This window comes from Panthera pardus, unplaced genomic scaffold, assembly GCF_024362965.1.
Source record: "Panthera pardus isolate Hobbes unplaced genomic scaffold, ASM2436296v1 HiC_scaffold_2, whole genome shotgun sequence".
In the NCBI taxonomy this organism is placed as follows: domain Eukaryota; kingdom Metazoa; phylum Chordata; class Mammalia; order Carnivora; family Felidae; genus Panthera; species Panthera pardus.
In genome coordinates this window covers 138048887-138304050 of record NW_026526765.1, presented here as the reverse complement: position 1 = coordinate 138304050, position 255164 = coordinate 138048887, and the positions used below count along the sequence as shown (strand labels likewise).

The 255164-nt window shown below is 42.4% G+C and overlaps 1 protein-coding gene, 2 long non-coding RNA genes and 1 other non-coding gene across 8 annotated transcripts; 3 read left to right on the top strand and 1 right to left on the bottom strand.

The window, feature by feature from the left end:
* The first annotated feature begins 13730 nt into the window (after positions 1 to 13730).
* Positions 13731 to 170595, top strand: SNCAIP (synuclein alpha interacting protein). Of its 5 annotated transcripts, none has more exons than XM_019469557.2 (12): positions 13731 to 13933; positions 94964 to 95067; positions 108639 to 108711; positions 128612 to 129480; positions 131352 to 131531; positions 138331 to 138444; positions 146038 to 146163; positions 151011 to 151180; positions 156144 to 156236; positions 156783 to 157851; positions 159149 to 159219; positions 170036 to 170595. In XM_019469557.2, the coding sequence occupies exons 2-12, from the start codon at positions 95011 to 95013 to the stop codon at positions 170118 to 170120; spliced, it is 2907 nt and encodes a 968-aa protein (XP_019325102.1). In that variant the 5' UTR covers positions 13731 to 13933; positions 94964 to 95010; the 3' UTR covers positions 170121 to 170595. The 5 variants fall into 5 exon arrangements, with proteins under 5 accessions (XP_019325102.1, XP_053763509.1, XP_019325101.1 ...); XM_053907534.1 differs by lacking the exon at positions 13731 to 13933 and adding an exon at positions 14021 to 14098; XM_019469556.2 differs by lacking the exon at positions 13731 to 13933 and adding an exon at positions 14275 to 14546.
* LOC128778336 (uncharacterized) lies at positions 114483 to 123446 on the top strand. The gene is made up of 2 exons (XR_008423919.1): positions 114483 to 121529; positions 122449 to 123446. It is a non-coding gene; the product is annotated as an uncharacterized LOC128778336 (long non-coding RNA).
* On the bottom strand, positions 156020 to 156784 carry LOC109278877 (uncharacterized). The gene is made up of 2 exons (XR_002085874.2): positions 156640 to 156784; positions 156020 to 156480 (listed from the first exon to the last, which is right to left on the bottom strand). It is a non-coding gene; the product is annotated as an uncharacterized LOC109278877 (long non-coding RNA).
* A 71152-nt stretch (positions 170596 to 241747) lies between the features above and the next one.
* TRNAK-CUU (transfer RNA lysine (anticodon CUU)) lies at positions 241748 to 241821 on the top strand. Its single transcript has one exon. It is a non-coding gene; the product is annotated as a tRNA-Lys (tRNA).
* Positions 241822 to 255164: the final 13343 nt, after the last annotated feature.

Sequence of the window (255164 nt, the reverse complement as noted above, 5' to 3'; positions counted from 1 at the left end):
AAGGCACTTGAAAAGTGCAGTGAGCATTGCTGGGAATTTACCCAAGGGATACAGGAGTGCTGATGCCTGGGGGCACTTGTACCCCAAAGTTGATAGCGGCGCTTTCAACAATAGCCAAATTATGGAAAGAGCCTAAATGTCCATCACCTGACAAATGGATAAAGAAGACGTGGTTTATATATACAATGGAATACTACTTGGCAATGAGAAAGAATGAAACCTGGCCATTTGCAGCAACGTGGATGGAATTGGAGAGTGTTATGCTAAGTGAAATAAGTCAGGCAGAGAAAGACAGATACCATATGTTTTTGCTCATATGTGGATCTTGAGAAACTTAACAGAAAACCATGAGGGAGGGGAAGGGGAAAAAGAAAAGTTATGGAGAGGGAGGGAGGCAAACCATAAGGGACTCTTAAATACTGAGAACAAACTGAGGGTTGATGGGGAGTGGGGGAGAGGGGAAAGTGGGTGATGGGCATTGAGGAGGGCACCTGTGGCGATGAGCACTGGGTGTTGTATGGAAACCAATTTGACAATAAATTATATTTAATATAAAAAATAAAAAAAATAAGTGGATAAAAAAGTGCATTGAGGTAGTCAGTACCCAACATAAACTTTGCTTATCCCACAATTTTGCTCTAAAGCACTGGCCTTGAGTAAGGATGGGACCCTGCTTTGAGGGCAGCCATGGGTGACTCATTGATGATGGCCAATGCAAAACAGAAGAACAACCCAGACGTCTGGTTGACCTCGGCTTCAGATGCTCCTCTACGTTTCAGTGTTGAACAGGAATCTGCCACCAGGAGCCCATCTTGCTTGTCAGCAAAGAGGCAAGCCTTGCTGTTTTTACTGGCCAGGGTTCGTTGGCCAAATAATCTGCCCCAATCGGAGATTTCACTGGAAAATTGTCTCATGTTTTGCTTTTGTTTTTTGTTTTTTGTTTTACTTTCAGTAGAACAGAAGAACACAGAACAGAAGTGAAAGTGGATGCTGCTGCCTCTCTGGGGTCACAGGCAAGGCACCAGCACATCCTGGACTGCTCAGGTTATCTGAGAACAAGTTGTACACATCATTCAGCAGGCATAAACATGCCAACGTGAAAAAATTAAGCCACTTGATAAACCACTACAAGAAGGGATTTTTTTTTCAACATCTGCCTGGAGAAGGTAGAGGAAAATATTACAGGTAGTTGAGTCAGGCTTCAGAAACCTGAAGCGTCATAAACCACCCTTCCCTGCCCCCCAAAAGAACTGATGAAGTCTGCAGGTTTAACACTGATGCAAAAGCAAAAAGAAAGGGTTACCCTTTTTTTTTAAACTCTAGAACTTTCCCTGGAAAGGAATTCAAAGCAGAAGGTAAAATAAATGAATCCTGTCCACCAGGCTGATTAAAGAGTAGCAACTGTGTTGTCAACCCTGCCAGGACTCAAATGGCCCTATAGAATTCAGAATTAGAGGTGCTCGTAAGCCTCTTGATCTAGACAAATGGACAACAGACATCTGCCTGAAGGTGAAGAGCTGTTTTACTAACTGTCTCGTGTGGTAATTGACAGAAGCTGACAACAAACATGGCAGAGATGTAGGTTAGGGGGTCAGTCATCTGCCAAGATCTGTTACCTTGGGGAAGGCAACAGTGCAGGGGTGGGTGTGGGAACAGACCTCGTCTGTCCTGGGCCAGATAATTTTTGTTCATGTTTCTCTTCCATTCACACTTCAAAGCATGCCTCGCTGCTGCCTATTTCATGAGACCCTCTGTGTGTGCGAACACAAGGATGTGCAAGATGAAGATTTTAATTGGCCCTTGTCCTGGTCATTAGTTCATAGTTTGTGAGTAGGAAACTATGGTAACAATAATAAAAGTCATCGTAATTTTTAAAAGGGAAAGAGTATACGAATATATACTCATTCTTCTAAGTGTATCACTAGAGCTAATAGCAAAAGCAAACAAAAAAGTAACGACAGACCCAATGTCCATCAATGCATTGAAATATTAATCAGTCACTAAACAAAATGAGGCGGACCTATGTATTTTACATGAAAAGACGTCCATGAGATTCTTTCAATTTTTAAGAAATTAAGTTGGGAACAAGATCCAAACTTTGACCTGATTTTGTGTTAAAAGGAAAAGAAATATCTTTTTTTTTTTTTTTAATTTTTTTTCAACGTTTTTTATTTATTTTTGGGACAGAGAGAGACAGAGCATGAACGGGGGAGGGGCAGAGAGAGAGGGAGACACAGAATGGGAAACAGGCTCCAGGCTCCGAGCCATCAGCCCGGAGCCTGACGCGGGGCTCGAACTCACGGACGGCGAGATCGTGACCTGGCTGAAGTCGGACGCTTAACCGACTGCACCACCCAGGCGCCCCAAGAAATATCTTTTGATACACTCAAGGAGAAGGATCTGGAAGAGTACACTCAAACGCACACTTGAAGAATAGGTTTGAAAAGTAAGGTTTGGATTTTCATTTTCTAATGAATTAACTTCTTTACTACTTATATTTTTAAAAACGAACATAGATTAATGGATTAATTTTTTTAATAGTCAATTTTTTTGTTTAAAAATGAGGGAATGATGAATAGAAAAAAGAATATGGAAAGAGCTGAGAGATATGTTTTCAAAATTTTCACTTTTGCCTGCAGAGCACCTTGTATGCCAAGAACAATTAATTTCATTGTGATGATTTAGTTGGTATTCAATTCCAGTGGATAAGTTAAGATTGATAGTCTCTTTAAAATTTCCGTGTATGTGTGTGTGTAATTTACGCTAACACATTGAGAGAAGGAAGGAGAAATTATGTAACCGTTTCTGCTTTTCCTCTTTCTTTTCTCTACTTTGGGAAGCCTTTGTTACTCTTGTTTGCTTTTGTTCTCTCACCGTCTCTCTTTTGTGCACAATTGTTATTTGCTTTCAAACAGAAAGTACAAATTGTAAATCTTTCGATTACAAGTGACAGAAACCCAGCTCAAACTAGCCTATGGTAATAAGGAAAGCAGACTGGAAATTGGGGATGATGTGAATAAGAAACCAGGGGCTGAAGTTTTTTCATCAACATTTCCTTTCTTCCCCCCCCCCCCCCCCCTCAGTACCACCTTTCTCTATGTTGGCTTCATTCTCAATTAGGCTGTCGACTCAGGGAGCAAAGATGGCTGCCACAGCTGCCCTAGACTGAAATCACCCTCAGAGCTAACAACCCTACAGAACAAGAGGGAATGCCTCTCTGTCTGTTGCTCAACCAATCTCCCATTCTTGTGCAATCTCTATGGCCACTAGAATGAGAGACTCCGATTGGTTAGTTTTGGCCATGTGCCCATCCCCACAGTAAAGGAAGCAGGTAAAGTGATAAACAAATCTATCAACTGAGGAAGGGTGAGTTCCCCCTTTTTTCCCCAGAAGAAAAAGATAACAGCTATTACCAGAAGGGAGAAGGTCTACTTAAGTAGGCAAAAATTACAGATACATGCTAAACATGGGATTTTAAAACGTGTCACATTCCATATGAAGAAGTAACAGAGCTGCTCTCATTTTCTCGGTCTTCATAAATTCTTGAAAGTTAGGCTTCCATGAGTTCTTAAAAATTCTGTCAGTGGATTGGAAGACATGACTGCCTGTGATTTTCTTCCCTTGTGTATCCTGTCTCGACCACAAGGCTCTTTCTCTGACTTGCTCAACTGTCCTGTCACTTGCCTTTCCAGTGATTTATCTCCAAAGGAAACTGGCAAAATGAAAAAAATTCTGATTTTAAAGATTTCTTCTTTGATTACGGGGTGGGGGAGAGAAAATACAGTGTTTCAGACAGGCGTTTTAAAAGCCTTGAGCTGGTGAGTTTTGCATAAAAATAACTTATGTTCTTTTTCCCCAAGCCAGGAGTCCTTTAAAAAAAAGCAGGTGTTCCGGATACTAGAGATGACAAACAGCTTTATAACTAACACAAGGAAGAACAGAGGACAGTGAACTCGCCTGCCAAGTGTTAAAGCCAAGGGCAAAATAGTCCAAAATGGATTTTTCTAGAACCATTTCAAAGCAGGGGAAGCCAAAGGATTAGTAAAACAGTGAGCCTATAGTCTGGTCACTTTGAAGTCTGATATATTAGCTAGGTTGTTAATGGCATACATTTACACAGATCTTTTCAAGGGAAAAGATTTTTTCCTTCAGCCAAGTATGAAGATATGATAGCTTTTTCCTCTGTTCTCAGATCATGCTAAGCATCTTCAACATCTGTTGCATAGTCTACATGGAGTGGGGCCATTGCCAAGAAATTTCCAGAATATACACTGGATGCCTTAGCTCACTGATTGCAAAGGCTTGTTTTCTGTTTGTTTAGTTGTTGTTTTGGAGGGAGGGAGAGGGAGTTTGGGATTAAGTTTGGAGAATCACGCAGGCTCTTTTGTTAAGGAAGCACAAACAGGGGCACCTGGGTAGCTCAGCGGGGTTGAGCGGTTGGTTGAGCATCTTACTTTGGCTCAGGTCATGATCTCACGGTTCGGTTCGTGAGTACAAGCCCCAAGCTGCACATCGGGCTCGCTCCTGTCAGCAGAGACCCCTTAGGATTCTCTGTCTGCCCCCCCCCCACTTTCTGCCCCTCCCCCTCCTCTCTCTCAAAAATAAATAAACATTAAAAAAAAAAGCACATGCAATCTGAAGGGCCATATATTCTGCAGTTCCTCAGTCAGTTAGCCCAAGGATGAAGTAGTGTTTTGTTCTATTTTGTTATTTTACGCTCCTGGTTTCCTTCTTTGGAAACATCTTCAGAGCACATCAGTAATTTCCTTCCAACACTTATTGATGCGTTTTCTACCAAGCATCAATTTTTCCAATACTGTGTAACTGTCACATCCATCTGTTACCTTCCACCTAGACCTGAAGTTGGTTAGCCTCCTGTTTTTCCCTCTGACAACACTGCCATCCATTTTGACAGAATGGTTTAGAAAAGATGCTTAGGGAGCAGGCATGGTGAGGGTGATTTTTCACTTTCCCTAGAACAGAGCTGTCTGACAGATATACAATGTGAGCAAAACGTGGGAGTTTCAGTTTTAAGGTAGTGAGATTTAAACAAAAAAAAAATTACAGGAGAAATTAATTTTCAGTATTTGATTTAATCCAATATATCCAGACATTATACAATTATTAATGAGATCGTTTCCATTCTCTTTTCTGTACTAAGATGGTGAAATACTGGTGGGCATTGTACAGTGACCACACATCTCAGTTTGGACTAGCCACAGTCCAAGTTCTCAGTAACTACCTCTGGCTACTGGCTACTGTATTGGACAGCGTGGCCCTAGAGGGTCCCTGGAGACTATACTTAAATTATTTGCTGTGGACTTGTTATGCTTTTATATAATACTACATAGTATAGCCTGAGTAGTACAGGATGCTATGAACAATAGAATTGTGGTGTGTTTTTTTTTTCCAAAAACACTCATTTCCTCAAATCCGTACCAAGATTCCAAGCTCTTTTCCCCTCGTCCATCTAGCTAGCAAAGCCACTGCCAAGGTCATGACAGGTTTTAGAAAATGTGGAAAGTGAGAGCCGAGGAAAAGCCCTCCACATTTCGAAGTCACAATTCTTAAATTCCACGTTAGATACCAAACATTTTCAGATGTATGTCCCTCATTATTTATGATTCTCACAGACGTTTTCCATCCCCCGCGTGATTTCCCGCTACCTGACTTGTTCTGGAAAGTATTTTGTGTTCCAGTCTCAGTCGTCCAAGGTTCGGGAACAGTTCATCTCTCCACCTCAGCTACATGTGTTTAATAGCCCTGCTTGACCTCCACACCGGGGAGGATGTCGTAGGAGCTCGACTTTCTCTGAAGTCTCGCTGTCTGGGGATGAGCAGCGTGCCGTAACATTGTCCTCACAGATGCTTTGCAAGCACTTTGAATGTGTCAGCATTTCCACCTGGGTTTCCTGAATATATGGTTAACGGCATCGCTGGTTGTTTTTGTATGTGTGTGGTGCCAGTCGAAGAGGTAGATTGATAGGACCCTCCTTGAATCACTTCGTTATTTGAGACCTACTCTGAACACTCTTGGCTTCTTAGTGGTGGGGTGGTTGGGTGCTCAGCAGTCCCAGCTGGTTCCTCTGCCTGGGACTCTTCTCAATGTTCACTGGTTAGGCTCCCTCTCACCCTTCAAATCTCAGAGGCCTTCCCTGACCATGTAGTGTTCTATTAGATCCTTAATTTTTTTTTTTTTTTTTTTTTTTTTGCCACAGAAGTCTGTTTTCTGCCTTTACAGCTCTTAACAACACCGAAATGCACTTGTTTATTGACTCCGTCAAAGGGCAGCCCGGTGTGTCCATTCTGTCCACCCCAATATATCCTAAACAACTAGCTCATTGCCCAGTGCACAGCAGGTGCTCAATTATATTAATTTGCTGGATAAGTGCATAACAAGTTATATTTTTCCAAGAACTGTATTCTTCCATTTAGACCACATTGGTGGTAAACTCATCAAAATCATATTGACCGCCCTAGAGTTAAAAATACTGACAACGCTTTTCTCACTAAAGATGTTCCATTTTTCAAAATACTTCTACTTCATCAGTTCTTGAATTGTGCGTCACATCACTCACAGTGGTCTGGGAAGAATGTTAGGTGCCTTTGACAATCCAATGGTAAATATCAAATGAGAGCCACATTTTCAAAACTCTTAAATTGCCAGAGCACCAGCGACAATACTTAAACATGAACTGAAAGTCTTTCTGAATAACATCTCACGTAATCTAAGGGCTTATAATAAAAGTAGGGCCGTGGATAACTATACACATACCCCATAGGAACCCAAGATGTACTTCAATTCCAGTTCGAGAAGCAAAGCATCCCAGTGCTATTTAATGCCGTGATATAAGTAGAGAAGAAATGAACTCTACAGTCAGCTAGCACAGCACTGGGCTTCAGAACCCACATTTCCAGGGAAATTTCCAGGGAATTCATGCAGGTGCTATAGGCCTTCGACAGTTCATTTGTTTGGCAAATACTTATTAATATTCTTATGTGTCCAGGTTTAAGTTCTCTTAGAATACTGACTTATTCAGTTATCATAACAATCTTGTGAGATAGGCACTATGAGCATCCCATTTTGTAGTTGTGGAAACTAAGGCCTGGCCACATTCCCTAACTTCGAAGATGGTACGAAATGAAGCTGAGATTTGAACCCAGGAAGTCTGACACTGAGATCAGTGTGCCTAACCTCTACTCTGCAGGGCTGCCCTAGACTTTAAATTTACAAGCCTTTAGTCTATCAACAATTACATCTTTCTCTCTTCTTCCCACAAGCCACCTTTAAAACATTTCCCATGATTTACAAGGAACATTTTTCATCGGCCATCAGCTTTCCTCATCTAGTTCAATATGAATTTCGCTTTTCTCCCCTTGTTTTCTTCTAAAGGGGACCATATGTCCCCAAGCTGAGGAATTGGGAACTGGAAGCTATAAATTTAGAAGAAAAAGTAAAACTCACAACACAGTCATATCTAAGAAGACTGAAAACCGTACTTCATTTTCTGAACTAGTTTTTCTTCCGAAAAGCTGTTTGGAAACAGGATTTATTCTGCTTTGGAACAGAGGGGATTATAATTACTTATGCATTCCATTCACTGCCGGCTTTCTCCTGCTGCTTAGAGGTAACCAGTTCGAATGTCTCTGTGTGGCTTATCCAAGGGTAAAAAGATTTTGTTCTATTAACCCACTAGAAACTGCTCAGGGATAAAGCCAAAAACCAGTGCATCCTAGCTTTAATCCCCATAGCATCAAAATCTCCTTGTTGCACTTCATAATAATGAGCGTCATCTGTCGACCCATCTAATCATCTTCAAGTGCATGGGTTTGGTCTCAAGATAGAATAGGTAAGAAAAAAGGTGAGTTACTTATAAAGACAACAGAAACTCTGAATCCAAGATATAGCACAAGAATACTCAAAGCACAGATGATGTGCTATAGTGAAATCATTATCAAAATGAAGAAGCGAGACTCTGTAGTTGCCTGGAAGACTGAATTCAGTTAAATCCACAGTGTGGTTACAATTGATAAGTAATCAGTGGAATGCATTTTCGTAAATCTCCTGTTCTACCACCGGGGCAGGTCCATGCGAACGTGGCACGGTGTTCAGAAGTTGACCCACATTCCTCTTCAAATCACTTAACCACACTCAGCTGACCTGCATTCCTTTTTAGAACAATCTAATCAAATTCATTTCAAATACCAGAACCTCCAGTTCAAGATTTAATCGGTGTTTATGCACACACGTGAAATCTCTAGTGTCCACGTGTGCCCTTGACGATGGAGACTCCATGTTTACAGAATTTTGCAGAACTTCCCAGCCATAGTTTTTCAATCTTATATGGATTCCCTCTCTCTCTCTTCTCCTTCCCCTCCCCCTTCCCCTCCTCCTCCCTTTTCCCTTCCCCCCCATCCCCCTCCCCATCACCCTCCTCTCTTTCTTAAGAGGTCTTTAATCTGTGGGATATACCAATTGTTGAAAACACCCATCCTGGGCCTGAGTCTTAGAAACTATTTCTCTTTCCTATTCACCCACATTGGAAAGTAGTGTAAGCCAGTAGGCAAATTACTAATGTGGAAGCTCTGGAAAATATATCAATCCCATGGTATAGCATAAAGAATCTGGATGACTAGTTAATAACTAAGATATTGTTATGTACACGTGTCATATTATGGAAGCAAATATGCTGACTGTTTGGCACCTTACAGCATTTTCATTTATCCCTAATGAAGTTGAATACTCTGATGTCAAAGGGCTATGTAAATCACCAACAGCAAAAAAACCAAATGTATGGAAAAGTTGAATAATCAGACTGCATTTTGAAGGATTTAAAACACTCCTCAGTTATTGTTGTAGAGTGTTAGGAATTTCCCTTGCAGACAAAAATGTTGGATGTAAAAGTTTGCTTAGAAATAACCATCTTACGGCGACATAACAGGTCCACGGCATTAATTTATACCAGTGACTAGGGTAGCTATTCATGAAGATTAAAAAAAGACACAAGTACCCAATCAAAGCCAAACACAGACAAGTACGATTGACTTTATTCAGGTTCTGGCAATACCCTGAGCACCCTAAATCCAAGCATCTGAGTGTTTCTGCACAGGCATTTTGTGTTAGACTTTTACAGGGAGGGAGAGGCAAGTTGCAGGTGGGGTGATGTATCGTTGGGATTGCTTTGCAATCAAGGGAAGTCTAGATCAGTTAGCTGAACAGGAAATGTTTTTTCTGTGTGTAGCAAGTTTCAGAGGGACAAACAGTTGAATCTCAGCTATTCATTCATGAGACAAAGAAAGGGAAGTTGGAGGGTCTGTGTCTAGTCCTGCCAGCACGTTCATGCAGAAGGGGAAAGTCTCTGTTTGGCCTTGGTCATAGGTAAACAAGGGAGTCACCTACAGAGCTTATGGAGTCATGAGAAAGAGGAGACCATGAGTTTTATCAATTATACGGGGAGTTGGCTTTTTGTGGTAAGACATTTCCTGGAACACGAAAAGGTGGGGGCATTTCTCATCCGTTGCTGATTTCTGGGAGCACAAGCCTCAGGCACATTTTACTGTTGTCAATGCTAGTCTGATTCAGATTGGAGGCGTCAGTAGACAGATAAGGAGATGGGATATAACCCAGGGGGAGTCTGTTCAAACAGATCCAAAGGCAACAAGCCACCCTGAGGGGGAAAATATTTTCCATAAAAATTATCTGGAAAAATGTGGTCCATGGGTAGCTCTTGGTCAGTGAAACATTGAACTCTTGATCTCAGCTCAGGTCTTGATCTCAGGCCCCTGAGTTCAGGTCCACATTGGGTGTGGAGTCTACTTTAAAAAAAAAAAAAAAAGGATCCGGTGGTGGTGGGGGCGGGGGGAAGATGACCTATTACACATGATGTAAGTGGAATTCCTGGGAAATCCGTTGGGGTCAGGATGGTGAAGAAATGCTACGTTTAAATGAAAACTGGAGGTTTTTAGATGAAGCTTTACAAGAATGGGCAGGGAGTCTCTTGGGGGTGCAGGTGAAGTGGGAGCCCAAGTCAACCTCAGGTAGAATAAAGTGCTAACCTGCAAAAATCTGGCAATTGGGTTACAGTAAATGTAGTTAAATCCAGTCATGAAATTTACATACTGCCTGCCTGAATAGAGTTTGGATCCAGACTTCCTCTAGGTATTTCAGCGGCTTTACAGATTCACTGTGCTCTGTGTTGGTAGCTCACTATGGAAGAGAAACACAGAGGAAAGATCATGGCCCCCAATCAGTTGACTCCCCCCACCAAAAAAAAAACCCTTTGCCCCCAGTAGAGTCTTTTTGTATTTTTGCCCCAAGCTACCTCAGAACACATCAAGACACTCTCCTTCATCTGATCATATTTTTGCACGTGATTTCATTGTTTCCATTTAAAAATACCAACAAAACTTCTAATGATCTGTAAGGATAGGTAAAGCATAGTAATAGGATTCGTTGAAATCCCAGGATAATGTCAGTGAGTCAGGTTAACAATCCATAAAGTTTCTTCTATATCGAATCTTTTATTAAAGCTGCCATATTATAAGCAGCTAAGCTGCTGGACTTGAATTTCATCTCCCTCCCAATTCTAAGTTTATTAGAAGTCTAAGATGAAGCAAAGGCTAAATCTTGCCCCAAGAAGAGAGAAAAGAAATACAGAAGGGGAGGGGCACCTGGGTGACTCAGTTGGTTGAGCTTCCGACTCTTGGTTCAGGTCACTGTCTGATGGTTCATGAGATGGAGCCCCGCATCGGGCTCTGTGCTGACAAAGCCTCCTTGGAATTCTGTCTTCCTTTCTTTCTGCCCCTCTCCTGCTCATATGCTCTCAAAATAAATAAATTAAAAAAAATGTTTTTAAAGAAGGCAAAATCTACATTGAAAGAATAGAAAAACAAGAGAGTTGTTTTCTGCTTGATCATTGACAATGTTCTAGCAGGTTTATCCAATTTTTGTAGCACAATAAAGATATGTATGTAATGGAAACTGGGTAAAAGGATAGAGGCAGATGTTTAATTGTAATAATTGAATGAACAATTAGATGTCAGCTCTTTGGCAGATGATATACAGTGAAATGTACTTCTGTACCAATTATTTTCAGTAGCTAGCTCTTGAGTATAAAAATGTGCTCAGTGTTGAATTGAAATATGAAGAATATAAACTCCCTGGTATCTTGATGGAAGGTGACAGTTGAATAGTAGGGGATAAGAAATGGACACAAAGCAGAAATGGTGCTCCAAAATGGGAACATCCTGTGTGGTGTTAGGCACAGGTAGGAGTCTTCCTAAAAGGGGTAAATGGTCCAGTAGCGGAGGTTGCTAAGCGCTTTCATTGGTACTAACTAGCCTACCAAGGCAGCTGCTTGATTAGGAAACCGAGTATCAGACTGGTTGGTAATAAGCAATTGAAAGACTAGGCAGAGTAGTTCATGAACTTGATAAAAGAGTCAACACGATGTTGAGGAAGCTGGCTTTCTTGCCATCCGCTCTATAATCTAGCAGCTCTGTTCCAACGCAACTACACTACCTCCATGCTTTGGCATGTGGTTTAAGATTTAGCAACAGATTGCACAGAAGAAGCAAACCAACAAACAATCCAAGCAAAAGCAAACTCATGGACTATGTAGGAAAGTATATATAAGCATAGGCTAAAATCACAGTGTAAAAATAATCACATGGAAACAATGGTAAACATGTAATCAAAAACATGTTAGAAAGAGAATAAACCATAACGAAAGAACTCTAAAAAAAATGGAAAAATATCTGAAACAACATCGCAAAGATTGCTCTTTCACACTATGGCATGCTATTCCTTTGGCTGCCAAAACCAGAGAACTTTTTTTTCCTGGGAAAACCCATTTTCTGTACCTGCAACACAGTCGGGCCCCTCGTGTGGAACCATTTAAACTGAATTAACACCTGACTCATTGTTAGAGCTAGTAGATGTTTACAGCAGTGGGAAGAAGATGTCCATTAATTACTCTTCAACAACTTAGTCCTTCAATAAATTAAAATCTGATTTTTAAAGAACAGGACGTCAAAATATTTAACAAGATGGCAGTGAAACAATGCTCTCTGTAGACCACGTCAAGGATGACACCAATTTCCATCCATATCTACTGGATGGAAGCAAGATGTGCTTTTCTCGGAGTTTATACGAGGCAAAAAAAAAAAAAAAAAAAAAAGGGAAAACACACAAAAAAACGGTATTTTTATTTTAACCAGATGTGAATGAATTAAGCCCAATATTTTCAAGTATTTTTAGTGCCATATGATGTCATCTGACTTTATATTTTCTACTGAGGGATAATGTGTGTTTTTAAAATTGTGAAGCCACTTTCCATGTATGTACTCAAAGTCATATGTATGATAAATGACAATAAACAAATTACAAGGCTGCAGGACACGCTCTTGGCTGTTTATGTCGAAAAGCAGAGAGGGAGAGATTTAGTTTTTCAATAGGAAATCAAATTAAAAGCATGTGAAATGTCTTCTGCTGGCCTTCAAGGTAGTCCTCATTTTAGTAATTATGTACTTGTCCAAAACAGGTCCAGAACAGGATTGCTGAGCTGTGTCCTCCTAATCCTACAACTTGCCTTTTTCCGGCCAACAGAGCAACCCATGGACTCCACAGGCACTGTGTGCAGTGTTACACGAGTCATCCAGAGAACCCCAGTTTTTCATTTTTTTTACTATTTATGAGAGAGGCAGAGCGTGAGCGGGGCGGGGGGGGGGGGGTGGGGGGGAGGGGCGCGGGTGGAGAGAGAGAGGGGAGAGAGAGGGAGACACAGAATCTGAAGCAGACTCCAGGCTCTGAGCTGTCAGCAGAGAGCCCCATGTGGGGCTGGGACTCAAAGACCCCGAGATCGTGACCTGAGCTGAAGTCCTATAATGCTCAACTGAACTGAGCCACCCAGGTGCCCCCAGAGAACCCCAGTTTTTAAACAACCAGGTCCTTGCTGGTTGTTACATATTGAATCTATATTATAATGAACATATGTAAAATACAGTATTACATGCCATTAATATATAATACATTACCATTATTCTATGGAGTAAATATATTATCGATGATGTATCTTCACTGACAGGCTCACACATGCTACACATCCCCAGTGCCATTAACCCAGATTAAGTGCTGAGTTTCTCAGGATCGTGGCGCCACTCTTGCTCGCTTGGACCTGGCAAGGGAACAAAGAGGATGGATGGACGAGAACTTGCTTCCTCACACTTTTCTCTGGGGCAGCAACGGGCAAGTAGCCACACCCTGGAGCAAGAGAGTGGCCCTCCATAGCATTGCTGAGTGAACTTCTCGAGTCATCTCTCCTGGGAAAGAGATTTCTTAAAAACCATTTAAAGCTTTCCAAAGGGCAAAAGCGAGATGGTCGTGAGCCAATGTTACCATAAATGCTTCCACTCTCCCTGATTTCATTTCGGAAATAAGGAAGGAAAGACGCAGTCACCACTGCTGGCTTGCCCACACGCCTCACCAGCTGCCCACAGCCCCCCCCCCCCGCCCCCCATCCCTCCCATCACTCCCTGTCTCCCATTAAGAAAAAGACGCTAAAAGTAAAGTTAATATTCCTGTAGGGACGGTGATGTGTTCAACGCTGTACAATTAAAAAGCCATTATTTCAGACCAAAGTCTCCAGCCAGCACCCACGCTTGAGCAAAGCACGTTCCGGGCCAAGCCCCCTTGTCCTCCTCTCCCTGGCGAAGTCCTGGAGGGGACGAGCCTCCGGGGCGGGAAGGAGGAGTGGGGGCGAGGACTCCGTGCCAGCGCCACATCCTCTGCCAAAGGCTTCGCAGGCACAGCAGTGTCCCAGTACTGTGCCCACCTTCCGTTTCCCCTCCCCGAGTCCCTCGTCCCGGTTCAGGCCGGACCCCGCTGGACTGATTTGGGGACCAATGAGGTGGCAGCGGCTGACGCGTGGATCCCGGTGAGGGTCGATTTCATTTCCAGGGGGAGAGGCCGCCGGGCGGGGGGCGGAGGAGAAGGAGGGAAGCGGGGGGCAAAAAGTAGGAGGGGAGGAGAGGAGAAGCCCAGCTGGGGAGACGCAAAGGCGGCAGAGGCGAACGAGCGAAAGGTGGAGAAGGAAGCGCAGGTTCGCGGACAGCGGCGGGCGGGTGGGGAGGCGGCGCGGGAGGGGCGTGGGCCGGCCGGGGAGGGTCGCCGTCAGGCGGGCGGAGCAGGGGCGCGCGGCCCGGGGGGGGGGGGGGGCAGGCGCGGGGACGCGGGGCGCGCGGCGGCTCCGGCAGCCCGGGCGGTGTGGCCGCGCCCCCGTCCCCGGCGGTGCGCCCCGCGTCCCCCCGCGCCAGCTCCGCGCCCGGCCGCCCCGGGGCTGCCCCCGCCCGCGCGCTCCCGTTGGGGGGCCGGGGGAGCGGCGCCGGCGGCCCGGCCGCATTGTGACGTAGCGGGGCCGCGGCAGCGCCTCCGCCGCCCGCCCCGCTCCCGCTCCCGCTGCGGCGGTTCCTGCTCCCGCCGCCGCCGTCCACCGTGCGTCCGTCAGTCCGTCCGCGCTTCCAAGCCGCCGGCGCGCGGGGCGCCCCCCGGTGAGTCCAGGTCCCCGGCGGGAGCGGCGGGGAGGCGGCGGGCGGCGGCGGCGGGCGGCTGAGCCTCTCCAAGTTTGCACCGGGAGACCCCGGCGGGTGTCGCCCCTGCTCCCCGCAGCCCCCGGGCCCCCTTTGTGCCGCGAGTCCCGGCGGCCGGAGCAGCGGCGGGGCCAATGCAGAAAGGGTTTTGGGGGTGGTGGTGGGGGGGGGGGAGGAGGTCTCTATAGTAACGGCTGCGGCTACCGAGCGGCAGCTTTACTCAGGGGAAGGGGGGTGGGCAGACAACCCCCGCCTCGGTTTCCAAAGGATTGTTCCTTCCCTTTGCCCGTTTCGTGTGGTTATTATCCTGGCTGCCACCTCGGAGGCAGGGATGGGCAGTGCCCCAGCGCCTGAAAGCCGAGATAACGAGGGGCGAAGTAATAGTAACAGCGACAGGACCCAATCACGATAATAATAAACGCGAAAGGGGGGCGCCTGGGGTTGTGCCGCCCAGGGGAGCCCCGCGCGCATCCCCGGAGCTCCCTGGCTGCCCCGTCCAGCCGGGGCTGCGACCTGCCCCTCCGGCGCTGTCCTGCGTCCCGGGCTCGTCCGCGTCGATTTTAGCCGCGAATGTGCCTCTCTTGGCCTTCTCTCGTGGTGATGACTTTCATCTGCAGGTGGTAAGTGGGGTGAACTGGTATTTTGGCTATTGTCAAATGCCACGTTTTGTTTATTTCATTTTTACGAAAAGAAGAGAAGGGAAAATTATGAGCCGTTACTGGCAGCCATACAGTTTCCACAGGAAATACTAGCATTCTTTGAGGAACACGCTACTGCTTGCAGCAAAGAAAGTCTTTAGGAAACAAAAAGGCAACGGCATTGTTGCTCATTTTCAATGGACCGCTAGGAGGGGGGGGGGCGGCGGGGACGTGTTGTTTTTTCCTGTGGGAACGTTGCTTTCCTTGGGAAAGTTAATTAAGGAAGCATTCCGGTCGGTGTCAGTTTTTCACTGGCGGGTGGCTGTGCCACCTCGCTCCTGTTGACTGTTACTGACAAGTGCCCATCAGAGACCCCGGAGGCAAGGAAGAGCCCAGAGGAAGGGAGAGCCGGTGCAGGACAGGCCCGCCGCACACCACGTGCTGTGGAGCCCGGCCAGGGTGCAGTTTGCAAAATGAAATAAGGGCTGTCTGGGGAGGTTTATGAGGATTACATGTGTGCACAGTATGTCAGTTCTCCAAGGTGTCACTCTAAACACGTAATTTTCGAGCACCACTTTCCTTGCTGAATCTGCAGGAAGGCAAAAACCTATTTCTCTCATTATGGAGCAGACATCCCAGCGGGGAATGGGTTGAAATCTGTATTTCATTTGTACATATTGAAATTTTAAAAGGCAGAGAGAACAAGGTATAGGAAAGCGGTATGCTAATGTGTTCACCTCTGGGAGAGAATGTCTATTGGCCATTCCTGATGCATCTCAATGTTAATTTACACTCAGCCTGGTGAGAGTGAAAGGAGATCGCTTTAAGGGGTTCTTGAAACTGTTTGAAGAAGGTGTGACGTTTTCTATCCATCATAGAAGTCTCTCATGCGAAGGCAGTTTCAACTGAAGATTACCCATAATCAAATAGGAAGGAGTCCCTAGGTCTAGAATCAGAAAAAAAAAAAAAAAAAAAAAAAAAAAAAAAAAAAAAAAAGATGGTGCTTCTCTTAAGGATCTGTGGACATCTCAGTTAGAAAAAAAAAATTATTAAAAACTAAGGGATATAACTTTGAATGTAGATTTAATTTTCATGAGGATAAGTTACAAGATAGTAGATTGGAAGTAACACTGCCTGTGCTGATTTGACATTTACTGTGTATTGATGTCCAAAAGCAAGTGACCAGGGCAAATGAAGCTCTCCATGTACTATGTCACAGCCTTGCTAATTCCAGGCAGTTGTCCTGGTGCAGGTGTCTGTGGAAATGCAGAACAGAGGCCAAGAAACTTTGTGTGCGCTGTTGTTTTGGAAGGAAGTGGAGTAGTACTTTACTGCTCTTAGGAGGGAAACCCACACAAACATCTTATACAAACAAATGATCTTTGATATTATCACAGGAAGCCTGGAGCTGTTTCTCTTGCCAGATTTAAGGCATTACTTGTCAAAAGAGGAAATCTCCCAAGGAGCAGGTGCATCATTATAAGAAACACAAGGGAGATTCTCTTTTAAATGCAAAATCTAATTGAAAGGCAACAAGAGAATCAGTGACACTCTTCGAATAGAAACCTTGTTTTTGGCAGTCTGTCAGGTTACCGTTGCAAACCACATAGGAGAAATATGTGTCTTGGGAGAACAATAACATCCTGGTGAAAATCAAACAGTTGCTTCTGTGAAACTTTTACCCTTCTATACTTGGTTCCTTGTGCACCTTTAAAAAAGTATGTTTGTTTATTTATTTGGAGGAAGAGAGAGTGTGAGCAGGGGAGAGGGCGCAGAGAGGGAGAGAATCCCCAGCAGGCTCCACGCTCAGCGCAGAGCCCAGTGCGGGGCTTGATCCCATGACCGTGAGATCATGACCTCTGCAGAAATCCAAAGTCGGACTCTTAACCGACTGAGCCACCAGGGTGCCTCATTCTTGTGTACCTTTGATTGATGTGCGGGTTTAGTTACAAGAAATAATTTACTGAAAATGGATCAGTAATGAATCGGTTACTACTATGATATATACTTTACATGATTTTGCACTTTATGTGGATAACTAGATTTCATAATTGACTGTTTCCATCTTAGCTCTCTTTTAAGCTTTAAAAGTTTGGGGCGCCTGGGTGGCGCCTGGGTGGCGCAGTCGGTTAAGCGTCCGACTTCAGCCAGGTCACGATCTCGCCGTCCGTGAGTTCGAGCCCCGCGTCAGGCTCTGGGCTGATGGCTCGGAGCCTGAAGCCTGTTTCCGATTCTGTGTCTCCCTCTCTCTCTGCCCCTCCCCCGTTCATGCTCTGTCTCTCTCTGTCCCAAAAATAAATAAAAAACGTTGAAAAAAAAAATTAAAAAAAAATAAAAAATAAAAAAAAAAAAAGTTAGTGACCAGGGCGGGGTGCCTGGGTGGCTCAGTCAGTTAAGCATCCAACTTCAGCTCAGGTCATGATCTCATGGTGCTTGAGTTCAAGCCCAGCATCGGGCTCTGTGCTGTCAGCTCAAAGCCTGGAGCCTGCTTCAGATTCTCTGTCTCTCTGTCTCTCTGTCTGCCCCTCCCCTGATTGTGCTCTATTTCTCTCTCAAAAATAAACATTAAAAAAAAAAAAAGTTAGTGACCAAAATATTTGTCCAAATGATGACTATGAATTGATAAGGCTGATGGCTGGGCCCCGAAATGCACTAGTTGATTCCTCTTTATTGTGTATTCACTTTGTGCATTTGTGGCATATAAAAGTATAAAACACAGGAACTCTTCGCAAGGAATTTAGAAGGGAGGAAATAGGACACATGAAAAATGAATCATACAAAAGATGAAGGAAGATACTGTATGATTGAGCAACCAAGATGCTAAATAGTAAATGAAAAGGGATTCTAAGGAGAAAATGACCAATCAGCTCAGATGTTTTTATCACTTGTCCATTGCTGAATAACCAGTCACCCCAAAAAGCATTTGCTTAAAGCAAATATTAAAGCTCATGGTTGTGTGGTCCATGGTTTGGACTGAGTTCAGCTGGATGGTTCTTCTGCTGATCTTGGTGGGGTTCCTTCAGGCATCGTCAGTCACCTGGTGGGCGAGCTGGTGGCAGGGTGATCTAGGAGGGCTTCAGTTACATCTGGCGGTTATCAGACTGTTAGCCAGGTTAACAGGCACCCAGGACATCCCATGGACCAATTCGATTCAAATCACAAGGTCACCTTGGATTCAAGCAGTATAGAAAGATTCCACTTCTTTTTTTAAATTTTTTTTTAATGTTTGTTTTTGAGAGAGACAGAGACAGAGCGTGAACAGGGGAGGTGCAGAGAGAGGGAGACACAGAATCTGAAACAGGCTCCAGGCTCTGAGCTGTCAGCACAGAGCCCAATGCGGGGCCCAAACCCACAAACTGTGAGATCATGACCTGAGCCGAAGTTGGACACTTAACTGACTGAACCACCCAGGCGCCCCAAGAAAGACTCCACTTCTAATAAGAGGTAGCTGCAAGAAATTGTAGCCTCCTTTTTTTTTCTTTCTTTCTTTCTTTTTTTTTTTTTTTGCAATTTACATGTTTGAGGACACTCATTCTCGCAAATGTTTTCTGCTAAGGAGGAATGTACTGCAAGACCGGAGAGCTGAGTGAAGCCTGCTCGTAGGCACCCCAGAATTTAGGTCAGAGAATGTCCTGGACCTCATTGTCCTGTAGTCTTCATTCTGTAAACCTTGGGAAGATGATGAATAACACAGTGACGGTAAAATGTTAGTCACAGCCTTCTGCCAGTGGCATCAGGATGGTTTAGAGATGGTAGGCTGGTGGCAAAGTCAGCAGACCGTTGGTGGGCAGTGAGGAAGGCTCTGGCAAAGGCAGAAGCAAAGAAAACGGAAAGGAAGGGATCATTCTGGGAGATTCCGTATTTTGGGATGGGGTGACTGATGACACAGCATTACTGAAAGCCTCTAGTCAAAATCATTCTGAGGTTAAAAAAAAAAAAAAAGCTTAAGTGGCTGAAAGAATGTGCCATTGTGAGAAATAGATCAATAAGTGATTTATTTGGGGGGGAGGAGAAAAATTCAGTTTCAGAAAGGTGGATTAAAAGAGATAAATTGGATGTGAAAGTACTTTATCAGCTGCAGAGTATGCTCTGAATGGTAGCTATTGCTTCGTGCTTAAAGTGCAGCAACTTACATATGCTGGAGTTTCTCCCAAGTAAAGCAACGGAAAACAAAAGGGAACACGGAGGCTATCCCAAGGGTCAAAGGGAAGTCAGAAGAACCACTTTCAGGGTGGAAACAGAACTCCTCAAGGGGGCTGGGGAGCGGGGACTGATGTTCTTTCTCTGCAAGGCACAGCTGGAGGTCTGCCCTTGGACTTGGCATACCCACACAGAGAAAACCTTTGGTCTAGTTTGAATGGCATGCACACTGCTTCGCTCGGCGCGTTGATTGACAGGCCCACTAAGACAGCACACGATGGGGAGTAGGTAGGCGCTTCCTCGGAGGAGAAGGCAGACCTGCCCTCAGAAGCGGGAATGGATCCACCCGGGGTGGCCAAACCAGCCAGTGCCCACCAGGAATGAACACCCGCCAGACTTATTTGGACCTGGCCCCTGAGGAGCGGACAGGGCAGGAGGTGATGGTACAGGCATACTTACACAGAGACGAGGGTGCATCGGTAACAGTTAAACCCTTGCCAGTGTGGGGGTCTTTTCATGGAAGGAGAGTAAAGAAAGAAGGTCCGGGGGTTGTTTTATTGGAGGGGACAGGAATTCACAACACATTCCACTCTTGTACCTAAGGGCTCTGTTGAGGTGCTGTGCAACCCGCCGTGTTTTATTGATGGCCAGTCTGAAATTCAGGTGGTGCCCTCACCATCAAGTGCAGCTGTGGGCCAGACAGGAACACCTGGCCTCTCTAACGTCACACAATTAGTCTGAACAGCACGCACAGCTGCTCGTTATGGAAGGGCTTGGATGGACCAGCTCAAATCCAAGGGTACGCTTTTATAGTTTCTTTTGTGCACGTCTAAGAACCCTGAAGATATTCAATAAATGTTAACTTAATGAGTGAATGTGCCATTATCTGGTGCAGTAACATTTTCAAAAGCAGTCTGGTTTGACTTTTCATTAGTCACAGTAGAATTTGCTATAAAGTCCCTAAGTGTCTTTTTTAGATTCAAATGTTTTAAGGTACTATTGTCTCAGAAATGTAGGTTTTTTGGTTGTTTTTTTTTTTTTTTTTATAATCCACCACTCACAAAAGTAGACTTTTCTCTTTTGAAACACAATTTTCTTTACTTATCTTTGTCACGGCTCTTGGCTGCAAGTCACAGAAACCCAGCTTGTACTTACTCAACTAGGCAGGGGCATATATTGTCTCCCTTATGGGAAAAGTTCAGGAAGGCTCCGATTCTGATTTCCTCTCTTCTTCCTGGTGGTACAATGGTCCAAAGCAGCTTCAAGTTTAACCCCTGCAGGGGAAGAGAATAATTTGGGATTAACTCTTAATTAATGGGCACATGCCCATGCCTGAACCAGCTCCTGTGGCCAGGGATCTGGAACATGGAATTCGACTTGACTTGGCCTTGATCATGTGCCCAGGCCTGGAGCCTTCGTGAATGGAAGGAACAGTCTGTGGGCAGAGGCGAGACATGGGGAGGATGTGGGAACTTCATGAGGGGGTGGTGGGTAAAACCCTCCCAAAGTAAATAGCCTGAGAGCAAGCAAGGGGTGGTTCTTTAAAAAGAAACTATCGAGAAGAGAGCGAGGATCCTGTGTAAGCAAAAAGAACAGGTATGTAAGGTATATCTACTCTTCCATCCATTTTCCCTGGAGGATGCATCGTCTCTCTGCCCCCAAGCCATGAACCTGGGAATGACCTGATTTGACCTCTCATTGGGTCACTCACCAGGACCCCTGTCTCTGTCTCACTCTTTCCCCCGTTAGTTTAGAGCCCCCCCCCCTCGTTTCACCCTGCACAAGTACCCTCTGAGAATGCCACGTCCAGTCTCTCTGCTTCAACTCCATCCTCCTCACCGTGGCCAGGGTGATCTTTCAAAGAACAAATAGATAAAATCGAATCGGGTAGCTGCCTGAGAGCCATTCAGAACTTCACAGCCCTGGAGGAAAAGAGCAACCTCCTGATCTTGAATTCCACAGTTCCTGGGTCCCCCATAACGTGGGCCCTGCCTCCTGTGGACACAGGAGGTTGGATGGGAGGGAGGTGTGTGCCGTGTGGCTTCTGCCCCCTGCCCACGTGACCCCCACGCTGTGCTGACCTCTGCCACTTGAAGGCCCCCAAAGGCTTCATTTTCTCTCATCTTCATGGGTTTTTTTCTGGCTGTGCTTTTGTCCCAGTGGAATGTTGTTTCTCCTTTCTTGACCTGACTTGACCTTGAACATTCACTCCTCCTTCCACATGCACCCCAAGTGTTGTTTCTCGGAGAAGCCTTTGCTTGAACACCGGGTCCTGCCCAGCCCCGCCCGGCCCCACATTCTACTTTACCCTGTGGTGCCATATGTGTGACGTCCTGTCCCGTTGTGCTGTGACAGCTCCGAGGGGCTTTCTCATCTCTGTATCCCTGTGTCTAGTGCAGGGGTCCTCACAGCAAACATGAAGAAGCTTTAGGGGAAGGAATGAAAAGGGTGTGCTGAGTCATTAACCTCGGTGATTTTCAAGATTTGTCCTGTTTCCTTTAACGTGATTCCTAAATTTGCATCTCTGAATGTTGGCCAGGAAAGCAGGGTGTCTTTGAAATCACCGTTCAGACACCTTTCTGCTGTTTTCCTGGCTCTGTGTAACGCTCGATGCCTACTTGGTCACTAACAGCTACCTCAAGAAAGACGCTGAAAAATACCAGTGGCCCAAAGTCCGTCTCGAAGCTAAAATGCATGGCCCAGAGATCAGATGAGGAATACTTTTTTTTTCCCCCTCTTCCATAAGAGAGGTTATTTAATAGTTAATATTTATGAGGCACTTACTCTGCGTTGGTTGCTTAACAGATGACTTACAATTATTTTCTTATTAATTCTCACAGCAGCCCTAGGAAGGAGCTATTACCATTATCTATCCTTTTCCTGCCTGTGAGGAAGCTTATGATTTACAGAGTTAAGGTCCTTCTTCCTGGAGATGGCCAAGCTGTCAGACCCTCATCTGGGTTGGTGAGGAGTAAAATCAAGCTTTGATTGGGCTCTTGCAATTCACCCAGTTACAATTTCAGTTCTCGTGGTTCTAAAACCGGGTGACCGCCTTCGAGGTATAAAACATGCCACCTGCCTCCCTTCGCCTTCAATTATGTCAAAAAGACCGCGGAGAAAGATGTATTTCGAGTGGTAAGGGCTCTGGGACTACAGATGGAATTAAGATGGATGTCTGCCTTAGAAATTCCAGCCATATTCCTGTACTTCAGATAATAAAGGGCCCATCTGCAGATTGTACTGCTGTGTATAAAACTCACGCCTCTTGAACAGCCAGAGTGAAGTCTTTGTCCTGAGGGTCATTCAGAAAGTCCATAGATACGGAAAATATGCTAAACACTTTGGAAGTCACAGAAGCTCAGTGGGTTTTCACCGGTTTCCAGTCTGAGAGCCTTCTGGGGATCTGATGAAAGCTGAGGATACTTTCCTTAGAAAAAAAGTTTGGGGGCTCCTGAGTAGCTTGGTCGGTTAAGCATCTGACTTCAGCTCAGGTCATGATCTTGTGGTTCGTGAGTTAAGGCCCCCGCGTCGGGCTCTGTGCTGACAGCTCGGAGCCTGGAGCCTGCTTCGGATTCTGTGTCTCCCTGTCTCTCTCTGCCCCTCCCTCACTTGTGCTCTGTCTCTCTCTCAAAAATAAACATTAAAAAAAAGAAAAAAGAAAAAAAGATGTTCATACACACCACTGAGTCCAGGGGCTTCCAGAATATGTGGCAGCCCATTTGTGGATTTCCTGGGGCCCCACAGACTCCAGGTTAAAAACCTTGTTTAAGAGCTATAATCCAGGGGCGCCTGGGTGGCTCAGTGGGTTAAACATCCAACTTTAGCTCAATGTGTGTTTTCGAGCCCCACATTGGGGTCTACAGTGACAGCACAGAGACCACTTCAGATCCTCTGTTTCCCTCTCTCTCTGCCTCTCCCCCGCTTCCATGCTCTCTCTCTTTCTCTCTCTCAAAAATAAATTAAAAACATCAAAAAAACAAATTAAAAAAAGCTGTTGGGGCGCCTGGGTGGCTCAGTCAGTTAAGAGTCCTACTTCGGCTCAGGTCATGATCTCGCAGTCAGTGAGTTCGAGCCCTGCGTCAGGCTCTGTGCTGACACAGCTCAGAGCCTGGAGCCTGCTTCTGATTCTGTGTCTCCTCTCTCTCTCTGCTCCTCCCCCGCTCATGCTCTGTCTTTCTCTGTTTCTCAAAGACGAATAAATGTTAAAAAAATAAATTAAAAAAAAAAAAGCTGTAATCCAGAAGAAAAATAATGGCCATTGTTGAATATATACCACTTATTGACCATTTATTGAGTGTTTATTGTGTGCCAGTCCTTTTTGAAAAGTACATTGTAGCTAACCAGCCCCCTAAGACCTGTGTTCCCAGCCCTGTTGTAAGCTGCGGAGAATGAGGGTCAGAGAAGGAGCTCAGTCTCCCAGCCACCAAGTGCTGAGAGTGGAGTCAAACCCCGGCGGGCATCACTGTTATTTCATGCGGTATCCGTGCTCGTTCCTCTCACCACGCTGGGCGTGAGACCTGTGCCCGTGACCTTCCGAGCCTTTGTTCCCCCTTGACTTCCCTCACCCTGCAGCTTCCCTGGTGGCAGTGGGTCAGGCAGCCGCTTCTGCTGCAGCAACCTCTGGGGTTGTCTCCCGTGCAGGAGCCAACAAGGGCTGGGAAGGTCTCGGCTCCTCTCCACCTTCGCCTGGGTTGACAGCTCGCACGCAGACCCCAGCGTCCGAGAGACAGATCGCTGCTGCTTGACCCTGCCTCAGTGAGCCCCTCGCTCTTTCCTGAGTGCAGCTTGCACCCTCAGAGTCATTAACCACACAGCAGCAACACTCAGCAGCAAAACCGGCTGCAGAATCTCCATTGGCACCCCTCACAGACCGTTACGGTGAGGTGCTGCTCTATGCCAGGCTCCTCTCGGAGCTGTGGTCACCACAGTGAGCTCACAGGTGTGATTCCTGAGCTCGTGGCATTTCCATCTCTTCTAGATCTACCCGGGAAGGGGGCTAGCAAAGAAAGAAAAGGTGATGTTTTCGGAAAGAGAAAGTACAAAGGATTGATTCTACTCCCTTCTCCGTTCTTTGCAGATTTACATCTCTAGGCACAAGCGTGTCTGCTTCTCTAGCACTTTCATCCCTCCCCTGGGTTGTTGAGAGTGCTTTAGATTTCCAGAGACTTAGTAGGCAGAGTAAGGGGGACACAGGCGCATCATTGCATCTCAGCCACCCCTTTTCAGATGAGGGGGCAGAGTGACCAAATGACTGGCCGGATGGGGTTGAAGGCAGGGCTAGCTAGCCGGTCTGGTGCCTGGCGGAGCATAGCCTAGTGTAAGCCACAGGCTGCTTCTAAGTTATTTGTGATGTGATTATTGTCATTTTGGCTTTGATGTTGTGGTCTCTCTGCTGCAAATGAATCTGACAGGCATGTACTGCTCAGGAAGCAAACGCACTGCCAGCCTCTGCCCATCTTTGCAGCCCCTGAGAGGCGCCCCTGTGTGCTCTTTTCTACACATTTCCTTCTCCCTGCCCCCCAGCTGCCCCCGAGACAGCCTCCCAGGTTCTCTCTCTAAGTGTTGTGTTGTGACTTCTTACACCACAACGGGCGGGTAGAGGGGTGCCTGGGTGGCTTTGGCAGTCTGGGACCCGTGTCGGGCTCTGTGCTGAGGGCGTGGAGCCTGCTTCAAGTTCTCTGTTTCCTTCCCTCTCTGACCCTCCGCCACTCACACACATTCCCTCCCTCTCTCTCTCTTTCTCCAAAATAAATAAATAAATAAACGTTAAAAAAAAAACAACAAAACTGGTGGACAGAAATAATAAGTCTGTGAATGTGAGCCACTTAATTAATTTCTCATTTTCTAGCAAGCACGTTAGGAAAAATAAGAGGAAACAGGTGGAATTAATTTCAGTCCTCTATTTTACTTAATGCAGTATATCCTGGATATTAGCATTTCCTCATGTAATATAAAAAAAATTATTAACTACCTCCCTTTCGTTCTTGTTTTTCATACTTTTTGAAAGTTGGTGTGTGTTTTGTTTTTAACTCAGACTCGAGCCACACTTGTGATGGTTAGTAGCCACATGTGGCTTGTGGCTCCCATAGTGGACTCCAGGCTTGGGCTCTGAGGAGGCAGTGGGAGTCCCAAGGGCAGACTCAGTGACGACTCCCTCTGTCGTCCCTCCACAGTGAGCCTGCGCCTCTGCTCTTGGGCCTGTTGGATGGGGCTGGCTGCTCGCTACAACCTGGGCTCTTGAGGGTAGGGTTGCACCTGTCAACTTCCTGTCCCCAATGTGGAATGCGGCATTTAGTAGGCCCGCAGCTGGCATTCAGTGCATTGGGAATTCATTAATGAATGAGGAAAGATTATGTGTAACACCAGGAGCTGCCGGGATTGGTTTGTGGGGCCTTGTCTCCCAGCGCTCACTTTGCCTGTCAGCTCCCGGCTCTGGCCAGTGCCACAGAACTGCATTTGAGTCCCGCCGCATGGCCAGGAAGCCTCGACACTGGATAGGGGTGTTCCTAGCCTCAAACTGTTCTGAGGTTCCCCATGTCGTGTTCAGCTTTAGGCTTTGCCTCTTCCAATATTGATGATTGGAGGAATTTAGGCACAGTCCAGTATATTAAAACTTCATGGTCTTATTTAACAGGATAAAAAAAAAAAATCCCAAACAAGCAGGATAGACCAAACACACAAAAAGGCCCATCTGCCCTCCAGAACATGAAATAAGCAGGGGAGGAATAGCTGTGTCAGGGAGCTGTCTCTGTTGCCAGTGGTTTTAGAGACCTCACCACTCCCTGGAGAAAATGGGAGATTGATATCCTGAGTAAATTAGCATTTGCACATACAGCATTTAAATTTTGCAAGTGCTTCTAACCCACTAATGGGCACGTTTGTCCCCTTTACCCCTAATGGTGAATGTCACTTAAAAGAACTCATACAACCAAGTTTCAAAGATTGGCACTCCCATAAAGCCATACCAACCACATACTCAAATAAATGCACAGTTTGCAAATGGAAGAAACTATCACTGTACGATCTGTTAGGTCCTATAAACATTGTAAGGGATCCTTGTCTCAGAGGAGACTCTAGGCGTCTCAGGCCGGCTTAAAGAGTGCTTTGAAATAGTAAATGGAATCAGGCCTAACCTCTGTTTTACCATTGATGACCAGTGTCAGCCTGGAAAGCTCATTGACCCGCTTGGGGTTTTTGTTTCTCGGAACGCACATGGGGAAAAGTGAATCCTGCTGTCACACGCTATGAGGGGGTAGGGAATGAATGAAGCCTAGAAAATGTTTGAACAATTCTTTGGGAAAGCTATTTGGAACAGTTTGAAGACAAGGTAGCTTGCCAGTATTTTTGCAAAGTAAATTCTAAAAAGATAAAAAAAAAAAAAAAACAGCCAAAAAACCCACATAGCCTGCATCCTGTAGTAGATAACTAAGCACTAGCCACGTTTAAGTCATTTGAAGATCCCTTCTTTAATAAGTCAAGGATGGTTCGAGACAGACAAAGCTTTACATCCCTTGGCTCCAGTTGTGAGAATGCTGCTTTCATACGAGTCTCTTACAAAGGCTCTCGTGCCTCTCTGTGACCGTAATAGACTTTGTCCAACATGACGGCTCTGGTGTGCTGTGTTGGTGTAATTGAAAACCTATAAAAGGGCTGAGAGCTACTTTTGAATTGGCTCAGTGCACTTGGACTGGATCTGTCAAAGTGGTGAAAGGTTTAAAGGAATTTTCATAAATGAGGTCTCCAAGCTGTGTTTTAACCATCGAATTCCAATGAACTCCAAAGCCTGGGAACTCGGAGCATAGCGCCTCAGAGAAGAGCAGTCATATCAAGATGGAAATAAATGATTCATTTTCATTCCCCGAGTTCTGCAGACATAAGCACACTTAACTGCTGATCATCATAATTTAGCAGTACTGTTGTGCACTAAAAATACAATTTAAAAGTCTAATCTTTAATTAAATTGAGTACTCACAGATTAACATGGTTACAAATCTTGGGAGCTGGATATAGTACAATGTTTACTCATGTTGCTAGGAAATAGCAGGGCTCTTTTTAAGTTACAGATTGATTTGGTAAGTAGAGGGATACGGGCTCCTCCCAGCAAGGGCTTGATGGCTTCTCCTCAGTTTCTGTTTCATAATGTATGTAAATGACTGTCACGGAGCAGAAATCCTGCACACTCAGAGCTTTGGTTGGCGACAGAAAGCACAGGTGTGTGCACCTGAGTAAACATTTGGAAGATGACTGAAAGGGCGATTTTTACCTTGAGCCCCTTGCATGAAATAAACATCATCAAGTGTTCAGGTTTTTAACAAAGTGAATTTTTCCATTTGGTAGAATTATCTATCAGGAAAATAGATTGTTCTTCAAAATATAATCACCACGAGGCTAATTGATGGTTTTGCATTCTTGCCATTTGTGGGAAACTGTGAAATTAGTATAGAAATTTGATACGGGTTGATGGTTTTCCAGAATCATTAAAACTTCCATGTAGGAAATCAACTCTGCTATTCTTTTTTCCCCCCTTTCCCTCCCTTTGGCAAACCTCGCCGCATGACACATTGTACAATAGTTTTTAAAAATGCAAAGCTAATGCTTGCACAGCATGAAAGGGAGCTGCCGTGCCAGCGCACTCGCCTTGTCCCTGAAAAAGACGAAAGATTTCTATGTGCTATTTCAGTTAGGATCAGGCGGCAAAGAGTGGCCTCCTCAAGCTCCAAAGTAGAACTGAGAAAAAACCCACAGGGGCAAATTACTATTTGATCTCTTTGAGGCAGGCCCCTATATGTGGAGCTGGCGTTTCCAAGCAGAGGCTCTTAGGAAGAGATGGAAACATATTAGAATACTGGATTGTCTCCAGGAACAACGTCAGGGTTAGGATGCTTATTACAGGGTTTTTATCCTGTATCCAAGCTCTGAACAATGTGGGGAGAAGTAAAGGAGGGTGCCACTGAGGGGCAGGATCACGACTGCACTCCCAGATGTGTGCCCGTGACCTCTCTTGGTAATTAACACACTTTTAACTTCCCTCTGGGTAATAATTGACTCCTTAGTGCAGAAAGCAGTTGTTAATTTTGGGTAAGAATTGTTTTCTGGGGCACTTGGGTGGCTTAGCCAGTTCAAGTCTGACTCTTGATTTCGGCTCAGGTCATGATCTCACTGTTTGTGGGTTCAAACCCCACATCAGGCTCTGTGCTGACAGTGTGGAGCCCACTCTGAATTCTCTCTCTCTCTCCCCCCTCCCCTACTTTCTCTGTCTCTCTTTCTCACTCTCTCTCTCTCTTTCTCTCTCTCTCTCAGAAATAAAATAAATAAACTTAAAAAACATTTTATAAAAAAAATTGTTTTCTCAGTCTGTGTCTGTACCTTGCATAGTCCCAAGTATATACTATATGATCAATATATTGTAACTGAATAAATGAATCCTTCAACATGTCTTGAAAGTCACTGTGCTAACATAAGACCTAAGGCTTAGTCCATTGCAGTAAATAGAGTTGAAGGCCTTGTCTTCTCAAAAGATATCACCATGCTCCCTGTGTCATATGTGCTCAGAACATCCTTCCAAGGCAGGATACTATCAAGTGGGCAAAATTCGATGTGATGGAAAGTTTCACTGCCGAGCCTCTAGTTGGAATAGGTTATGGAATTGTAAGGGGTGAGAGACCTACTATTACAGAAGTTTTTTTGCAAGAGAGGAATTTGAGGATTTGGAGATGGAAAGGTGAGATAAAACTAGAACACAGATTACAAGTTTCTTGGGGGTGGTAATTACCTCCATCATACTCACCGTCTCCTCCACACGCCCCACAGCATGCTTATTAAATGGTGTGGCATAAAGATGGTGGATAGGAGGGGTGTCTGGGTGGCTCAGTTGGTTAAGCACAGACTTCAGCTCAGGTCATGATCTCACAGTTTGTGGTTTCGAGCCCCACTTCGGGCTCTGTGCTGACAGCTCAGAGCCTCAGGTTCTGTGTCTCCCTCTCTCTCTGCCCCTCCCTCGCTCACTGTCTCAAAAATAAATAAACATTAAAAAAAATAGATAGTGAATGGGAGGCAGAATACCATACTGGTTATGAGCTTGAGCTTGAACCTCAGAACAAGGCTTGCCTCAGTCTCTTACTGTGTGTGTTTTCACATACATACTGACCTCTTGATATTTTGATCTCATTTCTTCTTTTACTAACAGATATTTATTGATAACCTCATTTATTCAAGGTAATTTTTGGATGCTTGGGATGACTGGGAATAGTAGATACCAGGTTCACTCTCTTCCTTTATCTACCTGCTTTGTGCGCTGAGATGTTTGGACTGAATCAGGAGGCTCGTTTGTTCTCTGACTTCTGATTGGATTTGGCCATTGGGAGGCATCATCAGGACAGGAGCAGGCTGGTGGCAAGAGAGTGCGAGGTGTTTACTTCCTGGGTTCCCTCCTTTACCAGGTTACTGCCTGCTACTGTAGGCTCCTACCAGGAGCCATCTCCACAAGGATGCTTTCTGAAGTCTGATGACTGCCCTCCTACAGACGCTTCATGCTGATACCACCGTCCTTTGGACTCACTAGCTCACTGTACTGTCTCTTGTAGTTACTACAAAGCCTGCCCACATGCTTGCACATGGTCTCTTTATTAAACTCCTCCAAGTGACTCCCTGTCTCAGAGGTTATTGTGAGGATGACACGATTTAGGTAGAATGTAAAACAACGATGGGCTTCTAGTAGGTATTCAACAGGTTAAGTGTGAGCATCGTCATTAGCTTTTTTTAATACAGCATATTGGTTGGTCATAATAATTATTATGTTGTTGTTATAAAATCTTGAAACGACGAGAAGACAGCTATCATCTTCCAAAGGTTAAGAACAGGATGAGTGAAACAGGGAGAGGTTAAGGGCTAAGGTCAGCAAGTGCTACAGTGGCAGAACTAAAAAGCGAATTAAAGAGTTTTGACTCTGTCTCTTTGGATAGGGTTCTCCCTCACAACACATCTGGAAAAGGAAGTTAAAACTTCAAAGTGTTTAGTAAATTAAAACATAACCTACTTGGGATAATTGGGTCCATTTAGTGCAGGTGAGCCCCATTTGTGACCACTGAGTCATAATTGGGTTGAATCATGCATGTGTCAGCGTCTTTACTTTAATTACTATAAGGGCTGGGGCTAAGATTTTCACATTTATGCCCCCCTGATACACTCAAGACAGATGATCCTTAGCCCTGTATTTCTTCTCCACCCTCGGGTGTAGATGTGCTCATTTATAATCAAAGCTGAATAGGAGACCAGCATTATGGTGCTTGCGGAGTAGATTTTGTGCACATACACATTCTTTTGACTTCTAAGAGTTCTCTTTCTTGAATCACACAAAATAGTTCGCTGTGATATTTAGAGTCTCTTGTCTCTAACTTAACAGCATGCTGATGAAACTGTTGGTCAAGAACAAAAACTAACACATCCCCTGAAGAGGTAGGGGCCCCTTTGAAAACCAAACATGGTAGGACTTCTTTCCATTTGATAATGAATTGGTCACAACTCTTGAAATTGCAGACTGTATGGATGCATCTTTCGAGGTTGTGGGAAAATTGTGTGAGTGTTCGTTCTCAAACTAGAAAGATAGTGAATGTCTGCGGTGTTTCGTTTTTACAATTAAGTAGAGTCAGGGGAGGAATAGAAGTTTGAAAGACCTTTTGATGTCAGTCCAAATAAGAATTTATATATTGTCCCTTTTGTTCAAGTTGCTGAGTGGGGGTGGGGGGGGAGAAAAGAAAAGAAAAGAAAAACCACATATCTTGTTGCCAGAAGAACCGATGCTTCTGGAAGGAATGATTGTGACTAGAACCTTTGAATCCCCTTTTATCCTTTCACATTTGCCTTAAAGTCAACCCCTGCCTTCCTGCCTTCCTTGTTTGTGAAGAAGATGCTTTTCAGATATTGTGCACTTAGCAAATGCAAAGTTTCGTAACTCTTTTTTATTCATCTATCATTTGCCTGTTTATTGTCTTTGAATTGTCCTTTTTGGATGAGGTAATTCCACACAGTGCCATCAGGATCTCCCAGTTGATCCTAATGAAGCCTCCTCTTGCTTCATTTCAGTCCTCTATTTCTGTTTAGTTTTCATCTCTTGCCATTTTTTTTTTTTTTTTTTTTTTTTTTTTTTTGCTTCGAGTAAAATCCAGTGGCATTTTCAGTGAGAGGAACTACTGTATTCATAGTAATCATTATCTTAAATGATTACACTGTTGTCACCACAGCAGTTGTGTTGACGTGAGTACTAGTAACATGGGAATAAAATTAAATTCTTAGTAGATCATACCAAAAGTATCATATTACTGTACCTAAGAACCTTCTATGGCTGCTTGCCAAACAGAAGGAGTCATGAGTCCTTTAAAACAGAGTTTCTGATGGATGGTGTTTGCAGATTGAAGACTGATTATTTGAAGCAGTCATTCTGTAAACATGAGTTGATACCTTTCCTTGTGTAGATGCAGTCTTTTTCTTCTATGAACTTTCTATCTAGTAGAGGAGAGAAACTTGGGTATTGATAGTCGAGGTGTGGGCAAGTGCTACAGTCAGAAGGAGGAGGGAGCCGTGAACTCCACCTGGGATGGGGGAGGAAGGTGGTCAGATTATCAAGGGCTTCTCAGGAAAAGTGCCATTTGATTTAGAGCTCAAGGCCAAATGGGTGTTCACCAGGCAGAAAATTTAGGAGAGGGCAATGGCGTCTGATACACTTGGGAAAATATAAGTATTTTGATGTGACTTCACAATAAGATATATGGTGTGCAGTGGCAGGAGATAATGTCAAAAGGATGACCAGGGCCAAACCTTGATCTGTTTCCCACTGCGGGCAAAGGGGGCTTATGTTTCTTTTTCAGTGGGTGATGCTAATAAATAATCCTACCTAGATTCTTGTGTCATCCATTCTCAAGGCTTATGCCGTCACCTGTTTTGATGACTTCCAAATTTTTATCGCTAGCCTTGGGCTAGAGATCCTCTTTGTCTCTTGGTCATGTACATTGGGCTGTTTCATCAGCTCTCAAAGTTTACACCTCCAAAGTAAGTTCATCATGTTTTCCTCAAAATCTTGGCTGTCTTCCAATTTCTTAATTGAGTGAATGGACCCAGCTTTCAAGGAAATTATCTGTAGTACTTTGTTCTCTTGAACCTCCCCATGCCCAGTATCTCCCAACAATCCCAGTCCTCAACAGATCTTACCTTGTTTGTTCAGTTACTCTCAACATCATTGAACATTTTCCATCCATATTTGTCGTATCTTTATTCATGATGTCATCATTTTTCCCTTTGATCAGCCCAGCAACCTCTTAACCCAGCCCTACTCCTTTCTGATCAGTTGCTGCACTGTTACCATGTTGATCTTTCTAAAATTGATTGTGTCTGTGGTCATGCCAGTAAATTTGTAGTAGGTTTTCGTTGCCTCTTTATAAAATAAAAAATCCTTAGCATGACCTACAAGCCCTTACGATTGGCCCCGCATACCTGTCCATCCTCATGGGTCTGGTGGCTGATCCCCACGCCTCTCCAGACTTACTCAGTAACTTGAAGCTGCCTGCAATTTCCAGTCTATTAGTCTCCTAGGAATTTTCCTATTCCTGTTCCCAGACTTCTTACTCTGTGAACTCGCTCCCCCTGACCTCTGCCTCCACACAGGTTGGAGTGAGGTGTTTCCACAACTGTGTGGTGATAGATGGTTTACTTTTCTTTGTCTCCACTAGACTCACAGGTCCTCACTGCCAGGCTCCATATCTCATTCATGTCTGCCATATTCCCAGCGCTTATCTTCATGTCTGGCACATAGTTGTAGCAAAAATAATAGTGTTTACGAAGGGCTTGTTATAGCTCAGGCAAACTGTTCATTTATTTACATACATTGTCTCCTTTAAAAGGCAACAACAACATCGAGCCATGTTTTGGAAAAGGAATGTGGCAGAAAAGTGAAGACTGGGTAAGACATTTGTTATAGGGAGTCAACTTAGGGCATTGTTTTAGCAACTGAGAATTTCAAAGAGATCTGTATTAGTGGTAGAAGCAATAGAAATTTAGTGGAGAGACTTTGTTATAGTGATTCTTAGAGATATTGGATGGATGGATGGATGGATGGATGGATAGGTGGATGGATGGATGAATGGATGGTGAGTCCAGCACATGGTCCTTAGAACTTACTGCAGAAATGACTTTCTTTAACTTCTAAGTCTTACTAACTCTAGTGCGACAAGCTTATTTGGTGGGACTAGAGCCCCAGCTCTCTGATGCAACTGCAGAAGCAGCCTGTATGGCAACACCCTGAGAGGAAACCAAGTCAAAAGCAGACCCATCATAAGAGAGTAATATGGGATGGCTTTTAAAAATAGATGTTTAAAACTTTATGTATAAAATTATTAAATTAGGTTCAAAATTGTTGAGGTAGTTATGGGAGTATGCTGTATATTTAGAATTCTCTCACTCAAAAATGAAGCTTTGAGCAAAGTCATCTGAAGCATAGGGCTTCTCGGCAGAGGGTAATGCTGAAAAGCATGGACCTTGGAGTCAGACTTCCTGGTTTGAATTCTTGCTCAGACATTTACTAGCTGTTGTCACCCACATCAAGGTCCTGGGTCCAGTTCTTAACCTCTCAAGTGGCAGTGCCGTCTTTGTTGGGGTGATGTAACAATGAAACGACAATAGAAAAGCATGTGCCGTTGTAGCATGGTGGGATATGGCAAGCACTCGCTCAGGTTGGGATTTACCTCCTTTCATAAACTCATTCCTTAGCAACAGTGAGAAAGGGAGAAGTTACTGCATTTGTGCCTCACCATATGTTTTCAACCAGCTTTGCTGATGTTTTGAAGATGTGTTATCATAGGAGAAATTTTGCTATTTTGCTATTGTTTCTTATTAAAAATGACAATCTTGTAAACTAAACTCCCCTGAAAGAGACTTTGGTAGTGCACAACCTAAGTGCATTTGGTTTTTCCCCACAATTCCTGAAAGAAAAGTTATGAGATGAACAAATGTTAGTGGTGAACAGTCATTTAATGCACACAACGTATTAAATATGATCCCTCGTCGACCTAGTTGTTTCCTATTTGGTGGGAATTCTCAAGTTTATTGGTTTTAAATGTTCATTGAGCAGTACTTTTTACGATTTGTTACTTTAGCTCTTTAGCCAAACATCTTGATAGGAAGAACCCTTAAAATACGCTGTTTTCCAAATGTTCTGAAGATTTAATTAGCCTGTATGTATTTCAAGGTAAAAGTAGTATGTCCTTAAGGAGCTTTGGCTGGGAAATTAAAAAAAAATATTTGATTTAAATAATGACCGCCTAACTGGTGATGAACAACGAATGAATGATAAACACCTGTAGTGTGAACCTAGCGACATCCTTCTAACTGTCTGCTTTTTTGCTTTCGTTGGTTTCCTTGATTGGTAGAGTCCAAACATTTGGTTTCTTCTCTCAATTTGCTGACATTCTCTGTACCTTTACCTTGTTATTTTTTTCTCTTTTACCACCCCATCTTAACATATCCTATGTTTATTTGATTTGTATTGTCTGTCACCCCCACCTGAATGTAAGCCGAGCTGTGTAAGACTTCCCTTTGTTTACAGCTATACTCCCCAAAGTGAGCAGAGTGGCTGGCCCATCACAGAAATTCAGTAAATATTTGTTGAATGAGTAAGTGTGCATATGGCAGCCTGTGCTTAGTGGAGAGTCTTAAAAAGGTTGTGCAGCCACATAAATGTGTTTTCGTAAATATTGTTTGCTGAATATGTTGGGTTGCTTGTTCATGGACACGCAAAACTCAACTTGGGAAATGTGAAGAAGAATCAATGGAAAAATGTTAAATCAGTCTCCCAACTCTGAGGCAACGATTTCAGATTCTGGCGTGTTCTTCCTTTCATGCATTCGATAGCATAGTTAGGTGTCGTCTCAGATTATATTATTTTGTATCCTGCATTTTTTTTTTTTGCTTAGTATTGTATCACCAGTACCTTTTTATGTTTTCATGAAAGTTTTTACAAAGACTTTTCTATTTAAAAATGATGGAGTAAAAGTACATTTCTTGCCACCTTCCACATGACAGCAGGAGTAGTGAAAAACAGAGAAGAAAATGCATCTGTAATGAAACAAGTCATTTGCAACAAGCCCAGAGCACAGTCCTGGAAGTACACCTGCCAGGTGTGTAATGTGGGGATCCAGGTGAAGGAAGACATAAGAATCTGTGCTTTTCTCATCATCGTAGACCTTGAGCAAGACCCAGATTTCCCTCAGATTAAGTACACTGCCGTAAAAGACTCCTCCAGCGTCCCTGAGGTATGTGACCAGACCTGGAGCTGTACATAGACTGTGGGAGAAGTTGAGGGCAACTCTGTCAACACCTGAGTGTCACCACTGAACGGCAGAAAGATGGAACTGGAGGAGAAGCCATCATTTTTTTTCTAAGTTTATGTATTTATTTTGAGAGAGAGAGACAGGCAGAGAAGCCCAAGGAGGCTTTGCACCATCAGCGTGAAGCCCAATGTGGGGCTCGAGCTCATGGAACCATGAGATCATGATCTGAGCCAAAACCAGGAGTTGGATGCTTAACCAACTAAGCCACCCACGCACCCCCAGAGAAACCATTCCGATGTGCCAAGTAAGCTAGCTTCCTGGCTGAGGGAACCTGGTCAAAATGAAGTGCAGAAAGGAGAGAGAGTGGGCCACCATTTCCCAAAAGGGCTTTGCTGCAAGGCATGTTGGAGCAAGCACTAGAAGGCTCTGGGACAGAAGAGAAAAACCTTTCGGGAAGAGCCAGCCAAGGCTTTTAGGGAAATGCATTACTCACTTCAGACTCTGAGAACATACTAAGACACTAAATAGCATTTGGTAAACTAAGAGTGAATACTTTTCTCCTGACCTGTTGGGTAGAGAGACGTCGCCACTGTAGGGAGAAAATAACCCATTAAGATTAAAAGTAAGAATGAAATAGCTGAGCTTGTACAAACTCTGTGTAGTTTACAGAAAGAGGTTAGAGCAAAGATAGGAGCCATAAATCAAAGATTAAGCAACATGGCACAAAAGGGCATGTGTTTCTGTAATTGTAAAATGAGCTTTTCAGCAGAAGGTGAAGCTGAGCTTTTCAAATTTCTGGAATGTCACTGTTTATTTATGAGCCAAGATAAAACTCATTTTTAGATAAATGACTAAATTGAAATACTATAATGCATACCATTCAAGCGCTGTTATGGTTTAAAAATGTGACTATAAAAATGTCACATTATCATGGAACCTATTTGTTGGTTAGGTATTTGTCGAGTCCTATCTGCTCTGTTTATTAACTCCCACTAGGTTTCACTACCGCCTGCCTCGTATAGCCAAAACACAGTAGCTATTGTAAAAGCAAGATAGAGTCCTTTGCACCACACACAGTCCTGAAGATCTCAGGACCTCTTCAAGCCAGAGCTGAAATCGTTGACCATGACATTAGGTGAAGTAGAAATAAAGGCTCTTTGTTGACAGAGACCATTTACCATAAAGCCATGGGCTCTTCAGAATTCATGTCCATGTTTTTTATTTGAAACTTGACATCTTACATTCTAGTTTTTCTACCACGCACTCAAGCTATTATGGTACCTCCCTACCAAATTTAACAGAGGCATCTTACTGCCTAACTTACTATATAACTCATTTTAAAAAACCAGCTCCAGTCCTGCATATTCTATACCTTGCAGGTTCTGAATTGAGATCTACCATCCATGTTAGTAAATTACATTTTACATGTTATCTTCGGCCGCGAATAAAATGTTTTGAGACGGAGGACAGTTAGGAAGTCAGAAGCCGTGAGGGGTGGGATATATACTATGGTGGACATAGAGGCGATGGCAGCCCCACGAAAGAGCAGATTAGTGTGGAAGACTTGAGCTTTGTGAAGAGGAGAGAAGTGAATCAAGAGAATGAGCCAGGTAGTGCCAGGAGAGGATGCCATAGAAGGCGCACATTATCCGAAGAAGTTACAAGAAGAGGAACTCCAGAAAAATGACAATAGAATGGCAAACTAATAATTGCAATAAATAAATGCAAACATGTACATACTGTGTGCAGGCGCTGTCCCAGGTGCTTGACACAGGTTAGCAAATTGAATCTTCACAATAACCCAGTGAGGTAGGAATGATTAACATCTCCGTTATATAGATTTTAAAAGATAGCATAGAAAATTAAAGTAACTCGCTCAAGTCACACAGCTAACAAGAGGCCCAGCTGGAATTTGAGCCTGTGCACCTTAGATCCGAGTCCGTGCTCTTGATCCCTGCACTCTGTTGTCCCTTTCAGGCATGGGTGACAAATTCAGATGATTTATAAGAGTTTCACTATTTGTTGTATGAATGAGTTGGCAGGCAGGTCTTTGCTCAAGGCCAGCGTCTGAGTAATTCATACTCAGGAAAGGTCCAGCGGGGAGGTGATGAGTTAAAGAGGACACACGAGTTCATGTCAGTGGGATCAGCTGTAGTAAACTTGAGGGAGGGAAAACATAGGGTGGATTAGAGAAGATTTTTTTTTAATAGCAAAGCCTTATCTGGAAAATGTGGATTCATATTAGAAAAAAATTTTCTTGTCAAAGTTCTCTTTTGTAATTGAAAAATATCTTATTGGGGCACCTGGGTGGCTTATTCGGTTAAGCATCTGAGTCTTGATTTTGGCTCAAGTCATGATCTTGTGGTTCATGAGATTGAGCCCTGCTTCGGGCTCTGCATTAACAGCATGGAACCTGCTTGGGATTCTTTCTCTCCCCCCTTCCCGGCTTGCATACTTTCTCTCTCTTTCAAAATAAATAAACTTTAAGAAAAAGAGAAATATCTTATTAAAAAATGTGCTAGTGTGTACCTTTGCAGTGGTCCTAGATTAACTAGCATATGGAATATTTCCTTGTCACCACCGTTCAAATGTGTAAAGCGCTGATGTGGGATAAGTGTCCAGTAATTGGTGGATTATTCCTTCAAATTAGTCCCCTTGGGAAAAAGGGATATTGACCCTATAGGTGTGGGTTTAGTTCCTTCAGTTTTCAAGAACTGTTATTAAATTGCCAGCGATATTATTCAATCAGGGTAGGTTTGGCCAGAAGGTACTTCAAAATGCATTTGACAAAGCACTTTCACTATTAACAACTAACACAGTTGAAAGGGTGAGAGGAACACTTCAAGGCAACTCAAATACCTATTTTCAAGACTGTTTCCTATTTCCTTGTTTTTTTTTTACAAGCAAGATACTGTTTAATTTTATTTCAGATAAAAACAAAACCTAATGTTCTAACATTCATCGTTAATGGAATATGTTTGGGGGGGGGGTGTGGGTGGGGGAAACAGCTCTCTAGAGAAGTTTGAGTTGCCAAGGACCTAAAAGATAGGTTTCATCACATGCCATATCTAAGGTTTTGTCTTTACGATGTCTCAATAACTGTTCAGTTCTATTAACTGTTTAATTTTGTGAATAAGCAAAACTGATCATTTGGCTTTCTTTCTCTTATCTTTCTCAACCCAAAGTACCCATTTGTGGCTGTAGAGATAGCAGACACACGACCTGTTTGGACAAATAAAAGATGTTTCAGTTATGATGGCATAGGAAGCCTGATCTCAGAAACCTTTAAAGCACACTTTTGGATTCTGTGTCTGCCTCTCTCTTCCCCTCCTCTTCTCTCTCTCTCTGTCTCTCTCTGTCTCTCTCTCTCTCTCATTAAAATAATTGAAAAAAAAGGGAATGTGTGTCTGGGTGGCTCAGTTGGTTGAGCACCCAACTTCAGCTCAGGTCATGATCTCAAGAGTTCGTGGGTTCAAGCCCCACGTTGGGCTCTGTGGTGACAGCTCAGAGCGCAGAGCCTGCTTCAGATTCTGTGTCTCCCTTTCTCTTCCCTTTCCCTACTCATGCTCTTCTGTCTGTCTCTCTGTCTCAAAAATAGACATTAAAAAAGTTAAAGATACAGAAATAAAGCACACTGAGTTTTGGCACGTGGTTTCTCTGGACTAGCCTGTTGCACTTCAGATCCCCTGGAAACTGAGTCTGTGCAGGCAGTTTATTGGAGAGTTCTTTTGAGATCAAACCCGGTGGAAAGAAGGGAAGGAAGCAGAAGTGGGCAGAAATAGCTGTGCCCTGATGCAGTCTCACCAAAGGCCTCATCCAGCCGGTGGAGAGCTCTGAAGCCAGGAGGGCCTCTCAGCAGTGTTAGAGAGTTGGGACAAGGAGGCCTGGCCTCTGTAACTCCGTGCCACCCAGTTATTGGATGCAGGCTGTGCCTAGAAGGTGGCTCCCGCCAGCCAGGGGGCAGTTCCCAGAGAAAGGTGACAGCTGAGCGCTGCCAGCAGCTGAGGAAGGAAATCATCCAGTCTTGCAAGGGGAGCAAGGGGAACACACTCGTGCCATCTACTACTAAACTGTTACTGTTATTACTAAACAATTACTAAATGCTAAAATATTTTGAAGTTTTAGGAACACACTGGAAATAATAAAAAGAGTAATATCTACAATTTCTTCTTGACATTTCCATTATATCTTGTGTGACCACGTTTTCATTTTACAGAGAAAGCTAAGAGTAATTCTTGTTATTCGAATAAGTCTTTTTTTTTGCAAAGAAAAGGGGAAGAGGCCCTATCTTTAATTACATATGGGTGACCAAGAGAATATGTGTGTGTGTGTGTGTGTGTGTGTGTGTGTGTGTGTGTGTGTGCGCGAGAGAACATGTGTAATATAGATAGAGCCAATTTGAGTTATGCGCTGTATCGGGAACTTAACGTATTTAATCTGTGTAACTCTCCTGGAAGGAAGGGAATGTAGTCCGGATTCTACTGCTATGTAAACAGACTCACAGAGGTCAGGTGACTGCTCCAAGATCATACAGCTAATTAGTGGTGTAGTCATGACTCTAAATCAAATCTGCCCAAATCAAAGCCCTTTTCTTGGTCCTGTGCTCCGTGGTTAGTTCTAATCTTTGAACCTTAGCCAAAGATTTTCTGCTTCACCAGACAACTTTCTACCTTCATTTTAATGAGGTTTCCTTATCTAGAGTTTTGTTCTCCCTCACCGCAGAAATTTGATATTTAAACTGAGTGTTTATCGCCTTCGACCCTTGCCACAACTTCTGCAGATAAAAAGCAAGTGTGTTTATCCCCACCTATCAAGACTTTAGAGCTGATGGCAGTGGCCCAGCATCCTGTGAAAAGGGTCACTTCTAGGCTTCTGCCTTGTCCTTCTGCCCCACTTAGTAGATGAGATAGCAGGTAAAGGAAATTTCTGATGCTAAAATGTAGGAGTCAGAGGGGAAGCTGGGTGTACTGATTCTAGAGCCCATACTTGATTTCCCCTTCAGTGGAATTAACATGGGGGGGAAAAAAACTGTGTGTGTGTGTGTGTGTGTGTGCGGTAAGTACAGAAACAAACCAACCTTTAAATGACTCTACATTATAATCATTTTATTGATGATGAAATTTTGGAACTGGTAGAAAGAAATTATTAGAGTTGCCACTAGGAAAAATGGAAGCATATAGACCTGAAGTATGTGACTGTGGGAATGAATTTAAACCTCATTTAAATTAGAATAACTTCCTGTGGGTTTCTCCTTGGGTTAGAATGCCTGAACTGTATTCTCTCACAGTGCTTTACGTATTCTGCTAGGATATGGTTGACTGCTCCCCATAGTTGAATCAGGTTACAAATGATGCAACACCAGCATTGCCCTGTGACAATCGGCTTCCTTCAGTTTGTTTCACAGCACAATTAAAGCCGCCAAGGTTCTCTTGTTCGTTTGCTTAGTTTAATAGGGCACTGCTTGTGTCAGACGGTCCAAGAGGACTTTAAGATGTCTGTCAGATTTGCCTACAATTTTTCACCTTCTACAGTAAAAAATCAGAATGAGAGCCATCATGCCATCTTTATTTACTTTTTAAATATATGTATTTTTTTTAATTTTAAATGTTTATTTTGAGAGAGAGAGGGAGAGAGAATGCATGTGAGCAGAGAACGGGCAGAGGGAGAGAGGGAGACAGACACTCCCAAGCAGGCTCCGTGTTGTCAGCACAGAGCCAGACAGGGCTCTAAGTCACAAGCCGTGAGATCGTGACCTGCTGAAACCATGAATGGGAGGCTTAACCGACTGAGCCACCTAGGTGCCCCATCAGTATAGTATTTTTAGTCACATATCTTCTTTGATGTAACGAAGTAAATGACAGATAATCTCAATGTGAAGTATTTTATGTCTTTTCTCTAGCAATTATTACTTTATTCATGTGTCTTTGGTTTCAGCTCGGATCTTTAATGGAGGTTTCAGGAACAGCTGGATGGAGCACATATTTTTGCATGATTGATGCAGCATTCCGTGTATATACTGTATAACTCTGCATTGTAAGTTATATGGGATCTTAGTATTAAAAACAGGTGACAATATGTTTGCTTTTTGAAATACAGAAAAGAGGACATTTTTGTATACACATAGAGGGATTTGAATATATCATGAGCACACATACCTGCATGTGTGTTCATTAACAATCACAAGTCAGCTTAAAAATACACATTCACAATTTATTTGTATTAATCTAAACTGGATTATCACTACTAGTGCTGCACTCAAGACCAGCTAAGGATTTATTATTATTTTTTTGCTATTCTGGCTATTAAGATGGTCACAGAACTGGAGTAAGACTATTTCATATCTATGTATGCATATTATTAACTTCTGGTGACACTGGCAATTTGTAAAGGTTTATGAATATGAACCAAATTAAAGATGTCTTTGAATTCTCTTTTTTCCCCCTACAGTGAAGTCAGAAATGAAGTACTAATAAAATATTTCAAAACTCATATATAATGTACATGATTCAATAAAGACTTTCGAGTTACAACGTTATTTTAGATCCCTATAGTATTTAAATGAGGTTTTGTGTGTCATTCAAGTCTGTTGGCCCAAGGCTTCAAGGGAAGGCTCATTTCCTAAAACTTCTTTATGGGCTAAGCATAAGAGTTTATAGCAGAACTCACACGCACCTCTTCTTCAAGGGCAGGAGTACAAAAGTCATGGGAGTACAGAGACAGGAAGTTACTTGGATACCAGAAGGGGGACTTGGGTATCGTGGTGGAAACCGACAAATTGAATGGTGTAGGTATGGGTTGAAGGAGGCAGCAGGGTTTGTGATCATTTGGGAAAGTTAGTCACAGTTTCTCCATGTCTGATTTTTAAGAGAAGACAAAAATATGATGGTTTTGTAAAATTCCTTATTTTTAGAGGACCAAGTGGGCCAGATCAATCCCCTATGTGGAATACATGTGGCCCAGAGGCCTCCTGTGTTCACATTCTCATCTAAGTCATGGAAACTGGAGTCCTGGGTTGTCTTCCATTTTACATACATGGGATGCCAATACAAGGAAAATAATTACCTTAATAGAAACTTCAAAAGAGAATGAAAACCAGTTTTGGATAGTTTTCCTTAAATTTTCTTCAAGTGTTCCAAAAAAACCAAAACCAAAAACAAAAACAAAAAAAAACACCAAAAAACCCTTCAAACCAACATCTCTCCAGTTTTCTAGTTAAAGCCATGTGTATTACTTTTTAGCCAAATAAGGAAGGGGTGCAGGGGCCCCTGGGTGGTTCAGTTGGTTGACCGTCCAACTTTGGCTCAGGTCATGATCTCACATTTCATGAGTTCAAGCCCCATGTTGGGCTCCATGCTGACAGCTCGGAGCCTGGAGCCTGCTTCGGATTCTCTGTCTCCCTCTCTCTCTGCCCCTCCCCTGCTCATATTCTGTGTCTCTGTCTCTCAAAAATGGATAAACATTAAAAAACATTTTTTTTTAAAAGAAGGAAGGTGTGGAATCCTGTTTTATTTGGGATGTTGTCTTTTATTATTGATTGGTCCAAAATTGGATACTACATCTCCTCCTTCCCACTTAACCTCAGTATGAGATTTCCTGTCTTGTTTCAAGCCTTCGTAGCCTGTTTTTATCTGACCATTTGTCTGTCTGATATCCTTGATATGTTTTTATAACATTTTGAACAGAAAGTGTAAGTGCTCTTTGTGGAAAGCAAACCGGCTGGCTGTAAAGGGTCTCTTGTGATTTCTCAAGTTGTTTTCACATTCGACTGATACTGGCTTCTAGAACAGAAGTCTGGGAACCAGCAACGAATGTTAGACCCCCGAACATCGGTTTTTTTCCTTTCCAAGTCTGCCTTCAGGGGCAGAGAGAAAAGATGAATGGGAGTGGAAAATAGATGTGTGTAGCCGAGCAGGAGGTTAATTATATTAATTTCAGACTCAACCCAGCTTGAAGACCATATAATAATCTATAAAAAATGGAATGCCAACAAGGAGCCAAACTACGATTACCTTTTTCTTCTTGGGAGCACAATATGGTATAGTCATCAGGAGCTCATAAATTGCCCTTACAGGCAGTTCAGAAACGGACACTGTATGAAGCCTACTTAGAATTGGAAACTGCAGGAAGATTCTTTTCCCCGCTGCACCTGAGGTATTTTTTCCATGTGTTGGGTTTCATGTTGGTTGTTCAGTGGAGAACATGGGAATTCTGCTGTGCTTCTCCAAGCTGTGATGGATGAGGCGGGGTCGAGATGCAATTGAGTTATTTGAAATACTGAAGGCCCAAGCGTAAATGGTACCCTGCAGCACAGTTCCCTTCTATATGTGAATACAGGGAACCATCATGGTTCCCCCTCATTGGCGCCAAGTTACCTGGTAACAGTTAACTGTTGGAGGATGTGAATGGGGATGAGTTGAAGGAGTGAAGAATCATGCCGATTTCTTCGCACACAGACCTCTCCCTTCCCTCGCTTGGGTAGCTTCCTTCATCAAAAAACATGGGCAACAGACCAGTGAGGGTGGTTGACACTTCAGAGCAGAGGAATGGTTTTCAGAATATTTACAGCAGTCTTGAGCTTGGAACATTGGGTGATCTGCCCTTCAAGTATTCATCTACGTCAGTCGTGCATGTGAGCGCCAATGTTTACTGTTACTTTGTCCTACAAACATAATTTCGCTGACCCCTCCTGTTAAAATATATGCACACTTGTATGTCAGTATAAGTAGCACGTGATCTTACAATGCCGTGGAAATCTTGAAGGAAATTTTACTGCCTCGTCACCTGTGTCTAGACACATTTATTAGGCACTTGCTGATGGTGAAGTAATACCTGTTTATTAAGCTGCTTTTCAGGCTGCTTACATGAGAGCTTTCATAAATTAGCTTTAGTACCTTAGAATTTAAGCTTAAACAGAGATTAGGCATTCATAAATTGAATCAAGCGATCACGGTCTAAGACGGAAGAAAAATGCTTTTTAATGCATTTTTGGCCCGCCACCCCTCCCTTCCTTTCAACCCCAGGAGCCTGCTTCACCATAAGGAAGGACATATTTAAAGTCACAATCTGTAGTGCCAGAAATTTCGACTTTATGTCTTGGCTAACCATTGAGGATAATCAGCACCTTGTCTCTCTTAAAACTGACACGGTGCATTTTTAAAGCGTTGAAAGAGAAGTATACAGAGCTTACAGGTTGAGCAGTCGCAATTCCCTGGCCTTGGCGAAGATTTTGAAACTTCAGTTGTTTTCAGTCGTCGGGGGTAACACACTGTGGTCAGTTAAATGAGTCGGCTTTTTTAGTCATTGGTATTTTCTAGCTAATGCATAAAAATCACAAGTGCAACCTCTCAAGTATAAAAGCTGACATTCTTCAAAGCAGTGTTCGTTTTGTTTGGTTTTGTGGTACTTTTTCTATAAAAGGAACAATGCGTTTCCCAGTTTGGTAAGCCTTTCAGCTGTTTACAATGTTAAAAAGGCAACCCATTTAAAGACTCGGATTTAATCTTTTGGAAATTAACCCAATCCCAGATTTTAAACGAACTCTGTTTAAACTCTGTACTCAGACAACTGCACTGATCCTCCAGCTTATATTGCGCTGTTGTTTGGAAACCAGTAGGATCGTCTACGCCTCTTATCACGTTAGAACTTTGATGCCTTCAGGAACTCTTCAGAAGAGCAGTAACAGCCTTTGTCTCTTGGGGTTCTGGAGGAAACTGTAATCTTTGGGCAGCCTCCACCATTTGAAACCCACCCCTACTATCTTGGAAATGCTGAATAGAAGGAGATATGTGGTGGTGTGGTGGGAGTAGACAGCGCTTCCGTAAACAGTACCCCGTCTTGAATTACCAGAGTCCTCTGTCTCTCATAAATTCACTTCTCGATTGTGTCATAGAATCAAGGGTTAAAGGAGTGTAAGATGAAACTTGAACACGGTTTTCTCTAGCAAACTTAAATAAAATAAGTTTTCTGCCTCCCAGCCACCTCTGCCTCGTGGAGAGTGGAACTGAACTCCTCCCTTCTGTGGTTGGAGATGTGTGGGATGTTTGGGATTTTAGCTGCGTATTCTCACACTGATCTGGCTGTCGATTACCAGCATCGATACTAATATACCCAAAGTTACCATTATTTGATTTTTTTCCTTTCCTCCTCGTCTACTCTTCTCCTTCATGGTTGATCCACTATTGTCTGTTGCCCAAGTACTTAGGTCAAAGGGTAGAGAAGACTAAGCTGGACGATTTAGGGGGTGGAACCAGCACTGCCCTGCTCTCCCCGCTATAGGATCCACTGCTCCCCAGTGCCTAGGTCCTTATGTAGTGCCCACGGGGATGACACCGTGGCAGGCTTCGAAGGCCTCCAGCAAGCTAAGATCTGGCATCTCTTTACTATGATTCAGATAGTTGGATATGGATTTGGATGCTAAAGAAAAGGCAGGTTCATTTCAATCCACTTGTAGCTGTCAGTCATTTTGAAGTGTATGGCGGGCCTGGTCAAGTGCACCTGTTCTCAGATGATGTCTCTTTTAAGCCTCATGATAGTCCTTGGGGACACTCTGATGACCATGATCCCCAATTTACAGAGGAAGCAGCAAGGCTTATAAAGAAGTCATGGAACTCGCCCATAATTATTGTTCAGGTAAGTGGACTCAATCCCGGCTTCAAAGCTCAGCCATATATCCTCCCAACTCTCTTGTTCCCTCACCAGTGCATATGTGCATTCCGCGGCCTTAGCTTCCTTATTCTGTCACTTGTTTTCATGGCGACCATATGACGGCAGGCCTTGCTCTTTTTCCAGCGGCAGAGTGTTTAAGATATATATGTTGTTCTTAGAGATGGTTCCTAAGTGATTTTTGCAGTGGATGTGTGAAACTGTCTCCATATTTGCCTCAAGTAAGCAACAGAATCTCTTCTCTCCCTCCCTCTCAAACTTGTGGTTACACTTGAACGCTAAGAGATGCCATGGCAGATGGCATCTTAAAATAGTGTTAGCAAATATGTTCATGAGTTAAAATTATAGAAGCTTTTCGTACCACCCAGTTTTGCCAATGAAACAGTAAAAACTGAATCTTTAATGTGGAAACTGACTTAGGCGCTTGGCTGTCAAACTAAGTCAGTCAAGCACCATTTTCTGCTTGCTTCTTTGTTGTGAAGAGCCACGTATTTGCTTAGGGAACTGAACTCCTGCTGGACAAGTCATTTTCTCATGTTTTTCTTCATCTCCCCACCCTCCTTGCAATCAGTGCTGTCAGATCTCTCGCTCCACTAGAAACATCCCATTAGGGGAGGAACACATTTTTTAAAAATTCAGTAATTTGAACTGGGGACTATTGAAATTACTGCAAAGTGTAGTTACAGGATATTTGAAAGAAAAAGAGTCTGGCTTTTATATGTAAGCAGTTATTTTATCTGAAGTAATGAAATGTTAGTAATTATATTTTGCTTTATTTTTATTTTATTTTATTTATTTTTTATTTTAGAGAGAGAGCATGTGCAGGGGAGAGGGGCAGAGAGAGAGAGAGAGAGAGAGAGAGAGCATGGCAGGGGAGAGGGGAAGAGAGAGAGAGAGAGAAAGAGAGAGAGAGAGAGAATCTCAAGAAGGCTCCATGCTCAGTATGGAGCCCAACACAGGACTCAGTTCTATGACCCACAACCCTGGGATCAGGACCTGAGCAAAATCAAGAGTTGGATGGTCAATGGATGGAACCATCCAGTCACCCCAGTTATATCTTGCTTTAATCTATCACTAAGATTGTTTCGTAAATAAGTTTTGTGTGGATATTCTTTTTTTTTTTTTTCAAATTTTTATTGAAATTCTAGTTAACATATAGTGTAATATTGGTTTCAGGAGTGGAATTTAGTGGTTCATCACTCTCTGTGTGGATATTCTTTTTTTTTTTAATGTTTTTATTTATTTTTGAGACAGAGAGAGACAGAGCATGAGCAGGGGAGGGGCAGAGAGAGAGGGAGACACAGAATCCGAAGCAGGCTCCAGGCTCTGAGCTGTCAGCACAGAGCCCGATGCAGGGCTAGAACCCACGAACCGTGAGATCATGGCCTGAGCTGAAGTTGGGTGCTCAACCAACTGAGCCACCCAGGTGCCCCTGTGTGGATATTCTTTTTTCATTAATTTTTTGAATTTATTTGAGAGACAGAGAGTGAGGGAGGGGCAGACAGAGAGGGAGAGAGAGAATCCCAAGTAGGCATCCCACTGTCAGCACGGAGCCTGACATGGGGCTTGAACTCACAAACCATGAGATCATGACTTGAGCTAAAATCAAGAGTCAGATGCGTAACCGACTGAGCCACCCAGACACCCCTATTCTTTTTTCTTTAATATTTGAGAGAAAGAGTGAGAGAGAGAGAGAGCACACTCAGAGTTGAGGAGGGGCAGAGAGAGAAGCAGGGAGAAAATCTCAAGCAGGCTCCATGCTGTCAGCACAGAGCCTGACACAGGGCTGGATCTCACAAACTGTGAGATCATGACCCAAGTCAAAATCAAAAGTCAGATGCTTAACCACCTCAGCTACCGAGGCACCCCTCTGTTTGGATACTCTTTTTTTTTTTAAACATGTATTTATTTTTGAGAGAGAAAGACACAGACTGTGAGTTGGGGAGGGGCAGAGAGAGAGGGAGACACAGAACCTGAAGCAGGCTCCAGGCTCTGGGGTGTCAGCACAGAGCCCAGTGTGCGGCTTGAACTCACAAACGGTGAGATCATGAGCTGAGCCGAAGCCGGACGCTTCACTGACTCAGCCACCCAGGCGCCCCCCCATGTGTGGATATTCTTAGTGGATATTATGCTGTTTGTTTTCTCCTGAGTAGGGAGTGAGGGTGTGGGAGAGGTCGAGCATGCCTCATCCTTGAAGACAAAGTTTCTTTCTCAACCTCGGGTCTCCTGACATTTGGGGCCAGATCATTTGTTGTTGTGGGGCTGTCCCCCTGCATTGTAGTATGTTCTGCAGCATCTCTGGCCTCTGCCCACTGGATGCCAGTAGCACCTTCCTCCCAGTTGTGAAGATCAGAAACGTTTAGACATTGCCCCGTATCCCGTAGGGGCACACATCACTCCAGGATGAGAACCATCGTTTTGTGGTTCTCCAAATGAAAAACCACAGTTAGCGATCCAAGTGTCCGCTCTTTGATGGCAAAGCTGGAGTAGAGAACATGGCTAACATCTAAGGCCAAGATGGATTTGTTTGGTCTTTTCTTTTCAGATACCTCCACCCCTGTGTGGTCTTACCAAGCCTTCTATAGCCACTCTGTTGAGAAGTAGCACACCTCTGATGACCATCTCCCATAGGTTCCTTTGCTCTTCTTTGTAGCCCCCTCCTCACCCTAAAGTTATATATTTACTTTCTCCCCCATCAAAATGTAAGGCACAGGGGAGCAGGTAAGTTGCATTATATTCAGTACCATAAGGCCAGAGCACAGATCAATGTCTGGCACCTAATTTGCGGTCCGTGAATAATTATTGGCTAAATGAGCCAATCATTTAGAGACCCTTGCCACAATAAGGTAAAGAGTCAGGATATTAAAGATCACAAATACAGCTACAAATAAATTGTTGAGAGTTTCAAATGAGGAAGCGTGGCTTGAAGTATGACAATTCCACTTAATGGTTTTATAATTAATTATTCCATAAATGAGATTGAAGTTTTCGCCTTCATTTGATGTAATTTGTTTTACTAGAGCCCATTTTTCATGTCCAGCAAACAATGGCTTTGGATGAGAGAAAGCTTCGAGCTGTCAGGGAAGGAGAGAAAGCCCCGATGATGCATGAAGTCAGAAGACAATAGGAAAATACCAACATTTCTTATGTAAACCATCACTAAAAATGCATCAGTAAGGAAAAGGCAGTTAGGTGGCGCTTCCCTGGAAGGCAAAAAAGGACAAGAACACTTATTTTGTAGCTGCTGAACTAACCACTGAAGTTTGGACTTGAGAGCAAATAATAATTTATCCACTAAGAGCTTAACCTTTTCATTCTGTACTTTCCAAACTTTTCTTGTTTCGTACTCATCTTTTTAGTCCCCTAAATGTAACCAACTGCAACTATTTTTAAGCCCCCTTACTACACTCAGTCTTTTGAATTAAAAGAGTTGCCTTTAATAGGAAATCTGCCCTTCATCATAAAGATGGAACACAAAATCCTCAGCTTAGCTATGAGGCCCCAAAAATGAATGGGCTAAAATCCTCTAAGCTTAGTAAATAGCAAAGATACACATTCGACCAAATGTGTTTTAGTCTTGAAAATTATGGACATGTGTCCTGGCAAGGTGAACAGTGCAGCCTCTTCAGGCTGTGAGCTGAACACCACTGAAATTTTGTGTAACAGGAATGACCAAGCTGGCCCTGGGCAGATGCTAGAATTCACTGGTATCATCCACGAAAGGGCTGTGATAATTTCTCTTTCCCGAAGTGTTGTTATCAAATTCATTGTTGTTGGCTGATTAGAGTGCCCTCAAGTGTTTCTTAATTATGACGCCTGTTTACGTCTTTCAAAGAACCTAACGTTTCTCACTTTGAAACAAAGGATGATACAGTGATTAAGCGTACTAGGTTTGTTTTGTTTTTGTTCTTTCTCCATACCTGCTTCCCAAGATAGACGAGATAGAGCAAAGTCCCGAAGAGTCCAGGGAAGCCCTAGGACTGGATTTGGCGCCTTTATTTGCTGAGACTTGGAGAAGAGTTGACCCACCCAGTGTCACACATTGTGTCCCTGACAGATCCTTGCCGATCTCTGTCCATTGTTCTTCCCATCCTCCATTTATATTATAGTATGACCCTATCTTACCCTCGTGGATTTTAACATTGCTCAATACCTGGAGTCAGGATTTTTGGCCTAGTTTTATAATGATAATAAGATGAGTGCAGGTGATAGGGAACACAGAGAAAAGACAGAGCTGTCATTGCCTTAAATTCTGTCTGATAACAGGACATTTTAGGAATATGTGCAGTCCAACAGATGTGCTAAGTTTCTCTTGGATACAAAATATCCTAATAGGTGATATGGGAGACATAGAGATGAATATGATCTGGCCCTGCCCTCCAGGAAAGCTTGCCTCCTAATGATTTTCTTCCTGGAATCTATCCAGACCTTTCTGGAAGTGCTAGAGATTCAAGAAAATCCTGCTCCCGCCACTTTTGGATACCCAACAAAATTACGATGTATGGTTTGGCCAGTAGCATTTTTTGTAGTTCTTTAGCATTCATTCTCCCAGAGACATTTTTTTTTTTTAACTCAAAAATACATTTCATTTATCCCATGATTAGGTCTGTACGGCTTTATATTTTCTAAGTACATTAACATCACTAAGTGAGGTTAAAAGTAGGATTCCAGCTTTAGAGAGGAGGGAATAGAACCTGTCTCAAATAGCTGATGATTTTTCCAAAACTGAAACGGAACTTCCTCTTTTCTCTCCACTAAAGTAGAAGTCGGTTTGACTAATAAGTTCAACTATATCCTGTCTTCTGTAAAGCATGGATTTATAGACTAATTCATTGTAGAACTGTACAATTATTAGAGATGATCTAGACAGCTAAATCAGTAGCCACTTAAATACACATCTTCTTCCTTGTCATTTAATAATAGGACTCTCACATTCCTTCCTAATAACTTACTCCAATTTAGGTAAATGAAAGTAGGGTTGATATAATCTATTTGCAAGCCCTCTGACCTGTCCAGTCCAGAGGAGTATAAAGCCAAGAAGTCAATTTTAAAACCTTTTAATAGCCATGTTATTGACTACTGAGATATTTGAACTGTGGGGTTGTAAGCGAAACTAATGATACAAATATAATTATTGATATAATGAAAGCACTTGTCAATGGATTGTATAGGTTTTTTTTTTTTTTCAATTACATTAACTATATTACCAAATAATTAGAACAGAGTTTTGAGGCAAGCTTTCCAGGAATGATGCCCAGATGTGAGCAAGCTAATTTTTATCATTAGATTAGAGATAACGTTTTAATGCAGCTAGAGCAAAAAATAAAAAATGTACTTCAATAGAACCTTCAAGAAGCCAGTGTTATTTACCTTTCTTCATTTTACCCACAAATTATTTGAAAAGGTAGACTACGAATTCTTTGTCATCCATAATATATTACAGCTTTCTGGAAGGTCTGTGTGAGAAATGCTTTCTAAAGCTTTCTGGGATAAAGTGGCAATCATGGCATCCTTACCGCGAAGAACATCTGTTTACCAGCTCTGCTTTCTTTGACTGGTTGTAGGAGTGCTTTAGGGAATGATTTCTTTTTTGTGTCTTGACAGGCTTCTGTGCTCGAGGCCAGACTGCAAAGATAACAGTAGCATGTGCTGGTGTGTGTGTATGTGTGTTTGCATGTGCGTAGAGTGTGCGGAAATCGAAAGCATGGACACATAAGAATATGTTCTGTTTTAGCAAATAATTGGAAAGTCCTTGGGACTTTTACATAATGTGCACATACCCTCCATTTGTAAAAAAAAAAAAAATGAGAATAATAATAATAATTTTGCTTTGTCTCCCTTGTAGTTAAGTTCTCAATTTGTAGACATGTGTTACGTTTTTGACTAAAATAATGCATTCAGAGTGGCACCTTGGAATAATGACCACCATATTCAAACAATTCTATTTGTGTCTTATTTGTAGAATATTGTGAAAAGAAGAAGTATCGTAGGCTTTTTTGCCTGAAATAAAACTGTCAAGTTCTTTAAGGGAGGGAAAAATTGAATTTGGGAAACATTCTTCCTAATTTTTCCCCTGATACCATTTTTTATTTAAAAAATAAAGATGAGGGGCGCCTGGGTGGCTCAGTTGGTTAAGTGTCTGACTTCAGTTCAGGTCATGATCTTGGGTTCATGGATTCAAGCCCCATGTTGGGCTGTGTGCTGACGGCTCAGAGCCTGGAGCCTGCTTTGGATTCTGTGTCTCCCTCTCTCTGCCCCTCTCCTGCTTCTGCTCTCTCTCTCTCTCTCTCTCAAAAACAAATATTAAAAAAAAAATTTTAAAGGCATCCTTCTCTCTCTGCCTCTCCCCTGCTCACGCTTTGTCTGTGTGTCTCAAAAATAAATAAACGTTAAAAAAATTTTAAAAATTTTTAAATAAAAATGAAAGCGTTTCCCTTCCTATATTGACTTTTTTCTCAGCCTTTGAATATTCAATATTACCAAGCATGTGATGAGCAAACCAAATTATAGATAATTTCCTTTACCTCTTAAATTAAAAGTGATTTTCCATATTTAAATGCTGCAAATATTAATTATTGGTTATGTTCATATTTTAAGTTTCTTGGATTCGCTCCCTTATTTTAAATTCCAAGGGACTGTGTCTGTCTTTCAAAATACTTTAACAGTTGAGGTACAATTGAAAAAAAATTTTTTTAATTAAAAAAATTATTTTAGTGTTTGTTTATTTTTGAGAGAGATTGAGCACAAGTATGGGAGGGGCAGAGAGAGAGGGAGACACAGAATCCGAAGCAGGCTCCAGGATCCCAGCTGTCAGCACAGAGCCTGATGTGGGGCTCGAACTCAGGAGCAGTGAGATCATGACCTGAACCTAAGTTGGACGCTCAACTGACTGAGACACCCAGGCGCCCTACATTTGAAAAATTTTTAATTTCCATGTATTTTATATGTTGCTTAAAGAAATGTGAAACATGGAAACTACTATTTACAAAGTTTATTTCTTCGTATTAAGGTATCTTTGTTCATTAAAGGAAAAAAAGATATGTAAACCTGGCTTTCATTTTCTGGGACATTGTAGTCTAGGGAATTATGGTTGTTCATTACCTTGATGTTCTTGAATAAGTGGTATGGTAAGCCTTCAACATCTGAGTCCTCCAGTTCAGTTACAAGGTGAGCTGTCATAAGAGGAAAATGTTCACTGAAGAAACAACTAGTTAAAAAAGTAACGTTCTAAAACCACATCAAGTTAATGTCTCTTTTAATCAGTTTTGGAGTGATTGTAAGACACAACAATTTAATGAAAAAACTACGAAGCTAAAATAGTGCACATACAACAAAGTACGTTGATTGCAAATATTATTTATTTGTTTATTGGTAACGGTTTTATTTATTTTTTTAAGTAATTACACCCAATGTGGGATTCAAACTTACAATCCCATGATCAAGAGTTGCATGCTGTACTGACAGAGCCAGCTGGGTGCCCCTGCCAGTATTCTTTAGTCCAAAGAAATTAATGTTGAAAAATGGCATGAGTCACATGTAAATACACTGATAAATGAGGACCCATCAGAGTTATACCAATGAACAGTTTAAAATGAGAGAACAAAAATGGATGAGGACATAAGTTAGTTGTTTCATATGAGAATTATTTTGGAATCAAGGAGTAAAAGAAACTCTTGTAGGGGGTGCGGGGTGCGCCTGGATGGCTCAGTCACTTGAGCATCCAACTCTTGATTTTGGCTCAGGTCACGATCCCAGCATCATGGAATCCAGCCCCACATTGGGGACTGTGCCATGCGAGGAGTGTGCTTGAGATTCTCTCTCCCTGTCTCTCTCTCTCTCTCTCTCTCTCTCTCTGTCTCTCTCTCTCTCTCTCTCCCCTCTCTCTCCCCTCCCTCCCTCTAGCCCCCTCCCCCACTCACACAGGCTCTCTAAAATAATTTTTTTAATATAATAAAGACATTCTTGGGAAAATTAATGACATTTTTGAGAATTCTTTGCAATTCTAGCCAGTTCTAATTCAGGCAGAACTGTTGTCTAATTTTGTCAGAAAAGACAAATTTTGTCCGGAAAAATCAACCCTTGTTTCAATCTTTGCTCCAGTTCATAGCCACAATAATAGCTTAAACTTCTGGTACAATTTTTAATGAATTTATTTACAATAAACCAACATGATATTTTTCACTATTTTCCTGAAAAAGTGGATTGGCCTTCTCCTGTTGCCAATTTTCCTCTCATAATGAAAACTTCCTCTATAAAGCCACCACTCTAAATTCTCTTTCACCTGTAATTATGAATAGAATGTGCCTCAGTTGACCCCTGCATTTAAAACCCTAAGTATTTATTTGTCTCTTAGAATATTAATTTAGCACAGTGAGTCTCAACTCTGGTCACTTTAAAAATACTTGGGGGGTGCCTGGGTGGCTCAGTCGGTTAAGCGGCCGACTTCGGCCCAGGTCATGATCTCGCGGTCCATGAGTTCGAGCCCCGCGTCGGGCTCTGTGCTGACAGCTCAGAGCCTGGAGCCTGTTTCAGATTCTGTGTCTCCCTCTCTCTGACTCTCCCCCCCGTTCATGCTTTGTCTCTCTCTGTCTCAAAAATAAATAAACGTTAAAAAAAAAATTAAAAAAAAAAATACTTGGGATGTCTTTTAAAATACTGATGCCCTAGCTGCTCTCTTAAATGAGAACCTCTGAGGGGGTGAAGCTTGAGGTGAACTCTTTAAAGCTTCCTGTGAGATTCTAGTGAGTACCACTGATGGTACACCACAAAGGTATGAAAACTTCCAACAGTTAGCTTTACAACCAGAGAAAAGATAGGATATGATTTTTTTTCCCACTTCATACCTTTTTTAATACATCAAAAGCTTCTAAGGTTTTCCCTTCTGTTCTAAGTCAAATTTGAAAAAACTATGATAGCATATTAGGTCTCTTATTTTTTTTTTAAATTTTTGTAATGTTTATTTATTTTTGAGAGAGAGACAGACAGACAGAGCATAAGCAGGGGAGGGGCAGAGAGAGAGGGAGACATACAACCCGAAGCAGACTCCAGGCTCTGAACCGTCAGCACAGAGCCTGATGCGGGGTTCAAACCCACAAACCACGAGATCATGACCTGAGTTGAAGTCGGACGCCCAAACAACTGAGCCACCCAGGAGCTCCGCGTATTAGGTCTTTATTGACAAGAGAGAGAGCAACATAACTCATTTCTGTATTTTGAGTGTCTATTTTATTTTTGAGAAAGAGAGCGAGAGAGAGAGAGAATGAGTAGAGGAGGGGCAGAGAAGGGGGGACAGAAGATCCAAAGCAGGCTCTGTGCTGACAGCAGAGAGCCCAGTGCAGGACTCGAACCCATGACCATGAGATGATGACCTGAGTTGAGGTCGGATGCCTAACCAACTGAGCCACTCAGGTGCTCCCCATTTCTCTATTTTGAAAGGTACTTCTTTAGTTTGTCTTCTGTCCTGCATTTGCTGTCTTTAGAGAAAGCATCCCAGTACTACTTGTTTTTGTGAGATTGAGGACCCTGCAGGCAGGACCTCTGCAGACTCCTCATACCTCAAACTTTCCCATTTCCTCTGCTCTGCCCTCCCATCATGCAGCCTACTCAAGCCACCCAAGTGTACCCTCTCTTTCCTAAACTTTTGGTGCTTCATCCAGCCATAAGGCTTTTGATGGAACTCTTCCTTAGGCATGGCTGTCTTGCTCATCTGCCTATCACAGCCCTCCTGGCCAGCCTCTAGAACACCTCCCAACTTCCGCAGCCTTTTGCACTGCTATCAGCTGAATGTTCTTTATTAGAAAGAGCAACTTTAGAAAGGCATCATTATTCCCTCCAAGCGAATTACACTTTGCTCATACTAGAGAGACAGTAGTTCTTAAATAGGAGATGACAGAGAAGGACGAAATGGTGGGGAGAATCTCAAAGTTGCATTCAACTATAGTGGAAGTTTACTCCGTGTCAAGATGTATTTTCTTGGCCACGTTGTATTTTTGCATTTAGAGCAAGTTAACCATGGAAGTGTCTGAAGTTAGGGGTCTTTCCTAACTGAAAGACTTGTAAATATGTAAATACGTTTGCATTTAATATGTTTTAGAGGAAGGAGATATCAGAGGTAATTGTGTAAGTTGCCTTCAAAAACAGAAGATAGTTGCTTTCTGAATTCAGTTTCAGCTGATGGATTTTTTAAAAACTGGGATGATAGAATTTTTTAATCTTCTTATTTTATTTTGGTGTATGCTGAGTGGCTCTGATAGTTTAGATTCGTGTGCATTCCTTTTGTGCCCAAAGAATAATGCCTTAGAAAGGGTTTATAAGGATTACAGTTGAGCTTGAGTCATTGTTGATTACTAGGAAAGTCTTATAAATCATCTTTGCGTTTTAGCTCAGACTCTGACTCACAGCTCATCAGTGACCGATCTTAATTATGTGGGTTTTGGGCAACAACCATATCATTTTAGGTTTTTTTGAGTTATGGGTGCCCCCAAAGCATAGAGGTCGCATAATATGCATGATGGGGCTAGGAGACAGGTCTCAAATCACTCTGTGATAAAAAGCTGGACCCCGAGGGGAAGGTGGAATGAAGAGAAGGCACAAGATGAGATCTCCCACAGTGAAGTTGGGAGAATAGATTGGGGCGGTACCAAAGGATTTCTTGATGCTTAACAGAAGCCAGAACACCAAAGATCATGGAATAGCTAAGGCATTCAGTATTTATTCTTGCTTATAGTGTTGAGTGCTGTTTACTTTCTTTAATCCTAAAAAGCCTTGTTAGACACATTAACTATGGGTCTAGCGCATCAGTTACGGTAACCTAGATTTTATTTTACTCCATGTGTGCTACAGTTCCAACATTTTTCTGCTGATTCAGCCCATGTACCTTTGTGTCTTCTTGGTATAAAGTGTCCCCCCTTTTCATGTTTGGTTACCCTGTCTAAATTCAGTTTGGCGATATCTTCTGTGCTCATTTTATATCTTCTTTTCCCCCACTAATAGATGTGCTTTTTGATTCCAGAGGTTAATTAAGAATGTGAACTAATTAAAGACCTATTATTTCTTCTGTAGTGGTTTTGCACTTAGCGTGACCAGTAAGCAGCTTTTTTTTGTTTTGCATTTAATGTCGTTAGGACCCAGACAGGCTTCAATAAAGGGCACTCATCAGTAGTATGCCACATCTTCTATGTTTGTGCCCAGCTGGAGCTAGGATGTTTGTCCTGACCTCATCGAGAAAGACTGACTGCTTAGCAAACTTGGCCAACCGTAGTTCGAACCAAAAGAGTTTGTATACAGTCTGTTGGCTGCATACCAGAAGACCAAATGATTGTCTTGCTCAGAAAGAAGGGTCTGTCAGTGATGATGACTTCTTGTTTCCCAAAAAGCAAGACACTGTGATCTCATCCACTGATATCCTCCCGGATGCAGGCCATGTCTGATTCATCTAATGTCTGTGTTGGAAGCAACAAGGTTTATGAACGATTGGCAGAGTGCAGTTTTCAAAATCTTGGATGCTCATTGTTTGTTAATGGCATTCTCAGAAACGTATTAATTTGGCACATGTAGTATTTCCCATGAAAGTCATTTCTTATCTTTTTGTCTCTGCTCCTTTTCTCAGATTTCATCCAAACCCTCCCAGAAAAGTGAGTTCCTTGTATGTCACTTCTGCCTTGTCATCAAAGATTACACTGCTGCTTGTATAAAAATCTCAAAGGCCTTTACACAGTTTCCAGTGATTTTTTTTTAAAAACTATATGTTTTCATTAAGACTTCTTTTTAAAAATGCCCATAGATTTAACAGTTGCTTTAAATTATTGCAGTTTCTATTGGGCTCTCATTAATAGGGTTAAAATCTACTTTTTTGGCTAAGTTGGCTTCTGTGATTACTGAGTTTTCTACTTCTCTTCCTGAAAGACAAATTGCAAATATGAGAGTCCAGCAATTTTTTGATTTGTGAGATTCTGTATAACAAACAACAGAAACCTTTCTTCATGGTTCTATATAGATGTGGGAAAATGGTTCCTCACTACAAAACAGGTTTTGGGGAGTTTTCTTTTTTCTTTTTTTAATTTTTTAATTTAATGTTTATTTGTTTTGAGAGAGACAGAGAGACAGAGCGTGGGCAGGGGAGGGGCAGAGAGAGAGGGAGACACAGAATCTGAGCTGTCAGCCCAGAGCCTGACGCCGGGCTATAACTCATGAGTCATGAAATCATGACCTGAGCCGAAGTCGGACACTCAACCAACTGAGCCCCCCAGGCACCCTTGGGTTTTGGAATTAAAAAAAAAAAAAAGTTTGTAATCTCTTTAAAATTTCAGATTGCTTTAAAAAATATATTCAGTTTATTTGCTATTAATGCATTATGTATTAATATAAACAACATACACTATTTTTTTGAAATAAGATTTGACCTCATGGAATCCTATTCTGTTGAAAGAGAAAACTTGGAAAGTAAATATTATTTACCCTGGTTAATATATCTGAGTCTGGAAACAAGGTTCCAGAGATTTTTAAAAATTTTAGAAAAGTTCGTGGCTCAACTTTGATATTTTATTTCCTTGGTTTACCAATTAACATTATTGTCTACAAAATCAAAGATTATTCTTTACTTCCTTTTTGATTTTCCTAGATATCAAAAATTTTTTTGTCTAAGAAGTACTTTATTTTGACCTTACTATATCTGATCAAAAGTTTCTCACTTTTGGGGTGCCTGGGTGGCTCAGTCGGATAAGTGTCCGACTTCAGCTCAGGTCATGATCTAACGGTCCGTGAGTTAGAGCCCCGCGTCAGGCTCTGTGCTGACAGCTCAGAGCCTGGAGCCTGTCTCGGATTCTGTGTCTCCCTTTCTCTCTGACCCTCCCCCATTCATGCTCTGTCTCTCTCTGTCTCAAAAATAAATAAATTGTTAAAAAAATAAAATAAAATAAAATAAAATAAAATAAAATGTTTCTCACTTTTGAAAGAGCTAAGTTTCTTTTTTAATTTCATTATCATTTTTGACTATTTTAAGATGTTTCTTGTTACTTAGATTGAGTAAGGAACCAAATATTATTTGAAAGTCATCCATGATCCTCTCTTAATGAAATGTGTAATGTGTACATGTCCTTGAAACCTTTCTGAATTCCCCAATTGAGATTGTAAATACAGAAAAATAAATAAATTGCAAGGATATCTTTTATACCTAAAACAACTTTTGAGATTTTGTAGTCATGGGAAATATCCCAAAGATATATACTTTCATCTTAAAATACAGAAATACTAGAAATAGTTTTGTTTGGAATGTTACTCTTGTAAAAGTTCATGAGAAGAGTTGTCTAGGAAGAATAACTTCTCAGCCTCCCTGTGTTATAACTATATAAATAAATTGTGATTGGGGTACCTGGATGGCTCAGTCAGTTGAGCATCTGACTTTTGGTTTTGGCACAGGTTGGAATCTGCTTGGGATTCTCTCTCCTCTCTCTCTGACCCTCCCCCCTTTCTCTCTTAAAAAATAAACGTTACAAAAAATTTGTATTAACGTAAATATTTCAGAACTTTATGCTGTATGGGAAGTCCCTGGATATTTGTCAATTCCCCCACTTACCATATTTTTAATAAACTTTGTTTTTTTAGAGAAGTTTTAGATTCACAACAAAATTTAGAGGAAGGGTACAGAGATTTTGCAGATACTTCTTGCTTCCACACACACATGGCCTCCCGTTATCAACATCCCCCAGCAGAGTGATACATTTGGTACAATTGGTGACCATACGTTTGCACATCATTTTTTTCCCAAAGTCCATAGTTTAGTTAGGGTTCACTCTTGGTATTGGATGGTTTATGGGTTTTGACAAGTATGTAATGACATGTATCTACCCTTACAGTACCATACACAGTAGTTTCATTGCCCTATAAATTCTCTGTGTTTTGACTATTCCTTCCTCCCTCCAGATACTTTTTCTTGCCCACTCTGAACCTTATGAAAAAAAAATCAAGTTTTTTCATCTTCACAGTTATAAGCCAAGAAAAAAAAAAAAAAACACACTGTGGGCAGATGACAGAACATAAGACAACTTTGAGTTCCTTGAAAAGAGGGTATTAGTCTAGCCTTCCAACAAATATTTCCTTTTGTTGTCATTGTGCATTTGAATTACAGGCTGCTCAAAAGCACCTTGCTTTACAAATAAATATATGGTTAACCATAGTTTATATGCCATGGCTCTAACTTGAACAATCTATTAGAGCTGTAGACTATTGGGAACTTGATTGAGAACAGTTCTGGAATCATCAGCAGCTTCCAGTTACTCATTACCAGTAGATATAGAGGCCCATCTCCATGGGAAATCCTTTATTTTTATTTTATTCTTATGTTATGCTATGTTTGTTATGTTATGTTATGTTATGTTATGTTATGTTATGTTATGTTATGTTATGTTATTGAGAGAGAGGGCGAGAGCACGAGAGGGGGAAGGGCAGAGGGAGAGAGAGAGAATCTTAGGCTCCACGCCAAACACAGAGCCCAACATCGGGCTCGATCTCACAACCCTGAGATCCTGACCTGAGCCGAAATCAAGAGTTGGAAGCTTAACTGACTGAGCCACCCACGCGCTCCTTTGGGAAATCCTTTAATCCACTTGTAAGCAAAGATGATGTTGCCTAGGCTTTGCTTGTAGCTCTTTTTATTACTATGATCAGTTGTATCGCCCTAGATGTTTTCAAAAGTTATTCTTCTTGTATATTGGGTTAGTAATTAGCAGCAGAATTTTAGAGCTGGAAGGAATGAACAGTTACATACACCAGTGTGGCTGAATTTTCCAAACATTATGTTGAGCAAAAGAAGCCAAAATACTGTGATACTGTGTGCTTCCACTTATATAAAGTCAACACGGCCACCCGCCTGATTGTGTGGGAATTCAGGAGAGTGGGGAAGGGGCAGTGACTGAAATGGGACAAGGAGAGAATTTCAGCTTGTGAAGATTCATTAACCGTACAGCTTTGATTTGTGTACTTTACAGCCACAAGCTTCAAACAATTGTAAGAATCATGAGATATAATGGGGCGGGGGGGGGGGGGGAGGCGGCAGGGGAAAGAGCTGCTGTAGTTAAAGCAGGGATAGTACTGGGGGCTCAAATGGGGGTCAGGTGAGGGTGAGCCAGTGTGAAAACCACCGGTGTAACCCACCCCCACCCCATTTTAGAACTCAGGGAAGGAGAATTCCCCCAGAGACCCTGCGTTGACCAGATTACACAGCTACTTGCTGACAACATTTATAAACTCATTCTGTACAGATAGAGAACACGTACGTACCATGTCCCAGATGTGGGCCAGGACGCTCGAATATAGTTGGGAACCAGACTGACCCAGCCGGACCCTGCCCTCGCAAAAATTTAGAATTCCTGTTTTCCAGCTGACTCCGTTGCTTGACTGGCCCCACCCAAGTAGACATTTGAGTTTGCACTTCCTTAATTCACATTAATTTCCCCATGTCAGAAGACTGGGTATTTCATTTTCTTGAAGCTGAGCCTAGCGTTCATTTCCTTCCCACTTCGACTTGGTATGCGTTTCATGGTGCTCAAGGAAGCATGTTTTAAGAATCAAGGGTAGTTGACTCTTCCTTACAAGAAACCCTGGTCTTCCACAGAGGCTGTGAGGAGAGGAGAGAAAAAGCCCGCCCAGGCCTCGGGGCTTGCAGACTGAGCCCCCATCATTTCTGGGCGGGTAAATTCACTCACACCACTTGGCTCCCAGGCCTGTCATTTGATCAGGCTCTCATCTGCATGTCAATGAGGCTTAAAGCCCGTGGAAAGAATTAACTGGTCTGGGATGTTTATGCAACTTTTCAGCAAAGGCAATTGAAAGGAAAGTTGCCCTGACTGAGCTGATTGTCTTGGAGCAGATATATAGTGAAGTAATCATGTTAATATTATGTGACTCAGGTTATACGATATTTTCAGTGATCAGCCTAGTAGGAGTTTAAACATGAGCAAAAACACAAACTCATCAAAAACAGTAAATGAAACATCCCTTTTAAAGCATGTCAACTGGCCTTTTATTTATTTTTATACTTTTTATTCAGATTAAAGCCTAGAACAAATTCAGATTTCCTTCACTTTATGAGCCGTGTTTTCTATTGCATTTTTAAACCAACAATATTAATTTCCAGTTGTATTTCTTTTCCTTTAGGACTAATTAAAGAAAACATGTTTGTTTTTCTGGGCATCACTCCCAAATCTTCAAGTGCCAGGATATAAATTCTGGTTTTATGTTCCAAAAGAATGTTTAGGTTTTGAGATCATATAATCTTTAGTAGAATAAAAAGTTTGTGTGTGAGGGGGTGCATATGTTCTTTGTTCACGAGTTTAGCTTCCTACCATAGACATTTCTAGAAAGGAAAGCAAATTCCGTGCAACACCTTTCCTGTTAATTCTCCACAGGTTATTTAAATAAACACACAACAAATTCAATTTAGATTTAAAACTATGTTTCAGAAGCTCCCAATTTAATAGGTAAGATGTCTGTGTTCTGTTGTTTGTGTTAATGTCCTTTACATAGAGTCTTAAGTTCCTCCAAAAATTCTTGAGCGAGCTTCATTTTCAAGTTCTTTGAAACTGCAAGACAGTAATCTAAGATCCTTCATGATCCTCCCTTCTGAGTAGAATTGAGCCACCTCTGTGCCAATGATGGTAAACAGCAAACCCCCTTTCTGTAAAGTGATTAGGTTGTAAAACCAGTGCATGAGGCCACAATGATGTCTAACCAAAATGACCCTTGAATGCCTGTTAAATTGCCCATGAAATCCACCTTCCCATAAGCCCCATGCTTTGTCTGAGCATCAGCTGAGGTACAACCACGTGCTGGGAAAAAGGAACCCTAGAAGGGCACCAGCCTGGTAAGATCCCCACACCATGCAATACATGGGAACCAAGCCAGTGGGTGGGACAGCTCATTTCCTGTCATGACTCTCACGTTCATGATCAGGCCTAGACTCGAGGAAAGGCACAGTGAGTGGAATTTCCTACCCTATGTCAATTGCTTTCCTTTCTCATCGCCACCCGCCCCCCCCCCCCCCCCCCCCCCCCCGCCTCTTCTCTGTAGAGTTAATCTCTGTAGAGTTAATTTACGTTAAATGTGTCTGTGCGGTGACACCACCGTATGAAGCCCCAGGACTTTTCTGTGCGTAACCTATCAATGGCCATATCCCTTGTAAACCCTTGAGAAGAACATGCCTAATGAGAAATTTCAGTGGTCTGTACCCCAGCTCTCCTACTAGACAGCATTTATTATGGTTTCGAATAACTGGTTTTGAAGGTAGGTGGCATTTATGCATGTCGAAATATAGAGAGAGTGTATTTAATACTCTGCCAAGTGTATTTTGGCGACAGTAGAATCTTGCACAAGTTGGCTTCCTTTTTAAAAGGTCATTACACAATTTATATGCCTGACATTAAAGAAGTTCTTTTTGATCAGACTGCAGTAATTGGGCATATTTTACTTAAAATGTTATGTACACATACACACTTCCTAACATTACCCATAAGGGCGTTTCTGGTTTGATTAGACCTGGGAATTGGAGCACCTTTTTCCTCCTGCTGCTAAGGGTTCAAAGGTCATTCCCCGCCTCAGAGTTTGGTGACCGTGGGGATGAGCTGTACAGTTAACTGGGAATCATCTTCCTCCACCTCCCATTTCTTCCTCACATACACCTGTACTGTCACCACATACCTCCCTCACCAAGCCAGGGTCTGTTGGCTCACCTGACACTCTGAGTCTGGCCCTGAGGTGGTGCTAGACAAGCCGTGGGGCAGGGGGCCCCACTACATGGTGCCTGCTTAACCAACTCCTGTTTGCACCCTTCCCCTCTTGCAGCCTGGTCTTCTGCGAGCTCCTCGCTCGTGGTGCTCTCCCGCCTCTGACTGCCCTCTGGCTTCCTTCCACATTGGAAGAAACTCCAGACCCCTTTACAGGGCGCTGTGGCCCTGCGTCCTCACGCCTCTGCCTGCCTGTCTGACTTGGCCCCCTCAGACCCGCGCCCACTGCCCACCATGCCCACCTTCATGCTGTGTCTTCTTGAGGGTCACTCTCGCTCCAGACCCTTTGAACTTCCATTTCTCTCTGCTGGTAATCTTTCCCCAGATTTTGCGTGGCCTGATGCCTTTTGTCGTGCAGAAAGAAGCCCTTCTTGACTCCCCCATCGTTAGAAGAGCCCAGTCTTGGGGCACCTGGGTGGCTCAGTCATTTAAATATCTGACTCTTGATTTCAGCTCAGGTCATGATCTCACAGTTGGTGGGTTCGAGCCTCATGTCCAGCTCTGTGCTGACAGTGTGGAGCCTCCTGGGAATTCTCTCTCTCTTTCAGCCCTGCCCCCCACTCACATTCTCTCTCTCTGTCTCTGTCTCTCTCTCTCTCTCTCTGTCTCTCTCTCTCTCAAAATAAACTTAAAAAAAAAAAAAAAGCCCAACCTTCCCACAGTCAGCTTTAGCCTTTTTTTTTTATTGCATTCATCCAAACCTGGAAAGATTTTATGTCCATTTGTTTACTTGTTTATGGTCTGATCAATCCATCAGAACAGTGCTGTCCTACATGGTAGTCACTGTCCACATGTGGCTATTTGAGTTTTAAATGTCATAAATGGAAATGAAATAAAATTTGAAGTTGGGTCTCTCACTGACACCAGCCACCTTACAGGTGCTCAGTAGGCCCTTGTGGCTGGTGGCCACCATGTCAGAAAATGCAGCTAAAGAGCATTCCCATCATCACAGAAAGTTCTATTGGATGGCACTGCATTAAAATAGGAGTTCCCTGAGGGCACCAGACCTGTCTCCTTGTTCACTGCTGAATGCCCAATGGCGATGTCTCATATGTGGTGCTCAATGGATAAGAGTGGAAGGAAAGGAAGGCAGGGAGGAGAAGAGCCTTATATTTTTCAGGGAAAGAGATCTTCACGATTTTAATATTTGTCTCCAATCCTCCATACCTCTAAATAGGATTAAATATCAGGATTAAAAAAATTAAAATGTGGTTCTTAAGGGAGACTATTTAACCATTGTAATGGAATCCCTTTTAATATCCCTCTATTGCTTTTTCGCCTCATCTCCTTGGAGCGTCACCTGGGGGCCTCCAGCCTACAAATAAAGGCATATGTGACTTCCAGGAGCAAAGCACATTTTTCCTGGTCTGTGTTCAGCACAATAAACCTTTTTCACTCCCTTTATCTCCCAAGATAGTTGCACAAGTTTTTTCTCTTTCTAGGGCTACAGTTCCCCAAAGTTAGAAATATGGAATGTGTGTGTACCTACAGGTTCTTTGTGTAACTTTTCTGAATTTGCCTTGTGGTAAGTCATACTTTTTGAAAGTGTGACAGTGTATGCGTTTGCCACCTTCTGTATCGTGCCGGACTGGGGAGATCTGGTGAGGGTTGTAGCTGAGTGCTGATTAAAAGCAGCACCTTCTCTCTGGCTTGCTTAAGAGCTAAGACCCTTATAAATTGTTGCTGTGAACTTTTGAACTCAGAGAAACTTCTGAATATATGTAAGAAGAAGTAAGATAATCCAAGGCTAAGGATTTGTGTCTTTCTCGTAACGAATCACGTCTATGAAGAAATAAGCATGATTGTTGGCATTTTAAGATTTTCGTATAATTTAATTTTTTAAAACTTATCCACAACCTTGCAATATACTTCGTAGAAGGTTTTTTAACAATAACTTAATATATAATTGTCTGGATAGGAAATCATTCCATATAGTAGACATGAAAATGTTTTTTAAGTAAGGATGGTCTCAAAAACAATAATTTTTGTCATTTTTGCTTTAAGACAGAGACTCCATTTAAGCCCACCATAATTTACTAAACTATGCTCTGAAGCCTAGATAACCAAAAATTTATTAGATTTGAACTGTCACAGTGTCCAAACTTTTAAATTTTTAAGCAAGTTTCATGTCAAATGTTTTGTTGCCCTGAGTAACAAAATGAAATGTTGATATCTTGAATAAAACAACAACCCTTTGCAGATCCACTGTGCCTTCCTCCAGAAAGCTTCATGAATTAGCGAATCCTTTTATTTAATGAGATCTTACAAGAGAAATATAATAGCTACTAGTGGAAAGTTGTATTCTATTTTTATTGGAAGAGGTAAAGCATAATATGTCTTTAAAAGCTGAGTGCTGGGGCGCCTGGGTGGCTCACTCAATTAAGTGTCCCACTTCGGCTCAGCTCATGATCTCGTGGTTCACGGGTTCAAGCCCCGTATCGGGCTCTGTGCTGACAGCTCAGAGCCTTGAGCCTGCTTTGGATTCTGTGTCTTCCTCTCTCTCTGCCCCTCCCCCCCTCATGCTCTGTCTCTCTCTCTCTCTCTCTCTCTCTCTCTCAAAAATAAATAAAAACCTTAAAAGCAGAGTGCTAAGAAGTGTCTGAGTCTGTAGGCTTAGAGATCAAGATTTGGTTGACATGTGTTACGGACCACAGGTAATATTCCCTTCAGCTTCTTAAGGGAAGGGAGATCTCACGCTGCAGGGATCCTATGTATGGAATATGCTATAGCTTGGAGAACCTACTGGATGTTAAGACCCTCTTTATGCAGACAGGGTTGATTATTTGCACTCATGGCAAGGGTCCTTCATGCAAAAGGGGGAAAACATTGTTCCAAAGAGCACCTGTAACCACTTTCTCAAATTTCTTTTTGGATTTTAACATTTTGATGTCAGCATTGCTTTTAGCTTATTGAGACCAGAATATTTTGTAACACAGCCAGCCTCTCTCCTCAAAAGAATATCCCACAACAGGCAAATACATAAGAATGCTTGGAAGTGCTTTGGATGTCTCTAGCAGCACGTGTTCAACAGAGTACCTGGAACCACACGGGAGCCATGCATCTTCTGTCTTCCTGACAGGCTGCCCCCAGCCAGCCCCAGAAACTACACTTCAGTTCATTTCTTGCGGAGACTGGTAATGAATAGGGTTATTAGCAACTGAACTGAAAACTCCTGGTTCCCACCAGCTCCAGACTCCTGCACCAGGTATATTCTCTGTTTAGCATCAAGTGGAATGATCTTAGGGTCTTGTTGGACATAGGCTGCAGTCCCTTCTCCACCCGTCACTTGTTCTGTGAACTGATGATTGTTCTCTAACCAATATCTGCTTTCCTGCCTCTAAAATGGGGAGAATCATACCAGCTTTGCAGACTTGTTACAAGTTTTAGAAGTCAAGCGTGTCAAGTGCCTGGCAAGGGATGAATTGCTCAGGAGGTAGTAATGTCTCTTTAGCTTCATGAAATTGATTAGCTGGAACTCTTCCTGGAGAAGAGAACTCTGTTTTTGGACTACGTTCGCTTAGCACTTAAGTTTTATTTTGTTATGTCTCCAAGTATACTCCTTGAAAAAAAAAAAAAAAAGTATGATTATTTGCACCAGAGGTCCTCATTATCTGAGAATAGTCCAGAGCGGAATAAAAGACCACTTAAAGTGAAGTCTCTAAACATGGGAACATGTCTTTGTGGTAAATAGTGAAACAAACAAAATTAATGAGACTTAGGTTAGATCTTTGAATGAATTGGCAGTGAGTTCTTTCAACAATATTATGTATTCATATAACATGACATCCATCACTTTGTGTTTGGTTTTGCAGTATATAACAGTGGTCATTTCTGTGTAAGTAAATTATCAGTCAGTCAATCCTTGGGCTTCACCAACTTACTCAAAGCTTCTTATCATTTGATAGCCCCTTCTCTTGTGAAACCTATTAAACCACCATCCTTGTTGATATGTTTCTGAAATTACTGCTTCAGCTTCTCTAATGTGGTCTGATGTATATTTCAAAGAGTTACTTAGCATCATCATTTCTGATTTCATGAATGCTGCATGTTTTTGTAAGCTTTGCAATTTAACTTACAATCCACTTACATTGTATTTGTGTTGCACTGAAGGAAGGTTTAAAAAAAGCCTCCCTTACTTAACCAGTGCAGGATCAATTTCCAAAAATGTTGATTTAGAGGATATAGAGCTTGCTCCTTCTAAGCAGGGAGAGACCCTTGAGCAGGGGGAGTTATTTTTTTAAGGATTTTTTAAAAATGTTTATTTACTTGAGCAGGGAAAGGGGCAGAGAGAGGAGGACAGAGGATCTGAAGCAGACTCCACGCTGACAACAGAGAGCTCAATGTGGGGCTCACACTCACAAACATGAGATCATGACCTGAGTTGAAGTCGGACGTTCAACCGACTGAGCCACCCAGTTGCCCCCCAGCGGGGAGAGTTTTTTAAAACAGTTAACGCATGAATATTTTCATGTTATGATGACTTTTATATCACTTGCAACCTTGAAACTGTGGGAAGTTGGATAACCAGGCTTCCCTGTGTAGAATGATTGTCCTCCTGTGATGAGGAAAGGCTGTATCACTGACCTAAAGGTCCCAGCATGATCTTCTTCAGCATGTTTGCTGAAACATGTCCCCTGGGTTTTCCAGAACAGCTTTCCATCAGTACCATTTGATCTGCTGCTTCCATGTAATCCATTCCTAATGATAGCTCAGACATAGAAAGAGGAGGAAAGATGTGTCTTGCTTCCTTAGCCCTGTATCAGCACAGTCAACTTTTAACCATTTATAAAATGATTTTTAAAAAACTGGTCCTTGTAATCATCTACTGGAATATGGGTACAGTTGGGGACAACTAAAGATAGAAAATAGTGGCAAACATTCTGAAACCCATCTGCAGGGTCATAATTTCTGAATCATCACTGACCTGGAGGCACTGAGTAATTTTGCTTATTATTGAAGATATGTATGTAGTTGATCTATACTCAGAATAATAAAAACAGTTACAATGAACACCTGTTGAGCACTCTTCTAAGGACTTTGCCTACATGATTTCTTGTCATCTTCACAATATCCCCAAAGGTCAAATGTGCCTGTTTTACAGATGAAGACGCTGAGTCCCCATCATTTAAAAGCTTGTGAACATTGATGAAGTAGAAATCTAACAAGAGTCTGGGATGAATATGGATATTGTTGCCCACGGAGGTGTAAAGATTACCAGTGTGAATCACCAGTCGGGGGGGGGGGGGGAATCTAGTGTTTTCTGACCCCATAAATGGAGCAAACAGAACTCATAATGGTAGAGAGCCAGGTTCTTCCTATGTTAAGCTCAGCAACATGCAGAGGAGCTATAGTATTTACTTGAAGAGAATTGTAATGGATCAGAACAGGGAAAATTTAAGATTTGTCAGTAGAAATGGAATGTTTGAAGTCAGAGAACTCATAGTAATGTGTGCTGGTTACCACACGTAGAATCAGATTAAATGGGAGAGGAAGAAAGTGGAGAATGTGTACAGTTCACTAGATAACAAGAAAGGAGTGAGCCAGTAACTCAATTGGAGTTTGACAGGTGAAGCAGAGGTCCACCCGAGGCTGAACGGAGCATAAACCACACTCTGTGGCTTGGCAGTGCCTCCCTCCCTGGATAACGATGTAACAAACCCATGCAAATGAATTAGATTGTACAGCTGCATGTGTTCCAACCAGCCTCACCTTGGGATACAGTTTGAAAAGTTCACCAAGGGTTTGAGTCCCAGACAAAAGATGTGTCCAAGAGGGAAGGAATCTATGTTTAAAACATTGTGTTTCCATGGCTTCTGTTGTTAGTTGCACTCACTTGATTGCACAGAGTTTCAGCAATTCCGTTAGTCCCCGTGTCCACGTTGTCTTGCCTCTTCTACCAGTTGGCATTGCTTCCTGGAAGGGTCTTGGTCCGAAATTGACAGATCTCTTCCTGAGACCCTGTATAAGGTGGTTGAGATTCACTAGGGTCCTACTCGTTGAAATTAGCTCCCTTTGCCGTACTCCAGCTGGAAGAGTTAGGCCAAGAAAAAGGGAAAATTGGTGTAGAAGTAGAAGTAAACATGAGCATTGAAATTGAGGATTCTAACGTGACTTAGGTACAGAGGGAAAAGGAAGAAAGAAAACAAAATCCCAGGTTTTCATAGCACCTAGAACAGTGTTGGAAACTGATGAGAAGCTTAAAACGTCACTTGATTAAAATGATTTGAAGCTGAAATTTTTCTTAAAGAAACAATACATAAAATGCATCTGAAAAAATAAGCATCTGTATTCAACTTCTTACTCAGCTATTGATGTAGATGTGAGACTTTTGACACTTAGTCTAAAAAATTGTAGTCAAGACAGATTTGTACTTACATGTCCTCTGCCTGTTTGTAATGAGAATGGGACCCTCTGTATTGACGGATGTCTCGCTAATGAAGTCATTTGGACCAGGGGCTTTGGTACGAATATTTGGGCAGCAGCCAACTTGAGGTGAGGTTGCCTTAATGTCAAAAAATAACTGTTTTCCCCACTCATTTTACTTCGTTTATTTGTATTCCTATTATTTATTTAATTTTTGATAAATTCAAAACATGTAGTAGGCAGAATTCAGGAGACCTCTTTTCTCTTCCCCAGCACACCATGAGAAAGTTCTATGACCTTACTTAAGCAAATCACTGGTTTCTTTTATTTATTTTTTTTAATGTTTATTTATTTTGAGAGAGAGAGAGTGAACAAGCAAGTGGCAGTCAGAGAGAGAGAGAGAGAGAGAGAGAGAGAGAGAGAGAATCCCAAGCAGGCTCTGTCACTGCAGAGCCTGACACAGGGCTTGAACTCAACAACTGTGAGATCATGACCTTAGGCCGAATCAAGAGTCAGACGCTTAACCTACTGAGCCACCCCGGCGCCCCTCATTGGTTCCTTTTAGAAGTAATTTCCTTAACTTGTAAGCTGGTAATATTGTGCTAGATAATTTAGTATTTTATAAAGGACTTGGTTTTTGTTTGGTTGGTTTTTGGTTTTTGTTTTTTGGGATTTTTTTAAGGCAAGTTTTACGTTCACAGCAAAATTGAGAGGAAAATCCAGAGATTTCCTGTGTACCTCCTGACCCCATGCATGCATAGCTTTCGCCGTTATCAACATCCCCATCAGAATGGTACATTTGTGACAACTGATGAACCTGCACTGACAGATCTTAAGCATCCAAAGTCCACGGTTTACCTTACACTCTTGGTGTTGTATAGTTTATGAATTTAGCCAAATGTGTAATGATACGTACCCCAATTGCAGAATCATCCAGATTGTTTTCAATGCTTTGTAAATCCTCTGTGCCCTGACCATTCATCCCTGTCCCCGTACCTCCCATGCCTGGCAACGACTCAACTTTTTATAATTTTGCCTTTTAAAGAGTGTCCTATGGTTAGGATCGTGCAGTGTGTAGACGTTCTGTTTGGCTTCTTGCATTTAGTGATATGCATTTAAAATTCCTCCGTGTCCTTTGATGGCTTGAGAGCTCACTGGTGTTTAGCGCTGCATTATTTTCCATTGTTTGAATATACGCCAGCTTGTTTATCCATTCACCTGCTGAAGGCCATTCCAAGTTTTGGAATTGTGAACAAAGCTGCTGTAAACATCCCAGTGCAGATTTTTGTATGGACATTGTTTTCAACTCCTTTGGGTAAATATCAAGGAGCACTGTTGCTGGATCTCATGGTAAGAATATGTTTAGTTTTGTAACTATGGCCAATCTGTCTTCCAATATGTACCCTTTCGCATTCCCTCCAGCAATGAATGAAAGTTCCTGTTGCTCCATATCCTTACCAGCATCTGGTGTCGTCAGTGTTATGGATTTTGACCATTCTAGTAAGTGTATAGTGGTATCTCATCATTGTTTTAATGTCATATTCCTGATACTATATGAAATGGAGCATATTTTCATATGCTCAATTGCCATCTATAGATCTTCTTTGGTGAGGTGTCTTTTAAGATCTCTAGTCCTTTTTTTAAATCAGTTGTTTACTTTCTTGTTAAGTTTCAAGAGTGCTTCAGCTATTTTGCCTTACAGTTCTTTATCAGATGTGTCTTTCATAAATATTTTCTCCCAGTCTGTGGCTTGTCTTACCATCCTCTTGAAACAGTCTTTTCACAGAGCTCAGGTTTTTAATTTTAATGAGGTCCAGTTTATCATTAATCTCTTTTATGGCTTGTGCCTTTGCTGTTTTAGGTAAAAAGTCATCACCATACCCAAGGTTATCTAGGTTTTCCCCTATGTTATCTTCCAGGAGATTTATAGTTTTTGCCTTTTACATTTTAGGTCTGTGATCTACTTTGAGTTAATTTTTATGGAGGGTATAAAGTTTGATGTAGATTCATTTTTTTTTTTTTGCATGTGGATGTCCAGTTGTTCCATCACCATTTGTTGAAAAGACTACCTTTGCTTCACTGTATTGCCTTTCTTCTTTGTCAAAGATTAATTGACTATGCGGATCCATTTCTGGGGTCCCACTTCTGTTCTATTGATCTGTATAGTCTTTTTTGCCAATACCTCCCTGTCATGATTACAATATCCTTAACAGTAGGTATTGAAATCAGGTAGTGTCAGTCTTCCAACTTTATTCTTCTCCGTCTATATTGTGTTGGCTATTAAGGGTCTTTTGTCTATCTATATACATTTTAGAATTAGTTTGTCAGTATCCACAAAATAACTAGTTTGAATTTTGTTTGGGGTTGCAATGAATCTATAGATCAAGTTGGGAAGAACTGACATCTTGACAATATTGAATCTTCCTATCCATGAATATGGAGTATCTCTCATTTGGCTCTTCTTTAATTTTGTTTGTTAGTATTTTGTAGTTTTCCTTATATAGATATTGTACATGTTTTGTTAGATTTATACCTAAGTATTTCGTTTTGGGGGTGTTAATGTGAGTGATATTGTTTTTTCAATTTCAAATTCCACTTGGTTCATTGTGGTATGTAGGAAAGCTATCGACTTTTGTATATTAACCTTATATCCTGCAACCTTGCTGTAATTGCTTGTTAGTTCTAGGAGTTTTTCTGTCACTTCTTTCATATTTTCTAAGTAGACAATCATGTAATTTGCAAACAAAAACAGTTTTATTCCTTTCTTTCCAATCTTTTTACCTTTTATTTCCTTTTGTCTAATTGCATCAGGTAGGACTTACTGTACAATGTTGAAAAGTAATGGTGAGAAGGAACCTCTTTGCCTATTTCTGATCTGAGGGGGAAAGCTTTAAGTCTCTCCATTTAAGTATAATGTTAACTGCAGAGTTTTGTAAACATTCTTTAAGTTGAGGAAGTTTTCTTCTATTCATTAATTTTTAAAATAATAGTTTTCATTGGTATTCTCTAATGAAAGGAAACACAGAAGAGTATAGTAGTAAAAAGAAGTAGATGTAAAACATTTGTATAAGGCTAGAGTTTGAACTTAAAGTGATTCTCAGAAGAACCTGTCATTCTCATTGGTGGTTTTGTCCCCCTTTGATTCCTGCCTGCTTTGTTGCCTTCCCCTAACCTTTGGTCAGCCTTGTTAGGTGTGTTCACTGTTGTCAAACACCCATCTTTTCCTTACTTTCTGAACTAATTTGAACCATGAACCCTAAATTTTGAGGGATAATGACTTTGATTTTTATGATACATGCTATTCCCCCAAATGTAGTTATGTCCTATATTTATTTTAACTATATTAAACTATGATTTGTTTTGTGGTAAGACTTTGTACAGTCCTGGTACAGAAAATTTTGGATGCCCTGTGTGGCTAAACTAAAGTTAGCTTCTTATAAAAATATCTCTGGTTTCACTGCTTCATTCAGTGGACTTTTTTTATTCATTTGCTAAATTCTTGAGTGCTTTCCATATGCCACAGTATGTGCTGAGTCCTATGGCTTATGGTGGACAAGACATAGGATCTCATCATGAAGTAGGCAGAAACATGAGCAGTTACTATTAAGTTCTTCTAAGTACACTGAATATAATTTTCTCAGGGATTTCTCACAGAGGAAGAAGCAGGCATGGACTCTAAACTTGAAGTCAGGTGTAGATTTGGACACTTCCTTATGTGTTACTTCCTACATAACCCCCAAGGTAAGTGTCTAAGAGTAGTTTAAAAGGGCAAACTAAGTGAATTGGTCAGGGTGAAATCACAATAAACAGAAACCACTCCAGAAATTTTACACAGAGGGAAATTAAAATAGAGCATTAGTTACTTCATTGCTGGAAGGGCTGAAACCCTAACCTAAGCAAGATAAAACAGTCCTGTGATCAGCAAAGGCAGGGAAGCCACCACCACTCCTAGGGCCGTAAGGGCAAAAGAAGGTGGTCTGTTACCATCTTCAACTGAGGGTGACCGTTCCTTCTAGCACAATTGAGAATGATGCTAATGACGCTGCCTTGTAGGAGTTGATCACCTATAAGAGACACTGCCTATAGCAGGGCAATTGTGTGTGTGCCAGTGTGCATGTGTGTGTGTGTGTGATATATAGATGTGTATAGGTATTTAGAGAGACAGACACTTACCATGTCCCTTCTCCCTGCCCTCTCATCTTCTGCCCACGCCTGCGCTTGCCCAGACCTACCAGGAAGCCAGTCAGCTGGCAGAGGAGCTCAGGAAATAGTTATCCAAGAGAGTGGATCTGAGACCAAATAGGCAAGTGATTGCACTATTTATTGGCCAACAAAAAGCCAGAGGTAGGGGTTTGGAGGTTTTGGGGTGATCACAAGAGGAGGAGGTTGTCTGCAGAGATATCAGCATAAGCCAACAACACCACAGGACATGGAGCAGCATGGAATATGCGCAGAATCTCAGCGTCATTAAAGTTTCCAGCATGAGTCAGAGGTTGGCAGGCGGGCCCCAAAATGGTTCCTTATGACTGATGGAAGAACTGGCCATTTGCCCCATGGGCAGTGGGAAGACACTCAGGTATTTTCAATAGGCCATCTTTGTGTTTTAAGTCATTTGGACAGTTGTATAGATGCAGGGAATGATTTTGAAGAATGAAAAATGTACTAGTTTTTTGGCCTTTAGTCTTGTTCTTCTCTATTCATTCAAGCAAGAAACAATGAGAGGCAGCTGTAATAAGGAATGGTCAGAAGGATGGTAAGGATAAATAGTTACTTGATGGGATAAGTGAATGTCAGGTGAGGCAGAGAGAGGAGACAGGGATGAAACCCAAGTCTCTGACCTTAGCCGAGCAGAGAATGATGGTCTCCCGAGTAAGGTTGTTGGAGTTGGAGGCCTGTGCGACATCCAAAGAGGGATATCAAGGAGCAGGAGGCTGTCTGTATATGTAGGGGTCAGTGGTTGAGTAGGAAGCAAACCAAGACTTTGGACCCACAGGGAGCAAAAATACTGGAGCCATAAAGGGCAAAGAGAAAAAATGTCAGACAGGTCCAGTGGTCATTGGATTTAGTATTTAGGAGCTGATCTTGTTCCAAATCATTTCCAGAGGAAAAAAGTAGAAACTCAACTGTGGTCAGTTAAAAAGAAAAGGAGACAGGACAGTGGCAACAGTCAAAGTAGATGCCTCTTTTGAGTTGTTTGGACGAGGGGGCAGGGGGAAAGATGGAACAGAATCCAAAGCCAAGATGAGTTTTGTTGTGCTAGAGAGGGGAGGATGTGTGTGGTCAGGTGCATACAGCCAGAGATGGGCTTTATCTTTAGAGGATTGAGTAGAGGTAGAGACCCAAGGTCTCAGGGCTGGAGTCAGGCCTGGGGAAGTTCCTAGAACTTTCCACAGCTGCTTGCCAAGGAACTGAGCCTATGTTGCAGAAACAGTGCATTCAGAAGTCCGGCCTTTGGCAAAGAGCCATATAGCACCTTCCACTTACAAGCAGAAAGCACCTCCTTGACGGTGTGATTTTAGGACATCAATACAAAACTAGCAGTTGTAAAACACTCTGCCACCTTCAGCCTGGGTTCACAATTTCATTGACACTATGATCACTCCTAGCTATATGTGTAAACAGAAATGCACATATGCATACTAACATAGATGTGTGCACTTGTACATGTGCGCGCGCACACACACACACACACACACACACACACACAGCTATATATATTTCATTGTTTCTTGGAAAATCCTTATTAGGAGCCTAAGACTCAGAGCAGATATGCCTCGACAAAGCATTCACGACCCATACGTGATTTAACCCAGGGCTTCTGGAGTCAGATTCCTAGGCACAGCCTTTGTCATTCTCGTAGATTGGCCTAGAGAGTGTCAGATAGAGAGGCACTGGCCCTTCCGCTCTACTTCCTGGTTGACCAGGCCTTTCAGCCTCAGACACCGGGGACCTCTTTTCTGGCACCTCTGGTGTTGAGGTGCTGAGTGGGTTTCCTGTGTTCCATAATCATCTTCTTATGGTGGGAGATCCTCTGCTCCCAGTGTTCCATACCCTGATATCATCCTTCTCCAGATTCTGCCCATGGAGCAGAATTCTATCCTGGGCTCTTGCTTTCTATATACAGTAAGGAAAGGCCCGCTGGGGTCTTTACACTTACAGACTTTTCCATCAAGGCCTGGTTCTCAAGTTCTCTCATCTTCCTCTGCTACCAAATTTCTTCCAGCATTTGAATCCAGTGTTTCTCCCCATTCCAACTCAAGGCCCTGCCAACCCCCTGCTCTGTGGAGCCATGCAGTCCTTGGAGAATTCCTGATTCAGTTGCATATCAGCTGGAACCAAGTGGGCAAGTTTCTCAGGGTTACTGAAGCTAATAATACCTTGTAGGCTATTGTGAGAATTTCAGGAGAAAACGTGTGTGAAGGATCCAGCGTAGTGCCAGGCTTAATCAATCTTAGCTCCCTTTCCCCACCCCAGTGGCCGGGAGCTCTTATCCACATTTCCCAGCACTTAGCACACTAATATAATTAGCAACATTAATGTATCTAAAAGGCAATTACCATTTAATTGCTCTGACCCCAACCAGCCTGAAGTTCCATTTCATTCACTTCTAATTTGGAGCTAGGGGTTTTTAGTCATACCCTGGCTGTTCACAAAATCACTGCCTTATCGAGAATTGAAAATAACTTTAGGCAGCCATTGATTACAAGGTAAAAGATTTGGTAATTCTCTCCAGTTTGCTGTATATAAAAATGCAAATATCAATTTGCTCCTGGCCAGTGAAGAAATCAGACAATTTCCAGCAGCAGCTTTCTGTGCCTTAGTGAATTATCCTGCTTGGTTAGATCAGCCCTGCCTTCCAGAAGGCATGCCCTTCCCAATATGCACTATACCAATCTTCGTTGAAATAAATTAGTGCCCTTGTATAGAATCAGACCTAGAATCAAGTTTCAGGCATCTCTTCTTAGAAGACATTTATTTATATTACATACTCAATTTAAAGGAATAAATGCCCTTCCCTCAGCCTGCAAAATTTGTTTATCTTAGTGCTACTGTGAGAACCTAACGTCCAAATGAAGGCAGCGTGTTTTTTTTTTTCTCCTCCTTGGACCCAACCTTGCATAAAGTACCAGCAGTCTCTAATCAAGGGGAACTCGAAGTTCTTTGAGACTTTTGAATCCAAATCTTTAATGTTAGAACTGCACATGTGCATTTGAGGAAACCTAGATTGCCCTCAGCCACACGGAAAACGTTTACATCTGAACCACTTTACATGTGATTGGGAGTTAAAGTAAAATCTAAGTAACTTTAGCAGTTTGCGATTTGGAAAACAGCCTGGGCCGTATAAATTTCCCTTTAGTTCTTTTCTGTTAAATCTTATGCCAAAGTAAATGGAAGCCGTGGAGAACCTTTGAACTCCTCGGTTCTCAGATGACCTCAGTGCAGTTGGATTGGCAGAGCCCGTGTTCCATTTCCAAAGGAAGATTTTTTCCTTCCCTCCTTGAAGTACACATGTGACAGTTACCTTCCTGGGCAGAGGATGCAGGAGTGCGGCTGGGGCCCTCCGTGCTCTGTGCCATGTTCGTGCTGCTGCGAGATGGGCTTTGTGCTGTCAGAAGCTCACTGCCAAGGCTCTCTGGGATTCCCCGGAGTTGACACCCAGGCTTCTTAGCACCTCTGCTTCATGATTTCGGGCAGCTTTTTCCCTTCTCTTTCCCTTTTGGAAAGAGCTGTTGGAAGCAAGAGGTCTGGAGTGTGAAGCCTACTTAAGATTCTCTCTCTCCCTCTTCCCTGCTCATTCTCTCTCTCTCTCTCAAAAAATAAAATAAAATAAAATAACCCTGCCCACAGGAGCCCCTCTTGTCTCTGAATGTTTTATGCTTGGACTCATGATCACTTTCCTGTCTAATATTCATTTATTAATGATTAATAATTACTTAAATGTATCTTATAATGGTATAACATTTTATATGTGTGCATGTATTATATGTGCAATACAACATTATATATATATAATGGATAAATTTTCATGAGTGTGTTCCTATGACTAGATCATTTTTTGCCTCTTGAAGGCAGGACTGTGACAGTGGATGTTCATCCCCAGAGTCGAGCACCATGCTGGGCATGGGATGCATTGTCATTAGTGTGAGTGCCATCTTATGAATGTCTCTCTTCAGCCCTACTGTGTGTAGTTAACCAAGAAAAGTACTCTCCAGCAGTCAAGACAATAGTCACAAAAATTAATTTTACTCTCCTTATATTTTAATGTATGTTTTTTCTCTAGTATAGAAATAACCCTAAAGGAAAAAAATGACTTCTATTTTGCCCTGTTGCCCTAATGCAAAGGAACATATTACATGTTTGCTAATCCTTTGAAAGACAATGTTTACGTAACCCTTTATTTTTTGAGGGGGGGTGGGGGAGGCTTATAAAACATTTTTTTACCCTCAGCTCTGAGAAGTCAATGTTATTTGGCATAAATTGTTGCTATTTGGCCTGTTTGAGAAATAGCATCACATACACAGTTTCTTTATGTATTATCCAAAAATCAAATTTCAAATTACAATTACAGTCTCATAATTATCTTTTGTCTGCTGTTTAGGGTGGTTCTTGCCTGCTCTACAAATTCATTCCAGGCGGTCATTGTGCCTTTGCTTAAATACGGTCTGGAGTTGAGAGGGCTCACCAATGCTGGCAACAGCCTTTTTCTCTTTCAAGTAAGGCAGCAGGAACTGACGTGCAGAGTGTTTAAAGATCTTTATGGATGTCGAAGTATAAGCACCCATAACATGTATCATCGGAGGAGGGAAAAGACCCTTGTGGTCTGAAAATCTGCATGACTTCGTATTGTAAACCTGAGGGAACTCTTCTCAAAAGCAGTTCTTTATAGACTCTATATGTTGGGTGTACTTATCGTAAACCATTAGGGGAAGATGGAGAATACTCAACAGAACATCCATACTCTGACAGCACAGGTGGAGAGACCAGGCCCAAGAACCGGTGGTTTGGGAATCCATCATACCTGCCTTGGATTCCTGTCCCCGTTTTTCAGTAGCTTTGAGCAGTTTACTTTCCAGCCTGGTCTTCTGTTTCCTCATCAGTGAAACGAGAATGATATTAAGTATTAAATGAGATTATATTTATAAAGGAACACACCAACACAGTGTCTGGCTCAAGTCGGTATGAAATAAACGGTAGCCAAAATGAGCATTACTGTTGTCTTATTACCATTATTCTTTTTCATTATTATTATTATTACTAGTATCATGAGAAACGCCAGGGTACCTATTCGACTGACTACAGTTAACACTGAAGTAATAGACATTTAGGGAAGAGCAGCAATGTGGTGTGGGCACTCTTAGACGGCTATGTGTCTGAATAGCCAACTAGAGATAGGGGGTTTAATAGGAAGTGTCAGCACCCCCAAGCGTCACCTCCCCTGGCGGAAGCTTTCTTACCTAACTACTGCCATAAATCTCTTACATGTACCCTTCCTGAAAGAGCTAGTGTGTACCAAATACCTATCTTACTGTTACATAAAGTATCTGCTAATTTCCTATCTCTCTGGTATATTTTGCTCAGGCCAGTGTTGTCCTAGTATAATGTAGATACAGAGAGTATGTAGTTCACGTCCCTCACCAGAAGCTCTGATTTGTAGCATCTGATAATTTGCATGATGTGTAAATACCCTCTCTCCCTCTCCCAATGCCTAATTCCAAGCTCCCAACATGAAGCCACTGCACACAGAGTTGGGAAGAGGTGTGCATCCACAGTTGGTGAAGTCGAGGCAGGCCGGGTCCAGTACTCCTGAGGTAGCCCGAGGCATATGGGGCAACGGTATGGAGTGGAATGATTGGCAGCAGAATTTATGAGTAAATACAGTCGAGGGAAAGTAGCTTGTCCCCAGAATGGATCATTGTGATATATTTAGCCAACAGAATTCATCCAGAAAGTGAATTAATGCCAGATTACTTGAGCAGTGTGTTTTGGTGCCATTTTTCTGTCCTTGCTCTGTCACTCTCCAACCATACTTAGGACAGAAATTTTTTCCTAGCCTTCTGTGCTCAGGGTAGTGGGGAGGTCCCCTCATCACCTTCCAATTGTCAGAGTGTTTCTTTAATCAGTAGTTTAGAGATTTGGTCCTGGACGTAATGCCTGTGTTTCTAAAAGGGTCTTCTTCCCTCCCTGCCTTCCTCTCTTCCTTCTTTATTCCCTTCCCTACTTCCTTTGAGAGTATTTTCTGTCATCTCTTTTGTAATGTCAGCAACAACGCCATGAGGTCATCAGAATAAATAATCGTATTCCTGCTTTGTTAAAATGGTAAAGATGCTAGAAAACTGATGTGCTTCATGAACGTGACTTGGTACCGTCACTGGTAATTTGTCATTTTCTTACTTGGAAATCCTCACTATTATTCAGATACACTACCTCTTTGATTTGGAGAGGGTCATTTCAATCTCTGGCCCCCTTTCCTTTGCTAACACGTATTTAATTTTCTTCTCTCCCATGGTTGTTGAAAACTATACCACATCGTATCCAGGAAATTGCATTACAGTAGCTATAAATAGATTTCTGAGAATTTTTAATTAGGTGGTGCTACCTAGAACTTCTGCATCCTCGTTATATCCCCGGAGATGATAAAAACAAATTCCTCTTGGGAAACTGTTGTGTTTTCCGCCACCCATCGCTGGAGCAAGCAGGACTCTGTCACAGACCATCTCAGAATTGTCTGGATGATACCAGTTCATGTTCCACCCTTAATCAGTTTCGTCAACATAGTGGATCAAAAAACCCAGGTCTCCTCACTAAAAAGTCCTCCAAATGCCCAAGGACTTCAGCTTTGAGGAGGAGACATTTGAGAGGACCAGGTTGCTATTTACCATGAAACCATCTGCGGACGTCCTTGAGATCACCGCTTGTGCCGTTCTAATCCTTGTGAGCGTTGTCGGAAACGTGTGTTTATTTTTTTCTACAAGGAGATGTAGCCCTGGCCGGTTACAGACATCCCATCTTCTGATGTTCAGCCTTCTATTCGTCCACCTCGTTAAAAACGCGGTGGTGAATGTCATGAAAATTGTTTACTCTTCTGGTTTCGTGTTGGATTCAGCTGGCTGCAGAGTTCTGCACTTCACGGCAAGCCTGACCACTTCCCTGGCCATCTGGTTCATGTTACACTTTGCCTTGTCCTACCACCGGAAGCTTTACCAGACTGTCCACCCCTCGAGTGAGGCTGCCAATCTGGAAAATCAGAAGCGTTCTTTGAAGGTGGTGTCCGTGCTTTGGGTGGCTGGTGTGACAGTATACATCCCCGTTTTGCTTTATACCAGAAAATCCGAACACCGGAGTGCAGGAAATGATACAGACCCCTTGTCTCCCAACAGGATTTACGTGGATTGTCTCACAGACTTTGGAAACAAGCAGGTAGCCTTTTACTATGGGAAAGTATTTTTGGTTCTGATTGATACTCTTCCTTTAGCCACCTTAGTCTTTGTCTGCTTCTGGATGTCTTTCCTCCTCTTGGAAAGAAAGAAAATGACATATGGCGACATCTGGATTGGAGATGATGATTCAGAAACTGAAATCCTTAGAGGGGCCAAGTTCAGTATTTTATTAATGTGGCTGATCACTCCACTTTGGATTTCTCACTTTATCTTAGTCTATTTCTTAAAAGACTTGGCAGCCTGTGTCTTTTTTCCAGCTGTTCTCACAGCACTCTCTTCAGGTTTCTCGGCTCTCAGTCCTTTCCCGCTTATGTTGGTGAATTACAAAATGAAGTTGGTGTCCCTCTGTGGTCCCAAAGAGGAAGAGCCCACACCACAGCCTGCAAAGGTTACCCTTCCTCCATATGCTTAATGGAAAAGAACTCCGTTGTTTTTTTTTTTTTTTTTTTTGATTACGTTTTTATTTTAATTCCAGTATAGTTAACGTATAGTGTTGTACTGCTTTCAGGTGTACTGTGCAGTCATTCCATACATCACCCGGTGCTCATCACAAGTGCCGTCCTTAATCGCCATCATCTGTTTCCCCCACCCACTTCCCCTCTGGTAACCATCGGTTTAAAACAGTCAGTTTTGGGGCACCTGGGTGGCTCAGTCCATTAGGCGTCTGAGGTTCATGATCTTACGGTTCGTGCGTTGGGGCTCCGCGTTGGGCTCTGTGCTCACAGAGCGGAACCTCCTTGGGATCCTTTTTCTCCCTCTTCCTGCCCCTCCCCCACTCTCTCTTACTCTCTCAAAATAAGTTAAAAAACATTTTTAAAAATCTTTAAAAAAGCTAAAACACTCAGTTTTAATAGCGGGGAAGCAGGCCCCAGTCCTAGAAGGTGCAGCCGAGGCTTCCCTAGCCCTCATCCTAGACAGTTTCTGCAAGGGGGCTTAAAGACCCCCTTCTCCCCGAAATCAGAGCTCTGAGGGAAATGGTAAGAGGATACGCAAACACTTACTTATTAGAAGCTGAAGAAAAATAGGCATCCTAACATTTGTCCTTTGGGACAATGCCAAGATTTTGAATATAGAAATTCTAGAGTGACTCAACAAAGGAACATAGTCTGGAAATAAACTCATTGTAACAATTAATATATAAAGTATGTACTCTCTGCAAGGTGTTGCATTCAAAAACAGCATACTGTTGGGGCACCTGGGTGGCTCCCTTCGTTAAATGTCTAACTTTGGCTCAGGTCATGATCTCAAGGTTGGTGGGTTCGAGCCCTACATCGGGCTCTGTGCTGACAGCTCAGAGCCTGGAGCCTGCTTCAGATTCTGTGTCTCCCTCTCTCTCTGCCCCTCCCCTGCTCACACTCTGTCTCTCTCTCTCTCAAAAATAAATAAATGTTAAAAGTGTTTTTAATAAAAAAACAAAAACAAAAATGGCATATTATGGACACTGAGGATGATACTTCCTAGCGGAATTCCTGAAGGTGCTTGACAGTAATCTTGTGTTTTCATCTCGTGTTTTTCTTAACATGCTTTGCCACGTATTGAAAATCATTAGTTAAGCATGCAGCGTTCAGTTTTTGCACTTTTAGTCATAGTACCTCATCTCAGCGGGAAACAGACTGTGTTCATTTTCCTTTCTCTAAGTGTCTTTAGTAAATTAGGGATAGATGAAAGCATCGGATCAAAGAATTAGTGCTTGCCAAATCATAGTCTGGGTATATGCACAGACATGCAAATATTTGGTTGCTGAGCCTACCATGCTTGCTTAATTGCCTACATATCAGAGAGTACTCTTCTTCAGGAAAAAAAAAAAAAACATTTATTTTATGGAGAGTTTATTTCCTCTTTTGGTTATTAAATTGGTACATTCTAATTGGAAGAATTGATAAAATCTTCCCAATAATCTGATTTCTGGACTTGGAGTCAATAAAAATAAGCATATTATAGACATAATTAAAAATACATGGCCAGGATTTTATTTTTCGCAGTTAGCCAGGATAGCCATTTGGACTGCTTCAGATTCAGTGAGTAATTATTTTAAATATCTTCTAACGCATACGTATTGTATAAGCATGGGATTTTACACTAATTCTCATTAGATTTTTACATTTTTTTCATTCTCCTCCTTTACTAGTAGACCTGGGATTTATAATACTGTAGTTCTAGTGACTGGATATCCCTAGATTGAGATTCTTGCTCTAAAAAGGCTGCGTCTAAAATTATAAACCTGGATCTCATTAACAGGAGAAACTTAGAACATCTTTGTGGCCATAAAGTGCTATGGAGAAGAGAAATTTTAAAGTAACCAAGGCCTAAATTTTGTAGAGTTTTGTAGGCCGGCATCTGTCCCTTGTATAGCAGTGGGAATTAAAACATACACACACACACACACACACACACACACACACAGGCTTAAGACCTCGTAGTTTTCTGGGTGGTCTTCATGGGAAATGCTTACTGGAGTCCACGGAGGCAGTTTAATCAGAAGGGCACTCGGCATGGATCCTGTATAATGAAGTTAACATCTGTGGAGGTGGGGGAGTGGGGAAGAGGTCACCATCTTTTAATTAAGTGCAGATGTAGCCAGGGCTGGGATGAGCCATTGATCTTAGGTAGCAGTTCTCAAATGTGGTTCTGGGACCAGCAGAATCAGCGTCACCCAGGAACTTGTTAGAAATGTAAATTCCCAGGCTTCCCACCCAGGCCTTTTGAATCAGAAACTCTTGGGGCTGGATCCAGAAACCTGCTTTAATAAGCCTTCTAGATCATTCTCATGTGGGCTGACCTTTGAGAACACTGGTCTTGCTTGGTAGTTTAATCTTTACAAACACTGAAAGGTAGGAGAAGGAAGCCAAGATAACAGGCCTGATGTAGTCCGTAATGGTCTCTGTGCAGAGTGCTGTTGCGTCTACTCCTGTCTAAAAGGGAATCGAGATTGTCATCTGTGTTCCATACATTCTCGATAATAATTGCCAAGCAGATCCACTCTAGAAATCAAACAATCTTTGCAAAATCAAGAGTAAAGCATGACCACTTCAGGTGCGCCAGAAATTTTGGAACTTGGAATTGGATAGTTTCCTGTACATAACTGAGTAGGGGATCCAGTTCCAAAATTATTCCATAGTTCCTTTCCAGAAGCCAGTGCAAGACACGACTGGCTACAGTCCAGGCTCGATCTCCCAGTGCTAGAAATGTTTCCTTTTTCTTCCCAGATATTTTCTTTTTGTTTGGGCCTTATTAGGTCATAGTTTTGTCCTTGTAGAATTGATAAGTTTTCATCTACCACAAAGAGTAAATCATATTCTCAGTGAATGAACAACATTCTAATTCCCTTTTAAAAACTATTTTTCTCTTTAACTCTCTCTCAACCTCCATAAGTCATTCACATTCCTTGTGGGATCAGGGTGGCAGATGAGACAGGACTGTCATGGAAGGACCCTGGAGAGGGGTCGGAGATGGTCAGGACTGTCCTGAGATCCTGGTTTGATTTCAGGGGGGTTCCCACTGCCGTATCAGCCCACACAGAATCTTCGTGTTAGGAGATCTTCTGTTCCTCCTTCCAAATGCAGGATTCCCATCTTTGGCTCCTGGAGGATCCTTCCCAACTTCTAGATGAACAGTTTCTTGCTGGTGTGGTTATGATCTCAAAAAGCAGCTCATTCCACTTAAGCCCATTGCAGTCGCCATTGGTAAGAAGTCTTCTGAAATGGGTGTTTCTGAAACTTCCCCTAAGATCTGCCCTTGGAGTCGAATCTTCCTTTTACATGGTGGCTCTTTATAAAATTATGAGAGGGAGAGGATATTCTCTTCTCCAACTTAGATATTTCCTTAGCGTTGCCACATGAGACTGAGTTTTCCGACCACCAGCTGTCTTGACCTCCTTATTCTGTCTCAGTACTTAACAGCTTGCCTCTGGCCTTCTTAAAAGTGGCATGTAGAACCGAATATGTTATCGTTTTCTTGTGTTTCTGTGTGTGTTACTATTTTTTCTATTATACATTGTTTTGTCTTGGGCAGCTATTATAAGCATAGATTTCTCTCCTTCCTCTTTCCAGAAAGAATTTCAAATATTAAATTTCTTTTTATAATATTTATTTACTTTGAGAGATAGAGAGTAGGGGAGGGGCAGAAAGAGAGGGAAAGAGAATCTGAAGCAGGCTCCGCGCTGTCAGTGCAGAGCCTGATGCGGGGCTTGATCTCACAAACCATGAGATCATGACTGGAGCTGAAACCAAGAGTCAGAAGTTCAACCAGCTAAGCCACCCAGGTGCCCCATCAAATATTAAATTTATGTTAAATCTCTCTCTCTCTCTCTCTCTGTCACACACGCATGCACACACACACACACACACACACACACACAGATTTAAAAGTGCCTCTAGGCTTAAAAACTAATATCTTATCAAGCTCTTAGGTTCTAGTGTAAGTTCATTGTCAGCTTTTAGATTTTAGAAATAATGAAATGATCCCCCAAATTATTTGCAAGAATTTTGAACTATAAGCTAATGCTCAAAACTACAAAAAGACCAATCTTTATGAAGATTTGTCAGAGCAGCCCTGACCTCTGGAGTTTCTCCAGGGTGAGATTCTCCAATATCTTACCTAGCCTTTTGAATAAGACATAAGGAAGGATCATCATAATCATTTCCTTTGAAGATGAAGTCGAAGTATTAAACCAACTAGCTATGCAATATAATGTTTTATGGACCAGTTCAGGGATCTCTTTGGGTAAGGGATGGTAGGTGGAAAAAGATCTGTACCCTTTTGTATCATGATGATGATCATGCCTGCTATTTTTTCTATTTAGACTCTGCTGGAGAGGAGAAAGGGCAATTTGTTTGGCATTGCAGTCTGTGAGCACCCAAAGTGATACAATTAAGGGCTAAGGATGTGTGTGGAACTCTGACCTAGTTGGTTCAAAGACATGCCCATGTTTCAGAGCAAGCCGGAGGGCAAACTAGAAGAGTCCCAGAATTAGTAGGAAATAGCTTGTCTGAGCTGCCTTTCTCCTACTTAATAGTACTTAATTTTGGCCAAACTATTCTTGTATTTTCCCATCTGTAAAATGGAAAGAATATGATTGCAAACCATGATATATACCCTCTGCCTCCTCACAGAGTTGTGATAAATAAAGTCAGATGTAAAAAAAATTAAAAGTGACTTGAAAACATCAAATGTCTGGGGCGGCTGGGTGGCTCAGTCAGTTGAGCGTCCAACTTCGGTTCAGGTCATGATCTCAAGGTTGACAAGTTAGAGCCCCATGTCGGGCTCTGTGCTGACAGCTCAGACTGGAGCTTGCTTCGGATTCTGTGTCTCCCTCCTTCACTCTGCCCCTCTCCCACTCATGCTCTGTCTCTGTCTCAAAAATAAATAAACATTAAAAAAAAAAGAAAACGTCAAATGTCTGATACAGGCACAGTTTAACACTGCAGTTTTGGCAAACTGGGAAAAGGGAGAAAAGCCAATTGAACATCAACAGCCCCGGCTGTGTGTCTATGAGGCAGTTATAGAACCTCTCTGAGCCTCGATTTCCTTATCTCCACAAAAGAAATTATAAAGATATTTGTCTTTCAGAGCCTTTATGAAACATAAGTGGGAAAGTAGATGTAGAAGCACCCAGGCCCTGGGTGTAAAGTTTGTTCCAGACCGAGCACCAGACCTAGACCCCAGTGCAAAGTTTTGCTTCACTACTGTTCCTGTGGGCAAACAGGAAGTATCAGCAGCCCTCCCCTAGGAGCTAGAGCAGCCGGGTTAGTTTGTTATGGTGAAGTCTCTTGCTTGATGGCAAACATTCACTTGTATTTTCTCCAAGCATGCCAGAAAATGTAATACTCTAAGAAAATGTGCTGTGTTTACACTCCAGCTTTGGAAATAATCCCCTGACCACCCCAGCTTACCCCTCGACCCTTCACCCTTCAAGACCCCTTTTTTTTTGGAGCACAACAGCAGTAGGTGTTCAGTTGGTGTTCTCTATCTTTCTGGAAATTCTGCTCAAGAACTCTCCACCTTTGCCCACGCTGTAATCACTGCCTGGGACACCTACCCCCCCCCCCCCCCCCCGCTGCAGCCCTACAGCTCCCCTCACCATTCATACCCTCATTCCTCAGTGTACAGCTTAGACCTTACCCATCCCAATCAGACTGCCTCATCTCCAGGGTCTAGGTTGGCTGTCTCAGGATTCCTGTGTATTTATTTCTCTCAGCAAGGACTACATTTTATTGTCATGACTTGTTTGCTTCTCTGTGTCACCTTGGACTGCGTGCCCTGTACGGGTGTGAACAGTGTATTATTACCCAGAATTTACCTACAGGGATAGTTCATAAATGAAGAAGTGGATGAAATCTCCAGAGCTCATGCTTTCTGCCTTAACCCCTCGTGTATACTTCTTGGCTCTCCTTCAGTTGCCTCTTTCCAGTAGAAATTTCTTGCCTCTATCATTTTTCTCCTTCAAGACTGGGCATTTAGCGACTGCCATGCTTCTGGCCACTGTTGAATCAAAGAGTCAAAGAAACTGAATCCAACATTTGGAATGAGTTGCTTCCTTGCCAACCAAGCTACTGAGCCAAGTGGGGACGACATTTCATATATTTCACTTTTTTCCACCCATGCCTTCCAGTACTTAGTGTATGATTTGGGAGGTTGGGGGGGGAGGTCTTGTTATAATAAAGGAAGTAAGTCCAGTATCGTATGTGCAAGCTTTCAAACTGAAAATGTATCCCAGTACAGATTTGGCTCTGTGTGTGTGTGCGTGTGTGTGTGCGTGCCCGCACGCGTGTGTGTAGGGATGTAGGCTGCTATGTTTTCCCAAGTACTGGTGAGTTAAAGAGCAAAGAAAGCAGCTGTAATGCAAATCGAGTGAGGTTACCTCATCCCCGACAAAGTACTCTGCTCATTTATTTTGACAAGCCCAACTTGGGTTTAATTACCAAGCCTTGTAGCAAACTGGTAAACGGAGCAGTAGTGACTTTGGCAGAAAAGGAGATCTGTGTAACGTGAGCCTCCAGAATGAGTCCATGCTGACTCCTTGTAAAATGGAGTGAGGCAATTCATTTTAAGAAGAATTTCGGTAGAGCAGTTTGAGTAACGTGTGACTGTAGTCACAAATCCGTGAGTCTTTTATGAGCCAGGCACACCGGAATGTGTCCATTAAGTCAGGGTAATTTCTCACAGAAATTCTGTTGGCCCTTCCAAGCTTTTTCCACTGATGATGCCATCATCCAACAGACTTTTGGAAGCCTTCATTTTGAATTACTTTTAGAGCCTGTTTTCAAGTCACAACCAAAAAGTTCAAAATATCACCTGAAGATCAGCACAATACTAGAGTGAGGGAAGGCTTTTTTTTTTTTTTAATAAATTGCTTGCCTTTTATTATCCAGTTGGTCTTAGTTACTTTGAGCTCTTGCCCCAGATTGAGTCTTCCCTCGAAGGAAACAGTTGGACCATCCCTGAGGTCCCCTATGAGAGGGTGACATGGTGTTGATAGACCCAGTAGGGCCATGAGCCCCTCTGTACACTTTAATAGGCACTTGGAGGGACTTCTGTTCCTGGCAGATCATCAAAACGCCATGAGAATAGAAAAACTCCTTCCAGACATGGTGAACAGTTGGTGCTCAGGATGTTGTTCTTTATCTCCTCTAGCTGAGCAGCCACTCAGAGTTTGGGTGAAGTTTCTCCCACTACTTTTGGAGCATCAAAAGAAGGGGGAAATGTGTCACCAACAGGTTCTGCACAGCCTCCAGGTCCCAGCCGCCTAGCCTCATGTCTCCACATTCTACTCTTTCACTTCTTTTTTCCCTCCTGTAAATTTTCCTACGGAAGTTGGTAGCACTCAACCATTAGAACCTGTTTCCTTTACCTTTCTCTGCTCTGTCACTCACTGACTACCTTCCGTCTTCCATCTTTCCCCAGACCTTAAAAAAAATTAAGCACAGAGCCTACCTGCCTCAGTGAGTGACAAACTGAAAGTTGCTGGCATTGATAAAGAGAAATGAAAAGCCCGGCTGAGATTGAAAGGGAATGATTTCAGCCAGTCAACAGTACCCAAGGCGGACAGATCTTGTAAGAGGTGTGTTGGGGCGCTGCTCAGTCGGTTAAGCCTCCAACTCAGGTCATGATCTCACAGTCTCATGAGTTCAAGCCCCACGTCGGGCTCTGTGCTGACAGCGCAGAGCCTGCTTGGGATTCTCTCTCTCCCTCCCCCTCCCCCACTCACATTATCTGTCTCTCTCAAAATAAAGAAATAAACATAAAAAAAAATATTAGGTGTGTGGGGTGAAGGGGGACAGCATTACAAAAGAAAGCCCTTAGGACCTCAGAGAATCTGGGACAGGTGACTGCCGCTTGGAGGGTGAGGGCTGATGGGGAGGGGGAACGGAACAAATTTATAAATGACCGGGTTTCGAGATCTCAGAGGGGCCCAAGGGCAACTATGATGCATAGCAATAAAAATTTCATGTAAAGGATTTTAAGCTCGACTGCCCTTTCTGGGGAGGCTGAAAAATATTTTTCACCTAAGTGCAAACCCACTCTGGTAGGCCCTGCATAAGGTTAGCTCTCTTGCATCCAAGCTGCTAGCCTGGCCAGATGGAGGGTGGCCTTGGTTTTGTGTGTGTGTGTGTGTGTGTGTGTGTGCATGCTTGCACTTGACACAGCTGGCACCCTTGCCTCTGGTCACAACAGTGAAGTGGCTCCCCGTAAATCTCATGTAAATCTCCAACACCGATTTCAACAAAGCAAGAACGCTTCCTTCCTCCAGGGTGAAGTGAAGGAAACACAGTCCCCACCTTGCAACATTTTATGACCTTGGTGGAGGTTTTCTTTCTCTAGACCTTAGAGCAAATGGAGGCTCTACAAAAGTATGAATCGTAACAAGCTGGTAAATTTTTTTTTTGTAAGAAATTGTTGCTGTTGTGGCATGAGAATTTAAAACAATCTCAGAATACAAATTTGATCTCGGAATACAAATGAAATAAACATGATTTGTCAGGAGGCACTAACAGAAAGGGGTGATGATGGTCCTTATTGTTTCATGCTGAATTCCTTCCAAGGATCACACACTCAGATGTCCCCAAGGCCAGGCAGGGCTCAGTGAGGAGAGCAGAAAAGGGGAGCTGGTGAACTGGGGAGCACAAGCCTGTCTCTGAGGCAGCTCAGCTGTAGCCAGTTGTTGTCATGGGGAATATGGATCCGTGTTGGCCAGAACTTCAGATATTTTTAAAGCAAAGCCAGAAATCCAGAATTTTATGTGAAATCACCCAAGGTCTGCAAATTGGCAACTAACTCGGTTTTTTTAAAAAACATTGCTAGGGCCAGACACATCACATCTGTGGGCCAGACTCCACTCACAGGGGCATCCTGTGTGTGTCCTCTGTAGCTGTGTATTCCCTTAGAGCATGTGGTCAGGAAAGGGGGCCCACTGCTTTCCACTGTGGGCTGGTGTGTGCAGTGGGACGGTGTCCCTAGAGCAGGATGAGAAAAGCGCCCGCAGCCCAGCTCCGTTTCCTTATCGTGTTGGAAGACTATCCGCAGCTGCTCTAAGCTGACCTCATCCCTTCCCATCTCATCCCGAATTCCTCGGAAGGGAGTGTCCAGCCATGCCAGGTGCCCCGTGGAAGGGCAGATGCAGAGGGCGGGGGCAATGTCATGATCCCTTGGGACAACTGTAGCCTCCCTGTCTACTGAAAAGGAGCAATGAATTTTGGGAACCTGGCTGGATCGGTGAACCATGGGCATTTCTGCACTTTTACAAATGAGGACGTAACACTTCCAAGGTGGCCCCTGGAAAGAGAGAAGCACTGAAACCAGACAAAAGGAACTGGGAGGTAGAGAAAATAAGGCATCTTAAGGAGATGACTGCATCTGGAAGCCCATTTGGAGTAGAGAAGGGTCCTGGATGCCTTGACCCCTTGATCTGAGTGTGGACCACCCAGCCCATTGAGATAATTATGTGCAGTTGCTGAGGTCTTCCTCTCATGAGCTGGAACTCTTATAACTTGTGTTCTGGCCTACAGAATAGAGAATCTCACTGCTGGGGCGCCTGGGTGGCTCAGTCAGTTAAGCGTCCAACTTCAGCTCAGGTCATGATCTCAAGGTTTGTGAGTTCGAACCCAGAACTGGGGTCTCTGCTGTCAGCCCAGAGCCTGCTTTGGATCCTTTGTCTCCCTCTCTCTCTCTCTCTCTCAGCTCCTCCCCCACTCTCTCTCTCTCTCAAAAATAAATAAACATTAAAAACAAAAAAAGAATCTCACTACCATCTCCAAGTGTAGTGTAAAGATTGTCTGCTTTAACGTCATGCTTTATATCATCCACTGGCTGTGTCCCATTAGAATGGCTGCACTAGAGTGGATATTGCTCTTTATATCATCAGAACACCTCAAATAGGGGCTCACTGATTACTTGTTAATTTGCTTCAGTAAGACGTGTTCATACGCGTTTTATATGTGGTCTGTATTTCTAGGTACTTAGAGATCCACTCTATCCCTGGCTTTGATGCATGGTTTTCTGCTTCTTCTCCCCATGTATCCATGTGATATGCTTTTGTCTGTGTGCTGTCCTCACCCCCACGATTATCATGTGTTCACCAAGACCATAGGATTAGAGTCTGTATGTCAACAATTCAACGTGGAGCACAGATGTAGTGAAAAGAAATTAGACTGGAAGAAAGTCTGTTAGCTGACGAGCTAGAATCCAGATAGTCTGGGTTGTCCCAGAATCCACCAGAATGGAAGAGAAAGTTATTTTGTGTAATTTGCAAGTATGAGTGTGTATATTTTTCTCTGCACATCTTTGTGAGGATTGAAGTGATATATTTTTGTACCAAGCAATTTACTTAAGGACCTCTTTTAAGATTTCTTATAAACATTAAGATTTCTGGATATGTACATATCTATCTATATATACATATATCTGGGATATATATATATATATATATATATATAACAAATATTATATTACTAGATATAATATATAAATATATACTAGCAGCATGTATTAATAGTCATTATTTAAAGTCCATTATTTATTAGGATAATTAACATAATTATTGTGAAACTATTACAATTTTGTTAATAATATTAATATGTAATATGTAACCTTGATTTGCAATATTATATATGTATATAACAAATACAAATTAATTTTCTTTTCATTTTCATTTTAAACTTTAATGTGATTTCAGAAGAACTTTTAGGGGTACCTGGGTGTCTCAGTCGGTTAAGCATCTGACACTGGCTCAGATCATGATCTCGTGGTTCATGGGTTCGAGCTCCACATCAGGCTCTGTGCTGACAGCTCAGAGCCTGGAACCTGCTTTGAATTCTGTGTCTGCCTCTCTCTCTTCCCCTCCCCCACTCATTCTCTCTCTCTCTCTCTCTCTCTCTCTCTCTCTCTCTCTCTCTCTTTCAAAAATAAATAAACATTAAAAAAAATTCTCAATGGGTAATCTCATTTGAACATGGTAGTAACATCCTAATCCTTTCTTGGATCAGCTCTGTATCCATTATAATTAAAAATATGTGAAAGGTGCATGAGTGGCTCAGTTGGTTAAGCATTCAATTCTGATTTCAGTCAGGGCAAGATACCAAAGTTCATGGGTTCAAGCCCCGCATCGGGCTCTGCCCTGACAGCACAGAACCTGCTTGGAATATTCTCTCTCTGCCCCTGCACCTCTCATTCTTTCTCTCTCACACACACAAAATAAATAATAAATAAGAGAATACATAAAACTTATAAATAAGCTTAAATATATGTGTAAAAACGGTAAATGCATGCGGGAAGAGAAGAAGAGGAAATACTGAGAATTAAATCAGCTGATGGTTCTGAGTTATGGATAGCAAGTGATTCCCTCCCCCCGTTTATTGTAATTAAACCATTTGTGTAACTTAAAAACAAACAAAAACAACAACAAGAATGCCTCAAAATGAGAAAGCAATGCCCCCGGAGTAAGAGTTGCATTTTCAAAAACAGGCATTTTTACACTCTCAGTCTTACACTTATGAAACCCATTTTTATCAGCCTGGATTTATTTCCACTTTCCAATAATGTATTCCTTAGTCGTCTTATTTCTTGGTCTCATCAAGATACCCCTTGATTAGAAAACCGAACGAGGGAAAAACTAAATTATTTCCGACGCTCCAGTCTGCGTACCTAAGATAGTTTCTGTAATACCAAAGACAAGTTCCTGGAAGCCTGGAAGTGCGGTCTTTTTCCATCTCCAAGGCGGCTGTGCGGGAGATGCTGTGCACTAAGGCACCGCCAGGAGATCTATATTTCTGTTCTTGACATCTGTAGGTGCCACTGCCACCGCCAATGGTGATGATGATAAGTGATGGGAAAATGAACTGGGAGGTGATGTATCTTCCTTGACAGATTTAAAGGATTGCCGCGGGCAGCCCCGAGGCAAGTGCTGACTGAGGACATTCTGGCGCCTGCATGGGTCACCGTGGCACAGACAGGCAAAGCTGTGAAGAGCTGGGAGCAGTGCGCAGACTCTGTGCTTTCGATCTCTGCCTGGATCCTTTTTGTGCATTGGGGGTGCGGGGGTGGGGGAACTGGACGTTGTACTATAGAGTCTGAAGCATCCGTTGCTGTGGGTTAGTTGGTCTCCGTCGTGTACTTGGGTCATTCCTGTGGGGAGCCGGTATTTATGGCGCCGTGTGCAGCTTCCAAGGCTATGACCGCAGTAAACAGGGGAATAGGGTGAATATCCTACAATTTTGAGGCTTTCACCCAGGGTGCGGTAAGTGCTGGTTGTGGGCTGGGTGCCTCCTAATATTGGTCAGCGGGGAAGTGTCTGACCTGAGCTATGGCTCTAGCAAACCCAGGCAAATACAGACCTAGGTGAAACAAAGGACCCTGGCTGCTCCCTGGGGAGCCTGAGGTGCTGTGCTTCCTGCTTCTGGAAAGCCAGGCCTGGGGTAATATCCAAAGAGAGGAAATGAGCTAGCACCCAGTTACCCTACTCATTTTGCTGGTCTAAACAGACCTAGGATTTTTGGTTGTAAAAGAGCTAGTAACCCTTTGGCTTTTCTTTTTTGCTTCTGTCTTTTCCAGAGCTTTTATAAAGATTTGACTTTACTCAAAATGTGCAAAGAAGAATAATGGAAGCCCCTGAATACCTGGATTTGGATGAAATTGACTTCAGTGATGACATATCTGTAAGTCGTACTTCTTGCAAACAATGCTTCAGGAGGTTCTGCCTTTACCTGTAATCTGCGGATCCTGAACTCTTCCAATCGTGTTTAGCAGTTGATGGCAGATGGAATGTGGCTTTGGGGTCCCCTGGACCAAGAAGCGAATCTCACTTAATTGTGTGTATTGCATGGTGTGTGTGGGGGCGGGGTGGGAAAGGCATCTGACCTCATTGAGCTCCCCCCTTCCTAATTGTTGTCGAAATTATTCACCGAGAAAATTTATGAAATGCCTGCAGAGAGCACATGATCAACCCTATCAGTGATAATTCCCTTTATAGGACTGGCTTTACCGCAGCCAGCTTTCTCTGGAGCTCACAAGGACACGACGGCCAAGTTGTTCACTGATGAACAAACAGTAAGAGGAATCCTTCCAGGCGCTGTAGGTGTCAAAGCACAGATTGGATGCTATTGGGGAATACTGAGAGTCATGTGTTGATGAGGACTGGGCCAGCTCCTCTCTGAGGCCCTGTTTAATCCTGTGAAGCTCTGAGCTGATGAACTTCTTCATTGTCAGGAGCCACCACCTTCTTGCTGCCTCCAGCCTATCTCACCATGGCTCTGAGGGGTCCTCTGTACGCACCCTGCCTAGAGGTGCCTGTGACTTACCTCAGGCCACACGGTCAGTTCTGCCTCCGAGGCCAGCCAGCAGCCATGTTGGCTGCTCACAACCCCAGATAAACCGGCTCTCAGGATATGTGACGAGAAGGTTGCTCTTTCTAAACTAGCCATATAACTTTTCTTCCCAGGACCTCCGTGGTCACAATTGCTGACCCTACTTTTCATCACTGTCTCAGGGCATGGAGCTTTGGGTCACCACTAGAAATGGTGTCAAAAAAGATAAGCTTCTTTTCACACACCTCTGGCAAAGTTATTTCTCTACTCCACTATTCGCTATTCACTTTGAAGGAAAGCTTGCATACTGTATGCAAGGATTGGATTCCTCGGGTGCGTTTGATGAATGATCTGCTTTATACAACCTTGGATGATTCTTGGTGTGCCAGGGAAATGTGAATGCCGCCTCTCCCTATTTTAGCTTCCAGACAATCTTTATTAATCCTCATTGAGACCAATGCGAAGTGAGTTTCTTCCTTCCCACCTTATCTTTCTGTCTCTTTCTCTCTTTTTTAAGTTACTATACTTAAAAGTGTTCAGAACATGGTTCTGTTATAGCATTGACCTTGAAGTATTTTTTTAAGTGTATTTATTTTGAGAGAGAGAGAGAGAGAGCAAGAGCGGGGAGAGGGCCAGAGAGGGAGAGGGAGAATCCCAAGCAGGCTCCAAGTTCAACACAGAGCCCAACTTGGGGCTCGAGCTCATGAGCACAAGCTCACAACCAGAGCTGAAATCAGGAGTTCAACAGTCAACCAACTGAGCCACCCAGGCACCCCTCACCTCGAGGTATTTTGAGCCTAGTGGGGAGAAGCAAAGAAAGTAAAGAATAATGTGGGGAGATGTGGGGAGATGTAGGGAGTGTGGAAGGTGTCTTAGAAAGAAAAACATACGTTATGATTAGGAGTTCAGAGTAGCTCTCTTAGGTTTGATAATGAAGCAGCATTTAAGGAGCTTGGGGTTTGGAAGGCCCCGTTGGGCTCCAGCCTTGTTCTGACCTGTGCTGACTGGAGAGCAGTAACTTTGCCTCTCCCAGATACCCACCAACTTTTACTGCTGTGTTGAGGATTGAGTGAAATAATAATATATGTGGAGCACACAGCTTGGCCCACCGTTAAGTTGCCCTTAAAAATGGTAGCTTTTGCTATTATTTCAGTGAATAATAACAATAATATTTATATGGCCAATGGTGAAGAAAGAACTCAAGGGAAAAAACCAAGCATCATGTCAGGACTTTTTTTTTTTTTTTTTAAATACAATAGAGCATTTGTACTTACAGAAGAATCATCTGGCAGCAGCCTATAATTTTGATGAATTAGGGATCTCCACTTGAAAGATAATAAACCATGTTAAGCAATAGCCCACGCTGTTTAGCAAATCGGGATACGGGATTATGTAATAGTCAAGCTCCTACAACTTGACCACTCTGAAACATAAATAAAGATTATCCATCTGTAATTGTGTAACTGCACTCAAACCTTCCCCCACCCCTTTAAAGATGTTCTATTGTTTGGATCTTTAACCTGCATTTAAACTTAAATCAGAGGGGGAAAAAAATGATACTGCGTGGAATGGTTGAAACAATCACGGCTAACATTTGCCGAACACTCACTCTGAGAGAGCCGTTATCTTGCTTAATCCTCACAACAATCCAGTGAGGCAGGAACTTGTCATGATTTTCATTTTACAGACGAGGACTCTGAAGCATGGAGATGTTACCTAACTTATCCAGGGCCACCCTGCTAGTGGGGAGCCATCTGTCTCTGGGATACCTGCTTCAGGCTACAACACCTGACTGCCTCTCTAAATCTATTACAGTGGTCCTCATCAGGGTTGATTGTACCCACCCCCCAGGGGACCATTTGGCAATGCCTGGAGACATTTTTGGTTGTCATGGCTGGGGAGGTGTCCCCCCTGGCATCTAGTGGATAGAGATCAAGGATGCTTCTGAACAACATAAAGTGCACAGGGATCCCTACAGCATCCCTTACAGCAAAGAGTTACCCGGCCTAAAATGTTGGTAGTACTGAGGGCAAGCAATCCTGGTTTTTCTTAAACCACATGAAATTAAAAGAAGCTCTACTTTGGCAACCTCTGTAATATGGTAAGTTGTTTTATAATACAGTAAAACCTCCATTTGCAAGCATAGTTCATTCTGGAAACATGCTTGTAATCCAAAGCACTCATCTATCAAAGTGAATTTCAAGAGCCATTGGTTCAGCTGTGGTCCTGTGACATCCGGCATTGTGTACAACTCGTACTGCGAGAGATCGCTCATTTATCAAGTTAAAATTTATTAGAAATGTTTGCTTCCCTTGCAGAACACTCGCAGGACAAGTTACTCGCAATCCAGGGTTTTACCATAGTTCCATCCGATCCAGGTTCAAGCCCTTACATGTGCCAGAATCGTATTGTTCTTATATAATCACTTCTTGTAGAAAGCAGTGATGACCTCTTCAATATTGAGATGATTGTTCTCAGCCTCTTTAGGTAAATGAGGAGCAGTGAATGTTACAACTGCTTTAAGAGCTAAATGGAGACGATTCCGATGCTGACGTTTAACAAGATGTGTTCAACTTGCTAATTCACTGGCATAAAAAGAATATAGCCTCCCATAAACATGCCTTTGCTTTTAGGATTCCATAACCTCCATCTCTGATGGCACTTACACCTCTTTCCTGGTAAAGTGGCAGGAGTGGGGAAGAAAATGCTCAATACGTTTAAAAAAGATGCCCAAGTTCACAAGTGTTTTTCTGATTCTCTAGCCGTAGCCCTATTACATCGTCTGAGCTTTCTGTTTCCTGATTTTCCCCTCTGGTCATGAGCCTGGTTCTTGTTTTAATTAAAACACAAGCTCTATATTGGTTCAAAAAAAGCAACTAGAACTTCTTTGCCTTTACCTAATGAGACAAAACCCAGAAGGCAATCAAATTATTTTGAAGTTACCCAGACTCAAAAATAACATTCATCCTTTCCAAAATGCAGGGTTTAAACTAACTACAGGCTCGTCTCCCTGCCATGTCCAAGGAGAGAGCATTGCACATTCCCTGCAGGTCTGTGAAGGAGATGATAGGGCTTTTCTGTCTCTGCAAAAGGGTTTGCAGATTTCTTTCTTCATTCCTGCAGAAGCCAGATGCTTCTCCTGAAAAAGAAAAATGCACTGGGATATTATTTTACCACAGACTTCTTAGTAGCCACGGTGTATTTATTTTATTAAGAAAGGCCAATTTGCAGGGCACCTGGGCTGCTCAGTCGGTTAAGTGTCCGACTTCAGCTCAGGTCACCATCTCAAAGTTCATGAGTTCGAGCCCCACATCGGGCTCTGTGCTGACAGCTCAGAGCCTGGAGCCCACTTCGGATTCGGTGTGTCCCTCTTTCTCTGCCCCTCCCCTGCTCATACTGTGTGTGTGTGTGTCTCTCTCTCTCTCAAAAATAAATAAATATTAAAAAATTAAGAAAAAAAAAAAAGAAAGGCCAATTTGCTATTCTTCCAGATAGTATATTATACACAGAACAGAACAAAGCAGAGGCCGAACTGTAGATCTTGTGAGGAGCATCCCTCCCAGCCCTGAGACACGGGCTCTGCCATGTACCACACTCCACTCTGTGAGTCAGGGGTCTTGTTAAAGATTCCTATCAACTCTGCGGGGCAGGCCCTGTTTCAATACCCAGTCTGGCACTTGAAAAAAAAAAATTGACCCTTCGAGAAGGTGTATGACTTTCACAACGTTATGGATAAGTAAGTGGAAGGGTCAGGATTTAAATACAGAACTATGTGACCACGTTACTCTTCCCCTTCTGAGCGACCTGGTGGAGTAGAGACTCCGGACCAGTCCATAAAATGCCATCACTATCCTCCGTCGGTACTGATGCAGTTGCAAATAGCTGCTTGGAAGTAATGGGGTTGGTATATATTCCAAATAAAATAAAACGAGTGAAAGAGAATGTAGGCAAACCTCTTAATTTTACTGCATGTCTGCTTTCCCATCTGTAACATGATAATTATCATCTCTACCTATTGCCCTGGACTTTATGGAGAAAATACGAGATTTTATATATGTATGTGTGCAAATACATGCCCACATATTTATATAATACACACATACCTATTTGCATACCTGTGTGTGCGTATGGACATACACATATACATGTAAATATACTCCTGCACATGCACACAGACAGAAGTGAGGACACACTCTGTTCCTCCGCAGGAAGCTTTGCCACCTTTCTGTACCATTGTGAATACAATGGGTGAAAGATGACATTTTTTTGACAGTCTATTTTTTGTGCAAGCCACATGAGAACATAATGAATAAATTCCGTTCCACCTCACTCTAACCTTTGACCCAAGCCCTTGAAGCCTAGACTAATAGCACAGAATGATATGGATTCATTTTCCTTGAGTGACTGAGCCACAGTGTGGTAGGAAAATAACTTCTTCTGGTAAACAAGTCTCCTCTTAGTGGATTCTCACATTTTTCCAACCTTGCACTACAATGCCTGCCCCTGTCTGGTTTGTGTGCACCACTTTTTACTCAATGCAATCCACTGACACTTCCGAGATTTCATTACATTTCCACAAAGCCATGTGCTGTGGTGGGAGTCCCCAAGAAAGGGCACATAGAGCTTATCAAGTGGACTCAAGCAGAGAGTTGATTGGATCAAGAATATAAGTTTTGCCTTGAGTTTAGGAGTGAAAAGGAGTGTAAAGCTAATCAAGGTAAAGAGAACCTGGCTTGCCCCTCCTCTCTAGCAAGAAATCTACCTGAGCGAGATCCTAATATACTTTCTTGTGTGCTCCCCTACAAGGTTGCCAAGATTCTCACATGGCCTCTGGCCACCTCCGTCCCTTCTTCACTGTCCCGTCTATCAGCCCTGCCCTTCCTAGCAGTTGCCTGGTTGCCTGCTCTTATCTTCTTAGTGTGTCCCAGTATGATTGACTTTTATCGGGTGTTCACATGTTCTTTCTGCAAATGTCTTGTATTCAAGTCTACATTACCTTTCATTCCTTCCTCCTGTGGTGCCCGTTATCAAAAACCTCATGCCTTGTTCTACTATCCTGTGTCGTCTGTGTTCTCTTGTTTCGGTAACACCTGCCAGGAAAGGAATTAGGAATAATCTAGTCCAGACAAGATGAACGATGTGTTCATGTCCCATAGGTAGTATAAGAGCCCAAGACCAGAACCTGGGGACCCAGACTTAACATCTTGGATTCCATACCCCTTCCTGAGAATGTGGAGAGCAGCCTTATAGATAGAATGATTTCCAAGAATGAACAACTGCCAGATTTTTTCTTTTGCTCTTCTCTTACTCTGCAGATAGCCCTAAAATGTCTTATCTTGCTTATGAGTTATAGCACATATTAGATTGGCAATGCAGATTATTCACACAAACTATTTACCTTTTATGTACTAGATTTAGTGGTGATCTACTCAACAACATGTATTAAACAGTTACAGTGTTCCAAGAGCAGTTCTAAGCTCGGGTGAATGACACAGACCGGATCGATGTTCTTAGAGTTTCCAGGACCCTTTAATAATAATTGAGCATATTATGAAATGTCCAGTTGAATCCATAGAAGGTCAGATTTAATTACAATATCAAACTCTGTTCTTGACGGCCTTTATATTTTTGTGGTGATTGATAATTGGCTCACAATTGAAACTAGACCATCACTGAGGCTGAACAAGTATTATAGCCAGCCCTGTGTCCTACTGCAAGTTAAATTTCTTTTGTAATTTTTTTGTGACTTGGAATTTTTGCCTCAATAGTTGCCGTTGCTTTGGCTTCACTTCCACATGCTCATTTTGTATACTTGTTAATGTAAGTAATGGCTAGCATTTATTGAACACTTAGTATGTATCAGACACTCTTACCTAGGCTTTACATTATTAAATTCATCGTCTTCACAGCATGCTCTTGATATAAGCACCGTTATTACCCTGCTTTACAGGTGAAGAAACTGGTAGGCAGAGGTTAAGTAACTAATATGAATTATCTGGAAAATGGTGAAGCCAGGATATAACATGGATGGTCTGGCTGCAGAAACCATATATGTAACCCCTGTGTTGAAAATGACTGCTGCTGGGCTTGTTGGTTACCTGTGGTTGGCTCAGTTCATTGAGGTCTCTTCTCATCCATGATCACTTGTCCTCACAAAGGGGGACCACTCATTGCTGTGATATCTCACCACACTTGCCAATGTGGACCTTCATCTTTTGCCTAACTACACATATGAGCAATATAATGCTATATGTGGTAAACTCTTAAAATAGGCAAAACAGTTACTGAATTTTCCCAAATACCAGCTACAAAATATGTCTTAGCGTAAAATAATTTGATTATCTTTTTAAATTTTTTTTAATGTTTATTTGTTTTTGAGAGACAGAGAGAGACAGAGCGTGAGTGGGGGAGGGGCAGAGAGAGAAGGAGACGCAGAATCTGAAGCAGGCTCCAGGCTCCGAGCTGTCAGCACAGAGCCTGATGCAGGGCCAACCATGAAGTAGGACACTTAACTGACTGAGCCAGCCAGGCACCCCAAGAATTTGATTATTATTAATTTAAAAAAAAACCCTCTCAATAGAATAAAAACAAGGAACAAGAACAAAAATCAAATGCATTTGAAAAGAGGATCATTTGTAATAATTTTCTTTCACAAAGCCTAAATGATAGAAGGTATTTAAAGCCGTCTGGGATGAATGTATGAAAACATAGATCGCCAGTATTTGTACTATGTAGAGGTGGTCGTTAAGACTGTGGGCATCTGTATGGCCACCTGTGAAACATGGAATGTGGAAGGAATAACATTCCAAGAACGGAACTGCGTAGAAGTATGTCCCACATGGGACGAGGGAAAAGAGGCTTCTATGAAAGAGACTGGGAAATCGTTTTCAGAAGTACACGAGGAATGCTAAGGGATCTTAAAAGGGAGAGAGGTATCTAATGAATTTAAAGGAGCAAGGGGTAAATAGCAGGGATTGGGTCATGATAAAAAAAGAGAATGGTTGGATTTTCCAGTTAAGACCCATTGAAGGGCATAGTAAGAGCAGGGCCTTTGGGGGTAGTGAACAGAAGCCATGTTGTGGTGGCTAGAAGAGCAAATGTAAGAGATGAGGGAGGAGAGAAGAGAACCACAGCAATTCTTGAAAAAAAGATGGCAGTGAACACAAGAGCAAGAAAGGCCATGATTCACTGAGGAGGCAGCATGTCTTCAGGTGGCAGAGCTGCTTGTTTGTCAGAGGAGAGAGCTGATGTCGAGAGGGTGACTGACAAGATGGAGGGACGAGGGATGATGGTAGAGCCAGAGACCTGAAGGGATGGGAGGGGAAGAGACAGGAGCACAAGTGGAGGGCTAGTGGCGAAGGGGTGGACTGTTAATGCCACATCCTCTGTGGGGAAGGCATGAAGTCAGGACACACCTTCCTCAATTGGAAGGGCAGGCCACTGGAGAGGAGTTCCAGACTTCAGGAAAATACTACATTTCTGAAAACCTCGCTTCAGGGTGTGTCTGCTTTCACTGCCAGCTTTGCGTGCACACACAGTTGCTGTTTCACTGGGTGTGTATTGAGATGCCTGCCTGAATTTTGGAAAGCTTTGTGAGAAATCATGAATTTCAGGATGGTTGTTTGGATGACTGGCTTAATTGTTTCTTTTGGAAACTTAATGAGACCTTAGCTGTTTAAAAGTCTCTAGCTTCAAAAGGTGTTTGGGATTTTAGTTCTTTTATTCTTTCCCTGTGGCTCATTACCGCTTGAGTAATGTCTGCATGTTCACCCAACTGGCTCCAGCTTTCAGGAGTAAGGGCCAAAGCCTTTCAGTCTTGAACAATATCTAGGATGGTCAGAGATCCTTATGGCTTGGTGTAGAAATCACGCACTGTTATGAATCCCATGCACGCTCAAACTGTTTTGCATGGCTGAGTGACAAAATTGACTGGCTCAGGCAGGGATGTGTAGGATTGTCTTGTGTCATATCAACTCGAGTTCGCAAAGGAATGTTTCAGTGTCGGCCCTTGGCCATGGACTCTCATAAAGGAGGAAAGACCAAAGAGAAGTTAAATAATGTGCTGGGGCAGGCTGGGCTCTCCTTTCCAGTCCAGCTCAACCCCGTCTTCTGTCTCTAAAATTCCCACATCTGGATCAACTGAGCTTCAAAGTCAGGAGGGCAATGAAGATGATGAGGGAAGGGCTGTGTGCACAGGTGGAAAACAGGTTAGGGAGAAGAGACAAAAACATTCAACATCGTTTCACGGCTTGTAAACTGACTTCACTTGTATTATCCACATATGATTATCTGTGTTCTATAAATAAAGAAAGCAAACCCCAGAGATATGAAATGACTGGTTTGTCCAGAACCTCAGTTAATAAATACCAGAACCTGGGGCACCTGGCGGGGTCAGTCAGTTAAGCATCTGACTTCAGCTCACGTCATGGTCTCGCAGTTCATGAATTCGAGCGCCCCATGGGGCTCTAGCTCAGACCCCACTTTGGATCCTCTGTTTCCTCCTCTCTCTTCCACTCCCCTGCTTGTGTGCCCTTGCTCTCTGTCTCAAAAATAAACATTTAAAAACTAAACAAATACCAGAACTGGGGCTTGAATCTGCATCTTCTGGGTCCAGATCCATTGTTCTTTATACAGAAGGCTAAGGCATCAGCCAGTACCCATACTGTTAATCTATTAGAGGTGTGTTTTTTTCTTTTAAATATACCATAATTTCATGGCTAGACTTGTAATAATGAGGGATTTTTTAGGAAGATGAGGGCTATATAACTATTAACTATTACTGTTACTATTTTTATTATTGCCACTAAAATCATGATTACATAGGGGAATTCATTTTATTCAAGTTCAGTAAGTACCCACTATCTTTGGTAAACACAATATTGTCCACACCCTCAGGAAGCAGAGAAAGCAGTGACATAAACATATAGGTGAAATATCATGGATGGATTCTGTAATGGATTTATGCCTAAATTATATATAAAGCAGTTGTTCCTAAATGTTAGCATGCATCAAAATCATCTAGTTGGCTTGTAAAAATACAGATTGCTGGGCTCTACCCTCAGAGTTTCTGGGATGGGGCCCAAGACTGTGAATTCCTAACAACTTCCTAGATGGTGTCTGTGCCCCCGGTCCAGACACCACACTTTGAAAGCTGGAATTACTTCCATCTGGGAGTGTGGGAGAAGATTCTATAGAAGCGATTCCCAGGCCGATCTTGAAAAATTAAAAAAAGTTTGCCTAATGAACTGGGTGGAATAGCATTCCAGGTCGATGGAATGGCACGCCTAACAGTATAGACAGGTAGAACAGCAGATATGGCATCCCTAAGAAATTTCATATTGCCACAATCAAAAAAGAAGTGAACAATGGTAAGAGATAAGTCCGAGCTCATGGAAGGCTTCCTGTGCCATGCTGAGGCTTTGCCCTGTAGTCCGTGCAGAGCCACTGAAGGATGTGAAACAGAGAAGCACCTTAGTCAAATCTGCATTTTAGAAAGCCAGTTAATTGGAGTGCAAGTATGGAAGCATGGAAGAAATGCCCACTTACTACCTAAGTATGAAAGAACTCCTTTGAACAGCTGTACTATTCTGCCGGGGATCCATCAAATGTGTGTTTGTCTTGGTATTCCAGTCAAATAGTTAATAAGCCACTGTGTGCCACGTATATATGCAAGTCAGAGACACCATCCGTTCCCTCAGGCAATTGTGGGAGCCAACACTAACATCTAGGAAACAACAGAGCCCAAGGCAAGGCAGTATTTTACCAAGGGCAGTAAAGAGCAAGGTCATTTAGGGCTGAAGCAGTTAGCCAGGGTTTCATGCAGAAAGCACAGCGCAAGCTGGCCTTGCAGAAAGGCAGCTTTTCCCTGGCCAGAGGAAAGCTTTGCCAGCCAAGGTACAGAAGGTGGAACTAAACTTTGAATGCACACTGCATGCACACTGAAGAAGTGGAGGCAACTGGTCCACCTGTAGAAGGGGCTTTTCTTGAGACCTGGAAAGGAAGTTTGAATCACAAAGGCTATTTCTACGGGACTAACCTCTGGAAGATTTTTCGAAAAAGAACAAGAGTGACATAAAACCAGGAAACAACCATCTGCAACCCCCCTCTCTCTAATCACCCAAGGATAAAAGGCATCAAGGGAACAGAATATAAAGGCTGGGGTTGGGAGCAAGAGACAGGGAAGACACTTTGGACTTTGGTTCTGATAGGGCCAAAATGACAGTAGTTGTTGCCCAGGGAGTTGGCCGCTGTCCGGAGAATGAGGTGGCTTGGCTGTCAGACAGCTCCTTCTAAAAGGCCATCTGTCCTTTGTACTGGGATGAAGGGCTGGGGAGCCCTCCCTTTTAGCTCCCAGATGGTAGGACAATGCACTCATGCGAGAGAGACTTCCTGGGTCATTTGCTTATTCCCAAATGTGCAAATATGAAAATGTTTTCGCATGTTGGTTTTGTGAATTGTATGTTTCTCCGGCCACTCTTCCCATCGTGACCTGACCGTACAACATTCTCTTAAGCTTCATCTCCTATCCAGAGAGCAGCGTTTGTGCTTACTGAAACAAATACCCAAACTGATTCTGTTTCTTGTGTCTTTATAAAAGATGGTAGATTTGTTCACAGTGTAGATTGGAGTCTTTGCTGAATTTGACATTCCACATACCCTTACGGTTCCCCAAAACTTTGATTGTCTGGCCAACACATCACCCTTTTCTCAGATGGCTGTATTTGTAATTTTCATCACCAGGCACAGCACATGACTTTTTCCTCAAGGTCATTATTCCCAAAGAATTGAGACGTATACCTTCACAGAAGTGACTTTCTGTACGCCAAGGGTGGAGAGACAGAGCTGCCGCGGGTAACACAGTTTGAGGTGGTGCGTGGGGCTCCGCGAGGTTCATCCTCTGCCTGTTGCTCAGTCCCCACACCATCCGGGCAGCCTGTGCTGCTCGAACTTAAATGTCATTATGTTAAAAGTTGCTGCACACTCAGGATCTTTGAGGTCACGTAGGAAGAGCTGGGGGTAGAGCTCATAATTCAGAGATTCTGATGTAGCCGACTTTGGGGTGAGAGGTGGCGGTTAGGATGCATGTGGCTGAAAATGCAGGAAGCCCCGCAGCCAGTTTAATCAAATATATATCATTAAGCCCCGTGAACAACCTTATTCAGTTTATCATTAACTCCATTTAAACACTAATCCATCTTTAGCTCCCTCTTTCTAAAATTTGCCTTGGGAGAAAAACAAAACAAGACAGAAGGAGCAAGGGTGAGACTTTGCCAAAGGGTGCTTTTGTGGGGCGCATGGCCATGGAAACAAAAGGCCCTGTTTTAATTGAATTGTAAACTGTGTAATTATTTAACCTGTACCAGCTGGTCTCAAGAAGCTACCGGATTCCTTAGAGAGCTTGTACTTGGCCAGGAACATAAGGCACCTTATTAGGAACAAGAAAAATGCCTTCTGTACCTATGTTACCCCCATCCCCCAAAGAACATACTGTAAAAGGGGAAAAATGCTTGAAGTTCAGTTTGGGTTCAAGAGACAGCCCTCCCTCTTTCTGAGTATGTGAGTGGATTGACTAGTAGCACCTGTAGTCTCTGAGGACTGGCCAACATAAACAGGATGTTATTGCATCAGACAGGTAGGAGTAATTTCTCTAATTGGTCATTTGAGATTTCATTTTTCACTTGCAAGACCTGCAGATTTAATTTGTTTGTGACATGCGGTTGGCAAATTGACAATACATACAACTGCCCCCTCCCTCTGTCTTGCTGTCCTGCCATCATGTGGAAAGCACTGGGGGGTCTCCATGTAGACCCTTCGCTTCATCTGTCAACATCAAGCTCACTAGAGTACCTTCTTATTGACAAATGTACCCTAATTACACATTCCTCACTTGTAATGCTAGAATAATCCTAATGAGTTTCCCGTGATCATTTTTCTTTCAGATTAATTAAAGGTTTTTTTTCTCATTCCCCCCCCCCAAATTCTGAGTGAAGTCCTTTATCACACATTCTCATTCCCATAAGAACAGTATTCCCAAAGGTACAGAGCCAAATATTTGTAGGTAGCTGGATTTTATGAGTTAATGTATGATTGAAGATGGTCCTTTGATTAAAGAAATAGTTCATCCTATTTTGTTTTAAAACATCCTTCTCTAAAGAAAGATTGATTGGCATCAGACAGAACCCCCGTAAATCAGAGCTATTGATTTTACATTTGTTTTAGCCCTTCTGGTTTTATGCCCCCTTATGTCATAATTTGTTATCCTGATAGCTGGCCCCTGAGTCGGTGCCCGGTTGATCCCGGGGGCTGGTTTCTTTCAGTTCGGTCTAATCTATACATAAAACAGATTAGCTTCCAGACAGAGAACCAAGCTCCTCTTGCTCTTTAAAACATCACCCCCTGTGTTTCCCACGGAGCTCACGGATGCCACACAGTAAAACCTCTGGCAAGTGGCGACATGAGGGACGTTGGTGTAGCCCAGAGAATATCAGCACAGGTGAGGCTCCTGGCTACCCTGGGTGCTGCAGGAAGCTGGGTGCTTCTCCCCTTGGCCCTTCACAATCAGACTCAAAACGCATGTATTCCAGACACCTTCCGGAAATTCCTCAAGGCCAGAAAATTCTTCCATCTTCCACAAGTCGCAGAAGCAACAAGAGAGAGAATGTCTGCCGGATACAGTTTGCATGTTAAAGCAGGGGTACATAGCCCTTCTTGATGTACATCTGCTTAGATGTATACAGATAGAGCTTGGGTCACTGCCAGATCACTGAGGAGCCCGTTGAGGATAAAATTAGACTTTTCTGGATCTACATGTTGTACTCAAGTGTCACTTCTTGTGCTTTGGTTTTTCTGGCCACTTGAATGAATGCAATGCTCTTGTTTTAAGTTGTTGTTTTATTCCCTTTCTCCTCCGGCTTCCCATCCAGTACTCGGTGACGTCGCTCAAGACCATCCCCGAACTGTGCCGAAGATGTGATGCGCAAAGCGAAGACAGATCAGGTAGGTCCCTCTCCTCATCCCTCTCCTTCTCCTGACTCCGAGAGAGCGGAGGGCTCCAGGAAGTTGCCTCCCCCTCCCACAACTTGCCCCTGCCTTCTGTCTTTCCTTTACAGCTTCTCCCTTCACCCCCCTACGCACACTCCCTCAACGAACAGATGTTAGGTCACCCTCCACAGGCTAACAGGACAGGGAGGCCCTAATGAGGACTCGGCTGTCTACAAATCAACGTAGGCCGTCATCTGGACAGCTCCAAACCACAGTATACGCGGCAATTTACTGAAAACCCGAGAAACCATTGGTGACAAAACATAATGATGGAGGCGCCAATGAAAAAATGTTGGATGCGTTTACTACCCATATGGCAAGGACCAGCTTGGGGGATGGTGCTTTGCCAGAATCTGAAACCCTATCAGGGATGCGACATGATAGGATCTGCAAGAAGGCATACTGTAACAGTTAAGATTAAAGCAAAGCTTTGGAGTTTAATAGTGTAAACTAAACAGAGAATTATGGCATACAGATGAAAACCAGCTGGTTGACCTTTTCTCCTTGCACACACCCCCACCCCTGACCAAAAAAAAAAAAAAAAAAAAAAATACATTCAGGGTTGTTTTTCCCTCTGTAAATCAAATTAAGTTTCTCTCCTTTTCTCTCCATGATGGGCGAAAATGAAAAAAAAAAAAAAAAAAAGGATGTTGATGGAAATGATACAATGGCATTAAACTAAGAAAGGATGTTTATTATTTTTCGAAGTAATTGCCCTAAGGTACCACCATTGATCGTGCCAAGCTCACCTCCTCTGATAGTAGCTAGGATCCTGAGAACCATGGGGAATGGAAGGTTCCAGATAATCCTCAGATGATGTGTATCGGGTTTCATAGAGGACCCTTACCTGTATAGCTACTGGAATTCTAGGCCTTTCTAACCGAAGACTTGCCCAAAGCTAATCTACTTTTTTCCTGGACAGCTTGTTTACTTTGGAGACTTTGCTTAGAGGAGATGGGACAAATAATTAGTCTTTCTAGGTTTGTTTATCTCTGTTTTTTGTGTGAGTGAAAGTAATACTTCAATGTTTGGGTCAGAAACGCAGAGGATAGTTCTACATTCGCATAAAAGTCTTCATTTACCTTCAGAGTTTTGGGTTTTTCTTTTTCTTTATCTTTTTCCTTTTAATTTCAAACAATGTCAAGTTTCTGGCGGGTTCAACAAAGGCTCTAGCCATGAGGCTTTTAAAGATGTGCCTCCTTACAAGCCATCGCCAGGCTCCAAGGTTGGATTGCTGACTGTGGGCAGTGACTTGAGTCCAAGTTAGGGTTCAGTGACTTATCACCCATATGACGTACAGCCTCAAACTGATTGTCAACAAAATAAAGAAGAAGCTTGTTCTGCCAATGTTACCAGGTGTTGTTAGGATTAGAGTTAGGTGAGGTATCTGAAGTTACTGTTTCTGTGCTAGCTACTGTTGTAAGCCCTTTCCTCACATTAGCTCTGTTAATCCTAAAATCCCCATGGGTGGAGTACGTAGAATGCCAATGCTGTAGGTGGGTAAACTGAGGCACAGCAGAGAAGTTAAATATCTTGCCTGCAGTCACGTAGCAGTTAAGTTGCAGAGCTGGGATTCAAACAGCAGCAAGTGTACCTCTCGAATGGGTTCTTTTTCCGTCGCGTAGGCTTCCTCTCAAATAGCTTGACTTAGTGGCATTAATTTAATTTTAGGATATTATCCTTTCAAAACTTTCAAAATCAGCATTTTTGCCTCATAGACTGTGGTGAACTGCTCTTCTCTGTTTAATAGCTATTCTTGCTTACTGAGGTAAGTGCATTAACCAAAGCCGTTAAAGATCATTTTTCCTGGGGCTGATTCATTCCACTTTCTCCAGGTCACGTGTCTTCCCACCTCTTGCGCAATAGGTGATGTTGGATATTTCCGCTCTGGTTGAGAAGGAGGCCAGTTTCAAGTGTCAAAGCTTTTAGACTTCACCCAGGGCAAAGACCCAGTGCTCAAGGTCCTCGGCAGTAGTTAGACCTGACAGGAAATGGACGTATGTGGGCAAGACTCAGGCCTTTTACTAGCATCCCATGTAGGCCTCACTGGGAGGCTGCGAAACTACTTTCTCCCAGAGCAAGAGTGATCCTAGAGAAAGAACATATAGAAAAATCCATCTATCCGTAGCATCACTGTAGATAATCTGTGAGCTCCTTTGAAAGGAATCTCAACATAGTAAAGAGTTTTCACAGCTAGTTTTTGAAAGCATTGAGGCATTCTCAGTTCCAAGGGTATCCAGATATGGAAGTACCACCTCCTTATACCCCTCCACTCTTGCTCATATCAACTACCCACGAGGATTTGGCTCCAGGAGGCCTTGCACATGTCTACCTTTATGGTAATCTTTTCAAACAGACGGCAGTCGAAGGCACACTGGCCTCTGAAAAGAGTCCACCCCTTCTTTTGGATGGGGCAGCCTCTGGGGAGACTCTTCCCCAAACCTCTCCTCGCTTAGAATACACTCCACCTGATCAAGGCTCTTTTGAAAACCATTTTTGCACAAACAAGTCCTTGACCAGGTGTTCTCGGACCCATTTGTCCTTTTTATTTATTCATTCAGCAAATAATTGAATACTTTTTGTCATTGACACTCAGGACATGGGAACAAGTAAGATGTAGACAAGGCCCCCGTTCTCACAATGTTTACATTCCGGGGAGTGGCAAGAAGGCAAGCAAACGAATTAATACCAGATCATTTCACACAGTGGTAAGAGGGGACGAAGCAATGTGATAGAGTAACTTGTAGGAGTTGGAGGAGGGCACTTGGTGGGGCAGGGGAGAGGGGAGGGTCTGGGAGTGTTAATAAAAGACCCGGCCAGAGATAACCAGTGCAGATTGTTGAAGGCAGAGGAGCTATATAGCAAGTGCGAAGTCCCTATGCCAGGAATGAGCCTCGCATGTATGAGGAAGAAAAAGAAAACCAGAGTAGCTGCAGCAGGGTGATCGAAATGAAGATGAGGTCTGGGAGATGGTCAGAGTCAGACTTTGTAGGGCTCTATCGATCGATCACGTACACGGACTTCGGCTTTATGCTAAGTGCTACGGAAAGCACCACCAGCAGGATTTCAATTTTTCTAAAATCTTGTGACTTGGAAAGAAGCCTCGGTGTGTAGAATCCTAACTCTCAACAGAAGGAACCCAAAACCTATCTGGTCTGATAGACCGCGCAAGTGAACATGCAGGTAATACAGTAAATGAGTAAAATGTGGACAGTTGATGAATACGGATAAAAGGTACACAGGTGTTCTTTGTACTGATTCTTTTTAACTTTCATAAATGTATTTACAAATGAGAAAAATTAATGGCTTACAAATAAAAAGTTTTTTAAAAGGCCAAAAACCAAAATCATGTGGTCCAAAGCCCATCGACGGGGATCCTCATTATCCTTCCTGCTCATTCGAATGACAGAGAGCTCACGGTCCCATGGGACTGCCCATCCATAAAGGCTCATTGTTTACTTTCAGCCCAAATAAGCATCCCTGAAATTCCATCCCTCAGTCCTGGTTCTTGTTTTGGATCCATGGAGAAGGGCCACCCCTCCTGGACAAGGTGCCAAGGGTTTAGAGATGGCAGGCCCTCCGGGTCTTGTCTTCTCCAGGTTGAAGTTTCCCTCCAGAGTTTTAAGCGTGTCCTGCTCATTCTTGTTGTCTCGTGGATGACTGCAAATTACCAGCACCCTCCTTTAAATTGAGCACCCTGGGGTGGCTCCACGTGTGGTCTGATGAGAGCCTGTCAGCCCCACGGTCAGCCTGCCAAGACTCACCACCCAACTCCCCTGCCTTCCCAAGTGAGCTGCAGAGACAATACACATGCCTGTCCTTTCTGCCTTTTCCTCTCAAGGAGCCGGAACATCAGAAGAGCCTGCTGGTGGCCTTGGAAGCCCTTCCATGAGACATACAGCCTAGAGCTCACCACCCGCCCCCCCTCATCCCTAGACCCTGGTGCAGCCCCATGGTGGGCATTGAGAAAGGCAAATGGCAAAGTGTTGTCAGAGGCTTGGGGCGGCGCCCCACTCACTTCCACTAGCTCTCTGATGGGCATGACCGTGTCCTAGAGGTGCCCTTCTGTTAGCCGAGGGCTTCGATTCCTGTTGAAATATACAGTTTCCTCTGCCAGGAATAATATTTCAAACTATCTTCCATCAGTTACACTGCACTGTGACTGAGCTTCAGATTTTTGCAAGAAAAGAAGTTTGAAAAGCTGTGTGAAGGTACTGGAGGTCCCACAACAAGGTCGGAGGGAGGTGAAGTACTAGAAATTGCACCCTTCAGGACAGACTTGGCCTCTCTTTGGAGCTCCTTGGTGCTGTTGAGAGATCCACGTTATTTCTTAGGTGTTCAGTGTCCCAGGTCCTCCATAAGCAGCTTATTTGTCCTCAGGATAATTCTCTGAGGGAATACCATTATTATGCCCAGTTTAATGGAGAGGAAACTGAGGCTCGTAGAGCATAAATAATTTTCCCAAAATTCTGGACCTGGCAGGTGCCTTTGAAACCAGCTCTGACTCCAGAGCCCTATGAAGTTGAGTCAACTGAGCAGGAATTTTCATCCCAGGAGCCATGGGTGGCTACTGGTGTGAAACAAGGATTAGCAGCAAGGAAGTTATGTGTGAAAACTTGCACCTGGGAAATGAAGTTATTGGTGAAAATTTGCACGTATCCTCCGCTTAATCCCTGCTGCTCATGAAGGAAAAGAGGACAGCACAAGGCAGTGAGTGTTAACTCTGCCGTACAGTTTTCTCCAGATGATGAGTAATGTATGTCGACATATGGTGTTCAAATCAGACATACTCAGTTTCATTGACTTGGAGTTTTCTTTAACTGATTGGACATTCAAATGCACACAGGTTTCAATTCATGGTGCTTTCAGTGTCTTGTGATTCTTTCCAAATACGCATGTGCTAAGCCCATTGGATAATTTTCTCATGAAAGAAGGCAGATAAATATTAATGCTGCTCTGCATCTGAGAACTGAGAATGCACCGAGGAGAGAAAACTCAGTTATGTAACAGTAATAAATGGCCCTGGGATGTGTTTGACAACAGACTCTGAGAGAAATTAAAATTTTTTTATTGTTTTATTTTTGAGAGAGACAGACGGAGTGTAAGCGGGGGAGGGGCAGACAGTGAGAGAGAGAGAGAGAGAGAGAGAGAGAGAGAGAGTGAGAGAGAGAGAGACAGAATCTGAAGCAGGCTTCAGGCTCTGAGCTGTCAGCACAGAGCCCGACGCGGGGCTCGAACTCACAAACCGCAAGATCATGACCTGAGCTGAAGTCTGGACACTCAACCGACTGAGTCATCCAAGCACCCCAATTCTGAAAGAATTTTAAACCCTACATAACATGGACTACAATTTACATTACAGGGAGCAAAGGAAAGCCTTTCTTTTTAAACTTCAAATCTGATAGGTACTTAGTAAAAGGCACTGTGGTTGTATATTTAAACGCATTGCACATTTGCTATAGTTTTAGCCTCTCTGAGAGCAGATTTTGTGACAAACGCCATACCTTAGAAAATATTTGGTTTTCATGGCACCTGGGTGTCTCAGTAGGTTGAGCATCCAACTCTTTATTCTGGCTCAGGTCATGATCCCAGGGTCCTGGGCTTGAGCCCTGCATTGGGCTCCACACTGAGCATGGAGCCTCTTACCATTCTCTCTCTCCCTCCCCATGTGCCCCTCTCCTCAGCGTGCGCTCTCTTTCTCTCTCTGTCTAAAATTAAAAAAAAAAAAAAAAAAAAGGTGGGGGGAACGCCTGGGTGGCTTAGTCGATTAAGCGTCTGACTTCTGCCTAGGTCACTATCTCATGATTCGTGAGTTCGAACCCTGCATCTGGCTTTGTGCTGACAGCTTATAGCCTGGAGCCCGCTTCGGATTCTGTGTCTCCCTTTCTGTCTGCCCCTCCCCTGCTTATGCTCTATCTCTCTCTGTCTCTCAAAAATAAATAAATATTAAAAAAATAAATAAATAAAATAAGAAAATATGTGGTTTTTAAAGATTTTCAAGGATTTCAGCCAGCAGCAAAAAGAGTAAGTTGACATGAAATTTATCCCCCTGACCCTTCTGTAACATAGCTGATGGTGCTAAATATATAACCCCTCTATCTTCAATTTTATTAAGGTTTAATGCTAAAAGCTTGTAAGTGAAGGTTGGTGGGGCAGTTTAAATTGGAAGGCCTGCTGATGACTGTATCTCATATGATATAATGCAAAATGGACTCCACAGAAGAGAGAAACACATTTTCTAAAATCTCAGTTAAGAAAACGAACACTTCAATCCAATATGGCAAAGAATCTAACAACTATGACAAAAATCTCAGTTATCTAACCACAGTAAAAATGTGCAAACAATAAGACATCTAGATGAGAATGTTAGTCAAGTAAAACAATTATTTTTCTTTTTCTTTACCAAAACTACACTTATAAAGGTGATATAATCCATTATGAAAAATGGAAGATAGGGGGGTGCCTGAGTGGCTCAGTTGGTTGAGCGTCCAACCCTTGATTTCAGCTCAAGGCATAATCCCAGGGTCTTGGGATCAAGCCCCAGGTCAGGCTCTGTGCTGATAGTGCAGGCCTGTTTGGGATTCTCTTTCCCCCTTTGCCCCTCCCCCCAGCTATGCTTGCTTTCTCTCTCTTTCTCTAAAAAGATAAAAAGAAAAAAAGTGGAAGGTAAAAACTACAACTAATCCTGCCACCAAAACAAAATGTCACTCTACATTTGTTTCTAGCCTTTCTTTTCCTGAGGTCTTGTTTTTGTACGGTTATAATCATAATGCAGGGAAATTTTTAGCTGCTGCTTTTTCCTGCTGCTACAGAATGGGCACGGCCATCGTTCTGAATGAAGCCCAAAACTTACCCATGAAAGTAGACCTGCCTCCCCATCCAGAGGGAGAGACCACCTCTGCCTTTAATCTGTTAACACTTAGCTTATGTTTCTGAGAGGAAGGGTGTAAGTCAGTGCGGGGAAAGATAGGAGCAGGGGGATGATGGAAAAGTTCAAAGTAAACCTCTGGTCATGTTGCAAATAACGAGTGGGGGCTAGAAGGAGCAGAGCTTAAATACATCACACACTTGCCCCGTCATCTCTTTCCATGAACATTTCTTATGTTTGCTTAGCCAGAGCTACAAATACCACAGCTCCCTAATTTTCTACATTTGACTAGCATTGTAGAATTAAGAAATGAGACCGAGGCGCCTGGGTGGCTCAGTCAGTTAAGCGTCCGACTCTTGATTTCGGCTCAGGTCATGATCTCATGGTTCATGCGTTCGAGCCCTGTGTCAGCCCAGAGCCTGCTTGGGATCCTGTCTCTTCCTCTCGCTCTCTGCCCCTCTCCCATTTGTGGGACTCTCTCTCTGAAAATAAATAAACTTAAAAAAGAAGAAAAGAAAGAAAGACAATGTTAAAGGGAAAGAAAACTTCGGGGAAGGGGTCTCCTCTCTCGTGTTTTGGTTTATTTTTTATTGAACTCTAAGAAACATATCCCCCACCCTCTACATTGATAAAGAAATCTTGGTAGAAGTGAGTTCACGGAAGTCTGTGGGAAGGAAGGATGAAACTTTGGAAGTAGGGAGATAAGCATCCTTTAGGCGGGAAGGGAAAGAAGAAACTAAGAGGTAAGGAAGAAGCGATCCAGAAGCCTCCAGAGTGACTTGTACCTTGTGCGGCCTCCACAGTTCCATCCTGTCATAAGGGAGAGTGAGTGGTTTCCCTGTCCCGTCTTCCCAATCCAAGGCACAAGTGTGAGCATGTGCAATGGGGTTGGGGAGGGGAGTGGACAATACCACTTTCAGGGCTTCATGGCACCTCTGAGAGCTGCCTACTTCTTGCCGAAAACATCCTCTTTGTCTCCCGAAACTAAATGTGCTCCGTCTTCCCATTTAAAATGAGCCCTGTTGGGGTTTCTAGGTGGCTCAGTCGGTTGAGAGTCCAACTTCAGCTCAGGTCATGATCTCATGGTTTGTGTGTTTGAGCCCCGCAGTGGGCTTTGTGCTGACAGCTCAGAGTCTGCTTTGGATTCTCTGTCTCCCTCTCTGTCTGCCCCTCCCCTGCTCGCACTCTCTCTCAAAAATAAATAAACATTAACAATTTTTAGGGGCACCTAGGTAGTTCACTGGGTTAAGTGTCCGACTTCAGCTCAGTTCATGATCTCATGGTTCATGAGTTTGAGCCCCATGTCGGGCTCTGTGTTGCCAGCTCAGAGCCTGAAGCCTGCTTCAGATTCTGGGTCTCTCTGTCTCTCTCTGCCCCTCCCCCGCTTGTGCTCTGTCAAGCTGTCTCTCTCTCAAAAAATGAATAAGCATTTTTAAAATGTATATATTTTTAATTTTAAATGAGCCTTCGTTATTCACATGCCTCCTTTGTGCTGACTCTTCCCCTAAAAAAAAAAAAAAAAGGTCATAAAAGAAACTCAAGTCATAGACACAGAATCCTAGAGTCTCATAGTTGAAGGGTCCTCAGAGAGAGTCAAGTGTCACCTGCAAAAGTCCAACCCTTCTGGGGCATCTCACAGTGTGGCCCAGGGCCAGGACCACCACCCATCGGCATGACCTACAAGCTTGTTAGAAAGGCAGGCTCTCGGACCTTACCTCAGACTCCTGAATCAGGATCTGCATTTTTAAAAAATGTTTACTTATTTATTTATTTTGAGAGCACAAGATAGAGCAGAGAATGGGCAGAGAGAGAGGAAGAGAAAAAGAATCCCAAGGAGGTTCTGTGCTGTCAGCACAGAGCCCGACGCGGGGCTTGGACCCAGTAGTGGTGGGATCATGACCTGAGCCAAAGTCCCACGAGAAGTGAGATCATGACCTGAGCCACCCAGGCACCCCTAAAAATTTTTTTTAATATATAATTTTGAGAAATTCTTAAAATACACATAAGGGTTGTTTTTTTTCCCCATTGTTGACCATAATGCTTGTGAAGTACATGGCAAACTGCACCAGAAGACAGAACGCAGTAGCCCTGCTGTTCATTTATCCCGGGAAGAGCAACAGTATGTGCTTTGCTTAGTTTTGCTCCACCTGTCTGTTCCGAGGGCCATGAACTAAAACCTGTGGCCCAGGTGGGAGCTCTTGAGAACAGACTCCCACCCCCCAACCAGGCGGGCTGTGGAGAGAAAGAGTATGCTGCAGGCCAGCACTGGGCCTTCCTCCCATTTCCCCTACCCCCTCCAGACCTTAAACAGTATCCTTTTCAAAATGGGGCCCGATTTCACAGACTCACCACTTGGCTTCTCAGGTAAGATAGAATTCATTTCGCTTTTAGCCAGAAAACAGTAGGGAATACCCTTATGTCCTGAAGACATAACCCCTTCTGTTTCTCTTTTTGGATCTAAAGCTATATTTCTAACGTAAGTACCTAGCTCCATTTTTAGAAATAAAATAATCGGGCATTTGGGGAGTCATCAGTTGGGGCTGGAGAGTAGGGGGTAGCATACGGATTTTCCAGCCACCACCCCTCCTCCATCTGCCTCCTCTTTCTCTGGAAAGAAAGCTCGCAGGAACCTGGTGTTCTTTGTCTTTGACTGTAGATCAGCACTGTAAAACATCGCCACCTTCAGTTAAAACTGGTGTGTGTCTGCACTTTGCAAAACCACACTGAGCTTCCTAACACTTTCCAGATACCACCCAGAGTAAGCTCTCCCTGGTTTCAGTGCTTCTTTGCTGGGTGAGCCTCTCCGCTGTCCCTTGACATGCATGTCTCTCTCTCCAATTCAGCACAGGAAGGGAGGGAAAGAAAGAAAGGAGCCTGGAAAATGGACCTGGAGTGAATGCAAGACTTAATGCACTCACGAGGTTTTGCTAATGGCAAAGTGAAGGTCAGCATACTTTTTACATGACAGAATAACTCTGAAACCATATACTTTCTTCAGACCCACCAACTCCTGTTCTGAAACATAAACTGTACTTTTGAAGCTCAAAGTTTTAAACTTGTCAAAGTATTGAGTGATTTCATGATAGAACGTGCCTCTTTGGTGAAGCGACTTTCCTACCTAGTGTAGTAAGGGCTTGAGTATTAAATGAGTTTTCACAGAACAAAGGGATGGGTAGAGATAGGGCACAAATTTATAGGAGCAAGTCTTCACAGTCCTGGGAAGAGCTGGAAATAATGAAACATGAAACTGACCCTTTCAAGAGCTGCCTGATACCAACAGCCACTTGAAGTCGGAACTTTAGAAGCAAATCAATGAATCTTTTCCAATAGTATTTTAATGTCTTAATGTGAATAGATCTTTGGTTGATATTTTTATAATAAGGACGTGCTCAGTATTTCCCCTTCAGACTCACAATACCCTCAATAAAGGGCTTACGGCATCAATGAAAGCGATGAACAAGCAACTCCATGGGAACATTTCAGGAACATGCATTCCTCACACGTGTGCCCCCCAATGTAAATGGCCCTACACACTTCTCCAAATCCAGAGTTAATGCCACCCTTGTTCTGGATCAGGTTACAGTCTAGTCTCCGAGGATGGTGTGGGGAGGAGTACCCAGCAGATTGTCCACCCTCAAGATTCCAGACCCCATCTTCCTCTCATTGTGAGATGGCATAAGTCACCTGTCACCCCTCCTTACAGAGCGTCAGATGTTGGCAATAAGCAGGCCCACAGCAGACTTCAGTTTACTGTGGGTTAAGGGAACTCTTGACTCTAATATTGACACCTCCAGTCTTTCAAAATGTCCCTCCCTTAAGTGTAAAAATAGAAGGAAGTGGAATGTTGGAGAACTTAGCAGCTATGTCCGTGAAGGTCCTCAGGCTTCCGGTAGCTATAGATGTAAAGCACATCGTTAGGCACAGTTTAAGGCACTTACGAGTAAAGCTGACCATTGTGTTTTTCATGGAAGATAGAATTTATTTAACTTTTAACAGTGAATAATAGGTGAAACACTATTTCATCCTGACCATTTCTTTCTCCTCTTGATGTCCAAAGCCAATTTTCTAAGATGGACACATAACTCCATATTTAGAAGAAAAATAAATGGGCATCTGGGGAGCCAGCATTGACATTCAGCCTCGAAAATTGAATCCACTGTTGCAATAGCAAGCTGTACATTATCTTCCTAAGAAAATACTAATTTATCAGTCCCAAGAGCCAAAGAGTTGTTCTGTGTCAGCAATCAGCTTAGCCTCATAATTATAAATTTGTAAGGATCTGTTGAAAGACATGGGTCCAGAAGAATTATAGTGTTTCATAGTGAGTCACTTAGAATAGAGAGCCCTGTTATTTGTAGACATTCCATATAGTCATAGAAATTTAGAGATGGATCCGGTCTTAGCAATCATATAGTCTAACCCTTTTATTTTACACATGAAGAAATCAGGCCTTGGAACTTGTTGTAGGAAATATATAAAAAGATTTCCATATGCCGCACATCTTCTAAATGTCTATCTTCAATACATCACTAACACCGCCTTTGGGATGTTCATCATGGTGTTCCCAAAATATGGCGAGATGGACTCATTGTTACAAGACTCTGATTTATATACTATACTTTGCACCTTTGGTCTGGCATATTCCTTTCTTCCTTTTCTCCCTCCCCCCTCCATTTATTCATTCATTCACTAAGAGAGAGGCCCCTGAGCCCTATTATCTGTGAGATGCTGTGCTAGACAGATGGCCAGTTATAAACACAAGGAAGCTCAGGAGCAATCTGTGCCTTAGAGGAACTTGTCGAGACAGACGGTGAGACTGATGAATGGGTGAGTAGTTGCAAAAGAGCTTCATAAATACCCAACTCTAGGCGTGGGCAAGTGTATCTCAGGGTGTTGAGAAGCAAGGGGCAAGAGTTTCCTGTGAGAGTCTGAGGAAGTGCACCATGGACGTAAGCCTTGAGGGGAATCTTGTCAGATGAGCCTTGTCTCAGGCAGAGAAAGCAGTGAGGGCTTTGCTGGAGAGGGGGAACTTGCCCAAAGGCAGGAGCACTGAAGGAGGAACATGGTGTATCCAGAAACAGGGAGTTTAGCAATGACAGTGCAGGAGGAATTGTGTGATGTGGGAAGATGAGTGTTTAGATGAGGAGATAAATTAGAAAATAAACACAGAGGCACCTGGGTGGCTTAGCTGGATGACTTCAGCTCACGAAGTCATGATCTCAGGGTTTGTGGGTTTGAGCCCCACATCAGGCTCTCTGCTGTCAGCACAGAGCCCACTTCAGATCCTCTGTCCCCATCCCTCTCTGCGCCTCCCCTGCTCATGGTCTCTCTCTCTCTCTCTCTCTCTCTCAAAAATAAACATTAAAAAAATAAAATAAATATAGGCATACCTCCTTTTATTGTGCTTCCTTTTTATTGAGCTTGTCAAATATTTCATTGTGGCTTTCAAGTTGAAGGTCTGTGGTAGTGCTGTGTCGAGCACGTCTCTCTGGGCCATTTTTCCAACAGCGTTTGTTCGATTCATATCCATGTCACATTTTGGTAATTCTCACAGTTTTTCAGTTTTTTTCATTCTTATTATGTTCGTTATGTTATCTATCATCAGTGATCTTTGATGTTACTCTTGCATTTGTTTTTGGAGCGCCACACTCCATGGCCGTAGCAGATGGTAAAGCTAATTGATAAATGTGGTGAGTGTTCTGACTGGTGCACCGACCAGCCATTTTCCCATCCCTCTCCCTGTCCTTGGGCCTCCCTGTTCCCTGAGACATTCCAGTTTCAGAATTTGGCCAATTAAGAGTACTACAAGGACCTCAAAGTGTTCACATGAAAGGAAGAGTTGCATGTCTCCACTTCAAATCAAAGCTAGAAATGATTATGACTTCACTCATCTGTGGAATTTAAGGTACAAAACAGATGAACCAAAGGGGAGGGAAGCAAAAATAATATGAAAACAGGGAGGGGGACAAAATGATAAGAGACACTTAAATACAGAGAACAAACTGAGGACTGATGGGGTGGGGGTAGGGGGCGGGGAAAATGGGTGATGGGCTTTAAGGAGGACACTTGTTGGGATGAGCACTGGTGTTATACTCAGGGAATGAATCACTGGGATCTATTCCTGAAGTCATTATTGCACTAGATGCTAACTAACTTGGATATAAATAAAAAATAAAAAAGCTAGAAATGATTAAGTTTGTTGGGAGAGGCATGATCCAAAGCCAGGATAGGCTAAAAGCTAGGCCTCTTGCTGCACCAAAAGGCAGTCAGTCATGAAGGCAAGTACAAATTGTTGAAGGAAATTTAAAGCGCTTCTCTAGTGAACACACGGAAGATTCGAAAGCAACACAGCCTTATTGCTGATATGGAGAGAGTTTTAATGGTCCCTTCAGAACATCTCCTTAAGCCAAAGCCTCATCCGGAGCAAGGCTCTAACTCTCTTCAATATGTGAGGGCCAGGAGAGGTGAGGAAATTGCAGAAGAAAAGTTTGAAGCTGGCAGACATTGGTGCATGAAGTTTAAGGTAAGAAGCTTTCTGTCCCATAGAAGTGCAAGGGGGGACGGCACATGCTTAGGTAGAGGCTGTAACAAGTTATCCAGAAGATCTAGCTGGGATCATTCATGAAGGCGGCTACACTAAGCAACAGATTTTCTGTGTAGATGAAACAGCCCTCTAGGGGAAGAAGAGGTCATCTAGGACTTTTCATAGCTAAAAAGAAGTCAGTGCCTGGCTTGAAGGGACAGGTGACTCTTTTATTAGGGGCTAACATAGCTGGTAACTTTAAGTTGAAGCCACTGCTCATTTGCCATTCTGAAAACCCTAGGGCTCTTAAGAATTCCGCTACATCTACCCACCTTGTGCTCTGCAAATGAAACAACACAACCTGAATAACAGCACATCTGTTTACAGAATGAGTTACTGAATATTATAAGCCCACTGCTGAGACCTACTGCTCAGAAAAAAAGATTTCTTTGAAAATATGACTGCTCGTGGACAATGCACCTGGTCACCTAAGAGCTCTGATGGAGGAGTACAGTGACCTGAAGACTGCTTTCTTGCCTGCTAATACAACATTCCTTCTGCGGCTGGTGGATCAAGGAGTCATTTCAACTTTCAAGTCTTGTTATTGAAAAAATGTATTTTGTAAGGCAATAGCTGTGATAGATAGTGATTCTTTTTATGGCTTTGGAAACGTAAATTGAAAACCTTCTGGAAAGGATTCACCAGCCTCGACGCCATTAAGAACATATGTCGTTCATGGGAGCCGGTCAAAATATCAACATTTACAGGAGTATGAAGACATTGATTTCCACCCTCATGGACGACTGTCAGGGTTTCTAGACTTCAGTGGACGAAGTCACTGCAGATATGGTGGAAACAGCAAGAGAATTAGCATTAGAAGAGGAGCCTAAAGATGGGACTAAATTGCTGCAAATCTCATGATAAAACTTGAATGGATGGAGGAGCAGAGAAAGTGGTTTCTTGAAATTGAATGTACTCCTGGGGAAGATGCCGTGAAGATTATTCAATTACAGCAAAGGAACTAGAACATGACTTGCGCTTAGTTGATCAAACAGTGGTAGGCTTTGAGAGGATTGTGTCCAATTGTGAGAGAAATTCGGCCGTTCTGCAAATCACGTGCTACAGAGAAGCCATTAGTGAATCTGTCAGTGTGACAAACTTCATTGTGGTCTTACTTTAAGAGAGTGCCAGAGCTTCCCACAGTCTGATCGGTCAACAGCCATCAACATCAAAGCAAGATCCTCCTCTAGCAAAAAGATGGTAACTGGCGTTTTGCGGCAATAAAGTATTTTTAGTTAAGGTCTATATACTGTTTTTTGGGCATAATGCAGTTACACAATTAATAGACTACAGTATAGTGTGGATGTAACTATTATATGCACTGGGGAACCAAAAGATTCACTTGACTTGCTTTATTGAAAGATTCCCTTTATTGTAGTGGTCTGGAAACAAACCCACAAAATCTCTGACGTTATGTCTGCATAAAAACTGCTGCATCCTATGCTAAGGAATTTAGTTTCCCAAACTTTAGTAATTTAAGTGTTAATTCCACCATATGTGTCATATCCAAAGTTGTCTTATGTTATTTTTGCTCTACCTTTATACTACTCATACTATTATCTATCTTACAGTTTCCTAAAATGCCTTACTTTGAAACACCTGTTTTCAAAAGAAACTTCACATCAGTATTGTAAATAGAAAACCAGCGTCAGGCACCTGGGTGGCTCAGGTTAAGCGTTAACCAGGTTAACCTCGGTTAAGCGTCTGACTCTTGGTTTCAGCTCAGGTCATGATCTCGCAGTTCATGAGATCTAGCCCCACATAGCAAACTGACAGTGCAGAGCCTGCTTGAGATTCTCTCTCCTTTCTCTGCCTCTCCCCCACTCACTCATGTGTGCACGTGCTCTCTCTCTCTCAAAATAAATAAACATTAAAAAAAAAGAAAAATCAACGTCAATTGCAATAAATTAAAGGTCATCATTAAAATGAATGTGACAAAAATAAAACGGTCCTGTTAAGTCTTTGCTTGTGAAAGTCTCCGAGCCTGAGACCTGCTGTCTCGTCATTTTTAAGGGAGATGATAAGTTTTGGAGAGGAGTTAAATTCATTGTAGCACCAAACTGAGATTCCTTAAATTAATTAGGAGGAAAAAAGGCAGTTGAATGGCATAAAGCTTCCTTACTTTCCTTTTTAATTTTTAAATGTTTATTTATTTTTGAGAGAGAGAGAGAGCATGAGCAGAGAAGAACAAAGAGAGAGGGAGACACAGAATCCGAAGCAGGCTCCAGGCTCTGAGCTGTCTGCACAGAGCCCATCGTGGGCCTCGAACCCACAAACCGTGAGATCACGACCCGAGCTGAAGTCGGACACTTAACCGACTGGGCCACCCAGACACCCTAAAGCTTCCTTATTTTCTAAGTCAGGAGTATTCATCATGGTTCCTGTGTGTCATCTTAGATACTACAAGGATATGCATGTGACATAGGGGGAAACGTCATAGGCAATACAGGGCCACCTGAGGATTTTGAGCTAAGAAGTGACAAAATCACACCTATATGAAGAGGGAAAACTCAGGACTACAAAGGGAGACCAGAGAAGTCGCTAGAACTTTGCAGTGCAAGGGTCCCAGCGTGGACTAGTCAGTGTAACAGGATGGACAAGAGAGACCAGACTTGAGAGAAATTTGGGATCAGGCCACAGCCAGATTTGGTGCCTGGGGGGATGAGACCCACAGGTCGAGGGAAGTGAAAGGCCAGCGATGCTTTGCAGATGGATGGCTTGAGAGACTGCATGAGTGGTCATGTGACCCAGGCCAGGTTTACAAAGACTACGCAGTAGAGTGTGTGTGCCCGATGAGGAGAAAGGGAGGGAGCAAGGGAGGAGAGGGGTAAGACCCCAGCTTTGGAACATCTACCTGTGACAAGTATGCAGCTATCCTAGGCTCACATTAAATGCTTGTGGCAGAAATGGCAATGTGTGGATGGCAGGCAATTGGAGGCCACCTTGCTGGAGCTCAGGGACATCCCCACTGCCAGTTAGATTGGAAGAGATCACGGTGGTCTATAAATCAGCATCAAAAACATTTGCACTTACGTACCAACCATTTTAGAAAATTGGTGACATAATCAGGTAGACAGGTTTAAGGTGTATTAGACATGTTTACTTTCATAAGATGTTCAAAATGAATCCATCCAACCAAGAAGTCATTAAGAACCTAGTTCTATAAAGCAGTTTGCTGAGAACTTTGAGCCAGAGAGAGATAAATTAGACACAGACCCTGTTCTCATAGAGCTTGTAAAGATCTAATAAGATAAGAGAGAAAATTTTCAGGGATTTAAAGCTTAACATACGAAGGCTTTATTCATGATTTCCAGAAAACCTATTTAGCCTCAAAATCTTTCTAGTAACTGTAGTTAGTCTGAACTTTATTTCCATGTGTTTTAAGAAATTGATTATGGTGTTGGGGTAGAACAATAGTATAAATGAAATTTGGAGTAGACTTACAGAACTGTAAGTTAAAATCTTTTCAATCATAAGTATTCCTTCTTCTTATGTTGTGCTTAAAATGCTCATTTTCCCAGCTTAGGAGAAACAATATAAAGTTTTGTTTTATGTATAGAATAAAATTTCCCTTCTTCCTCAGATGAGTGTATACAGTAATAAATTAGAGCCGTCTCATGAGAGTCTCTTAAACAATCAGTTTTATGTAACTGGGATTTTTTTTCCTGGTCATCAAGACACAGACTAGAAAGCATAGAGTTCACCCTCTCAGCCTAAAAAAGAGTCATACGTTTAAATAAGAGGAAGGACAACAAGCCTAATGTTGATGCCTCTTCTTCAGTTTCTAGACCCTTCTGTGGAAAGAAGTGTTTTTATAAGACTCAGACAGAATTCATTTCCATAGAGCATTCTTAATGGCTCCTGTCAGTACAAAACAGCTGGGAAACATATGGTATCCATTTCCCTGTATCACTTGGAAAAAATTTCACATGTAAATAAAGCCAACATAAAAGAGTAGCCCTTTGAACCCACGACCTTATACAATACATAAATGTATTGGCACAATGCACTCGTTGTATTGGTCCACTAAGTTATGTGACTTTAAAGGTTTTTATCACATCCTGAGATGCATATTTTCAAGAAGTTTCAAAGGAATCAAGGTAATTGGCAAAATATTAGCAAATACCATGCCTAACAATTAGTATGTATTCCTGAAATGTTAAGGGATACACACACATGTGCGCATACGCGCACACGCCACCGTATTTTAAGCTTTTTAGAAAAAATAGTGGATAAAATTAAAGGCATATTTACACATTGTAAATTCTGTGTCTGCTATCTCTCTGCTATTTTAAAGAAGTAACCATGTGTTCTTGAAAGGAAGAGAGAAAAGCTTGGCGGAAGTTTCTGGCAGACAATTTTTCATAGCTTCACATTTTTAGGGAAAAATGGACCTATAAAGGATAGAAAACTTTTTAAATATATAATGGACCAACTGGAATTAGGCTTTGCCTTTGCATATTTACTTCTCATAAATAACTTTAGAAGATCCAACTCTTATTGGTGATTATCACTCCTCTGAGTTTATTAACGGGGGCTTTCGTCCCCTGTGATATTAAGCTGTAAATCCCTGAGAAGGATGCGCTTTGGGCACTTCGAAGGAGATTTAATGCGTTGCGCAGAGTGAGATTCAAATTCAAATACTCACGTTTGTTAATTGTATTCTCTGTGCCAAGTACTGGGTACAGCTTAGAAGCAGAGTCAGCGAAAAAGAAGAGGTGCCGCAGCTTAACGGCATCTAGATACCTCCCTTCCCTCCTGGACCATTCCTCGTTAATACCTGTCCCTTACTGGACAGAATCCAGGCTTGTCGCCACAGCTCATAATGTTCTCTTCTTAGACGTTAAAGGTCTCAGAGCCATAATTCCGCTTAGTGCAGACCTTCTGAAAACCTATGCGAAATTTTGGTCTCTTTTGGAGGAAAGAGCCATCCACCAACAATTACATCGCATTCAGGCTCAGAACACTTTCTCTCACCTCCGTAACTTACTTCCAGAACTTCTCTGAATCCTTTTAGATATATCCCAGTAAGAACAAGAATGACCAGCGATCTAAATTTGGGGAGCTTTTAATGACTTGTATGCCACTTTCACCCAAGATTTAGTGGGAGCTGGGGACTGTCATAGAAGTTACAGACCTGAATACACCCCATCTCTTTAATTCTTTGGTTGTGCCCAGTAGCAAAGAACAGACACAAGCACATGCTTTGGGATTAAATACTTCCCACCAATTGTTCCAGAAGAGGAGAGAGAGAGCTCCTAGTTGGAAGGCATGTCCTGAAACCTCCCCCCTTCCAAGGGGGATGGTGTAAATGTAATGGAAGAGGAGGAGGAGGGGTCCATAAATCAGTGACCTACAAGTTTCCAAGAGCTGGGTCATCGGTCTAGTCAGGGGAGTGTCCCAGAGAGGAGGCAGGATCATCACAATAGAGGAGACTGGTGTCCTGTCACCCTGCACCCACGAGAAGGCATGGGGTTGCCTTTCATGAGGCTGACTGGGAGAGATGGTGTTCTTACCTTCAACATCCAGACACATTGCTCTTTCACTGGACGCTCCATCTCAACCAGACCCTCACTCAAAGACAAACTATGCACTTTTTATCTGAGCTTCGCAGAGAAATGAGAAGGAAAAAAAAAAAAAAAAAACCACTAACCTGCACATCTCACTCTCCCTTTGTAACTTCCTCTCCTCCTGGTTCTTCCCAGCTTTGCCAACAATGGAGGGCAGCTTTGAATCTTCCCGCGTGTTCAGTTATAAAGTACAAATACATTATGTTGCTGTGTGCATATGCCAGAAAGCATGGTGAAATTCCCCGAGCGACGGTTCGTTGGGATACTCATCTGCGGGAGAAAATCTCCCAGTAGGTCACAGTTTGAGTTTGCCCAATATTAAATAACTTACCCCTTCTTTATATGAGACTTCTTAAGCTTTAAGGATGTGCATGTGTGAGTGCACGCACATATACGCATGTGTGTACGTTCATCCCTTGTCTCCCTAAACTAGTTTGGAAGTTTATTTAACATAGAGGATCCTATCTCCAATTCTGCTTCTCCAGGTGGTGACAAGTCTCATAATACTTCCAAAGAGGTATAGCCATCCAGGGAATGAACCTAAAAATCTGTCGGGGTTTGTTGTTGTTTTGGCTGTCTCCTTTTACCATGCTTCCTACTTGAGTTCGTTTTGAGCCAATATGCTATCACTTTTATCACTCACTGTGTTCTAGTGGTAAGTATGAACCGTTTGTTTTGGGATATCTTGTGTTTGATTTGCCTTCTCCCTACAGGTGTCCCCTTAGACAGGGGCTTTCTTTGAACGTAACCTGAGTGGTCCATGTCTGGCCGCATGGCCAAGATACCTTCAGTGTTTCAATGTAATGCTCTCCTCTTTTATATATTTCAAAACAGTTTCTAGTTCGAGCTGGAATTGCAGTGTGTCGGCTCTCATCACAAACACGCAGAAGCCCACAGGCATCGCTGATGTGTACAGTAAGTTCCGTCCCGTGAAGCGAGTTTCCCCACTGAAACACCAGCCAGAGACTCTGGACAACAATGAAAGTGATGACCAAAAGAACCAGAAGGTGGAGTACCAGAAAGGGAGTGATTCAGAGCCAGGCCCCCCACCTGAGGAGCTCAGCCCTGGAGATGGAGACAGTGGCCCCCAAAGTAAGAGCACCGAGCCCAGCACCTTGCTGGGTGAACTGGAGCATTATGACCTCGACATGGATGAGATTCTGGATGTGCCTTACATTAAATCCAGTCAACAGCTTGCCCCTTTTACCAAGGTGACTTCAGATAAGAGAATTTTGGGTTTGTGCACAACCATCAATGGCCTTTCTGGCAAAGCCTGTTCTCCCGGAAGTGCCGAGAGCTCACCGTCCACCCTGACACCATTCTGTGTTCTTTCTCCCGTGAAAAGCCCTCACTTGAGAAAAGCGTCATCCATCATCCGCGACCAGCAAAAGCTCTCTGCTGAAGAATCTGAGAGCTCACCGCCTTTGGTTAAGTGTGGCTCCGCATACGAGCCTGAAAACCAGAGCAAGGACTTCCTAAACAAGACCTTTAGTGAGCCTCATAGTCGAAAGCGCGAGAAGGCAATGCCAGACTGCCAGCTCAGGGACTTCCATCCACAGTCCTCCGCAACAGAACCCAAACTGGAAGAGCAGATCGGGGGTGTGAGCTGGACCAGCTCCCAAGGCCCAGAAGAAAGGAGTGAGTATCTGAAAAAAGGGAAAAGCATCTTGAACATCGTTAAAGAAGGACAGATATCTCTCCTGGTGAGTATGATCTAATTCGGTAATCTAGAGACTCCAGTTTTACCAACTCCTTCATGAGTAACAGAATGATGAGTGTTTGTTCCCATCCTGCCTTAATCTTTACTCGTAGCTTTAGTTTGATGATGTGCCTTTTGAAGTTTAAAATCCAACTTTGGATTAGTACCAGGGAAAATAAACAGCTATAGAGGGAGAGTTATTCCCCTTTAACTTTGCAGGACTTTGACTGAAATGGGACACATAATCTAAAACAACACAAGTCTAGGGGCACCTGGGTGGCTCAGTCGGTTAAGCGTCCGACTTTGGCTCAGGTCATGATCTCATGGTTAGTAAGTTCGAGCCCCACGTTGGGCTCTGTGCTGACAGCTCGGAGCCTGGAGCCTGCTTCCGATTCTGCTTCTCTTTCTCTCTCTGCTCCTCCTCCACTTGTGCTCTGTCTCTCTCTATCAAAAATAAATAAATGTAAAAAAAAATTAAAAAAAATAAAACAAAAACACAAGTCCAGCACTTGCTTTAACACGACTCTTTATGTCTTTCTTTTCCCTTTTCAAATGGTCCCTAATGTTCCCACTCACTTACTCGTGGGGACGTGTGTGTTCCTTGCTGATGGTGGACCTGCCAGATCCATGAACAGAGGGTCTTCTGTTTTATCCTGATCATTATTCAGAAAAGTTGGACCAGGACGTTTAAGAACGTTTGCAGATAGAGCTTACCCTAGAGCTTGGTTGCCCTCTGACCTACATGGGGCTTTTACTCAGTCCAGCTCTGCATGTCTAGGGAGTGCAAAGAAGCTTTTCCAAAGGCTCCAGTCACAGAGTTAACATGATGTGCAAGAAAAGCCTCTTCTGCCTCGGCTCAGAGAGAGCTCAGCCGAAATCACACCCCATCTACCTGCATTGTTCTTTTCTGGCTTCCAGACTTGGATCAAACAGTAGCAAGCCTGGGCTGATACCATGATGTTAATTAAAGTCTCACTCAAGAAAATCATCATATCTTGGCAGTGCGATTCCACTTAGGGTAAAGCCATACAGAGATAAGTACAATGTGCTTGGTCCATTATCCCAAATCTCACTGTTATAGGATAATAGGATTGAATGGTTTTACCAAATAAAGTAATAAAAAAATGTTTTCCTGCTGAAAATAGATTTTCCATTTCTCCTGGCTCTTTCTCTCTTTTTCTTTCTGGTTCATTTCTTCCTTTTGTCCATCCCATGTTTTCATGTTTCCCGAGTAATAATACCTGTCAGTTCACCCAACAGTCTCTGTCAACAATGGAACTAACACAGGGAACTAAGCTTCACTACAGGTGAGAAAATCAAAGTCCAGGTTGCGTCCAGGAGTCTGTCTGGGGTGAAAGTGTCTAGAAGAACCCCGTGGTGGCGCTAGTCATGGCAGCCATCATGGAGTTTGCAGTGAAAGCCAATTCTCTGTAGTTCAAGGCAGACGAGATGATTGAGAGAAGTAGTTCCTTCATTCAACAAACCTACAACAGAGAATAAAACACAGTCTGGCTGTCAGCACTTAGCAGTCGAGTGGAGTAGACAGAGAGGGAATTTGCCAATTACCATAAATATCATTGCAGTTGTTTAGAAAGCCAGCTCGGAGTCTCCACAGTCTTGTTGACCTATCCCAGTCTCCATGTCTCCCATGAAGATAAGTCTCTTGAGAATTCATGTTCTCAAGGGTAGCAGAGCAAACTCTGTAATGGGCAGTCATCAGAATTGATGGTAAGGAATTTTGACTTACTACATCCCCAGGATTGGCACCAGAGCTTCCGGAAGATCATCTCTTCTTACCAGTGCCCACAGCAGAACCCCCACAGCATCTCGTTCTGATTATTGACTTAAGTGTTCTAATCTTAACTCTTTGTACAGCCCCACCTAGCTGCTGACAACCTAGACAAAATTCACGACGAGAGTGGCAACAATCTCTTACACGTGGCCGCATCGCAGGGACACGCAGAATGTCTGCAGCACCTCACGTCTCTGATGGGAGAGGACTGCCTCAGTGAGCGGAATGCGGAGAGATTGACTCCAGCAGGCTTGGCCATCAAGGTGATCGGTTGGGGCTGCGCCCTCCACCGCTAAAAGTCGCGTTGTTGGGGTTGTTGGGGTTTTTGGGGTTTTTTTTTTTTTAGGTCTTATTTTCATTTATTTTTGAGAAAGATACAAAGAGCAAGTGGGGGATGGGGGCAGATAGAGATGGAGACAGAATCCCAAGCAGGCTGCACGCTGTCAGCGCAAAGCCGGACATGGGGCTCGAACCCACACACCGCGAGATCATGACCCGTGATCCGAGCCAAAATCAAGAGTCAGACACTTAACTGACTGAACCACCCCGCTGCCCCTGACTGTTGTTTTAAGATTCCTAGTGAGCTAAGTCAGACACATGAGTGTAGGGTGGGGAGGGGGAAGCACAGTGTACCTAGTAAACGGCAAATGAGCATATGACATTTAAGATAGTAATCATTTCAGTTACTAACTGCTTTGAGATTTGGAGACTACATTCCAATTTATTGTGCAATGAGGGTAAGCTTCGAGTCAGCTAATAAAGAGGAAGTAAAATGATCTATTGCAGTTCTCAGAACTTTTGTTACTGCTGGTGACTGCAATTCAGATTCTTAACTACACCTGGATTTATCTGAGACGGTTTCATTTTTTTCCTAATGTGAATATAATGAGCGAAACAAATGAGGAAAAGGTGTATTTTAAGGAATGATAGCTCTCAGGAGTATTTCAGATAATATAGCAGGCTTCTAATGGATCACATCTGAAGTTTAAATGTCTTCAGGACCCAAAGTTGTTTAGAGGGTCAGTGCCAAGTTTGAGTCTAGCTCTTGGTGGACCGCAGTACGCTATCTGTCAAAATCTATACAAATTAATGCTGACGGGGAAAGAGTTAAAACCTAGAAATTGTGAGTCAGGGAAACATGGTCTTTTATAGCACTGCAAGTGAGTGCCTCTGTAAAATATAACACATCGCTAGAAGGTTAGCTATTAAACTAAAATTACTTTTAAGATCTTTGGCAAATAAATGTAGAATTCAGTCATATTTATGAAGAGGCCAGAAGTGAAGTTCAGGGAAATATAATACAGCCTGTGCTCCTACATATGTGTTTTGCTAGTTATGTCTTCTAAAAGCTGAATGATCATAATTTTTAGAAATGGAATTACTTTTGAAATTTACTAGGGGAACTTGCTAGTTAAAGAAATCTGTTTGTGAATTCACCGAAGAACATGTTACATTTGAAAAACAAGTGGTTGCTGGCCTGCCCCTCACATATCTTTTAAGCAAATCTGAATTTTTGCATCGTTAATCTATTTACCATGTGGTAAAGTTTTACGTATTACAAGTTGCTTTCTGTTTTATTTAATTTTACTCAATGATAATGTACTATTGCAAAGATGCTATAGAAAATAATATTTTTTTTTTTAAATAAGAAATCTATGACCTTGGTAGATATCACTTTCCTTTAGCGAATGTTGCCGTGTCACATTAAGAGCGGAACTGAAGGCAGCCATCATGAAGAAAGAGAAATTAGATGCGAAGTCAGGGTGCATCATAGTTGAGTTTGACAATGTGTACCAAGTCCAGTAGGTACTATGTTAGATGAAGGCAATTCAGATTTGAATGAGACGTAGTCCCTTTTCTTAAGGAGCCGATAGCCAGATAGATACGGCAGGTAAGTTACCAGCAATTCAAGTGTGAGGTGGCGAATTCAGGATCTAGTCCTAGATCCGAGTCCTGCGGGAAGGCAGGGGTTGGGTCTGATCATCAGTGGACATGGGTCAGTGATGAATAAATTATTGTTGCATGGCCAATAAATATTGACATTTGCCTTGCTGTTTTAGTGTTTATAAAATACAGGTCTTATTAGTTTTTCTAACTAATGTTAGATTATGGAGTATATCTTAGCTACATAGTTGGAAGAGAAAGGTTTTTTTTTCTTTGTTTATATCCCTTCATGCTTGTTTTCACAGATTAAGAGTCTTCAGAGTAGGACAGTACATAAGAAACTTGGTGGCATTTCAGCCACCTGGGTATAAACTCTTTCTATGGTTTCCATATTGTTAATCCATTCTTAATAAACTGCTTCAGTCAACACACTGCTATCATATAATTGGCATGGAAACTTAAGCTGCAGGGCATTTTGGGACATCTGGCTGGCTCAGTTGGAAGAGTGTGCAACTCTTGATCTTGGAGTTGTGAGTTCAAGCCCCATGTTGGGTGTAGAGATTACTGAATAAGAAGAATAAGAGTAAGGGTAAGAGTAAGAATAAGAATAAAACTGTAGTGCATTTTGGTTTTTTGTTTTAATGAAGAACACATATCAAACCCATAAAACTTAAAAGCTCTTATTTGGGGTCTCAGACTTTTCATATTTTTACTTCCAGGAAATGATATGAGAAAGGGAAATCTTCTATTTCTTCCTTTAATCTAGAATTTACAAAAGCAGTAAATACAGATATTTTGTGAGTGCCACCCCCTTTGGAAATTGGTCCTGACACAAATCCTGCCTCAGTCCATTCAATGTAATTTGACAGACCTTGGTGAAGTTGAGGGAGTTCTAAGAAGTCATCATTCTTCTGTTTTAGGACCTTGTTTTGAACACCAGTGACCAGCCGATGGTGTTTCAGCTCATTAAACATAGTTCTGAGAGCCCTGCTGTTATTAAAAAGAACAAACTCGGTACAAATGGCAAAAGTTGCTGAGATAATATGACTGGGCTGACAGGAAGCAAAGTCAGAGATAGGATATCACATAAAAAGATTACCTGAGGAAAGCGGCTTTGAAGGCTTAAGAACTCCTCTCCCCTACACTTAAACTCCTTAGATGGAACATAATAAATTCTTACCAGTTACATGCAGAATTTATTGAGGGTTTTCTGGGGAACCCAGCACTAAATACTGTGGCAGTTCAGCGCATTACTGAGTCCCCTTTGGGAACAGTTTGGCAAAAATAACTGGAAAGAAAGATTTCTATAAGGTGAGAGCAGTGTGTTTCTCAAATAGGGCCAACACGATACATTATTTTAGGAGCTAAACAGACATGGAATGAAATAACCTTAATTTCTTTTTCATTTCTCATTCAGTCCTTTCTGATCAAGCTCAAAGACAACATGTTGGTCTGGTGAAAAAATGACTTCAGAGACATAACCTACTGACACTCCTTTTTAACATCCAGTGAGTGACCCCAGTCTCAGAGACTTCAGGCAAACAGTCTCCTGCCAGAATGTAATAACATTTTGTTTGTTTGTTTGTTTTCTTGGTATTTCTATTTACGGCAAGTGATGCTGCGTTCAAAATCATAGTAGCAATATGTTTCCTTCCACCTTTGTGGCTGCATTTTGTCACTTAATACATTTATTTCAACATCACCTTGTGGAATAACTAGACCTAACAGACATCTAACAGAACATTCTAGCCAACAACAGAAGAATACACATTCCCCCTCAAGTACACATGGGACATTCTCCAGAATAGACCATATGCTGGGCCAGAGAACAGGTCTCTGTAAATTAGGAAGGATTGAAGTCATACAAAGTATGCCCTTTTAACCATAGTGAAATGAGGTTTAGGAGTCAGTAACAGAAGGAAATTTGGGGTATTCACAAGTGTCTGGAATGAATAGAATAATTATTATCACGTATCCAGAATAATCACTCCAGAATAATCACTTATCAAAGAAGAAATTACAAGAGATCCTGGAAAATATTTGGTGGTGAATGCAAATGCAATATATTATCATTTAAGGATGTAGTGAAAGCAATGCTGAGGATGAAGTGTATAATTGTAAATGCCAGAATTAAAAGAAAGAAAAGGAGGGGCGCCTGGGTGGCTCAGTCGGTTAAGTGGCCGACTTCGGCTCAGGTCATGATCTCGCTGTCCGTGAGTTCGAGCCCCGCGTCGGGCTCTGTGCGGACAGCTCAGAGCCTGGAGCCTGTTTCAGATTCTGTGTCTCCCTCTCTCTGTGACCCTCCCCTGTTCATGCTTTGTCTCTCTCTGTCTCAAAAATAAATAAACGTTAAAAAAAATTAAAAAAAAAAAAAAGAAAAAGAAAATGATCTAAAGTAATAGCTTAGGGGCGCCTGGGTGGCTCGTTGGTTAAGCACCCCACTCTTGATTTAGGCTCAGGTCATGATCTTGGAGTCACGAGGTCAAGCTCCTTTTAGGCTCTGTGCTGGTCGTGGAGCCTGCTTCAGATCCTTGGTCTTCCTCTGTCACCCCTCTCCCCTCTCAAAAAAATTGTTTATAAATAAATAAATAAATAAATAAAGCTAACAGCTTAATCTTCTATCTTAGGAAACTTAAAAAAAAGAAAAGAAAACTACATTTAAAGCAAGCAGAAGAAATTTGAAAATTCAAGCAGAAATAAATGCAACAGACAACAGGGGGAAAAAAAAAAACCAACAGAGAAAGTCAACAAAACCAATTCTAGTTCCATGAAAGGGTTTTTTCAAAAATGAGTAAGCTTTTAGTTAGACTAAGACAAAAAGAGACAAGACTCAAATCGTTAAAGTCAGAAATGTTGCCGTATACTCCCGTGTTCTGCGTCCGTGCTGCTTGCTCTGAACGGTCTTGCCTAGCAGATGCTCGCCACTATTCTCCTTCCTTTGTTCATTCAGAAGGAACGGAACGTATGGTGTCAGTGGCTTGTTGGGTGTTGATTCATCCTGGTAGGGCACAGTTGGCTTGCTCAAAGCGTGCGGTTTGAAAAACATCTGTAATGAAGGATCCATACACGAAAGGATGATGGGTGGGGTATAGGGAGCCCAAGAAGAAAAGTGCAGTGTCCTGGACTAAGAGCAGAGCACTGTTACCGTCTGAGAGCCGGGGGTGCCAGCAAGACGGGGCTGAAGGAAGGAACTGGCTGATTTTTGACCTTTGGTAGAGGGACTCAGCAGCCAGTGGCAACCCCATAGGGGTTGGGGAAGCCAGGAACAGACGGGACCTCGAAATCACTCTCTTTTCGTGGTGTCCCACTACCACTCTCCATCAGCCAAATCTGGGGGCAAGGGAGGTGGCCCATACAGACCAACCTCCTCGGGCAGCAAGGAGGGCAGCAGAGGGAGGAGACAGATCAGTGGGGGCACCTGGAAGCTACTCGGCCCACACCTGGCCCTGCTAGGTTCCCCCAGGAGAAGAATGGTCTCGGGCTGCGAATAGTTGTGAGTTGACTACTTGAAATTCCAATATGCAAATAGGTGTAGATGAATAATGAGGAGATTACCTCCTGCATCTTATGTTTAGAATACGCTTCCCACACTCCATGACGCGGTGGCTCTTTTCTCCTGGTCTGAGGCCCCACCCTGGGCAAACCGGGAAGGCGGCTGAACGTCTCGCTGGTGTTATAGAGGATCTAAAAGAGCGTGCTGCTAGTAAGAGGTAATAAGTGTTGTGTGCCAAGGACTCTCACATGCTTTGTCTCATCTGCTGCTCCCAGTAACTGTATGAGGTCATTACTACTATCCCTGCCATTTCACAGAGGAGAAAACGGACTATCAGAGAGGGGAAGCAACTTGTTGGAGGTCTTGTAACTAAGTAGTGGATTCAGGATTTAAATCCATTCCAAAGTCTGGATCCTCCTGACTAGCTTATACATGTCACGGCTGCCTTCCTGGTTTGCACAGTTTGAGATCTCAGCACTGGAGGAAAAAGCCAGTGCGCTTTGGGGACAGAGTCCCCAAAGCCTCCAGTGCAGGTAGCATTGGAGCCAGTATAATAGGATTATTTTCTTTCTTTCTTTTGGAATCCTGCCATTTCAAATTCTCAAGGGTTAAAGCCTATTCTCAGAGTTAATGAATAAACGGATATTGGTATATTCATACAATGGAATACTTGGCAGCAGTAAAAAAGAACAAACTTTTCATACAAGCAGCAGCACGGTGGACTCTCAGAGGCATGAATGCTCATAATAAAATAAAAATCCTATCAGTGGTTGCCTGGGGCAAAGGTGAGGACCTGAGACCCTGGAGTGCTAGAGACTGGGGGAAAGGGGGCACTGGAGATGTTCTATATCTTGATTAGAGCAGTAGTTACAAGAGAGTATGTATTTGTTGAAATTCTTCAAATCACATGCTTAAAACAGGGTAGGGTATGTTTTATAGTATTATAGTACTGAATACCTCAATAAAGTGATTTAAACCAACTGATTAAGTTTATGAAACTGCATTTACGTAAAAATTCCCCAACTGATTTTGAGTCAGAACCACAGATCAGAAGTATAATACATGATATGCTTATACTGCAAATAAATTAAGCCAAATACAAGAACCAAAATTCATGTGATTTTTTTCCCTCGGCAAAATTACTGTCTGTGAGGTTTTGTTTTGTTTTTGAGAGAGAGAGAGAGAGAGTGAACATAAGCAGGGGAGAGGCAGAGAAAGAGGTTGACAGAGAGAGAAGCCCAAGCAGGCTCTGTGCTGTGAACACAGAACCCGATGTGGGGCTCGAACCTGATGTGTGAGGTCATGTCCTGAGTCAAAATCAAGAGTTGGACACTTAGCCAAGTGAGCTATGCTGGTGCCCGATGAGGCTTTTTTTTTTTTTTTTTTTTTTTAGTTTATTTTATTTATTTTCGAGAGAGAGAGAGGCAGAGAGAGAGAGAACCTGTTTAAGCAAACAGGGAAGGGGCAAAGAGACAGAGACACAGAGTGAGGGAGAGAGAGAATCCCAAGCAGGCTCTGCCACCACCAGAGCCTGACACACGGCTGGATCCCACAAACTGTAACATCATGATCTGAGCCAAAATCAGGAGTCAGACATCCAACTGACTGAGCCACCCAGGTGCCCCTATGAGGTATTTTTCAAACCTGAATTACTTTGAATTTCTTTCTTCTTTTTGCCAATCTAGAACGGTCAGTTGGAGTGTGTACGTTGGATGGTGAGTGAAACCGAGGCCATTGCCGAACTGAGTTGTTCTAAGGATTTTCCAAGCCTCATTCATTATGCAGGTTGCTTTGGTCAGGTATGAGGAATTTTTAATAATCAGATTTATAAGCAGTCACTTCATTGTAATATTTTTAAATGAAAAACATGTTTTAAACAACCTAAATATTCCATAATAAGATATTGGATAAATAATGAAGCTACATACATATGATGGAATTTTATGGGAAAAAACATACATTATAAAATATTGAAACGTATGCTATAAAACCATTCCTATAATTTGGTACCAACTTTGAATTCTAGAGAAAGAGGAAGAGACGTAAATAATAAGATTAGAAAACAAGCTGTGTCACAACATGTTCACAGCTGTTACCACTCAAGGCGGAATTACAAGTGGCTTTTATCTTCTTTTTTGTATTTTTCAGTATTTTCCAAATTTCCTACAACAAATGCATTTAACTGTCGTCAAAAGGGAAAATGATACATTTTCTCGTACCCAACACTGAAAGGAAAATCTTCAGTAAGATATTAATCAAGGAAATCTCTAAGATGAGCAAACACACTAACTAGATCATTCGCAGTTACAACCAGTTTCTACCTTAGGAAATCCCAGTGTGAGTAGTTGATGTACACAGATCACAATCCAGGGTGTGGAGTACAAAAATCATCAGTAAGTCCCTTTGAGAGGAGTAAGTATAAATTATATTTTCTAAAAAATTGGAACCACAGAGTGCCAACCTCAGCCTTAAAAAAATAAATAGAGTCGGCACTGTATTAAAATAGATTTAATCATATTTGTCTGTGGCAAAGAAAATTGCTTCTCATGCCTATAACCATATCCCCTTTGGCTTCATAAACCGTCCTGGTGGCAGTAAATTGTGGTATTGTCAACAAGAGATTAAGCTTTTCTGAGCATGACAATCTCAAGTTCAAAAAATACCCTTGGAGAATATGACTGCAGTCTTTCTTTAGTGCGAGTCCATGTTAGGTAATAGTTTATGTTGTACCATGGTAACTTCAGTGAATATAAATTATACACATATATGTATGTATGAGTGTGTGTATGTATATATCACATATATATAAATATGACATATATATAACATGTATGTGACACACATATACAACATATATGTATATGTTAATATGTAACGTTCACTCTATGTGCCAGGCACCAAGCCTTTGGAGTTTGTGTACATTATCTCGCTTATTCTTTAAAATAACCCTGTTGGATCCTGTTGTCTGTACCCATTCTGGAGGTGAGAGTCAAGGAAGAAAGTTAAGTGGCTTACACTTGTCTTGTTCCAGTGCCTAGTAAGCAAAGAGTGCACCTCAGCTCAGGCCCTCTGATTTCAGGACCAGATTCTGTTTTGCATCTGCCTGTGTAGGCAATTCCTATAGCCTGTTCCCAGCGGCATTGACCTGAGGAAGACTTTCTTACAATTCCGTCTAACAACACATGGTGATACACAGGTCATCGAAGTCAGTACCTGGTACTAAATTTACGACATGAAGAAAAGAGCAGAAAGAACACTGACAATTTGTCAAAGCTACCGTCTTTGAAAGAATTACTCCATTTTCTCAGTGTCCTGTCCTGGCGAGCCCCAGTCACAGTATTCCACAAACAACCATAACAGTTCCTAAGCAATTGCTGAGGATGCCCTTTTTTGGCTTGTACTGGCAAAGGGGAGAATCGAATTTTCAAATGACCAAAAGAATATAATCACCGATGATCTTCCTAAATCATTTTCAGTATAAAACTGAATGTAATTTATTCCCAAACCGTCTGAATAATCGTTTCGTGCTCCTGATTTCATCAGCTTATCTAAAGCCTAGCAAGGAATTTTCCATCCCCGTAGAAAGGCTACCTGTGCTTTTGGTAGAGCTTGCCAAAGAAAAGGAGGAAGGGATTGCATTGCTGTTCTGAGACTCTAAGTAAATAATTGGGCCCCTGGCATTCTTTGTGTCGGGAAATGCTGCTTATGTGTGCCAGCTTCTCTGTTCGCCTCTCACAGTGGGTTTCTTGCAATTGTGAAGCCGTCAGGACCAAAGAAGCGCACGTGTCCTTTCTGGGACTGGTTGGGTGATGCTGTGGCTTACTGGACTGGATTAGAGGAAAATACGGAAATAGGGGACCTCGCAGAAGAGCCACATCAGACGTTTGACTCACGCTAATATCAATCTTCAAGCTGTTATTTCAAGCTGAGAGGCCTTTCTAATGACCCAGAGCATGGCTCTGAGCAGGGCAGCCCAGCAGCGCCTTTCGGAGAGCACTCCTCCCCAAGTGGAAGGCATCGAGGCCCTTTAGAACCACGAGTCCTCCTCTGCCCAGCCATCCCGCATCCGCCGCAGGCACTTATGTAACAGGTAACCTGTGGAGATGCTGAACTTGGAACCGTTACAAGGCTAATATTTTCACAAGGAAGACTGTTATTGAACATTTTTCTAATGGATTCAGCACATGCAGGTTTTTCTGCATCAGGCAGGCACTTGAGTGTGCTCTACTTTTGTTTCTTCAGTAAATACTGCTGGAAAGGATAGAACAGAGGAAAATTCCTCCCTTGGTTTATTTTAGTTGCCCTCTGCCCCTCATATAGATTCTCAAAGAAGGGGCTCTACGTGACTCCCAATTTGTGTCCTTTTTCTCGCAAAAATTACCTTAAAGACTACGGTACTGCAGGGCAGCCGGCAGATTTTAGCGGTCTCCTGGAGTGATAGATCTTGGGGTGATAAGAATTGATTTTCCTCCTCCTGACACATGAAGTCTCAGAGGGTGCAATTATTCCATTGCCTGATCGTACGGAGCAGCACTAGCCACAGGGAGCATGGAGGTGAAAACTGCGGGGAAACTCCCGGAAAAAGCAGGGATGTCCTCCAGTCGGCCTGCTTTGCTGTCCCTGGAGAGAGTTTTTGCCGGCCAAACAGTAGAGACAGAATTGTCTCAAGTCAAAGCTAACCTGTGTCACGGCGCTGTTTTATTTTACCACGAAGGCTCTGAGGGTCTGGCCCACGCTCTCAGCAAAGCTGTAGTGCCCTCAGCAGTTTGGGGGCTTCAGCCCATTCTGCACCGGTCATTGGTTCAGTGGGTTCTGTGTTCCTTATGACCGTTGTGTTTCTGAGTCTCCCCTGTCACTTTTGGTAAGGACATCCTGCTATGAAAACAATCTCCCTCATAGCACTCAGCGTGTACAAGAGCACCTTTGTCTACACTGGGTGCATTCTGCATTTTATTTTTTGTGTTTATTTATTTATTTTGAGAGAGAGAGAGAGAGAGAGAAAGCAGGGGAGGGGCAGAGAGAGGGAGACAGAGAATCCCAAGCAGGCTCCACACCGTCAGCTCGCAGCCTGACACAGGGCTTGAACCCACGAACCATGAGATCATGACCTGAGCCGAAACCAAGAACAGGATGCTTAACCAACTGAGCTACCCAGGCACCCCGCATTCGGCGTTTGAAATGTTGGCCCTGAAACAGATCAAAACAAAACAAAACAAAACAAAAAACAAAGGGATAGAATGATCAGGGACAAGTTTTGAAAAAAAGGAACAGAGCAGCAATTCCTACAGCGATAGGCATGCAGGCAAGAGGCTACGTGCGATTGTTTTTCCACGATCGACTTTAAAAAAGCAAAATATTCTGTGGACTTGATTGTTTCACTGTCACCGGATAGAAATAAGAAAACAACACTCAAAGTACTGAGATTGCAGACAAAAGCAAAATAGAAAAATGTCTGATTAGCCGAAGCACCCATCCGCTCTCCAGGGACTGATCTTTGAAACAGCGTAAGCAACACAGAGCTCCATAAACCCACAGACTGATGAGCTGTTAATTGTGCTTTCTGTGACCCAAACGTGCAAAATGAGTGTGTCCATTACGGATTCAGGGGCCATGGGTCAGTGAGTGGCTGAGGATACTCATACTGAGTAGACAGATAGCAGAGGCCTGGAGAACAGTGGCTCCGTGTCTGATCTTAAATCCTAGCCCTGCCATTTACTAGCTCAGGGGTCTTGGAAACGTTTATTATTATTTTTAAACAGAAAAGATCTCTCTGGACCTCAGTTTGTTCATCTCTAACATGGAGATAAAAGTGGTTTATTTGCCAGGGGGCAAAAAGCCATGTGAACACTGCCCGTTGCTGACACATAGTAGACATTAGATAAATGTTGCTTCTTACGATTATTGGGTATCTTCCAATTTCCTGTTTTATTGATCTCAATATTGTTCAATTGGCTTATTTCACCATAAGTAAAACATAAGGGAATCTTGACAACGAATGATTTAGGCCTTAACCTGTTTAACAAGTTCTCGGATACACTTTTTGTTCACATTTTACCGTCTCTGGATTCTGCATTTATCTTACAATATATGACACCCTGAAATTGTGGCTGGCCATTTTTTTACATTTTAACATCTCAAAAAACAGACTGAATTCTACCTTTGATAGTATATTAGATTCGATGATCTCTGATTGCAGAAGAAGTTGCCTCCTTTGGAACTTACAGTCATAATGAAAACTGTAGACACTTTACTGATTGAGGCCAACAAGAGACCTGTGGAACGCTTTGCAGTGACATTTTTTTTATTAGACTTTGTCCAGCAAATCTCATAAATTACATGTATTAATTGCCCCATGAAACGACTTGCATTGCCTTTAACAACACACAAAATGCCCCAATAAAACAGATTACCAAAAGAGCAGAAAATCCCCAGAAGAGGAAACCAGGACATGAAGGAAGTTTTCAGTCAATAGATAAAAATCGAACGTCTAGATGAGTGTGTGGGCGGCTGGGTAGAATGTTAAGTTGGAGAGGCAGTCTGTAAAATGGAAATAATACAGAAGGGCCTCTCGATCCTTACGACTTCACTGGATGTTCTCTGAAAGCAGTGAATTACGGCAAAATGAAAATCAGAAATGACATTTTTTAAACATCTCCCTGACACACACAGCACACAACACACATGCAGGTGTGCACAGAAAGAGAGCGCTAAATGTCTAAGAAGAGAGGTAGCCATCACTGCATATGTATATTTAATACACATGTATCTCATAAGGCCCTTCTCAGTTGGAGAAAATAGCTGTATTTTTTCTCCTTACTAGATATTGGTCGAGTAAGTCACTCTTTACGTTATAGTCCCATCGATTTCTGCTGGCATGTTCTCCCGAATCAGAGCAGAAAACGGCATTTTCTCTGAGACTGGATGCTGACCATGCTTTTACCCAAACCCGGGAATTCAAGACCTTTTGTTTTCATGAAGTTTATCAAAGAACAGGCTGATTCTGTAGCTTCTTATTAAAGTAAATTGCCCACTACCGAACACAAAACTGAAATTTGAGGTGCTGGGCAAAGACCTGCCTTGTTCTGAACAGTAGAATAATGGTTCTTCCTTTATATAAGTCTTGTGTCTTGAATTGGAATGTAATTATAAGGGAGAGTTATCCATGGCATCAGAAGAAAAGAAGGCAGGTTATCAAACAACATGGATTGAACCTGACTTGAAAGACCATCAGGAGCCAAGGCAGCTCTTGCCTTATACAGACCGTGGCCTGTCTGCCCAGATTTTCAAGCCCCTGCAAAGTCAAGGTGTCCAGATTCTTCTCCCTATTTTTATAGGGGAAAATATCTAGTCGTATGAAATGCTATATCCCATTTTCTACAACCCTATCGTTAATAGAAGAATAGACTTCTCCACTATGCTATTAATTGAGTCTGAAAAATATGAAAATGTGCCTGACGAGAAGGTACGTATAGGATATTTCTGACTATCTTGCGTTCCCCTGAACTTTACTTGCTAAAGAAGTTTGCTGCTAGAGTATCAGAGAATATATACTTGTCTTCTTTGGCTTTCTGATTGGTAAAACAAGGGTGTTCGAATGGGATGACTCCTAAAATCTCTCCCACTCTGCCACTTTAACATCCCATGATGGAATATCATAGAGCAAACCAGGTCACCGCATACCTGAGAATGACCCACCAAGATGACAGGGCCGTCTTTTTCACCAGTCGAATCACGACAGCCTGCCCTCTTGATGTTTCCATGTCTTATCCATTGACTTCAAACCAGTTGGTTATGCTTGTTAACCTGAGATATGTCCACCCACCCAGGTCTTCCAAGATCACACGGCAGAATCATCTGTCTCCAAATAAAAGTAATACCTCTTCCTCATTAGGAAAAATAAAATTGTTCTACCTTGTGCCTTTGAAGCATCACCTGCTCTGATCCAAATATCAGCCCCAAACCCCCATCCACATTTGCCTCGGAAAAAGAGGACAAGCACTTTAGTCTACCCTTATCCAGATTGTAGCTCCCAGCCTGGCCTCCAGGGCCTTCCTTCTCCACCTCATTCTCCAGGGATGTTCAGGATTTGATGTTCTACAAGGTCTGTCTGCTTTTGCCGCTGACACCCTGCTTTCCCTGGGTGCCCTCTTGGTAGTTTATAGGCATTCATTACATTTTTCTCTTCTTGCTCTTTAGGGGTCTTACTCTCTGCTTGCTCACATGGAAAGAGTGTGGTGGGAATATTCATTCTGTCCCTGATGTCACCAATGCCTTCATAAACAGTGCCCTGCTTCCCCTGTGAAGGGCAAAGCCCTGAAGGGGTTGGCTGTTTTTATCCAACATTCCTTTAGCAGATTAGTTGGCATGTTCAGAAGGTGAAGGCAAATTTAATCCAGAAAAGTATAAAAGTTCATGACCAGTCCGAGCAAGTAACTGGAAAAAAAAAAAAAAAATCCTTTAGAAGGCTAAGGAGAGGTTCAAGGCTATTTCAAACACATGATCATCCTTTTAAATGTCAAATTCCACTCACTGAACTTCACGCTGTTGTTTTTACCACTCTCTTATTTTTTTTTTAACATTGTATTTAATTCTTCTATTTTAAAACAGTGAAATCCCATCCCCCTGCTTTCTCCTGAGGCCAAAGATAACATGAAAATACCACAAAAGACCCAGTGGGTAAAATGCAAACGGATTTTGGCAACACACTGAGCACTCTGTGTCTTTGCTCTTGAAAGGTTGTGCTCAGACATTGGGTGAATAACGCAGAATAAGGGAAACCTTTACCTTTAAAACCCCACCAACATTTGGTCAGAAAAATCCAAAAGGTCCTGGTTTTATTTTGGTGAGGTTCTTCTGCTTAAGCAACTTAAGCTGTTGCCTCTCTCTGACAGCCTGTTGATTGCAAGAGGTCTGGGATTAGGAAGGCATGGTTGAAGCATTATCAACTTCAAAGGATAAGTTGCTTATCTCAGTGTCTGAGGTTTTATAATATTCTTGAACCCTAAAGACGGTGTAACAAAATAACACGAACATTGCCTTGGCATCAAAAGACTTCGATTTTGGCCCTCACTTTGGATCTGTCTAGGTGTGTGACTTTGAGGAGGTACTCAAATTTCTACAAATCAGTTTTCCATCTCTAGTGGATGTCAGTGCAACAAGAACGTTTCTGACATAACTTCCTGCTCTTAAGAGTCTCTGAGCGTGCCTCTTACATTGACTCAAGTCAGAGAGAAGCATGGATTTTCAGTTCAGGATGAATGGGTATTTTCTGCTGATAGGGTCAACCTGGTGGTATGTAAGCTTCCCAAGTTAGAAGTTTTGCTTGCCTCTGTGTTTTACTTTAGACTTAGGACATGATATTCCATTAATTGCAACTGTCTGTGTGTTTATAGGAGAAAATTCTTCTTTGGCTTCTTCAGTTTATGCAAGAACAGGGCATCTCGCTGGATGAAGTGGACCCAGATGGCAACAGTGCCGTCCACGTAGCCTCACAGCATGGCTACCTCGGGTGCATACAGGTACGCAGGCTCTGCTGCTTTGAAGAGAGAAATGAGTTTATCAAGCAATGAAACAAAAAAAAGTGACGTTTTGTTTACTGGAAGAAATATGTGAGTGAAGTCAGCTTTTTCCATTATAGTCGATAATAAGGAATTAAGTAGATATAGTTGTATTTCCAGAAATCCACACAAATGTTGGCTTAAAGAGTCCTAGAAGTTTCTTCTTGAGTGTTGAAGGCTGTTGAAAGGGACTAGAGACAGAGGGCTGTGGTTTGCCCCCTTGCTCTGGGGCAGGGCTGAGCTTCTCAAATGCCGTCAGAAAGGCCCAGAATTGATTACAGGGAGGCCTCTGGAGGGCCATTGCTCCCCTCAGCCCTCAGGCAGGCCAGGCAGGCCAGGCAGGGTCTTGGTTGGCCAGCCACTCTACCCAACAGCCTCAGGAGGCCTCATCAATGTAGCCCTACATGCCTCACAACTATTACCATGGTCTATGTGTGCAAAGGTGTACGAAGGCTGGGGAGCAGAGCCACGGGAGAGGTGAGGACGCTCTTCTCCCTGCCCCCCAGCCACCTGAGAGAGGATCCAGGAGGGCTGCTTAGAGCACCTAGAGTTCCCACAAGAAGAGGAGTCGGAATCCTCCCCTCAGCCGAACGCTCTGTTGCAGGAACCTGAGCTAAACCCAGTGCCGCCATTGTAATAACACATGGCTGAAATCCCAGTGAGGGATCCTCAGAAGTTTGGGGCATGTATGCATGTAAAACCAGATAAACCCCTTTTCTTAAAAAATGCTAAGGCCCTGAGTGATAAAGCAAAGAGAGACAGTAACCAACGAGAAAGAGGAGTGACCCTGTGAGGGAAAGAGAGGCTTTGCATTGGAAACAAAGTTTGAATTTGGCCCGGAATTTGATGTATGAAGGCGTAATTACCAGAGTCAGACCATTCACCCCATTCGTATCGTGGACAATGACCCAGCATCTTTGGATGTGTTACCACATCTTCTTGAAATGTAAGAAAACTCCCTCCTGACTGACAGCATATGACTGAAGGCTGTGATTAAAGAAAGTACCTTTAACCTCAATGAGTTCACAACATTCGGAATAAGCTCGGCGTGTAGAACAGCTCTACGGAAGCAGCGGTCTTTTTTTTTATTTATTTACCTTATTACACGTTGTTTCTTTTATTGCAACTCAATGTGCTGATTTAACAGGAACTTACTGATGTCCTACTGTGTGCAGGGTAGGTTGTCGCCAAAAGACAAAATCTGATGGGGTGCCTGGGTGGCTCGGTCTGTTAAGTGTCCGACTTGGGCTCAGGTCACGATCTCAGAGTTCATGAGTTACGGGCTCTCTGCTGTCAGCATGGGGCCCGCTGCAGATCTTCTGCCCCCGTCTCTCTCTGCCCCTACCCCTTTCTCTCTCTAAATGAATAAATACATACATACATACATACATACAAACATAAATTAGAGAGAGAGAGAGAGAAAATCCGGGCATTGAGAACCAGTCGCTTATGAAGGTAGAAGGGACTCTACTCTGGAAATGACAGGAGAAGATCTGGAAAAGCTGTCAGTGTGAAAGGCAAGAGGTTCATAAAAGCAAAAGGCAGAGGTAACAGCACAACGCTCTCTGGAGCGTCCGCACTTTGGAGAGCAACATTGAAAGGAAGTATTCCGAGTGTCTGGAAGTTTCCCCACTAATGTTGGCAAAGTGTGCATCTTCTCATTTAAGGTGCCACACTGCAAAAGCAGTGATAAGAAAGGAGAGCAAAGAGAAAAATTTAAATTACTCCCAGGATCTCTGGAAGATGAAAGGACTGTAGCAGGACTTTTTTGTGGAGGAAAACAATAATTGAATAAAAACCAAAACCTTCAATTTTTCCATTTAACAAAACCCTCAAATATTTAATCATCTTGAACTTCTTTCATCAGCTAATAAGTGACCGACAGCCAAAGAAAACCAGCTGATATCACTAATTCTGTTTGGGATCTTGGTTATTTTTCTTTTATATGTGAACAGAGGCTGTCTGTGCTTTTAGGCCATTCATCTCTCCACTTAACACAAATGATGTTTTTGGCACTAGATACCGTGGCTGTGGAAACTTGGATAATCTTGGAAGCGGGTCTGTCCACTGGGTGTGAGATTTAAAAGGGGGGAAAAAAAAAGATACAGAGAGACTGAGGGTAGGCCGGGGTCGGGGGCGATCGCAAGGGCCCTTTTGAGGTGAGGTGGAGACTGAGTATGGAAAACTGCAGAGGCCAGAGGCCGGGGTTCAAGGGAGTGGTAACAGCAGGTGTTTACAGGGATGCCCTGGGAGGGCTGCAGGAGCTCAGGGCCGAGGTGATCTGCCTGCTACTTCTGTCAGGCTGGCGGCAGTGGCTTCGGGGCAGATTGGCCTTTCGTGGTGAGTGACCAGGAGGCTCCGAACCGTAAACCAGGAGGCTCCAAAGTTCCTCATGACCCCTCGGTGTAAGCCATCTAGGAACTTGAAAACCACAGGTGTTTCGGGGTGCCTGGGTGGCTCAGTTGGTCACGTGTCCAATTTCGGCAAAGGTCATGATCTCATGGTTCGTGGGTTCGAGCCCCGCATGGGGCTCAGTGCTGACAGCTCGGAGCCTGGAGCCTGCTTCGGATTCTGTGTGTGTCTCTGTCTCTTCTCCCCCCCCCCCCACCCCCCCGACTTGTGCTCAGCCTCTCTCTCTCTCTCTCTCTCTCTCTGTCTCTCTCTGTCTCTCTCTCAAAAATAAATAAATGTTAAATTTTTTTTAAAAATCACAGGTGTTTCTTTTGGAAGCAATAGTACCTTTGACTCATATAAATCCAGAGATACATTTCTTCTTGATAGTGTCAAAGACTATGTCAGATTGTGGCAGTTGACTAATACTGATGGGACAGCTTTTCTAATGTCACCACAGTATAAATAGAAAAAAAAGTTTGATTTTTTTTAAGGTTTATTTATTTGTGGGGTGCCCGGGTGGCTCAGTCTGTTGAGTGACCGACTGGCTCAGGTCATGATCTCACGATTTGTGAGTTCAAACCCTGCATCGGGCTCTGTGTTAACAGCTCAGAGCCTGGAGCCTGCTTCGGATTCTGTGTCTCCCTCTCCTCTTCGTGCTCTGTCTCTCTCTCTCTCAAAAATAAACAAATGTTAAAAAATTTTTTTAAAAAAGTTTATTTATTTGCGAGAAGGGGTGGGGGACAGACGGCGGGGGGAGAGAATCCCAAGCAGGATCTGCGTTGTCAGCACAGAGCACGATGCAATGCTGGGTCTCATGAACCCATGACATCATGACCTGAGCCGACTTCGGGAGTCAGACACTCACCCGATGGAGCCACCCAAGCACCCTGATTTTTTTTTTCTTTTTTTAATTACTGGTGTCAACCATGGTCCATCAAGTCTCTCTTCTTTACTAATGATGACCTTGGCCAGGTTCCATAACTTTCTGCTTGCTTGCGACGTGACATTACTCCAAACCAGTTTAAAATCTCAATCTTCTATACTCTGGTTTCTCTTCAGATCGCATAAATCTTTCGCCTTTTAAAATCTCAGTCTTCTGATTCAAAGTATTCTGCTCTCCAACCCAGATTAGACTTAGGGTTCAAGGGACTTGGCCAGGAGACAGAGGCATGATTGGCTTTGTACACCCCTGTCTCCTATCCCTATCCCCTATTCCTATTCTCCTCTCTCTTCTGGGATCAGTGTTGGAGACAAGGAAGAGATAGGAGAGAAAAGTCAACTGACTCTTTGCTTAACATCAGAGGTCATGGCACTCTCCCTGAAAGCTGTCACTGCTTCTTTGGCTCACTGTGGTTGGCCACTAATGTCCTCTGTGGCAGCCTTCAGATACTGACCCTCTGCTGGGCTTGGTGGGTGAGGCCTCTCTGGAGCCTCCGCACTGATACCTGACAGGGGACATCTGGCCCTAGCATCACATCCTTGTCCCCCATACATTTCCCTCTGCCTGTGTAACACCTCCCTGCTCTTGCTGCTGGAGAACCCTCTCCTTCTCTAAGTGGCATGATAGCCAGCTCACCGCAAGCCCCTTCTGTAACGTCTGCTCAATTTATGGGTCATGTTCTTGCCCGACACGGGTGGGAGTATGGGTAGCTTCACAGCCCCTCCAGATCATTTTTCTCGAGTTCTTTTTCTTTCTGCTGCGGTCGGCTCATCCACAGATCACGCGTGCTTCCCAAGCAAATAGGAACAGGTAAACAAAATTCTACTCTGTCCTCTTTACACTCATCCCCAACTCCTTAAAGAAAAAAAAAATATTTATTTTTGAGAGCGAGAGAGACAGAGCATGAGTGGGGCAGGGGGCAGAGTGAGAGGGAGACACAGAATCCAAAGCAGGCTCCAGGCTCTGAGCTGTCAGCACAGAGCCCGATGCGGGGCTCGAACTCACAGACCGGACCACGAGATCATGACCTGAGCCGAAGTTGGGAGCTTAACCGACTGAGCCACCCAGGCACCCCTCGCATCCCCAACTTTATGGGCCCACACACTAAAAGGGACAGAGCAGCTCACCACTGCCTCTCCCTGCTCAGGAGGCAGCCTCCTGGGGACAGCGTCAGGCCCGCCCCTTACAGTTCCTTGGAGGCTCAGTGGGATCCGAAGCAGTGACATTGGCTCTGCTGCACTTTTGTAGGCTCTGGGGAAAGTGTCTGATAGCAGCTCCTGCAACCTCGCCAGAACCTCTCTTTTGCTTGTCATGGCCCCCCCTCGCCCGCTACCCCAGCCCGCTCTGGTCTCCCGTAACTGGTTTGGGACTAACAGGAAAAGTTCCATTTGCCTTTCTGTTACAGTCCTATGAAAAAACAAAAATGTTGCAGGGGAGGTCTTGGAATGACACGTGCCTTTGCATTTTCTGACAGACATTGGTTGAATACGGAGCAAATGTCACCATGCACAACCACGCCGGGGAGAAGCCCTCCCAGAGCGCCGAGCGCCACGGGCACACCCTGTGCTCCCGGTACCTGGTGGTGGTGGAGACCTGCATGTCGCTGGCCTCTCAGGTGGTGAAGCTGACCAAGCAGCTGAAGGAGTAAGTGACCCATTCTTGCCGTGACCACCAAGACTGGCTTGTCCTCACTTCGCTTAGGTTTGAGCCAGGTGCTTTGGTTGTACCAGTCTCATGTTGGTTGTACAGGGAATTCCTAGCCTTCTTCTCTCGGCTTTTCTTCTTCTGTCCCAGGTCTTCCCGGCCAGCACCCGTGCCGCAGGTACCAGAGGCAAATTGACATTTAAACAAACAGTGCAGAGCAAACTTCCTAAGCAGGGAACGTAAGGTGTGTGGGATGACAGACGGGTTCTCTCTGTGTGCATATCTCCGGGGCCAACTTCTTAGCGGTCATAGAAAGAACACAAAGGCAGCGTCCCCAGACTCCTGTCCTTTACGTGCTAGGAAATCATAAAGTGCCTGAGAGAGAAAAACAAAAAACAAAAAAAGCAAAAAACTAGAGATAGACCCATTTCCCAGCTTTGCAAAAGAAAAATGTGTATTTGAGGAATTACAGACAGATGATCTGGCAACCATCACCAGTAAATTTATTAGAAAAATTAAGCAGACGATTCGTGACTCTTCAGAACGCAGAAGAGTGTTCGGTCAGCGTGATGTTACTTAAAAGCTTCTTGGTCTAGATGGAGTGAGTTCTGTTCTTGCCAAGATTATTGAACGGCTACCCACTGCTTACCTAGACATCAGGAACCATTTGTGGGAGGTTGTCAGGATAAGCGTGAAGAGAGGGGGACAGTGGAGAAGCTGTCAGGTAGGTGTCTAGCAGGATGAAGATCAAGGTGCCGACAGCACTTTAGAGGATTAAAGTCAGACTTTGGGAAACACCAGCCGAATGACAGTTACCGTATTGGGGAGGGAATCACTAAAAATCGGAATCAGCATTCAGAGTCATGTTGACAGATTAGGAGGATGAACCCTAAAAATTAAATGTTAGAAGCAAAATACGAAGTGTTTTAAATTATTTTTAAAAACCTTCTTTTTCCCAGTTGAAAAGAGACGTATGGTGGATGGGAGGCCTTACCTGATTACAGGTGTAACCAGGCCACAGTCTGGCACGTCCCCGGACCCTCCAGTTCTTCTCTAAGCTTGACAAAACCTTGGTCTCCCTACTTCCCCCGCTCTTGTCTCAGAGGCCAGGTCTCTGTGTACCCTCCTGCCCTCCCTACTAGAATGCCCTCTTTAATGAAAACCCAGTTAGGTTTTCACTGGAAACAGGACTTAAAAATTGAGGATGTTTGTTGGGATGAGCGCTGGGTATCGTATTATATGTAAGTGATGAATCCCTGGGTTCTATTCCTGAAGGCATTGTTACACAGTATATTAATGAAGTTGAATTGAAATAAGTAAATTTTAAAGATTAAAAAAAAATGTTTCTTTTATGTATTTTGAGAGAGGAAAAAAAAGAGCATGAGCAGGGGAGGGGCAGAGAGAGAGGGAGAGAGGGAATCCCAGGCAGGCTCCCTGCCATCAGCGCAGAGCCTGACTCGGGATTTTGTTACAAACTGTGAGATGACCTGAGCTGAAATCAAGAGCCAGACGCTTAGCCAACTGAGCCACCCAGGTGCCCCTAAATAAATAAATTTTAAAAAGAAATAAAATAAAAATTATAATGGGAAGAATAAAGCAAAATTAAACATTAAAGGGGTTCCCTCCAAGTATCCTCTGCCCAGTTACACAAATCTCCCCAGGGGGAGGGAGCGAAGTGAGCTTTAAGAACTTCTTGTAACTGAGGGGAAAATGCCCACAAACTCATAACTCAGTAAGTTACGTTTCCATAGTGAACATCCTTGGACACATGTCTTTAGGTACATGTGTAGGTATTTCTAAAGCTAAGCTCCTAGAAAGGCAATTGCTAGAACACAGGGCATAAGTATTTAAAATGTGGATAGATGCTGCCTAATATCCTTCCAGAAATATTGTAGCAATATCCCTGCCCCCCAGTAGTGTATGGGGGGGGGGACGCCATTCAGAGGAGCTTTCAAATAATCCAGTAGAATTTTTTTTTCTAAAGATTCATCCTCGGAAAGACCAAAAAACACGGTCCTCAGTCTCTATACCGTGGAATTGTGAGCTTTTCATGAGCTATAATAGCTGTTTTATTGGTGAGCAGTTCAAGGTCAGGGTCTTGGCTGCCTTCCCTGTCGATGGGCCTAGGATAAAATACACATGTATGCTAACAGATAACAGCTCTTCTGCTGTTCCCAAAGCTGAATGCTGTAGACAGTTATCATTAGGCCAGTGACAAGATAAAATATGAGAAGTTATGCTGTAGACCCTGGTCTTTTACTTACCATGTTCCTCAGTGAGATGGGCAAAACTAGAAGTGAAAAGGGAAGTCCACTTGGTCTAGCCACAGCACCCTATACCCTTCACGCTCCAGGGCACCAACAACACAGAAAGGTGAAAAAGGAGGGTTGAAAAATAAGAGTTTTTCTAGTCCAAAATTTTGAGTGAGAGACAGTGCTGAATGCCTTTTCCTACTAGAATAACTTTACTAACTCTTTATCATTATAAAGATAATTACTATTTAAAAATGGCAACCTCCAGGGGTGCCTGGGTGGCTCAGTCAGTTAAGTGTCCGACTCTTGATTTTGGCTCAGGTCATGATCTCATGGTCCATGAGTTCAAGCCCCACAGTGAGTGGGCCCTGTGCTGACGGCGTGGAACCTGCTTGGGATTCTGTCTCCCTCTCTGTCTTCCCCTCCCCTGCTGTCTTTCTCTCTCTCTCTCTCTCTCTCTCTCTCTCTCTCTCTTTCTCTCTCTCTCTCAAAACAAGTAAATAAAAAATTTTTTAAAAAATTTAAATGGCAACCTTCAGCTCTGTTACAAGTCCTCATGTACAAGCCTAGGTCTCCCTGGTTGAATTATGTCCTGTCCTAAAAAGATAAATTGAAGTCCTAACCTCTAGTACCTCAGAATGTATGCCTGTTTGGAGATGGGGTCTTTATAGAAGGAATCAAGTTAAAATGATCTCACAAACCCTGAGATCATGACCCGAGCTGAAGTCGGATGCTTACCCAACTGAGCCACCCAGGCGCCCCTGCTGTCTCCTTCTTTAGACAATTAAATTTTCAGTAGGTGAGTCACAGAACGAGTGAGATAAACTGAGATCACAGACTTTTATTTTCTTAGGGGTGAAATGTCGGGACTAAAACTGACCATGTCTGAAAAACAGAGTACTTGGGGAGATGGCAGGGTATCCTCGTGGTCTGATCTCACAGAATTAGGTTTAGGTGGCCAGTGGTTGTTGAGTATGTGCAGTGACACTCAGCAAGGAGAACGCTAGGCTTCCTCAAGCTTGTATCTAAAGTCTGGCGGTCGTCATAAGAACACTTGTAATTCATTCATCTGGTTCCACACCCTGGCCCATGAGAGAGTCCATTTTACCATTTTTGATGCTACCTGTATTCATTTTCTACTCCTATAAGAAATCAGCACACACCTAGTGGCTTAAAACAACACAAATTCATCTTGCGACTCTGTAGGTCTGAAACGCGGAATGGGTCTCCAGATTAAAATTGAGGTGTCTGCAGGCTATGTTGCTTTCTGGAGGCTCTAGAATGAGAGTCCGGTTGCAGAATCAGTTCCTTGTGGTCGTAGGACCAAGGTTCCCTTCTTTTGCTGGCTGTCAGCTGAGGGTCACCGCCGGCACCTAGAGGCCGCTGCATTCCTTGGCTCCTGGCCCCTTCCTTCCTCTTCAGAGCCAGCAATCACAGATGGAGTCCTCACACTGAGTGTGTCTGACCTCATCTTCCTCCTCCTCACTGTTAAAGACATGTGGTTGGATTGCATCACCAATAATAATAACCTAAGATAGCCTCCCTGGTTTCCTGTCAGCCAATAACAACCTTAATTCTATCTGCAACACTAATTCTCTTTTGCCGCATAAGATAACGTGTATTCTTACCTTCCAGGGATTAGAATCCGATGGCCATCCTTGGGGGGTGGCGGGTGGTCATAAAACGAATAAAGAGTTCAGTAAATACTGCTTATTCTTCTAAAGTCAGAATCAGTGGGATTTACTTTTTTCAAGTTCTCTAATTATGTTTTCTAAACAGATGTTAATTTCCGTCACCTGCGGCATTTAACTGATTTTTCTTAAATTTAAAGCACGTTCTGATACCATTTAAAGTACATTCCGCTTTTATGTCCAGAATAAATTGAGCGTTGCCATACCAGGTTTCCCTTTATGTAAGAAAATGCTAAGTTATTTCATTGTTTTTACCCCCTATGGAAATAGTCTGCTTTTGTTGCTCTTATTTTGCTCTTTTCTGATCACTGCATTAATACAGTTACTTTAAAGATTTAAACAGTGTGGAAAGAGTAAATAATACATATAAGTATGATATAAGCATATGTGTTATAAGTAAAGATTTAAACAATGTGGAAAGAGTAAATAATACATATAAGTATGATATAAGCATATATAAGTAATATATATTTTATATACAGAGAGGGATTTCTTAAAAATGTTTCTTTTATATTTCTCTCATATAAAGAAATTTATATTTATATTTATATTCTTTTATGTTTCTTAAAATATTAAAAAAATATACTACACCCACTATTTTTATAACTTCCTTTTTTACTTAATATATGTATGTATATATATGTATATGTATTTCTATATCTATATGTATCTACTTTATACATATACTAGGGAAACTTTTTCTATGTCATGGATACTGGAATAGATCATCATTTTTAATAGCTGCCTCTATGGAAGCAACTAAATTATTCACTGAGTCTTATTGATGAGCATTTAGGCTACTTAGAGTTTCTTGCTAATGTGAATAATAAGCATCCTTTTGGGTAATTGACTGTGTCCTTCGAAGATTTCTGCACGGTGAGGACGAAGGCCATGCGTATTTGTAAGGCTTTGGGATTTATTGCAATTTATTGCAAATTATCATGACAAAATTTATACCTACTCATTTATAGTAGTGGCCATGTATCAGAGAGCTTATGTGTCTCGCTTCACTTTTCCCAGACAGACAATGGAACGTGTCACACTGCAGAACCAGCTCCAACAACTTCTAGAAGCCCAGAAATCAGAGGGCAAGTCCCTCCTTTCCTCGCCCAGGTAATACCAGGAACATTAATGGTTAGAGTTCTTAGGTGTCTTTAGTCTCTGAGCCTTCTTTTGGACTTGAAGAAGACAAAAACAGAACATATTTTATGTTTTATAAAGAGGAATAAATATGAGACGTTACAGGGGGAAAACGCCCTGGACCTGATGTCAGAAGACCCGGCTTCATCTCTGGTTCTGCCATTTCTTCATTCTCTGACTACAGAAAAGTCACAGTCAGATTCCTTCATTTCTTCACCTGTGAAATGGGAATAAGGATACGTAGGTGTATAAGGTTGGTGAAGATGAGAATAATGAATGCAATTGGCACAACATTGATGTGTAAACAGTAAAACAGTAGACAGATCTCTCGTCATAGCGTTAGGTATGAGGCCCACTACACTGTGGTCATGGTTACCACTCTGGAGTTATTTGGAGATTGATGAGCACAGACATTAAGTGATTTTTCTTATTCCAGTCCTGTCGATCTGTAAGTCGTTAGTGGCAGTGGAGGCAATCAGTGATAGGAGATCACCTCATATGTTCTTCATCATCTTTCAGTTCGCCATCCTCCCCCGCTTCCAGAAGGTCCCAGTGGAAATCTCCAGATGCGGATGATGAGTCTGTAGCCAAGAGCAAACCCGGGGTCCAAGAGGGGATTCAGGTGCTCGGAAGCCTGTCGGCATCCAGCCGGGCCAGGGCCAAAGCAAAAGATGAAGATTCTGACAAAATCCTCCGCCAGTTACTGGGGAAGGATATCTCAGAGAGTGTCTGCACCCAGGAAAAGCTGTCCTTGGAATTCCAGGATGCTCAGGCTTCTTCTAGAAACTCAAAGAAGATCCCTGCAGACAAGAGGGAGCTGAAGTTGGCTCGGCTGAGGCAGCTGATGCAGCGGTCCCTGAGTGAGTCCGACACCGATTCCAACACCTCTGAGGACCCCAAGAGCACACCCGTGAGGAAGGCCGACAGGCCCAGACCGCAGCCCATTGTGGGAAGTGTGGAGAGTGTGGACAGCGCAGAAAGCCTGCACCTGATGATCAAGAAACACACGTTGGCATCAGGACGCAGGTTTCCTTTTGGTATCAAAGCCTCCAAATCTCTAGACGGCCATAGCCCATCTCCCACCTCCGAGAGCAGCGAACCCGATTTGGAATCCCAGTGTCCCGCCTCAGGGACCACTCCCCCAAGCCAGCCCTCCGGAGACCCTACTCAGCCCAGCCCTGACAGCACCACCACCCAGAAAGTGGCCATGAGCCCCAAGAGTGCCCTCAAGTCTCCGTCTTCCAAGCGCCGGACATCTCAGAACTTAAAACTCCGAGTTACCTTTGAGGAGCCCGTGGTCCAGATGGAGCAAGCTAGCCTCGAGCCCACTGGGGAGAAGGACAGAGATAAGGGCAGGACCCCCCAGAGGACCTCTACGGGTAGCGAATCGGGGGATCAACTGAAAAGGCCTTTTGGAACCTTCCGATCTATCATGGAGACGCTCAGTGGCAACCAGAACAATAATAACAATTACCAGGCAGCCAACCAGCTGAAGACCTCCACACTGCCGTTAACCTCACTTGGAAGGAAGACAACAGATGCCAAGAGAAGTCCCGTGAGCTCTGCTAGCAAAGGAAAGAATAAGGCGGTGAGTGCCTTTTGGAGAATATCCCATTTCTTGCCTGTGAATTCACTGTGCTGTTCCTAACACTACAGATTGCTGACCTTTGCCACCTTGAGGGAATCCCCAGAAAATTCCAAAGGGATGCATGGACAGCTAAGTCCATGTGTTCTTTAAGGATATACGTCATATTAAAGTATATATGTTTTGCTCTTCCTTGGAAAATATGCTAAAAGAGAAAGATGAAAGAAATCACAGGAGGTTATATTCTGGTCCCCCAGTTTCCCAAAATAGTTTCATCCTTGAGTGTTAGGAGTCCTAAACTGGAAGGCATTTCTGCAAGATGAGACCACCAATCGATGTGAAATCAGGCCCTTCCTTGGCACAGATTCTGCCTCAGGAAGAGTTTGTTCTCCTCATCTGACTGGATAGTTTATCCTCAAGCCCGATTAAAGAGCACATAAATAGAAACTCTATTTCCAAAGACTTAACTACTCCACTTTGGAATGACCTTTGAAATGAATACACCACAGGGACCTCCACGTTGGCGTTTTATGATACTCACCCCTGAGTGTTGATCAGGATGCCATAGCAGTCTGAAGCACTTGGCAGTACATAAGGGATGGCAGAGTGTGGCGGGAACTATATCTTATAATTGCATTTACTAGAAAACCGGAGACTATAATCTGTGGTTTAAAACTGGTGAATGGGAGATATGAATGTCTTTGTAGGCTGTAGGCAATGTGTCCTGTATGCTCTGCACATGCCATGCCATCCAAAAAATGGTACAGTAGCCAAAATGCGAAATGCTGAGGGGTAGAAGGACCTAGAATATCCATCCTGCGATCTAGAGAGTCACAGCCTGCATAATTGATAATTTGCCACATGGTAAAATTCCATTACAGTGCAGTTGAAGAACTGTCCAGATTCCTTTTGCAATACTAAAATCGAGTTTCAGTTAGTATCTAATTAATTGAACACCGATTTTAACTATACGTTGATTTCCAACGTCAGTTGCCTTTGTTGCAAAGAACTTCCTCACATGTATATTTCCGCGAGAAAAGTCACACCCCTGCCCCGAAGCCCAGCCCCTTTGGGTTTCATATGCCCAAACTTACCTTGCTCAAATAAGACTTTCCCGAGTAACTTAATGGGTTCTGTCACTCAGGAGTAAGAGAAGGATCCCACCAGCTCGTGCCCCTCGAAGTATGTATGAAGCTTGCATCCACTAATCTGCCTCCTGCATGCTTCCTGTTTATCGAGACGCGTGCATGTGCTGAGCTCGTTGCATGTTTTCAGATGATGTCTGATTGCACCTCTCTAGGAGATGTACGGCAGCTGCGTCACCCTTTCCTCTAACACGCTGACCGAAGAGCCTCTGCGTAACCGTGCACGGTACGTGGTGCTAGCGGGTGCCTTGCGCAGCAGGGCCACGCCTTTGCTTTCAGTTGCATGACCTTGTAAATTACGGTACCAGAGCACCCTTAGCAGGAGCCGAGAGGAAGAAGAAAATGCCACCTTTCCCCCCGCAAATAGAAGCAGCCAGTCTTATAAGATGGGCCTTAGGAAGGGAACCAGTGCCCTATTGGAGGGGCTTTGATCCAGCCGCAGAGAGCGGAGGAATCTACTCAGCTTACAAACGCGCTGTGTCTCCCAGTTGACTTTGGCTTTCAGGCTTTGTTTTAATGGAGTCAAGTACCAAGTAAGTCTAGAAATTAAACTTCCTGTCACGAGTGGGATGAGCCCATCTCTGATCAGAATGAGCACTGCGAAGCAGAGGTGAGGTTTGGTTTCATCGCTGATCCTCAGGCTGAAAGCGTCATCACCGTGCTTGGGAGAAACAGGGCCCTGCCATTCTGAGATTGCGCTAGCTTGACACTCGGAACCGCCGCACCCATCAGCGAGCCAGTCTGTGAGCCCACCAGTGACACAGGGGTCTTTCTCAAACAAAATGTTTACGGTCCAAAGTGCATGGGCTGTGCACCTAAAAGGATCATGTCCGAAGGTCCCCGGCGGTTCAGGCACTTCCCTGGGCCAAGTCCTTCTGCATCAGGACTTTATTTCCTCCCGAGGGAATGCGCATCACTTCCTGACAAAGCAGGAAATGGAAAAGGAGAGTGGTCCAGGGTGAGTGCATGTAACCAGTGCCCTGTGACTGGCTTCTCTCGGAAGTAACCCCCAAATTCATCAGAAGGGAGACTATCGCTTGTAAATCACTCAAACTTAATTTAATTTAATGACTTAAAGGAACACAGTGGCACCTCCTCCAGCACCCTTCCCAAACCCTCCACAATGTTTTGGCGAATGTATGCCTGTTTGTACCTATAATGATAAACACACACGAATAGGGGTGTGTTTGTTGTTGTGAGGGTAAATTTCAGGTCAGAATACCAAGGTGCAAGAAATGTCATTCTCCTTTTCCCCCCCTTTAAATCAAATGTAATCAGGCTGGAAGAAAGGTAAATCCCCATCATTTCAGGGAGTGCCCCTAGGGGTCTCACTAAGTCAGTGTATTGAAGGAAGCACCTTGGAGCTTGGGTATTAACTGGTCACCAGCATTCAGTTTGGGTCAGACTCACATGTTGCCTGAGTCTGGGCTGCTTCTGTCCACAATGGAGCAGGGAATCGTCACCAGTGCTGAGAACCCATTGCTTACTGGCTTTTTTCTTTTCCTCTCAACCCATCTTCCCCACTCCTATACCCTTCTCAGTCCCATATGAGGTCCAGTGTGTCTTCAGGTGCCTGGAAAATTATGCTTTTGTCATTAAACAGAAGTCACCAACAATACCCTCAGGAAAGGCAGCACAAAGACTTGGCAAACTCTTGGGAGAGAGAAGGAGAACATCTCTCCTCTCTTACAGGTTCCTCCAGTACCCGGAAATAAGACAGTTGGTATCACAGTAGAACCATCCTGCCAGAAATATTTCATCCTGTCTTTTCACAAGCAAAGGAGCAAAGCTGAGCTGTCTTCTATACTATAATTATAAAAACGCCTGGGTGCTCAGTTGGTTATGTGTCTGACTCTTGATTTTGGCTCCAGTCATGATCTCACAATCTGTGAGTTCAAGCCCCGCATCGGGCTCTCCGTCAGCACAGAGCCTGCTTCAGATCTTCTCTCTCCCTCTCCATCTACCCCTCCCCCGCTTGCATATGCAAAATAAATAAAAACATTGAAAGAAAAAAATCAGAGCATCAAAGAGGTTTTAGGGCTACTCAGCTGTCTGACACTAGGGTAACACTTTTGTACTCCGTTTAAGAAATAGTCCTTTGGAAGTTTCAGTCTTGAACCTCAAATTCACTGGCTCTACATATTAACAGAGCTTGAGTGCAGTGATCAGCAGAAACCCCAAAATAAAAATATTCAGTGTATTTTATTAAGTAAGCATCCCTTACTGACCCCTTCCCCTCCCTACCTTATAAATTAAACTCTCCTCTATCATGGTTGCAATTTAGCATGTGTTCCGTAGAAAGTGAAAACTCACCAGTTTGCTCAGGCTGGAGAGGAGAGGTTTCTGTGACTCACTCATACTTACAGAGGCAGAGAGAACAAGGCCGGAGTTCACTCCTTAGATAAAGTAAGGATGGATAGCTGTAGTTGAAATGAAGGTAACTCAGAGAAATGAAATAGCATGAGATTGTGAGCATGAAAAACACCTAAGTGACTCTAATGCTTGCTCCATTTTGCCTTGGGGACCATGGAAAGAACATCCCACAGAAGGACGCAATATGGAAAGAAACCCAAGTGTTCATCCATCAGGGACGCCTTCACATCTTGGCCCAAGAGTTTGCTTGAAGGCTAAATGACTCCTCTCGGGTAGCAGGGATTCCCCAGGATTATATAACTTTGGAAACCACTGGGGGTCATTGGGTTGGAGTTGGTTCCAAACATTATGCCCCTGAACGGCCCTATTGCTGTGTCCCCGGAGAAAGAGTGGGGGCAGTGAGACCTAGTTCCAGGCAGATGCTGGAACCACATTTTAGTTCCTAAGAAACATCTGTTTTTCCTGGTAAGAGAAAAATATGGGCAATAAATGTATTTTAAAGAATATCACCTCTGTACGGTAGTTCTGTTTACTATTTATTTTTCTAAATTGGTCACAGCTTGATGGCAAAAAATCTAAATTTCTTTTCAATGTCCTTTAAAAGTAGATTCAACTCCATTACGTTGGACAGCTTTCCCAGTGTGTTTTCAACTGCAGAGGATGACTTTGTTTATAACAAGCAGATTTATCTTTACTTTTCCTTATAAAGGACAAGTTGGTTTTGAGTTATTACAACTCCAAGGGAATGTTTGCAATTATTTGTCTTAAAACGCCAATAAGACATTCATTTCCCAGACTTTAAGTCCATGTGAGACCTATAACACAGGAAGTGAGATTTGATTCCAGCTACCAATAGGCAGAGAGTATTATCCCCTGGCCGCCATCAGTCACACCCCCTCTGACCACAGTGACATTGTGGCCTGGAACCCTAGTCGTAGCACCAGCACGAGAGCAGACTTGTTAAAAAAACATTAAGTAATGAACACCATTAGTGTTCATTTTACTGCCAAGGAATTAGCCACACCGGGAATTACACATCCAGAACCAAGAGGTAGTATCAGATATTTTGCATCGATGTCAGCGTTGTTCGATAGCCACTTCAGCGGGAGAGGTGTATTTGGCCTGAGACGATGTGAGGCGTGGCAGTGGTCATCTGCCGTGCCCAGAAGGAGGTCAGAGTTCAGGGAACTCACCCCCGCCAGCGCGTGTGCACGCACGCACACACACGTGTATGTCCTTAGTGTCAGGGTATCATGCTAAACAGAAAAATGAACAAAGATGTGGAAGCCATTGGAAAAGGAGAGGTGAGGCCCCGGCATAAGGCTGTCCCAAGTACAGTGTACCCTCAGCCCCACTGACGAGCCCTTCCAGAGCCATAACAGACAGATGCAGTCAGCACAAAAAAGGAATCCCTGATCCTGCTGAGTAAATACACCCTTGCCGTAGTCTCTCTGAATACAGTAAATTAACCACATTCTAATCTTGTCTTGAAGTTTTTAGCGTATTTACTTTTAACCCATATGCTTTTTTAAGGATTCTTGAAGGGATGTTTCTGTAATTACTCAGTCATTGTTGCGTTACCATGCTCTCTGATACATGTTGACTGCAGAGTTCTAGAATGACTTTACCAGGGCAGACAGAGTCTTAATGTAACAGTTCAGAAAAGTTGGTTCAAGTGCTAATACTAAAAGGGGATTTAGTAGTTAGAGACATTAGCAATATTATTGCTCAAAAACTGTACTTTCCACTTCTAAGCCCTGATCTGAAGTGTGTGTTCATTTCTTTTTTTTTTTTTTTTTTAAGTTTATTTGGAGAGAGAGAGAAAGAGACAGAGAGAGAAAGCATGCAGGAGGGGCACAGAGAGAGAGAGAGAGAAAATCCCAAGCAGGCTCCACACTTCCAGCACAGAGCCTGATGCGGGGCTTGAACTCACCCACCATGGGATCAGACACCCCACCGACTGAGCCACCCAGGCACTCCAGTGTGTGTTCATTCCTAATATACTAACTCTGGGACCTAGAGCCAGTCCATCAGTAGGAATTGATAGCAGGCCCCTGAGGTGCTTTCCTCAGCCCCAGAAATCCCTAGAACCCACCTGGTCAGCTTCCCCTTCACTCCTCTTCGTGTATCCCCAGGTTCTGTGTTCCCTGCACAACTCACCCTACACCCACCGTCACCTTTGCTTCCGTAGAGTTCATACTAGTTTCAGGGGGAAAACCCTTATTTCATACTGAAGCTTTGTCCCTGTGACTTGGAGGAGAGAGAAGACCCCAATCTTGAACATTTCTCCAAGGGAAGGTTCTCCTTCGTATAGGCCACAGTACTGCACTGTCATTGGCTGTTGCATAGTACAGTTGGGTGTGTATAGAAAAATACCCATGTGTGGGGAATAGTTAAAATGATCTGACCTTCCCAGTGTCTCAGCACAACTTAGCAAACTTTTTATAAAAGCTGCAAGAGTTCCCAAGGATGACCAGAACATGATTCACAAATGGAGGTGTTTTTTTTTTATTTTTTAAATTTTTTTAAGTTAATTTTTTTTTTTTGAGAGAGAGAGAGAGCACATTGAGGATGGGGAGAGAGAAGGAGAGAGAGAATCCGAAGCAGGTTCCACACTGTCAGCGCAGAGCCCAGCAGGGGGCTCCATCCCACGACGGTGAGATCATGACCCGAGTCGAAACCAAGAGTCAGACGCTTAACCGACTGAGCCACCCGGGCGCCCCAAAGTTTCTTTTCATATGCCCCATATACCCACTGGGAAAGGAAAAGGCACATTCCACCACAGGAAGACAGTGAGACCTAGTTTAGTCCCAAAGCCCTGATGAGACCTAGAAAAAGCTATTGCAACTAAGATCCCATGTTCAATCCCCCTGCCCTTGGAAGGCAGGAAATGAGCGTGTGGAACAGCCGTGAACTATAAGTAGGAGGGTACAGAGGGAACACCTGCCTTCAAACCCAAAATCACCCCACCTGAAATGCATTTTTTCAGCATGTGAATTCTTGGATAAATGTAATCACAAAATTTAAGAACAAGCAACTCCCTTCTCCCACATCCACCCTCCTTTCCTCACCTCCCTCCAGGGTCCAGGTTTGAACTGTGTAATGTTCTGTTAGTGTCATATTTGCACCACCTCGGCCACCACGGGGTGTCTCCAGACATTAAAAGAGAAATGCCTGGGGGAGCCTCAGTGGCTCAGTCAATTAAGTTTCCAAGTCGTAATCTCAGCTCAGGTCAAGATCTCATGTTCCTGAGATCGAGCCCTGCATAGCGCTCTACACTGGCAGCACGGAGCCTGCTTGGGATTCTCTCCCTCGCTCTCTCTCTGCCCTTCCCCTGTTATCTCTCTCTCTCTCTCAAAAATAAATGTATAGACAACAACAAAAAAAGAGCAGTGCCTGTTTATCAACTCTTAGTAAGGCTGGAGTTTCAGAGAAGCAGCAATCTGTTTGAGGCTTAAAAGTACAGACTTTACCAGACAACTTCCAGTACCTTCACCAAGCTTCCCTGCTCCAACCACAGTCCTTTGGGATTTTCCTTCCCACACTGAGAACAGTGCAGATACATTACCGAATGCCACAGCCTTGGTTTGCCAGTGCACTCACTGCAACGTCTTTAGCAAACAGCCACGCATTTTGCTGTGCCAGCACAAGGGCAATGCTGCCTTCATAAAAGAGATCAGAGTCCAGAGACAATTAACAGAGGACACGGTTAAAACACCAGTAAACTCCGTAAAATGTATACGGTGCTTGACAGCCTCCCCATATTGCCATCTTTACCCCCAGTGTCTAGCTCAGTGCCTCGCACACGCTAGCAACCTCCTAAACGTTTGGCGAGAGGGAGAGTGGAGAAAGCTAAAGAGGGAAAAAGAGAAATAATAAGGACTGAGCCCATCACCCCACAGAAAGAATGGTGTCCTCTGTAAAAACCTAGGCCTTTTGATTACAACCCACCTACCTACAGTGAGTTTTAGTGTGGGTGTTTTAAGGGCAGGTTTTCATTCTTTGAACCAGAATCCCATTTTTTAGTGGGTGGGATTTCTAGATTTGCTCTCGGTAAAGTTCTGAAGGAGATCACAAAAAGTTACAAAGTCTCCCTGTTTTGGTGATCAGTGAAAATGTAATGCATGCCCGTGGGCCATTTTTGACTAATCCTCTAAGTAAATTGCTGTCTGGTCACCATGGGCTATGGAAATATGGAATCCAGGCCTGGATGAATCAGCAAGTTAGATTACTTGAAAAGCTGTTACTTAAATTTAAGCCTTTCTTCTTTCCAATTTTGGTCACTGAGAATGTGATTTCATCTCCAAAAATGAAATCAAGGAACAGCAAATTATCTGAATAATTCATGCCAGAATTACCCAAACACTTTTGTTCTTTTGAATACTGGTAATTCAGGACTAGGTAATTGAAGGATGCAGAGAGGCTTGAATTATCCTGATATTATTCAAATAAATGCCTCAGATTAACATTTTACTTGCTCTAGAGTCAGCCCTGTTCATACTGGGTTTTGTCCCATGGAAAGTGTTCTTTTTTAGTATTTTATGACCACCGCACCCCTCATATTAAAACAGAAACACTTTGTTAATGTCTAAATGATGATATTATCTTTAGACTATAACCTAAGCCTTCTTTTTCACTTTTATTTATTTTTCATTTAATTTTTTGTTGAACTGCTCTAGGTACATACAATAGTCCTACTAGCATTATAACAAAAACTAGCTGTCCTCTGCCCAACCTACCGTGTCCTGTTCCCACTTTCCTGAATCAGTCATTTGGCTTTCCTTCAGGTGTATTCTCTCGTATCCTGTATGGCTAAATCACATGCTCCTACAGGTTTTCAATTTTAGATATTCTCTCTGTTATATATTGGTATTCTACTATAGAAGGTAAAAATGACAGCTAACAGTTACAAAGCATTATACGACTGTTGTAACCTTCACAACAACACAATATGGTAGATACTAGTATTATCAGATTTTGCAGATTGGAAACCAAGGCACAGAGAGATTATGTATCTTGTCCAAGTTTATACAGTAAGGATAATAAATTGTGGAGCCAGGATTCCAAAACTCAGTATTCTCCATGATGAACCAAACTTGTCTGTCTCTATTTCAGCACCCAACACTGCCCCCCACTCAACACACACACACACACACACACACACCCCTACCTACATCCTCTTGCCACTATTAATATAGTTGGGATTAAATATATCTTTGAGATTAAATCAGTATTTGGTGTTTATTATTACTGTGGCTAAATACGATTCACAGTGAATGCATGCAGTATGCTATATCGTATTCCCTTTCTAATTATAACATTACATTTTCTGAGGAGAAAATAATTTGGACTTCTTAGTTTCCAATTCATTTATTAACATTTTTCTGGAGACAGAAATCTTCTTTCAGTGCATTCAGACAAATCAGGCATCTCTCAGTTTGTCTGTTCATAGAGACAACCTCTTTCCTCCTGCCCTACTCTGGACTGCTGCTATCTGGCAGTGCTATACAGCTGCCTTCCCGGAGTTTCCCATATACATCATTCTGGGAATTTCTTTTGCTTCTCTCCTGTCTAGAGCCCTATTTCCTGAATCTGTCCTTTCTCATTTTTGGTGTATGCTCTTGTTTTGGTAAACAGATCTCCTTCTTCCTAGGGAGGTGGATGCTAAATTTGTTGAGACTCTGCCTGTCTGATAATATCTTCAATTTGCTCTCATACTGGATTAGGTGTGTTTGGCTGGGTATAGAATTCTAGATAGGAAATTATTTTCTCACAGAATCTTGAACACGTTGTTTCCTTTTCTTCTTTTTTCTAATGTGTCTGTTGAGAAGCTCCATTTCTAATTGCTAATCCCTTGGAATTTATTACGATTTTCTCTTTATTTCCCAGTGTTATGATTTCTTGTTACTTTGTCATGATTCTATTTTCATTCCTGACCTGTGACACTTGGAAGGCTTTTTCAGTCTTGAAACCTATATGCTTCAATTCTGGGAAATGTTTTTATACGCTGTCTTTGAATGTTTTCTACATTGTAATTTCTCTGTTCACTCTTTCAAGAAATCTTATTATTGTAATGCTGGACACACTGAGTCAACCCTCAGGTCTTTATCTTTATTCATCCTTTTTATCTTTACCCATACTTTTGCTTTTTCTAGTTCTTTCTAAGGTCTTTATTGACCTGTACCTTCCAATCTTTCTAATCTTTTTTTTTATTTTTGCTGTAATGGTGTTAATTTCTAATAGTACCTTATTGGTTTTCTCTTTGTTTCCTTTTTATAGCATTATACATGCAAGACTTACTTAAATTGTACAATCAAATATAAATGTATATTTTTGTCTTTTCTTCCTTTTTGCAAAAAAGGTGGCAAGCGATAAACACAGTTTTGTCTCTTGCTTTTTCTCACCTGACACATTAAAGTTCTTTATGTATTCATGTATAAAGAGTTTCTTTATTCTTTTATATAGCCACATATTATTTCATTGTATGAATGTACTATTTTTAACCCTTCATTTTATTGACATTCTGGTCATCTCCTTTTGACTTATAGCAGCTCTTTATATTTTACATATTAGAAAGACTAACCCATTGTAATATGAATTGCAAACATTTTCTCGGTTTTTCTTTTCTTGTTAAAAATGTTTAAAGTTCTCATTGTCTCCCTATGTTATCTCTGTTAACTTTGACTTCCATTTCTCTCTTTATTTTGGTCCCTGTCTTCCCTAGTAGCACTTTACTCAAATGTCTGATGATTCCTAACTCATTTATATTAAAGAACAAAACAGTAAAGCTGAATAGAAGCTCTGATTTTATGGGCGAAGCTCTCTGACTGGTAGATGTTGCTTCATATACACACTGGCAAGGACTAGGCTCTTTTTTTGTGAAAATCCTGAAGTGGCAGTATTTGTAGGTCTTTTCTCTTGGCCAGTTGATTTATCAAGCTAAGGCAACTACAGTCTCCTGGTAGAGTCAGTAACCTGAGTGCCAAGAATCCATGAGTCAGACCAATAGGAGACGGGTTGAGAATTCTATTCTCGCTTTCTCACTTAGGGAAATGTTCATTTAATCTCATGGTTTCCACCCCCTTCAGCTGAATTCAGAGTCTCTCTGGTTCATGCCTTGCAAATTGTAACTTCCAGTCTTCCTTCACATTGGGAAAGGGACAGTCACCTGGCCTCATTGGGTTGGAGAGGTAATCTGGGATATGAACTATTACTTCCACAAATTTTTCAAATCAACCTCCCACTCTCAGCACCCACTCAGTACCCACTGTCGCCAATCAATATGTTGGGTTCCCTGACTGAAAGTTTAGATTTCTGCGTCTTCTCCTCTACTAAATCAATTCCACAGGTCCATCAACCTTCCTGTTTCTGAAAGTGTTGGTATTTTGTTATCATCTCCTCGCTCACTTCCCTCATTCGTTGAGATTTATACCTTTTTTTATTTCTTTACTTTCCTTTTAGCGTTGTTTTGTAAGAAAGGGGTGGCAAATGAGTGTATTTAATCCACCGTGTTTAATTGGAAGTCCCTTGGACATCTTTTAATCAGCCAGGGTTTTTTTTCCCTTTCTTCCCTTTCTTGTCTTTGGAAATGCTCCAAAGTTCTGTTTAGGGGCACCTGGCTGGCTAAGTCGCTAGAGCAGGTGACCCTTGATCTCAGGGTTTTAAGTTCAAGCCCCCTGTTGGGTATAGAGATTACTTAGAAACAAAATCTTTCTTTAAAAAAAGTTTTATCCAGACAAATAAAGAAGTAAGAATTAGAACTTTCAGATGTTGATGAGAATCAAATATTTCCTAGAACCCTGAGAATAGACTACATGGTCTTTGTAAGCGAGCACATTTCTGAGGCCATAAAACTCCACCTCGGGTTCTCATCCACATATGTCCTCATGTTAGGAAGTAGCATTCCCAGAAACACTGTTTTTGTCTGATGTACCAACAAGAGGGAATTTATTAATATGTAGGCTACCCACCTTCAGGAGAGAACTCTTCTCTGGAAGATTCTTATACCTAGAGTGAGAGTAATATCTCATGAAAATGAATGCATCTACCTAGAGGGAAATTCACTTAGGAAACAGAACTGTTCCAGGGCTTGACTTGTCCTTCTTTCCATAGGCTCACTAAGTATCAATTATTGATGGGAAAACAGCATTGCTGCTCCCTAGTTTCTTCTTTTTCCCCTAGACTTACCTACTTAGGGTCTTCCAACATGCTGCTACTCAGTAGTCACATCCCCTTAGCATCTTCTTTATGTGATTAAGGTTCAAGCTTTTTGGAGATTCAAGATATCACCAGGGAATCCGTGTCAATCAGCTAGAAACAGCTCTTGTTTCCACTCGACCAGCATTACTATGCTTATTATCTTATTTGACTCTGATAAAATTCACTGGACTAGAATTGTGCCTGGATTCCAGTCAGCATGCTTGAGAAATTACTTCCAGAACTGAATTAAAAGTGTTCAATAAATATGCGTTATTACATGACTATAGCTTTTATTGTTTAAAGAGTGGTTTATATGAAAAGAAAATAATTTGCCTACTGGAATGAAGTGTTCTTCAGTGTGGTTTGTATGAGGATAATTTCCATTTTTGGTGAGTTGTTTAGTGGTGTTGTCTTGTAACTTGACCATAATTTTATCTAATTCTGGCCTTTATGGTTTCTCTTCTGCTTAGGCATAATGACATCAACAGAAAAATGAAGAAATCCTGCAGCATAAAGCACATTGCTGAGCCAGAGTCAAATGAACTCTTCTTGTAAATCACTTTTTTATTATCTCTCATTGCCGCCCTTGGGACACCATTTGGAAGTTTCTGGACTCTCCACTATGGAAATAGAATCATGAGAACAATGCCTCACCAGCAGAACAATATCAGGATGCCTTAAATTTATAGTAGTAGACTCTATAATACACATTTTGGGGTGATATTTGTATATATAACTTGTTTCTAAAGAGATGCTGTTTAAAAGCATGATCAGGCAAATGTTATGTTGTTTTGAGCGTGGATTGGTTCAGCCTGCCCACACAACGTCCACCAAGCCACCGGTACCATCTTTTATTTCATCCATTGCATGGGTGTTTGCTAATGTTGATTGAACATTCTTTTTCCAGTAAAATGGGCAGTTTGGCTCAGCTCCTCAGTGAGACCAGGTCAGTGGTACTGTTTTCTGTCAAGAGCATTTTTTCTGTCATTTCTACTTTTTGTATAAAGGAAATAAAACAATGTTAACAGCACCTATAAGCTCGAGGCACCTACTTTCTAATCAGCCTGTGATGTTCTGGTCTCTTAGGGACCTTGAGAGTATTTTGATTGCTGATATTTTATTTCAGGAACAAACTGCCGGGTTTAGCTATTTTCCCATAGGGGTGAAATAAAACATTCTAGTTTTCATTAAGTACTAAAGGATCAGACAAGTATATAAAGTAAGTCAATTCCTTCTGTCTTCTCAAATCCCAGCGTTGACATGAGAAAATACTAATGACAGCTAAGGATTCAGCCCCTGCTTGGGTCACTTTTTCTGTCTATAACATATTATGAGACCTGTCTAATCCCTTTAGGAGACAGTGTGGAGCCTGAGTTTATAACAACCCTATTGTTGATACAGCTCTTTGAATGCATGTAAGCAGTAAGTTCCAGATGGTTTCGTCCTATCATGTAAGAATATATTTCTGTTGAAACTTCAAGAGTTTTATTTTCAAAGTGTTGGCATGGCCCATAAGAGGCCTGTCAAATTTGAGTTGGGAAGTCAAATGTGTTCTTACCAGTAGGAGGGAGTACTGTATGCTATTTACAGTTACTAGCAGTGTTTCTGCGGTCAACTGTGGACCATTCTGTATCCTGGTGGGCACCAGAGGCCTAGAGACTGAGTTGAGATGCAGTCTTGCCAATGTGGATCGTGTGACAAACTTAAGCTTGACAAGACGAAGGAAGGTATAGAAAAAGGGCCTAATATTCAAATGCCTTTTATGTACTAGCCACACTTATGTGGAGATATTACCGTTACCCTTTTATAGCTTCAAAATTAAAACTTTGGAAAGCTTAGGTCCTACGTCTGAAGTCATGCTACGTGTCACTAGCAGAATTGGCTCCGGCACGGGTGTGCTCATTATCACCACGGCACTGTCCTACCTGTCCTGCCCCATGTCCTCTCTTCAGTGTGTTACCCACTGGACTCGCACACAGGAATCATGAGTTGTGGGTATGGGTTCCACTTCTGGACAACTCTGGTCGTGGGCAAGAAACCTTGCCTCCCCGAGAAATCTGGAAAAGAGCAAGGCCAGTAGGTAAGTTCCTTTCCACCTAGGCATTTCAACCAGTTTGCTCTGTCCTTGTGTGGGTCTTATGAGTTCCCCTGGTTAGAGCCCAGTGCCCTGTGTGGTTCCGCCTTGCTCACCTTGTCTTTTCCTCGAATGAGATGCCCTATTTTGATTTGGGCCCCTTGGACTCAAGTACTCTTTCTCCTTCTTCACATTTCCCTGCTGCGTCCTGGTGTTGAAATTCTAATAGAGAATCTATGGCCAGCAGGTGGGAAACCTAGATTCCCGTGTTTTCCGCTGGCTGCTGAAGAGATGACAGTAGAGTGACACAGCCAACCTTTTGGACTTAGTTCTAGAAAGGGGCTTGCAAAGGAATGGGGACCCAGAGAGTGCTCTCTCTGTCCCCCTGAGGCACCCTAGCTTTGTTCTTAGACAGACTGCGTCTTTCAACTTAAAAGTTGAAGGGGGCTGAGCATTGTATAGCGATTTTGTGAGCCAGACACCGAGTTCTCAATGAAACATAGCAGAGAAAACCAAGAGTTTGAAAGAAAGAGACGCTACCTTGACCTGGAAAATTGGCATTTCAGTTGTTTATTGATGCAAGCATTTCATTTATTGATTTTTTGAATGTTTATAGATTTTTTAAAGTTTTTATTTATTTATTTTGGAGAGAGAGAATCCCAAGTACGTCCTGCACTGTCGGCACAGAGTTCCACGTGGGGCTCAATCTCACACACCACGGGATGATGTCCTGAGCCAAAATCAAGTCAGATGTTTAGCCCACTGAGCCACCCAGGTGCCCAACGCAAGCATTGCAGATACCAGAGTACTAAGCCCAGAAGAGAAAAGAATTTAAAAAAAAAAAGGTAAAATCAGAATATCAAGGAAATGGAGACTAGCCAGACTGCCGAGGCAATGCATTCTGTGTCTAATGATGTTGTTAGGACACCAAAGATGTTGATCCTTAAATCAGGCATGTTCACTGTCTTTACCACCCAAGTTCTTTATGAAATGGATAAATTATGCTTGCTTGAAATAAATAGAACTGATGTGTTCCTTACCACAAGCTTAGTTTTATGCAGACTTTGTAAAATGAACGCACAAAGTCTTCTATCTTTACGGAAATGGAGACACACTTAGATGTTAAAGAAAGAGACAGTGTGTTTCCTTTAAGTAAGCTGAAGTCTGGGACCCCTGCCCCACCTCCCTCCCCCTGGGCTAGTAAAGTGAGTGAAGCTCTAACTGCATGCCTAATTATATGCAGCAGAACAGGAAACTCAGCCCCACTGTAAAAAACTCTCTCAGCATCTGTCTGCATCTTTTAAAGGCCGGCTTCTTTTATGCCACTGAAGGGACTCATATTGCCCAAGTTCAAACATCAAATTAACCATGTTTCTCAGAAAAGATAACCAGATACCAAACCTTCACCACTTTGACTGGATTGAATTCCCATTCTTTATTCTCATAAACTAATGTTTATTAGTTATCGAGACCTCACCTCTAAGAAGAAACTTCTAGAGGTGCATCGTGGTGTTAGGAGTGGGGATGAGACTCTTAAAGGGCATCTTCAAGTAAATTTTGAAAATTAATTTTTTTCCTCAAAGCAAATATTCGCAGACAACATACTGGATCATACGTGCTAGAGGAAATAACTATAAAATATTTAACTGCCTGAAAGACTCCCAGATACAGAATGGGTTAAATGTTACTTCTTCAGTAGCCACCTATATGCATAATTGGAGTTGAACTGATAAGGCCGAGTAAGAATAAGGGATCCATTGCAACAGGATTGATACCATTTCCCCACATAAAAATGGAGTCTATGCTGTCTATTGCCTTATAACTCTCATTTGTTGATCAGTCTCTCTAAAAGTCCTGTGTTATCTCTGGTATTATTCCCCCTTTATTCTTCACTGCACAGTTTAATGTAACTTTTTCAGTGCTTGATTCCTGTCTCCTAACAAGACCCTATGTTTCTTTTTTAATGTTTATTTATTTTTGAGAGAGAGAGAAAGCGGGCAGGGGCAGACAGAGAGGGAGACACAGAATCCGAAGCAGGCTCTACGCTCTGAGCTGTCAGCACAGAGCCCGATGCGGGGCTTGAACTCATGAACTGCAAGATCATGACCTGAACCGAAGTTGGACGCTTAACCAATTGAGCCACCCAGGTGCCCCTATGTTTTGTTTTGTTTCATCTCAACAAGAATCTTTATGTCACCTCTCATAAATGGTGGCTAGTAAATATCTACTGGCAATTTTTTTCAGTATTTTTCAACGCCTACAACCCTTATACCCATCTTATTTTCTTCTCATTTTTCCCCATTCTTCTTCCACCCCTTCCTCCTCCTGTTTTTCCCTTTTTCTCTCTTGCTGACATCTCCACACCCCATTTTTTCTCCTTTGTCTGCCCTAGGCTCCCAAGATCTGGAAACCCTTTTCATAGGATCTTCCTTGGAAGAAGCCTGGCAGAGGGGTTGCAGTAAATAGAAACGTGCTAGACCCATACTTACAATGAAAAGGAAATCTCTCCTTTCTTGCCACAGCACAGAAGCAGAAACAATCCTCTTTCTATATGCCGATGTGGTCAACAGATTCTGATGGAGCCCATGCCAAGAATGGGGTCCTGTGCTAGGCTCTCTCTTGGAATAAAAATAATTTAAAAAAAAACAAAAACAAAAACACCCAGAAGTTGGCATTAACTACAGCGGGAGCATACAAGGATACATAAATTAACAAATTGTGTATTTGGAAGGACCTGTGGGGAAAAAAAGTATTGTAATTGGTTCATAGCTTATTGGTTCTCAAACTCTGCTGAACATTAGAATCTCCTGGGGGAACTTTTAAAAACTTGATGCCCAAGCCAACCCTATAATAAATAAATTCAATTCTCCGGGTGGAACCCAGACATCAGTATTTGTAAAAACTTATCCAAAATTCCAATTAGGCCACCAATCTTTAAAACCAATGCCTTGCTACTCAAAGTGGGGCCAGGCAACGTGGCATTGGCATCGGCTGGGAGCATATCATACATGCAGAATGATCTGGCGTCCACTGTGGCCTCTGCTTCTAATTTTGTGATGCTATGAATTGTCCTTTGAGACAGTACTTGAGGAGACAGAAAAAGACCCGTCCTCAAGGAGAGGGGAAGAATGGAGAGCCCTTAACCCTGGAGGTGGATATGAAGAGAGTATTAGGTGTTTTAAAGAAATATCAGTGGGCCCATCACACTCTTCTTCTGTTTAGTGTGTCTGTGTGTTTAATGTGTAACTGTGGAAATCATATTCAACTGTAATTTCCTATGCAGAAAGTTAAAAATCATATAGAAAGGGAGACATCTTTTCTGAATGGGATAGGTAGAAGAGAGAACAATTTTTCAATAAGGGATCTTCATTTTTAATTTTTATTTTTTTGAGAGAGAGAGAGAGAGACAGAGCATGAGCAGGGGAGGGGCAGAGAGAGAGGGAGACATAGAATCCAAAGCAGGCTCCAGGCTCTGAGCTGTCTACGCAGAGCCTGACAGGGAGCTCGAACTCATGAGCCATGAGATCATGACCTGCGCTGAAGTCGGACGCTCAACCGACTGAGCCACCCAGGTGCCCCTACTTTTTAAATCTTAGAGTAGCTTTTCCATTGTTATTTCTCAAGATTGTCTAAAATCTATACATAAAAAATCAAATTATCCAGAAGCTACCCATCTGACAGTGTTGTAATGAAGACCAAACACAGCAAAGCAAGGACTAAAACCCATCCTCAGTGTTCCTCCTCAACCACCACTGGGGGGGGCTTCCCATGAATGTCAGCAAGACACAGGATATATTTTATGACTTCATGACTCAGTAGAGTGCCATAATGTATGCCAAAGACATTCCTCTGTTTACACAACACGCATGCACACACACACACACACATATGAATACACAGTCAGTGTCTACCACGTGCACAGCTCTGTCCCACGTGGTAGAAAGGCAACCATAAATCTAGGGTAATAAATGTATATAGCTTTTGATGAAATGTGGAAAGTCTGAGTTAAACCGGATAAATTTGGAAAATATAGCCATCTGTTGCGATGTTGTGCTCATATCCATAGGAATATCGTATAACTGTATTTCTTTTCCTTCTACGGTATTTGTTCTTGCAGTTGCCCAGCCAGTCAGGAACAAGGAAGGATTTAACAGCTATTATTTGTGGTCAGCAGTGCTAGCTGCCTTCTCAGGATCCTTTCTCTTGTTCTTCCCAATTAGGAGAAACCAGTTAAATGTTCTCAGGTAAAATCACTTTACCAGACGCACTGGAAATTAGGAACGGTCACGTGACTGTTCTGGCGAATGAAAAGCCAGTAGAAAGCATACGGTGCCTCTGAATGTTTTGTGGAGGAAGAAGCTTGCCTGGCATTTGTCCTTTGCCGCTTTTCCCTTTCGGGCAGAGCAGCACCTCTTACAGCCATGAGAACAAAAATTACATGCCAAAAAGGGACCAGAAGAAAAGAGGTAGAACCCGGTTCCGTGAGCAGCTACACAGGCCTTGGACTCTCCCCCCAAATTATGTGAGTAAAATAAGCTCTTTTCATTGACTAAGTCTCTTCCATCTAGCTTCTGGGAAGAGTAGCCCAATATAAAACCGAAACGAGGTACTTATCCTCAAGAATAAAGAGTCTACATCTGGTCATTGGAATAGAGCAGCGTTTCACAAATTATATTTTGTCTACCATTAGGTTTGGGAAATATTTTAGCTGTGCTTCAGGATTAAAGTATGTTTTGCTAGTTTGGAAAAACAAAACCGAAAACAAAAACACTGTGCGGATAAAATCCTTTGATAGATTATGATGTGCCACCTTCAAAAGTCTGGGGCTTAGTCCCCAGTCATTGGCAGTGCTGCTGGCCCTGAGATGTTAGCTTTCTCAGAGAGTTGCCATTTGCTAAAGAAAGCCACCTTGCCCAAGAGCACACCCTTTCCGAGGACAGCTTGTCCCCAGTGAGTGGTCTTTGTGGGGGTGTACAGACCCAGCTCCTCATCCAACTGGATACAACCCCAAAAAGCCATGCAAATTCAGAGCTCCCCATGGCTTTCACCCAACGTCCTCCTCTGCTTTATCCTGCTCTCCTCCTCTCCCTTCCCTCCCCCTCCTCTTCTCTCGTCTTCCTTAGGTGTTGTTTCCCCAAGCCATCTGCAATAAACTATGCACTCATCGCTAAATCAGAGTCTGTTTACCAGGGAACTCAATCTGTGAAAGCATATTAGGCACATTCAAGTCTTGAAGAATCTCCGAATTTAAAAGCAACTGGTTCCTCTGTGTTGGGTGCTTCAACGGATCTGTAAACCCAAGGATTTTTCCTCTGGAACGTTTGTTTGTCACATCCTCCAGGATTTGTCTTAGTAGGAGTTCGGGTCCTAGTGGAATCAATTTTAGATTATTGTACCTACATGGAGTTTGTTATGGTAAAGGCCCAGTGTCAAGACAAAATGTATTTGTCAGGGCAGAGCTATTTAGCCAGATTAAAAAAAAAAAAAATACAGCCAAAGTTATATTTTGTTTTAATACAACTTCATTTGTTTGCTAATCATCTCAAGTTGATACTTAGCCTGTGGGCATTATTACTGTATCCCATGGTTCCCAGGCTACAGGCCCAGACATAATCCATCAATCTCGTTTCACTGCTGAAGGTTGAACTACATCCTAAGTCCCCAAAGAAATGTCCTCTCTGAACTATGGCATTTATCAAAAATCAATATAAGAAATGGCCATACAGGAAAAAAAAAGTTTCCCTATATTTTTTTTTATAAAACTGTTATTGAAACCATCATATATTTTCAAAGTCAATGGCTTTATAAGGGACCATAAAATAAGTTCTCCTTAAAGTTAGTGCTCGAAAAAAAATCTGCTTGTATAGAAAAACTGGCATGCTTTTTTTTTATTAGCTAATAAGAACCTTATATAACTTGTGTTTTCCTTTTCGTCTTGCCTGCCAGGAAAAGGTCAGAAGTAAAGTTTGCATTCAATCTCAGTAGCAATCCTTAGCTCAGTGATTTCTCATTGTACCCATGCCAACTTCACCCCTTTCCTTTGTCCTTATTTCTTTATTCTTTCTTTTGAAATATATTTGACATATAGCATTATATAAATTGAAAGCATTCTATACATTTATCCTTTTTCATGATTGTGACACATCTGTGTCTTCTATTATAAGTCACTGCTAGAACCTTCTGAAAGTAAAGTAGGCTGAAATAAATGTTTCTTCAGGTTTGTTTTTTTTTTTCCCAGCTTATACCCCAGGCTGCTCAATCCCTTTGCTTACCTGATGTCAAACCCCAAAACAACTATGTGTGTAAGGCAGTGCTGATTCAAAGTGTAAGACAACTGTTACTTTCAAGTTGCTCGTTGTCTTTTGAGGATGGGAGAAGTCATAGACACACAGAGGTCAAGTGCAAGAGAGAAACAGTATGTGTGGGGCTCCTGGGTGGCTCAGTTCATTGAGCGTCCGACTCGATTTCATCTCAGGTCATGATCTTGTGGTTGTGGGTTCGAGCCCCACGTTGGGCTCTGCCCTGAGCAGAACCTGCTTGGGATTCTCTCTCTCCCCCTCTCTTGACCTCTCCCTGAGCACATGCTCTCTCTCTGTAATAAATAAACCAAGAGGAAGAAAGAAAGAAAGAAAGAAAGAAAGAAAGAAAGAAAGAAAGAAAGAAAGAAAGAAAAAGAAAAGAAAGAAACTGTATGTGTAGTGGGGGCTTAGTTCTTCAGAGTTGGGAGAAATCACTTTGAGTTTGGCCAAGGCCAGGCAGGTGCCCTGTAAGGTTAAAATTTAATAAAGGTGGACAGATACACTCAGATACACTGATTGACCACCCCTGTCCCCATATAATTCTATTATCAAAATGACAATTGCAGATATGAACACAGCATTACATGTCCACGGCAACTGGCCGGTAGCTTGTCCAACTCAGAGAATTTTGGAAAATGTTTAGTGAGTCCTTAACTTGATCAAGTGGTATTTTCCAACCCACAGGCAGGTGGGCAATGATTCAGAAGTGAGTTCTCTGTATAATTCAGCTTGTCTTCTTGCTCTAACCCAGACCCAGGGCCAAGGTCATAGACCCTTAGACCTTCACTATGACCCTTCCTGTGACAACACCACGTGTCCCTCCTCTGGCGGCCATGACGGTAACCCTGCTCAGCTGTCTTCAAGAGAAGCTACCGTGGGACATGCCTCCCACACCATTGTGGTGCTCACCTCACGGCCACACTCCCCGCCCTGTTTTTCTTGGACAATGACTGGGCACAGAAGGGGTATTAGAGCCCAAACATATCTTCTTGCCAGCTGGACTGGGAGTCTCCTTAATCTCGCCATTATTTTCTCCACGATACTCTGCTGTCTGAGGCTCTTCCCATATGATTTCCGGCCCTTCCCTCTCTCCTTCCACACATGTCAACACTGCATCCCAGTCTGAAGGCTCCCCCTGCCTGATCCTGCCCCCTCTCCTTTATCCTTCAGACGTGTGTCCCTCAAGGAAGTTCTTACACATCTAATCCCATTTAGGTGGTCGCTTCTCAGACGACCTTAACTCACACACTCCTTGATCCTCCTCCTAGGTCTTCCCTCTGAAACTTCCCCCTACCACTCAGTTCAAGGCTCAGCCCCCTCTTGGGTTCAGCATTCAGCATGGGCTCTCCTCTCTTGCCCCGCGAGGCAGGGTGTGGAGTGGGGTGAGGATGGCGTCAAGGATCTTCCACGTGGAGGTGGGTGGGGCTACCAGCCTTCTCTTCTCATGGCAAAGATGAACTTAGTGCTACCATGGATACTGTCTGTAACTTACACTGAAAGAGTAACTTGAGTTACTCTTCCTTCCTCGTGCAACTTGGGTTACATCACAAAAAAGCCTATTCTGTGTCCTTAGCCCCCATAAGTTCCAAATGCACGGGCCAGGTCTTGGCTTGGTGGGAGAAAGAGCAGGGCCGGTGGGGCAGGGAGAGGTGGTATGTGATGGAGGAAAACTCACCCTACAACACAGGTAAAGCATGTTCTCTGAGTTCAAAGAAAAGAATTGTCAATGAGAGGTGGAAGAGAAGTTCTCTTGTACATTAAGCTCCTCTCCCTCAATGCTTTTTTTTTTTTGCATCCATTTCCCATTGCTCAAAAAATCTTGAGGTGCCTGGGGGGCTCAGTCCATTAAACATCTGACTCTTGATTGCAGCTCAGGTCATGATCTCATGGCTCATCCAGTTGATCCCCACATCAGGGTCTCCATTGACAGCATGGAGCTTGCATGGGATTCTCTCTCTCCTCTCTGCCCTTTCTCTTCTCACGCACATGCACACTCTCTCTCTGTGTGTCTCTCTCTCAAAATAAATAATAATAAAAAATCTTTTCACAGGTGACTAACTCACATTCCCTTCTCTCCCCTCATGCTCCTCCTTCACATCATCAGCCTCCACATATATACTAACTTAGCACAAAGAACATGTAAGCAAATTACTAGAGTTACTCATCACTGTAGCATTTATCTCCTTTACATTCATCGTTATTGAAAGAGCTGTATTTTTAAACATAAACATATTTAAAACTTTCATGAACTTGGTCCAAGCAGTAAATTGCAGGTACAGGAAGTAAATATTGAGTAAATTGAGAAGTGACTAGTTGTTACTGATGGTGGTTGCCTTCTTCAATTCATGTGCAAGATTTATAGTCACAGCCTATTTCCAAAACCTGTCCAGGCTTTAAGGAGAAAAGAACAATTCCATTTGTGCCTCGTCTGAATAGATTCTTGGCAACATGGCTGCAAACCTCGAGGCTTATCTGGATCCATGCACAAATCTGCAAGAACAATCCTGTCGCGTCACATTCCCAACAGTTGCTGAATGGTAATGATAAGTCTCCAGCAGGAAGTAATTTATCCTTAAGTTTCAGAGTGGTCAGAAAAGGATGGAACACCTTTCTGCTTGTATCTATAAGAGCAGCTTTCCAAGTGAATTCCTAGGTATCGTTCCTTCCTAGAATTACATTCTGAAAAATCACACCTCTGATTTCAGCGCCATTTTGCTAGAACTTTTCTTGGTCCAATGGACACTTAAAAATAGTTACTTTATTTGAATATCCTTCATACTCCTTCTAGACAAGACTCAAAGAATTGAATCCCGTGCCCCTTATGTTTTTCAGACATACCACAAACCCTAAGGAGCACACACAGCCCATACCATAGAAAATGTTCAGCAACAGAGTTTCTCAATTGGCTACCTAATCAAGTAAATGTCCTTGCTTGGAGGAACCGATGTTAAAATAACGTTGAGGTCCATCCCTAAGCCCTCAAAAGAGAATAACATTAAAAACCAGGGATGAAAATGTCTTCTCTTGGGCAGTGAGTATTGCAGAATGTGTCAGATGAAGTTTCAAATACGTGTCAACATTTTCCTAAACACAAGTTCAGACCCCACGGTCTCCTAAACATTGCAGGTCTGGCTGACATTCGTTCCTGGAGGATTGTGCTGATAGAAACCATCACCATAGAAGTGGCTCTGCCAACTCTACCTGCCATTACATTTTCTTATTGTAAGGTAAGAGCACACTTTCTTCCGCTTTTTGGTAATAAACATGTGGAAAGCAAAAGCATGGTACTCTGTGCAGAGACTTGAGAGGTCAGTGCCCTGCCCTCCATACTTGCTAGAAGTAGTACATGTATACCCTCTCAGATAATGGAAGCATGGACTAAGTTTATTAACTCTCCAGAGAATGAGATTCCACCAACCCTTTCAGTAACTTTTGTTTCTGAGTTAAATTAACGCCAGCCATTTCTTCCTCCAGGCCTACTCATGTCAGTGGGCCTGCCTTCCAAGAAAAGCTCTCATTCAGACTGATCGAGTTGACCATGACAAGTACCCAACCCCGTGCAAATACAGAAAGAGGGAGGAAGAATCGGCTCTGGAAGGAGATCATTGAAAGAGAAGAATCAGATAGCACTTTGAGTGCCAAGTCTAATAACCCTAAAAATACTAAAATGGGTCCCCTCAGAAAGCCATGTTTTACTAGCATACATGGGGGTCAAAAAGATGAGAACCACCTGAAAGCAGATAACTAGCTTATATTCCTCTTGACTCATGGAATAAATAGTCATGAAGGACAGACTTCTCGGGGTCATACATCAACTTGTTGGAGTATTTGTTATAATTCAGTGTTTAAAGGCATCACACCTACATAGCCAATTCTTACTGACAAGTTTGTACTCAACAGCCAGTACTATATGCTTCTGGTAACAGATACCCTTACATGAATTTAGTATAATACGGCTAAAATCTAGTTTAATAACACCTCTCTTCCCCGCCAAGTTCCCGCAAAAATCTTTTACATTGGAATTACCTGATTCATTTCCATATTAGTGTGGGACATCCAATATGGCTTGTTAACATGGCTTACCATATTTTCTGGGCATAAGTGTTTATGGGAAGAACTTGTGTACAAGACTTTGGACATGTGACTCATATAAACTGGAATAACAGCATTGTTGCTAAAACCTAGGGCTTGCTTTGAAGCCTCATCGTAGTGTTCCTGGGAAACCATTAAGCAAAATGCCCCGAAGGATAGGAAAAATTGCACTGAGCAATAAAATGTCAACAGACTACAGAATTTGAACATCAAGCACTTTCATCTAAACATGCCCTTCTCTCCTTTCACTTGGCAGGGGTTTGGTTTTTAAAAAGTAATAAACTCAAGCACTCCAGTTGACCTGGGGATGTGTTTAAGAAATCCAACCCTAGAGCCAGAAGCATTGTGACCTTTCATATGGACTCCCTACCTCAGAAAAACCATTGAATGAGAAATATAAACAGAAAAGGAGAACAGAAATCTGTGTCTTGATTGTCTAGGTCTTCGATTTTTTTTAAGAACAGGGTGCACAACAAAACTCTCGGCCAGAAGGAACAATCTTAAAATCTGTTGAAACAGGTGGCCAGTACTTACTGTCTCATGAACAGCAAATTAATATAACCAGAGCACAGTATAAGATGGATATGAGCAAGGAAAACCAATCCACAAGCCTGTGTAACCTTATAAACCTGGGGCAGACACAGTTGGGTCTCAGAGCAAGACTGCAGTCAAGAAACAGCTTCCCGCAACCAAAAGCAATTTCAATAACTCAAACCCTTTCCTTAGGTTTCCTGAGAACCATAAAGGGGATCCAGATTCAAATACCATAACAATATTTATTAAAACCCCCTTCCTTCTTCTACTCTGCACCCCCACCGTCACACTTGGTGCCAATACAGAGCCTTTCCATTCACAATTCCCTATAATATCTCTCAACACATAATTCTCCTTTTTCTGCCTTTCTTCACTATTTTTTGTATCACTTCATCATGCATATTGACCTTACCTCTCTGTTAGCAGAAAAAAAAATTTTTTTTAGGAAGAAAAACAATCTGGAAATTGATTTGGTAATTAGAGAATTCTCTTTGGCTGGATAGAGTAGAGGAATGACAGCAGTCATCCCACATTAATAATTTGATCCTAACATAACTGTGTCATGAATTAAAAATGACAAGTGGGGGAGGGCTATGCTTTCAATATATCCTTAAAACTGAGACCTGAAAAATCTGACATATGTTTGCCTAGCTCTAGAGATAATGTTCACCTAGAAAAACTCATTGGATTAAAGCACAGAGAATAGCTCTGTGCTCTATCTCAAAAGAATGAAGTTTCCTCCTGGAAGGACAAATCTGATAGGTTACCAAGGGGAGGTCTAGAATTTCCTAGAGAAAGAAGCAGAAGGAGGCAATTGTACCCACTGGGAAATGTCACATGGTTTGGAATGGTAAATCGGGGTTTGCCTGTACATGACTGGCCTGAGTTTTCCAATAGGTTCTATCCCAGCAATTCAAGGGCTGTGAACCCAGATCCTGTTAAGAGTCAAGCCGTGGCCTAATCAAGTGACAAGGCTAGGTAAGAGTTATGACAAAATGGAAGGAGCCTACCCTTTCTAAAGTAATTACTCCTTTCCCACTAATTCTTACCATGTAGGAATTTTGGCTTAGTGCTGTCAGATTCACACTTTTCCAGGAGAATCTGAAAATCCAGATGCTATATGTAAGACCCTCCCCCCACAATCTTGGGTGTTGGCACTTGACTATTTTTCATCTCTGTGAATGCCAAATCACCATGCCTAAGGGCTGCTGCAGCCCACAGACCACATCAACTCTGCGGGGAAAAATTAAACATGTAAAATATGTAGGGTTAGGCCCAAGAAGTCGGTACAAAATGGGAAACTGCTTTGAAAGAGCATAACATAACAACTTACATAACAACTCCACTTTTAGAAAGCTATACAATGTAGGGGCGCCTGGGTGGCTCAGTCGGTTAAGCGTCCGACTTCAGCTCAGGTCACGATCTCACGGTCCGTGAGTTCAAGCCCCGCGTCAGGCTCTGGGCTGATGGCTCAGAGCCTGGAGCCTGCTTCCCACTCTGTGTCTCCCTCTGTCTCTGCCCCTCCCGTTCATGCTCTGTCTCTCTCTGTCTCAAAAATAAAATAAACGTTAAAAAAAAATTAAAAAAGAAAGCTATATAATGAAAAAATGTCTTCATTATACAAAAGTTAATGTATGAGGATATTTATCACAACACTTTGTAACTGAAAAATTGGAAATAACTAAGCTAGCCAACAACAGTGATTTAGTTTAAATAAATTTCGTGTGATACTTCCGTAATGTACTAAACTGTATTCACTAAGAAAGGTGCTGCAGGGAATTATTTATCAGAAAGGTGTTCTTGATATTACCATAAAGGAAAACGGCAGGTTAAAAATACAAATAAAATATAATTCCGTTTCCTTATATGTTTAAATGTTTGTGTGTGTATCTTTGGTTCAAAGAAGAAATTACGAAGGCAGTTAGAAAAAAGCTTTAAAATGAAAAATAGGGAAAACACAATCCCACAATCCCACAAATTGTGGGATATAGCATCAGCAATGCTAAGTGGCAAACTTTTAAATTTAATGCATATATTGAAAAGAAGAAAAGTCTAAAATCATTTATATAAGTTTCCACATTAAGAAGCAATAAAAAGAGGGGACGCCTGGGTGGCTCAGTCACTTAAGCATCAACTTCAGCTCAGGTCATGATCCCACAGTTCGTGGGTTCAAGCCCTGTGTCAGGCTCTGTGCTGACAGCTCAGAGCCTGGAGCCTGCTTCAATTTCTGTATCTCCCTCTCTCTCTGCCCCTCCCCTGCTGTCTGTCTGTCTCTCTCTCTCTCTCTCTCTCTCTCTCTCTCTCTCTCTCTGAAAAATAAATGAACTTTTAAAAATTTTTTAATGTTAAATAATATATAATTTGAATTAGTTACTTTTTAAAAAACTTGGTGAAAATTTCAGATCAAGATAGTTCCACTAGTGAACTCTGTCCAGCGTTTAAGAAATGATGCTGATTTCACAGAAATTCAGAAAATCAAGGGAAGGGGTATATTTCCCAATTCATTTTATTACCCTGATATCAAAATCAGATAAATACATAAAAAGAAAACTGCAGATAAATATTCCTTGTGAAAATAGAAGCCAAAAATCTTCAACAAAATTTTAGCAAACTGAAGCTGGCAATACAGAGAAGAATAATACATCTTTACCCAGTGGGGCTTATTTCAGGGATGCATGGTTGATTTTTACAATTTTTAAACGATTCAATACGATTTACCACAAAAAAACAATAAAATAGAAAAACATATGACTATATTAATAGTTATAGTAAAAGCATTTGACAAAACTTAATATCCCTTCACAAGTAAAAACTTGTAGACATTGAGGAAAAAGGTACACTTTTAACACGATAAAAGCCATCAGAAAAGCCTACAGCTAATATTCTATATAATGGTGAAAATGTTACTATCTCCCTTGAGATTAAAATTAGGAATAAAGCAAGGATGAGCAATCGAATCGCTGCAAATTGTAATGGAATTCCTGGACTTGTATTAATGCAAGGAAAAGCAATAAAATGCCTGCAACTTGGAAAAGAATAAAATTGTCTTCATTCACAAATGACATGATTGTGTGCAGAGAAAATACTAAGGAATATACAAAGTAAACTACTAGAATTAGGAAGTGAATTTTGCTTGGTCTCAGGATATAAGGGCAATAAACAAAATAAATTGCATTTTTATATAGTATCAGTGAATAATTACAAAGTGAAATTTTAAAAATATTTTGCAATAGCATCAAAAAGGAGACTACTTAGTAAAAAACTAAATACATGTAAGACTTGTACACTGAAAACTACAAAACATTGAAGACAAGAAACACAAGAATAAAGTTTATGGATTGAAATTTCTATATTGTTAAGATCTTGATTGTCCCAAATGGGTCTGTAGCTCCTCTACAATCCCAATTAAATTCCTGAAAGAATTTTATTTTTTAAGAAATTGGCATGTTGATTTCAAAATATATAAATATAAATATAAATATATAAATGTATAAATATTAAATAAGTATATATAATATATAAATAAATATATAAAAAATATATAAATATATTATTATATATAATTAAATATTTAAATATTTAAATATTTATATTTATATATAAAAATTTATATATAAATAAATATTTATATTTATATATAAAAATTTAAATATTTAAATATTTAATTATATATAATCATTTAATCAATAGAATTGAATCAATAGAATTATTGATCTATTTAATCAATAGAATTAAATATAGATTTATATATAAAAATTATTATATATAAAAATATATAAATATATAAACATATATAAAAATATGTTATATACATAAATATTATAAATATATATTTCAAAATATATAAATATATATATATTTATATATATGTAGAAATGCAAAGGATATAGAAAAGCCAAAATACCTTTGGAAAAGAGGGGGAAAGTGAAAGGATTTACCCTCCCGGAATTCAAGATTTGCTGCAGAACTACAGAACTCAAGACTGTTGTATTGGCAGATAGCTATATACATCAGTGGAGCAGAATAGAATCCAAAAGTAGAGAGACCCACACATATATGCTCAGCTGAGTTTTGACCACATTCTCAGGGTAATTCAGTGGGAAAAGGACAGAATTTTCAACAAGTGGTCCTAGGACAATTGGATATCTGTGTGGATGTGATGGTGAAATTATGTGTCAGTTTGGCTGGGTCAGTTTGGCAAAATAATGTTTGTCCAAATATGTAGCCAAACATTATTCTGGATATTTCTTTTAGGATTTTTGTTTTCATTTTCTGATGAGATTAATATTTAAATTGGCGGACTTTGAGTGAAGCAGACTGCCCTCCCTAATTTGGGTGGGCCTCATCTAATCAGTTGAAGGCTTTAATAGAATGAAAACTTATGTCCCCTGAGCCAAAAAGAATTCTACAAGCAGACAGCCTTTGAACTGCATCTCTTTCCTGAGTCTCCAGCCTCTGCATCAGATTGTGAACTTACCAAGCTTCTGTGACCATATGAACTCACTCTTTAAAAGCTCTCTTTCTCCCTCCCTCCCGGTCCCACCCTAGAGAACCCTGACTAATACAATGGATAAAAGAAACTTGAATGCTAGAGCATAATAAAAATGAACTCAAAATGGATCGTAGACCTATATATAAAAGTCTAACGTTTGAAATTTCTAGAGGAAGTATGAGAAAAATACTTGTTACTTTGGATTGGAAGCAAGGATTTTCCTGGACAGGGCACCCTAACAACAAGAGAAAAAAATAACTTGGAATTAAGCAACGTAAAAAATTTGCTCCTCAAAAGACACCACCGAGATAACAAAAGATAAGCCACAGACAGTATAAAATAACCACAGTACATATTTCTGACAAGGGATTGAAATCCTGAATATATAAAGTACCAGTACTCAATTTTAAGATCAGCAAACTATCTGAACCAGTATTTTACAAAAGAAGATAGACACATGGCAAACACACAGTCACCTTCATCATTAATTAGGGAAATGCAAATTAAAGCAAATGAGACACCACTGAATGGAACATCATATAGTCACAAGAATGGCTAAAAAGACTGACATTAATACCCAGTATTGTCTACGGCCTCAAGCACTGAAACTCTCTTACACTGACGGTGGGAATGCGAAATGGTACAGACAACTGGCACTTTTTTTATAATGTTAAACATACACCAACCACATTTACTCAGGAGGAGTGAAAACATAGCCACAAAGAGCTTATACCAAAATGTTTACAGAAATGTTATTCATCTTAGCACAAAACTGGAAAAAGCCCAAATGTCCATCAATAGGCGAACGGTTAACCGAGTCTTCATACTTTGATTCGGTGGAATACTACTTCGTGACAGAAAGGAACAAACTAGTGATATATGCAATGTAGATTCGTCTTAAAAACATTATGCTGATGGGATGCCTGGTGGCTCATTCGGGTAAGCGTCCTACTCTTGGTTTTGTGAGTTCGAGCCCTGCGTCAGGCTCTGCCCTGGCAGCATGGAGCCTGCTTGGGATTCTCCCTTTCCCCCTCTCTCTCTCTCTCTGCCCCTCCCCAGCTGGTGCTGTCTCTGTCTCTCTCAAAATAAATAAACTTAAAAACAAATAAATAAACATAAACATTGTGCCGAGTCCGAGGAGGAGCCTGACATAAAAGGATATATGCTGTGATTGCTTTACACAGATTTCAAGAACATTCAAAACTAATCTACACTGACACAAACGAGGAGTGTTGCCTGGTGCGTGGATCTGGGCAGTAAGGGGGTTGCCTGCAAAGTCACGTGGTGGAAATTTTACGTGTGTTGGAAACGTTCTATGCCATGACTGGCGTGGTGGTTTCACCCACTGGACAGTACGATTGATGCATTTCATTACATGCAAATTGTACTTCAATAAATTGAGAAAGTAGATTTTGGGAAAACATTCTCTTCAGACGGTTCCAATTCCACGGCACAGCTGCTCAAGACCTTCTGCATGCTGCGATGACCGCCTGCAAACTCATGCAGAGCTTTTCCCCATTTTCTAGGGATCTCTGTGCTATGGTTCTAGGGATCAGCACACACATCCCCCAGCCCTTGTCTGCTCCACTAGAAGAGGTGTTTATGTAGGAAGTGATCTCAGGTCTGGCTGGCTGGGCCTCAGAGTCACCTGGCGTGCCCACTAAAAACACATTCCCGGTAGCGCCTGGGTGGCTCAGTTAAGCGTCCGATTTTGGCTCAGGTCATGATCTCATGGTTCATGAGATCCAGCCCTGCGTAAGGCTCTGTGCTGCCAGCTCAGAGCCTGAATCCTGCTTCGGATTCTCTGTCTCCCTCTCTCTCTGCCCCTCCCCTGTTCGTGCTCTGTCTCTCTCTCAAAAATAAATAAACAGCAACAACAAAAATTGTTAATGCATGTTCCTGGGCCCTATCCTTGGAAACTCTACTTGAAGTCCAAGACTAATGCCACAGTGCTGTCCTGTGTTCATTGTTCACATTCCTAACTATGCTAGATGTGAGTCACTGCTACAAGGCTCTGTTGAAACTCGATTCCCCCTTGTGTCCAGGCTGGCCTTACTGGACACTGGCCTCACTTTTTAATAACAGCCTTTCTCAAACTTCAGCATCTTAAGGGACAAAATGATGTCATTCTGATCATTTATGTAGCAAATTATGAGGGCTCCGAGACAAATTAACAGCTCAGTCTTTTTGTAGGGTCCCCATCCCTCAGTAACGCCAAGAACCTCCGGGGAAGGAGGTTACCTGGACTCAGGAATCAGCCCTACTCATCATCACTGCTTGTCAGGAGAAAGGGAGTTCACACTTCCCCCTGAGATTCAGGATTAAGGATAAAATCCTTTAATGGCAAAGCGAAAATGAGGGTCGCTGCTCTGGCTCCACGTCAAGGCGATTCTAAGGGGTTCTTACTACTCGACTGTTTTTGTGAAGTCAGAGTATGTTTCTCTGCATTCTGTGCTGCAAGACTGTACAAATTGCACTGGTTCAAAAACATCTTTGTCTGAAAACGTTTATTTGCTAGTCTGCTCCGGTTAGAAAAATATCAAAGATTATCCCTGCAAACCCGTGAATATCAGGGTATGCGTGAGGCTGCTCAGTTAGGATTTCTACCAATGTAAGGTTTTGTTTGCTGCCTCTTACCTTCCAGGGTAACCTTCCAGGGAAATAGGGTGGGAGGGGGGAGGGAGTGTGGAATGGTGTTCTCTGCGCATGTGTGCATACAAAGAGAACGTATCTGAGATCTCAATTTTAATTCCATGCATTTAAGGTCCTAGAAGACCAGGTAAGACACTGGACCATTTTTTTCAAACTGCAAAAGCTCTTTAGGCCTCATTGAAACTTTGATAGAAGTGTTTTTAATCACTTGGGCTACCATGAGAACCTGGGGGATTGGAACTCTAGCTGAATGAGAAGGAAACAAGATAAATCCTGTGCAGAGCAGTAGAACAGTCAGGGAGGGGAAAGATTTAGAAGCCAAATGACAGCACGAGGAAATTCAATAGCTAGAGTCCAATAACTGGGGTGAAAAGTGGACTCAGAAAGAAAGAGGCAGGTTGGAATGCAAAATGCAAGCTTGACCTTCTCTGCAGCGTTGCCTGGGGCCCTGGTGACAGCTGTTCACTCTCAAACTTCTCTCCGTGTTTGCCAACAAGGGTGCTTTGGAAAATACAGAGCACACCTTCCATCGTTTAGCCCAGTTTCCACTGTTGAAACACTCTGATTCTTTATTATGTCTTCCTGATTCTCTCTAGTGGAAAAGAAAAAAGAGACAAGCCCATTACTTCCCTAAACATTCCCTCTTGTCAATATGATATTGACAGAATTCCCCCTGGTTTAGAATCTCTTGGGAATTGCCAAGGCATCCTATTTTACTAAATTGGTGACGCTTGGAGGATTTTAAGGACTCATACAATTTTAGAATTAGAAAGGACACTGGAAATTGTATAGTCCCAACTCTTAATTTGAGGCATTTAATCATGTATGCAAATATACGTATTGTCACGCCCCCTACTATGGAGCCAGGAATCAGAAAGAGCCCAAGACTTGTCCTCAAATATCACCATCTCCCTCATTTAACCCCTCTAACAGGTGGCTGTTAATTTCCCTCAATGTGGGGCTGTGAGTTCTTTAGGGAACTCCCTGCCATATTCTTTATCTTCATTCCTTATGTTATTCTTAAGTTCATCTCCTTTGGACTCTAGAGATAGAGCCTAGGGATACAGTCATGCATAAAACAGATAGACGTCCTGCCCCAGGTGAGCTTATATTCTAATAGACAAAGCACTCAAGAGGGGGAAGGAACGGGAGACAGAGGATCAGAAGCAGGCTCTGTGCTGACAGCAGAGAGCCCAACGTGGGGCTTGAACCCATGAACCATGAGATCATGACCTGAGCCGACTAATCTACCCAGGCGCCCGAGTTATCATGCATTATAAAGTAGACCACCAGAGTAAAAGCAGATTGCGAGCAGGATGAGTCATCCCCAAAAGGAATATGATGATTAACACAACTTTAAAGGAAGGGTACACTTGGAGAGATCTAACTGGGACTTTTCAAACGATGAAGGATGTAATAGGGTCTTAATGCAATTATGTTTATCGTTTGTTAAGGATGTTTTTGTGCTGAAGTCTAGACAATTTTAGTTTTTTACAGATCTGTAAAAAGAAGCCTGTGCAAAGCCAGTCCCTCATGAGCAATCCCCAAATAGTGAACCCTCAAGGGACGGTCAGAGGAGAGCCCGGGGTAACTGGTAGAGGTGAACTGCAAAGGCAGTGCCCAGTCTGTCATGCAGAGTGGGTCCAGTGGCAGGCCACCTGGGCAGAATGAGTCAGGAACCTGGCACCTCTTAACCCGTGTTGCTCTCCCTCTTACAGATCACACTGGTAAAATATAAATAGGTCTCATTTTCCACAAAGTAGACAACTTCTCAAGTGAACTTGATTTTGTTTTCATGTTTATTTATTTTGAGAGAGAGAGAGAGAGAGAGAGCGAGCATGGGCCAGATACTGGGGCAGAGAAAGAGGGAAAGAGAGAATCCCACGCAGGCTCCACACTGTCAGTACAGAGCTTGATGTGGGGCTCGATCTCATGAACGATGAGATCATGACCTGAACCAAAATCAAGAGTCGGACGCTCAACTGCCTCAGCCATTCAGGCATCCCTCAAGTGGACTCTAAAAAGCACTCTTCCCGAAGGGCTGTCTGTCCAGTCCCACTGCACAAGAGTGCTGCTCACTGAGAATAAGTGATTTTTTTTTATCTGAAGTTTAGATAATTTAATATGCTTCCCAAGAAACTAGTCCAGAATGCGGAAACTCCAAGACAACTACAAATCAATAAAAAGGAAAAACAAGTAATTTTACATACTTTGCATGTCATTGAGTCTTAATTGAGCACTAATAAAGAGATATACAAGTTTTATTAATAAAAAATCAGTACCTCCTCACTCTTACCATGTAAAGATTAAACAAGTATACAAAGAATGTATCCATTTGAAGGGATACCAAGTGATTTACCTTACATGGGGCCTTGTATTTTGGGGTCCAGGCTGGCTGTCATGTTGTTTTCTCACATGTGTGGCTCCCCGTCGCCTTAAATGGAAATGAATATTTGATCCCAGTTGAGCCTAAAAATGTATTTGGATAAGAACCAACAGTGCTGGCCAATAGGTAAATGGAAGACTTGTTGTTGGAGATGTTTTCCCTCATCTGGGACCTGGAATATGTAGGGATTCAGATAAGAATCTGAGAGTCCAAAAGAGGTTAGAACAGTTAGAAGCGGTGTAAGAAATCACTACGTACATAGCAGGTAAAGAACGTAACCCTGCGCTGTGAGAAATTCATGGCCACCAGTTTAGAGGAGGTAAACAAGGTATGTCTCTCACTCTTCCTGGTTCCATTAGGAGAGAGAGCTGAGCCCCTTCACAAGGCATGCCTCGGTCTCTCCATCAGACACACAGTACCCAGTACATAGGCAAATCTTAGGCCTATATTATAAGAATACATAGTTTAAGACCCTAAGAGGCAATGGTTTGGGGATCTTCTTACATTATCTTGATACTTGAAGGAGCTCAGCAGAGAATTCTAGCAATTCAGAAGAATTCACATTTCATAGATGGTTGCCTGAGGAGTGTTTATCTCTTAGAAATATTTGTTGTTGGTTAAACTGAGACTTCTGTTTCTACTCAACTACTTGGCATTTGTGCCTCTCCACATGATTCAAGGAGTTTTCTCTGACCCATGGCCTGGAATCTTCTCTAAATTCCTGAAGAACTATCTTTGCCCCTCATTTGTCATTTAATGTATACAATTCTATAGGACCCTCCGTCCCTTCTTCCCCTCCCCCCCTCTTCCTCCCTCCCTTCCTCCCTTCCTTCCTTCCTTCCTTCCTTCCTTCCACTTCCCCTTCTCCCTCTTCTAAAATTTCCTGACTGCTTATTCTGTGAGCACTGTTCTCATCTCTTTTCAGTCAATTTTGTAATATAATCCTCTCAGGAACTCTCTTATCTAATCTCTCCCAGTTAGATTCTCTAATTCTTGGGTATAGGTACTATCTTACTCCTCTTTGGATATTAAGTACCAAATACTCTTATTCACCCAAAATAATAATTGACCAAAATCTGTGTACAACTAGAGTCCACTTAAGTTTACATGTCTCTCAGTATAACTAAAACATTAATTTTCAATTATTCATCAGTTCAGTTATTATGTCTTCAGTCTGTAAGTATCATCATTCATGACAGGTCATAAAACAAACAAAGATTTTTATAGAAACAAGGAAGGAAGGAAGGAAGGCAGAAAGGATAGAAGGGAGGGAGGGAGGAGGGAAGAGAAGGGAGGAGAAGTGGGGGGGGTGGAGAAGAGAGAGGAGAGATTGGAACAGGACTGACGTGATACCTCATACTTTGATAAACTGCAAAATAGGTCTCTTTATATGCATCTTCCCCTTCTGTATCTCATAAGTCAGCTGAGAGAAGACGGTTAATTTCTGGAAGAATGCTTTTCTATGTAATTGTATAAAAATGTTCCTATATCCAAGAATGTGTATGTCCGGATGGTGGAGGCAAAGGGAGAACATTCCATAAATCCTGATCAGCAGTCCTAAAAAGGCCATTTTCTCAAAATTATAAATTTCCAAGAACTGGTTCCCTCTTTACAACTATTTAAAAACTCTACTACTAAATTAGTTTGGATTGGTTCTAAGCCCTGAATCCCAAAGGCTGGGGATTCAAACCTTGGCTTCAGAAACCATCAACAACCTACACACTCATAATGAGAAGTGAAAGAGGTTGTTCAAACCCCGGAATGGGCCGTAAGAAGGCCAAAATCCCTAAGCTCCTGGGGCTGCCGATCCCATTCTACAGGAATTTTGAAAACACCAGCTTTCCCGGAGAGAGACCCCAAACTATACTTTTAGGTGATAGAATCCAAGCCAAGCCATCCTTACGTGGCCAGAGACAGAGCCAAGGACATTTCTGTCAGTTTCTTCTTGAACTCATTGGTCACCAGAAATCTGTAATTACAACAACCACAAAAATTATCCAAGAAAATTCACTATAGTAGTGAAATGGTAATAACTGTTGCCCTTTGAAGACCTACCACATGCCAGGAATTAACCAGCTGTACATCTTTTTCATGGTTACAATGACCATAGAAAATATTTTTATCGACAAGGATATTGAGACTCAGAGAGGTTAAGTAACTTAATATATAGCAAAACCAGAATTGGAACCCAGGCCTATCTCAGTGTCTCTTAACAAGGGGAAGTTTTACCCCCTTGGGAACATTTGATAATGTCTTGGGATGTGTTTGGTTGTCATGGCCAGGAGGTTGCTCAGGGTATGGCGTGGGCAGAGGGATGGCACTCAACATCCTTCAGTGCACAGGACAGCCCCTACCACCCAGGATTATCCAGCCCCAAGTGTCAGTAGTGCCGAGGCTGAGAACTCCCCCATATCGCTCATTCTAAGGCTGACTCGGTGCCTGGCAGAGCATCCAGCATCTACATGTGCAAGGAAATACAGATGGGAGAGTGAGGATGTGGCTAAGAACAAAAAGAAGATGAAGGGAAGACACGGGCTTGAGGTAGAAATTTCCATTCATTTGTGATGGAGACGGGGAGTGAACAGGGAACACAACTCAAGCCAAGAAATTTCCCATCACTCTAATGACCTGTCCCCTTAGTCAGCTAATTAGCACCACCCAGCAGGGTAGATGATACAGATGATCCATGCCAATGGATCCGGACAAAACCAAGCATTCCAGTCCAGGGAACCTTAGCTCTGGCTGCCTCCTGACCACGGTCAGCCTGTCTTGAGTTTGATGGAATAACCAAGGCAGCCCACGGGGTCTACTTATCTCGGCACCATAGCTGTCTGGGAGTAAGGCCGGGGCCAATATCTGCTTCCCCACGGCCCAGCTCTGGCTGTCAGTTCCTGGAGCTGGGTCAGCCAGGGGACAGGCAGGGTGCCTGGTACCAGACAGCCAGTCCCATTCTCTGTCCTCCCTCTACTAAGAAATGGCTTCCCTGGTGCTGCCAATGCATGGATCATGGAATCTGTCAGCAAGACACCCGTTTTTCTATGCCTGCTTGGAGCATGAAAAGCAGAAGGTTTCTTGGACTGTAATTGAGTGTAGATGCTCTCTCTCATGTTTTCTTCACCATTAACCAGTCATACATCATTCTACTCAGCAACTTCTGTACCTCTCCATGTCAATTTCTTCAACCCTTCTGAAATTTGGGAATTATATACGGAATTCCATAAGAGCCTCCTGTCTGCCCCAGCACGCCTTCCCTGCCAGTCCCAGGACAAGCTGTGGCTTTGTCCAGGTCCCGGGGCTTCAGTCCTTCTCTAGCACAGGACCCCCCTTTGTGTGTCTAGGGGCTCCCAACTCTGTCACCTACTGTCACACTGTCAACACACTGGCGGGCCTGGTACTGATGGCTGGATCAGATTACATTAGCGAAATGAATAAATGAGAGTTATACCTGGGCAGATATCCTTGGTAGCAGTTGTCTTACCACATTGTCACTTTCAAATGTCTAGCTGGTCTATAAAACAGAAAGCTCCTTGAAAGCTGGGGCTGTGTCTTTGCTCCTTTGTATTCCCACTGCCTGGTACATAACAGAAGCTGAAACAGTTAACTGAGTGAAAAGAGTAAATGGAAGCAACTAATGAATCTAGTTTTGAGAGTTTCCAGTGTCAAGAGATACCGCAGCTGCACATGCTTGATAAAACTGGGCACGAAATAGAGTGAATTTTGCTGGGGATAAATTAATTTTTTTTAATGAGAAAGAATATAAGAAATGTACCAGGAAAAACAAATCCCTTTAATATGTCGTTGTGACCATTATAAAATTTAAAAGCAATGTTCTCTGGGGGCGCCTGGGTGGCTCAGTCAGTTAAGCGACCGACTTCGGCTCGGGTCATAATCTCATGGTTTGTGAGTTCGAGCCCCGCATCGGGCTCCGTGCTGACAGCTCGGAGCCCGGAGCTGCTTCTGATTCTGTGTCTCCCTCTCTCTCTCTGCCCCTCCCCCACTCATGCTCTGTCTCTCTCCGTCTCAGAAATGAACATTAAAAAAAATTTTTTAGAGCAATTTTCTCTTTTACAAATGTTCTAACAGGGGCACCTGGGTAGCTCAGCTGGTTAAGCATCTGACTCTTGATTTCAGCTCAGGTCATGATCTCATCATTTGTGGCTTCAAGCCCCATGCCAAGCCGTGCACTGTGTCAGCACAGAGCCTGCTTGAAATCCCACCCCACCCCCCACCACTCTCTCTCTGCCCCTCCTCCACTCATGCTCTTTCTCTCTCTCCCACTCTCTCAAATAAGCATGCAAAAACTCTTTTTAATGTTATAACAAAAAAGATGCATAGTATTACAGAAGCATCCCTTCCCTGTCATATAAAAAAGGAATTATTTCCTAACTGTCTTCTAATTATCAGTGTAGTCTTATTTCATATACAAGCTTTTGGTGAAAATGAGACATTTCCAGTTCCTGAAGGCAACATTCAGCTACGAATATGTCTTTTGAGAGTAAACGTTCTTTGGGTAGAAGGTAACTCTACTAGATCCTTTAAATGTTATGTGTTAACATTCCTGAGTTGTAAAAAGTTTATTTCGCCTGAAGGATCGATTTACGTCTATCCCAACATACTACGTCATAAAGAAGATGCGTGAACTGCCAGGAAGAGCTTTCTAGGAACAGAGACATAATATGGCCTTAGATTAATAGAATATTTTTGAAATTAAAAATATTCCATAATTAAAATTTTTTTTTTAGAATGGGAAAAATGAATAATAAACAGGGCACCAGAGGTCACATCTTTGGCACAAAGCAACAGAATTGTCACATTCCTTCTCACAGTCTTCCACGACTCTTCCAGCTTATGCCTGGATCACCTACCTCTGAATTCTTTTGGCACTTTCTGTTGGCATTTGTTGAGATGGAGATTGTCAGCCTAAGGCAGATTCCATATAGACCACATGTAGAATGAATCCAATAAGAGTTTAATGGATGTGTGTTATTTTATTTGATTTGCAGTTTTGCAAACTTTTCAATTTGTGAACCTTTCTACCAATTGGCCGATGTCTCCTATGAATCCAAGAATCAGAAAGATCTGGTAATGCTTAGTGCACATTCTCAAGTGGCTGAAGCCAAGTGGTGGCTAGTTTCTGTAGAAATAGCAGGTGCTTCTCGTTTGCCAGTGTCTCCACTGTCCTGTGTGTTTCCTGTCTAGCCTCTGTGGACTCTGAATATACAAGGCAGCCCACAGGCATGGTAAGTTGTATGAGACATTGGTGCAAACCCACTAGACATGGGAAAGCAGGCCAAGGCAGCTGCTGAGAACCTCCTAACCAGTGGTGGATCAAAGAACCTGATGGTTAGTGTGGCCAAATCCATAAAGCTTCAGGAAAGGCTCTCAGGCTTAGAGAATCAGGACATATCTATAGGGGTTGCAGATGCCTGTAGGATGGTCTAGATGACAGTGGGCAGGGGTCCCCTAAGAGAAGAAAATGGCAATTGCATCAACAACACGCTGGTATCACCTGGGACCCACAGGTCATGACTTTTGACAGGCCACCCCTTGGCAGTTGCCTCTACAAAGTTTCCTTCTGCAGAACCACAGGGTAGCAGGGATACCAGAGGAGTTCTCCCTGCTTCAAGGAGTGAAGGTTCTCATCACTGTCACTGCTCTCTTCTGATGCTGGGGCAGGCATTCTGGCCTCAGAAACCTTCACAGAGGCCTCATTTTGACAACCGCCCATATCCTATCTGCTATTGGCTTTCAGTGTATGTTTTTACTTCTTCAATAAGGTAGTTGTTTGTGAGCCAGTGAAATGCCTTACGTTTCACCTGTTACCATGTCTGACAAACTACTGTGTGTTAGCCAAACAGCTCATGCTCCTTATTTGTTTCGAATTGAATCAGTCTTCACAGCATGAGTTAGACAAAATGGCCAAGCAATAATGGGAACAAGGCAAGTGCCTGCTTTGCCCTCCATGGGAGCCAGGATCTCTTTGGCCTCTGCCAGGCTGGAGATTCCACAAAGAGAAAAGATTCTTTAAGATGCATATGGAGGGGGACACCTGGGTGGCTCAGTCGGTTGACCGTCCGACTTCAGCTCAGGTCACGATCTCACGGTTCGTGAGTTTGAGCCCCGAGTCAGGCTCTGGGCTGATGGCTCAGAGCCTGGAGCCTGCTTCCGATTCTGTGTCTCCCTCTCTCTCTGCCCCTCCGCCATTCATGCTCTGTCTCTCTCTGTCTCAAAAATAAATAAACATTAAAAAAAAAAAGATGCATATGGAGGGCGCCTGGGTGGCTTGGTTGGTTAAGCGTCAGACTCTTGATCTAGGCTCAGGTCATGATCTCATGCTTTGTGAGACTGAGCCCCACACTGGGCTCTGTGCTGACAGCATGGAATCTGCTTGGGGTTCTCTCTCTCCCTCCCCTGTGCTCTCCCTCTGTCTCAAAATAAGTGAACTTTTTTTTTTAAAAGATGCGTATCTGGGAGCATTCCAAAATAACTCTCAGGTAGAAATGGAAGAGGTCTTAGGGCTCACCTGATTACACTTGAGAACAGGTGGTGCACAGCTACAAATCTCCATGGGCTTTTGAGGGCAGGTCTTCTTCCAAAGATTGTATAGTTCCAAACAACTCCCACCAGACTATCAAAAGGGATTTGTACCCTTACTCATAAAGGATTCTAACAGGAATGAGCTCAAAGAACCACAAGAAGGAGAATTCTTCTGTGGGTGTAAACACTGGTTAATCAGCCTTGCTTCTCATTAGCATACATCCTGCCTTGTAATTATGCCCTAATTTGTACTGTGCAAACATCGAACAATCCCTCTACCAACAGCTTCTCTAATTAGTCAGAAAATCAGTGGCAGATGTGAAACTCGTAGGATGCTGAATATAAAATGTTAATTAATTTTAAAAACTTTGAAGCCTCTTGCAAAACCTTTCCTGAGAAAAGTTTATATGAGGGCTTCACTAACAGATACCCTTACACAGTTTTTCTTTCATCATACTACGTTTAGCATCTGATTTGTACTGTTTCTAGACTCTTCTCTGGGCCGGAGCTTTTTGGTGAATCCATTAACCATTGCTTGAGTAGATGTGGAATTGGTTACTCTAACACCTCTGGCCAAATATCTGACTGAAATGTCTGACTCTGACAATCAGCAGGGACCTGCCCCCCAACTCCAGGGTGGTATGAGAAAAGTCATGGAGTCGGGGCTCCTGGGTGGCTCAGTCGGTTAAGCATCCAACTCTTGACCTCAGCTCAGGTCATGATCTCAGGGATGAGTTCAAGCCCCACACTGGGCTCTACACTGGACGTGAACCCTACTTAAAAAAAAAAAAGTCATAGAACCTGTCAGTTTGTCATGGCAAATGATGAGGGTTTGGGTGTCTCCTTGTGAATTTCATAATATCCCACATTCATATAGTTCCCAAGACCTCTGGGGTTGCTCTTGAACTTTCGTGCAGCAGGATTGCCCCCAAAGATGACACAGTGTGAGGAGTTGCTCTGCCTTCAGATTTAATAGCCCTCACGCTTCAACAGTCATTTTCAGTCACCCCAACAACCAAACTTAGAAACTTATTCCTATCCCTGCTTCCCAATGTAGCTGGGAATTCTCCTTGAAGCCCATAAAGTTCTACTTGAGGTGAAAATTTGTGGCTCTGCCTCTGTTTTCCCTGCAATGTCTCTGGCTGTCACTTTAGAGGACACCAGCTAACTTTGGCCAGGCTGGCATTCTCTTCCTAGTTTGGTTTCAGCCATTGCACCTCCCCCACATGTCTAAGGAAGGGTCCTCATTGCAAGGGTATAAAAAACTCTCCGCAGGGGCACCTGGGGGGCTCAGTCGGTTAAGCGTCTGACTTCGGCTCAGGTCATGATCTCATGGTTCGTGAGTTCGAGCCCGGCATCGGGCTCTGTGCTGATGGCTCAAAGCCTGGAGCCTGCCTCAGATTCTGTGTCTTCCTCTATATCTGCCTCTTTCCCCCTCTCTCTCAAAAATAAATAAATATGAAAACAAAATCTCTCCGCAAACCAAAAATTACTCTCTACAGTTTTGCTTTTTAATAACACTTTCCTTTTGAAAGACTTAAAAACTGTTTCTTCAGAGCTGGACTGGAAGTCATAAAAATACTAACACTTACTAGGTCCCTCAGCATGTCCTAAACACCATTCAAAGCACTTCGCATGGATTATTTTATTTAACCCTCTCACCAAGTCAGTGAAGTGAGTGCTACTATCATTGCCATTTTACAGATGGGAAAACTGAGGCCTTGCAAACTTAAGTAGCATGCTGGGGTCACAGAGTGGTAGAACTGGGATTCAAACTCAGGTAATCTGGCTCCAGAGTCCATGCTGTGTGAGAAAAGGGACACGTCATGGTTGTTTTGGAAAGTTTCCCTCCATCCAACTGCTAATTGGTGTCCCCAGACTCACTAGATATGTGTCCCTCTGTCCCCTCAGGGTGGACATCTCTCCATGTGCCTGTACTGCCTCAGCTGGAAAGCTGTATTCTCCCCACCACGCCAAACTCCCCTTCGCCAGAGAGGCTCATGCCTGAGGGCTGGCTGATGGCCACCTCCCTTACCCTCAGTTATTTTCAGATGGGCTCTGGGCCTCGAACACATAAACACTGGGGGGTTCCCTCTCCTCTTCCCATGGACCCCCACCCTACCCCTTTCAAGCTTCCCTCACTGTTGGCTGTTGACTCAGGTTGACATGTGCACATGTACGGACAACTTACCCCAGCTTTTAGTTCTCCAAGGGATAGCAGTGGCCATCTGCCCTCTGTGTAAATAAAGGGGGGTTTGAGAGAATGGGGACACATTTATGACCCCAAAGAGCCTCACAATTTGCACAAATACTTGCTGGGACCTCGGTGTCTGTTTCCATTGCTTTACATGATCCTTGAAGCCAGTCACACTGCTCTAACTACAAAAACACTCTGTTCTTAACATTTTGCTTTTTAGCTTGTACACTCTAGCAGATTTTGCATGAAGGTGCAAAAAAAAGTCTTTTTCTAAAAAAAAATTTTTTTTCAACAACCTAATATCATGCAGGTGTATAGAAAGCTACACGCTGCGTTCCCAAACTTGGGTGCGTATTTTAATCATCTGGGGGAACTTTTACGAATCTCAGTGTCAGACCACACCCCAGACCAAGTTCACCAGAACGTCAGAGGGTGGAGCCCAGGTACTGACATTTTTTTAAAGCTCCCCAGGCAATTCCAATATGCAGCTAATTCTGAAAAACCACTTTTTGTTTTTTTTAAAGAAACGCAGGCTTCCTTCCTGCTAACCCCGTTGCTTCCAAAATTTCTGTATGGTTAGCAAGCTTTCTCCCTTGATGCTGGGCTCAGATCTTCCTTGGAGAGTGAAAAACTCAGCTTGCATTGGAGTTGATAATATGTAACATATGCTGAGGGCTTCCTCTGCACGAGCAGATACTAGATGCTTCCTGTGGCGGGTCGTGTGTAATCCTCCCAAGAACACAGTGGGAGCCGACAGCAAAAGCAGTCTTATTCCCACTTTAGAGAGGAGGAGGCTAAGGCTCAGAAAAGCCGAATCCCTTGCCCAAAGTCAAACAGCTGAAAAATGGTGGGATCAGGATTTGACCCAAAGAGTCAGACTCTGGAATCTCCCCGAGACAGAAATCTCTAAATTCTTCTAACGACCAGGATCGGGGGTGGGGATGGGGGGGGGGGGGGATGGGGGGGGGAGGGTAATCCGTTTTTTGTCTGCTTTGTACCACCTACGATTTGAGTTGAAAATACTAGCTGTGAATTCCCACAAGGAAACTGACTCCTAATATAAAGATCCGCCCCCAGTCTTGCGTAGCCAATGCCTCTTTTGCAGATGCTTTCGGCTTGTTGGAAAAGCCATGCTCCCCAAAAGACAAAGAGTGTCTTCACCCACCCCACTTTCTGGGTTCCCGGAACCACAGAAACATGTGTTCCCTCTGCCAGGCGAAGCGCTAAATGCTGACAGGGAGTGTCGTGTTCGGTCCCTCTGGTCTCGCACAGTGCAACTCGCACCCTCATTTTGCAATGAGGAAACGCGCAGAGCTTCAGGAACACCCGATGCTTCCTAGTAGCTGGCAGAGCTGGTCGTTGTTACGCGGCTGCCCCCCCCCCCCCCCCGCAGCCCCCTTTCGAGTCTTCGGAGGGGAAAAGTGAGCATTTTTATCAGTGAAGGGCACAGCTTCTAGAAAAACAAGGATGGCCGCGGACTATGCCGCAATCTGGAGATAGTAAGAGTGGTCACCAGAGGGAGACAGAGCTTGAGACATCAGCAGGCGAATGTCTCAGCAACAATTCACAAAGCCCAGAGCCTCCGGAGGAAAACAACCAGGGTGGAACTCTTTGTTTGGGTTTAATTTCTTCTTCTACTGCTGCTTTCTTTCCTCTTCCTCCACCTCCTGTCCTACGTCTTCCTTTTCCTTGCCTGTTTCTAAATGGTAAGGAGCAGCTTTACCGGAGTGTGCAAGTCCGAGGAGGATGTTTTGACGAGGTCCAGCCCCTGCCCAGAGCCTCAGCCCCGGAAGCCTGAGCAAACACACCGTTGTCTGCGTGTGAAGGCATGAGTTTCCACATCTCCTCCGTCAGATCCTGGGGCTCTTGACCGAGACACAAAAGCAACACTAGATAAAATTTCTTTTTCTCTTTTTCTTTCCTTCTTTCTTTCTTTCTTTCTTTTTTTTTTCTTTTTTTTTTTTTTTTTTTTTGGAGGAAAGCAATTGAACACAGCCAAGGCAAAGGAGAGTTTGGAATTCATCTGTAGGATCTTTTTTTTTTTTTTTTTTTTTTTTTTGCCTCAAAAGTATGTTAGATTCTTAAATACCAAAACACTGCCTGTAAGGATCAGATACACGAAGCTATTCTGATATCTGGCATCGTTTTTTAAAGAACTAGTTTCTAATTTCTGGATTTTAAACTCTCTGAAGGCTTCTCCTTACAATATGTGCCACAAAGTGGGAGGGAAACGAATTTTTTAAATTGATAGGATTGGGGCTCCTGGGTGGCTCAGTCGGTGAAGTGTCGGACTCTTGATTTCGGCTCAGGCCATGGTCTCACTGTTCGTGAGTTCAAGCCACGTGTCAGGCTCTGTGCTGACAGCGCGGAGCCTGGTTGGGATTTTCTCTCTCTCCCCTCTCTCTCTGTCTCTATCCCTACCGCACTTGTGCACGCGCTCTCTGTCTCTCTCAAAATAAATAAACATTAAAAAAAATATTTATTTGGTGTCTTGAGCCAATTGCTGTTGGGGAAAAGAGACTCTGCTGTTGGGGAAAAGAGAATTATTTTTCTGACAGTGCCCCCACTAAAACAGTAACTCATTGTCCTTGGCAGTTGGAGATGCCTACCAAGCTGTAGTCCCCTTTCCCTTGGCCCACTGTCCTCCAAGTGGACCACCAATCAGGCTCATTCCACTGATGAGATCTGTGACCGACCTGCGTCCTGAGGCCCTAAAGTGAGTCCTCAGGAAGGTGGCAAGATGAAAGGGGTAAGAACCCTTTGGTTCGTTTGGGGTTTGCTGTTTTTGTTTGTTTGCTTACCTGTGTGTTTTGCTCTCTTCACTTCGGGAGGAGGCATTTTGTCTCGCCGCACAGACTAAGGTGAGAAGCTCTCCATTTTTCTTTGCTCTGGAAGGGTTTCTAAAATACGTGTTTGGTAATATCTCTCCTATAAAACTACAAGGGCTCTGACTGCCTTGTCACCTATTTCCAAAATTATTTGTGGACTCACACATTTCTTGATTTTAGCTCTTTGTGTTTTTTTGGATATATTCTGGAAGGCAAGAGTCTCGAGCTTATTATGAAAGGCTTCATGATGAAAACACTTGTGCAGACCCATAGTTGGGGAAATAGAGAGGAGTGCCTGTCAAGAGTGGGGCAAGGGGTATACAAGACTCTGAACTTTGGGCTCTAGACAGCAAGGCGTTTGAAGGTAACATAATGGTTATGTAGCCATAACTTGGCAAAAAGGTTAGAGAAGGGCAGTGAATAATCAGGAAAAACACCGAGGCTTTAGCTCTGTTTGTCTCTCCCAGATGCTCTCCCTTAGGAACATGGCACACAAAACCGAGGTGAAAAGGAAAGTGACCCAGTACTGTTGAAGAGTTGCAGCTTAGACATGTTTGAACTGTACTGTGCTGTGCCTTCCATTTGCTGCATAATCTTGGTCAGTTGACAATCTCACTGAGTTTCAAGGTGCTCATGTAGGAAACTTGCGGGCCCCGGTTGCTAAGATGCCTACAGGACAGGCTCTCCGTGGCCACGACTAGCATTTGCCCTGTGTCCTCAGGGGTGGTACGTACATATCTTCCCACAGGCCACCAATTGGTGTAGCTATACTTAGCTGTAGTGAAAACGATGCTGGGTCATGCCCAAACCTAACAGAAGGGAGCTTCATGACTGATTGACAACTCTGTGCCATGAAGGACTTACTTATTGGCCGTCTCTGTGCCAGATTAAGAAACCAGCTATGACAGTTCAGTTTTCCATTCTGTAAAGTGGTGGCTTCCTCCTTCAGAGGTCATATAAGAAACAGAAGGTATGCTTCAAGACCTTTAATGGAAGGGCAGTAAAAGAGCTGAGGGAGTGGCCACAGGGTAGTGCTTTGAGCCAAAGTTCAGAAAGTGCCTGTATGTCAACAACTCCTTTGATATATTTAGGCCACTTTTTTTTTCCAATTTTTTCTAACATTTATTTATTTTTGAGAGAGCATGATGAGGGGAGGAGCAGAGAGAGAGGAAGACACAGAATCTGAAGCAGGCTCCAGGCTCTGAGCTGTCAGCACACAGGGCTCAAACTCACCAACCGTGAGTTCATGGCTTGAGCTGAAGTCAGATGCTTAACCGATGGAGCCACCCAGGCACCCCTAGTCCATCCTTTTAAATGATCCCATAGTAAATCATTTTTCTTTTTAGTCAAGACACCCTGTTCATAACAGGATTCTAAAAGTTCTGTACCAGTTAAAATCTCCTGAACACGCTAAGTTAAATAGGATAAGTTAGATTTATTTCTTGTTCAGTTAATTGGGCTCTGATTGATTTTCCTCAAGTCATGCAACAAGATAAAAGTAATTCTGGGTAACAGTTGACCCCACAGTGGCGGATGGACAGAAAACCTCTGTCTCGGCTCTGTCCGCACACCCCGTCGTGGCAATGCTATGTTGGAAACCCTGCACAGCGCAGAAGAAATAGAAGAACTGGGTAAAGGAGGCAGGGTAGAGAGAGCAATTCAAGATGGAAAGATTCAAGGTGATGGTAGCAGATTTAGAGTAGAGTCCTCGTCCATGGGGGAGACCCCTGCAGTTCACATCAAGGATGGTGGTCCTTTGTGGGGAAAGTAATGGTCAGGTGAGGTGGTCCTCTCTTGAAGGATTATAGCATGGAAGCTTCGAACAAGTTCTCCATCTGCTTCTTTACTTTGTCATTTATTCATTTGGCAGATGGTGATCATCTACTGTGTGCCAGGAATGGGACTACTTAGGAACTGAAGAAATGAATTAGACCCCTTTCCAGGGGGTTCATAGTTGAGAGAGGAAGAAGGACACATACAGAGCAGTAAATGCTCTGGAAAAGTTATGAAGGTCTCTTGGCGAACAAATCTTCGATGCCTAGACTACTCATTGTATGTGCACATAGATCACAGACTAAGAGCTGAAACTAGAGATAAACACATATTTATTATGAGCTTTGGTTTTCCATAGTTTTTAGGTCATTGGATTTCCAAACTATTTTTATGACTCGGAAAGCAAGTTTTAAAGGCATCCTGGCCAGCGTATCTGGTTTAATTCTAGTCTCATTTGCTTCCTGACTCTTTAAATAAGCCTTAGCAGTATTGCATTCACATTTAGTGAAGTAAATATAATTTGCAGAAATCCAGGTCTGTTTATGTGAGTTCTCATGATTAGGTCAGTGCTTCTTATTTTTGGTTTATTTATTATGTTTATCCGGGGCCCTTTTCCCTCCATAAACAAAGCTATTTGCTTTGCTGCCATTTCACTGATTCCGGGGATATTTTTTGTTTTACCTCCAGCTGTTTATCAGTAGGCAAGTGCCCGCACCAGAGTAAAACCCTTCCCTACAGCCGCATGTAACTACTTAGCTCTGGAATCTTCAGCAACATTTATAACCACTTTGCACCTGGTGGAATTTTTCAGGTAAATGAAAGAGATGATATCTCAGTCCTCCTTTTGCCTCAGATCCATATTCTAGATCCAAGTCATGGTTTATCATTCTGCTTGTCTGTTTTTTATAGGAGCAAATGCTAATACCAGAACTGACAAAGTTTTTAAGAATTTATTTATTGTTTAATTTACATCCAAGTTAGCATATAGTGCAACAATGATTTCAGGAGTAGATTCCTTAATGCCCCTACCCATTTAGCCCATGTCCCCCTCCCACACCCCCTCAAGCAACCCTCTGCTTATTCTCTATATTTAAGAGTTTCTTCCCCTCCCTGTATTTATATTCTTTTTGCTTCTCTTCCCTTATGTTCATCCGTTCTATGTCTTAAAGTCCTCATATGAGTGAAGTCATATGGTATTTGTCTTTCTCTGACTAATTTCACTTACCATAACACCCCCTAGTTCCATCCACATAGTTGCAAATGGCAAGATTTCATTCTTTTTGATTGTCAACTAATACTCCATTGTGTGTGTGTGTGTGTGTGTATGTGTGTGTGTGTGTGTATATATATATATATATATATATATATATATATATATATACATACCACATCTTCTTTATTCATCCTTCAGTGGACATTTGGGCTCTTTCCATACTTTGGCTATTGTTGATAGTGCTGCAATAAACATTGGGGTGCATGTGCCCCTTCAAAACAGCATACCTGTATCCCTTGGATAAATACCTAGTAGTGCAATTGCTGGATTTAGGGTAGTTCTATTTTTAATTTTTTGAGGAACCTCCGTACTGTTTTCCAGAGTGGCTGCACCAGTTTGCATTCCCACCAGCAGTGCAAAAGAGATCCTCTTTTTCCGCATCCGCGCCAACATCTGTTGTTGCCTGAGTCATTAATGTGAGCCATTCTGACAGGTGTGAGGTGGTACCTCATCGTGGTTCTGATTTGTATTTCCCTGATGATGAGTGATGTGGAGCATTTTTTTCATGTGTGGTTTGGCCATCTGGATGTCTTCTTTGGAGAAATGTCTATTCATGTATTTTGCCCATTTCTTCACTGGATTGTTTGTGTTTTGGGGTGTTCTTTATAGATTTTGGATACTAACTCTTTATCTGATATGTCATTTGCAAATATCTTCTCCCATTCAGTCAGTTGCCTTTTAGTTTTGCTGATTGTTTCCTTTGCTGTGCAGAAGCTTTTTATTTTGATCAAGTCCCAATAGTTCATTTTTGCTGTTGTTTCCCTTGCCTCTGGAGACGTGTTGAGTAAGAAGTTGCTGCAGCCGAGGTCAAAGAGGTTTTTGCCTGCTTTCTCCTCGAGGATTTTAATGGCTTCCTGTCTTATGTTTAGGTCTTTCAACCATTTTGAGTTTATTTTTGCATATGGTGTAAGAAAGTGGTCCAGGTTCTTTCTTCTGCATGTCACTGTCCAGTTTTCCCATCACCACTTGCTAAAGAGACTGTCTTTATTCCATTGGATATTCTTTCCTCCTTTGTCAAAGATTAGTTGGCCATACGTTTGTGGGTCCATTTCTGGGTTCTCTATTCTGTTCCATTCATCTGAGTGTCAGTTTTTATGCCAGTACCATACTGTTTTGATGATTACAGCTTTGTAATATAGCTTGAAGTCCAGGACTATGATGCCTGCTGCTTTGGTTTTCTTCTTCAAGATTGCTTTGGCTATTCAGGGTCTTTTCTGGTTCCATACAAATTTTAGGATTGTTTGTTCTAGCTCTGTGAAGAATGCTGGTGTTATTTTGATAGAGATTGCATTGGATATGAGGATTGCTTTGGGTAGTATTGACATTTTATTATTTTCTAATTTTTTTTTTTGAAGTTTATTCATTTTGGGGAGAGAGAGAATGTGAGTGGAGGAGGGGTAGAGAGAGAGACACACACAGAATCTGAAGCAGGCTCCAGCCTCTGACCTGTCAGCACAGAGCCCGACGTGGGCCTCGAACCCAGGAACTGTGAGATCATGACATGAGCTAAAGTCAGATGCTTAGCCGACTCAGCCACCCAGGTGTCCCTTTGGGTACTATTGACATTTTAATCCAAATCATACAAATCTTCTTAGAAGGAATCAGGAACTTTCTCTAGGCCTGGTACATGGTGGTGATAATACTGTCGAGATTATTTGGTGTGGCAACTATGAACTTGGCTGCAAGATACTGGGCAGAGCCATGTGTCAACTTGTACCCTCTGCACCTGTCCCCCATGTGGCATGTGATATAAATGCCAATCAGTGCTGAACTGAGTGTACTCTTTAATTATGTTTTAATATATTTCAAAGCAGTGAATAATAGTGGAAACAATTTTAAAGCATCTGTTGTACTTTTTTTTCACTTAAAATGTTTTGTTTACTTGCTTTTCAGTCTCTGTAGTAAAGGATCCTAGACCCTTGGTCTTTGGGCTTAGATTTCTGGAGTCATAATGCAAATCTAGTGCTCTTAGTAAGCATAATGTTCCTAAAATATTTCTTTGAACCAGGATGTCAAGAAAAAGCTAGAAGGGAAAAATTTTTTCTTTATGAGCTATCAGTTGGCTTTCTGTTACTAAATAACAAATTATCCCAAAGCTTAGTGGCTTCATAAATATTATCTTACAGATTCTGTGGGTCATGAATCCAGACACAGCTCATCAAGGTGCCTCTGGTTCGTGGCCTGTTAGGAGACTGAGATCAAGCTGTCAGCTAAGACTGTAGCCTTCTCTGGGACTACATCCAGAGTGTAAGGCTTCACTGGGGAAGCATCATTCACTTGGAGGCCTCAGGTCCTCACTGGCTGTTGGACGAAGGCACTTGTCCTTTACCAAGTGGGCTTCTTCATGAGGCAGCCCACAACATGGCCACTGGCTTCCCTCAGAGGGAACAAGTTAGAGAGTCAAAGGTCCGCAAGACAGAAGCCACAGTCTTTGGCACACAAACTCAGAAGTGATGTCTCTTTGCTTTTCTATTCGCTGGAATCAAGTCATGAGGGCCAGTCCACACAGAAGAGTGGGTGATTTTCACAAGGGCAAGAATTCTAGGGGAGGAGGGATTATTGGAAGCCCATCCTGGAGGCTACCACAGACTGAATATGTATATGTGAGTATATGTGACTTCAGAAGCTGATCCTTCCCTAGTCAAGCCTCAAGATGGCTAAAGCCTCAGCCGACAGCTTGATCGCAGCTACGTAACAGACCATGAGCCACAGCCACCCGGATGTGCTGTGCCTGGGTTCCTGGGCTACAGAACATACAAGCTATATTTGTTGTTTTAAGTCACTAAGCTTTGGGATAATTTGTTAGGCACGTACATATGTGAGTATGTGTGTGTATACGTACGTATATGCCTATACACACACACCACACACACAGGAATTAAACACAAATATCCTTCAAAACAAGATTCCTCTTCCGATAAGATGATTCCCGTAGCTTGAGCCGTCTGTTTTGTGTCACCAAACACATTCTTGATAGACAGGTTTACATTTTCAGGATCACTCTCTGAGATATTTCTCAAGTTTGAAAATAAAATATTTACTTCTGTGGACTGAAGGAAAGAAGGAATCCATAGCTTTAGTTGTTGTTCCTGGGAAAGGCAAGTGCGACCCTCCTGCCTGTTGGATGAGCCAAGCAACCTGGGTTAATTTGCTCAACTCTAATCATTGAAGTTTTCAAATGTGTCATTATAACGCCTTCTCTGGGCAGTCAAGAAAATAGGCTATTGTTAGGAAGCAGTTAATATTAATAATGATATTGATGGCGGTACTGAATAGAGAAGGCAGAAGGAATGCCGGGATAGAGTTCCTTCAGAGGCGTCTCTAACCCAGACAACACGACCCCCAGCTGTTGGAAGGCTTTAAGATCTCCAGGATCAAGGAGAGGTCACATGACAGCCATGAAGTAGAATAATTTTCAAGGTCGCTGCTGGATGCAGACACTTACTATGACTGCGCCAGGTGTAAAAGAGGCGAATGAGAAGAAGCCAAGAAAAAAGAAAACCATGGTGGCCTCGTCTGGATCTTTGGCCCGAAAACCATCGTCATTCATTGAGTGGTCCTTCCCGTGACCTTGCAGATCCCGCCTGCACACATGAGCTGACTCCCCCGCCTTGCCCCCCTCATTCCAGCCATGCTCGCCTGCTGTCACTCCGGGTCTTAGCATGCACCTGCTTCCGAGCCTGGTATGTGCTGATCCCTTTGGAACACTCCTCCTGTGGTTATCATCCCCAGGGCTTGTCTTCCGCATTTCCCTTAACGCCTCTTCCCAAATGCCGTTTTCCCAGAGAAGACTTTCCTGTCAAAAAAAACAAACAAACAAACAAAAAAAATAACCAGAAAAGCTTTCCCTCTGTCAAAAAGTGCCCAGGTCATGACGTAGCCTTTACTCTTCTTTTTCCTTCACAGTGCACCCCTTCAGATGTATCTCACAAGTTTAGCATCTGTCTCCCCCAGCTAGACTGTGGGCTCTCTAAGGGCAGGATGCTGGCCATTTCATGCATTCACCACGGAATCCCCAGAACTTGGATCAGCACATTGTAGGTACCTGGCACATTGTAGGTACTCAATCAATTTTTGTTGAATAAATATTAAATGCTTATATACTTTGCCAGATATAATTACCAGCAGTTCCAGACATTTGCTTCTACAGACCTTGCGAGAGCTGCTGGGAGAAATCTTGTTACCATTATCACTATTTGAGCGTTGGATTCAAAGAAGTTAAATTATCCAAAACTGCCCATTGAGTGGGTGATGGATGTGGCTGTGATCCCAGGACTGTCTTAGTCTGTGCTCTTAGCCTAATAACCCCTTTCAATGAAATGATTATATAAATACAGTCAGCCTTGAAGTAGTAACAGAAACTCCCGTAGAATTGTATACATCATTGGGACTTTGCCTGGTCCCTGCTCGTGAAAATAAGACGGAAAACTGCATCCAGGCCGGTATTGGCAGGTTCTGTCACTGCTATAATTGAGTTCCTTTCCTCCCTGGAGCCCCATCTTCCTTCCTTTTCTGGACGAGAGCTCTCAAGGAAAAGTTTGGGTGAATTATCTTTAATTTGAAAATCAAGGATAGAAAAGCAAACTTTCTTGGTAATTGCAGGAGGATTGAAGGGGAGGATATTTAAAATCACAGGTTTGTTTCTGATGCCATGAGAAGGCTGTTGAGGGCAAGGGATTGGAGCTTGGGATGAAATGACCAGCAGCCAGATTGTCTTTCTGAGACCCTGCCAGCGCTCAGTCTGTAGAAGGAATTTAGGAGATTGGGGAGTGTGTGCTAGTCCCGGGAAGATAATGGCTTGGTTTTGCCTTGTCTGTTCTAGCACCTCCTGTTTAATTGCTTTCTGAGTGGCAGGCACCATGCCGTGCACATAACCTACTATGTCCCTGCAAACTCTCAGCGAGAGCAGGGATTTGACTATCAGTGTGTTCATCACTTAGAAACACCAGCACTTGCTCAAAACATTAGTAACTAAATACATAGTGGTCACTGAATACCATCTATTTTATCTGTGGAGTTAGACGCCAAAAGATTCTGGGTTTTTTCATTACAGAATATATGCCTGCACATCTGTTTAGCTTGGTGGATACAGAAGTACGAAACCTAGGCTGGAGTCAAACGTAGCCTTGTATGCTCAGATTGGTTCTTCCGCATGACTTTTGCAGTATTGAGACGAGACAAACTCTCCACCATAAACTTCTCTCTTTACACGCTCGTGTTCCTGGTACGGCCTCATTCACCAGCACACCTGAAACTAATGACGTTGGTTAGCGTACTCACCGAGGTAGCGATTGTCAGTAACAGCGAGCCAGGCGGTTGGCGACAGCCTGCTAGGATCTTAGATGACAATCAGAGGAACCCCCTAAGATTGGGTCCATCTCCTTGGGGGCAGGATCACAGGGTTTTCCAAGACCAAGGATACATTTCTAGTAAAAATAAAATAAAGATATAAGGGCACAAGGGTTCCCATAAAAATAAAAAAATGAAAATGAAGAAAAGCAAGGAGGAGGACATAGTCCTGGGCTGTGGAGACAGCAAGGTTACGGTAATTATCAACCGTCCTCAGGCCCCCATGCAGTTCCCTTACTGGCCAGCAGAGAGCGCTGTTGGCATGCACATGTAACCTTGCATCTCCAGCCAGGCCAAGCTCCGTTTACAGTCTTCCTAGAACGGGGTTTGATATGGGGAGGACAGCTTAGGTGAAGGTAAAAAGCACTGGACTCAGAATGAGGAGACATAAGATACAACCGTAGCCCAAGCTCATCCTTGGCAAGTCTCTGTGAATCAGTTTGGGGGCTGTCAAAGGAGGGGGTGGGCTGGACTAGTAAAAAAATATCCTTTTCCATGTCCTGAGCACTTACTGCATGCCAGACCCCATGCGAGGCCCTTCCATCAGCAGGGGTACCAATCCTGACTCTGCTGTACATGGGGGATCTCTGTGATTTGGGTCAAGTTACTTATTCTCTTTAAGCTTCAGTTTCCTTGTCTACAGATTAGCTAGAACAAATCTTCCTGAAATTACCCTGCGGATTAAATTAAGTGGTTGTATACAAAGCCTTTAGACACATCACCTGACCTGTCAACAAACGGCAGCTGCCATCAACTACCGATTTCTTTTTTTCTTGTTTTTTTTTAAGTTTATTTATTTATTTATTTTGAAAGAGAGAGAGCACGAGCAAGGGAGGGGGAGAGAGAGAGAGAGAGAGAGGGAGAAGGGTTAGCACAAAATCCAGTGGGAGGCTCAAACCCAAGAAGCCAATCGCAAGATGATGCCTGAGCTGAAATCGAGAGTCTGGCGCCCACACGGGCGGAGCCCCCCAAGCATCCCCAATTACCGATTTCGTTTTATTTCCACAATCATCCTGCAAGGTAGCGAGTCCATGTTTTCTATTGTATAAGTAAGGACTCCTGAGGCTCAGTGATGTTCAGAATGTAGCTGTGGTGACCTAGCGTAAAAGTAGCATCACCTGGATCAAAATCGAGTAGTGATCTTTCTACTACACTGTGCTAAGCATTCTTCAATCTTACACACTAGATTTGGACTCTTCCATCTTTTGGACTCTCACTTAGCCATGGGACTGATGCAGGTGGAAGCAGAAACAGCATGGCATTCACAAGATATACTAGGCTAAGCGAGCCACCCCCTAGGATCAGAGCAAGCTTACCACGTAAGGAGAGATGGAGTCCGCTCTGAAACTTGCCAGTTTGGTACCAGCCGCTTTAACCTAATGTCTTGGCAACTTTTGTGGTTGTTGTTTCGGCCGCTTCCTTTCACCCTTCAAAGTATGTGTGGAAATTAACTTTGTAAGGGGGTATAAGTCATCTTTTATCTAGAGATATCTGAAGGAGCAGTGTTAAATCAAGGGCTCTTGAATAAAGTCTCACAAAACGCCACTTGGGAAGCTTCTGCTTCCCCAATGTGTTGCCCTTCATCCAAGTAGATGGAACCCTCCCCCGCACCTGCCCCCCTTAGGGACAAGGACCTTCCCGCTGCTGGATTGTATCACACCACACTTAGCGCCTTAAGAATAACACAAGCCACCATCTATGTCTGCCTCCGTGTTCCATTCTGTGCTCAACACCCAACACATACTGTTCTCTGTTCTCCCAACAACACTGCAGTGTTTGTATTTTTTTTTTTTTTTTTTTTTTGCCTGTTTGACAACTGGGGAAACAGAAGCCTGGAAGGAAGGGTGGTGAACCCCATAGTACATGACTGAACGGGGATGTGAACTCAGGATTGTTGGACTCCAGATGCCACTGCCCTTCTACCCCTCAATTTCCCCTCCCCAATAGTCCTCGCTATAGAAATGGACTCTCTTTTGCACCTCAAGCTACCTCATGTCTTTGGAGAGTCACAGGGCTGTGTTCTGGCTCAGTTTGGTTGGTTTTTGTAAGAAGCATTCACTCTCCCGTCCCTCGTAGGCTTTCTAGTAGGAGGAGCCTGGGATATGTTTCTTTCTCTTCCTTCGCACGCGGGTTCTGGGTAAAAATCTGTGCTCTGGACGCAGTGGGATGCATTGCATTGGATTTGGAAAGTTGGAAGCTATTCTTTCCCCACCAACAGTGGCAACAGAGGCGTGGGCTGTGGAGAAGAGTAGCTTCCGTGCCCCCCGACCGATCACCAGCTCAGTGCTGAGGTGCTTCTCCAGGATCGCAACGGTTTCTGCAGCTCTCTGACTCCGTACCGCAGCTATGGCAGTGAACCCGGAAGCTAGTCACAGACGCCTAGCCTTTCTAGTACTTTTGTCTCTGTTTGAAATGCTTCTAGTTATTTCTCCTTTCCTGTCTAAACCCTGACCGGTATTATTCATAGCTTCTTCTGCATGCTTCTTTTCTTCTAAATACTCCTTAAATACAAGGGTGCTCTTAGATTCCGGATCGTCCCTTCCTGTCTTCTTACTTAAGACACTGTTTGGGATACCACTTGTATCTATGTTTTCACTTATAATCTTATGCCAGTGATGTCCAGTTCGGCATTTCCAGCCTAGACCTCTGCTGTGAGCTCCCGTACATGTAGCCAAATCTTCAACGAGCACATTCATGCGAATATCTCACGTGCGTCACTGGGCACATTCACATGAATATCTTGCGTGTGTCCTAGTCCACATACTTTTGCTAGGTAGCAAACCACCCCAAAACATAGTGGTTTAAAACACCCATTTTAGGGGCACCTGGGTGGCTCAGTTGGTTTCGTGACCGACTTCGGCTCAGGTCATGACCTCACAGTTTGCGAGTTGGAGCCCCACATCCGGCTCTGTGCTGACAGCTCAGAGCCTGGAGCCTGCTTCCGATTCTATGTCTCCCTCTCTCTGTCCCTCTCCCACTCATGCTCTGTCTCTCTCTGTCTCAGAAATAAATAAACGTAAAAAAAAATTAAAAAACAAAACAAAACAAAAAAAACACCCATTTTACTATGCTCACAGATTCTTTGGGCCAGGATTTCAAAGGGGACACATGAGAGCTGGCTGATCTGTAATACAGCATGTCAGAGACCTCAGTGGGGACAATTCAAGGTTCAGGCAACTTGATAGTTTGGGCCTGAAATCATGTGGATATGTTGGACGGTTGATGTGACCTGTTGGTCGAAAGCTCGGTGGAGCTGTTTGCTGGGAAAACTGCACGGAGCCTCTGCATGTGGTGTCTCCACCTGGTGCCATTTTGGACATCCTCCCAATATGGCACCTGCATCCTGAGCGTAAGCATCCCAAGAGGGCAACAGAACAGGAGCGCGTGAAATTTTTATGATACAGCTTTATAAATCACATGGCATCAATTCTGCCATTCACATGAATATTTCGTATTTGTCATGGCAGTCACAAAGTCCCCACCCGGGTTCAGAAGGAAGGAACATAGACCCCCCGTCTCTCAGCGGTGGACATATTGAAATCCAAATGTAATAAGAGCATGTGACCATCTCTAGAAAATACGATCCGCCACATATGAAAAACTCAGCATGTCCAAAACCCAAATCATCATCTTTGCTGCCCTCCTAATCTGCATGCCCTTAGTGAGTAATGCCATTATCCCTCAGTCACATGAGCCAGAAACTTGGGAGTTGATCCAGAATCCTACCCAACCCCCTCACACGGAACCCTAGTTCCCACCCACTTAATTTGTTATCCAGTTCTTCCAGTCTTGCATTCTAAATAGATCTAGAACACATCTCTTTTTATGCCCATGGCTTTGGTTCAGGCCATCCAGTTAGACACCTATCTCTCTCCTTGTTCTGGCTTCCCCCTCTCCACCCACCCCCAGGTCACACCTGTTTTCTGAGCTGCTGTCACAGTCCTTTTCTGAATTCCAAATCAGAGCTCAATACCCTTCATGGGCTCCCCAAATGTCCTAATTTACTGTGTTCAGCCATCAACATGAGCTCTTCCTCTACCTCACTCTCATGGTGACCATCTTTACCCTCCAGCTATACCAACCCATTTCTGGGTCCCCAAAGTCACTGAAGACCCTTCCACTGCTGCAGAGCCGTTGTGCACAGTTGCCCCTTCTGCTGTCCTTCGTCCCCCCCGCCCCCTTCCTTGCCCTCTAAGACTCAGACAAGGAATTCCCTCTTGCAGGAAGACTTCCCCATGTCTCCTCCCCCAGGCTGAGTAGGCAGCCACCTTCTTGATTTTCGTTCACTTCTTCTTTATATTTAGCTAAACCATTAGCTTGCTTTGATTTTGGCAACCTTCCAATTCTGATTGTTCTGCAAAACATATGCGATATGGAACTTTAAAGCTGAAAGGCAGCTTGCCTATATGTTCCAACTTATACAGCCAAACTTGGATGTTATCATCTTAGAAACGAGAACCGTTGTCAGCCAGGTTATACAGATCAGACGTTGGCAGGTTGGGAACTTTCTCTTTGGACCCCTAGGAAGACTTAGCCCCTCTCCTCCAGGGAAAGAGGAGGCAAGGAGATTGTTTTTTAGCTTTTAAAAGATCTTCAGTTTTCTTTTACTGATCTCTCCGGTGAAAACATCCTTCATGAGTGAATCAGGCATTTTCTTTCTTCTTTCTTTCTAATTTGTCTTATTTTACCTTTTCTGCCTAAAGTGAGAGAAAAAGCAAACTCACAGGATTCACCATATCAAAGAAGTAACTCCAAAACATCCAAACTAAATCAGAACTTAAGTTCTCTCTTTTCTTCTCAAGAGTATTTACTTCCTTCTTACAATGCTGCTGAAGGCAGTAGTTGATATGGTTCGAGAAAACCAGCAGACATCAATAGCCCCGATAAATAAAATTGTCACAACCTCTTCAATTCCACATCTAGCTCCTTGATCTAAAACACTTTCTTCAGGAAGCCAAGGTGTTTTACTAGTAAAGTGATGTGTTTGCTCCCCAGAATGAGGAAGAGGTGAAATGTTTTTTAAAAAGACAGAAGAGGGGTGCCTGGGTGGCTCAGTCGGTTAAGCGGCCGACTTCGGCTCAGGTCATGATCTCGCGGTCCGTGAGTTCAAGCCCCGCGTCGGGCTCTGTGCTGACAGCTCAGAGCCTGGAGCCTGTTTCAGATTCTGTGTCTCCCTCTCTCTGGCCCTCCCCCGTTCATGCTCTGTCTCTCTCTGTCTCAAAAATAAATAAACATTAAAAAAAAATTTTTTTTTTAAAAAGACAGAAGAATATAGTAACAGGAAGCTGCTGTTTCTTCCCCTCTTGTGTAGGGGAGGAAAAAAGCAAAGATCATCTGTATTGTGACCGCCAGCATTTATCAGTTTTGTCTGCTCTCACTGCAATCAGGTGCAGAGTTCTAAGAAGCAGAACCCTGGGAAACGGCTTCCATCACTCTCTCCAGTAGAATGAAACAAGGGGTGACGTGTTTTCCTACGGCAACTTCCACTGATGCTTTAAATATAACAGGTACAAAAATACTTAATTCTTGCAGGTAAGGGAAGGAAAGGCCAAGAAGTGTTATAGTGGCTTTGAAACAAGTCATAATGATTTGGCCTCTGTGAGACAAAGATGACACTACCTCGTTGTAGAAACTTTAGAACATATCACATACAAACAGAAGGAACATCTCCCATGGTCCTATCGCTCAGAGATAATCATCGCTAATATTTTAGTGCATATCCTAACAGTTCCTCTCTCTCCCCTTCTCTTTCTTCCTTCTCTCTCCATCCCCCTTCCGTGAGTGTGTGTGCAAATGTGGGCGTGTAAACGTGGACTCAGATACATGTGTTCACAGAATGAGAGCATACTTTAGTTCTTGTTTCATGACCTGAGTTTTAACCTACTTTTTGGAAACGTTTTTCTAAAATTGTATTTAATGAAAACATAGAACACCAACGTGAAATGGTAGAGGATGTACCCAGTACTCTGCTGGTGGGTGACAATGGCCTTTGAATTATAGAATTTGGGGCATCAGTGACTGGCTAAGAAGGAAGCTGCTTTGGGTGGGAACTGGGAGGAGAATGAGAAACTCAGTGGTGCAAAACACCTCGTTATTTCTACCCAACATGGACTCCACCAGTGGACATTCCATGCAGAGCCCCTGGTGACCTGACTCCGTCAGGATAGCATCACTGTCTGACGGCTTCCCCACCCAGCTCTGCTTCTTGACCATCCCTTCGCAGGCCTCGCTGCGCCTTAAACTTTGTGTTGCCAGCTCTGTCTCAGCATCTGCCTCCTGGCGAGCCTACGGACATAGGTCCTCCTGTGAGTCCCAAGAGCGTTCATTTGCACATTTGGCTTAGGAGTAGGATTGCCCAGTAGACTATGGAATGCTCAGTGAAATTTGAATCTCAGATCAACAAGTCATTTTTCCTAAGTGTAAGAATGTCCCAGGCAACATATTGAGGATATACTTATCTAAAGAAAGTCATTCATTGTTGATCAGAAATTCACATTTAACTAAAAATCTTGTATTTTTGTCTGCTGAATCTAACAACTTCTGGGGTTATCTTTGTGTCTATGAAACTTATCTCCTTAACTAGATCATAAGGTCTTTGAGAATATGGGCCTCAGGTTTTAGAATTTTTTGTTTCCCGAGAGCCTCCTCAGGAAGCAGTGATTTCTAACTGAGGGGTCCTTGAACAGTTCCTCCTCCAGGAAGGCCACAAACCTCCTAGAAAATGAAAGCTGTGTTTTGTAGTTTTGTGCTCTGTAGATGAAAAGTAACATGTACAATTGCCTGTAACTTGCTCAGTATTCCTCAGTCCTCACAACACTGTGAAGTAACCTCCCTCAAGAAAAAAAAAAAACAAAAAAAAACATAATTGCTGTTTCCATTTTACAGATTAAAATTAGAAAGAAGATGTGCACAAGATCACACAAAAGATAAATGAGATATTTAAGTCACATTCTCAGTCCAAGATATCCTGTAGTCCTTCCTTCCTATAGGAACAACATGGCATAATTTTGTCAAATGAAAGATACATACGTTCTTGGGGCACCTGGGTGGCTCAGTCAGTTGAGAGACTGATTGATTTTGGCTCAAGTCGTGATGTCATGGTCATGGGTTGGAGCCCTGAGTCAGGCTCTGCACTGAGTGAACCTGCTTAAGATTCATTCTCTCTCTCTCTCTCTCTCTCTCTCTCTCTCTCTCTCTCTCTCTTTCTCCCTCTCCCTCTCTCTCTCCCTGCCCCTCCCCTGCTCACAAGCACTCTCTTTCTCTCTAAAAAAAAAAAAGACAGCTTCAAGTTAGCTTTTGTATAGAAATAAGTCTGTTGTTAAAAACGAATGACAGACAACAGTGTGCCTTTGTGTGGGAAGCCCCCATGGGCCCTTCTCAACTAAATAGGGAAAATGACGTTGAGTGTTATAGTCTAAATGTTTGTGTCCCTCCCAAAATCCATAGGTTGAAGCCCTAACCCCCAGTGTGATGATGCTACAAGATGGGGCCCTTAAGAAGTAATTAGGTTTAGATGAGGTCATGAGAGTGGGGCCCCATAATGGTACTAGTGCCCTTCTAGGAGGAGGAAGAGACACCAGAGCTCTTTCTCTCCGCCATGTGAGGTTAGCACAAGAAGATGTCTGTCTGCAAGCCAGGTAGAGGGCCCTCACCGAGACCTGAATATTCTAGCACCTTGATCTGGAATTTCCCAGGTTCTAGAAATGTGAGAAAAAATATCTGTTGTTTAAGCCACCCAGTCTGTGGTGTTTCATTACAGCAGCCTGAATGAAGACAGTGAGTTTCAGATTGTCTCTGAGTCTTGACCAGCATAGCATTGTAACATTCAATACAACAAAGATTCAATGACGAACGTTAGGGCAACGTTCTTTGAGTTTTAGCCACATGGGGCTATTGGCCAGGAGTCCAGTTGCAGGCCTGCCATCACTGCATTTTCCAGAACTTACACTGCATTTTACAGATGATGATAAGAAATCAGAAGAAGCAGTCCTACTGGCCCACCCCTGCCTGAATTTCTCTCCTGCACCCTAGAACTTGGCTGGTCTACCCTGAGCAGATTGTCTAACTCTGTTGTCAGCATTCCTATAGAAAAGGGGCATTTCTCCCTTTCTTATAAATACAAATTGTGCTACTTGAAAATAAATCCAATACAGGAGCACCTGGGTGGCTCAGTCAGTTGAGCGTCCAACTTCGGCTCAGGTCATGATCTTGCAGTTCGTGGGTTCGAGCCCCACATCAGGCTCGCTGCTGTCAGCCTGTCAGCATGGAGCCTGCTTCTGACCCTCTGTCCCCCTCTCTCTACCCCTCCCCACTGTACTCTCCCAAAAATAAACATGAAAATAACAATAATACATCCAATACACAAAAGCATGAACTCATAAAACATAAAGTTGGAGATGGCTGTTCACATTACACAGTGTCCTTCATTTAGATCCCTCTTTTCTGAAAAATCTTCCACATGGCACTTGCTCTTGATACAGAAGTCCTTAATATCTCATCAGGGCCTTCACAATCAGGTTTTTCTCCAGCCACTCCCATCTTCAAGGGCCCAGTACCCTGTATTCAAATTACAATCAGTTACTGGCTGTTTTATAGAAATACCGCAAGCATTTGTACCTTCTTTCCCTTTCTTAATGCTCCAGTGGCAACAATCCCCCTCACACTTTAAAGCTTGATGTGTGTCATAAAGAATTTAGTTTTACCCAGAGATGCCTGGGTAGCTCAGTGGGTTGAGTGTCTGACACTTGATTTTAGCTGAGGTCATGATCCCATGGTCTTAGAATTGAACACCATGTTGGGGTTCACCCTGACAGCATGGAGCCTGCTTGAGATTCTCGCTCTCTCCCTCATCCCCCTGCCCTCACCTCTCTCTAGAAATTGAAATTGAAAAAAAAAATTAGTTCTGCCCAAAGAGAAGGCTTGGCCTTTTCCCTCAAGTCCTCAGAGGTCATCTCTGGGCTCTTGTAAGTGTCATGCTTGCTAAGAGGTTCTTGGTTTGCCTGGGGGTTTTAGGTAATGCTCTATCTGGCAGTCTAACAATGTGACGTAGGATGGGACCGGCCACACCATGTGGTATTTGGAGTGGAGACTGGCCAGGAAGATCGATAATAGAAGATAAAGTGGATACCTTAAGTAAAGGGGCATCAGTTGACTTGGAAACTGAGGTCAACCATGTGAGCAATGAGTTAATCAATCAGTTGTGACTGCATGATGGAATCCCAACAAAAACTCTACTGAGTCTTGGGTGAGCTCCCCTGTTTGGCACTGCTTTGCACCACACACCAATATTGTCACACATCAATGCCAGCAAAGTGAGGCTGTCCCCAAGTCAACAAGGAGAGAACAATGAAATATCTGCATTGGATACTTCCTCCCACTCTGCCCTATGTGCTTCCTCCCTTGGCTGATTTTAATCCATATCCTTTCCTTGTAATAAACCGTGATGATGAGTATAGTAGCTCTGAGTGAGCTCTGTGAGTCCTTCTTCAGAATTATTAAAACAGAGTTGTTTTAGGAACTCCCTGAACTTAAAGTTGGTGTCAGAAGTGAGAGCAGTCTTGTATGGATGGTGCTCCCAGTAACCCGACCAGCCCTTGGAGAGACTTTCTGACTCTTCCAGGAGGCCCCTCCTCTGGGGCCCCACATGTTTTCATACCACATAATAACACAATATATCAGGGTTCCTGTATTAGTATCTGATTGCTGCTGTAACAAATTACCACAGGCTTAGTGGCTGAAAGAAACACTTCTATTGCCTTACTCTTCCAGCCCTCACAATTTCAAAATGGATTTCACTGGGCTAAAATAAAGGTGTCAGCAGGGTTGTGTTCCTTCTAGAGGCTATAGAGGAGAATCTGTTCCTTTGCCTTTTACAGTTTCTAGAGGTTACCTCCATCCCTTACCTCATGGCCTCTTCCTCTATCTTCAAAGCCAGCAGCCTAGCATCCTCCATTCTGTCCCATTCTGACAATCCCACCAGTTGTTCTAAGGTTTCTTGTGATTGGGGGAGAGGGGGTCCCCACATAATCTGGGATAACTTTCCTATCTCAAGAGTCTTTTTTATCCAAGTTTATTTATTTGTTTTGAAAGAGAGAGAGAGAGATCTCAGAAGGGGCAGATGGAGAGAGACAGAGAGAGAGACTCCCATGCAGGCTCTGAACTATCAATGCAGAACCCGATGCGGGGCTCAAGCCCACAAACCCTGAGATCATGACCTGAGCTGAAACCAAGAGTCAGATGCTTAACCAACTGAGCCACCCCTGCACCACATCCCCCCACCCCCCACCATCTCACGAGTCTTAACTTAATCACACTTGCAATGTCCTTTTTGCCATATAAGGTAACATTCAATGGTTCTGGGAATGAGGATGTGGATGTCTTGAGGGAAGGGGCATTATTCTGCCTACCACAATGCTTAATAATTTTGATCCAAAATTATCTCAGAGTTTATTTAAGTATCATAAGCCCCCTATTTGCATTAAAGTCACTAAGAAGAATTACAATGATTTACTTTGGATTTATTGCTGGGATCGCTTAACCTATTGATAATGGCAGATACATTTATTGATGATGGTCATAACAACTATAGGCTTGCTGTACACATCAGCTGAAACAGTTCCTATAAATCACTTAGAACAGTGCCTGGTGCATAGAAACTACCCAATCCATGGTAGTTTATTGAAACTATTATTTCTCCTATTATTGTTATCATTACCATTAATTTCTCTGATACATAATGGCGTGAAGTATGTGGGAGGTCAAAATGCCTCCCTGAAAGAGAAAAAAATATCAAATGTTGGTTCTAGATCTTAAGAGCATGAGAGAAGAAGAAAGGGGCGATGAGAAGGGAAGAACAAGAAATTGGAGGCATTTTATTGAGTTGAGAATCTCACCTTCGAATATCCATATCCAACACGTATGGATTATTCAGTGCAGTTTGAAACCAACACTGAGGGAAAGCAGAAGGGGGAGGGATAAAGGGCAACTCAACTTTCTCCGGGCCTTTAGCGGGTCTGGGGCTGCTGAAAGGAGGGACGTGCCCCCTATCTGAGCTAGTAAAAGACACAGATCCCCACAGCCCCTTCAGCTCACCCAGGACCGCCAGTTACCGTCTGCCTCACTGCCTCTTCAAGTCTAGGGGCAACGTGAATAAGGATAATGATGTGAAAGTAAATACAACATGCTGGTAATTACTTCTAGGTTCTGCCCTTTCATAAAATCTAATAAAATCGGACTTTAAATGTCTATCTTCATAATGCAGCTGTGATATGTTTGTTCTGGTATTACTTTTTTTTTTTTTTTTTTTGGTCTGTCTCGAACTAAAAAAAGGTACGTTTCATTGGAAAACAGTACATTTTTTATTTTAAGTGGAATAGAAAAAAATTGATTTTTTTTTTTCTAAGCTCTAATTGCAAACATGTCAAATAACATGTCACATTTAAAGGCTGTCATGGGAGCCGAACAGTGTAATTGTATATGGACAGTGCTATCTAATTTAGCTGGGTTTGCATGATTTACTAGGGTGTGTTGCCATCGGTTGCATTATTTAGATCTTTGATAATCTCCTTCTTTTCCCTAGTAATCTAAACCTGCAAATTTTTCGCTTCTCTTGCATCAGGAGGTCATTTTTGTCAATCACATTATCTGGATGCAACAGGAATTAAGCCCAAAACAGAGGTGGAAAAAAGGAGCGACCCAGCAGGTTAATAGTTTAGAAAGCCAGAACTGGTGTTCTGGGCGCCCAGGATAAATGGGCTAGTCCGGGCTTTCAGGGATCTGCTTGTATATGTTTTGTGGAACTCTGTAATTGTTGGGAAAAGTCACGGCCAAAACTTTTTCTCACGAAGAAGGCTTCTTTATGTCCTAGTATCTCTGAATATAATATAAATTCAGGTCACAGCACTAATTTGTCAAACTTAGGTTGGGTTGCAACATTTTCAACACAATTTGTTTTCAGTAAGAACTGAAGTAAGCTATTTTCAAGCTTCTATGTCCTACACCAGATTAAGTTTTAAAAGCTTTGAACTTGATTAGTGTGAATGGGTCTCTGTATTTATGGGCCTACTGCCCCCTTAGGAGCCCTCTAGGCTTATAAAATAACAATACCCTTTGACATAGTTGAGATGCTCATAAAACACAATAATACTGATGGCTCTAGCTTGGGGCTCTTCACATGGGGCCATCCACATTCTCTGTTCTCAATCCCAGGCTCCAAGCCCATGCAGGATAGGTGTGAACCTTGATAGCATCTGTCCAAGGGAAAAACAGCAGCTCTGTCCAAGGCAGCTGATGATTCATGAAAAGTTCTGGAAAAACAACTCATAAGTAATTGCATTAGGATGCATGCTGTGGCTACTCAGGCCCCTTTTTCCTTTTAATTTGCCGTGGACCTTCTATCTGGAAACTGGTTATCAACAAACGTCTTCTGGTGAGTGATTCATAGAGTGGAAACTAGCTCTTGTGGTAGCTAGGTTTGCCATTGCTGCCACAACTTGAAAGGTGTGCTTTTTCTGAGAGAGGAAGTATGGTCTTCACTCAGGAAAACGAGTAATGTGGTTCTGGATCTTGCGTAGCTATCACACTCTGAACTTAGACACATTCTTTGAAATATACAAGGGAGAGTCTAGTTCTTTACCACGCGTGAGGCCATGATAAACAACTCTTGGAAAGGAAGAAAAGTGGAATAGTTGGGACGATAATTAATTGACAAAGTGGGTGAAAGCAACTGACTGAGTCAGAAACACTTATACAGACATAGCTTGTTTTATGGTGCTTCACAGACACTACATTTTTTAACGCATTGGTGGTTTGCGGCAACTCCGTGTCGTGCAAGTCCATCGGAGCCATTTTTGGTCACTTTGGGTCTCATGTCACATTTTGGTAATTGCCACAATGTTTCTAACTTTTTCCTTATTATTATATTTGTTATGGTGATCTGTGATCAGTGATTATGACCACAGAGAGGTCAGAGGATAGCACTTTTTAGCAATAAGGTATTTTTAAATTAAGGTATATACTTTGTTGTTTTAGATATAATGCTATTGCACATTCAATAAACTATAGTGTAAACACGACTTTAATGTGACCTGGGAAGACAAAAAATTTATTTGACTTGCTTTATTACAATGATCTGGAACTGAACCCACAGTACCTCCCAGGTATGTGGAGTTACCTATATATATGTATATATATACATATATATATACATATATATATATATATATGTATATATATATACACACACATATATATAAATTTTTTTATTTTAGACAGAGTATGTGAGCAGGGGAGAGGGGCAGAGAGAGAGAGAGAGAGAGAATCCCAAGCAGGTCTCGATCCCACGACCCTGGAATCATGACCTGAAGCAAAATGAAGAGTCAGACGCCCAACCGATTGAGCCACCCAGTCACCCCTTAAATATATATGTATTTTTAGCTTCACACATAAATGTGCATTTCTTTGCCAGTCTTTTCACTTAATGCCATTACTTTGTGTACATACTAATTGCAATCCTTTGTTGACTTTATTTCACAAACCAGAATGCATGATCTGTGATTTCTACTTCCGGTTTCTCTAAAATGCAATGAGATCTTTTAGAATTTGTGATGTAGGGGCTCAGTCAGTTGAGAGTTCGACTTCGGCTCATGTCATAATCTCACCTCGTGTTGACTTCAAGCCCCACGTCGGGCTCTGTGCTGACCGCTCAGAGCCTGGGCCCTGCTTTGGATTCTTTGTCTCCCTCTTTCTCTGCCCCTCCCCTGCTTGTGCTCTGTCTCTCTTTGTCTCTCAAAAATAAATACACAAATGTAAAAAAAATTTTTTAAAAATAATACATAAAATTTGTGATATATTCTTAGTGCAAGAGCCAACTAGGTTTGTATGCAGTATTTACCAGGATTTTAAAACTATCTCCTTTGTACTATATTTGAGGGCAATGTTTTTTTAACTGTTTATTCATTTTTGAGAGAGAGAGAGACAGTGTGTGAGCATGGGAGGGGCAGAGAGAGAGGGAGACACAGGATCCAAAGCAGGCCCCAGGCTCTGAGCGGTCAGCACAGAGCCCAAGGTGGGACTTGAACTCACACAACATGAGATCATGACCTGAGCCGAAGTCAGACGCACAACCAACTGAGCCACCCAGGTACCCCTCGAGGACAATCTTTAAAAACAACTTTGCCAAGACCAAATGACTCTGACTGCTCTTTCATTCAGATCATTACTCAGAATTGTTTTTGCAGTGACTTTGGAAGATAAGGTAACATCTCTCCCCAGACAAAGAGCAGACTTGCTTACTGCTTGCTTAAAGAAAGGTAGATTCCCCAACTCTAGTGATCCTTGGCTGTAATGCAAGCCAATTGTGCGTGTAGTCTATCACATTGCTGAGACTTGGAAGCAAAGGGAACTCCTGCAAATCTGCCAATGTTCCTGTTGCTTGTTACACCATGAGTAAAAAAGAGCTTTGTCCCTGACCCAAGAGTCTTATGTCTTCTGCCAGCATCCATGAAATAATCATGGGCTGATTCATTAGTTTGTAAGTAGAGTAAAAATCAAATCTCAGACCTGACAACCCTTAGCAAGCATGAAGCTCAGCTGGTAGTTCTGGAAATATGCAGAGGTGTTCGAATATAACCTGTTAACTACATGCATTCAATGTGCAATAAACTTCAATCGGAATGTTGGTTCTTCAGTGGAAAGCCGACATAGATATTCTGGTTATGTTGGCTAGGTACAAGTAAATTAAGACAGTACATACTATATGAGGGGCATCTGGCTGGCTCGGTTGGAAGAGCACGTGACTCTTAATCTCAGGGTTATGCGTTAGAGCCCCATGTAAGGTGTAGAAATGACTTAAATAAGTGAAACTTAAAAAAGATAATTAATTATGGCACAAAAACAGACACACAGATCAATGCAACAGAATAGAGAACCCAGAAATGGACCCACAAATATATGGCGAACTAATCTTTGACAAAGCAGGAAGGAATATCCAATGGAATAAAGACAGCTTCTTCAGCAAGAGGTGCTGAGAAAACTGGACAGTGCATGCAGAAGAATGAACCTGGACCACTTTCTTACACCATAAACAAAAATTAACTCAAAATGGATGAAAGACCTAAATGTAAGACAGGAAGCCATCAGAATCCTCAAGGAGAAAGCAGGCAGAAACCTCTTTGATCTTGGCCATGGCAACTTATTTCTCAACACGTTTCCAGAGGCAAGGGAAACAAAAGCAAAAATGAACTATTGGGACTTCATCAAAATAAAAACCTTCTGCACACCAAAGGAAACAATCAGCAAGACTTGAAAACCAACTGACAGAATGGGAGAAGATATTTGCAAATCACATATCAGATAAAAAGTTAGTATCCCGAATCTATAAGGAATTTATCAAACTCAACACCCAAAACACAAATAATCCAAGGAACAAATGGGCAAAAGACATGAATAGACACTTCTCCAAAGAAGACATCCAGATGGCCAACCAACACATGAAAAAATGCCCAACATCACTCATCATCAGAGAAACACAAAACCACAATGAGATACCACCTCACACCTGTCAGAATGGCTCACATTAACAACTCAGGCAACAACAGATGTTGGCAAGGATCCAGAGAAAGAGCATCTCTCTTTCACTGCTGGTGGGAATGCAAACTGGTGCAGCCATTCTGGAAAACAGTATGGAGGTTCCTCAAAAAACTAAAAATAGAACTACCCTACAACCCAGCAATTGCACTACTAGGTATTTTTCCAGGGGATACAGGGATGCTGTTTCGAAGGGACCCATTGACAATAGCCAAAGTATGGAAAGAACCCAAATGTCCATCGATGGATGAATGGATAAAGAAGATGTGGTGTATACACACACACACACACACACACACACACACACACACACACACAATGGAGTATTACTTGGCAGTCAAAAAGAATGAAATCTTGCCATTTGCAACTACGTGGATGGAACTAGAGGGTGTTATGCTAAGTTAAATTAGTCAGAGAAAGACAAATATCATATGGCTTCACTCATATGGGGACTTTAAGACACAGAACAGATGAACACAAGGGAAGGGAAGCAAAAATAATATAAAAACAGGGAGGGGGACAAAACAGAAGAGACTCTTAAATATAGAGCACAAACAGAGGGTTACTGGAGGGATTGTGGGGGAGGGGGATGGGCTAAATGGGTAGGAGCATTAAGGAATTTACTCCTGAAATCATTGTTGCACTATATGCTAGCTAACTTGGATGTAAATTTAAAAAATAAAGTTAAAAATTAAAAAAAGATAATTTTTTTTAAAAAGACACCACATACTCTGTGAATAAAGGGTAATATGAACGTAGCTTTAATAAAGGTAATGAGTTAAAGCTGATCATGTAATAGAGATAATGACAATCATGAAAAGGGGTAATAACATAGTTGAAACCTAGAATAAAAGTTAGTGAATATAAAAGAAAATTCAGTATGCCCTTGTATCCTTATATTAGTCACCTAATGATAAATGACTCTTTATATTTTCCACAGCAGTTAGGCTCTCCTTCAATATGACTTTTAGAAGTAGGAAGAATCCAGTCATCCACAGTCATTTGTTAGGTCACATCTTGATTTGATTTCTATTAGATCTCACTCTCTCTCTCTCTCTCTCTCTCTCTCTCACGGACACACACACACACACACACACACACAGCCTTTTAACAATATGTATGCAAGAGTCAACCAATAACCTTTTTTCCACTTAAAATCACAAATTTTCCATTGAGTAAAATCAAATTAAGCTGTGAGAAAAATAAAAAACTATTTCTTCTTCCCAACTACTTACAATGTATTATGAGCTTAAAAATATTTTCTCCGTCTGTTAAAAGTATCACTCTAGATGTCATCAATTCCATACACGGCCTAACTACACACATTTAATTTGATTTTTATAATATCCAAAATCATAAATTTTATGTATTAGTTTTAAATGTTATGTATACGAATGATAGAAAATGAAGACTATCCAGATGTATTCAGGAGAAAAAAAATAAAAATTATCAATGATCACAAAATAGTCACTGCAACTTTGTTAGGTATTCAGCTTGTCTCCGATTGTTTGGTACTATTAAAAAAGATGCATATTAAGGTGATGCTATACCACATAAACTATACCACATAAATCTCAATAGATTTCATACTTAATGTATTTATTTCCTGCTTATTCATTGCTCAGGTATGGTACAAACCAGTGTTTCTGGTCACGTTCAGTGCAATGTCCTTCCACATTAAGGCTCTGCCATCTTTAACATGTGGCTTTTAAGGTCATCGTGGAAAGGGCAAGAGCATAAACAGTCACCAGTGAGACTGGAAGTGACACACGTCACATATCACTTCTTTTCACATTCCGTTGGATAGGACTTAATCAGATGGCCCACCCTGACGACAGGGGAGGCTGGGAAATATGCATTAGCCATGTGCCCTGGAAGATGAGGAAATGGGGTTGGTGATTAGTTGATAGTTTCTACCGCATAGTGATTGCAGATAATCTTTGTGTGTAAGTGTCCTATTTTAACGATTATTTCTTTAAGAGAAATTTCCAGAAATGGAGAATCATTTTATTATTTTAGAAGTATTTTGAACACGTGTCAGGCTTCTAGCTTTTCATCAGAGCCCTAAGCGATAGATAGAATGAATATGTTACTATCCTTGTCAGGAACCATGGTTTCCTTTAACTTGGAAAAATAATGGATTCACAGGCTGTCTTTTCTGTGATCACTTCCCTAATTACATGCCATTCATAAAAAGCTGGACTTTTCTAGATAAATGTGTGTGTGTGCATACTTATGTACGTATATGCCAGAGACTAAATATAACGTGAAAATACATTTCAGTTATTTTTAGAGACATATTCCTATTTTTACGCTACCAAAGGACAATTTACAGAAGTTTGGATGTTGGAGAATCTTTCCTTAACATAGATTTGTTTTGAAAGTCATCCACATTTTTACCTGGCTAGCATAACTTAAAAATTCAAATACTATATTTTTGAATTTTCTGGTTTCTTATTTATAGAGACCAAAAGTTACTTTGAAATTATTTTCTCTTCACTACTTCTCTCTCTACTATTCATAATCAACAAAAGGAGTCAGTAAATAAGGAAAATGCTAACAAGAATGAATATAATTCCCTGGAATCTAAAGTATAAGTTAATGTTAGCAGTACTTAATATACATTTTCTAGCTTGTTTCCTCCACCCCATACGGGGAATCTGTTCACTCCCCCGTGGAATTTGCCACTTGCTGAATGTGATCTGCGTTGTTTCCTGCATTTTCTCAGTTGATCACAAATCTGATTATTGCATTTGTTTCTTTTCAGTAATTTTTCTCCTCTGCTTCTACTTACATGATTGCACGTCTACTTAAGTAATTTATAAAAAGGATGTATTTCACACATCTAACTGCATGCGTTTTCTTATTTATTCTCAGTGCTAACTATGGCATTAATTTCCCTTCTGTGTTTCCTTTTTAAAGTGATGGTTAGCACGTAACAGTAATCCTGTCTTGAAATAGAAAATATGGTTCAGAGACTTGAACCAAATGAAATATCGATTCAGGTTGGAGAATATTTTGATGTTTTAGTTTTGTTACAGTTCAGTTGTTTTAGAAAATATGTAGGTTTGGATTTAGTTCAGACTGGTTCACTGGGTTTTTTGTTTTTAATGGATTTGATTTATAGTTCTGTAAAAAGTTTAATATTGGGTTTAGGTCAGAGAGGACACATTCAGCAAAATAGTTGTTTGTTTCCAATTTCGGTTCATGGGTCATTACGAGGCCTTGGTGTTGTAACTATTTCCAAAGCCACAGCATGAAGTTCGCCCCGCACTGTGGAGTCCTCATCCAAGAGGACAATAGATGCCATTCACTCCCCGCCGAAAGGTGACTACTCACAGTGGACCTGGTGCCGTTACATATACCCTATGCGAGATAGGGTGACCACAAAGAGTTGCGTGTTTGGGGATAATTTGACTTTTAACTAACGGCAGGATTTTCTGTTTCTTTTTCTACCTATGGATAGGAGGGTTCCTAGAATATCAAAACTTCAATGTGTACAGTGTAAATTTTAAACTGACTTCTTCCTTCTGGTTTATTTAACCACTATTTGGTGGACTCTGCTTTCAGAATTATTGCCCACGTTTTAGAGATTCGGCTGCAAGGCTGGTTCTCCGATGAATTCCATCCTCTCCTTTATTTTAATGGCTGAACGCGGTGAAGGATTATCGAGCTATGGCGTATAGTCGTAGTCACATTTTTTCCAGCCTGGGAATGTTCTATTCAAAACGACACTTTAAAAATATTACTGGGGTTTGTCACTGGGCATAACAATACTCAAGGTGAAGAAAGGGGGCAAAATCCTCCCGCTAGAAAAACTCTTTAAAGGCTGGATAAATAGTAAGGAGTGTGTTTAATGCAACTAATTTATAGATAAATGTGGTGCCAAACTAGAATACATTAACAAGGTGAGGCTTCAGGGTCTCTAGGTAAGATAATATATTGCTTTCATTAAAAAGCAATCTGCATGGACGCTATCCACCACCACTGGAAACTGCAGCTGTCACTACATTTTAATCACTGGGGTTTGTCAGGAACGAAAAACAGCCAGCTTCCCGCAAATCAACAGACATGTATCCTGATAAGGGAAGTGCACTGGAAGAGGACAGCTACATACCACATGACACCACCTATTCCAGGGTGATCAAAGCCCCGTAATTGTTGAAGATAAATCTAGTGATTTGGGGCTTCAGGATGAAACAGTTGTCTCTGAACAGAGCAGACACATACTTACACGAATTATCCGTGACTTAGAACATGTTTAGATCCGAGCGAATTTTGCGGTGTGGGAAGTAATGGACGCGAAAATGGCAGTGGGAGGCGTACACGCCCTCACACTGATTGCTCATCTCGGGCTGTGTTATACTTTGATTAAATTGAAAAGCCATCGGGGGAAAAAAATGGAATAAGAGTCAGGACAAGCATATCTGAGTAGAAAAACAAAACAAAACAGAAAGAACCTGGACAAATAAGACAGGCATGGGTCCTGTTTCCCACACGCTCACACCTCTCACACTGGCACTTCGGGAAGCAGAGCCTAACCATTCAGCCGAAAGTAGAGTCCTCATGCCAGATCTCCTTATTTAGGAAAGCTTGAGAGGGTCTCCATGCTTTCAACATAAGAACTTGAACTTAAAAAAACGAATAGTTTTTTTCCAAAGGTTGCAAACAAGCAAAAACAACCCAAAAAGTGGATATATATAAACACTGAGATTTAAAAAAAATTTTTTTTAATGTTTATTTATTTTTGAGACAGAGAGAGACAGAGCATGAATGGGGGAGGGGCAGAAAGAGAGGGAGACACAGAATCGGAACCAGGCTCCAAGCTCTGAGCCATCAGCCCAGAGCCCGACGTGGGGCTCGAACTCATGGACCGCGAGATCGTGACCTGAGCTGAAGTCGCACGCTTAACCGACTGAGCCACCCAGGCGCCCCATCACTGCGATTTTTTAAAGAATTGAGACACCATAAGGAAAAACTGAGCTATAGAAAGGTGGAGCCAATGCAACAGGGTTAGAATTTACAAATCAGAGTGCCTGGAAATGAATGACATCTTAAAGATCAGTCAAGTGTAGGAAGATGAGACACACAAGGATAAAACATCCTGGTAAAAAGGGGACCATTTACTCACAGCAGGGGGTAAACTGAAGGGAAGCTGCATTCTAGCTTTGAAAGTCATTCAAGGTCCCAACCAAGGGGATCGTGATCTATTTTCGAAACCCAAACAAGGCTCTGGTTTAAATTACAGCTGTCAAATGCTGGCTACCCAAATATCGGTAGAACAACCTGTTAATAATACAAAACAATTTATTCCTTATCAAGGTAAGAGAGAACATAGCTCCATAGACTTAAAAACATTGTTTTACTTGAGGTGAAATTCACATGACATAAAATCAACCATTTTAAAGTGGGCAGGTCTGTACATTCAGGAAACTCACAATGTTGTGCAACCATCACCTTTATCTAATTCCAAAATACCTGCATCACTGCCAAAGGAAATCCTGTAACTATTAAGAAGTCACTCCCCGTTTCCCTACATCTATCCCAAATTCCCGGCAACCATTTACTGCCCTCTTTATCCATAGATTGACCTACTGTGGATAGTTCATTTACATGGAACCATATAGTATATAACCTGTTGCATCTGGCTTCTTTCACTTTGCATAATGTTTTTGTGGTTTATCCACACTGTGGCATGTATCAGTACTCTGGTTTTTGTTGTTGTTGTTGTTTCTGTTTGTTTGTTTGTTTGTTTTTGTTTTTTTATGGCTGCGTAGTATTTTATTCTATGCCTCGACCACACTTTGTTTATCCATTCTTCTTCCACCGATGGACGTTTGAGTTTGGTTTGTTGTTGCTGTCTCATCTTTTGGCTGTGAGGGAAGGGTAAGTTCTGATTTACTGGAATTATGAAGTCTGGGTTCAAGGGTCGACTTCTAAAGCCAGGACTTGAGTAGGACGGGGTAAGGATTGTTATATAATAGTGTGAGATTCCTAGAAACAGCAAGCATTTTGAAGCACAAGCTTACGGAGTCTTGAGATTGTGAGCTGCCTGTTGATGCTTTCAGTTAAAGACTTGATGGATCTTTCAGGAAATTCCTGTAATAAACAATCCATTTATTTACCTGGGCAAGAGACTCTTGAAATAGTAGTTCTGCTCTTGACAGCAGTGGGATCATAAAGTTGTATTACTATAGATACTAGGCTTTGTGGTGTGGTCCTCACACTACAAGAGATCGAGATAGATGAAAAAGGATGCATTTTCTGGCAGCGCTGGGGACAGAACTGCTCTTGAACCATTGCAACTACAAAATTCTATAAAATAAGTTAACCAAGGACAATTCATATAGGTGCCTCTGATAAATGGCGAGATCCTCAGAGCAAGAACCATATCTGTCGGCCATTTCTATCCCAACATCGTAAGTGATCTAGCATACAGAACAGCTTCCTAAAATCTCAAAGAGTAATAGTAATAGGACATTCTTGCGGTGGTGATTAAGCAAACATTCATCTCACGATACTGTGTATTTTGCCAATAAAAATGAGCACCACCTTAAATAAAAATGAGCACCACCAAAATTTTAGTTTGTTGCTTTGTACCATCTGTGCTCATGGGAAGCCATTTTATCATTGAATAAATAATGATCTTTGCAGTTTGACCATTTACCCAATCTCTAAAAGGATATGGGAGTAGCTGGAATGTCCTTGCAAGGTACCAGCCATAAAGACTAAAATAAACTTGACAGCTAAGCTAAGTATCCAGTAGCTGTTGCTGCCTGATAACACAGTGTATTTATAATAAGAGTTTCCCATAATTAAAGAAAAACTAACTGTAAAGGAGTAGAAAGAACAAATATTTCATTCCTGCTGCCTTTGGATCGATCAAAAAGAATATTGCAAGAGTCAAGACTTGGCTATTTAATTTCAAATAGAAATCACTCAATATTGTAAAGAACAAGGAAAAAAAATAGTTGGGCTCGATAGGGCATATACTTCCGAAATCCTTGGTATCTTTTTTAAGCTAAAAAGAGTGCCTGAAAATTGCTGAAAATAATGAATATTACTTCAGAGAGATTTTTTTTAAGATCTTCCTTTTATTTCTTTTTTATTTTTTCATTTTGAGAGAGAGAGAGAGAGAGAGAGAGAGAGCAGGAGAAGGCAGAGGGAGAGACAGAGAGTATCTTAAGCAGGCTCCACCCCCAGTACAGAGCCCCATGCAGGGATCCATCTCATGAGTGTAGGCTGAAATCGTGAGTCAGATGCTCACTTGACTGAACCACCCAGGTGCCCCTGGAGAGATTTTTTTAAGTGGATATGAAGGATAAGGGTCATTTACATTTTTCATGTATTTCCCCGGTACTTTTCTTTCCTTTTCTTTTTGTTAACAGTACCCTTTTGTTTTTAATTGCGGCAAAATAGACATACAACAAAACTTACCATTCTAACCGTTTTTAAGCAAACAGTTCTGTGCCATTAATACCTTCACACTGCTGTGCAACCATCACCACTATCTATCTCCAGAACTTTCTCATCTTTCCCAGAAGAGACTCTGTACCCATGAAACAACCACCTCCCATTCTGCCGCCCACACCCCCCCCCCCAGCAACCACTCTTCTATGGTCTGTCTCTATGACTTTGACTCCTCTGAGTACAACATAGAAATAGAATCACACAGTTCTTGTCTTTTTGTGACCAGCTTATTTCACTTCGTGTAACGTCTCCAAGTTTCATCCATACCGTAGCATGTGTCAGAATCCCCTCCTTTTATTTTTTCCCTAGAGAATCAGCTTGACTGTACTGGCATCATTTTGTTTACGAATGTTGGCACATTTTGTGGCATTATGAGACATCCATGAGATGTCTGAGCACTTCAATTTTGAATCCAAAAAATAATCCCCTCTGTGACTAGATGAACACGAAGTTATCCAATGGGCACACCTTCATGGATTTCACAGAGATAAGGTCAAAATAAAATTTTGTAAGTTTTGCATGTGAAGGGCTCTGCTAAAATACATACAGAAAAGACAAAAGAAGCAAATGGTAAGTACCTGCATAGTAGAAAGAGCCAGTCTATGGAGTAAGAAGGACCTAGATTTAGTCTCAGTTCTTCAACTTTACTGATGCTTCAGAATTAAAAAAAAAAAAATTACATAGTCTTTTTCATCCTCAGTATATTCACCTGAAAACCAGATTTAATAATGCCTTTCCTGGGGTGCCTGGGTTGCTCATTCAGTTAACCATCCAAGAATCTGGATTCTGGCTCAGGTCATGATCTCACAGTCATGAGATCCAGCCCCACATCAGGCTCCACTCTGGGCATGGAGCTTGCTTAAGATTCTCTCTCTCCCTCTGTCCCTTTCCTGCTGGCACACGTACTTTCTTTCTCTCAAAAAAAAAAAAAAAAAAAAGTAACAAAAAAATAATAATGCCCACCTTGAATGGTTGTTGGAGGGATTTACAATAATATATGCAAATGCCTTAGCATGGCACTTAGCACAGAGTGAAAGCTATAGAAATTTCTCCCCTTGCTAACATTATTTGTATTGTTATTCTACTTTGGGCTCTTTTTTCCCCTTTATTTATCTATTTGGTTATTTATTTTTTTTATTTATTAATGTTTATTTATTTTTGAGAGAGAGAGAATGGAGGAGAGGCAGAGAGAGAGGGAGACAGAGGATCCAAAGTGGACTTTTTGTTGACAGCTGAGAGCCTGATGTGGGGCTCAAAGTCACTCACAAACAGTGAGATCATGACCTGCGCTGAGGTCAGAGGCTTAACCAACTGAGCCACCCAGGAGCCCTATCTAGTTTATTTACAATTGGAGTGTAGTTGACATGCAATTTACATTAGTTTCAGATATACATCGTAGTGATTCGTGAACTCTGTACACGCTCTCTCACCACAAGGGTGGCTACAGCTGTTACCATACGACACAACGACAATACCATTGACTCTATCTATTCCCTTTGCTTTTCATGAATGGACTTAAAAGAAGAAAGAATTTCCTTCTTTTTTCAGGTTGAATAGTATTCTATTGCATGTATATGTCACATTGTTTTTCCATTCATCCATCAATGGACATTCGGGCTGCCCCTACGTTTTGGCTACTGTGAATAATGCTACTGTGAAAATAGGTTCATGTCCTTGCTTCCACTTCTTTGGGGTATATAGCAAAAAGCACAATTGCCAGATCGTATTATAATTTTACACGTACTTCCTCTAAGAATCACCATGAAGTTCTCCACAGATGCTACACCATTCTGTACTCCCATCGAAAGGCACAAGGGTTCCAGATTCTCCATATCCTTACCAACCTTGTTATTTCCTGTTTGATTTTATTTCATTTATTTGTATTTTTCATTTATTTTATTTTTTCAAGTTTCCTAAACATTTCTTTAAGTAATCTCTACACCCCATGTGGGGCTCAAAATCACAACACCGAGGTCAAGAGTCGCCTGCTCCTCCGGCTGAGCCAGCCGGGCATGCCCCTATTTTATTTATTTTTAAATGCATTTTTAAAAAGATTTTATTTTCCACTAATCTCTACACCCAGTGTGGGCTCAAACTTACAACCCTGAGATCAAGAGTTGCATGCTCCACCAACAGAGCCAGCCAGGCACCCCATTTTATTTTATAATGGCCATCCTAATGAGTGTGAAGCGTGTCCCAAGGCTAAGTTAGACATCTCACTTTGTCCTGTGCTCTTTCTCCTCTAGAGTTCTTTTCTTACTTGGTTTGCTCCATTCTCCCGCTTTCCCATTTCTCCTGCTTTCTTCGGTCAAATCAGGAAATAGGCTTTCAAATTCACTGTGTCCATTTTGTTTCACAGGGAAGACAGGTACACGGCAATGAGTAACTCTCCACCTGTGCTAAGGGAAATGACAATGACCAATATTGACTGTTCAGAATACTTGCACATACACTTTTGGGGGAATAATTTTAAGCGTGACCTTGATCTTTCTGGGCAAGGTTAAGTTTGTGTTCCCTTGAGAGGGGAGGCAAAAGAATATTCCAGTCTCTTTCAAGGCTCACAGAGTGTTTTAAGGAGCATAGTACAATGCCCTGTATGTTGTTTACGCCAATTTTGATGTTACAAACAGTAATCCGAGAGCATCACCGCATTTTGCTAGAGTGTGGTCACTAAAGTTCTTTCCTGGCTTTGCCACAAACTTGCCCAGTGGTCTCCGGCAAGTACTTTCGAAGCTTCAATTTCTAGATTTGTAAAATGAGGATATTTGAGTTTATTACATCTGAGGTCACGTTCAGTGCTGAGATCCCCTCCCTCCCACCCTGCCTAATATGCCATAACCCTCAGTAGCTATACAGGGATAACACACAAGGATAACTGGAGAAGTAAAGAGGCACCAATCTTCTAGATCAAAGCAATGCAGAAAGTAAGACTGGATGAGTCCATTCATTAAAAAGAAATTATTCCATTGTATGTGGCTTTCTGTAAATTGAGAGAGAGATCACAAAAAAACACATATCAGAACATAGCCCATGGCTTGCTCTGGTAGAAAACCACAGAAGTGTTTTATAACAATATTGATAGTAATGGAAAAATCTGAATTTTATCGTCTTTAATCTTGTTCATCCAAAAATCTGTTTCTCAGCTGGGGTTACGGGGTTTCAGGGATTTCTGGGTTATCTGGAATTCTTAAAGAACATCTGGAAAATTATAGGAAAGTTGTAAGAATGTAAAGGCAAGGGTGCATTTCATTCCCTGCGTATCTAAGCATTATTCTTTAACTTTGAACATAAGTCTGCTCACAGGTAAATAGAGCTCTTGAACAAAAATTATGGTCTGGTAATTAAAATCTGTGGCCGAAATAGTTCAGAAATATCTAAACTACCAATTAATAGGATTTTTTTTTTTTACCAATTTTCATTTTAATCCACTAAATCATGAAATCCAATGTCTTGTTTATTCTTGTTTATTTTCATGATGTACTAAACCATACTGTTAACAAAATAGGATTTTGGAGTGAGCTAGATAACCTCAACTCTACCACCTACTCGGTGCCCTTCTAAATGTGTCTCAGTATCCAGGGGTGTCTGGGTGGCTCACTCAGTTAAGTGTCTGACTCTTGGCTCACGTCATGATCTCGCAGTTGGTGAGTTCGAGCCCTGTGTCAGGCTCCGTGCTGACAGTGAGGAGGCTGCTTGGGGTTCTTTCTCTCTCTTCTCTCTTTGCCCTTCCCCAACTCACAGGTTTTGCCTCTCTCTCTCTCTCTCTCTCTCTCTCTCTCTCTCTCTCTCTCAAAAATAAATAAATAAACATTTCAGTGTCCAGACTAAAATAGATGATGAATATTTATGGAATGAATTCATGTTCTATCCCTCCCAGATGCTCCATATCTCCTTGTGATCATCACTGATACATGGTTCTGGGCAGTATTAGGTCTCCATTGGGCCATTTTTTCCTCTGTAGTGTGTCACTTGCACACATGCAAGGTAGCCTCTTTCTAGGCTTTTCTCTTTTCCATTCAGAAGACCCTTCTCAGGAGCACCTACCTTCAGGGTAGGAGCTTTGCGCTTACCAATACACCACTAGACAAACTCACTCTCTTAGACTGCAAGCTTATTTTTTAAACTACACAACCAAATGTTGACTGGAGTTTTTATGGTTAATGAAAAGAGAGGCTCCATCCAAACCCACATGCTCATCAAGGATTCACTTTCCATGATCATACCCACTGAAAACATATGTGAGTTCTTGTGTGGTCCTATTGGTTCCATTTCCATCCCTCCATTGATATTACGAACTCGGGATGTTTTCTAGGATACAGAGAAATTCTGCTTGCTCAAGTTTAGGAAGTTCAACAAAGGGGAGTTCTGGATCACAAACCCAGATTTAAGAGTAATGTTATACTCTGATGTCCTGAATGGAACAAGCATTACATGGTTTTCTTTGACTATCATTTTCTCTTGGAATAGAAATCTCTGTGATCCATCATCCAGAAAACTACTTAAACATCACCGTTGGGCTGTTGGCCCAGGAAAGAAGCCACATTGTCTTTTCTTTTTTCTTGTACTTTTCAAGAGAGAATCTGAGTATTTCATGTTGATTGCTTGATTGGCTGCAGAGGGACTCTTTAAAAATACTAAAAAAAAATCAGGAATCCAGTACAAATCAAACATAAGCTGCTATCAATCATGTGCTCAGGGCATTATGTGAGGTTTTTACTCAGAAAGATGTCATTAAAAGTTGCAGAAATTAATTGGTGCCATTGAATGTAATGGCCTTTCCTGCCATAGTTTCTCAAATGTAAAGAAAAATTATAGATAACGTAAATTCCTCGTGGGATCCTTGTAGATGTCTGCTTTGTTCTGTTATTGTTTATTGCAAATGTTATTACTGTGATCTATGGCCCTATCATGCTTTGTCTATACTGCACTGCTATTCTGCAGCCCACAACAACGGAGGGCTTTACTCATAAGCGAAGACTGTGTTTATTTGGAAATTCTTTGCTTTTATATATTCCAAAAGTGTCTCAAGGTGTTCATTTTGCGTGTTTAAATTTTTATACAAAAACACATTTGTTCTGATTGATTAAATATTGACTTACACCATTTTTAGAACAACTCTGAATCTTATTTAAGTTCAGGCTCTGTGTTCTGCTTTCCCAGAAGGTTTGAATTCAGTGTAATAATGGCTATTACTTTGTGTGAATCAATGGATCGAGACCCACAATGTTTCTCAATAACAACATTGGTTTAATTAGTAGTAGTTTAAATATTTGACTCTTAATTAAGGAACCATTTTATATCTCTAAAAAAAGAAGTTTAAGGGAAAGGAAATTCTTTTTTGAACATCCAATGCTTTCTTGTACTGCATTATCTGTTACTCCATAGCTAAGTTATATTAAATTTTTATCTAACACCACTAGAGGTTAACCTTTTGCTTCCAGATACTTTGAAGGCAATTGTGGATGCCTGATGATTCTTTTCTCATTCTATGGTACAAGATTCTAGAAATTCATGAAAAGGGACAAGATGCCCCCTGGAAATGAAATGAGTTACACCTAAAATTTAGTTTTCTCATCTTTTGGTTGTGTTTTGTGAAATTTTAGAGTATCTCTGGGTTAAACAGTATAAGACACCTCGAAAATTTTAATTAAGATCATGTCAAATGTGGAAAATCTATAATAAAAAGTTAAATTAGATTCAAGGTCAAGATGACTCCTTAGGTTCTCACACTCTCTTGGCCCTAACATACAGAAATGGTCAGGAAAACGGGGACCTGGGTGGCTCGGTCGGTTAAGTGGCAGTCTTCAGCTCAGGTCACAATCTCATGGTTCATGAGTTCGAGCCCCGCATCAGGCTCTGTGCTGACAGCTCAGAGCATGGAGCCTGCTTTGAATTCTGTGTCTCCCTCTCTCTCTGCCCCTCTCCCACTCGCTCTCTCTCTCTCTCTCAAAAACAAATAAACAAAAAAAGAAGAAGAAAAAGAAATGGTCAGAAAAAGAAGAAACAGGTTACTATAAAACTTAGCGTATATAAGAATAGCGCAACTAAAGCTCTGCAAGAAACAATATTTTGTTTGCGATTATATGATAGTATTTAAAACCTGGCAAGTTTTAGGGCGTGTTTGGGAAGAGTTATAGAATAACTTTCTTTGTTGTTACTAAAGATATAAATAAACACGGATATAAAATAACAGTGGCTACTAAAAAAATGTGGATGGATGGTATAGGTATCAAACCAGCAAGGGAGAACAGAAGCAAAAATGTTGAAAATTTTAACAGTCCAATGAAATGCAGAAAAAGAGAAGGAGGGGAAGCAAATGAAAAAATAAGTGTAAATAGAAAACAAAAAAATTAGATGGTGTAAATAGGTACATCACTAGTCCCAAAAATTCAGATAGGTTACTGACTCTACCAAAAGACAGTTTATGGAAGTATTTTTGTTTTAGCTGCAGTTACATCTTGTTTGCAAGAAACAACTTGAAACGAATTTGGTTTTTAAAAGTTGTGTGGGCTAAAACAGCTTTATGAAAAACGAGGCCAAGGCTACGTGGGCCAAGACGAAGCTAGTCAGTGGAGGACTGTATCAAAGTTCAACCAGAAAAGCAGAACCAGTATGGTATTATATTAAGAGACTTATGGGGCACCTGGCTGGCTCAGTTGGTAGAGCATGTGACTCTTGATCTCAAGGCCGTGGAGTTTGAGCCCCATGCTAGGTGTGGAGCCTACTTTAGAATAATAATAATAATATAATATTTTATAATAATAAAATATAATATAATATAATATAATATAATATAATATAATATATATTATAATATATGAAAAAAGAGAGATGGGTACCTGCGTGTCTCAGTTGGTTGAGCATCTGACTCTTGATCTCTGCTCAGGTCATGATTTCATGGTTCCTGAGTTCGAGCTGCACATCAAGCTCTGCCTTGACAGTGTGAAACCTGCTTGGGATTCTCTCTCTCCTTCTCTCTCTGCCCCTCCCTTGCTCATTCTCTCTCTCTCTCTCTTTCTCTCTCTCTCAAAATAAATAAATAATTTTTTTCTTAAAAAAAGAGAAATCTATTCCAAGAAGTTGATTTATGCAATTGTCAAGGCTAACTAGGCAAGGCGAAAACCCACAGGGCACATCATCAGGACAGGTAACTCTCTGGCACAGGCTGGCCACAGGGGAAGTTTCTTCTCCTTCAGGAAAGGCTCAACTCTGTTTTTGAGATCTTTCAATGGATTGAATCAGGCACACCCAAATTAACTAGGACACTCTCTCTTACAGTCAACTGATTATGGACTTTAATCACATTTACAGAATACCTTCAAAACAACACATACATTAGTGTTTGATTGAATAACTGGGGTCTATAACCTAGCCAACGGAGATACATCAAAAAGGCCACCAGAGTGAGCAAGATCTGACATTACTGGAGGTCAAAGCAGGTGTCTCCTTGTCTGAAAGGCTGGAGGTCACTTCTCTCATGTTAGCCGCACCCCCCCCCCCAAATTGGATGTTATCTTTGTGCTCAGATACCAGCACCATAACCAAATTCTACTAGAAACTCCTCCAGCGACAAGTCAACAGCAAATCCTAAGAGTACAAAGATACGATTTACCAACCTCTCTCTATTCCCGTACATCATTGCTATTAGTGACTGGCTATGAGGCAACTCTGAGTTACTCTTTATGAACATTTTGTATTTACCATTTCTCTTGCGACCTGCCCTACCAGTGCAGGATGACCATCCTTTCCTTAGGACATGGTGAAGAGAGAAGATTTAATACACCTATTGGAGCAAAAAATGGACGAAACATTTGAACAGTCAGTTCACCAAAGAAAACACGCAGATAGCTTTTAAGGTCATGAAAAGTCACTCAACATGATTAACCAGGAAAATGCAAATTTAGAACCACAAAAAGATATCACTACACACTTGTGGGAATGGTAAATGTTTTTTAAAAAAGGAAAAAGCAAAAGGAATTCTTACCATGTGCCCGGCAGTGTTCTAAGTATTTTGAAGGTATTATCTTATTTAAGTCTCAAAAGAAACAAACAAACAAACAAAAACACAAAAACCCTATGAGGTGGATACTATAATTTTTCCCCTTTTACAGAGGGGATAATATGTGGTAGAGGTGGTGGGATTAGAATGAGTCTGATTTCTGATTTCTATGCTTTTAACTCTTCTGCGATATGCCTAAGACTCTTCCTTTAGACTTTCCTCTCACATGGCAGGTCTTCTTTCCAGAATATCATACATACCCCCACACAAAAAGCCCTCCAAAAATCAGGCTCGTTTTCTAATTTTGTAGAAAGCTTAAGACTGATAATTATAGACAACTTTTTAATGGTTTACTTTTTCTTTCCACAAATAGATTGTTTTCCTTTAAAATTTTCTTCGAATTAACCAATTTCTATATCATGAATAATGGTCTTTGCGTTTCAGAGTTCACAGAAGTGTTCTGTGTTAATTTGGGAATGCACTACATTCAGAGATCCAAAAATGTTATTTTCTAAAGAATGGTTCCCTTCAACAGCAACACAAGATGAAGAAACTCTCTCTTAATTTGAGATTGATCAGAAATCAACATTCCATACCTCTTCCCTGTTCGAGGGGCACAAAATAAATGATCTTGCTTTTTCTACTAACTTGAGACTCCTAAGAAGGAACAAATTTTAGGCAAACAGCCACTGGGGATAAAATAAGATATGAAATTTACCATTAGAAAGATTTTGTCTGGATATCCCATTTTGATAGGGCAGCAAGAAATGTGTGAAAACTTTAACCAACGGTGGGGTTTGAGGGGACAACAGAGAAGTTATATAGAGAATGAACTAATGTGGTTGTCTCTTTTCCAGCTCAGTTTTTCTTACAAAGCAGCTAAAATGGATGCTGAGCTTTTAAGAGCTTTTGGAACAAATGCATTTGGTTACTACAGTAGTCCACAGCAATCTTAAAGAGTATCCTTCTCTTCTTAGGCATGGCCCCCACAGTGGGCACCTGTGAGTGTCCTTAAGTCCAAAGACCTAATCAAGGATGTGGAGGAAAGGGAGTTCTGATGTACTTTTGGTGGGCATGTGCAGCCGCTATGGAAAACAGCACAGAGGTTCCTCAAAAAATTAAAAATAGAAATACCGTAGACGAATGGGTAAAGAAGATGTGGTATAGATACGGTGGAATACTATCCAGGCATAAAAAAGAATGAGGTCCTGCCATTTGCAAAACCATGGATGGACCTACAGGGCATTATGCTAAGTGAAATAAGTCAGCAAAAGACTAATAAGATATGATTTCGCTTCTATGTGGAATCTGAAAACGAAACAAACGAACAAACAACGTGGAAACGAACAAACAACGTGGAAACAGGTCTGTTTCCAAACTGGTGGGTGCCAAAGAGGAGGGGGTGTGTGGGATGGGCGAAATGGGCTAAGGAGAGTGGGAGTTACAGGCTTCCAGTTATAGAATGAATAAACGACAGGCATAAAAGGTACAGCATAGGGAATATGGTCAATGGTACTGTAATGGCACTGTAAGGTGACAGCTGATAGCTACACTTGTGGGGGGCACAGCATGATGTATGGAGTTGTCAAATCACTGTTGTCCAGCTGAAAGTAATGTAATGTTGTGTGTCAACTATACCTTGATGTTATGTATATATAAAGCATAGATAAAACATAGAGGTCTAATGCATCTAAAATAATTCCATATTTCCCTCCATAAAGAGAAGCCTTTTCGAACATACTAAATACCCTTTGACTCTTGTGGCTGGAACTAAAGCGAAGGGATTACAAGTTAGCCGACTGTGAAATCAGCCCTTTTCATAAGCATTGGATTTCTGCAGGAACGGAACGCAAACCTCATGTGATCCCTTAGGGCTTTCCTCCAACACTGCCCATTAGCTACCGGGCTTGCGAGAGTAAATGTCTCCTGGGTATGGCTGAGTCGAGTTTGGTATCTGAGTCTCTCAGCTTGGTAGGTGTCCAGGACAAACGAGAAACTCAACCCTCCTGTTCAGTAGACGCACCTCTCTTGTCAAAACAAGTAGCCCACACTTTCTTTTTCACCAGATCACGAGCCCTCTGTGTCTCACCGCCAGGGCTCTGACTTGTGACCAGCTCTTCTCGTCTCCGGAGGGAAAAAAAACCACACCTGGACCTTGGGTTCCATAAACGCTCTTTTTCATTTGTGTGCTTCTGTGCTACCTCATTTCTCTAGATATACATGGTAAAACGTCCTTTCTGAAATACTATCGGCCGCTCTTCAGAATTAGGAACATCACAAGTTCCATCTGTCCTCGGAAACAACGTAGATCAAGTTCACGTCTCCTCCAAACACCCGAAGGGATGCTTTTCTTGGGCTTCTTCCTAGTGACCCTCTATATAGTGCGGAAAATATGATCAACTACACCTTTAAAGAGGAATGAACTTCCAACTGCCTACTTATTCTTACATATTAGCATTTACATTAAAATATTTTGAGTTGTACAAACCTTAAAGAAAAATTTCAAGGCATGTAATACATGTTAGCTAAAACTAAGATTATAGCTCAGTATTCTATCAAATAAAGATCCATACATCCTAGTAGCACTTTTTCTGGATATCCTTGATAGAGCAGAAATTGTGAAAAATTCAGATCTCTAAATTTTCCTGGAAATCTGGAAAATCTGGCAATGTATTGGGCATGCACTTTGTTATAATAATTGTTCACAAGAACTGACTTGTGGCTCCTCTGACTTACGCTCCTTCGTTCTCCATAGCCTCCCAAGAGAAAGGATGAGTTTCACTGTGTTTTATCATATTATGGCTTGACCTTCTATAAGCCCCTGGCCCCTGGAGACATCTGGAACTAAACCTCATCTCGTTTTCTACACACCCTGAATCAAACTGTTGGTGCCCATAACAAGGCAGCAACTGCCCTCTTGCATATAGCAATGTGGAAAAACTTAAAAGAGTCTTTGAATTCACAACTATGAAAACTAAGACGATAGAAAAATGTGTTGAGAATAACTTTTTGAGTTATGACACATCCTCTGTGCGTAAGAGCAACGCACTTACCTATATTACAGTAGGTATTAAAGCCATGCTCAGCATTTTTTTTTTTTTTTTTGCATTCTGGACACATCTGAGAATCATTTCCTCGGGGGGAAAAAATGCACATTTACACAACAACGTTACAAATTTTTCTAACAATTTTAAATGTTTCCAGTCCCCCTGAGGTCATTGGGGAAAGCCTGGAGCTCACAGATCTCAGGTGTGGACTTCATGCTCTAAGAAAGAGAGATGCTTATGTCAGATCCCCCTTCCTCTGCACTCAAGAGCCTGCAAATGAACCTTTGCCTAGTATGACCAGTGGGTGACTCTGGGTCACTCACATTCCATCCAGACCCTCCTTTGTGTAAAAGGTTTTATCTTCCTACGTCTTGTTTCATACCATTCATCTTGCTTATGTGCTTAGTGAAGACATAGCCTCAGCTGCTACAGGGGCTCCCCACAGAAGGCTAGGCTTCCTTCCACTGTGCTCTGCGAATGCCAATCTCCAGCATTCCCATCGGTGAGGCTGCGCCCACCCTCTCTCACTACAGGATGAGAGAGTTCCTCCATAGGCCAGTGGAAGGAGTGAAGATTTCATAATCTCTGCTTGGAGCCAAAGCTAGGGATAGACCTGTTGCACTTCCTGACGGATGCTTTCGAACATTGCTGTGGTTGCGACAGCTCAGATGTAGCTGCTCAATTACTGTCTACGCACCGTCCACCTGGATCGTACGTAGATAGCCTTACGTAGGTGCTCCCTTCTGTGGAATGCGTTGATATCAGGACTCTTTTGAGGCTGTGACATTTTATCATGATGTATCCAGTGACGCCATGTTGAGCTCTTCATCCAACCCTTTTCTCTCAACCAATTCCCCGGTCCCTTCTCATTCTGGTGTCTTTGAATTTTTGCGTCGCAGCCGGGCAGATAGGCTGGGAGATCCCAGATAAAATGACACAAATAAATAATTCTTTAAGTTTTTAACAACACATTTTTCCCCGAAGCTTTTTCCTTCAGAAAGCTGTTGCCAAGCAATTCTGTATAAAGTGAATTGCAGAGAACAATCATGGAAAAGAGCTCAGGAAAAAAAAAAAAAAGAGGAAATTTATCTCGGTCTTTTTTTTAATGTAGCTTCTCCTGTTTTCCTGGTAACATCAAGTCTTTTATCTTTAGCGTTATAACCTCTTGCCAGGCGAGAGAGTTGACATAGCTTCTGTTTGATGAGGACGCCTTTTGAAGGGTCATGCCCAATATCATGGTTTCTTCAAGGGCTCGAGATTGCTTGCACTGTTTGATGTCTTACCTCTTGCAGGCCTGATAAGCAGTTAGATGACCATGATAAATGAGTATCATGGGAAAAGTGATAAGAATTCAAAGGCTCGGCATGAATTATGTCCTCACTCATACAGAAGTGAAGATCCTCTTATCTTTCTCTTTAATTTCTTAATTACAAAAAAAAAAAAATATTTCCTATCTAAAGAGAGAGAGTTCACCGGAATATTTTGTGACCATTGTCTGATACCAACTAATTTGCTCTGAGAACCTTTTCTCGTTTGTGATCTTGTTGTTTTGTTCTTTTTGTTGGTGTTGATAGGGTTTGTCGTGAAAGCCAAGGTTCCCTGTGATATATCGAGTTGCTTTACTGTAATAGAAACGCTTGGTTACTAAAATGGCAAACTAGCATAAATTGCCCTCCAAACATGGGCGTCAGGAACATGCATTATGTACATAAAGGCTCCAGACTCGCCTTCTCTTTTTCTCCCTCTAACCCAGCACAGCTGCATAGTATGCTCACCGCCAAAGTCATCAGCTTGCACACGCATGTGGAATCTGGCTCAAATCTACCCCCTCATGCTTCCCTCCCACTGGAGGAGGCAGAAGAAAAGAGTTCAAATCCACCTGTGCTCACATGGTTCTCGGGTAGCACACGGGGTCTTGTCAGAGAAAGAAAAAGACAGGAGCATGGTCAGTCATACTGTGTGTGCCTCTGAGGCCCACACCATTCCCCGTCCCTGTTTTCTTCTGGTTTCTCCGGGTGGAAATGATTCATTTCCTTCTCTATTCTCCAAAGCAGCACGCTTTAGCAATGGGATAAAGGAGAAGAGCGTAGAGACTGGGAGTCTTCAGATCTGGTTAAAATTCTGGCTGTGCTATTTGTTAGCTATGTGATCTTAGGCACATTACTTAACCTCTCTAAAATCCAATTTTCTCATCTGTAAAATGGAGATAGTAGCCATTATTTATAGGACGGCTGCGATGAGGGCTTGAGATAAAATACATCAAAGTGCCTGTGACAATGCCTGGCACACAGTAGCATTTGATCAATGTTAGCTCGGCAGGAACGTGCGTCTCCCTGTAACCAAGTCCCACAGCAGAGAACTAGAATGCTATGACATGTGTATTGTTGGTCACTTAAATTGTAAAGTACAGAAAAACTATGGGTCCGTTTGTTTCTTATCCGTACACATTGCACATTATTTTCTCTTTTGACTTTGAAAGAGGAAGACGGGCATTTATATGACTCAACTGTCACTTGAATGGCAACACCTCAACTTAGCTGTGTTATTCACCTGTAGAGACACCATTCATTTTTTTTCCCCTTCACAGTCAAGATCCACTAACGAAGAGAAATTTTATATCCATGTAATCTGTTCTCTCACGATATTTCTTTAGCTACAAATAACCTGTGGCTACCCCCTTGATGCACATGACTTTGATCCTCTGAGATCATTTGCCCTCGCTTCTCATCCGCCGGCACGTGAGCTTCCTGTGGTCATGCGGTGGTCTTCTGTGCTCTCTACAAAAGCTCCGAGCACAGTGATTTGTACACAGTGGTTAATTAATCACTCTGTTACTCTTTAAAAGAGAAGACTCAAAGCAAGCATTAGGTGCCCTAGTCCAAGTACGTTAGCAGAGAAGTAACTCTTCTGACCAGGAAAGAGTCAAGCTTGCTTTAACATCTCAAGCCTTCTCTTGTGTATGTGTTTCTTTGGTTTGCTTTATTTTTATTCTCTAGTAAGGGTGGGTCTGTAGAGTATAAGCAGTCTTCTGGGTGTGGTAGGATCCAAGTCCCCATCCCAGCTCTCCACCTTCTTTCCCAGATGCTCTTAAGAAAGTCCTTTACCCTTTCTAGACCACAGTGTCTCCATTATGTCCATATCTGTCCCTTTAGAGATGGTTTCTAAGACCCCTTAGGTCTAATACTTCATGACAGCATGAAAACCCACGTTGTGGGTTTGAGGTATGCTGTCGAGCCATGGCATGACAAGGGAGCCTCCTCTGAACCTCCTAGGGAGTCACATCAGACACTTCTGTGATGGGCATCAAGTGCACACTGTGACTTCGACAGGCCACCAAGGGCCTTAGTGGTCTTTCTCCCTATGCACGCAAGAGTGACAGGGGGCTGCTGCAGTGTGGTCACATCAACCCCACTCTTGTTGACAAGGGCACCTAGCTTGACATTGGCTTCCCTGAACAGCTCACATTTAGAGCCTTCTCTCTGGTGGATCCAGGGAGAAGTCAGAGAAGTAGGGTTTGTTCTGTGTTGGGGGAAAAAAAAATTAAAAGCCCTTAATCATAACAACCCTGGTTTAATACATTTTCCAACATGGTGATGACATTCTGTTCAATAAAAACTCTTCAATAAAGACCCAAAGAAACTGGCTACAAACCAGTTTCCCTGAATTCCCTAGTCCCCCTGAGCGAAAAGTAATGTAGCCGGAAACTAGTCCAGTTTTTGGCACTTGGTATGACCATTCTAAAGTCACATTTTGCGTGTGACGCAAAGAACACACTCTTAACCCTGTTCTCATCATGTGAAAGGCTACGTGCTTTCAAGCAGTCTTCATGGAGCTAGAGTTTTATCTCCATTTTAAACATGAATCTCTTTATTGTCCCTATAAACTTCAATTCTCAACACATTGTTTTGCTGTGTAGATAGACTACAGAGGGACATTTTCCTTTAAAAAGTCTATACCTTTTACTTTTGTACTGAATGGGTCTTGAACAGTGTGAATAAAAATATCGCAAGCAGTTCTCAGCTCCAATTTGGGTATCAGCACTGTTTTCAAAGACACCAAGAAAATGAAGTATAGAGTGAGGAGTGGAGAGACAAACAACCTGGGTATAAATGGTATCTTTAGAGATGCAAAGGGAAAGCATTTTGCACCATAATTATTCAGATTTCTTCAGTCTCCTTCAAACCAAGATTTGTTTACTGGAGGCATTACAATGTAGTGAGACAAATTAGACTAAACTTTTTTATCTCGGGTGGTTTGCACATGCACTGATTGAACTAGTATTTCTTCCAAAGATTGTCTGGGAAGATAAATGAACAGGAGGAGCAATTAGGGTAAGGAAAAACTAAAGATTGGCCGACATGATTTAAGTTTACCACTAAGGCAGTTTGTCATTTTGTCTCTATAATCTCTATCAGAATTGACTAAAACAGTAAACATAAATCATTATACTAATTTATTTCACTACACTGTGGTCTGGGAAAAGAAGATTTCATTTTTTTTCTGAGAGACTTTGGGAATTCAGGCAGCCACTTTGAACTCATTTTCATTTATGTATTGGGAGGGAAAATGAGAAAATCGAAGATGAGCACCTCGGGTTCCTGAAAACGATATTTTTTGGTGGCAAGCCAAGTTATTTGTATTGCACGGTGCTGAAATAACTATGGGTTGTGAATTAAAAAGCAGCCTGACATGGATTACATCTTAAAAGAAGAGCAAAACTTAATTCTTAAGGTAGAAATGTAATTAAACATATTACTGAAAGTGATTTTTCAAACAGCCGTTACTAAGCCTTTAAGTTTTTTTCTCTGAAGAAGCCTTTGTGATCACAGAGAATCAGAATACCATACAATGTCTGGGAGTTCTTGTGAAATATCAAAACTCTCCACCATGAGGACTGTAACTGTACCCCTCTGATTATGGAATGCACCTGTGCTGACTCACCAAAACCAAAGCACCGACCACAGGCCCTTGGACGCATGATCCACCTGGCTACTTGAACAAAAAATGGCGCCATTGATTAACCTATGAAAGCAAGGTATTGCTTTTGGTTTTATTCCTTGTTTTCCTAGGTTAAAATTTTCTATCAAAGATAAGTCTAAGGGACACCTGAATGGCTCAGTTTGTTGAGCGTCGGACTTTGGCTCAGGTCATGATCTCACGGTTCAAGAGTTCGAGCCCCGCATCCGACTCTCTGTTGTCAGGGCAAAGCCCACTTCAGATCCTCTGTCCAACCTCCCCGCCCCTCCCCTTCTTGCACTCTCTCTCTCAAAAATAAATAAAACATTAAAGAATGATTGGTCTAGGGGCGCCTGGGTGGCTCAGGAGGTTGAGCAGCTGACTTTGGCTCAGGTCATGATCTCGCAGTTCACGAGTTTGAGCCCCGCATCAGGCTTTGCGCTGACAGCTCAGGGCCTGGAGCTTGCTTCACATTCTGTGTCTCCCCACCTTTCTCTGCCCCTCCCCCACTTACACTCAGTCTTTCTCTCTCTCTCTCTCTCTCTCCAAAATAAACATTAAAAAAAAGATAAGTCTAATTATGAACTTATTATAAATGAATCATTCTGAAATGTTTATTTTCTGATATTCGGATATTTTTATATCTGCATACATACTTATGTGTATACATAGGCATATACATATACTTATACATACATGTATATTTTCAGTTATAATAACTATGAAACTAAACTCTTAGAAGTATGATTATCACAATTTTCTTTAGAGTTTCCAGGAATTTCAAAGCTGCAAGCAGTACATACAAACTTACCACACTAATGTTTCATTGAGCATCCTTTCTATCAAACCCTTTTATGTGAAAGGAATAGTCAAATGAGTTTTAAAATTGAAAACTTCTGGTCCTCAGGGAAATTACTGTACAGGACAGAAAGTAAGATGTAAACCTAAATGACGATGGTATAAAACAGAATCTCAAGGGCCCTTCGGCTGGATATTAACCGGCTGCTAGACACAGACAGAGGTGAAGATCCCAGTCGACTACAATAATTGGAGGTAATTCTACAGCTAAGATGGGTATCATAGGATGGATATGATTTCACCAGCTCTTTGAAGGTGAAAGCAATAATTGGAATAATGGCCCAGGGGATGAAAAGTTTGAGACATTTCTGGGGAGAAAAGGGGTACACTGGCTATGCCAGGATTCAAAGGGTTCATCACACCAGGAGCCACCAAGAGCATGAGGGTAAGATTGGTTGAGACTGGAGTAGGATTCCTACCCAGTTCATATTGGTGGAGGGCTCCCTATATTATGATTTAGCTTTGAAAAAGTGAGACCACTGCTTAAAAATGAAGGGCGTGCATGTGCACATGCACACACACACACACACACACACACACACACACACACACAAGTAGGATGGATAACCCCTGAGGGAGACATTGGAGAATACTTACTCTGCAAACAATGTTGCACCATACTTGTCAAGAGCCTTGAATGCCAACCAAAAAGGAATCCTGAAGTTTATTTAGGAAAGGATAGGGAGCATCTGAAGATTTTTACATGAGGGAGGGAGGGAGAGTTTCAAACAGTGCTTCAGGAAGATGCATTTAGCAACAGGGCTTGGAATTAAAGTAGATAGGAGTGTATTGCAGTAGCCTTGAAAAGGGCTATAAAGCTCTAAACCAGCTTGGTGATTCCTAGAAGTAAAATTATAAATGGGTACATGATACGTTGTGGGTATAGAATCGGGACCAAATTGCACAATGGGGCCAAGGCAAATCACACACCAGAAGAAGGCTTCCATGGTTACTAGAAACATAGCTTCAGGTAGAGACAAACATTTGGGGAAGGTTAATAAATTCACTTAGGGATGATTGAACTTGATGTGCTATTGGGGCACCTACCTTAGATGTCTAACAGAGAGTAGGAAATACTAGATAGAGATAGGGTATGGGCAATATGAGACTGGACATTTTAAGCTTACTGAATTTAAGGTCTGCCTCTTTGTACAAGGAAGGAGAGAAAAAAGGACTGATAACTTGAGCTCCAATCTAGTGCCTGTGATATGCTGAACACTTTACATATTATCTCACTTAATTATGAAAACATACCAGCAACGTGCAATCTTAGCCACATTTTATAGTGAGAACATTACTCAGTGGCAGAAAAGTAGGATCCATCTGGCTCCACAATTTTTTCTAAGGCAACTTGCTTCCTCTAAAAGGATGCGGAGCACTTGTTTACCAAGGAATTTTTGAGATCATCTGTTAAAAAGGTGAAAATGGGAGTAAATGAAGATGCCAAGGGGGGAAGAATAGATAGGGAATCATTAAAAATTAGGCAAAGGGTTTTGAGGGAAAACATACAAAATAGGGAGGAGTTCTAAGCCACAAGGGGTAGCCAACACCGTAGTATGATGTATACAGAAGGTAAGGATGAAAACTGGAAAATGCCCATTGTTTTGCTTTGTTTTAATGTTTATTTTTAAGCGAGAGAGAGAGAGAGAGAGAGAGAGAGAGAAGGAGGATCAAAGAGAAAAAGAGAGAGAATCTCAAGCAGGCTCTGTACCATCAGTGCAGAGCCTGATGCAAGGTTTGAACCTATGAACCATGAGATCATGACCTGAGCTGAAATCAAGAGTCGGATGTTTACCCAACTGAGACACCCAGACGTCCCCGAAAAATGCCTATTGTATTTGGCTTATAGGGATTTATTAATGACTTTTGAGGGGGAAGTTTGCTTTGAATAGTGAGAACAGAAGCCACATTGCAAGCAGCATAATGAGATGGGAAGGAAACATTGGGCTTAGCTGCCGTGTAATAGTCTTCCAAAATGTTTAAACCTAAGGGGAAGTAAAGAGCCATTATCTTTCAGGGGAGTGGCAGAGTTAATGAAAGCAATATTTGTTGTTTGTTTTGTTTGTTTGTTCTTTTCAAAAGGAAGCCTTACCATGTGTTCATTCAGAAAGGAAAATGGCAGAGAAAAAGAGTTCCAAGATGAGAGGGGAATGGATAGAGCCAGATCACAGAACAGCAGAAAGAACTACATTTGGAAATAATGGTAGCAACTCACCCATTCAGAATAAGACCGTGTCTTCCTCTGAAAACAAAAACGAAGGACCTCTGAACATCGAGAGTGATGACCCATATTAATTCAAATCAGAAAGGAGAAAGAGAAAGAAAAGACCAAAAAAGTGTTCCCAGGAACTTTATCTATAGTCTTTTATATAAGTAAATGTTTCTGTTATTTGTACACTTAAAGATAAATTTATTTTCATTTTAAAAATAATTGAATATTGTCAACACTCCTGTGATAGTCGAATAATGACCTCCCACCCCAAAAAATGTGTATGTCCTAATCTCTGGAACTAGTGAACGTAACCTAATCTGGCAAAAGGGATTTTGTAGATGTGATTCAGTTAAGGGTCTTGAGATAGAAAGATGATCCTGGATTTTCCAGGGGTGCTCAATGTAATCACATGGGTCCTTAAAAATGACAGAAGTAGGACAGTATGAGTCAGAGATGTGAAGATGTTGTGCTTTTAGTTTTGAGGATGGAGGAGGGGGGCATGAGACAAGACATCAGGAAGCCTCTAGAAGATGGAAAAAGCAAGAGCATAGTTCCTCCCTTAGAGCTTTCAGAAGCAATGGCAACCCTACCTACACCTTGATTTTAGCCAAGTAAAACCCGTTTCGAACCTCAGCTTCCCAGATTGTAAAATCATAAATTTGTGTTGCTTTCAGCTGCCAAATCTGCAGTAATTTGTTACAGCAGCAATAAGAAACTAGTATAACTCCTTTGTCACTGCTGTCCATTTACTTCTGAACTTCAGTTGGTCAACCAGCTTTATCATGGCGGATTTTGTACCACAAATGCCAGCACCATCTGAGGATTCACTCTGTGGGTTTCCTGTAAGATAGATAGTGTAAAAACAAAAATTGTAAGCCCCAAATATTTTGACTCCACCAGGGTTAAAATTGTCTGTGAAACCATATACCCAAGTCACCGCAGTATTTAATGAACAACTTTGGAAGCCTTCGATATTTTAACAATGC

Coding starts and splice junctions, on each gene's coding strand:
- SNCAIP (XM_019469557.2), top strand. CDS start 95,011: ATGGAAGCCCCTGAATACCTGGATTTGGATGAAATTGACTTCAGTGAT. Junction 138,445..146,037: donor ATGCAGGTTGCTTTGGTCAG/GTATGAGGAATT, acceptor GTGTGTTTATAG/GAGAAAATTCTTCTTTGGCT. Junction 156,237..156,782: donor TCCCTCCTTTCCTCGCCCAG/GTAATACCAGGA, acceptor ATCATCTTTCAG/TTCGCCATCCTCCCCCGCTT.